The 288,358-nt window shown below is 41.3% G+C and overlaps 1 protein-coding gene, 1 non-coding gene and 1 pseudogene across 2 annotated transcripts; 2 read left to right on the top strand and 1 right to left on the bottom strand.

Moving 5' to 3' along the window:
- The first annotated feature begins 102,364 nt into the window (after positions 1-102,364).
- On the top strand, positions 102,365-283,378 carry LOC124550933. Its single transcript, XM_047125733.1, has 8 exons — positions 102,365-102,486; positions 188,702-188,841; positions 206,177-206,207; positions 233,226-233,477; positions 242,467-242,853; positions 248,178-248,343; positions 267,289-267,378; positions 282,702-283,378. The coding sequence occupies exons 2-8, from the start codon at positions 188,704-188,706 to the stop codon at positions 283,288-283,290; spliced, it is 1,653 nt and encodes a 550-aa protein (XP_046981689.1). The 5' UTR covers positions 102,365-102,486; positions 188,702-188,703; the 3' UTR covers positions 283,291-283,378.
- Positions 176,379-176,453, top strand: Trnar-gcg. Its single transcript has one exon. It is a non-coding gene; the product is annotated as a tRNA-Arg (tRNA).
- LOC124551653 lies at positions 189,553-189,670 on the bottom strand (annotated as a pseudogene).
- Positions 283,379-288,358: the final 4,980 nt, after the last annotated feature.

The raw sequence follows: 288,358 nt of genomic DNA, 5'->3' as shown, positions 1-288,358 counted from the left end.
TTAATGAATGCTCCTCTTAGTCAAACCTATCCTAGGTGGAGTTATGCCACTTGTGCTCTGAACCTGTCATATATAGTGAAGACTAGCCCCTACTATAAGAAACCCGAAGTTTCACTTCTGCAGATGATCACGCCATCACAGCTCAAGGAATTTGAATGCATCAAGTTAACACTGTCAAAAGCCCTAACTTACTGTCCACCTACTACAAGACAACCAGCTGACGCAGGTGCGTGTACTCTATGTGAAGAACAAGGAGGCCACTAGAAGCCTTTGCACATTAACTGGGGAGGGAAATTGTACAGCCTCTAAATATCTTTGGGTCTCTTTGGACCAAGCACTGACCTACAAGAAAGAATGCCTAAATACTGAGCAGAAAGTGGGTGCAACAAGCAATGTGGTACTGAATATCACAACAGAAGCAGCTCACAAGAGTAGAGGCACTAAAAACATCCGCATTGGCCTCGTAGTACTCCGTGGCAGCACATGCCTGGCCAGTGTCATATCAGTCTTGCCATTCTAAGAACTGTGGATGAAGCTCTTAACAAAAAAACACAAGACAGTCACAGGCTGTCTCCACCCCACACTTCTGGAGAAGCAGTACTATCTTGCTGGAATAATACCCCCAGACATATGAAGGCTTTCAGCAGAAGAGAATGATGACTGAACCCACAACATCTGCAACCTACCACTTGTTTGGATACCAGCCAGCACAACCAAGACTCCAGTCAACGAAGGACTTCCTGGGAACAACCGAGGCACTTGCAGAACCATCTAAGCATCAACCACAATACTTCAGGAGTCGTGCACCAGGAGCCAACAATGGAAGGCTGGCTAGTACCGGACGAGAGAGAAACCACTGGCCACAAAGACAACTGGGCTCTCTGTAGACACAACTGACTTCGAAGCAAGTGTCACACATTGTAGATCCGGCATACACAGATGGGGCTACACGGTGGAGACCGAATGTAGTGTCGAACAGGCCACAGACCATCTTGCACTGCAGCCTGTGCCCAGCTAGGTGCACTCTCAGAGCCTTGGCCGACGAGGCTTCAACTGACACACACACACAAACACACACACACACACACACACACACACACACACACACACACACAGTGGCCAAATATTGGTCCAGGAAAATTTAAGAAACATGTAATAGCAATTTCCATTGTAATGATCTTCACAAATGTATGTAACTTATGGTATACTTCTGTTTTAATTATTACAACACATGTTGCAAAGTTATTGTGTAGCTCTTTGCTGTGCAAATGCTTCTGACAAGAAATAAATAAATAAAAATGCTTGCAGCTGAGATGGTGCAGTGATTACTCAAGTTACAAGTTGAACAGACTACTCACCACTGTGGCAGACTTGGCAGGTGTCTGGCAGTGACCGGGGTTCTGTGTACAGTACCTGAGATTGTCACAGAGGAGCAACACCTTATCATGGCAGCTGACGCTTCTGCTGAGAACGAGGTTCGTGTAGAGTAGCAGAGATGAAGCCTCAGAGTTGCTAGATGTCAAATGATGTCAGAAGCAGTTGAGACCACCTGTAATGAATGATACCACATACTACATGGGAAGTTTTCTGGGGGGAAAATACAGAAAATTTAAGAATGCTGGTAACTTTAGCGAGGTAACACAAAAGAATGGTTGGGACAGAGGCTAATAAATTCAGGTTGAGGATTATGCAAATGAGCCTGTGAACTAAATGCATGTACAACAAGAGAGCTAACTTGTTTCAAACAAAGTTACAGCACTATGTTACAGTAATAAGTCAGAATATCAATGTGCAGAAAAATGCTTGGATCAGACTAAGAAGAGACAGAAACCATGGGATAGATGAAGGAATAACTTAAGAAGAATGTTGACAAACATAAATTAATTGTGGATAATACAGTAATAGGAGTAATGGAGATCTGTACTACAAAACCGGACAATTAAATTTAAGAATGACAAAACTTACAAGGGAAGGCCAAAACATTGGGATCACAAATTTACTTCAAACTTTGTACACCTTTAGTAGGCCATTAAAACAACATAATATGCAAGTAGTAAGGTCCACTATGGCAATAGTGAGAAAATCGCAAGAGACATTTTACACATCTATTATGTACCTGATGTATCTGTGCGAAGGTACCAGCTGTAGGCCACCTTCTTAGTGTTCGTGCTAAGCAAGAGGGTCGGGGATGAGCAGACATTTTGAATCCCCCCACCATTAATTTTTTTAAGCTACATTTTTTCCATCGATGGTCACATTAATTAATTTATATTATATTTTAGAGGTAATATAATGAAAAAAGTGCATTTTCATGAAGTTGTAGCGAATTTCATATGTTATTTGACTGTTTACTATTTTAATTAAATTTTCATGGATGAAGGACAGGCTTAGAGAAAGTCAAATCTCAATAAATAATGGTGCGAGGTCATTCCACGTCAAATAATGCAGGTCATGTCACCCATCATCTCAGATTTTCATCAAATTTTGCACATTTTCTTGTACTTATAAAAACTTGTACAAAATCTTTTTGCTCTCAGAACTTTTTTTATATTTAATTTTAAACGCAGTGATAGTCCAGTAACTGGGCTCTGCAAGAATATCAGAGCAAAATGGTTCATATAGAGATAAATGACCATAACTTAAGAGTTTATGAAGCTTTTAATTTGGATTTTTTTTCCGTAAGTTAAGAGATGCACATACTTAACAGATAAGTAATTATTTAAGCAGTAAAGCTAGAAAGAAAAATACAAAAAAAAAAAAAAAAGTAATGTGTGTCACTCTCCAGTTTCTGGAAAAGTACAGACACATTGATAAATGCTTATATCACATTTCTCCAACCTGCAAGGAACTTATAATTGGTCTTCAATAATTCCTAAGACAGTACACATTGTAATAAAATAAAATTACTCATGGGTCTTCAACAAATGGACAAGATTAAATCTGAAGTCACAATACTTTGTGTTTTGATGAAAAAAAAAAAAAAAATTCAAAGAAAGATTATCCATACCTGGCACCCACTGCTTCAGATTTTCACAGTACTACTCTTCTACTTGTAACTGTCTGCATGGCAATAGTCAATGCAAAATTTCTACACAGACTTCATGTAGTTTGAGGGGGGAAAAAAATGGAAATTTTTTACAGACATAAATGCTGCAACTGAAATTTATCATTTGGATTGCATTACTTCAACTTCAACAACAATAACTACTATCTTACTTTCAACACATCACTCTCATATTTCCCAAGGTGGCACAGAAGGGACGTACCTCTATTGGAAAGAAATTAATAACTATCCTTGACTTATGGGAATATAGAAAATTAACTTAATATAAGGTGTTAGTCTGTGTTGTTGGCCCAGATGATGATTACACGAATATTTTGTCAGCATTTGTAAGCGATCGGTCCTTGAGGTACGGCAATAAGCGAACACGAGAAGTAAGTTTAAACAGTTTTATTGACAAAGGCAGATTATAAAACACGCATGCTACGCGCACCCATCATCACTGTGTCTGACATCCTAACACCGGTTAATTACGGTTGTATTGAAAGGCTCCATGGCGAGCTAAGAAAAGAGAGAAATTCGCGCCCGAGGCCGCGCTAGTCAATACTGCCCGCTGCGGACAGCGGCCAGTCGCGTACTCTACTTCGCAGTGCTGCCGGACGCGCGTCTACTGACCAAGCAAATCGTCAGCATTCCAGGCAGGTCAGCTGGCGAGCATGCGTTAAAGCACCGTACGGCTGCACACAATCCATAGACCCTTACTTCACCCTCCCCAGAGGAAAAGAGCAATCATAGGTGGCTCTAAACGACCTCCTGGGTGTTATGAATCTATTTCGCCATTTGTGGCATCAGAAGGAATTGCAACATGTATTTCATCTGCAGACACAGTAATGTTCAGTACAGAGAAGCGTGCCTTCAAGACGACAATTTCATACATGACAAATGCTGTTGACAAAAGACAAATTAATATAAGCAATAAAGACACAATACTGACAATCAAGTAAGCATTAATATTACTGGAGGAATCGAAGGACTTAATTCTATTTGCTGCTTCAATGAAATGTAACTCATTATTTGAAGAGATTACATTTTCATGGATGTCCTTAAATCAATTTATTGTCTTCAGAAAAACCTGACAAGGAATGCTTTCCATATGTTAATATGTATGAATCATTGTAATAAACAGATAACATTCTAGTTAATGGCAAATGTCCAGTTGCATAAAATGTAGTTGGCAACACGCTAGGCATATCAAATAGTTCACATGATAAATCAGAATGTGGCATCCAAGATTAATCCACTTTTGTTCAATTTTAGTGTAAAGAGTAGCTCAGATGTATCATAGTTTTCACATGTAAATGTGACATCAAGGGTGGAGTTAAATGAGAAAATTATACCTTCAGAACATCGTTTAAGAAATGGATGATAAAGATGCATTAAAATTCTAGGGCAATCAACTCTTGGGGGATAATTCATAAACAATTCTTTCTCACTGCCGTACACTCTAATGTCTAAGAATACTGCCGATTCAGGGCAAATTAACTTATGACTACGTTTACACATATGCAAATCATTTTCATTTAGGGACACAAAATATCTTTGATCCTTGCTTATCAGTAGATAATCATTCAGTACAAACTTTACACAAATACCTGCCTGTCTCCATTTCTCAGGGTAAGTATAAATCTTATACGTTTCAAAATTATGCTTTGATCTAGCAATGGGAATAGAAACAATAACAGTTAATTCATCTTCAGTCATTAAGGAGTGTGGGGTGGTTAACTTATAGTAAGCATATAAATTGTACGAGTTAACAGGGTAAATCATGGTATATGTTGCATCTAGCTTTCATTCAATTGATAGTAGGATCTGTAAAAATTGTTCTGGATGTAGTAGTACACTGCTCAATCAATGATTTGAACTACTTTCTAAGGCTGTTCTGAAGTTAAGGTCATCAATTCTAGCATTTGATAAAGGCTGTTCTTAAGTTAAGGTCATCAATTCTAGCATTTGATCAACTATCAGTAATCATTAACAAAAGAGAGTTTAAATCTAAGTGTGCACTCGCAGCATTTAATCCTTGGAATAGTTCTTGGATATTTGTGTTCGTTTCATTACAAAGTACGTGGAAATGTGAGATAAATTGCTTTACAATCTGTTCAATGAAAACTGTGTGGTTATAATGGTTCTTTGCATATTCTTTAATACGATAATTTCATTGGAGAGGTTAGTTGAATCTGTAAGGGACTGTTGTTCAAGGGCTAATATTTTGCCTTTAACTTCCAGTAGAACTCGACTAGTTAAAGTACCAAATACACAACAAAGGATACTCCCTCCAAAATCAAACCAGGCTCGTTTATGACTAATTAAAGTTTTATGTGGCAAAAGCTTTAAAAAACAGTAAATCTCTTGTACATAATTAGCAAATGTAGACTCTACCTGCATTTTAGCTGTGATCCAGTTATTATACCAAGATGTACCCATTTCCAAAATTGTATCATTACCCTTAACAGAATGAATTAGGTCAACCTGCTTCTTTACAGAATTGAACTGTTGCTGGATTTCGTTCAGATTGTACTTGAGGACAAGTTTTGTATTACTTGTTGAAACTACCATGTCTGATCGTGGTTCAAACAAAACACCTGTACTCTGTGGTGCTATTACAACAACATTAGTAGAATACGCTATCATAGCAAGCATTAGAATAAAAATGAACATGGTTAATTAGTTCTAAATACTAGAGTTAACAATGAACATAAAATAAATGAGTTTCTTGGGGTAACCTGTGGAATAAAAGGTTTAGTTTCACTTGTGCACTCATGCAATAGCTTCAATACTAAAATTTCACAACACATTCACATAAGCACATGGCTGAAATAAACACACGCATTGCACTCTCACACACTACACACGTTTACGTAGATTGTATGGGTGTCTGGTTGGTTGGTTGTTTGAGGTTTAAGAGACCAAACAGCAAGGTCATCAGTCCCTTGTTTCAAATATGCGCTATTCTGCTAATGGGACAACTCAGTAAAGTCAGAACAATAAAACAGAAAAAGGAAAAAAACGTAAAAAGGCAGTCATGTTGTCACTGGTAAAAAACAAAATGAGGGAAGTCGGCAAGAGAACGAACCCAACACTATGTGGAAGCAGCATAGGCAAGACCACCTGCGACTTAAAAGGTACAACTGCTAGAATGTAGAAAGTACGCATGGGAATAGAAAGACTAACCAAGCCTTTAAAAAAAGGGGTAAAAACAGAGTAAAAGGGGAAGAAAAGAGGATTTCGGTCAGGGAGGTGAATCAGGAATCTCCGAACACTGCTTACAGTGGGAGACACCCAAACACTCACCACCCTGCCCCAACACCAGAGAGAGATTAAAAACCTTAAAACTGAGAATAAAAACCACTTTCCCGGAGGAAACCGACAACCAGAGAGACCATCCGGGAATCGTCAGCCAACATCAAAGGTAAAGTGAGGGGGAGCCTGTACTTAGCACGCAGAGCCAAAAGAAGGGGACATTCAACCAAAATGTGGGCTACTGACTGGAAGGCTCCACAACCACATAGTGGGGGTTGCTCATCACGCAAAAGAAAACCATGGGTCAGCCGAGTATGGCCAATGCGGAGACGACACAGTGTGGTCGAGTCCTTTTGGGAGATGCGAAAGGAAGAATGCCATGGGCCTGGTGTCACCTTAATTGCATGAAGTTTATTAGACAGGGGAGTAGCCTCCCAAGAAGTGGCCCATGACTGTACGAAGTGGGATTTGATGTGAAGCCGTAAATCTGCTGCAGGACGGGCTACAGGAAACGGGGGGTAAGTAACTGCTCCCCCAGCCAAACGATCAGCGAGCTCATTACCCGGGATACCCACATGGCCAGGGACCCAAAGGAAGTCAATGGAACAAGCAGCATGGTGAATATCAGCGAGATTGTCATGGATGGCAGAGACCAAGGGATGGCACGAAAAACACCGGCCAATAGCAAGAAGGCCACTCATCGAGTCCGTGCATAACAAAACGCGGTTGTGTTGGGACTGTTTAATAAAGGTAAGGGCCTGGGAAATTGCCATAAATTCCGCAGTAAACACCCCACATGTAGGTGGCAGCAGATGACTTTCCGTTCCAACAGAGGACGTGAAGGCATACCCAACACGATCAGCAGATTTAGAGCCATCAGTGTAAAAAACAACAGCATCCCGAAACTCCCATAAAATTTGGCGGAAAAAGGAACGGAACACCACCGGGGGGATGGAATCTTTCGGACCGCGGCGGAGATCCATCCGAAGTCGAGGCCGAGGAACTAACCAAGGAGGGGTGGAGGGGAGGGAGCGAGGAAGACAGGACAAAGAAGGAAGCTGAAAATCACGGCAAAGAGACGCAAGGTGCAGCCCAACCGGCAAACCCGCCCGAGGGCGGGAGTCGGGTGGGCGACGTCCATGGTCTGGGAACAGGATAGAACAGGAAGGATGAGTGGGAGAGGAACGGATAGTGAGTGCATAAGACACCAGAAGCTGGGACCGCCGAACAGAAAGGGGGGGGATCCCAGCTTCAACCAGGAGACTATCAACAGGGCTAGTAGGGAAGGCACCGGTGGCCAAACGGATACCACGATTGTGGACTGGATCCAGCACGTGCAGTGTGGAAGGAGCAGCTGAACCATAAACTTGACAACCATAGTCCAAGTGAGACAGAACTAGAGCACGATAAAGACGGAGGAGGAGGGAACGGTCCGCACCCCAAGAGGAGTGGGCAAGGAAGCGAAGGACATTGAGTTTACGGAAACATCCTACCTTCAGGAGTCTGATATGGGGCAGCCAAGTGAGCTTGTTGTCGAAAAGAAGACCCAGGAAACGAAACTGTGTGACCACAGGCAATCGTTGTGCAGCGAGATAGAGCTCTGGATCAGGGTGGATCGTAGTACGGCGACAGAAGTGGACCACTCGCGATTTTAAAGGATAGAATTGAAACCCGTGTGAGAGGGTCCATGCAGAGGCACGCCGTATACTACCTGGAGCTGCCGCTCTGCAGATGCCATCGAGGAGGAACTAACCCAAATGCAGAAATCATCCACATACAGGGCACGGGCGACCAAGGGACCGACAGAGGCTACAAGTCCATCAATAGCAATGAGGAAAAGAAGGACACTCAAGACAGAACCCTGTGGGATGCCCGTCTCCTGGGTCCGTGGAGAACTAAAAGCGGTACCAACTCGACCTCTGAATGACCGATGGATCAGGAACTGGCGGATAAAAATCAGGAGTGGGCCCCGAAGACCCCACTGATGAAGGGTAAGTAAGATGTGATGGCACCAGGCCGTGTCATAGGCCTTGCGAAGGTCAAAAAACACTGCAACCAAATGGCGGCGCTGGGAAAAAGCCTGCCGAACTGCAGATTCCAAGTGAAGTAAATGATCGATTGAAGACCGTCCCTCTCGAAAGCCACACTGGTAAGGCGACAATAGATCCCGAGATTCGAGGACCCAATTGAGCCGACGGGCTACCATCCGTTCAAGTAACTTACAAACAACATTGGTCAAACTAATTGGCCGATAGTTGTCAACAGATAGGGGGTTCTTACCAGGCTTAAGGACAGGAACCACAATGCTATCCCTCCACTGAGAAGGGAAGTCACCCTGGAGCCAGATACGGTTAAACACCCGAAGAAGATGTTGCCGTTGCGGAGCACTGAGATGTTGAAGCAGTTGGTTATGAATGGAATCTGGGCCAGGGGCGTATCATGAGAAGAAGATAGAGCAGAAAGAAATTCCCATTCAGTAAAAGGTTCGTTGCAAGATTCTGACTCACAAAGGGTTAAACATAAGGTGGAGGCTTCAGCCAGCTGTTTTTGATGAAGGAAAGCAGCTGGATAGGAGGCTGATGCTGACGCCACTGCAAAATGGGTCGCAAGATGTTCTGCAATAACTAATGGGTCCGTACAAATGCCATCTGGGAGGTGAAGGCCTGGGAGGTTGGACTGCCGATGGCAACCTTGGAGAGAACGAAGTGTAGCCCATACCCGTGACAGAGGGACAGTAGAACCAAGGGAAGAAACGAATCGTTCCCAACATATCCGCTTACCTTGTTTGATTAAATAACGGGCTTTAGCACGGAGGCGTTGAAAGGTAGTAAGGCTGGCTACGGATGGGTGCCTCTTAAAGTGTTGCAAAGCTCGACGGCGATCACGGATGGCAATGGCAATGGCCGTACTCCACCACGGGACTTGCCGGCGACGAAATGGTCCAGATGAGTGCGGGACAGCAGGGCTAGCAGCGCGAACAATCGCGTCAGACACGTCACGTAGGACGTCATCAATACAACCCGACAAAGAGGGAGAAAACTCGACCTGTGCAGTGTATAGAGGCCAATTGGCACGGTGGAAAGACCAACAAGGTAACCTGTCCATCGGGGAGCGGGAAGGGAGCGTGATAATCAACGGGAAATGGTCACTATCACAAAGGTCGTCGTGTGGCGACCAGTGTAATGAAGGGAGGAGAGAGGGAGAAGAAAGAGAAAGATCAATGGCAGAAAAGGTACCATGACCGGCACTGAAATGAGTAGGGGAGCCATCATTAAGAAGGCACAGGTCGTGGTCTGCAATAAATTGGTCTATAAGAAGACCTCGTCTAGATGGAAAGGCACTGCCCCACAAAGGATGATGAGCATTAAAATCCCCAAGGACGAGGAAGGGAGGAGGAAGTTGCTGAAGAAGGGCGGTTAAGGCAGCAGGTGTAAGAGTCCTGTCAGGAGGGAGATAAAAGATTGCAAACTGTGACTGCAGAGTCTAAGTGGACCCTAACAGCAACCGCTTCCAATGTAGTTTGGAGAGGAATCCACGTGCTAGCAATGTCTGTACGGACCAACGTACAAACGCCACCAGAAGCCTGCAAGGGTCTGACCCGATTTCGACAGAAAACACGGAACCCACGGAGGGTCGGTGAGTGAGCATCAGTAAAATGAGATTCCTGGAGAACCACACAAGCTGCAGAGTAGGATGAAAGAAGGGATTTCAATTCCAGAAGGTGACGATAGTATCCATTACAATTCCATTGGAGAACCACAGAACGATGGTTTAAATGAGGGCTGAACACGCTAAATCCAGTCATACCGCCAGGTCCCCACCTGTCACCGACAAGGAGGGGGCGACATCCATGAACGACAGGTCAGAATCCGGTTGTGAAGTCGGGGAAGGGACCTCCGGTGACACCAGAGGCTCTTTGTCCCGGGACTTATGTTTCTTCTTCTTTTCAGGCTGAGATCGAGGAGGGCTGTGTGGCATAAAGGAGCCAGCTGCAGCAAGATCAGGAACAGAAAGAGACCGGGCGACCTGGGGGCCAACAGACCGCGGCTCTCGCGGTCATCGCGCGGCAGCAGACCTTTGACCTGGAAGGTGCTGGGAAGGGGCATCCCGGGAGAGGCGCCCTTGACCGGCAGCCGCCGAAGGAGTGGGACACTTCTCCGGCTGGGGAGGGGGAGCAGCGCCCATAGGAGAAGGTGTGGGAGCCGCAGGGGAGGGGGGGAGGAGAGGGGTCCGGGATGGGGGTAAGGAAGGGGGAGGAAGGGGTGAAGATGTAACCAAGGCGTAACTAGATGTCATGGACACAGGGTGCAGTCGTGCATATTTCTTACGGGCCTCTGTGTAGGTTAAACGATCGAGGGACATATACTCCTGTATCTTTTTTTCTTTCTTATATACTGGGCAATCTGGTGAACGTGGAGAATGACTACCATGACAATTTACACATACAGGAGGGGGAACACAGGGACTCCCCTCATGGAGTGGACGTCCACAGTCACCACAGAGAGGGGCCTGGGAACAGCGAGAAGAAATGTGGCCAAAACGCAAGCACTTAAAACACCTCATAGGAGGTGGGATGTACGGCTTCACATCACAGCGATAGACCATAATCTTAACTTTCTCAGGGAGGGTATCCCCTTCAAAGCCAAGGATAAGGGCACCAGTAGCAATACGATTATCTTTAGGACCCTTCTGAACACGCCGAACAAAATGAACACCCCGCCGTCTGAGATTGTCCCGAAGTTCCTCATCAGTTTGAAGGATGAGGTCCCTGTGAAAAATCACACCTTGTACCATATTTAGAGACTGGTGAGGGGTAATGGCCACAGGAATTGTGCCAAGATGGGTACAGGCATGAAGGGCCGCAGATTGGGCAGCTGAAGCAGCTTTTATCAGCAACGAACCCGACCGCATCTTGCTCAGGGAGTCCACTTCGCCAAACTTGTCTTCAATGTGTTCCACAAAGAATAAAGGTTTGACACTGGTGAAAGTATCTCCATCAGTCCTGGTGCAAACTAGATAACGGGGGAAAGGTTTTGCCCCTAGACGACGGGCCTGACCCTCTTCCCAGGGGGTAGCCATGGAAGGGATGGCCGAAGGGGCAAGAGAAGCAGCTTGAGGAATCAGTTCCACACAGAGAGACGGCTGCAGAAGAACGGCCAGAGTTTTGGACCCGTATGCGTTTCAACTGCATAGCGTCCGCCCTGATACCACCCACTCCGATCAGGGGCTCTCCTCACGGGCGCCACCCAGCCACAGCAAGGGCCGTCTGGCACGGCGGCCATTGCCGGGAGTTCCAATGCTCCAGGATGATGAGCAACCACTCCAAGGCATGCATGAGGAGGTCACAGCTCAGGTATCAGAAGTGTGATCCCTGTGTGTTCAGGGGGCTCAACCAAAAGGGTACATAGCGACCCCACCACACGGGCTGGCTACCGTGCTGGCTATGCACCCTTGCATCAGACAACGACGTGGAAGGAACGGTGGAATGTACTAGGAGGGCGCACGTCGGAGACACTAGGTAAGGTGCTCTTCCCCAAATGGCTCACACTACGGAGGAGAAAATTTGTAATGGAGGTCAAACCCCAGAGGGGGACCAAGGAATGCCAAAAGGAGGAGATGATTACGCAACAAAGCCGGAGTGTAAAACCAACAGAACCAGGAGAATAGCGGGGGCCAACATAAGCAAGGACACCAATAGAGGGAGAGGAGAGGGCGAGGGGAAAGGAGCATGGAGGGGAAAGGAGGGGAAGGGAAAGGAAATGCAGCCCGGGAGAGAAAGAAGGCTGCAATGGCTCGGGGCCCCGTGCTCGACACGCACGTATCCACAAAAGAGTTGTGGACCCCCTGGGGGGGTATGGGTGTCTGGAACAGGATCGCTCAGAAATTGACGATGCCTCGAAGTCTGGACTGCGACCTCGCGATTCTCGCTTCCTGGGTTTGAGAACAGCAGGTCTGCCTCTTGGTCGGTCCTCATCACCTTGTGATACTACAGGAAATCTACCCAGAAATGGCTTTACACGACTGACATGAACGACAATCAAACGAAAGGGCAGTTGGAGCTTAAAAGAGACTGGCGACAAAACTTCCAAGATTGGATATGGTCCTTTCCAAAACTTCTTAAACTTTTCGACTTGACTCTTCTTTAACACCACGTTGCTCAGACACACAAGATCTCCAAATCGATACTGTGGCACTGCTGCTTGGCAGTCGTATTGTCTTGCTTGCTGAAGAAAGGATTGATGATTCCGTTGTTTCACTCCCCTCTATGCTTTCTTTAGCTTGAGTGCTAGATCCCTTAAGTGTTCATTGCTGATTCTGGCAGTCGATCGTGCAAAGTCCAAGGGTGAATGCATTCTTCTTCCGTAGACGATCTCATATGGACTTAGGGCAGTTGAGCTGTGCATTTTGGTTGTAACAACTTACCAAGCACGGTAAACAGACATCTCAATTGTCATGTTTGCTGCTCACATAATGGCTAACCATTTTAATAATTGTTCTGTGGACTCGCTTGACTCTTCCATTTCCTTCAGGGTGTGCTGGTGTAGTCCTTAACTCCGTTATTTGCATGAGCTTAAAAGTCTGTTTAAGTAATTCACCCATAAAATTCGTTCCTTGATCACTAATTATACTTAATGGTGATCCGAACTTAAGAATCCATTCTTTTACAAAAACTTTAGCTATAGTCTCAGGACTCTGATCAGGTATTGGTATCATGAGAAGGTATCTAGAGAAATGATCTAACATTGTCAATATGTATTTGTTTACATCTTTAGTCTTAGGCAACGATCCTACGACATCTAGTGCTACTTGTTCAAATGGTTCACTTGTTTCTGGCAGTTCTTGCAATGGCGCGCTACTTTTTCCTACATTGTTCTGTCTGTTACAGGAATCACATTGGGAAACAAACTCGAAAACGTCAGCTTTGTGACTCGGTCATCAAAACATTTCAGTTATTTTAATGTTTGTTGCTTTTTTACCGCAATGTCCCGATAATAAAGAATCGTGCTGTTCTCTCATGATTTGCTCTTTCATGCTTTCTGGAATAACTAGGTAGTTTCCTTTACTAATGATTTTGTACAATAATCCATCTATTTCGACAAAACGTTGATCATTTTTCCATAATTTGCATTGCGGATCTTCTTCTTGAGCTGCCTTTAACTCTTCTTCTCGACTTATTGTAGCACAAACATTGACTTTTCGACTCATTGCATCAGCATTCACATGTTGTTTACCAGGTCGGTGAATAACCTTAAATTGGTACTCACTCAGTCTTAATGCCCATCTTGTTAATCTGAAACTTGGATCCTTTAAGCTCAATAACCATTTAAGTGCGGCATGATCTGTAATAACCGTAAATTCTCTTCCTGTTAAGAAACATCTGTGATGTGTTATACCAAAAACCAAAGCACAAACCTGGAAGCAAATGAGATTGTATGTTCATGACCATCAACTTCCTGAAACAAGATTGCACCTATGGCAGAATTGGATGCATCGGTTGAAAGAATAAAAAGTTTACTGAAATTCGGATAGGCTAACACTGGGGCTGTGGTTAGAGCAGTTTCAAGTTCTTCCATTGCCTTTTTGCATTCTGTTGATCAATTAAATGTGGCTCCTTTCTTCAGTAGCTGTGTCACTGCATGTGCTATATTTGCATAAACGGCTATGAATCGTCTGTAGAAATTTGACAATCCTAAGAATGATTGTAGCTCTTTCAAATTCTGAGGTTCAGGAAAATTCTTTACATCTTCAGTTAATTTTGGATCGAACACCTTCACTGGTTATAACATGACCAAGGTAGTTAACTTTACTTTGTGCAAAATGAAATTTATCTATTGATAAAGACAGGTTTGCACTTCTTATATGCTCAAAAACAGCTTGTAGTCCGTATGCTGCTTCATGTTTCCACCAAAAATTATTACATCATCAAGGTAAGTGCTTGTGTTGAGGTGAGCACTCGTAAAACTGAATCTATCCGGTGTTGGAATGTAGCTGTGGCATTACGAAGTCCAAACGGCATGCGAAGGTACTTGTATACTACTGTTGCTGGTACAAATGAAGTTGATCATCTGGATGCACTGGTGATAACCACTTGTTAAATAACATACTGAAAAAATTCGACAACTGCCCAAGTTATCCAAGGTTTCCAGTAAATTTTGTAAGGGGTAAATGTAGGGTGTGGTCACAGGATTCAAAGATCGGTAATCAACACAAAAACGGAACTGTGGTTCTCCTGAAATTGATTTCTTCTTTACAATTACAACAGGCGAACACCACGGTGGGTATGAAGGATCTCTTGGTTTTATAATGCCGGCTCCTAATTGTTCTTTAACCATGTCTTCTACTAACTCTCTTTGACTAAATGGTATTCAGTAAAGTTTCTGTGTGTTTGGGGCAACATTCCCTGTATGAATACGATGCTGAACTAAATGAGTGACAGGTAAATTTGCACGTTCTCGGAATAAACCTGCATACTCCAGCAAAACAGGCGCTAAAATCTTCTGATTCAACTGTCAAATGTTCTATCTTTTCCCAAATCTTGCGCTTCAGTTCATTATTAACTTCGTCTCCTCGTTGCAATTTTGCGATCCTGTTACAAAAATCTGTGTTTATAACTGCAGCATTTGTTACCTCATCTGAAATCTATATTACGTCATTTTCACTTACGCTCGACACTTCAGCAACTTTCGTTCCTCGTGGCAAAACAACATACTCATTGCTCATATTCGTTATTGTAACCGGGACTTTTGCGGCATTGTCTCACCATTATGGCGATACCTACACTTCTAGGAACATAACAATGCTGTATCCAATAACTCACTTTTTTCGGGTCACTCAGTTAATAACAAAGTTCCTTCCTTGCACCAGGGTGACTTAACTTCAGCGTAGATTGTCTTTCCTGCTCCCTAGGGAGTCTGCTGAGGCTGATCAGTTTGAACATCGACTCGGACGGTTTCAACTGATGCATCGTTTGGGCGGTCCATTCCCACGACGTCAGTATTACTGCTCCTTTCAGTACGATCTGAAGAACTATTTCCTAGGTAGTAGTTACTACGGCCTAGTTTGATCTTTCTTTCTTCGACAAATATCTCTGCCTCGTTAGCGGACAAGAAATTAAATCCAAGTACACCATCATAACGCGTTTCGTTATTTGAAACTACTTGCACCCTTGCTGTGTATTTATCTTTATTTTCACCTTCATCTTGGGCCTTGACCAAGAATTAATTCTATGTCAACGTCTCCATAGTGACGTAGCTTTTCCTCCGTTTAACCCTCGCACTTTTAATAGCGACGGTTTCAATTTATCCCGTGTATCTATGCAACGCCACATTAATGAGGTCTGTGCTCCTGTGTCAATAAGTAGTTTGATGTTTCTCCCACGATATACAGCACCTACCACGAAGTCATTTTCGGTCTGATTTTCGCTGGAACTAACAGGAATCACTGTGAATGGCAAGGGACGGACGGAGTGATAGCCCGTACGTCCCCGTACTTGTTTAAAGATCTGGCAGATTGTCTGTTGTTCGCATTACCTTTCTTCTTGTTGCGACAATCTCTCGAAACATGACCCTCCATCTCGCAATGATAGCAGATTCGATTCTCTTGACAATCATTACGCTTGTGACCCAGCTTATTGCATCTGTAACGTTTTACTGTTGTGTTGAAAACTCTACTCTCTTGTTTCTGCATCTCATTCGGTCGTCTTAGTGCTTCAACGAAACCAACAACTGATTCTATTGCTTCCTGAAACGTTTCACATCAGATTGCTTACTTCCTCTCCGTGCAACCCATAAATGAATGTGTCCAAGGCTCTCTGGTCGGCCTCGAACAACTGAATTCGATTTTCATTTTCATCTTCTATTAACTCGTACGTTTGAGAGTTGATGTTTCGAATTCTGTCGGCAAATTGCTCGATAGATTCGTCTCGTCGCATTCGCAAACTGCGAAGCTGCTTTCTGTAAAATCTGATCGCATTTTTAGGTTTAAATCTCTGAACAACAGTCGGTCTAAACTCATTGCAATCTTCTATTTTCAGGCAAGTAGGCTCCGCGCTAATGAAATCTTATGCTGCTCCCTAAATTCTTAATTTGGCAATCACTAACTTATCGGAATCTGTCCATGATCCGAACAGGGCGGCACCTTCAAGCTTACGAAAAAAACATATTCACATCACCTTCGGGTTTCCCGCTAAACAATGGTACTTATGGCAATAATGAAAAATTCTTTGTTGTAGTTGTACCTGTACTGATTGAACTACCATTTGACAAGTCTCTCGGAATGTTACGCTCGCTTCTTTCTGCTTTTAACTGGCGAATCTCTTTTTGCAGTTCATTAATAACAGTTTGTAGATCGACAACATTACACTGACTGGATTGCGACATTTCGTCTAATTTAACGCCAATGAGTCACTCAAATGTAAAATAAAAATCCATCACTGCCTTTCGTATTCTAGCGAAACTGGAGTAGACCAACCTGAATTCCAGCGTTGGATGTCCCCGCGTAGTCGGAAGATGTTCACGCTGCTGCTCTAAGTTCACGTTGTACTGCGCCTCTTCAGGACTGCAGATTTTCCATAATTATCCCCATGCTGACACCACTTCTATACGGGGGTTAGTCTGTGTTGTTGCCCCGGATGATGATTACACGAACATTTTGTCAGGCTAATTACGGTCGTATCGAAAGGCTCCATGGTGAGCTAAGACAAGACATATTCGCGCCCGAGGCTGCGCTAGTTAATACTGCCCACTGCGGCCAGCGGCCAGCGGCCAGTCGCGTACTTTCCGTCGCAGTGCGGCCGGATGCTCGTCTACTGACCAAGCGAATCGTCAGCATTCCATAGGCCAGCTGGCGAGCGCGTGTTAACGCACCGTACGGCTGCGCGCAATCCGTAGACCCTTACATTAAGCTTGTAATATTATTGGGCTTTCCGTCATATGAATGCTGAAGTACCCTTGCAAAGGCATTCACCAACCAAGCTACGTAACAAATGATCGACTTATAAGAAGAGACCTATTCTTTGAAAGACATTTGGTTTATATAATTTGCGTAACTGTAAATATGCGCGTCTAGCATAAACGCTAATACATCGACTGCGCAGTCAGAGAAACATTTTAACGGAAGCTGAACTGAGCGTTCCACTTCGGTCTACATAAAAAATATGACTGTAAAAACTTTCGTAGATCTTCAGATTTTATCGCACTACTTCTTGTAATGTGAAAGGGTAAAAAAGGTCGACTGTGAGCCATAAAAATGAGCGGTCTTGCCAGCGTGCAGACAACAGTTATTAATTGGTAAAATTCAAGTAATTTATGTTCGATACTGTAAATCGGCAAGTTATCGTTATAAAAGTGTTAAACAGTGAAAGAATTCCATCGAAAGAAAGAGAAAGATAATGAGTGTAATTTGTGATACAGACGCGAACCAAGAAGCGATCACAGGACAGGCTGAAATCTTATCGCACCAACATAGTCCGAAAATTATTTGTTTCCAGTGGCAAAGCTGTGCCAAACTGGGAACACGACACTCTAGTACGAAATATAACACCTATATAAGTATTAGACTAAAATTGAAAAAAATTAAAATATATCAGTATTTATTTTTATCATACTAGAAGCTGTTGTGGTCCAAACAATGATTTTTAAATATGTAAAACACTTTCTGACAGCTGATACAATATTTATTTTCATCAAAACTCAGATATTATTTTAAAAGAAAGAAAAAAAGCGGAAGCACCCCGAGATACTGGACGTTCATTTAATTTATATCACATCATTGCTCAGAAGATCATTCAAATCAGATTTCATGAACTGACGACCGATAATAGCAAGGCTGCCTCACGAAAGTGCAGAGCTAAAAGTTATAAAGTTAATAGAAAAAATTTCACTACACAGGTTAACTTTATTTAGGGTCTCCAATTAGCATCTTTAAACAACAATTATTCTAGCAACACTAACGTTAATTTAATCAAACATGGAAGGAAAGTAGCTTCTCATCATATAGTGGAGATGCTGAGTCGCAGATATGCACAACAAAGACTCTCACAAAGCTTTCGGCCACTGCCCTTCATCAACAATGGACATGCACACGCACACATGTGTGAATTGCATTTGCATGAGTGCGCGCGTGCGCATATGTGTATTGTTGATGAAGGCCAATGGCCGAAACCTTTAATTGTGAGAGTCTTTTTGTTATGCCTATCTGCGACTCAGCATCTCCCCTATATAATGCTAATTTAAAATGTGTATATTCAACAGTGAAGATCCTTGAAACTATCAATGAAACTTCTTAAGAGCACCTCTGTTTTTAATTCACTGTGGCAAATTATATTCAGTTAGCTTCACATCTTTTTCATTAAAGTAATACATCCTGCACAATAATGATGATTTACGTACACCAACAGCACATAAAATGTTTCCCAAAGGCACAAAACAAGAGTCTTCCTTCTCAGTCAAAAGAATGACACTGCTGGTCCAGGTAGGTAGAGGATAAGTAGTCCAACATCTCCTTTTTTATCAGACATTTCTGATGAAGGCAAAGTACCACCTGTCATCATATACAGCTGCTACAAAAAAAAATTGTTGAGGTTGAGGGCATGTCCATTGTGGAGCATTTTCACTGAATGAAAATATCAAGGAAGGCTTTTCAGAAGAAAATACTCTTCTAATCTCTAAAGAATCAAAAAAAGTGGTTTATAATGGTGAAACTTCCTGGTACCAACTATTGTGCAGTATTGTGAGGATCTTGCATAGGAAAAAATCTACAGTGACTTTCTCTAAGAAGCGGAAAGTACATTTGTCAATATTACATTTTGTTGTGTACATAGTTCCGCGTAGTCAGCATGTACACAACTTTCCCACTAGAGTGCGCCCCGCTAAGCACAATAGCGCAGGCACAGCGCTCGTCCGTCTCCGCACTACGAGATGGCGCTGCCTTAGAAACGGACCAAATTCTGCTTCCGCCGATCAGCGTATTAATATGTAACGCAACCAATGAGATTGCTGCTAATGTAGAACCTTTTCTCCTCGCGGATCACACTCGCGTAGTGATACCTGAATGCGCGAGGTATTATAACGAGTGTACAGACCTCCGATTAGTCAGTCTGCATTTATCTGCAGCTGTATGTAGCAGTCTACATTAGTCTGTACCAGTGTATAGTCAAGTTTCAGTCTGCACCTAATAAGATTACCATATTCCTGTACATAGCCATGAAGATAAAAGTATAGACACTTTGTCAAGTATCAGAGATATGTGAAAACAAGATTAATGTACCAAGACCAAAGGAACTTCAGATTTTCAATTGTAAACAGCATCCAGAATCAAGTTACGTAAGGTTTATGCTTGTTACTATTTTAATAAATGCGTGCGAAAATTAATCAAGTTCTGTTTAAAGTTGGTCATCATCAATCTGCTACTCTAAGTGTGCAAGTGGCATTTCTATCGTCTGACCTAACGGCAGAAGATAAACATGCCACGATAAGACCACGAGACATATTGCTGACACTCGCCTACTTCGTTAGAGCGACAAGTCAAATAATCTGACGGTGTGTATACCAAAGGTCTTACAGTACACACACCACACCTTTGCAGAAATTGTAAACACCAGATGCAGATGTTATTTGTGCATCATCCGCTAGTTGATGACTAGCTCTTCTCAATATACATTTTATTGTCCCTCCCAAACCATCGCACACAGATTTACTGTGCCAAGCAGCAAAAAAGTAATGCCCACAATCAACAGAAAAATTGTTTTTGTGCTCACTCATTTTTAAAGCTTTTTCTATTCTTACATTGAGCAGCACATCCACCAGAGACATAATGCATTTTCTTCACTTGTGTCTAATGCACTGCCAGCCACATACCCTTTTCTTTCTGGACAGCATTTACGAATCCTACATCATGTTCCGTATGATCACTTATAAAGCAGTGGTTCACTATTGCCAATTTACTTTCTTTATTTACCACATAAACACACATGGGATGGATTGTACAGCTGCTTCTTGTCCAGTGGTAACTCTGAATTTCATTCTGAATTACAAAACTGTAGTTTTCAGCAAAGTCTATTAACAGAATTGCTTTTTTATGGGGATAGATTGCCTTTCCATTTTTCAATGCTTTTGACTGACACTTAGATACAAATGAGTGTGGTTTATGTGCCTGTACTTTTGTTATCAGCATGTCTATGCCCGATCTGTGTTTATCCACTGGCTGAACTCAATTTCATCATCAGCATCTTTGTAAGCTAATTTCTGTTTTAATAATTCTGACAGTCTGTCATCAATGAGACAATTATCACAGCGATTAAGCATTCAGTCATAGTTTTCAGAGTAACATACAACAAATTTTATAAGTTCTTTGCATATTCCGTCAATGTGTTCTGCATCCAAAAGCAGTTTCACAGTTTGGTGGATCCCCCCCACACACTGAATGAGTGCCAGCACCACCAGCTAAAATGCACCACTTTGGTCTTAGCGAAGAACATTTAGAAAGACCAATGCAAATGTTTGGATTCTCGCATTTAAAACAAGTACACACACCACACCTTTGCAGAAATTGTAAACACCAGATGCAGATGTTATTTGTGCATCATCCGCTAGTTGATGACTAGCTCTTCTCAATATACATTTTATTGTTCCTCCCAAACCATCGCACACAGATTTACTGTGGATCACTCTTAAGTTGCATAGGATGAGTTTTTTGCATAAATGTTCTTCTGAATGCTAACTTTGTCTTTTGATCCTGGTAACATTCGAGTACATTCATAATTTTGGTGGAAATCTGTGACAATCTTTACCAGTTCACCAGCAATAACTTTCCCCCTTTTTGGTTTAGGAACTGATAAAATACCCATTTTTGTTTTCAGTTTCCTTGCTTGTCGAACCACATACTCACTAACATTGAATTCTGATATTACATTTTCCTTTGACCAAGAGGGTGGAGCTACAGTTAAAATTTGAATTTTCTCAGGTATTCTTACACTAGCCAACTTTTGTTTCATTGACAGTATCATGCCATCAAAATCTTTGGCCTTCTTAACAATTTAATCATCAAATTTTTCTTCTCTACAGTCTGAATCTTCAATACTGCAATCTAATGCCCAGCACACTTTTCTTTCCAAAACATACTTCACTTTTTCTAGCTTCTTTTTGCCATATGAGGCCTGTGATTTGGAATGGAGTGAAGTTTTAAGGGACAGCACCCCAAATTACGTAAAATTTTATTTGTATCCTCAATACTTTGACATTTTAGTACTGATTCGAGAAATGTCACCCCCATGTCATATGCATCACTTTCATTTCTATTACTGATGTCAGTTTTCTGTTCATAAATCTTACGACATGTTGTGCACAGTTTTTGGCCTGGTTTTACATAGATTCTTTTAGCGCTTAATGTTTTAACCAAGACGAGCAAACTGACCTCAAAGATTTTTTAACTGTTTGTGTTTTTTGAAAGGATCACAAGTTATTTGATGACTTTCAAAAATTTTTAAGTAATAGTATTTGTAATGTTCACATACAGTAGCGCTTTCTTGATTTTGTGGAAACCTTATACTGGATCACAGCAATATCAAATCTCATTGGTCTTTGCTCAGTTCTTCTACTTTTTGCGGATTTTTTACCAAGGTCCAGGTTGTCAAATGACATGGCGTTTTTAGTAATTTTCCAACAGCGCATGAATTCACATTTTCCATTTCCATCAACTGAGCACTAATTCACTGAAAACATACTTCATACAAGTGGAATGATAGGGCCGCACCAGGAACAGATACAACCTGTCTCACGTCTCACAGAAAGGCAAAGAGCACCTGAAGCCAAATAGACTACTTGTTGCATGCCAGTTATTCTGAACAATGAATTTCAGCAACTGTTGCTTTGATTTCATGCCTACAAAGATTTCAAACAACTTACTGCTGTCTAAGAACACTTTTTTATCACTGTGAGCAGGTGATTGGCTGAACACACAAATCACATATATTATAGTCTTTAAACAATAACTGAATTAGTCAAATGAAAGAAAATAAATTTCCACACTTAATTTGCTTGCCTAGAATGAGTTTTACTTAAAAATGCTAATTTGATACCCTTGCATCTGAGGCAGTAACACAGTGAGTGGATGAACTTACTTAAAATGACCCTTTTCAATCCCAGCGAAAAGTATTTTGATTTCAGATGTTTGTGTCAGTTAACTGAAGACCGTTACAATTTTTATTTCATTAGAAAGCTTACAATTTAGGAGATCATTTAAGAACAAAATCTGGTTCCCAGAAGGTTGGAGAAATGCAGTATAAGCATTTTTCTACATCCTTGCAATTTTTTTGAAATTGAGAATTGACATACATTAATTTTTTTTTTTAAATTTTCTTTGTGACTTTATAGTTTAAATAATTACGTGTCTGTTAAGGGTGACTCGAATTTGGTCGTGATGTTGTTTTTCTCCAGTTCAGCTTGCAGGGTTGCAATTGTGAACTTCAAAGAGTAATCCCCTCATCGCAATATTTACGGGTGTCTCGTTCTCCGTGGAGTACATGTAGTGTTCCCATTTTCTCTTCTTCAGCTCTTGCAAGACGCTTGTAAAGTCCTCTACAGTTTTGGCGAAGAGACGATATAGGTCGTTTCCTGCTACTTTGAACCACATACTTTCTTTTGTCGCTTCTTTGATTACTTCCAGCTTTTCGGTGAATGAGTTTTCAAACTTGACGATGATAGAGGAAGCCTACTTTGCTTTGGCAGAGCAGTTTTCAGTGGCTGCTTTGAGTCTGTCCGTCCTGTTCACTGTCTTCTAGGGCTCGAAACAAGTTCCTCGTCGGGGCAGGGTCTGCAGTTATAATGCACCTTGGTGGAGTGGTCCTGGTCAAGCCACCTGAGTCTGTCGTCCCTTCGGCTCTCTTGCGGTTGCCTTTGGAGTTATCCTCTGAGGCTAGGGCGCTGGTGGGAGTCTCGTTTTTCTGTTTCCTGGACTCTGCAGTACCAGGCCACGTCTCCCAATCGGCTCGTGCCTCTGCTGCGGCTTGTACTGCCAGAGACTCTGTGGTTGCTGCTGCTACTTCTTCTTCTTCTTCTTCTGCAGCAGGTGCCTGGTTGGAGTAGAACCCCAAGGTGAACCTGACGATGTTTGGAGACACCTCTGCTCGGAGGGCTATCAGGAGTTCGTCCTGATCTTGTAGATTGTTGAAAGGACTGGGAGAGGGAGATGGTAGCATTTTCGTATGCATTGTGGCATGTAGAAGTTAGGACGAAAGAGAACAGAGCTTTCTGGCCTACTGACTGTGGCCTGGTACCTTGTGAACAATTCCCAGGACAGCTGTGCTATGTGAACTGCAGATTTTCCTGGCTCTTCACGACAGAATATTGCTTTCCCACACAGTGTGTGATCTTTGATGCAACCTCGCTTCTTGATTTCTTCTTACTGGAGTGAAAGTTATTTTGTGAAGTCGGCCATTCTCGTAAACATCTCCTTAAATTTCACAGCTGTTGCTTCTTGGTGCATGTTATTCACTAATATAGTAAGTCATCATGTGCCAGGCCACATGAGGAAGGTACAATTATTTGTTGGATGGTATTTGTCATACACGCATCGGAAACATAAATTGAAACGGCATCTACTACATCAAATGAACGCAATTTTCTTGTATTTACAGGGAATGTTCCGAATTTAACGGATAAACACACCTCGCTGACATTTTTAAAATGTCTCTTTCTTCCAGTAGTTTAGATGCAAACCATATACGACCAGTGACGAAAAATATAGATTAAAATTAATTGTGAGCAGGATTCCAACCGTCGCCTTATACACATTTGCCTCATTTGCACAAAAGCTACCAACTTCACCCCACATGAACTCTAACGTCCAAGCACCTACGCACAGATACATCAGTTACATAACAGATGTGTAAAACTTCTCTTGTGATTTTCTAGGAACTGTCAGCACATTATGTTGTTTTAATGGCCTACTAAAGGGTATGAAGTTTGAAGTAAATCTGTGATTGAAACGTCATGGCCTCCCCTTGTTAGAATGGTGTTTTACTGAATACAATGAAGTTCTGAACTAAAACACACTTTTAAAGAATGTTTTAGATTACCATCTCCACAGAAAAGTAAAAACAGAAAACTGAAGCTATGCTGTCAAAAATTTGGAAACATCACCAATCGCTCTGGCTGAATAAAGATTACTGGAAAAATTGGGAGGTAAATCACGTGGCCCATAGAAGACAAGTGGAGTGCAAAAACTATTAAGTTTAACTGCAGTAAAATATGAGAGAACCATATACATACATTCTAAGATGCACCACAAAGAAATTATCCAAAAATGACGAAGACCAGAATTGTATATATACAGACAAATGAATGATTATAATTTCAGAAGAAATGGATGTTTTATTCAAGACAAAGAGCTTCGAAAAATGAGCACATCTGGCCCTTAAGCAAGCAGTTATTGAGCTTGGCATTGATTGTGTTGCTGGATGTCCTGCTGAGGGGTATTGTGTCAAATTCTGTCCAATTGGTGGGTTAGATCATCACAATCCCGAGCTGGTCGGAAGGCCGTGCCCATAAAGGACCAAATCTTCTCAATTGGGGAGAGATCCAACAACTTTGCTCGCCAAGATAGGATTTGGCAAGCAGTAGAAACTCTCACCGCGTGAGGAAGGGCATCACCTAACTGAAATGTTCAGGATGGCTTGCCTTGAAGGGCAACAATATGGGTGTCAAATATTGTCAGCATACTGCTGTGCTGAAGGATGCCCCTGATGATGGCCAAAGGGATCCTGCTAAGAAAAGAAATGGCACCCCAGGCCATCACTCCTGGCTGTTGGGCCTTATGGTGAGCGATAGACAGGTTATGTCACCGCTGTCTGGGGCATCTCCAGACATGTCTTAGGTCTGGACTCTCACTGACTGGAGTATACTTTTCTTTAGTGATGATATCTACTTTGAACTGAGCTCCAATGACCTTCAGAGATGTGACTGAAGACAGCCGGGACGGTGGTGGGATACCAACCCGAATGTTGCCTATGGTATGGTCCGACAACCAGGACTGATGGTCCGGGGTGTCATTTCTTTTCATAGCAGGACCTATCTGGTTGTCACCCATGGCATACACACAGCACAGGAGTATGTAAACAATATTATACTCCCAATTTTGTTGCCCTTCATGGCAAGCCATCCTGGGCTTACATTTCATGAAGAAAATGCCAGCTGCACATTGCAAGCGTTCCTACTGCTTGTCTTCATGGTTGCCAAATCCTACTGTGTCCAGCAGAGATGTCTCCCAATTCAGACTGTTTGGACCATTACGGGCAGGGCCCTCCAACAAGCACAGGATTTTGACCATTTAACACAGCACCAATTGTAAAGAATTTGGCATGATACCCCTGAGAAGGGCATCCAACACCTCTCTCTATCAATACCAAGTTCAGTTACTGCTTGCATTAAGGCCAGAAGCGGACCACTACTTTGCCGATTTACTCAATTTGTGAACCTCTTTCTCTTGCATAAATCATTTAAACTGAGTGTGGAACACTCATGTACAAAATTTTAAATTCTCCTGCCAATTAGTTCCAGAATTATAGCTTGTGAAAGAAGGTGGCATGACCCGGAAATTGCAACCCGCATCTGGCAATCTATCTTCAGACCCAAATTGAGGTCTTAATAACTTTGGAACTATTCCGTACAGTCCAGTGAAATTTTTACAACACAGTAACATCCACTTAGAGAACACACTCTATGAATCAAAACACCACCAACATATTTCTGAGAGAAAATGAAAAATTCCAAAATGTACATAGTGTAGATGCCCTCTATGCCAAATATAATTCACTTAAAAAGGGTATAAATTTTTTTGTGGTAAACTTAATGTGGCCTAAACACACACACAACTCATCATGCCCATATCAGTCACACAAACAGAGTTACATGCACACAAAAATACAAAAATTTGAAAAATTACCTGAAAAACATGGATTTTCTAAGTGTGGTAGCACAAAAGGGACAAGTGATATCCAAGCCAAATTTCAAACACTGCATAAATAGACCATAATGTAATATGTGGCAAAATTTGAACTTGTTATTGCAAGGCATTTGTGTACAATAAAAGTTGACAGATGTATTTGGTTACGTTTCTTTTAACATGATTTAGCAAGTAATAGTGATGATGCAGACAGCTTGTTTCAGATAAAGCTGCAGCAATTGTTGAGAACCATTAGGCAAGAGAAAGTTAAACAATGGTAGTTTTCAGGGACAGAATGAGTCATTGTTAGGCAGGAACAACAAAGGAAACAAGCAACAATAACAGGTTACTCATGTTTTTAAGATTCTAGTTCAGACTGGTCAGTACTGTTGTGGAAAGTCAGTATGGACACAGAAGAGTGTACTAGTGGTGCTTTTGTTTAAACAAGTTGCAGTATTGGTAGAGCACAAGCATCTGAATGTCATAAAACAACATACGGAACAAAATGTGGCATTCGCTTTGTACTGTATGATCTGGATGAATCTGACCACGATTTGTTGCCATGGAGATCCGGGATACACCCTGTGGGCACAAGAAATGCAGTTCCAGGAAACTCTAGTGCTTATCATCATATGAAAGTGTTTCTGGATAAGTATTCTTTCCTACAAAGTTGTTTTGATCCATTTTGGATTCATAAGAAGACAGTGAAGTGTAGCCTCAGAGAAATTTATATAAAATCAGTACTGAACGTGAATCAGTGCATGGGACTTAACATGAAACCAGAATAAAAGTTATGTTCCAGGTGTGTTACACTGCTAAAAAATGAAGAATATTCTGATAACTTACATGACAGTGACGAAGAGTATCAGCCGCCTACAATCACAAATACTTCAGTGACTGCTCTTGGTTTGTCTCCCATGAAGACACACAAAGTTGGGAAAAGAGACAGGCCCAGCTATAGTACAAGAAAACTACAAGAAGCTCAAATGGAATTAAAACACAAAATAGCTGACACACTAATGGTGGAAGAGGAAGAACTATCTGCTCCACAGGAACAAAAATCATGCAAGAAATGCTCTGATTTGGACAAAATAGTGCACAATTTGAAAGAAAAAAGTGCCATATCCACATGCAAGAAAAAAGTAGCTATTCTTATCCTTGCACCTTCCAGCTGGTCTATTGACTACACTGCAAGGGAATTCAATGTTTTCTACATATATAGTAAAGCAAGCTAGGAAAATAAAAGCAACCCAAGGAGTGCTTCCACAGCTTCAGCAGGCTCAGGGTAAGCAATCGAGTTCAGAAATAAAGGTGCTAGTGTCAGAGTTTTATGAAAATAATACCTACAGCTGAATAATGTCTGGAGAAAAAGACTATGTAATGGTGAAAATGGTAAATGTACGTGTACAGATGCAAAAAAAGACTGTGGCTATGCAAGATATCAGAACTATAAGTAGACTTCAAGGAAAACTGCCCCAATACCAAAGTAGGTTTATCATGTTTTTTCAATCTTCGGCCAAAATGAATTGTGCCTGTAAGTGCAAGGGGCACACACAATATTTGTGTATGTGAGACCCATCAAAATGCTAAGCTGATGTTTGCTGCTATAAAGGATTCTGGTCTGGATTACAAAGGTGCAATGAAGCTGCAAGTGTGCGACATCAGTTCCTACCAGTGCACGACACAGGTGTGATAAGTGTCCTGGTAAGGCAAATCTTGCGGAACACATGAATAACAAACTGTAGGGTGAACTCCTTACGGATGACAATGAACTTGTTTCTTATAAACAATGGACAAACATGGATCGCACAAGTCTTGAAACAAAGCAAAGTACAGTGGAAGATTTTGTTGAAATGTGTAGTCAAAAAACGGACAAACTGACCACACACAGCTTCACAGCAACAGCACTATTGGCTTATCTCCAGTTTTGTAAGGGTAATTTGAAACAAGATGAAATAATAGTAATACTAGACTTTTCTGAAAATTATGCATTTATAGTTCAAGATGCCATCCAAGGATATCATTGGGATAACAGTCAAGCAACTCTCCAGCCATTTGCGATTTACTATAGAGGTGAATCAGGTGATGTGTCTGTCATGAACCTGTGCGTTTTTAGTGACTGTTTAATTCATGATGCCATTGCAGTTCATGCCCACATCTGCACTGCCATGACATATGTGAAAAACAAGCTGCTTCACATACATTTTGCGAAATACTTCAGTGATGGGGCAGCTATTCAGAACAAAAACTATAAAAATCTCAAAAGTTTATGCATGCATTACCATGATTTTCAGATTCATGCAGAATGGAATTTTTTCGCAACAAGTCATGGTAAAAATGTATGTGATTGTATTGGTGATACCATTAAGCGCATGGCATCACGAGCTAGTCTGCGGCACCCTACAGAAGGTCACATTTTAACACCTCTTCAATTATTTACCTGGGTACAGAAAAGTATCTCTGGCATACAATCATTCTATGTTTCGAAAGATGAGATGAAATCAGTTGAAAAGTTGCTAAAAAGCAGACTAGAACACGTTAAAACTGTTGCAGGCACAAGGAGCCATCATCACTTATCTCCAGCGGACTCTGACAATGTGAAGATGAGCAGACTGTCCGGTTATAACTATAGGTTCATGCACAACATGTGTCTTCACAGTGTGTCTGACTCACGATTCAGAAGCAAAAGCAGCAACATACAACCAGGTTGCTATGTTATTGCTTTTTATGATGACAAATGGTACTTATGATATGTTGCAGAGTGCTGTGAAGCAGAAGGTGATGTATTTGTGAACTTCATGGCACCAGCAGGATCAGCAAGCTCATTTCATTGGCAACGTTTGGCAGACAGGTGTTGGATTCCTTTTGAACATATTCTTATGACAGTTCCAGTTCCTACCACAGTGTCAGGAAGACAGTAAAATTTGCCACTCAATGTACAGAGTACAGTAGCTAAAGTGTGGGAGAACTTCTGTTCAAAGCACAATCGATTGGTTTTTATCAGTTAAAGTGGAGTAAACATTAATGATAGGTTGTGTTAATCTGTCTATATGTTGTTGCTTAGTGATTAAGCAGTTGTGGCAGAGGATAAGAAGAGGCAGAACAGTTTACAATATGTTTTTACAAAGTTGTGTTGTGGAACAATGCCGACATCACCAAATACATCTGTCAACTTCCATTGTACACAAATGTCTTGCAATAACATGCTGAAATTTTAGATGTAGGCCTATATCATTATGGTCTACTTATGCAGTGTGTGAAATTTGGCTTGGATACCACTTGTCCCTTTTGTGCTACCACACTTCGAAAATCCATGTTTTTCAGGTAATTTTTCCAATTTTTGTATATTCGTGTGCGTGTAACTCAGTTTTTGTGACTGATATGGGCATGATGAGTTCTGTTTGTGTGTTAGGCCACATTAAGCTTACCACAAAAAAATTTATACCCTTTTTTGAGTGAATTATATCTGGCATAGAGGGCACCTACAATATGTACCTTTTAAGGTATTACATTTTTTAATCACAATTTGGAATTTTTTATTTTCCCTCAGAAATATGTTGGTGGTGTTTTGATTCATGGAGTGTGTTCTCTAAATGGATGTTACTGGGTTGTAAAAATTTCACTGGACTGTGCGCAATAGTTCCAAAGTTATGAAGACCTGAATTTGGTCTGAAGATAGATTGCCACGTCACGCCACCATCTTTCACAAGTCATAATTCTGGAACTAATTGGCAGAGGAAACCGATACTTTGTACACTAGTGTTCCACACATGGTACAATTAGCGAATTTCAGTCAAATCTGAGACTATGATGAGATGCTATGATGAGATGGAGCCCCTGGTTGAACTGACATGGAATGACCCAGGAGGAAGTCGGATGGAGAGAGAGAGAGAGAGAGAGAGAGACGGACAGAGGGGGGGGGGGGGGGGTGGAAAAAATCCCTATTTATCCAGTAATACACTTGAAGCATGAATAATAAGAACACACTATCTAAAACCCCCAGATTCTATGATGAAATACAAATGATTGATTGATTGATGACACAGTCGGCATACACAAATGTAGTGCTGGGAATGCATCGTTACAAAATCACTGATCAAAATTGATAACTACAGTTTTATTCTTAGCTACAGTTTGCAGATTAATGAAATTTGCAAAATGACTGAAATGGAAAAAAAGGCAATTTATGCAACATTTATATTGAAGGTCAAACGGCTGTGGCAAAATCAAATTTTTGTCAAAGAACTAATAACAAACCACTTTGTACAGAAAGGTAGAAACAGCACAGTGAGTTAAGTTACCTGCATGTTCAGGAGAATGTAATTGTTACCTATCTCTATGCGATGGAGCTAGTCAATTTTAAAATTATAGCAGACACTACATTACAGCGGAAAGTAGGCTATAGCACCATGTTGACTGTTTACTATATGTCCGAGTTGCTTCTTTTCCCTTTCTACACAACCAATGCCACTACTTATTCAGACATTCTTCTGTGCAGTAGCAATTGTTCTCAAGCAGATATGATTTCAGTTTTCGATTTAAGTTAATTTTACTACCCATTACATTATTTACACCACCGGACAGGCGGTCAAATATTTTCATGACCGAACACCTCACTGCTTTCTGCGTAATACCAAAGCTGAGTGATGGACATGGTCAATAATTTATATTTCTAATATTCTATTCTGGAATGTTAATGTGTTCAAGCTGTGACTGTCCACAACAAACTTCATTTGAGAGTAAACATACTATGAGGCTGCAGCCTAGTCCATATGCATCCCACTGTGTAATAAGCTGTGTACAAGTTTGCAAAGAGAACACCACATACGTTAATTACATGCTTCGGTGCAACAAACATTTCCCCCTCAATGAAACATTTGTGAATGCAAAAACAAGAAACGCCAACTTTTTGACATTTTCATCTCCAAAACATTCACGGCTACACTTAAATGTGAAAGCTAAAAGTGACCTATCTAACGTTCTTGGTCTGTCTACACCTGTTGCCATAAATTTCATGTTATTAATGTTCAGCTTGTGTCTATGTACAACTAAACAGCCAATTTTATTTTCCCCTTAATTTACTGAGTATCCTTCAGCGTAACATACTTTCACTGACGATACAACAACAAATTAATTCAAAATGTGTCAAACAAAATGAAAAATGATTTTATTTAGATGCACAAAGTTACATCCTGAAAAATACTGACATAATGAGAGTGTCTAAATGTAACAGCAATTAACATATATCCAAATATTTTTTGGTGTAACCCACTAATTAATGTCACCTGAAAGTCTTTTACACTGTACAAGAACTTTAATTTCCTCCACCAAAAGGTCACAATTGAAAATGCAAATCTTACTCCACTAAAGAAATGTGCAATATGGTACCATTATGATATGTTTGCTTCGAAAATAAATACGGCCAGCCTCTACTACACTGACATTTCAGACTTTTGTCATTCTCCATATCCTTATGGAGGGCCTCACGAGTCTACATAATAAGATGTATTTAATGTAACCCAGAGCTTTATCAGATCAGGAAGCTGCTACTGATACATAACTTTTTAACGTTAATTTTTTATCCATGTAAGTTATGTTTTGGACACGATTTAAAACACCTAAAGAAACTCGTTCCCATATTGACAGGGATTATTTTTTTATATTTATTGTTTCAGATCTTTGTACGGACCTTAAGCCACCGACTGTATTGAAACAGTATGACTGTAGTTTATTTAATCGTTAATACACAACATTCAGGAAATGATCATTCATTCTCCACAAATTTACGTCCAGAGACAAGGGCCATAATAATCGACCACAAACTGTGGCAGCTTATCTACAAATTTCGTTTTTCGTATATTAAAAATAAACACTCACAGTTAACACAGTAAAACCAAGTTTTAGTAAACAATACGCAACTTCACTATCTGTGCTCCAACAGAGAATTTATTCGACCAAGTCGGACGAGATTGATCATGTCATAACAAGCTCTCGACACTCTGTCGTAAACGCATGTGTTACATGTTTTCACGTCGAACACTTTCCTCTACAATCTACAACATAATGAAATGCCTAGATTCAAAAAAAAAAAAATGTGATACATAAGTTGCGCTATTACGTAGATCACATTCAATGAAAAGCTTGTACATAGTTTCCACGTACGGTGCATGGTTAATTTAAAGAACTGTCTCTCTTCCTTCGCTTTGTGAAGTATTAACACTGTGGTCTGAGTTATCTTCTGTGTGTTACAATATTTAGGTTATTACTTTCTTTTTCTGGTAACTTCTTAAACTAGCCAACTTCAAAATTAAATCTGTGGAATCTGATTACATAATAAAAGCTCGCGCTGTAATTACTAAACTTACGTAGGCACAGCATAGTTGTAGCAGCAATAACGGACAATACCGCCACTTACTCGTATTGACACCACGTGACCACTGACCCGCTCTTGCAGAAGCGTCCAACGTGAAAATCGGTAACAAAACAAACGCGTTGGCGCCAAACCAAATATGAAGTCAGGTTCACATCAACGATGAGACAGAGATGTCCCCATAACATACTACAGGCTCTTTGCCTATGTCTCTCCAAGACACAGAGTAGGGCTAAAAAATTAGGATTACTTAAGAAAATAAGGCGAAAAGGAACGATGTGTATGAAAATTATAAAGGGAGGGATCTCCACGTAGAATTTCATAAGTATCATCATGTGCGAAGATCACGGATTTGTTTGTAGGTAATGCCTTCAAAGCAGAAGTAATTGTGGGTGAGGATATAGTTGGTCATGGAGACTACGAAGGAGGTTGTTGATTTGAAAACCATAGGGCGCTTGGAAAGGTAGTGTTCGATAGCAGTAAGTCCATTGGCATTGGGAAAGTTAGTGTACAGGGCATCAGGAGTGACGAGCAGGGCACCATGTGCCAAAGGGACAGAAACTGTGGAGAAATGATTAGTATCTTTTATATAGGAGGATAGGTTCCAGGTAATAGGTTGAAGGTGTTGGTCTACGAGAGCAGAGATTCTCTCAGTGGGGGCACAGTAACCGGCCACATGGGGCGTCCTGGGTGGTTGGGTTTAGGGTGGACTTTAGGAAGCATGTAGAAAGTGGGAGTGCAGGGAGTGGTAGGGGTAAGTAGAAAGATGGACTCTGAGGAGAGGTTCTGGGATGGGCCTAAGAATTTGAGTAGTGACTGCAGATTCTGTACCTATGTTTTTCTTCCCAACTTCTGTTATCGCTCTTTTTAGGGATTTCCATTCCTCTTCAACTGTACTGCCTACTTAGCTATTCCTTATTGCTGTATCTATGGCCTTAGAGAATTTCAAGCGTATCTCGTCATGCCTTAGTACTACCGTTCCCCCATCTGTGCGTATTGATTCTTCCTGACTAATGTCTTAACTTTAGCCTACTGTTCATCACTACGATGTTGTGATCTGAGTCTATATCTGCTCTTGGGTATGCCTCACAATCCAGTATCTGATTTCAGAATCTCTGCGTGACCATGATGTAATCTAACTGAAATCTTCTCATATCATCCGGCCTTTTCCAAGTATGCCTCCTCCTCTTGTGATTCCTGAACAGGGTATTCACTATTACTAGCTGAAATTTATTACAGAACTCAGTTAATCTTTCTCCTCTCTCATTCCTTGTCTCAAGTCCATATTCTCCTGTGACCTTTTCTTCTACTCCTTCCCCTACAACTGCATTCCAGTCCCTCATGACTATTAGATTTTTATCTTCCATTAGATACTGTATTACCCTTTCAGTATCTTCATATATTTTCTCTATCTCTTCATCTTCAGCTTGCGATGTCGGCGTGTATACCTGAACTATCGTTGTCGGTGTTGGTTTGCTGTCGATCCTGTTAAGAATAACCTTATCACTGAACTGTTCACAGTAACACACTCTCTGTCCCACCTTCCTATTCATAATGAATCCTACTCCCGTTATACCATTTTCTGCTGCTGTTGGTACTACCCTATATTCAAATGATCAGAAATCCTTGTCTTCTTTCCACTTCACTTCACTGACGCCTACTATATCTAGACTGAGCCTTTGCATTTCCCTTTTCAGGTTTTCCAGTTTCCCTACCACATTCAAGCTTCTGACATTTCATGCCCCGACTAGTAGACTTATTATTTCGTTGATTATTGAATCTTTTTCTCATGGTAACCTTTCCCTTGGCAGTCCCCTCACAGAGAGCAGAATGGAGGACTATTCCAGAATCTTTTGCTAAAGGAGAGATCATCATGGCATTTCAGTTACAAGCCATGTGTCCTGTAGATATACGATGCATGATTATTTGGAAAATCTATTGTTGTGTTTGTCTGCTTGCGATATTTCTCTCTGCACTCCTGCAAGGAGGTCAGCAATCCATCTTGCATGTCAGTTGTGTGGGCCCTCTGAATATGGGCCGCTATGAAATTTCTCCCCCTGGGAAAAAATTCACAACAAACGCCCTTAGGAGAAGGGGCGTCCTGGTCGACGTCCATGGATTCGTGGCCAGCAGGGGTGGGAGGTGGCTACTCAATAAGGGCAGTCAGCAGCTGAAGCGGAGACGGAAGCGGAGGTTCCGCCAGAGTGCTGCTGGCTATAGGCGCTGGCAGCTTCCCTGGGGCATCCTGGCCCACAGAGGGTGGTGGAGCTGGTTGAGGTGGTTGAGGTGGCAGCAGGCGGTGGAACAGTCAGCCCACTGGAGAGACGCTATCGCTTGGCCGCAGACTTCGGTGATGACCGCAGGTGCCCAGTGTGCCTATGGCTGAGAGGATCCGCACCCAGACCTCCTGCCCGGCATGAAAGGAGTGTACCGATGTGCGGGTGGGAGGGTGAGAGGCCTTGAAAACCAGGACAGATAGGAGAGAGTGGAATGGCCGACCGTGAAGTATTTCCGCTGGACTTTCACCAGCATGGGGGACAGTGTGGTATGTAGCCAAAAAAAGAGCTGTGGGTGATGGGTCAGCAGCTTGCCACTCTGGGTCTTGAAAATCTGCACAACATTCTGCTTGGCCATTTGATGCAGAGTGAAAAGGGGCAGTTTGGATGAGGGAAATTCCATTGGCAGTACAGAACTGCTTAAACTCGGCTAAGGTAAACTGTGGACCATTATTTCTAACAATTGTTTTGGGGAGTCTCTCAACAGCAAATAGGGTCCAGAGAATTTTGATAGTCTCTGTAGAAGTGATGTTAGCTAACACTTGGTTCAAGAATCATAAAAGAAGGTTGTATACATGGAAGGATCCTGGAGATACTAGAAGGTATCAGACAGGTTATATAACGGTAAGACAGAGATTTAGGAACCAGGTTTTAAATTGTAAGACATTTCCAGGGGCAGATGTGGACTCTGACCACAATCTATTGGTTATGAACTGTAGATTAAAACTGAAGAAACTGCAAAAAGGTGAGAATTTAAGGAGATGGGACCTGAATAAACTGAAAGAACCAGAGGTTGTAGAGAGTTTCAGGAAGAGCATAAAGAAACAATTTACAAGAATGAGAGAAAGAAATACAGTAGAAGAAGAATGGGTAGCTGTGAGGGATGAAGTAGTGAATGCAGTGGAGGATCAAGTAGGTAAAAAGACGAGGGCTAATAGAAATCCTTGGGTGACAGAAGAAATATTGAATTTAATTGACGAAAGGAGAATATAAAAATGCAGTAAATGAAGCAGGCAAAAAGGAATACAAACGTGTCAAAAATGAGATCGACAGGAAGTGCAAAATGGCTAAGCAGGGATGGGTAGAGGACAAATGTAAGGATGTAGAGGCTTATCTCACTAGGGGCAAGATAGATACTGCCTACAGGAAAATTAAAGAGACCTTTGGGGAAAAGAGAGCCACTTGTATGATGGAAACCCAGTTCTAAGCAAAGAAGGGAAAGCAGAAAGGTGGAAGGAGTATATAGAGGGTCTATAGAAGGGTGATGTACTTGAGGACAATATTATGGAAATGGAAGAGGATGTAGATGAAGATGAAATGGGAGATATTGTACTACGTGAAGAGTTTGACAGAGCACTGAAAGACCTGAGTCGAAACAAGGCCCCGGGAGTAGACAACATTCCATTAGAACTACTGACAGCTTTGGGAGAGTCAGTCCTGAAAAAACTCTACCATCGGGTGAGCAAGATGTATGAGACAGGCGAAATACCCTCAGACTTCAAGAAGAATATTATAATTCTAGTCCCAAAGACAGCAGGTGCTGACAGATGTGAAAATTACCGAACAGTCAGTTTAATAAGCCAGGGCTGCAAAACACTAACACGAATTCTTTACAGACGAATGGAAAAACTGGTAGAAGCCGACCTCGGGGAAGATCAGTTTGGATTCCGTAGAAATGTTGTAACACATGAGGCAATACTGAGCTTATGACTTATCTTAGAAGAAAGATTAAGGAAAGGCAAACCTACGTTTCTAGCATTTGTAGACTTAGAGAAAGCTTTTGACAATGTTGACTGGAATACTCTCTTTCAAATTCTAAAGGTGGCAGGGGTGAAATACAGGGAGCGAAAGGCTATGTACAATTTGTACAGAAACCAGATGGAAGTTATAAGAGTCGAGGGGCACGAAAGGGAAGCAGTGATTGGGAAAGGAGTGACACAGGGTTGTAGCCTCTCCCCGATGCTCTTCAACCTGTATGTTGAGAAAGCAGTAAAGGAAACAAAAGAAAAATTCGCAGTAGGTATTAAAATATATGGAGAAAAAATAAAAACTTGAGGTTCACCGATGACATTGTAATTCCGTCAGAGAAAGCAAAGAACTTGGAAGAGCAGTTGAACGGAATGGACAGTTTCTTGAAAGGAGGATATAAGATGAACATCAACAAAAGCAAAACGAGGATAATGGAATGTAGTCGAATTAAGTCGGGTGATGCGGAGGGAATTAGATTAGGAAATGAGACACTTAAAGTAGTAAAGGAGTTTCACTATTTGGGGAGCAAAATAACTGATGATGGTCGAAGTAGAGAGGATATAAAATGTAGACTGGCAATGGCAAGGAAAGCGTTTCTGAAGAAGAGAAATTTGTTAACATCGAGTATATATTTAAGTGTCAGGAAGTTGTTTCTGAGAGTATATGTATGGAGTGTAGCCATGTATGGAAGTGAAACGTGGACGATAAATAGTTTGGACAAGAAGAGAATAGAAGCTTTCAAAATGTGGTGCTACAGAAGAATGCTGAAGATTAGATGGGTAGATCACATAACTAATGAGGAGGTACTGAATAGGATTGGGGAGAAGAGGAGTTTGTGGCACAACTTGACTAGAAGAAGGGATCGGTTGGTAGGACATGTTCTGAGGCATCAAGGGATCACCAATTTAGTATTGGAGGGCAGCGTGGAGGGTAGAAATCATAGAGGGAGACCAAGAGATGAATACACTAAACAGATTCAGAAGGATGTAGGTTGCAGTATGTACTGTGAGATGAAGAAGCTTGCACAGGATAGAGCAGCGTGAAGAGCTGCATCAAACCAGTCTCAGGAATGAAGACCACAACAACAACAACAACAACGTATCTTTCTCAGAACTTAATGATTCGTAAGCATCGTGTACCAGTTCTAAAGACTTCTGCTCATGGTCGTTTGAGAACGTCAGGTATGGTCGCAGACAAGCTCGAGTCAAATGCTAGGATATTGAGTTTTTTTGTACAACGTATCATTGAATGTGAAATAATTGTATTTACCTCCATTTCAAGCAAGTCAAAGAATTCAACTGTTTCAGCCATTGAAAGCTTTTTATGCTTTATAAAACGGCTGTTGATAAATTCTAGTTTTTCACCAATGGGATGTTTGTATACGAAATGGTGACTTTTAATGATAACAAGAAGCACTTGTCAGAAACAAAAATCTTTTGCAGCTCTTGAGCTACTGTGCGGCAGTTTTCTACAAGGTAGGTTTCATCATATGCCAATGTCTCCTATCTCATTTAGTTTGTGCATCAACTTATAGACAGGAATATGTATTAATTAGACTGTGTTATTTTAGGTTGAAACCTATCGTTTTCCTGAGTTCCTAATTGCAAATGAACTTTTACTAATGGCTTTCATGACTAAATAAACTCGAAACAGTTAATTTTATAGCACCTAAAACAGACTATTTGACCGTTAAGTTTGCCTCTTTTAGCTTTACATTTCTGAAATTTACCTATTTCTTTAATGTAACATAAAGTTCTTGTATTTTCAAAAGTTCAGAATTACTTAAAAGAATCGAAAGTGAGAAGCTTGAAGGTGATATTGGAAAAAGAAAGGTCTGTAGCTAATAGAAGCCTGGCTAACTGCCTGTTTCAACAAATAAAGATATTCATAGGTCTTAAACTGACCTCAGACGAAAAAACCAAATACACAAGGGGACAGTTAAGGCTGCGTAGCCATTGTAGAAAAAAAACCCTCAGCTCTCTCCTTGGTTCTCGATGGGTTCTCATTGTAGGAAAGCGAGGCCATTGTCTACTTTTTGTTGTCGACCCGCCAAACTAAACCAGTACGTAGTGTACCAATGAAAGTGTGAAGTGTAACATGTTCATTGTTCTAAATCTACTCTAGTATCAGTTCGCGAGTAGTTCAACATAAGCTAGTTCAAAGTCTAGTCCTATAAGACTGTGGCTATCAGATGTAAAAATATATGTCCTTAGTTTTTCCTGCCATTTCGGAATTGCGAATTTCTCCTCACATCTTTCGACAACAGAACACCCCTGAAGCACATCATATTGTAAATATTGCTTTAAATTGTGCTAAGAGAACCACAACTCAACTGTTGACTTTTATTATAATTTTTAAGTTTCTGAGTTCATCTTTGGTATAAAGCAAGAGTGAGCAGTGTGTAAATGTCAAACCTATAGGTCAAACCATACGTGTTCCAAAAATGAAGCACCAAGTTTCGATTTCCTTAAAGTTTCGAAATAAAAGAAATCTGTAACACGATATTTGGAAAACTAAAACTGATAAATGTAACGTACGTTTTCTATTTCATTTTTTAAGTTTTTCTGAAATTAAGTATTGGTGTCTCTTAACTGTACCAAATACTTTTTATAAACACTTCTGTTTCCTTCTTGTATTAGGTTTAGAGTCATAAAAAGTCCCGTTTACCACTTGCAATACCAAAGGGGGATCCGGGGTACTTTACGCCCACCTTGTAAAAAAACTGTAATCCACTCAGTTATTTTGTTTTTTAAAGTTTTGAAAAAAATATTTATTGTTCCTAATGAGTTCTTCTGTCAGATTTCATGTACCTTTTAATGTTTTCGGTTCAACTTTATCCGAAAATTTAAGTCACAATGGTAGTTTTCACTTCCCAATGAATAGCGTATTAAATATTCCATTGTTCAGGACCTTATTTACACACCGTATCTCTTTCAAGTATGTTGACAGCAAAAGTAAAAAAGCAATGAACGAAATTTGCATTTTCATAATTTTTTGCGGCGGTCATGAAGTCGTAGTAAGCGTTATTGAAAGTGTGTTATTACTACTAAGACTGTGCTAAAAGGTATTTTCAGTATCTTTTCAAAAAGAATGCTGTTAATATAATTCAACTACAAATAACTGCATAGAATCCAAGAAAATATTGGGGAACCTTGCATATGGATTTATTTTGATGAAACTACTGGCAGTCTTGACCAGTACACTACAAATCTGACTGTTGACAAGTTGGAGCCAGATGCAGCACCTAGGGCTTATTTCATTTTTCAAAACAACTCACAATGACTAAACAATTGCACACTGTCAACAATGAGCTGAAGATGCTACATCCAAATGGCGTGGATGTAAACAAGGTGCTTTTGGACTTCACAGATACCTCTGTATATCTGGTTGCAGTGTTTCAATTGCTTCAATGCTATACCCTTTGATGTTGCATGTAAATTGTATTGTACGTGGTATCAGCCGCATTGTAGAGCAAATAAGGCTATAATTCCCTCAGGTAAATAAATTAATCACTATACTAAAGAAAGTTTATGTTAAAGCATCATCAAGGTTACGGGCATTCGAAGAACAAGTTCCAGATGTCTCCCAGCCATTTGAACCTGTCGTTAATCGCTTAGACACGAGGTTAGCACTGGCGAAATACTACAGTGAACATCTCCCAGCAGTCCAAAAGGAAACTGAAAATCTACAGTACAGCGCTGCTTCTGTAATTTAACGAAAACAATTTCTCAAAGATCCCTCACTCCAACGGGATTTGGCATATATTAGAGCCAGCTACACGTTTATGTCAATGATTATTTCCGAATTAGAAGGTTCAGGAAGACCGAACTGCGAGAACATATCTGTACTGGAGTAAGACACAACAAAAAAGTTAATGAAGCGCCGGGTGAAGTGGGAGAAAAGAATGGACAAAATGCATATGGTTTTGCATAAGAACACCTGCCTCAGTGACTTATGTACAGCAGCACATGCACTCCCCTGGCTGCAGCACTCCTGTCCAACAGGAGACGAAAGTGAAATACACCCCTGTCACATCTGTTGTTGTAAAACTTTTCTTCGGCTCAAAAATTAATACTAACTAACGCCATAGTTTTTCTGTTGGAAACATAGATAAGGTTTTAGTTATTTACTGTGAAGGCAACTATACTCCGTAATACTTTTAGGGCCTATTTTAGATTTTATGTAGCCTAAATGAGGTTCTGAAGGAGCCTATTTTAGGCACCTGAAATGCACTTTTTACGAGCTAAAAATCCGCTGTCTAGTAATAATCATTTGACCATATGTGTACACATGACAACATACAGTGAGCTTTCTGATGGTTCTTCTTGTAAGTAGCTTTGTCATCGTTTATACTGTATGGCCTCAGTGCCATATTAGAATAACAAGTGGCACATAATAACTCATTTTTACGAAAAGAAGCAAAGGCAAATACTGGCTGCATCCATGAAAAGGAATACTAATGTAAACCACTTAAGTACCAGAAAATGAAGGTGTAAATCCTCCAAACGATCCTGGAAGAATACAAAACTTATTGGCACAGATAATAGTTTTAATATGCCTTTTGCATAATAAATAGTTTCAGTTTACAAATAAAAATCCAGCATGGTAGGATGGAGCAATTAGCCTGAATTGGTATGTGACGTGTTAAAGAAGAGAAAAACAGCGATTTGTACGGTTTCTTTTTTCTTCCGTTATCAGTTAATATATACTGTCAAATAACAACTAACCAACAGATGAAAAAGAGCGTAATAGACAGGTCTTATACAGGGTGTTACAAAAAGGTACGGCGACACTTTCAGGAAACATTCCTCACACACAAATAAAGAAATGATGTTACGTGGACATGTGTCCGGAAACACTTAATTTCCATGTTAGAGCTCATTTTAGTTTCGTCAGTATGTGCTGTACTTCCTCGATTCACCGCCAGTTGGCCCAATTTAAGGAAGGTAATGCTGACTTCGGTGCTTGTGTTGACATGCGACTCATTGCTCTAGAGTACTAGCATCAAGCACATCAGTACGTAGCATCAACAGGTTAGTGTTCATCGCGAACGTGGTTTTGCAGTCAGTGCAATGTTTACAAATGCGGAGTTGGCAGATGCTCATTTGATGTATGGATTAGCACGGGGCAATAGCCGTGGCGCGGTACGTTTGTATCGAGGCAGATTTCCAGAACGAAGGTGTCCCGACAGGAAGACGTTCGAAACAATTGATCGGCGTCTTAAGTTACGTTGTGCAAGACGCGACAGTTGGCTGCGACTGCGACGCTGCCCCCTCCTCTTTTCCCACCCTGGCAGACGGCGACAAGGCCGCAACACGACTGGAGTCGTCGCTGTTTCCCAAGCTCCGGTCGGCGGCGGCGGATTCAAATACATAAGAAAAATAAGAATTCCGATTTTCTTGCTGTAAAAAATACTGTATGTTAATGCAACAAAGTTACATCGGCTCCCAGAGTTAGTTTTTCGATACAGATTCTCCTTTTACTTTAAAAAATTGAAAAGTATCTCTTCCGGTTTTGCGTGTTTTTTTCGCTGTATATTACTTCTCTATCAATTGTGAGGAAAGTAAAAGGCACAAAAAATTGATGTTTGCGTATCTTACAGTTTCACATCACAGCTTGATAATGAGGTGTCTATTTTTCCGATATTCGTCACAGTTATTCCGATACTTAATTTACAAGTAACCTACTGCATAAAATTTGAATTGTGTACAGTGAAAAATGTGGTCGCTGGCTACTTTACGTATGGTTCACGTTAGGTCATACATCGTTGCGATGAAAAGAAGCTAACATATCGAAATTATTTTTAAAGTTGAGATCAGAATGATATCGATCTCCGTTTCCGAGATTTGGGCTCATATATCTACGGGAGCGTCGCGACTAGCCGCCAGTTCTGTCGACGCGCAACGAGAATCGTGTGGTCATCACACAATAGAGAATGCATGTTTTGTTTCGCTGACACATTTGGACCTAATGAAACCATTTTATGTCATATTTCTCCGGTATGAGTTACTAATATTTCTCCATATGCTCTTGACAATTTCATTTAAAATGCCACGAAATGTAGGTTTCTTAAAGCCGATTGATCAAGCAGAACCCATTTTCTTGGTTTTGCTGAGGCATCTGAACCTGTTCCAAGCTTTCTTTCTCGTTTATTTCTCTGATACGAGTCCCGAATATTCCTCCATCAGTTTTTGCACATTTCACCTAAAATTCCAATGAAAGATAAGTTTATTAACAATAAGCGCACGCTAGCGTCATTGCATTGTTTCAAGTTTTTGACAACAAGATCGGGTTACACCTTAAACATCTCTAGAATTTTGTTTCTGAACGTCTACAGCATACACTGGCAGAAATGTGGAAGAAATAATGTCCGTGCTTGTTCACAAAATTTCCCCAAATTATACTTGTCAGTTTCTCCCATGCAGAAACTTTTGGAACAAGCTAAGGCAACTTTCATAGCCGACTGAATCTTTATTCCCATCCAAATGAACTTCCATATTCTTATATTCTCACAGCATACATCGTTATGGATGACATGAACATTTAATCTTGCCAAGCTGCACTCAAAAGATGACTCCAGGATTTGCAAAAGACGAATTTCAATTGTGAACTGTGTCAGACCAGAAGGGCTTTGTAAAACAGTAGTGCACTTTTGCCACAAGTTTTTTGAGCAGCATCTTCTACCAATGAATTGAAGTGAATGTGACAAATTACTTATTGCAGCATACTGTTTGCGCAATCTGTTGAGAAACGCCTTCCTCAAAAACGAACATCTATTGATTACAGAAAGCTGTACAACAATCTGGTGGTGGTTTTTCACAACTAGAAGGTATCATCAAGACACCAATCTACCGTTTACTTTCAAAGTGAAGGTATTGTAAAATGTAACTTTCTCGTTGTACTTTAGATTGTTCATTTTATAATGTACTTGCCGTTTTCAATTTTTATTGTCACAAAAATGAGTAATGCGAAAATTGACCTTCAAGTTCATTTTCATCATTATAATTCTACATCTGCATGGATTATACTGATTTTCGTAGCAGGCCTGAAAAATTTGCATTAATGGGAAAATATTATATATTTCACTCATCTGCAAGTTTCAACTGTGCACCAATTTCTTCCCAAATTCTGTCTCTGAACATAGTGTCTCTATATTTAGGATTCTTCAAATCGTAAAGGCAAGGATGTTGCGAGACCAGCTCACAGAGCATCACATCGTGTGAGTGGCTCATTTCAGTTTTCCTTGACTGGCTCGACATCTTTCTGGCAGCCGTACGTCTTTGTGTCGTGCGACTTCCGTCGCAACACTGCTCACTGGTGCAGTGCTGCGGCAGCTGCCGCAACAGTCGCGCGTCGCATCCCAAACTCGAACTGCGCATGCGCCAGCAGGCAACTTCTGACGTCACGTAGCGACCCGTCACAGTCGCTAGTGTGCGTCGCGTCTTGGACAACGTACCTTTAGGGAGCACGGGAACATTCCAGCCTATGACTCGCGACAGGGGAAGACCTAGAACGACGAGGACACCTGCAATGGACGAGGCAATTCTTCGTGCAGTTGACGATAACCCTAATGTCAGCGTCAGAGAAGTTGCTGCTGTACAACGTAACGTTGACCACGTCACTGTAAGGAGAGTGCTACGGGAGAACCAGTTGTTTCCGTACCATGTACAGCGCGTGCAGGCACTATCAGCAGCTGATTGGCCTCCACGGGTACACTTCTGCGAATGGTTCATCCAACAATGTATCAATGCTCATTTCAGTGCAAATGTTCTCTTTACGGATGAGGCTTCATGCCAACGTGATCAAATTGTAAATTTTATGAAACGTCCCCTTTGAACAATTTATATATGGCTGTGCTTAACCTGACACACAATATTTTGTTAGCGCAACGCAATCTGACTTTCAAAATTCCCTACAAAAGAATGGCCCTGACTAACATTAAACTATACCTTTCACAAATCACTTACCTCACAAAAATCTTCGCTGCTCAAGCTACTACAATACAGCGAGCGCCACTACTGCCAGCTAAATAAAAGATTCAAACTATGGAAGGCACTAACTACTGATAGGGATAGTTAGCAAATGAAAGATATTAATAGAGAACAAACAATGTATTTACCTTGATATCATCATCTATAAATATAGCAGTTCATGACAAATTACAAAACTCCGCCATCTCTCTCCCCACATCCACCACTGCTGGCGGCTCACCTCCAACTGCGCAACGCTACGCGCTGTTCACAGCCAGCTGCCTAACACTATAATGGCGAGTATTACAACAATGCAAAGCAGCCACAGACTGCACACAGCACAGCCAGTGATTTTCATACAGAGGTGGCGTTACCAATTAAAAAAACCTAAACAGCCTACTTACATAGAGAAAACATAAACAGCCTACTTACATAGAGAAAACATAAACAGCCTACTTACATAGAGAAAACATAAACAGCCTACTCACATAGAGAAAACATAAACAGCCTACTTACATAGAGAAAACATAAACAGCCTACTTACATAGCCCCCATGCTCCCCACAAAAAATTTTTACAAATGGTGTTGGGCACTGGCCAATACAGATTTGACAAAAATTTTTCACAATTACAGTAACAAAGATATAAAATGCACACACTTATTGATACAATGTTGGTCAAAAGCTAAAAATTTCTCACAGTTCATAAAGACAGTCCTAATCGTACATAACAGGAGAATAGCAGTGTTTTTCTCAAAGTCTGAGCAGTAAAAGAAAATGCACACGGAAGTAGTAGATTTCCATGCAGTCTTGAAGAAGTAGTGTTGTCCTTCCAATGGAAAGACAGTGCTGACTCTCGACATGCAGACAGGTAATGGGCCACAACAGAGCAAACCCACAGCAGAGTTCATTCGACGTTTTGAAGAATATTGTAGGTAGGTCATCACATAGCAGACCCACTGGAGTCCTGGTAGAGATTGTGGTATTGGTGGGCCACCAGAGGTGCAGACCCACTGTAGTCCTTGTAGAGATAATGGTAATGGTGGTTGATATAGACCCACTGTAGTCCTTGTAGAGATAGCCAACAGCCATCTGTTGTGACTGTGCAGGTGCACAATCACCATTGAAGAGTCTTGCGGATAATATAGCAAGTCCATAACCACCACTTGTGGACTCACAAAGTTTTTGGAATTGTCCTTAGAACCAGCAATGCTGTTATCCAGTCCCTTGCTGAATTATTAACACACGTGCAAGCGCTATCAGTCCCTACTTCTCACATATTGTCCATATACTATGACCAACGGAAATGTGTGCAGTGAAATGAATGCTTACATGTTACTTAGTTTGATAAACTGGTGTCAATTACAATTTTATAACATGAGAATACAATAACAAAGGTACAGAATACATCATTAAAGAACATAACAATACAGATAACATTTGTAGCAAAACAGGCTTTACAAAAGAATAGAAATAGACATATCCATCAGAGTTACAGGAATTATGACATAAGTGAATATATAAAATAATGAGAATAGTTTTCGAAACATTAATTTCACACATGAGCATTAAATCAGAACAGAATAAATAATGTCTAAACATCTTTACAAAGAAAATAACATATTATTAATGCCAATTATATTTGAGGATAACAGTATTCCTCATCATAGTGAATGTAGCTTAATATTAAAAGAGAAAAAAATTCTATGAAACTACACAGAGACAGGAAGAAAACAAATACACAAGGGTACACAAACACATACTGGGATAACACAAAAGGAAAGGACAGGGTTCGTTTTCAGTGTAACATTTGGTACTGCAGTCCATCCCAAAACTTCATTCCATAGATCTTTCGTCTTATTTCAACCTTTGCTTCCACCAAAAAAATCTTATCCAAGCATGCTTTCTGTATTCTGTTCATATTTCTTTCAAAATAATTATTTCTGATTGTACAATACTCATTTGGGCCCAAATCCTTTTTATATAACTTCGCAATGCATTCTTTATCTATTCTCCATAGTCAGTTTCTCATATAGTCTACCCCCTCTTAAGCTAACTTAAATCTACTGAGCTCAAATGCTAAACTAAGGGACGAGGCAATGCAGCAGCACGTAAAACAATTATTATAAACAGCAATGAAAAAAATGGAAAATTGCAAAGCAAGCTACAGTATAAATTAGCAAAAGTCAAATTCAATAACACTATGCCTGGCAAACAGCAGCAACTTATACCTAAACATGACATAGCGCAAGCAGAAAAAATATTACACTAAAATGGCCATGTCTAATACCTATGTCACATCTTAACATTAGAGTTATGCATCACAATTTATTCTACAAAAGAAATTACCAAGTACTTGAAAAGAAAATTATGAATGCAGTTCCTGTGAAGGTAAATGTCGCTTTGTGCTCTCTCATTTTTTTGAAAAAAATTATTATATACTCAATCTGTAGACAAAAAATATTTATATTAGTACATCTATAAAATTTTATTTTAACCAATGCTGCAGTGCAGCTAGAAACTTGGTATTAAACAAAATGTGTAAATAAATACATAAAGCAAGCCATATGGCATTTTTCTTAACTAGCAAGGCAATAGCTGTGAAATGTTTCTCATCGTTTCATTAGGCATTTCAGTAAATATCATAAATTACGAGCTCCACAGTATGCTTTCAACAAGGAGATGTCAGTAGCGCGGACAATGGCCTTCCCTTTCTTTTTTTTCTACCTGTGCTTCTGACGAGGCACTCACACTAATGGCTTGTTCTCCAGGCGTCTGACACACCTGGGTGCCCACGACGCATTATGTGCAGGTGGTCACTTAACTTTCGTACGGAAATATTTACGACAGCAGTTTCCACTACAGTGACAGTCATATATACAAAATTTCACAGGTCGAGAATTTACTTTGCAAATGTGTAGAAACAAAATCCTATGAATATAACAGTGTCCAAAAAAATTTTCAGTGGCATTGTGATACATTCACACATGATTCACACATGTACACACATTTCATAATTCTAAAGTATGATTCTTGGTTTCCAACATCCTTTTCCATAAGTCAGAGTCCCTAATCACTATTCATTACTCCTTACCTTATTACACATATTTATACTCGTCGACACGTCAACCTTGCGACGACACTTCAATATTTCATCATAATAAATACATAGCATAACCAAATTCCTCATATAGCACCAGCTTATTAATCATAAACATACCTCAGCAGCATAATACACATCGTCGTCGTAAAAAAATATCATAACACCTCAGTCAAATCTCAAAAACGTCGTAGCTTTCTGCAATAATTTCAAAACCTAAAAAAATTCTCTGCTCATGTCAAAAGTGTCATCTGCCTCAAACGTACTTTAAAAATCATGATCCCATACCAAATACATCATTCAAAGCTCTCATAGTATCACAATGGTTCCGAAAAAATATGAGCATTTCACAAAGTACAGACAAAATACAATTTCATAAGTGTGAAGTTATCCAACTGTGTAATTGCGTAAACATGTGTCACTGACATAGTAAAAAGAATGTTTGTTTCTCTTTCAAATAATCAGATAGCTGTGTAATTCTGTGTTAGAGAAATATGGTACCGATGTGTAAAGTTGTATAAGCAAATACCATATTAGCTAGGGCTCCTTGTGCTTGCCAAACACATGGTACACAAAGCAAGCGTGTACCCCCCTGAGGATTAATGTAATTATACCCTCAGGTGTTACAGATTACAGCAATGCAATGAAATGTACCACGGAAAACTTTCTTTGTAATTCAAAAATCTTTAAAAATAAATGTTTTAAGTACAAAATTAATCACTCAAATACGTGTACTGTAGCGCTAAATGTGCGTCTTGTTGCAACATAATCTGTGTGGAAGTGTCGTAGTTATCGTCCTCTGAAAGCTAAGTTCTGCATAAGTCAATGTACTTACCTCATAATACACAAAAGTGAAATGCTTTGCGTATAGATATCGTAGTTATTACGCTTATTGTTGTAATGAAAAAAGTACTGTACAGTAACGTATTGTTATGCAACGAAAAAGGCTGTCTCATTGTTGCTATACCACAAAAGTTACTACTAAAACATGTTTTTCTTCCTAGAAGAATTCAGAAAACTGTGCAGATATAAAACAGATACACTGCAAAAGCAACATTGTAAATTGTCACTCATTAGTAGCGTCGTGATAAAATCGTGTAGCTGTCACATAAACTAACCACTGTGCCATCTGGTATCTCACTGAAAGTACTTTAAATCCAGAATATATTTTCAAATAAACCAAAATGTTGCATTAAAATCTCATTAGCAGTACTGGTAAATGTTCTAAGTATGTGAGCCTTATAGACGTTACGTAATCGTGCAACAATCAAGCAAGAATGTACACACACAATAACACTGTGACGTCTGTTCACTATAACAATGCATTCGTCATTTCTGTTTAAATAAGTTCTCTTGGTTCTTGACTGGATATTTCACTTCAAACATTGTTACATGTTAACAGTTTCTAAGTCTGACAATGCATACTAGAAATGTGAAGTGAAAAGTTTTATGGCAAAGACAAAGTTAAAAAGCAGATTATCTTACAATAATCGGTTTTACATGTGAAATGTGGTACAATCTTTTACTCTTCAAGGTACTCAGAATTTCAGCTTGAACGCAATTATCATGCAGTATACGTCGGTAAAGAATACTGGAATTTTTCACAAGGTTAGCGTCTATGTTATTTTTCTCTGAGCCAGCCGGCGCACGTGGGTGCCTGCGGCGCGAATCATTGTCTGTCTCTTTGTTGGCGCGCGTTGTTGTTGGGATTAGGAGACCTAACTTCTACAAATTCACTTTGACGAGAAGGCCCTGCCCTGTTTGAAGCTCGCCAGTTCTGATGGAATTCAGGTCTGTCGTTTTGTCGGTAGTTTACACAGTTTCTTGTTTGTCGGTCATGTGGTGGAGAATTTCGCCCTGAGTCGTAACTGCGCGCTGGACTGTTGCGTCTGAAGTTATTCTGCCTCCCTTGATAATAATTGTTTTGGTTCCCATATTGTCTGTTTCTAAGATAATCTCTGTCATATTCTTTACTACGGAAATGCGATCTTTCTCTGTAACTATTACTACTCTGCCAACGGTTGTCGTACGGGTGGTGTCTATTTTGGTCACGATTTGCGTTGTAAGAATAGACCAGTCGTGTCCGGTTATTGTTTCTGTCGTCACGGAATTGTGACGGATGTGACCTGTAATTGTTGTGTCCTTGTTTTCGCGTTCCGCGATTATCAGTGTCAATTTCTAGTTCTTGTAACAGTCCCTGAAAAGCTTCAATGTCGTCTTTGCAACGTCCTGCTAAAATAATATGCCGTAAATGTTCAGGTAATTTGATTAAGCAAATGCGGATGAGTTCTGAGGGGCTGTATGGGTTTGACAGGTACTGATTCTTGTGCAACATGTCTTCAAAATATTTCACAAGACTGGAGAATTCAGATTGTTCGAAATGTTTCATCATTATGATACCATGTTTTACGCGGTCTTGTGTGGCTTGAGACCAATACGCTGAGAGGAAGGCATGGTAAAATTCTCCTTCACTGTGGCAATCGTGAATGACCGATCGCATTCTTACAGCTGGTTCATTCTCTAAGTAGCCACACATAAATTCGAATCTGTGTTCCAACGACCAGTTGGGAGGAAAACAATGAGAGAATTGATGGAGCCATGCTTGTGGATGAATGTCGCTGCCAGAATTCTTAAATGTTTTGAATTTACGTGTAGTAATGAACAGCTTATAGTCAAAATCGTCATGTCGGCGAGTCGCATATCGGTCATTGTTAGGTCGTGTCGGCCGTTCCATCTCAAAATTCGGTGCACATTGCCAATTTCTTTCATAACTTCCGAAATGCCCTGTGTTATTATTTTGTGGCTGTTCCGTATTTCTGTGTCCCTCTTCCCGTGTTGGAGCGCGAGTGTCCTCTGAAATACGTAATTCTTGTATTACCTGTGTCAGCTGATCTTGTACTTCCCGGATTTCTCTTTGGTGTTGTGTATTAATTTGATTCTGATTTTGTTTGAATTTTCTGATTTGTTCATACTCTTCTGTGTCAGTGAAGGCTACGGGTCTTGTGTCATTCAGATCATCATCTACCTTTGTAGATAAGTTAGTGACCTGATCCGAAAGTTCGGCTACTTTCTCCGATAGTGTACTTATTTCTTCAGTGTGTTTTTCTGAACCAAGTTTCAGAATATCTACTGTGTCCTTAAAGTTTTCCTGAGTTTTTGCAAGTTGCGTAACCGAATCGGTAGATGCAACTGAGTCAATTTTAGCCCACAAGGTCTCATGATTTTCATGAACAATGGTCTGCAGTTCTTTTATGGCTGCTTCGTGATTCTGTAATGCATTTTCATGCCGCGAAAAAATAGGTTGAAAATGCTCACAAATTTGTGTTTTTACGTCATTACTGACTTTTTGACATTTCGATTCAATGTTATGTAACTCAGTAGTTAAATCTTCACGTGTTTGTTCAAGCGTGGTGTGAAGATTTTGTTCCATTGCGTCTAACTGTTGCTGTGTTTGTCTCTGGTGTTGTTCCATTGTGTCTAACTTTTTAAGATTTTGTTCCATTTGTCTCTGATTTTGTTCCATTTGTTGCATTATTTGCAATAATAATGTATTAGTGTCTGGAATCTGTTTCTCTACGCTTTTCGGCAGTGCATTTGCACCGGCAACATTCACATTTTGACAAGCAGAAAATGTGTCTTGACTTATTTGAGAAAACGGTGATGACCCAAAACCTGAATCTACAGTATTTGCGATATTGTGTTCTGTCATTCCCGATTCCTGAGGCGAGCTGTTGCCGACCAATCGATCGATAACGCTTCCCTGTTCACTACCTGTTTCACTGTCTACACCATTGTTTGCCGCCCGCTCCATTTCCCTATGCGCAATTACCAAATTACTACTTTGAACATTAGTTAATTCATTACTCTGCGGCGCTAACACACTGCCTTCGTCTTCACTGTCATTTCTCAGTTTACTTTGGAGCCTAGTATTACGTTTTTCACACGCCATAATTGTCACAATATTGCACACGATAACACAGAAAAGCACAATTTGAAGAGCAAAATAAAATAACATAGCAATGGAAATAATGTCTACTTAATTACCAGAGCAGCTGCGAAATACTTGGTGCAAATCTACATGCATGCCACAACTGTTTTACTGTACAACAATGAAAGGCTACAACTACAAAGGGGATTCTCTCTACAATTACGCGCTAGCAATAAACAAAATCTACACTAATTACACAAACTACAAGAAAAAATCAGAAGATTCCAGTGAGGTATCCTCGGCTAAGGGTCGACATATGAAACGTCCCCTTTGAACAATTTATATATGGCTGTGCTTAACCTGACACACAATATTTTGTTAGCGCAACGCAATCTGACTTTCAAAATTCCCTACAAAAGAATGGCCCTGACTAACATTAAACTATACCTTTCACAAATCACTTACCTCACAAAAATCTTCGCTGCTCAAGCTACTACAATACAGCGAGCGCCACTACTGCCAGCTAAATAAAAGATTCAAACTATGGAAGGCACTAACTACTGATAGGGATAGTTAGCAAATGAAAGATATTAATAGAGAACAAACAATGTATTTACCTTGATATCATCATATATAAATATAGCAGTTCATGACAAATTACAAAACTCCGCCATCTCTCTCCCCACATCCACCACTGCTGGCGGCTCACCTCCAACTGCGCAACGCTACGCGCTGTTCACAGCCAGCTGCCTAACACTATAATGGCGAGTATTACAACAATGCAAAGCAGCCACAGACTGCACACAGCACAGCCAGTGATTTTCATACAGAGGTGGCGTTACCAATAAAAAAAACCTAAACAGCCTACTTACATAGAGAAAACATAAACAGCCTACTTACATAGAGAAAACATAAACAGCCTACTTACATAGAGAAAACATAAACAGCCTACTTACATAGAGAAAACATAAACAGCCTACTTACATAGAGAAAACATAAACAGCCTACTTACAATTTGCACAATCAACATGTGTGGGCTGACGAGAATCCGCACGCAATTGTGCAATCACGTTATCAACACAGATTTTCTGTGAGCGTTTGGGCAGGCATTGTTGGTGATGTCTTGATTGGGCCCCATGTTCTTCCACCTACGCTCAATGGAGCACGTTATCATGATTTCATACGGGATACTCTGTCTGTACTGCTAGAACATATGCCTTTACAAGTACGACACTGCCAGCCGGAGTGGCCGAGCGGTTCTAGGCGCTACAGTCTGGAACCGCGCTACTGCTACGGTCGCAGGTTCGAATTCTGCCTCGGGCATGGATGTGTGTGATGTCCTTAGGTTAGTTAGGTTTAAGTAGTTCTAAGTTTTAGGGGACTGATGACCTCAGAAGTTAAGTCCCATAGTGGTCAGAGCCATTTGAACCATTTTTTGAAGTACCACACAACATGTGGTTCATGCACGATGGGGCTCCTGCACATTTCATTCGGAGTGTTCGTACGCTTCTCAACAGCAGATTCGGTGACCGATGGATTGGTAGAGGCGGACCAATTCCATGGCCTCCACGCCCTTCTGACCTCAACCCTCTTGACTTTCATTTATGGGGGCATTTGAAAGCTCTTGTCTACGCAACCCCGGTACCAAATGTAGAGAGTCTTTGTGCTCGTATTGTGGACGGCTGTGATACAACACGCCATTCTCCAGGGCTGCATCAGCGCATCAGGGATTCCACGCGACTTGGGTTGGATGCATGTATCGTCGCTAACGGAGGACATTTTGAACATTTCCTGTAACAAAGTGTTTGAAGTCACGCTGGTACGTTCTGTTGCTGTGTGTTTCCATTCCATGATTAATGTGATTTGAAGAGAAGTAATAAAATGAGCTCTAACATGGAAAGTAAGCGTTACCGGGCACATGTCCACATAACATATTTTCTTTCTTTGTGTGTGAGGAATGTTTCCTGAAAGTTTGGCCGTACCTTTTTGTAACACCCTGTGTACTGCAGAGATTACAGTATGCTGCAAAGACACCTTATCGATAGAAGAAACTATCGAAGAACCACCAAGACGCGGAATTATACATCAACAATCAGAAACGTCGAGATATACGGATCGGAGGCAACCATGTTGGGCAAAGGAGTCTGCATACGACTGGATCTAAAAATTTGAAGAGACATTTCGGGAACGAAAGAACAGGGTTAATTTGGGATATAGGAAGCAAGAAAAAATTGTTTCAACGGAAGAGAAGAATGATATTTTCGAGCACATTGTGATTGTGAACGACAAGACTTTCACTAAAACATATAGAATGAAACGTGCTTAACCGGGAAGAACTAAGAGAAGGAAGTCGGGACGGAATGGAAAGGAATTGCAATAATGGGAAAAAAATTCATACATAGCACTAGAGGACAGGTTATGTGACAGGAAAAAGGTAGCATATCCCAGGTGGACTAATACTGGGCTCAAAAACACGATAGCAGTAGTGAGAACCAAGATGAACGAGTGGTATCGTTTATAAGGATGAAGTGATGAATAATTTTTTCTAGAATAAACAATTGATAAGAACCAAAGAAATAAGTAAACTAACAGGCAGTTTATAGTAAAAATATCTTTTTTCACTACGTGATTTTTTTGAAAATTGCATAACAGTAGTAGAATCGTTCAAATTATTCACTTTTGCCTTTCTTCCGTTACTCTTCGATCCTCTGGTATTTCGCTTAAGCCCCCTGGATATAAGGAAGAATGAAATTTGATCCAGAACATAAAAATCTTTAAAAAAATAAAAAAGGAAATGACATGTAGCGGTCATACGCAATACGTATTCCCTTCAATCCCTTAACTGCATCAGGCTGTATACAGTCGTGCACAACATGAACTGCGTACGGAAACGTCGACAGATAACCTTTCGAGTCCGTGACGTCGTGATATCAATACACGTATGTGGCGTATCATCGCTGGCGATAAAGGCAAGATGAAACATACAATATCAAAGGAAGGAAAGTCAACCTTGAGTTATAAAGCTTCATATAACATGCAAGATACATTTCTAGCCCTGGAAATTCATCATTAAGTGCCTAGCATGTGTATTCGTCGTTGTTCCTACTTAGCAGTTTACAACCTGTTGTTTTAGTAGCGGTTGTATAGTGTTGAGGCACAGATCATTTACGTTTTTTAACAGAGTTTTTTACATTACAGTAGTTTCCTCGCTCATAATTATATTTTAGTTACCTAACTTATAAGAATATGATGGAGTGTCTCCCACTGTAATGCAAGACAGGTTCCTGGGTTACAGACAGAACTGATCAGAAACCATATATGACTACGCAGTTACGTAAGTAAAGTCCCATGTTTGGTAGCAGGTCCAATTGACGCTCGTGTTCAACGTGATCTACCAAATAGCTTCAATGCGCTCGCCACCCGTCAGAAATTCAGTGGTGTGAAAGGCATTTAGCACATGGCAGCTACGTCATGAGTAGATACATTAATAAGGAGAGCCTGTCATCGTTCCAGAGGTTGGTTTCAACTCCACTGTGCGTTACAGGGCGTGATCCTACTGCCCATGGTATGCTCTTGCCCTCCTCCTACTTTTGAACCTACTGACACAGCCAACTATAAGGAGGCCAATAAGTCAATAAGAACTCCGTACTACGTTGCAACAACACATTTTTTACATTAGCAAATCATTGCCGGCGGTGAAACAAGAAACAAACTTACCCAGAAACTCTGCAGTAGTGAGTGGAGAGCATCAGCAGATACTCTTCGACCCTCTGCGCTCAGTTCAGGGGTTTCCACTGTTGAATACTGTGCTCCAGTGACCTTCAACAGCTCTCATGTAAATATGACAGACACTCAGCTCAATACAGCCACGAGAATCATATCTGGATGGACGAGAACTACTCCACTATACCGGCTTCCAACACTCAACCACAAAGCCCCTCCTCTGGTAAGAACACAAGAACTGTTGAAAGAATATTGCAAAACAATGAGTAATCTTCAACTTCCGACCAGGAGGATATTCCTGCGTTGAAGATAAACCGACTTGGTTACAGATATCCATCTCTGCGACTGGCCCAAAGACTTACTGATAGCAGCTTCACCATGAATAGCAATGACGTGAAACCTGGACTATGAATGATCCAAATGAAGTGCGACATATTATTTACTCTCTACAGAGACAGAAGTGCTCTAAACTACCATAGCATAAGTGGAAGAATATGGATCGCATCCGAACAGAACACAGAGTTTGCACATACAGAATGCACAAATGGGGTTAGCTGTCCAGCCCAAGCTGCGGCTGTGGGGCACCGAAGCGGCACATAGTCGAGCAGAGGCTGCCTGTGCGATCCAAACTTCTTATTCGTAACTACACCATCAAGCCTCGAGTGGGTAAGGGGACTAGACATTTGCACATACAGCTGTTTGTTTTTTCTTGTATTTTTGTTGATATTTAATTGTAGTGCTATACGTTAAATAAATTAATTCTTAAAGCTTCTGCAAAGTTTATGAGATGTGATACACCTTCTGTTCCATAGATCCATAGTGAGGAGGTATTCTGGGGGTGTAGAATGTCATGAAAGAATAATGCATAATAAATATTTACGATGACAAGAAAAGCTGTGCCAGTTTTCATTCCTTAGATCCCAGGTGGACACTACGCTGCCCACTGCCTTACTTGAGTGGAATATCGCGTTGATTTCCTTGTAGGTTAACTGAAACTATTTTCCAGCATCCAATGCATTAAAGAACGTCGAACAGCTCAGTGTTAAATTAAATTAATACGCTGTTAAGTACAAGAATCCGAGACTCTGCGTATTAAAATATACATCCGATATCAACAATCGCTATTGGGAAGTCTGCCGTGGGAGTTTGCTTCCGATAAGTACATTCCGAGTGTTGTTTGGTATAGAGCAGTGATCCGTGTCGATTCCTGGCTCGCAGGGCGCTACAGTCCATACCTGTGGTGTCTCAGTATCTGTGCAAACTGTGAGACCCCATTAACCCCACTAGTGTTGAGTGATGTAGTCTGCGGCGCGTGGGTCTCGTTAGCCGCGGAAATCTCAGCAGTGACTCACAGAGCAAGAGCTTGCGGTGGTGCGGCAGATGTCGGCACCTCATTGCAGTTTTCTGTTCGACGCTGAAGTCCTTGGTGAGTACAAAACTGTTGTGTACATAGTTCCGCATAGTCAGCGCATACACAACTTTCCCACCAGAGCGCGCCCCGCTAAGCACAACAGCGCAGGCGCAGCGCTCGTCCTTCTCCACACTATGAGATGGCGCTGCCTTAGAGACGGACCAAATTCTGCTTCTGCCGATCCGCGTATTAATATGTCACGCAGCCAATGAGATTGCTGGTAACATAAGACCTTTTCTCCTCACAGAACACACTCGCGCAATGATACCTGAACACTCGAGGTATTATAACGAGTGTACAGACCTCCGATTAGTCAGTCTGCACTAGTCTGCATTTGTCTGTACCAGTATATAGTCAAGTTTCAGTCTGCGCCTAATAAGATTACCATATTCCTGTACATAGCCATGAAGATAAATGAATAGACACTTTGTCAAGTATCAGAGATATGTGAGAATAAGATTAACGTACCAATACCAAAGGAACTTCAGACTGTCAATTGTAAACAGCATCCAGAATCAAGTTACATAATGTCTATGCTTTTTATTATTTTAATAAATGTGTGGGAAAATTAATCAAGTTTTGTTTAAAGTTGGTCACTGTCAATCTGCTTCTCTAAGCGTGCAAGTGGCATTTCTATAGTCTGACCTAACGGCAGAAGATAAACACGCCATGATAAGACCACGAGACATATTGCTGACACTCGCCTTCTTCGTTAGAGCGCCAAGTCAAATAATCTGATGGTGTGTGTACCAAAGGTCTTACAGTACACACACCACACCTTTGCAGAAATTGTAAACACCAGATGCAGATGTTATTTGTGCATCATCCGCTAGTCTTACATTACGCACACCACAGAAACATATTATGCTGATGTCCTGCGCAGCGTAGTTGTTACAAAATATTATCGGCTGTTTATGCATAAACGACGGATAAACTGTGATGCCGATACATACTTCGTGTATGAAACTTTGGATCACTTTAATTACTTCCTGAAAGAATTTGTACTTTTTATTCGAAAAAAGGTGTAACGTTAGTTGTTTCAATACACTCTTAGTAGTTAAATGCAAAAATTTTTCTCAGAACATACGTTAATTTCGAATTTCTGACCATTTGTGCTATAATTGCTGAGGGAACTTCAGCATCGTGCCTGCGCTCTATAGTCAAATGTAGGATTTTGCATGTGTAGGCTTTCTTAAGATGAAACATAGCTGGCAACGGTTTTGTAAGCCAGGCGCAAAAGGTGTACCATAATTTGCAAGTAACCATTAGGGCGCAATAGATACGTTTAGACTGTTTCATATTGTACGAATAGCTGTTGCGCGGCCGCTAGAACTTTTCAGTTTGAGTTGGAACGCCCTATCCCGACAACGTTAAATTTAGTGACTTGGCTTCCCTGTATTTCAGGAAGCACTGTAGCCATTGACATGAAACTTTTACAGGACATTAAACTGTATGTTCTGAGTCTTCTGAACTACAATAATTGCATTTCAGCCACTGCTTTCGGAAATAGAGTTTTTTAATTACACGGTTAAAATTTCGTGTACTTTTTTGTACGTTACCCTAAACAATTTTAATTATCTTTTAGTTCAGTAGACTCAGGATATGTATGTTACTACTCCATGAGAATTTGGATACTCTACTCGAATTGGTTTCTGAGATTTAGGGAAAAATGCAACAGAAAATGTAAATTTTCAGGAACGGCTTCTACAGTTTCAAAAGACTGTACCTCAATATATGCTTAATTTTTTTAAATTTTTAGGACTCTGCACCCTAATGTATATCATACTGAAGATCTTTTCCCAAGTTTTTTCTTCCTTGTGGACTCTTTAGTGGCCAACTGTGGTGTAAACTCTGCTTTATTAATGCGAAGCTTCTCCATCCGTTAAAGTTCTCTGATGCAGTTTGCTCCGGGTTTAATTCCCATATGCTGTAGCACTGCTACTTAAGAAACTGGAAACCGACGATTTTCGTAATTATCTAAGAACGGATGAATCGTGCGTTTTGGAGCTGCTGACATCAAATCCTTCTTGACGGTAAAGGATAGTCACGAGAGGATTTTAGTTACGTTAGTTTCTACCCAGTGGCAGAAGCTGAACTCAAATTCAGTGCTGTTGTATCCCCACAGTTATTAACTAAAATGATTCCTGAAATCTGCAGCTTAATTTATACTTCACTAACGAAATGCATCATCGCAACGCAAAAATGTATGTAGCGTAAAATGACATGTAGAGTTAAGAAACTCATTTCAAATTCGAAGGAGAAAATCTACGCATGATGGTACATATGATGCAGTAAATGCGAAAGATAAAAAAAAACCATTTAGCAACTGTTAGAGCTGAAAAATGCACACAATTTGGTATTCGTTAATTTGAAATCTGGGAAGGTAGTATGGCATGGAGGATAAATGAAAGAGCCGTATAACATTTTAACGTGGAGTTTTTATGAAGTTTTTGTGACATAAGCTACTGACAGTGTGTGGTTGGATTTATCGTAAAAGTAAGAAATCTGTGGAAAATTGTATGTCGTCCTTACTCGCAGTTACACTGTTTCGTTAGATTGCATTGACTTGCAACAAATTTAAACATTTTGTTGGTCGTAGTTTCAACGGGAAATTAGTCTTCACACCATTTGTCTTCCACATAACCGGCCTGTGTGGCCGTGCGGGTCTAGGCGCTTCAGTCCGGAACCGCGTGGCCGCTACGGTCGCAGGTTCGAATCCTGCCTCGGGCATGGATGTGTGTGATGTCCTTAGGTTAGTTAGGTTTAAGTAGTTCTAAGTTCTAGGGGAATGATGACCACAGATGTTAACTCCCATAGTGCTCAGAGTCATTTGAACCATTTCTTCCACATAATGCTTGGACGTCAGCTAGTTCCCCTCATGCCGTCAAAATCAAAATAAGATATTGTTGCGCATATATCCGAGTGTAAGTTGTCTAAAATACTGTAGTATTTCTGGTGCAAATGTTGACCTCATATTGACATAGCTAACTTACATATCGTTTGGAACTACGTGCCGTCATCTTATGCTGAGATAGTAACCTTTGGTACCCGCAATATTTTCAGAATAGCCATTTCCAGGATGTTACCATTAAAGTTAGCTTTCAGGGCACAGCTACTGGTCTTTGGTTTTTGTGTTAGCGGTGAAATATTCAACTTCGCTGTTACATTCTAGTTACAATATACACTCCTGGAAATGGAAAAAAGAACACATTGACACCGGTGTGTCAGACCCACCATACTTGCTCTGGACACTGCGAGAGGGCTGTACAAGCAATGATCACACGCACGGCACAGCGGACACACCAGGAACCGCGGTGTTGGCCGTCGAATGGCGCTAGCTGCGCAGCATTTGTGCACCGCCGCCGTCAGTGTCAGCCAGTTTGCCGTGGCATACGGAGCTCCATCGCAGTCTTTAACACTGGTAGCATGCCGCGACAGCGTGGACGTGAACCGTATGTGCAGTTGACGGACTTTGAGCGAGGGCGTATAGTGGGCATGCGGGAGGCCGGGTGGACGTACCGCCGAATTGCTCAACACGTGGGGCGTGAGGTCTCCACAGTACATCGATGTTGTCGCCAGTGGTCGGTGGAAGGTGCACGTGCCCGTCGACCTGGGACCGGACCGCAGCGACGCACGGATGCACGCCAAGACCGTAGGATCCTACGCAGTGCCGTAGGGGACCGCACCGCCACTTCCTAGCAAATTAGGGACACTGTTGCTCCTGGGGTATCGGCGAGGACCATTCGCAACCGTCTCCATGAAGCTGGGCTACGGTCCCGCACACCGTTAGGCCGTCTTCCGCTCACGCCCCAACATCGTGCAGCCCGCCTCCAGTGGTGTCGCGACAGGCGTGAATGGAGGGACGAATGGAGACGTGTCGTCTTCAGCGATGAGAGTCGCTTCTGCCTTGGTGCCAATGATGGTCGTATGCGTGTTTGGCGCCGTGCAGGTGAGCGCCACAATCAGGACTGCATACGACCGAGGCACACAGGGCCAACACCCGGCATCATGGTGTGGGGAGCGATCTTCTACACTGGCCGTACACCACTGGTGATCGTCGAGGGGACACTGAATAGTGCACGGTACATCCAAACCGTCATCGAACCCATCGTTCTACCATTCCTAGACCGGCAAGGGAACTTCCTGTTCCAACAGGACAGTGCACGTCCGCATGTATCCCGTGCCACCCAACGTGCTCTAGAAGGTGTAAGTCAACTACCCTGGCCAGCAAGATCTCCGGATCTGTCCCCCATTGAGCATGTTTGGGACTGGGTGAAGCGTCGTCTCACGCGGTCTGCACGTCCAGCACGAACGCTGGTCCAGCTGAGGCGGCAGGTGGAAATGGCATGGCAAGCCGTTCCACAGGACTACATCCAGCATCTCTACGATCGTCTCCATGGGAGAATAGCAGCCTGCATTGCTGCGAAAGGTGGATATACACTGTACTAGTGCCGACATTGTGCATGCTCTGTTGCCTGTGTCTATGTGCCTGTGGTTCTGTCAGTGTGATCATGTGATGTATCTGACCCCAGGAATGTGTCAATACAGTTTCCCCTTCCTGGGACAATGAATTCACGGTGTTCTTATTTCAATTTCCAGGAGTGTACTTCGCTATTGTCGCGACTTGGCAAAAGTACTACTGTGGCGGAGGTGAGGTGATTTGCCTTTACTCTCACACTGAGTACATTAACCGAAGTGCCAATAAAAAATTCGTAAATATTGAAGTGTAGAAAATACAATCGCAACTGTGTAATAGGTAGTTTGGGAAAGTTGTACTAAACTGATACCTTCCGAAGATGTATTGTAGTGTCGACTGCTGACTCAGTGCGGGTCACGTTGCTGCTGCTGCTGCTCGCTGCTACTCTCGCTCGCCGCGCCAACAAGTTGGAACGCTCGAAGGGAAGACGAGGAGAGCGAGTTGCCGCGATCGTTAGCCTCCTGGGCCGAGCGCTCGGGCTGGACAGCAAGCGAAAGAGGAAGAAGCCTGTACTGTGCTTCCGCTGTCAGAAGCTGGGGCACTTCGCCGCGCCGCGGACTGCACATTTATTTTGTTTTTTCTTTATTGTGATTTTAATACCAGTATAACAGGTAGGCTGGCAGCAGCACAATACGCCGCTCTTCAGCCAAAGATAGTACAATGACAAAACAGAGAAGGCACATGAGTTGGACCAAAAACGGCGGGGAAAAACAGCAGACACATGAGCATAAAAAATATGAAGCCGTTCACACTCGATGACAATCCACGCTACAAATTGTTGACACGAAGCACAAACACTGAAGATGTCTATGGCACTGGTGAACGATGGAGTGTGACGGTCAACACTGAACACTAAACACGACGACACACACGATACACTAATGGCGATGATCTCCGGTGCGCGAATGTCCACGTAGTGTGTGCGAGTCCGGGGACCTGCCAAGTGGGGAAGAATGGTGTGAGGGGGGGGGGGGGAGGAGAGGGGAGAACAAAGATGCCAATGGCTGAGGAGATGGGAGGAGGAGTAGAGGGACAGGGTAGGGGAAGCCCGGGGGAGGAGTGGGGAGAAATGGTGGAGGGAGGGAAGAGGGGGAGAGAAGGGAGGGAGGGTGCCCAAACACAGGGAGGGAGGATCAAAGTTGGTAGGAGGGGTAGATGGAGGGGAGGAGGGCATCATCAGGAAGAGGGAGCTGGCGGAAGCCACCTTGGGAGAGGGTAAGGAGGGTGGAGAAATGGAGACCGGGTGGAATACAGGCGCGGCAGTGGGCGGGGGTGGGAGAGGATGGGGGAGACAAGCGGGTGAGGAGGATCGAGTTTTTGGGAGGTGTACAGGATCCGTATCCGTTCAAGGAAAAGGAAGAGGTGGGGGAACGGAATGAGGTCTTACAGGATCCGCGGACTGCACAGTGGTGAAAGCTCATGATCCTTAAAGCGTGTATTTAAAGCAAACGTTATATGCATCCTCATAGCGGCGCTCCTAGCGCCACTGTTACGTGAATGGCACGAAATCTGAACAGACGTCATCTTTCAGATGTAGAAACACGCCTACCGAGTTTCTTTTTCATTGTGCTGCGATTTTTTCCCCATCAGTGTATTGTCCGTGACCTGTGGAGCAGCAGCTCCTCCGAGGCATCCCTGTATCGTCTCGGTGTGCCCTGTGCCAGACTGCTGCGTCTGACAGCTTAATTAAAGTAATGTTACTGCTCCTACATATTTACAGCTGTTACTTCTTGCGCGTTTTTCAAACAGGTTCAAATGGCTCTGAGCACTATGGGACTTAACATCTGAGGTCATCAGTCCCCTAGAACGTAGAACTACTTAAACCTAACTAACCTAAGGACATCACACACATCCATGCCCCAGGCAGGATTCGAACTTGCGAACGTAGTGGCCGCGCGGTTCCGGACTGAAGCGCCTAGAACCGCTCAGCCACAACGGCCGGCTCAAACAGGTTCCTGAACGAACGTGTCTCTTACTGTAACAGTAGAAACAGTCGAGTTTGTCGGGACCGCTTCGTAAAGAAGCTACATTATGTGAGCTGAGTTTGCCAATTGGCAGAACACCCTGTTCGTCATTGTCTTAGATAAATAAGCAAGAATGCGGAAGAAAGTTGGAAGTTGAATCAATTATAGGATACATGGCAATTCGAAAGATTAGATTAGATTAGATTAGATTAATACTAGTTCCATGGATCATGAATACGATATTTCGTAATGATGTGGAACGAGTCGAATTTTCTAATACATGACATAATTAGGTTAATTTAACAACATACTTAAGTTAATATAACAACTTTATTTTTTTGTGTATTTTGTTTTTCTTTATTTTTTTATTTTCTAAATATTTTTTTCTTTTTTTTCTTAATTTATATCTAAAAATTCCTCTATGGAGTAGAAGGAGTTGTCATTCAGAAATTCTTTTAATTTCTTCTTAAATACTTGTTGGTTATCTGTCAGACTTTTGATACTATTTGGTAAGTGACCAAAGACTTTAGTGCCAGTATAATTCACCCCTTTCTGTGCCAAAGTTAGATTTAATCTTGAATAGTGAAGATCGTCCTTTCTCCTAGCATTGTAGTTATGCACACTGCTATTACTTTTGAATTGGGTTTGGTTGTTAATAACAAATTTCATAAGAGAGTATATATACTGAGAAGCTACTGTGAATATCCCTAGATCCTTAAATAAATGTCTGCAGGATGATCTTGGGTGGACTCCAGCTATTATTCTGATTACACGCTTTTGTGCAATAAATACTTTATTCCTCAGTGATGAATTCCCCCAAAATATGATGCCATATGAAAGCAATGAGTGAAAATAGTCGTAGTAAGCTAATTTACTAAGATGTTTATCACCAAAATTTGCAATGACCCTTATTGCATAAGTAGCTGAACTCAAACGTTTCAGCAGATCATCAATGTGTTTCTTCTAATTTAATCTCTCATCAATGGACACACCTAAAAATTTGGAATGTTCTACCTTAGCTATATGCTTCTGATTAAGGTCTATATTTATTAATGGCGTCATACCATTCCCTGTACGGAACTGTATGTACTGTGTCTTATCAAAATTCAGTGAGAGTCCGTTTACAAGGAACCACTTAGTAATTTACTGAAAGACAGTATTGACAATTTCATCAGTTAATTCTTGTTTGACAGGTGTGATTACTATACATGTATCATCAGCAAAGAGAACTAACTTTGCCTCTTCATGAATATAGAATGGCAAGTCATTAATGTATAATAAGAACAACAAAGGACCCAAGACTGACCCTTGTGGAACCCCATTCTTGATAGTTCCCCAGTTTGAGGAATGTGCTGATCTTTGCATGTTACGAAAACTACTTATTTCAACTCTCTGCACTCTTCCAGTTAGGTACGAATTAAACCATTTGTGCACTGTCCCACTCATGCCACAATACTTGAGCTTGTCTAGCAGAATTTCACGATTTACACAATCAAAAGCCTTTGAGAGATCACAAAAAATCCCAATGGGTGGTGTTTGGTTATTCAGATCATTCAAAATTTGACTGGTGAAAGCATATATGGCATTTTCTGTTGAAAAACCTTTCTGGAAACCAAACTGACATTTTGTTAGTACTTCATTTTTACAGATATGTGAAGCTACTCTTGAATACATTACTTTCTCAAAAATTTTGGATAAAGTTGTTAGAAGGGAGATTGGACGGTAATTGTTGACATCAGATCTATCCCCCTTTTTATGCAAAGGTATAACAATAGCATATTTCAGTCTATCAGGGAAAATGCCCTGTTCCAGAGAGCTATTACACAGAAGGCTGAGAATCTTACTTATCTGTTGAGAACAAGCTTTTAGTATTTTGCTGGAAATGCCATCAATTCCATGTGAGTTTTTGCTTTTAAGCAAGTTTATTATTTTCCTAATTTCAGAGGGAGAAGTGGGTGAGATTTCAATTGTATCAAATTGCATAGGTATGGCCTCTTCCATTAACAGCCTAGCATCTTCTAATGAACACCTGGATCCTACTATATCCACAACATTTAGAAAATGATTATTAAAAATATTTTCAACTTCTGACTTTTTGTTCGTAAAGTTTTCATTCAATTTGATGGTAATACTGTCTTCCTCTGCTCTTGGTTGACCTGTTTCTCTTTTAATAATATTCCAAATTGTTTTAATTTTATTATCAGAATTGCTGATTTCAGACATGATACACATACTCCTGGATTTTTTAATAACTTTTCTTAATATAACACAGTAGTTTTTATAATTTTTGATAGTTTCTGGGTCACTACTCTTTCTTGCTGTCAGATACATTTCCCTTTTCCGGTTACAAGATATTTTTATACCCTTAGTAAGCCATGGTTTGTTACAAGGTTTCTTACGAGTATATTTAACTATTTTCTTGGGGAAGCAGTTTTCAAATGCATTTACAAAAATGTCATGAAATAAATTATATTTTAAATTGGCATCAGGTTCACGGTACACCTCATCCCAGTCTAACTGCTGTAGGCTTTCCCTGAAATTTGCAATTGTTAAATCGTTGACTGAACGTACTACTTTGGAGGACTGTTTAGTATTGCTGAATGGAGCTATGTCATATATTGTAACTAGCTGTGCACCATGATCAGAAAGACCATTCTCAACAGGCTCAGCATTTATCTGATTAAACTTATCTTGGTCTATAAAGAAGTTATCTATCAGTGAGCTGCTATCCTTTACCACCCGAGTAGGAAAATCAATAACGGGTGTCAAATTGAAAGAACCGAGTAATACTTCAAGGTCATTTTTCCTATTACCCTCTTTCAGAGAATCTACATTGAAGTCCCCACAAATAATAATTTGCTTCCCCCTGTCTGACAGATAGCACAACAAGGAGTCCAAATTTTTCAGAAATAGATGAAAATTTCCTGATGGGGACCTATATACAGTTACGATTATAAATGTGCCTTTATTTAATTTAAGCTCACAGGCACATGCTTCTATATGTTTCTCTACACAAAACTTTTTTGTTTCTATACTTTTTGCACAATGATAACTTTTGACATATATGGCAACTCCTCCTTTCTCCATATTTTCTCTCATTACATGTGCAGAGAGCTTATATCCACTTACTTTTACCTTATCCATATCAGTAACAATGTGATGCTCAGACAGGCATAGTATATCTATTTCATTCTCAGCTTCTAAATCTTCTAAACAAACCAGAAGCTCATCTACTTTATTCTTTAAACTCCCAATATTTTGATGAAATATACTTACATTATTTTTAATTATACTTTTATGAGAACCTTTCCTTATTCTAACATTTTCAGTACTCTCCTGTCTGAGTTTCTCATTGTGCTTAGGCCTAGTTCCTATACCAGTGGTCACATGGTGTTCAGAGAGGCAGATTATGTCAACTGGGTTGGGTGACTAATTCATCAATGCAATTACCTAGGACTGAGATACAACTTGGTGGAGATAAAATTTCTGGTGATTGGTGAAAATTTATAATTGATCGCTGTGATTGGTGATCAAATGTGCTAGAATTGTGCTGTTTAATTTCTTTCCTAAACTGAAGATTTGTTTCAATCCTGACCTCTCGTAGAACTTGACATCTTTCTGTCTTACCTATCCTAAAAAAGGTGCTGCTCCAACACCTGTAACCACTGGTATTTTACCATTCATGGCAGTGCCTCCCCCCCTTAAATTTCCTGCTATTACCCCAGCCAGTTTCCCCTTCCCTTTCCTGTTGAGATGTAGGCCGTGCCTGGTATAGTCCCACCTACTGAGATAATCAACAGGAACCACACCAATATGAGCCCCCGCACCCGACCCAAGCAGCTGTTCCAACTCCAAATTAACTCTCCCAACAGAAGAGTTCAAATGAGGCCGGTCATGGCGTCTCAGGACAGATACAAATTCAACATTGGTGTGTCTCGATGCCGACGCAATTTTTACCAGGTCACACTCTATACTGTACCCAGGATCTCTGTCGATGCTGTTCCCTGGCCCTCCCACAATAACCACGGTGTCTTCCCTGGTAAATCCTTTACAGAGTGAACCTAAATCCTCTGTCACCTGATCCAGACTAGCACTTGGTTTGAAAAAATTTGTGACCTGGTATTCTGGTCCTAATTCCTCCTGCAGAAGTTGGCCTACACCTCTGGCATGAGAACTGCCTAACAACAAAACTTTCTTCCTTTTGATGACTTTCCTACATTCTTTTTCAATTTCCTATTGAAAGTTTGTTGTGTCCTGTCTACACCTACCTCTGCTTGAGGCTCATCAGTTTCTAACTGAAGCAACAGGTCAAACTTATTTTTGACATTCACCACAAAACTGTCAGACTTAGTTCTAGGCCTGTTCCTTCTGCTAACTGTTGCCACTTCCCACCTCTCTTTGCCCTTCTCCCTCCTTAACCTGTCCAGATCTTCCCTAGCCTGATCTAGCTCAGCCTGAAGGGCAGCAATTTTCCCCTCCTGTTCCACTATCTTCCTATCTCTGCTGCAAATCCTACATAACCACTGATGAGCCTGATCCACTTTCCCAACACCCACGCCACTGCAGTCCCCCCAGTGAAAAAAACTACTACATCCATCACACCAAACCCCGGAACTAACAATTCTACGGCAAGTCAGGCACTTCTCACTCATGGCAAAAATAATACTTTAGCTAGAATAAATCAATTAAATTACCGAAAATCAAAAAAGACGTTACAAGAATTAAGCCTATTCACAAATGTATATAAGCAAGTTTCTCATTTAAAATTCCGCTGTTTTTCTGAGATCTGTATTAAAACAATGAAGGTATACGCTATTTATTATATATTTCACTCGATGGAATGAAAAAAGTACAATTAAACGAGATACTTTAACTTTGATTCTCCAGAAACGTTACGAGAATTAGGCCTATAAACAAATGTATATAGGCAAGTTTCTGATATAAAGTTACGCTGTTTTTCTGAAATCTGTATTAAAACAATGAAGTTATACGCTATTTACGGTAGTTTACTTATTTGTTACCGAGAAACTAGTTAAATTACCGTGAAACAAGAAACAAACACGTTTACCAAATTTAAGCCTAAGCGCGACTTCGCGAAGTTACGATCTTTTCGTGTTTTCTGAAAAAATACGCAAAGAAAAGTCAAACCTTTAATGGCAAGACTAAACGATACACTAATGCACGTATTTAATTTGTTGTCGGCGTTAAACTAAATTATATTCCTGTCTAAATCACTTAACTTTCTGGAAATGGTTTCTGGCGTCACTTACTCGGCGGTCTTAAAATACAAGCTTGGAGGTAGGAATTTGTCTTGGAAGCAACCCTGTCACAGGGAAAGCTTTCGATAGTCAGGAGCAACACGGGCAATCAACGTATGCGCTTCTTAACTTCAGAAAAGATAATGTACTGCTTACTGAACAATTTTGATGTTACAGGAAGTTATCATAATGGCGACTTGGTGAAGCGCCTGCACACTTTTCTTTGCAGCTACCTGACAGACTCGAAACCACATTTCGTAGATGTTGGATCTGAAGGGAGGTCCCAATGCAAGGTTACCTCGCTGACCTAATCTGACGACCCATGACGATTCATTCTTATTAATTTTTTGGTAGCGGCGTACCAAAACCATGGTGTACTTGTATGTGAATTTCTTGGTGTGCTTGGTAGAATGCTCCCGAGTTTTCTAAGTTTGTGTTGTTCCCGTAGTGATTTTCTCGGTCGCCACAGTGAGCACCTTTTGTGACGTACACCGCTGTTCAGTCAACAGTTCACTATGTTTTCTAGACTTACGTAGTTCGTCCTCAGACTATCTTTGTCGCTGCTAACATTCCAAAGCTTTCACTGGCTGGGGCCTACATCGAAAACCATACCTTCCTATTCCAAAGTTATTGCCTTTCGACTCAGCTACCAGTCTTTTTAAACGCCCTGTGTGATGGAGTCCATCACGCAACCGACGAGGGCTACGGCAGTGCAGCTGTATCCTCTCCCATTCCTCCTCCTACCGCCACTCAGAAAAAAAAGCTCAAATGGGCCTGGAATCCGGCCCTGCCATAAGCGTATCAAATCTGTATACGTTCGAAGAAAGCCACAACGTGTAATGAATGTCGATTGTAGCACGTGTGCCGCCAACAGCTGTTTGTCGTGAAATATCGAAACTATACCGTCATTCGCCTATATCCTTCTTCCAACTGAACGTGGCCCTACGTTTAAAAACATCCAGTAGCGATTCGCGACAATTTTTCTCTCGACTCCAGTTAAACACTACTAAAAACGAGAATGTAGAAAGTATTTGCATGTAAAGGAATGCTAGACACCTGAACCAAAAATGATGGGCAGCCACTGTTCTCACTCATCAAGAAAAGTCTAGGCACGTTTGCAAATTTATATCCATCTTTATGATTCGTAAACAAATTGCACCAATTCTTTCATTAAGCGCGTTCCATGTTGTAGGTGTTGTTGTGGTCTTCAGTCCAGAGATTGGTTTGACGCAACTCACCACGCTACTCTATCCTGTGCAAGCCTCTCCACCTCCGAATAACTACTACAACTTACATCCTTCTGAATCTGCGTAGTGTATTCATCTCTTGGTCTCACTCTGTGATTTTTACCCTCCACGCTTTCCACCAGTATTAAATTGGTGATACCTTGATGCCTCAGAATGTGTCCTACGAATCAATCCCTTCTTCTAGTCAAGTTCTGCCACAAATTCCTTTTCTCCCCAGTTCTGTTCAGTACCTTCTCGTTAGTTACGTGATCTACCCAGCTAATCTTCTGTAGCAACACATTTGGAAAGCACCTATTCTCTTCTTGTCTAAGCTGCTTATCGTCGATGTTTCGCTTCCATACATGGCTCCACTCTATACAAATACTTTCAGAAAAGACTTTCTGACACTTAAATCTGTATTCGATGTTAACAAATTTCTCTTCTTCAGAAACATTTTCCTTGCCATATGCAGTCTACATTTTATATCCTCTCTTCTTCAAGCGTCATCAGTTATTTTGTTTCTCAAATAACAAAACTCATTAACTGACCATTCCGTTCAGATGCTCTTCCAAGTCCTTTTCTCTCTCTGACAGAATTACAATGTCATCAGCAAACCTCAAAGTTTTTATTTTTTCTCCATAGATTTTAATTCCTGCTCCAAATTTCTCTTTTGTTTCCTTTACTGCTTGCTTAATAACATCAGGCATAGACTACAACCCTATCTCACTCCCTTCTCAACCACTGCTTCCCTTTTGTGTTCCTCGACTCCTGTGGCTGCCATCTGGTTTCTGTGCTAATTGGAAATGGCCTTTTGCTCCATGTATTTTACCCCTGCCACCTTTAGAATCTGAAAGAGAGTATTCCAGTGTATAATGTCGAAAGTGATGAGTGGTACTTAAGATAGGTAAACAAATTAGTGAAATCAATGTGAAGTGAAGTAGAAATTAGAAAATAAATTAAAAAAGTAGTTTAGTTTAACACTGGCAAACAGCGGGCAGAGCAGCAGAGGCAATGACCGTGAAGTCAGCACGTTCAGGAGAAACCATCGCCCTCCCCACATAAGCGGACGCTGTCGATTCAGCCGTCAGGGCATCGCCCGACCGGCTCACGTGTTTCTCAATTATCACATGTGATCAAAGGCCCTCGCCTACATTTCAAGAGCCAATGACCTACGTTAAGAAGATTCTTTGAGAAGCTTTTCAGCGTGACAGAAGAGGCAATGACTGTGAAGTCGTTCACCTCCAGTGAACTGAAGTGAATAAATACGCGAGATGCAGTGGGCCCGACAAGAGTAGTTTTCAGTTGCGTTTCGGTGCTGAAGACCGTCATGCAGGAAGAGACTACATCGTACACAGAAGCACCAAGTCCGTCGCTGTAATGGAATAGCAAGCAGCAGCCTCGCCGCCAGAAGACAGAAGTTAGAAGGTATTTGAAGACTGATTTTTACGTACCCGGGTGACTCGTGAGGACGGGAAGGAGACGGCCTCACATCAGCAGTCACCTGTGAGCTGGAGATGAAGATCTGACAGCCGAAGACTGGCGAGCTGGAGTCCGTTGTTCGAGTCCGGGACGCTGGCGTTCCCCCGCCGCGCCGCTCCGCTGGCCGACGCACAACACAAGCGGCCACATAGAGAAGAGAAACACTGGGACGCCACATCCGAGGTTTCACCATCCGATTCACGATTTCGTTCTCAATCATTAAACGGGCCATCGCAAGGGGCGCGTCTCCAGTCAACTGGGCGAAACGGCAACACACTGCCACGCGTAACCAGACGCTACCGCTGCCGCAGCAGAAGGCTTCGAAGACGACACAGCTACTGCCCGAAGCAGTATTCGAACCTGTGACAGTAGCAGCAGCGCGGTTCCGGACTGGAGCGCCGAGAACCGCTCGGCCACAGCGGCCGGCCATAAACGCTTTGAGAAATCGAAATGAGATTTTGGCAAATGATAGCACAGAAAGAGGAAGGAATTTTTTCCATTTGGTTATTGTGCAAAAGTTCATTCTCTGCCAATTTATTCCACTAACTATAGACTTACTCGATGAAAGAATGTAATTTTTAGGGGCCATCAATAGCTGGTGAAAAGAGAAATGCTATTAATTTTGGAGCAACATGAGACAACATACGTTTATTTTGTACCGAGGATGTGCTTTTTCAATAAAATACTGACATTACTTTTCCTCAGTTCCACACTTAATTAACTTAATTAACTTAATAAATCACTGTTTCAGAATTCTCTCGCAGTTGCCTGTGCACATGTTGGAGAGGTGACACTGTGTATACTACGCTGTGCTGTGGCAAAAGAAGCAAATTTTAACATGGTAACCAGAGAAACGTGTCAAGTTTTAGTCAAAATTCGCTTATCTGAAAGTTACAAATGCTTAACAAGCCAAGTGAAAATAAATCGCTGCATTTCGAGCAGAATTCGTTTTAGATACTAACCAAACCAGAGATAACTGTAGATTCTTTCGAATGGCCATCTTGCAAGCGTAGGGATGGAGCCCCCCCTCCCCGCCCACCGCCCCACCCACTTAATATTCGCAGAAAATGTGAGCCCTAGCTACAGTAGTGTAGAGCGGCACTTCCCCTACGGCGGCTGCGCGAAGCAGCCACGCGTGCCCTGCCAACTGCGCATCTGCGCGACCTCCTGTTCCACGTGTGTGACGCAGCCGGCACCACGGAAAGGGCAGCACTACTGACGACCAACAAACAACAAAAGCGTTGATTTCGTAATGGTCAGCCACTTGTCCACGAAAATTCAGTATTTGTAGAAACAGTACAAGAAAATTTGCGATTTTTCATACCTAGCGTGTATTTAGATATCACTGTAGGTAGTGGGGAGCGGGCTTGGTAACTACGACGATAAACAATCACTCGCACTCCCGTCACTTACTATGAATACTTTTATTCTCACAGCCTGTAGCATACAGCGCCTACTACAAGAACTGATCTGGCAAGGAAACATTTGTTCTTGCTACGGTAGGATAGCGATAGAATTGAGGAAGGACGGGAGGATGTGGTTCTACGTCCCTTCAAATATTACCTGAGTAAACAGACATGATAACGTACAATAAAGTAGTTGGTTTGGTAATTGCTATAGACAGCAATGCGAGATCTACACTACTGGCCATTAAAATTGCTACACCACGATGATGACGTGCTACAGACGCGAAATTTAACCGACAGGAAGAACATGCTGTCCCGGCGGGGTCAGGGATTTTCTCTGCCTCGTGATGGCTGGGTGTTGTGTGCTGTCCTTAGGTTAGTTAGATTTAAGTAGTTCTAAGTTCTAGTGGACTGATGACCATAGATGTTAAGTCCCATAGTGCTCAGAGCCATTTGAACCATTTGAAGAACATGCTGTGATATGCAAATGATTAGCTTTTCAGAGCATTCACACAAGGTTGGCGCCGATGGCGACACCTACGACGTGCTGACATGAGGAAAGTTTCCAACCGATTTCTCATACACAAACAGCAGTTGACCGGCGTTGCCTGGTGAAACGTTGTTGTGATGCCTCGTGTAAGGAGGAGAAATGCGTACCATCACGTTTCCGACTTTGATAAAGGTCGGATTGTAGCCTATCGCGATTGCGGTTTATCGTATCGCGACATTGCTGCTCGCGTTGGTCGAGATCCATTGACTGTTAGCACAATATGGAATCCGTGGGTTCAGGAGGGTAATACGGAACGCCGTGCTGGATCCCAACGGCCTCGTATCACTAGCAGTCGAGATGAAAGGCATCTTATCCGCATGGCTGTAACGGATAGTGCAGCCACGTCTTGTTCCCTGAGACAACAGATGGGGACGTTTCCAAGACAACAAACATCTGCACGAACAGTTCGACGACGTCTTCAGCAGCATTTACTATCAGCTCGGAGACCTTGGCTGCGGTTACCCTTGACGCTGCATCACAGACAGGAGCGCCTGCGATGGTGTACTCAACGACGAATCTGGGTGTACGAATGGCAAAACGTCATTTTTTTGGATGAATCCACGTTCTGAGTACAGCATCATGATGGTAGCATCCGCGTATCGCGACGTCGCGATGAACGCACATTGGAAGGGTGTATTCGTCATCGCCATATTCGCGTATCATCCGGCATGGTATGGGGTTCCATTGGTTACACGTCTCGGTCACCTCTTGTTCGCATTGACGGCACTTTGGACTTTACATTTCAGATGTGTTACGACCCGTGGCTCTACCCTTCATTCGACCCCTACCAAACCCTACATTTCAACAGGATAATGCACGACCGCATGTTGCAGGTCCTGTACGGGCCTTTTCGGATACAGAAAATGTTCGACTGCTGCCCTGGCCAGCATATTCTCCAGATCTTTCACCCATTGAAAACGTCTGGTCAATGGTGGCCGAGCAACTGCCTCGTCACAATACGCCAGTCACTACTCTTAATGAACTGTGGTATCGTGTTGAAGCTGCATGAGCAGCTGTACCTGTACACGCCATCCAAGCTCTGTTTGACTCAATGCCCCGGCGTATCAAGGCCGTTATTACGGCCAGACGTGGTTGTTCTGGATACTGATTTATCGGGATCCATGCACCCAAAATGCGTGAAAATGTAATCACATGTCAGTTCTAGTATAATATATTTGTCCAATGAATACCCGTTTATCATCTGCATTTCTTCTTGGTGTAGCAATTTTAATGGCCAGTAGTGTAGCCTGTGGCATCGTGTAGCAACAAACTCCAGAGGAAAATAGATCGGAGGATTTTTGGCTTGGATTAATCTGTGCCTTCTGGACGACGGGAATCGTAGACCAACTTTTGAAAACAGTAAAGGAAAGAGCAATGTTGATTTAACTATCGCCACCTATTACCTTACCAACTGCCGGCGCTAAGCCAAAGGAAGAGCGGTGATGAAGAGAGCTGCTCCGACCGTAAGATTATTACTTTTAGCAAGCAGTGTGGCCAACGGTATATCCTGGAAGCATAATTTAAACTAAAAAGTTTGTTGTCAGAGACAAAAACCTGAGATACTTTGAGCGGTACTTGTTGGAAGAACTTATGCACAAATATCTACCAAACACGGACCTACACATCATGAAGAAAATAGATCACAATTTGACAGAAAAAGTTCAAACGGAAACAAATTCTGAAACTCTTATCACAGAATGTGATGAAGTTCTAGACGCTTTATGCAATGAAGCGTTCCCCTGGTGGCAATCTGAATTAACTTCAATGAGAAAAAAAGAGCGCATTAAGGTGAGTATTTTAAAGGACAACGAACAGCTGAGGGAGCCACGAAGGCAACAATAGAGTAAAGAGAAGAAGGAATACAACACAGCGACACAGAAAACAAAAATTCGGTCCAGGAAGCAATACTGCCGCTCGACCCAACAAATAACTCTTGGAAAGCAACCTATCGAATCGATAAGGGAAAATCAGAAGTAATACTCCCATGACAACTCTGAGGACAAGTGGTAACACGACAACGACGGAATCAACCGAACTGTGGCCTGTATGGCTGAACAGTGCGTGAGGACCATCAAACTCAAGACACGGAATACCATAAGCTAGTAAGAACTCAAACGCTACGCCCCCATCGGAGCGGTAGATGATGTAGCCTTCACACGGACAGAAATAAAGGAAATAATAACGAACTAGCCTGCAAACAAGTCTCCTGGTGAAAATGGCGTTTATACTAAGATCCTTCGTCGATTGCATAGCGATTTTCCCAAATATCTTACCGCTTTATATAACAGTTGCTTAAAGAACGATTGCTTTCCGAGACTGCGGGAAAGAGCCAAAAGAGTTCCGATTCTCAACCCTCGTAAAGGAAACAGAGTGGAAGTGTCGTAATTTCGTCCTATCAGCATGGAGGGAAAATATTGGAATAGCTATTAATCAACAGAATTGTGCATCAAGTCTTCTCTAAGGATCTACTACGCAATAATTAGTACGGATTTGCTCCACAGAAAGGAACAATCGAAGAGCAAGTCATAACACAGGAACAATACGTAATATTCGTTAGTTCTGATGTTCAGGGAGCTTTCGCGCACCTTGGTGCCCCTGCATCCTTAAAGCGCTACAAGAATTCGAATTTCCTAGGAACTTGTATAACGTAGTAAAGACTATTTCAGTGATAGAATAACAGTCTTGGCGTTTAACAATATGGAACTAGAAAAGAAGGTGAGGGAAGGGTGCCCACAAGAGCCCTGCTGTGGTCAAGGTTTTTAGAATATCCATTACAATTTTCTGCTGATTTTGGACTGCACAACTATCACAAAAACGGTAGTATTAGCAGATGACCAAATCGTGTTGATTAAAGCAGATACTGTCATTACTCCTGAGGAGCTCTGTGGTAGAGAAATGGAAAAAAATCACAGCTTGGACCCAAAACAACAAAATCATTTTTAATGAGCAAAAAGCGAAAGTAATACCAAGGAAAAAGCGTAAAGACAAAGCAACAGTCAGTATCGTTATAAACAATAATGTTTTGCACCAAGCTGCCCGATTAAAATACTTGCGTGTAGTTATTGATTCTAAATTTAGCTTTAATGAACATGTCTGAAAAATGCACGAAACTTTTTCATTCTTTATCTAAATCAGCAAAGCTCAATTGTTGACTTGGTCCAGGAGCACTGAAATACAGCTCCTGTTTGGATTAGCGCACTAAGAACCGACTATAATTGTATGAAGATTCGAAGAATCCAGCGCTTGATCAACATAAAGATTGCTAATGTTTAAAGAACGACGGCTAATAAAGCATTGTACATTCTAACAGGCCTTACACCAATAATTGCTAAACTACAGTCAATAGCTAAAGAACACAAACTTACAAAAACTGAACACACGTCCGTTTGTAGATACTCCGTTAGATAACTTTAGTAGAAAATTACGAACTGAAGGAATATCACATTCAGGTTTACACCGATCGGAGTTATTCAGAAAACGGAACAGGTTCAGAAATGGTAATGATCATTAATTGCACACCTGATTATCAGTTGCGGCACACACTAATGAATGGGTGAACCATTAACCATGCAGAACTATTAACAATCTTGCGAGCCTTAGAGAAACCAGAGAACTCACGAGAAATAAAGTTTAAGTGGCAGTTGTAATATTCACGGACAGTCGAGTCACGATGGATTCGTTAAGAAATTCTAGGACTCTTAAATACTTTATACAAGAGGTCAGAAACAAAATTAGGGAATTGCATAGTTGGAAATGGTCTGTTAATTTCGAATGGACGAAAGCACGATTAGGAATAAGTGGGAAAGAACTGGCAGACAAGCTTGACAAACAAACAGCTCCAGAAAGCGCACCAGAAAGCTACAAGAGAATCCCTTCATCTGTGATCACAAACAAGTTAAGATGCAATCGAAAGAAGGACAGGAGAGAGAATGGGCTGAAACTGCAAAGCGGGCTATTACAGAAGATATTTTTCCGACTTGTCAGCATCGTCTTTCCGTAAATTTACGGCAGTCATCTAATCTTACAACAGTGTTTACCGGCATGAAAAGCTAACCTCTTACTACTATCCGTTCGCGCTAGCCTCAACTGCTGCCTGTACGTGCAGAGAGGTTGATCAAGCAGCAGATGAGCTGCCATGTGTGTTTCGCGAGCCCCATACAGAGAGGGACGCCCTAAGGAGGAGTATTACAGGAAAGGGAGGCAGCTGGCCCCTCCATAAACCAGTTTTAATAAAGCTATACGGGAACGAATTTCACAAATTTCACAATTCAATAACATTTCTCAGGACATGAATATTTATGTTACTGAAAGTTAAAACAATATTATCTTTATATCGATCATACAGAAGTTCACTGTTGTGAATACTTTTCATTCACACTATTGTATCTGGTAATGATTAGACTTCTTCTTCATGTATCTTGGTGTCTATAAACATCTAGTAATATACAGGGTGTTACAAAAAGGTACGGCCAAACTTTCAGGAAACATTCCTCACACACAAAGAAAGAAATTATGTTATGTGGACATGTGTCCGGAAACGCTTACTTTCCATGTTAGAGCTCATTTTATTACTTCTCTTCAAATCACATTAATCATGGAATGGAAACACACAGCAACGTACCAGCGTGGCTTCAAACACTTTGTTATAGGAAATGTTCAAAATGTCCTCCGTTAGCGAGGATAAATGCATCCACCCTCCGTCGCATGGAATCCCTGATGCGCTGATGCAGCCCTGGAGAATGGCGTATTGTATCACAGCCGTCCACAATACGAGCACGAAGAGTCTCTACATTTGGTACCGGGGTTGCGTAGACAAGAGCTTTCAAATGCCCCCATAAATGAAAGTCGAGATGGTTGAGGTCAGGAGAGCGTGGAGGCCATGGAATTGGTCCGCCTCTATCAATCCATCGGTCACCGAATCTGTTGTTGAGAAGCGTACGAACACGTCGACTGAAATGTGCAGGAGCTCCATCGTGCATGAACCACATGATATGTCGTACTTGTAAAGGCACATGTTCTAGCAGCACAGGTAGAGTATCCCGCATGAAATCATGATAACGTGCTCCACTGAGCGTAGGTGGAAGAACATGGGGCCCAATCAAGACATCACCAACAATGCCTGCCCAAACGTTCACAGAAAATCTGTGTTGATGACGTGATTGCACAATTGCGTGTGGATTTTCCTCAGCACACACATGTTGATTGTGAAAATTTATAATTTGATCACGTTTGAATGAAGCGTCATCCGTAAAGAGAACATTTGCACTGAAATGAGCATTGACACATTGTTGGATGAACCATTCACAGAAGTGTGCCCGTGGAGGTCAATCAGATGCTGATAGTGCCTACACACGCTGTACATGGTACGGAAACAACTGGTTCTCCCGTAGCACTCTCCATACAGTGACGTGGTCAACGTTACCTTGTACAGCAGCAACTTCTCTGACGCTGACATTAGGGTTATCGTCAACTGCACGAAGAATTGCCTCGTCCATTGCAGGTGTCCTCGTCGTTCTAGGTCTTCCACAGTCGTGAGTCATAGGCTGGAATGTTCCGTGCTCCCTAAGACACCGATCAATTGCTTCGAACGTCTTCCTGTCGGGACACCTTCATTCTGGAAATCTGTCTCGATACAAACGTACCGCGCCACGGCTATTGCCCCGTGCTAATCCATATATCAAATGGGCATCTGCCAACTCCGCATTTGTAAACATTGCACTGACTGCTAAACCACGTTCGTGATGAACACTAACCTGTTGATGCTACGTACTGATGTGCTTGATGCTAGTACTGTAGAGCAATGAGTCGCATGTCAACACAAGCACCGAAGTCAACATTACCTTCCTTCTATTGGGCCAACTGGCGGTGAATCGAGGAAGTACAGTACATACTGACGAAACTAAAATGAACTCTAACATGGAAATTAAGCGTTTCCGGACACATGTCCACATAACATCTTCTCTTTATTTGTGTGTGAGGAATGTTTCCTGAAAGTTTTTGTAACACCCTGTAGATATTGTAGTGGAGAATGTTGAACAAATGAAGTAAAAGAAAACTGTATTTCTAGATTTACTGTCGGTTTGGAGCACGGCCCCACATATATGACAGATATGAGTGTCACATTTTCACTAACTCATGTACAACTATTGTGTGATTTGTTTTTCAACTTCATTTATGAAAACAGCTGTCCACTACACTTATGCAATGAGGAGCCAAAGAAGCTGGTATACCTGCATAATATGGTGTAGGGTCACCGCGAGCACGCAGAAGTACCGCAACACGACGCGGCATGGACTCGACTAATGTCTGAAGTAGTGCTCGAGGGAACTAACATCACGAATTCTACAGGGCTGTCCATAAATATGTAAGAGTACAAGGGAGTGGAGATCTCTTCTGAACAGCACGTCACAAGGCAGCCCACATATGCCCAATAATGTTCATGTCTGGGGAGTTTGGTGGCAGCGGAAGTGTTTAAACTCAGAAGAGCGTTTCTGGAGCCACTCTGTAGCAATTCTAGACGTGTGAGGTGTCGCATTGTGCTGCTGGAAGTGGCTAAGTCCGTCGGAATGTACAATGGACATTAATGGACGCAGGTGATTAGATAGGATGCTTACGTACTTGTTACCTGTCGCATCTATACGTATCAGGGGTCCCATATCACTCCAACTGCACACGCCCCACACCATTGCAGAGCCTCCAACAGCTTGAACAGACCCTGCTGACATGTACGATCCGGGGATTCATGAGGTTGTCTCCATTCCCGTACACGTCCATCCACTCGATATAATTTGAAACGAACTCGTCCGAGTAGTTAACATGTTGTTGTTGGGGTTGACGGTCCTAGGCGAGGCGTAAGGCATTGTGTCGCGCAGTCATCAAAGATAGGAGAGTGGGCCTTCGGCTTCGAAAGCCCATATCGATCATGTTTCGTGGAATGATGTTTCACGCGCTGACACTTGGTCCAGGATTGAAATCTGAGCATTTTGCGAAAGGATTGCACTTCCGTCTCGTTGAACGTTTCTCTTCTGTCGTCGTTGGTCCTGTTCCTGCAAGAACTTTTTGCTGCCGCAGCGATGTCGGAGATTTGATGTGTTACCGGATTCCTAATATTCACGATACACTCGTGAAATGGTTGTACGGGAAATCCCCATTTTATCGGCACCTCGGAGATGCTGTGTCTCATCGGTCGTGCGCCGACTATAACACCGTGTTCAAACTCACTCACTTAAATCTTGATAAGCTGCCATTCTAACAGCAGTAACCGATCTAACAACTGCGCCAGACATTTTTGTCTTATACAGGCGTTTCCGAGCGCAGCGTCGTATTCTGCCTTTTTACATACTTGTATCTCTGTATTTGAGTTCGTGTGACTATACCAGTGTCTTTCGCGCTTCAGTGTACAGTATGTATGACAAACAAACATCGAAATACCAATGGATGACGGAAATGAAAGAGAGGTCTAAATGCGAGATTAACATTCAAGTTGAATGGACGATATTGCCGTCCTCATTGAAAGTGAAGGGTAATGACATGATCTACTGAATGGAATCACCAATTTAATGAGTACAGAATATGGATTGAGGTTAAATCGAAGAAAGACGAAAGTAAGAGAAGTGAGAGAAATGAGAACAGAGAGAAACATAACATCGTGATTGATGGCCACGAAGTACGATGAAGTTAAGGAATTCTGCTACTTAGGCAGCAAACTAACCCATGATGGATGGAGTGAGGATGACATAAGAAGCAGATTAGTACTGACAAAAAGGGCGTCCCTTGCCGAGAGCTGTCAACTGGTATCAAACATGGGTATCAAACATTCAGGAAGGAATTTATGAGAATGTACGTTCCGAGCACAGCACTGTATGGTAATGAGACATTGACTGTGGGAATTTCGGAAGAAGGGAAATTGAAGCATTTATGATTTGGTGCTACAGAAGAATGTTGATAATGAGGTTAACTGATGAGGTAAGGAACGATGAGGCTGTCCGCACAGTGGGCGAGGAAAAGAATATATGGAAAACACTGACAAGAAGAAGGGACAGGGCGGTAAGACATCTGCTAAGACATCAGCGAATAACTTCCGTGGCACTAGAGGAAGCTGTAGAGGGTAAAAACGGTAGAGGAAGATAGAGGTAGGAATATATCCTGCAAAAAATTGATGACGTGGGTTGGAAGTGCTACATTGAAACGAGAAGGTTGGCACAGGAGAGGAATTTGAGAGAGACCGCATCAAACCAGTCAGAAGACATAACTCAAAATAAAAATCAGGATCTTAGTTAGTGTAGCTTCGCTGCTTCAGTGACTTACGGTGCACTGCTGCTGTACGAGTTCATTCAGATACTCGATGTAGAATTGTGTTGGTATCCCGTTGGAACGAGTGGTCTTTCCTCTCTTGAGTAAATTTAGTTGCATTTCTATCTCGTATTCACGTATTTTGATACCTGCAATTCAGGTGTTCGTGTGACGGTTTAAAAGAGAAACCACAATACGATCTTCCTGAGTGAGGTAATTTTGGAACAAAAAAGGTGACGATGTTTGGTTTGTGGGGCGCTCAACTGTCAGCACCCGGGCAAAGTCCCAGTTCTTTCCCAGTCCAAGCTGGCCACTGTCACGAGTGCTTATAATTAGATTTTCGCCGAGACATTTAAGTCTCATCTTCATCTACGATAATGGTAGAAGCTGAAGAAACGAATTAAAATTTGTGACACGGCTGGGACTCAAAGGCAGTTCTTCGTGCTCAGGAGACAGAAATGCTAAACCTTACACCATCGTAGCACTACAGTCACGGCTGCTCACGGACACTAGAAGTCGATCATTATCATAGATAAAGACGAGACTTAAATGTCTCGGGGAAAATCTAATTATAAGATCTATAAGATCGCGTATGGTATAGGAATTCCCCATTACGTCCATCGCTGGGCCGCTATTCCAATGCCGGAGAGCCCTGGCAATAGTGACAATGTAGGGGGAAATGAAGGTATGAACTGAAGTTTGTGCTGGAGAGGGCATTGGACTTGACTGGTTCGTGCCGTAGATCTGGGTTCGTGTGCCGGCCGTGGCAAAAAAAATTTGGTTCATTCCTTCAGCTTCCGTCATTATCGTAGAGAGAACTTTACTTTCGAATTTGTTGAACTCCTTGAAATGTAAATCTTCTTCGTGTCGTCAAAGTATAAAACTTCGTATTTCGTAGTAATTTATTGGCTGCCAAGCGAAGCTCGTTCAAGGTCACCCGCCAATATGGCGGCGCACACAGCCCTGCACATACACCCACCCACCTCCCCAGGGGTCGGAACCCCTGCAACCCAAAGACATATTATAAATAATAAATAATTAATTTAGAGATCTAAAAGATAAGAATTTAAGATGAAATTTGAGGTAGACTCTTTTTTAAAAAATCTCACGAGATAGATAAGGATGCTTCGCAACTTTATAATGACCAATAAAATAAAAAAATTAAAAATCAAAAGGTGAAAGATAAATAAACAAATACTAAACAAAATGCATACAAAACTCTCCCAGAGAGAATCCCAGAGTGTCCCAGAGAGCATCCCAGAGTCACACAGAGAGCATCCCAGAGTGCCCCAGAGAGATAAAACACTAAGAAGAATCGCTTCTCGGCTTTTGGCAAGATAATGTGTAGAAATGTATATAAAAATATTTAAAAAAATTGAGTTAATACATCCAATAGGAATAATAATGTTTACTAATGCAGTAATATAGAAATCCACATCTAATAAATATTTATTGATATTATACAGATATCACTACGAAAGTGCACCTGCAAACAAACATCCAGACTCCAGCAGCACTGTTCCTTCACTTATCCCGACGTCATATACGGCGACATATAATTTACACTAGCTACTTTCCTCTATAGCTTGTTGAAAGAAAATGAGTTCTGTGACTGTATTTATTCACAAAATTGCAGGTTGCTTAAGAGCGTGCAAATACTGACGATATTTGCCGCGATCAGTCAAAAACAGTTGTACCAAAACTGTCTACGTCCATTGCTGCTTCGCTTCTCGCTAGTGCAAAAGAGTGTTCCTAATCCTGCTGAAAGCGACGATGTGAGGCTGAGCTCAGTTGAATTACGCCAAGTTCCACGCTTCGCACACAAGCGCTGCTGTCAACCCGCACAGCCGTCTCGCCGCCCAGACACGGCCTGCGGGATTACCGCGCGTGAGCTGCCCCCGGAATGACCCGCCGCCAGGAGACACCCCTGCCGAAACCCGAACGCCGGAAAGACACGGAAAGCGGAGAGGACGGCGGTCTGCGCCTGTCGCTGCCCTCCGTCACGTCTCACACCGCTGCGTCCCAGTTTGATTCCCAGAGAAACACTCAAAATTAAAGCTTTCCTCTCAAGTATACATCACATTACAATAACTTTACATTCATCACTGTCATTTTGTGGCCTCTCTAGACGTGAACTATGTAACGTTCCCTGGCAGCACACACACTATTAATCAACTGAAACGACATTTAATTGTACTATGTACGCCGCTATGAAGCAATTCGTATATACCGTAATTGTTTAACAAAAAATATTATTTAATTTTGTATAAAGGACGTTGGTTATTATTGTAATATTTTCTGTAATAATATTCTCGATGTATTTGTGATTGTATTACTTCTATACTCATAATGTAATTACGAAATATGTTAATATCTGAGATGAAAAAATGTAAAATATAGCCACAGAGGAAAATAATGTTGTAAGATTACAAAGAGATATGAATAATCAGCAATAATATAAATAGCACTACATAATGTGCATTCTTTGTCGTCTTCCTCGAGAGCTGAGAGAGAGAGAGAGGAACCTGTGACGTAGCATTATATGAATGAGTAGACTTCTTTTGTCTGTATCTATCTTAAGCCGCCATTAGAGGAGAAATTATAAAGGTGTGTAATTTTAATTATTGTTATGGTCTAAATACATTATAATTTATCAAAATTGTGTATTACTATTGTAAATTAGCTTGCCCATGTCATCTATAATATTTCTTTAATGAATTTTCAGCATTTTTAGCGATTACCGTTGGTGTTGCTGGGCTGTGCCGCGACCGAACGATTTGCAGCGGCGGCACATTTAAAAAATTGTTCCGCTATAAAATTAACCAAACCCGTAAATCGGGAACAGGTAAAACTAGCAGTGAATTAGGAAATATTTTTCTTTTGCAGCGATCCTGAGGCTGACTGAATTTATTACTGGTTTTACATTTGTGCATTCATAGGCGGATAAGTAACGTTGAAGTTGTTAATCTGTTGGTTCTTTCAATTTCTAAAGCAAATAACTTAAACGTATAGTGAAGTGTGTTTTGTCAATGATAATTAAAAGTTCAGGTCGGCTTGGCAATATTTAACCATTTTATGCTAACAGGGACAGTCTTGTGTTCCATAGCTAACGCCGGGAAAGAATTCAGTAAATATTTAAAAACCCGGTACATCTAGAAAATACGTGCCAAGGCCGAAATACGTAAAAAATTTAATTTAAATAATTTTCAAAGTCATAAATGTTATTAATCAGTTAGTTTGAATTTATCAGCATGAGAGGGTTGCTAAAGTTCACGTAATTTTAAATGTGCTTAATTCTGTCTAAATGAATTTTTATTACCACACGTAAAAAAAAGGGGTTCTACAACAAAGTTCGTACTGGAAGAGTAAATAACAAAAATATTTAAAGCCATTTCTTCCCCATTTTCATCCATTCATTTTACATAATAAATATTAATTTATATATATATATATTTTTTTTTCTTCATCAAAACTACACAATATTACATGAGATGTTCACATCTCCGTCCTCCCCGTTTTACGAGAGTGTTAATCGTGCTTCTGTTCGTGTGGTGAGTTGGCAGTTTGTGCAGGTGTCGGTCCATATGTGTTGGTATTCGATAAGGCCTCTCTGCCATACAGTCCCAGAGCGACGGACAGAATATGGCGCAGACGCGGCGTGAATACTATTTGTAAACCGACAAGGAAGATCAGAGAGTGTCTTAGGTCCACAAATGAGAAAAGCAACCAAATTACAACATCGGGAATACATCGCATACCATGAACATGCGGAAAAATTTATGTTGCAGGAACTGGACGATCGATCGACACCAGCCAGCTTCACAGAACATAAGCGGCATGTGCTATGTGACAGCGACCACATAGCAAAATTCGCTAATTCTGGCTGTAGAGAGGAGCTACTACACTCGGTTGTTCTTCAGCTGGAATACACTGGCGAATAACTGGCACCACGCAGGGAAGGCGTACCGTACACTGCACGCAGACAAGCTCCACACATCCCCACACATTGTGATGATCTATGGCCGATCTCCCACTACTGTATAACGATCTTGATTGTTCCAGGAATGTAGCAGCTGCAGCAGCTGGGATACATCGCCATCGCTTGCCACGGTAATGATGCATGATACCCATACTAACAAATCCAACCTTGCACGAACTATCGCAGCTAGTAAGCCACTACTGCTCTTACTACCCATCCCACTGTCGCAGAGGTTTTTTTCCCACGGCACGAGCCATTGCACTTTTTTTCCCTCTGCTCTTCAAATCCCTACCCTCACTAGCGTTTCGTCCACTAAAAACTATCACCTGATGGACCGTGTTAATGCGTAGTCTTACCCAGACGCACGGACAACATCACAGCCCAGCATCCTGTGATCCACTTACTAGATAACTAACATGTTTACGGAGGTGACAGTAGAACTTTTGGTTTGGTCACCACGTTGGTGCGGGCGTGGAGGGGCCCCATCTATAATAATAATAATAATAATAATAAACTCGGTTGTTTACAGAGACTACAGAAGTACACAAACATGAGAATAGCTTCAACAAGCAAGTAGAAAGTCTCAAAGTGAACGGATCCTCAATTCCCGTCCTGTGGCGAACGAGCGTAGCATTGTGGCGGAGAAGCCCTCGGACGTTGGCGCGTCAGGTACATACACTCTGCGACCGCGAGCCCGACTCCAGTCCACCACCAGCAATAGAGGGTGCAACTTTGACAATGCCAGCCACTTGTGCAGGCGAAACATCAGAAAAATTGTCAAACATCGGCCGAAGAACTCGAGACAGAAGCCAGCAGGCGGTTTGTCAGCAAATGCCCACGAAATCCTTAACAATTTTGTATTGTTAAAAAATGTTCGCACACCACACTCCGTGTCCGCATGCATAAAACAAGTTTCATTTTGGTAATACGCACCGATGCATCGAACCAACAGGCTGAAAAGATGTTTTCTTTAGTTATTCAATGCTTTACTAAAACTGACGGTATCCAACAGAAGCTGTTGAAGTTTCAACCGTTGAATACCGAAACTTCAGAGACACCTGCAAAATCCATTAGATAAATTTATCGGTTTTTGTGGAGACAATATCACTAGTAGCTTCGGACGGCTTCATCGCAGCGGCCAGCGGAATGTGTTTCACCAAAAGAAGAACTTGGAAAAAATGTAGAAGGAATTGAATGTCCTGCCCATATTCTCCACAACACCATATCAAGCGTTGGTGGAGTCTTAGCAGCCGACACTGAAATAATCGTCATGAAAATATTTATTTTCCGATATACACGGCAGTATTGGGACACGGCCGGCACCATTCCAAAATACCGAATGTATCCGGTACGTGTTGCCTCTCTAGTCGTTATTACCGTAGCGGGTTGCGACATAGAGAGAGTCCTTTCCTAAGCATCGTTAGTAGACAGCAACAAGGTCGCACGCAGTGTATCCGGCAAGTGTTGACTCTCTAGTCGTTATTACCGGCGCGGGGTTGTGACATAGAGAGAGAAACCCTTTCTGGAACTCGAACGCTGCTCCTCCTGGGTGGAAAGGCCAAGTGCTCCCACCTAACACAATTAAACCACCAGACACACATGGAATTGATGGGAAATTAAAAATGCCGGAGCCTTTTCTGGGACTCGAACCCTGGTGCTCCTGGACGGAATGCTCAAGTGCACCCCCAACACATGAAACTTGTCTAGATGCGGGAGAGGAAGGTTAGGTTAGTGTACTTTATTTATTTTGGTCGAGAAACTGACGCAAAGATCGATCCTAATTGCGTAATTAATCACAAAGATAGGTCCTAATTACACAACTATATGCAAAGCACTACAGAAGGACGGCATAAAATCGCAATACGCCGCGGAAACTGACGATACCATACAACTGGTGTTATCCTGCCAAGAAAAAAATTCGCAGAACCACTCGAAACCAGCGACAGAAACATCGAAACTCTACCCTACACCTACAAGCTGCCAGAGTCGATATTAGCTAACTTTGAGACGGGTGTATTTCCTGCTTTTCATGTATGCGTGTTTCTACTGCATTACAGAGAAGTTATTATCAGAGTTTTTTTTTCTTTGTATACGTCTACGGCATTGCATGTTTCGAATTCTTTAAGTTCAATGGGCCCCCATGTACAATTAATCTTAAATAGAGTGATGGTAGAACTGCTGTCTGGACGCTTCCATATGAGGTCTACTTTTTTCGTATTTGGTCTTCGTGGTCCTTATGCGCAATTAATGTTAGCTGCAGTAGAGTCGTTTGGTAGTTACCTTGAAATGAGGGTCTCTAAATTTAGTGTTTACAGTTCCTAGGAAAGAACACCGTCCTCCAAGGACTTCTGTTTGAGTTCTGAAAGCAGCTCCATGGCACTTACAGGTAACAAATCTAGAAGCCATTCGCCGAAATTCTTCAACATGACCTGGAACGGATCAATCCCACCAGTGAAGTAAGCAGGACGATAGTAATACTTCACCTGAAAGTTACTGGTTTATTATTCCTACTCATCAGCATTAACTTGCATTTTTTCCGCATTTAAGGCTAGCGACCATTGATCACACCAAATGGAAATTTTGTCTAAATCGTCTTGTGTCCTCCTACAGTCACTCAGCTTTGATGACTTATCATAGACCGCTGCATCGTCGGCAGACTATTGACCCGCCAAATCATTTAAGTATAAAGAGAACAGCAGCTATCCAATTGCACTGGGCTGCATATTGGATATAGCCACTCTCTTATCTCTGAGCCTGTTAAATATGCTCGTGCCTTCGTTAACGGGCTGCGATGGGAGATCGTGTCATATACCTTCCTGAAATCTAGAATATGTAATCCACCTGTTACCTTCCTTTATAGTTCTAGATATATCATGTGAAATAAAGGCATGCCGAGTTTTGAACGAATGATGCTTTCTAAAATCAGGCTGATTCATCAACATAAACAGCTTAGCCTCAAGAACGTTTATTATATTCGAACTGAGAATACGTACAAAGATTCGGGAGCAGTCCGAAGTTAGGGATATTGGTCTGTAATTTTGAGGTCTGTTCCTTCATCTTTCTTGTATACTGGAGTGACCCGCGCTTTCTTTCTTTCCTTTATACCATTCGTTTCGATCTTCGTGTTGGACGAGAAAGAAAGAGAGAGGGAGAGAGAGAGAGGCGGGGTGATGGACCAATTCCCTGGAGTACTCCTTCTAAAATCTAACAGGAATGCCATCCGGACCAGATGATTTGTCTGTTTTTCAAATCTTGACGGTACTTCCTTATGTCAGTTACACATCTTCCATACGGGGGTCCGTCCGAAGGTCAAGAGACTGCATGTTTGTACGGTTTTCATGCTTGAACGATGTCTTAAACGTGAAATTTTAAACTTAGGTTCGGCTTTTGCTATCTTCAACTGCCGCACCAGACTGGTCAACAAGGAACTGATTGGAATCCTTAGACTCGCTTACCGATTTTACACACGGCCTGAAAGTTCTCGGCTCCCTGCCAAATCTTTTGCTAAGTTGTGACGGTGGCAGTTACGTGCTTCACGCATTAATATTTCGGCAGCCGGCTAATGGCTTACGAGGCCTCGATTCAATCTATTAAACGTGCTTGATTCGATTATTCTATTCCCTACAGCTTACAGCCATGAAATATCGGTCAAATTATACATCATCTTCGTTTTCCATTAATGTCGATGGTACTTCATTCCTAAATATACGGCTTACAAGTAGTATTGTTTAGTGCTCGTCGCAGTTATGAGTACCGGTAACTACAAGCGAGGTTCATTACAAAAGCGATTCATTACAAAAGCGATACTGTCTGACTCGAAATAGCCAGGTATCTATGACAGGGTATGCTAATACACAGAAAATTCAGTGCATAACTGATTCTTTGTCTATGTGATGCACAAAACTAATTTCATTTTGTTTTGATGTTATTTATTTATTTATTGATTTTAGTTTCAGAAGCTATCCCCGATAGCTCCGCATCGCCGTCACCACTACCATCGCTGCCAAGATGGTACTTACTTCCGGAGGAGGGGTATGGAAAAGATGATAATGATGACGATGACGACGATGTAATATTTCTCTGTGAAATAATAAATATCGACTAAAAGCACTACATATTTTGGAACACAACCTACGAGCAGCTTAGAGACAGAAGTGATGACACTTTCTGCGGGACCTGACCATCATTTTGCAGAACAATGCTCAAGCACATAGAGTGCAAACTGTTACTGATTTGTTTGACTGATGGGACTGCTGAGTGCTGTACCACCTACTGCGGTCCCCTGACGTAAGTCCTCGTGAGTTCAACTCGATTTCTGACTGAAGGAAACACTTCACGGCATTTGCTTGACGACTGCTGCAACTCATCGATTAACAGACCGCGCCACTCGAACTGTCGACACATGTGACACTGCTAAGAGCATCACTGGCAAGGGTTATACACTACGCTGGAGACTACTTTGAAGGTCAATAAAACTTTGAAAGACATATTTATTTTGTACGAGCTGTAAGTAAATAGTTTTTCCACTGTTAAATTTCCAATCCTCGTATATAAACTCTCTCTTAGTATCCACCATCTTCTACAAGACGAGTCCCTTACAACAAAGTATACCACAGAGGTGCATGTGTGTTTGATGCTTTAGAAATACGCAGTGTGTTGCCTCTACAGTTGCTAAATTCATCATAGCATCCACAGTGAGTAAATGATACACTGTCACTGTTGCGGCCAAAGATGTCAATACAGAGATAGAATGTATTGTACTTAAACTGCCAACAGCCTTGTTCAGTCTATTTCAGTAATGTCCAGCCTCGTACCTATCCATATATCCTCAATTTACATTATAACTTTGATGCCACTGGCTGATCTCCATGACAGCAGCAATAACTCCCTCCCTGTAATACTATTACTTGGAGTGCAATAAGACTCTCTTCACCAACTGTTCGGTGTTGTAATCAACGAAGAAATTAACCGCATATTTACCTTCTCAGAGGAACCGAAAGTATAGGACCACTCGGATTACGTTTCGCAGACTCATCCATCATTCAATTTGATTTCGTTTGGCTCCCATACAGCTCAGCTGATGACGCCATTCTTACGTGCTCTCCGTCCCACTCAGCAACTTGTGTGATGAAGACGCTCGATCTGCTCACCACACAACGAATTCAACCACTGATGGTGTTAAAGATTAATATGTTTTAGAACAGTTAGTCTAATTCTGAAGACGACGCTAGTTTGACTGATTATGGCATTGGTCTTCCGCTCCTAGTCTGCTTCTGTCTGTAACGGCAGGCTCAATTCAACGTCATGCTTATCTGTTGAACAAAATAAGAGTTAGTTTTACACGCTACAACAAGTAAAAATCAGTGATAGTGGTCAAGGTTCATGGCTGGACTTGAGAGCATCTATCTTTTGTGGTGACCTTCATTATCATCCTTTAAACTGACTGGCGTGTTGTTTTAGCGTCTCTGCTTAACTCAAATAGTTAAGCCTAGACTCGGCTAGCGTCGCTAATACGTCTCTACAACACTCCTACGGCCCAAATCATCAATAAGCTCTGTCGATCACGCTATTGCGTGCGACCAGCCACCTGATTTACGTCTTTCTATGACGGCTCAAAACTCGTCTTTTCACACAACATCCTCATCGCACCGATTACGAATTATCCATGTTTGATGCGTCCCTATCGCCTAATTTCGATTGACTGGCCACCGGATAGTCGTTTTGATCACCGTACTCACACTATCAACACAATTGAGATAACAGGTGCGTCTCGAACACTACTGCGTCGGACAGACCACCTCATAATTATCACCCGAAACACCCACAATCACCATACGCCGATAACGCAACGGGTGGGTCCTGAACACTACCGCGTCGGACGTCATACCCTGCACTCGTCTCAAGAAACGCAACACATTCGGTGGGACGCAATATCCACCTACCACATCACAACACGCTCAACACAGCCCAAATCCATCCACCACAGAGCCAGATTTTATCCTGAAAGCTCTCCTGTCCAATAGCCTTGCCATAAAATTTTGTATAGGAAGTTATCTACATAAGATAACCCCTTCTATAATTAATCTAATACTTCTAAATATTGTTTGTGTCATAGCTGAAGCAAATTTTCTATACTAAGCGACCCAGTGGTCCCCATACAACAAAATTTAACATCAAACACATAATATACACACAATCCATGCCAAAATAAGACAAGCACATGAAAATAGGAAAATAAATACACACAACATAAAACAAATAATCACAAAACACAAATAAAACAGTGCCTATACTAATACAAATAAACATCGCCTACAAATCACAAAAATCTAATCTAATTATACACTACTTTGTTCCCGGCCGCGTTCTTCCGCTGCCGAGTGTGCCGCCCTAGTCATTCTTGTCTGTTTTGCGCAGTTTGCATACGGCCAGGATTCGCCGGACGTATTTTGATTATTTGTGTAGGTTCTGGATTGCGGTCTTCACTCGCTCTCCAGTTCTGCACTGGTTGATCCCTTCCATTTTTATTGGTTGGTTTCCAGTTATTATTACCCTGGTTCCACCTACGTTCCTGTGGCGGATAATGTTTGTCCTCTATTATCGCGTCACTTCGGATTGTTTCTTCAAGTTGCATGCTTTGTGGGCTGCACCGCGGAACTTACCCGTAAGATGACAATGGTCTCTACGAGGAGTCTCAGCTTTTCTATCTAAGGCCAGCCCGCAAATATGACAATTAACAGCCTTTTCATACAAGTCATCATTTTCCTTTGATTTGGTCATGGGAATATTGATGCTGTAGAGCTTGTGAACTTGCCATGAAAGTTTTCCAAGCTCAGTGAGAAGCCAAACCGCCGGATCGCCCCCTACATAAGACTGATAGCTATTAAGTTTACAATCATATGCGCATACAACTTGGAACGCAGTCGCATAAGGTAAGTGTTTTTGTGTGAAGGTTGTGTGTGAGGCTAAGGGGTTCCCTTCACAACGAGTAATAGGAGCCAGCAAGCATCAAAATCGGCGTACACAACAAAAGGACAACGCTGCTGGTGGTGAGCATTTTTAAATTTAATGAAGTTATTTTCCTCAGTGGGCATAACAACACGCACCGGGTCCATGCATGCACAATCTAATAGATGTGTCGCTAATAACTCTTGAGATGAAAAATAATTCAAACACCTTATACAAATATGTTGTTTATGTTCATTTTTACTTAACTGGGAGGAAATGAGTCGGGACATGTCTTTGATCCAGACGTAGTGATAATTATCACGTTCGGAGAAGAGCAGCATGTTGACATGCAACTCTCGCTCACATGCAAATTTTGAGAAATGGAGGGGGTCTACTACTGTATGCTTGTTCTGCTCATCTGACTTGCTTTTCCTCTCCAGGCCACAAACGTGGACCGATATTGCGGTATTCTGAGCTTAAAACTTAGGTATGTCCTGGATTCTTAAAGGGAACTCTATTCCATCAAAGTTGTACTGTCTCTTAATATCTTTGACTTTGTAACTGCTGGGACGCTCGGGATGATGTTTGTAATTGTAATTGTAATTGTAATTTCTCTCGCAAGCCAGGACTGACCATGCAAAACACGCATTATCATACTTATTTTGAACATTAATGCACGCCTGCTTTTTCTCAATATCTATAGGAAGTTTAATATAACTGGACCCTCCATTCATTGGATCATAGACATGTATATAGATGTCGAGGTGTGGTATACTGCTGAGCGCTTTAGCGGATCCACGTACTTCCATCTCGGAAAATCGGGCCATAATAGCGCTCAAGGTGGATTCTCGGTACAACTCAGCAATCGATGTGCTCCGAGAAATAACACCATTTTCACCCCATATATAATGCAGAGTAGCCGTCTCCGCGTCACCTTGATGTTTAGGGGGGTGACTCAGTTCACTGCATAATACCGCACTGCATTTAAAGGCGTTAAATTCCGGATCTTCTAAGAGTTTGAGGAGCTCGGTCTCCAAGACGGGGAGGCACGCCTCCAAAAACCTTACAGGATCGCGATACCTCCCGCATGGATTCTCAATTCTGGTGAAAGAGATTCGCCCCTCAAACGCTCTAGCAACTGCTGAGTATTCTAAGGGAGTCATTACGCCGTTATTCTGATCGAATTCGTTATCGATAGGACGGGGGAGAGAACTACCGTTAGCCATAAGGAAATTACTATTATTACTGTTGCTACAACTAGGAGTCCACCCGATAGATGAATGGACTGGCGATGGGTGATCGTAATCATCATCATTTGCGGGGAGAGGCATACGTCTCGAAAGGCATACCTTGCGTGGGCGGCGAGCTGCTGTTTCTAGAGGAGGAGGGGGTGACAGCCGGTTTGAAGAGCCAGGCTGTGGCGACGGCGGACGGGCTGCGCAGCCAAACGGTTGCGACAGCGCTGTGGGTGGAGATGGCGCTAACTCTCTCTCTCACAACTAATAATAGTAATTTCCTTATGGCTAACGGTAGTTCTCTCCCCCGTCCTATCGATAACGAATTCGATCAGAATAACGGCGTAATGACTCCCTTAGAATACTCAGCAGTTGCTAGAGCGTTTGAGGGGCGAATCTCTTTCACCAGAATTGAGAATCCATGCGGGAGGTATCGCGATCCTGTAAGGTTTTTGGAGGCGTGCCTCCCCGTCTTGGAGACCGAGCTCCTCAAACTCTTAGAAGATCCGGAATTTAACGCCTTTAAATGCAGTGCGGTATTATGCAGTGAACTGAGTCACCCCCCTAAACATCAAGGTGACGCGGAGACGGCTACTCTGCATTATATATGGGGTGAAAATGGTGTTATTTCTCGGAGCACATCGATTGCTGAGTTGTACCGAGAATCCACCTTGAGCGCTATTATGGCCCGATTTTCCGAGATGGAAGTACGTGGATCCGCTAAAGCGCTCAGCAGTATACCACACCTCGACATCCATATACATGTCTATGATCCAATGAATGGAGGGTCCAGTTATATTAAACTTCCTATAGATATTGAGAAAAAGCAGGCGTGCATTAATGTTCAAAATAAGTATGATAATGCGTGTTTTGCATGGTCAGTCCTGGCTTGCGAGAGAAATTACAATTACAATTACAATTACAAACATCATCCCGAGCGTCCCAGCAGTTACAAAGTCAAAGATATTAAGAGACAGTACAACTTTGATGGAATAGAGTTCCCTTTAAGAATCCAGGACATACCTAAGTTTTAAGCTCAGAATACCGCAATATCGGTCCACGTTTGTGGCCTGGAGAGGAAAAGCAAGTCAGATGAGCAGAACAAGCATACAGTAGTAGACCCCCTCCATTTCTCAAAATTTGCATGTGAGCGAGAGTTGCATGTCAACATGCTGCTCTTCTCCGAACGTGATAATTATCACTACGTCTGGATCAAAGACATGTCCCGACTCATTTCCTCCCAGTTAAGTAAAAATGAACATAAACAACATATTTGTATAAGGTGTTTGAATTATTTTTCATCTCAAGAGTTATTAGCGACACATCTATTAGATTGTGCATGCATGGACCCGGTGCGTGTTGTTATGCCCACTGAGGAAAATAACTTCATTAAATTTAAAAATGCTCACCACCAGCAGCGTTGTCCTTTTGTTGTGTACGCCGATTTTGATGCTTGCTGGCTCCTATTACTCGTTGTGAAGGGAACCCCTTAGCCTCACACACAACCTTCACACAAAAACACTTACCTTATGCGACTGCGTTCCAAGTTGTATGCGCATATGATTGTAAACTTAATAGCTATCAGTCTTATGTAGGGGGCGATCCGGCGGTTTGGCTTCTCACTGAGCTTGGAAAACTTTCATGGCAAGTTCACAAGCTCTACAGCATCAATATTCCCATGACCAAATCAAAGGAAAATGATGACTTGTATGAAAAGGCTGTTAATTGTCATATTTGCGGGCTGGCCTTAGATAGAAAAGCTGAGACTCCTCGTAGAGACCATTGTCATCTTACGGGTAAGTTCCGCGGTGCAGCCCACAAAGCATGCAACTTGAAGAAACAATCCGAAGTGACGCGATAATAGAGGACAAACATTATCCGCCACAGGAACGTAGGTGGAACCAGGGTAATAATAACTGGAAACCAACCAATAAAAATGGAAGGGATCAACCAGTGCAGAACTGGAGAGCGAGTGAAGACCGCAATCCAGAACCTACACAAATAATCAAAATACGTCCGGCGAATCCTGGCCGTATGCAAACTGCGCAAAACAGACAAGAATGACTAGGGCGGCACACTCGGCAGCGGAAGAACGCGGCCGGGAACAAAGTAGTGTATAATTAGATTAGATTTTTGTGATTTGTTGGCGATGTTTATTTGTATTAGTATAGGCACTGTTTTATTTGTGTTTTGTGATTATTTGTTTTATGTTGTGTGTATTTATTTTCCTATTTTCATGTGCTTGTCTTATTTTGGCATGGATTGTGTGTATATTATGTGTTTGATGTTAAATTTTGTTGTATGGGGACCACTGGGTCGCTTAGTATAGAAAATTTGCTTCAGCTATGACACAAACAATATTTAGAAGTATTAGATTAATTATAGAAGGGGTTATCTTATGTAGATAACTTCCTATACAAAATTTTATGGCAAGGCTATTGGACAGGAGAGCTTTCAGGATAAAATCTGGCTCTGTGGTGGATGGATTTGGGCTGTGTTGAGCGTGTTGTGATGTGGTAGGTGGATATTGCGTCCCACCGAATGTGTTGCGTTTCTTGAGACGAGTGCAGGGTATGACGTCCGACGCGGTAGTGTTCAGGACCCACCCGTTGCGTTATCGGCGTATGGTGATTGTGGGTGTTTCGGGTGATAATTATGAGGTGGTCTGTCCGACGCAGTAGTGTTCGAGACGCACCTGTTATCTCAATTGTGTTGATAGTGTGAGTACGGTGATCAAAACGACTATCCGGTGGCCAGTCAATCGAAATTAGGCGATAGGGACGCATCAAACATGGATAATTCGTAATCGGTGCGATGAGGATGTTGTGTGAAAAGACGAGTTTTGAGCCGTCATAGAAAGACGTAAATCAGGTGGCTGGTCGCACGCAATAGCGTGATCGACAGAGCTTATTGATGATTTGGGCCGTAGGAGTGTTGTAGAGACGTATTAGCGACGCTAGCCGAGTCTAGGCTTAACTATTTGAGTTAAGCAGAGACGCTAAAACAACACGCCAGTCAGTTTAAAGGATGATAATGAAGGTCACCACAAAAGATAGATGCTCTCAAGTCCAGCCATGAACCTTGACCACTATCACTGATTTTTACTTGTTGTAGCGTGTAAAACTAACTCTTGTTTTGTTCAACAGATAAGCATGACGTTGAATTGAGCCTGCCGTTACAGACAGAAGCAGACTAGGAGCGGAAGACCAATGCCATAATCAGTCAAACTAGCGTCGTCTTCAGAATTAGACTAACTGTTCTAAAACATATTAATCTTTAACACCATCAGTGGTTGAATTCGTTGTGTGGTGAGCAGATCGAGCGTCTTCATCACACAAGTTGCTGAGTGGGACGGAGAGCACGTAAGAATGGCGTCATCAGCTGAGCTGTATGGGAGCCAAACGAAATCAAATTGAATGATGGATGAGTCTGCGAAACGTAATCCGAGTGGTCCTATACTTTCGGTTCCTCTGAGAAGGTAAATATGCGGTTAATTTCTTCGTTGATTACAACACCGAACAGTTGGTGAAGAGAGTCTTATTGCACTCCAAGTAATAGTATTACAGGGAGGGAGTTATTGCTGCTGTCATGGAGATCAGCCAGTGGCATCAAAGTTATAGTGTAAATTGAGGATATATGGGTAGGTACGAGGCTGGACATTACTGAAATACGCTGAACAAGGCTGTTGGCAGTTTAAGTACAATACATTCTATCTCTGTATTGACATCTTTGGCCGCAACAGTGACAGTGTATCATTTACTCACTGTGGATGCTATGATGAATTTAGCAACTGTAGAGGCAACACACTGCGTATTTCTAAAGCATCAAACACACATGCACCTCTGTGGTATACTCTGTTGTAAGGGACTCGTCTTGTAGAAGATGGTGGATACTAGGAGAGAGTTTTTATACGAGGACTGGAAATTTAACAGTGGAAAAACTATTTACTTACAGCTCGTACAAAATAAATATGTCTTTCAAAGTTTTATTGACCTTCAAAGTAGTCTCCAGCGTAGTGTATAACCCTTGCCAGTGATGCTCTTAGCAGTGTCACATGTGTCGACAGTTCGAGTGGCGCGGTCTGTTAATCGATGAGTTGCAGCAGTCGTCAAGCAAATGCCGTGAAGTGTTTCCTTCAGTCAGAAATCGAGTTGAACTCACGAGGACTTACGTCAGGGGACCGCAGTAGGTGGTACAGCACTCAGCAGTCCCATCAGTCAAACAAATCAGTAACAGTTTGCACTCTATGTGCTTGAGCATTGTTCTGCAAAATGATGGTCAGGTCCCGCAGAAAGTGTCATCACTTCTGTCTCTAAGCTGCTCGTAGGTTGTGTTCCAAAATATGTAGTGCTTTTAGTCGATATTTATTATTTCACAGAGAAATATTACATCGTCGTCATCGTCATCATTATCATCTTTTCCATACCCCTCCTCCGGAAGTAAGTACCATCTTGGCAGCGATGGTAGTGGTGACGGCGATGCGGAGCTATCGGGGATAGCTTCTGAAACTAAAATCAATAAATAAATAAATAACATCAAAACAAAATGAAATTAGTTTTGTGCATCACATAGACAAAGAATCAGTTATGCACTGAATTTTCTGTGTATTAGCATACCCTGTCATAGATACCTGGCTATTTCGAGTCAGACAGTATCGCTTTTGTAATGAATCGCTTTTGTAATGAACCTCGCTTGTAGTTACCGGTACTCATAACTGCGACGAGCACTAAACAATACTACTTGTAAGCCGTATATTTAGGAATGAAGTACCATCGACATTAATGGAAAACGAAGATGATGTATAATTTGACCGATATTTCATGGCTGTAAGCTGTAGGGAATAGAATAATCGAATCAAGCACGTTTAATAGATTGAATCGAGGCCTCGTAAGCCATTAGCCGGCTGCCGAAATATTAATGCGTGAAGCACGTAACTGCCACCGTCACAACTTAGCAAAAGATTTGGCAGGGAGCCGAGAACTTTCAGGCCGTGTGTAAAATCGGTAAGCGAGTCTAAGGATTCCAATCAGTTCCTTGTTGACCAGTCTGGTGCGGCAGTTGAAGATAGCAAAAGCCGAACCTAAGTTTAAAATTTCACGTTTAAGACATCGTTCAAGCATGAAAACCGTACAAACATGCAGTCTCTTGACCTTCGGACGGACCCCCGTATGGAAGATGTGTAACTGACATAAGGAAGTACCGTCAAGATTTGAAAAACAGACAAATCATCTGGTCCGGATGGCATTCCTGTTAGATTTTAGAAGGAGTACTCCAGGGAATTGGTCCATCACCCCGCCTCTCTCTCTCTCCCTCTCTCTTTCTTTCTCGTCCAACACGAAGATCGAAACGAATGGTATAAAGGAAAGAAAGAAAGCGCGGGTCACTCCAGTATACAAGAAAGATGAAGGAACAGACCTCAAAATTACAGACCAATGTCCCTAACTTCGGACTGCTCCCGAATCTTTGTACGTATTCTCAGTTCGAATATAATAAACGTTCTTGAGGCTAAGCTGTTTATGTTGATGAATCAGCCTGATTTTAGAAAGCATCATTCGTTCAAAACTCGGCATGCCTTTATTTCACATGATATATCTAGAACTATAAAGGAAGGTAACAGGTGGATTACATATTCTAGATTTCAGGAAGGTATATGACACGATCTCCCATCGCAGCCCGTTAACGAAGGCACGAGCATATTTAACAGGCTCAGAGATAAGAGAGTGGCTATATCCAATATGCAGCCCAGTGCAATTGGATAGCTGCTGTTCTCTTTATACTTAAATGATTTGGCGGGTCAATAGTCTGCCGACGATGCAGCGGTCTATGATAAGTCATCAAAGCTGAGTGACTGTAGGAGGACACAAGACGATTTAGACAAAATTTCCATTTGGTGTGATCAATGGTCGCTAGCCTTAAATGCGGAAAAAATGCAAGTTAATGCTGATGAGTAGGAATAATAAACCAGTAACTTTCAGGTGAAGTATTACTATCGTCCTGCTTACTTCACTGGTGGGATTGATCCGTTCCAGGTCATGTTGAAGAATTTCGGCGAATGGCTTCTAGATTTGTTACCTGTAAGTGCCATGGAGCTGCTTTCAGAACTCAAACAGAAGTCCTTGGAGGACGGTGTTCTTTCCTAGGAACTGTAAACACTAAATTTAGAGACCCTCATTTCAAGGTAACTACCAAACGACTCTACTGCAGCTAACATTAATTGCGCATAAGGACCACGAAGACCAAATACGAAAAAAGTAGACCTCATATGGAAGCGTCCAGACAGCAGTTCTACCATCACTCTATTTAAGATTAATTGTACATGGGGGCCCATTGAACTTAAAGAATTCGAAACATGCAATGCCGTAGACGTATACAAAGAAAAAAAAACTCTGATAATAACTTCTCTGTAATGCAGTAGAAACACGCATACATGAAAAGCAGGAAATACACCCGTCTCAAAGTTAGCTAATATCGACTCTGGCAGCTTGTAGGTGTAGGGTAGAGTTTCGATGTTTCTGTCGCTGGTTTCGAGTGGTTCTGCGAATTTTTTTCTTGGCAGGATAACACCAGTTGTATGGTATCGTCAGTTTCCGCGGCGTATTGCGATTTTATGCCGTCCTTCTGTAGTGCTTTGCATATAGTTGTGTAATTAGGACCTATCTTTGTGATTAATTACGCAATTAGGATCGATCTTTGCGTCAGTTTCTCGACCAAAATAAATAAAGTACACAAACCTAACCTTCCTCTCCCGCATCTAGACAGGTTTCATGTGTTGGGGGTGCACTTGAGCATTCCGTCCAGGAGCACCAGGGTTCGAGTCCCAGAAAAGGCTCCGGCATTTTTAATTTCCCATCAATTCCATGTGTGTCTGGTGGTTTAATTGTGTTAGGTGGGAGCACTTGGCCTTTCCACCCAGGAGGAGCAGGGTTCGAGTTCCAGAAAGGGTTTCTCTCTCTATGTCACAACCCCGCGCCGGTAATAACGACTAGAGAGTCAACACTTGCCGGATACACTGCGTGCGACCTTGTTGCTGTCTACTAACGATGCTTAGGAAAGGACTCTCTCTATGTCGCAACCCGCTACGGTAAATAAATGGAAATGTCGTGTGGCTAGGGCCTCCCATCGGGTAGACCGTTCGCCTGGTGCAGGTCTTTCGATTTGACGCCACTTCGGCCACCTGCGCGTCGATGGGGATGAAATGATGATGATTAGGACAACACAACACCCAGTCCCTGAGCGGAGAAAATCTCCGACTCAGCCGGGAATCGAACCCGGGCCCTTAGGATTGACAGTCTGTCACGCTGACCACTCAGCTACCGGGGCGGACACCCGCTACGGTAATAACGACTAGAGAGGCAACACGTACCGGATACATTCGGTATTTTGGAATGGTGCCGGCCGTGTCCCAATACTCACGGCAAGGGCAGAGAAGCTGAAAGAGATGTTATAAGTTGTCAGTCATCAGACTGTTCTATCTCAGTCAAAAACAAGATGGCTGTCGTTAATGTCCGCAATTGGGAGAATTCTTAAGCTTTGGATTCTATTTAAACAATATTTTAGGTGGGCTGCCTTCGACGTCATTTCATTGAAATTTACTTCATGTGTCTGCAGTCAGACTTGTCTGTTTGAAAAAAATAGAATAAAAAGGTGGAGAAGAATGAAGTCTTAGTATTTGAAATAAGAAATATACTGACTATCAAAGATGTCTGAATGAAAGTAAGACCGGCAACTTTATTGGCATGCAATCCAAGATGAATTTGAAGAAATTAATAAATATCATTTAATTAGATGACACTATGTGTTGCCCCAGTTGGGTGGTAACTGAAAACACTTTTATATACCTTACTAAAAAAAGTTGGAGATTTTAGGCGGTAATAGTTTTCAGGAATACGTGTATCTGAAGAGCTTTTTAGAAACTACTCGTGACTCGGAAGAACGGATGTCTGAAACCCCCGCTGAAGAAGCATGGATTTACATTCACAATAAAACCGAAAGTCCTGAACGCAGATGCCAAGAGCTAAAATTATGAGAGTATTTGATTTCTATTCCTGCACACGACGCCACTGTGGAAAGCGCATTTTCGCTGATGTCGGCCCAGTGGACTGATGAAATAAATCCACTGCTGTCAAGGACTGTGGAATCAATCTTACAGTTGCCAATTTAACTACAAACTGACTTGCATGGAATTTTATGAGTATCTAAAAGAGAAAAAGAAAGACTTTCTGAAAAAGGTGAACAAGTTTCACGTAATTGTGTTCTAAACAAAACGTAATTACATTGAATAACATCCCAGAGTGTTCTGACAAGGTCCCAGATGTACATGGCAACCCTATGTAGAGGTTACTTTTTTATGTGCCGATATCTCATCATGCGCCATTGTATTTTAAGATACCGTACAGCGAATAGAAATTTTTGACGGGTTGTCTACGTTGCATGTAAGTTTTGAAACAAAAACCGCTAAATATGAGACAAAAATTTCGGCAGAATGTAACCAAATAGTCGTCTGCGCGATCTGTTCCTCATGACTCAATCACAGAGGAGGTAACTGCCACTTACTTGAAGCCGTCAAAAATGAAAGGCACTAAAAACTGCGATAACTCCTGTCGAAAAATACCCATTCTGCTGACGTCGACACGATTGGAATCTTTGTACTTGCCGTTTCATGAGGGAATCGATGCGAAAAACCCGAACGACACTGACAGTATTCGGCTTTGTGACGCAAGAAGTTTCTGAGAAAACGAAGTAGCGAAGGTCACTCGCCTCGCACGTTCTTCGGACGTCTCGGGCTACCGACAGCGGCAGTCACGTGACTACAGCGCAGCGGCCGCGGCTCTTGAGGAAGTCAGTTGTTCGCGGTGCGTCGCAGTGATCAAGACGCGCGGGAGCGGAGAAGTGTCGCCTCTCTCAGCAGGTAGGAGCGCCGAGCCAGAACGGCTGTTACTCAACATCTTCCTCGGTTCTGAGCTCAGATTTAAAAGACACGAATTATGAACTGAAATTTCAATGTACTAACTACTGGAAAAGGCGACTAGCGAATTGGTACAACCAGATAGGAAGTGAGGGTTGTCTGCCCATCTTCAGTGTCTCCAGGTGTGGGTGGCTGTATAGACACCCCGCCCCTCCCCCCCCCCCCCTTCTTTGTGTGCGTTGCCCGCCAGACTCGACTTCTTACGTCAGAGGTCTTCAGTTGTAATGCAAATCCTACTCACGGAAATTAAACAACAGGGCGTGTTTGACGTCGAACTTTTTTCAAAGTGTGAACCATTCCAGACAAGGATGTGCTCACGAAGCAGAATGTCCTGTTGAGATAGAGACGCGACTTTGCTCTGATATAGGGGCGAGGACAACTTTTCCGATTCTGAAAAACAGCCGTGTTCCATTTCACTATGGCCTTTTGTGGCGGACAGCTGTGGTAAACTCTTCTTGGGAAATCAGACGAGGGCTGTGTTCGTGTAGCCGGGAGATAGCGAGTGAGAAACTTGTCGCTCTGAAATCAACATTTTAGTGGGCACATATCAGAACAAGAAATCATGAGTGGCAATTTCTTACCTCATCCAACGTGTAAACCACCTTTTCAAACCACAGAAAACTATGTACTGGGTGTATCACAAGGAATAATCCCATTTAAAATAATCATAACTATTATGGTATTTGACATATGTGCATGAACAACTTACTGTTGGAAAGAGTAAACTAGCGAGTTTTACATGGTTCCCGCTAGGTAGCCACAATATCATTTGGAAGTGCGGAAATTTTTAAGTGAAAGGATTACTGAACGATGGCTCTGTCGCACTGGACCAAATCATTCGGCTTACATTATTGGCCTGACTGTCTGTAATTATTTCTTGTGCTGGTTTATAAAAGACTCCATTTACGTTCCCCCGTTACCAACAACAATGAACGAACTAAGGCATCGCGTAACAGCAGGTGTGGAAGCTGTAACTCGAGACGTGCTCGATGCAGTGTGGAAATGATTCGAATACCACATTCACATATGCCGTGCACTACAAGAGAGGCATATTGAACACCCAAGAAAAGGTATAAAAAAACTTTTTGAGTTTCCCATAATCATCAAAAAAACAAAATTCATTGTATATGTTTATTAGTTTCAGAAATACAGACATGGCAAATCAGATGATTATTTTCTATACGCCGTGTATGTCTATATGTGCCTGGAGTGGCGAAGTGGATCTTCCACAGTCAGCCGCTACTGAGCGTCTGACTTCAGACAGTTCGTGCGTTTGAGCGTGTGTGTGTGGGCGTGTGTCCGTTAAATACACGGAGGCAGTAAACAATTGTCAGAATATTTAGACTAAACTGTTCTGCTAAAAAACCGTATTATAGTCTCGCTTGACTATTTTACAATGAAGTAGTTATATTATCGTTGTCATTCATACTTATTACGATTCTTGAAATTTATGGAACCACTTGTCTTAAATTTGTAGAGTCTGAGTTTACGAATTAGTCGCTGCCTGCTCTGTAGCCGGTGCACTGAAGGTCGCATGGAAACTGTCGCTGATACATCGAAATTACTTTTGTAGCTGAAAGCAGTGTCGTTTCTATTTCCAGTCTTGACTAAACGCGATCAATTGTACAGACTCAGACCACCGCACGCTCAGTGTCTACGTCTACTTCTATATCTCTGCTCAACTACGTGAGGTGCATGACAGAAGGTACGTCTCATTGTACCAGTTATTAGGGTTTCTTCTTCTTCCTTTTACGTACGGAGCACGGGAAGAGTGATTGTACGAATGTCTCTGTGCTTGCAGTAATTATTCATCTCATTCTTACGATCCCTGTGCCAACGATACGTAGCGGGTTGTAGTATACACCTATTAGTAATCAATTAAAGCCGGTTCTTGGAACTTTGTTAATAGACTTTCTCGAGATCTCTCACTGCAGCAACAAAAAAGTGTTATTATTTCACCAGTCGCGTTTCGCTTTATTGAGGTAAAGCATCATCAGTTCTTTACATTTTGATTTGCTTTTAGATCGAAAGACAGGTCGTTAAGAATAAGTTGATCTCTGGCATACATCGGGAAATGCCGTCTCGGAGCACATCGTTGCTTTTCTGCGTTAGGCACCGATAATTCTGGTCTAATATTTAGTTGTTCTGCAGCACTATGCATTTCTTACGTTTTTCACAACACACTTTTATGCACACCACTGTATTTTGTTTGTTTTTGTACTTCAAGTACGTGTTATGGTTTGTGTTTTGTAGGGTTGCCAAAATAACCTTTCCACTAGTTTTTCTTTGACCTACATTTTTTTTTTTTTTTAATTAGAAACGCCTCTGATGAAAAAAAATCAAGCATTTTTGTAGCTGAAACGACAGAACAAAAATATTCTCAAGGATTATAAAGCAACTGCAGACACTATGGCCACACAAATGAAGAATTTATCGGGATAGCCGGCCAGAGTGAACGAGGGGTTCTAGGCGCTACAGTCTGGAACCGCGCGACCGCTACGGTCGCAGGTTCAAATCCTGCCTCGGGCATGGATGTGTGTGATGTCCTTAGGTTAGTTAGGTTTAAGTAGTTCTAAGTTCTAGGGGACTGATGACCTCAGAAGTTAAGTCCCATGGTGCTTCGAGCCATTTTATCGGAATAGTTTACGTCTGTCCTCAAGAATCTACCATTTCAGTTCCTTCGGTATCTCTGTAATACCCTCACACAGATTAGACAAACCTGTGACCCTTCTTGCTGCCATTCTCCGTATACGTTCAATATCCCCTGTTAGTTCTATCTCGTACGGATTCCATACAGTTGAGCAATATTATAGGATGATTCGCAGGAGTGATTTGTAAGCGATCTATCTTGTAGACTGATTGCGCTTCCCCAGCAATAAATTGAAGTCTTCCACTGCTTTAAATATTATGAATTCCCTCCAGTATTTACGACTTTAAGAACGATATGGCAAAATTTAGGATTTTTTAAAAATTTTTGGTGATTTGTAAGTGTAAGTGTATAAAGTGCTCAAAAGGATGCACGAAGGAAAATCATTCTTTACAGGTTGAATACTCAGCGATATTTCTTTTCAAACTCTTAATAAATTATTGGTATACTTGTCCTTTTTTGCCACTCATAGAATTTTGATTGCACAAAGTAGCATGTATGGTATGTAACTTTCCTCCTCGTAACGTATAACCGAGTATGTAGTGCTATATCCTCCGCAGTTGTTCTCTTTGGTGGTTACATAATGACTGTTACTGGCGAGCTCCCGCACAGGTGTCTTTGTTTTGTTGTGATGACAAATCTGGAGTGAAGCTCTGTGTAGTGAACAACGTGTGTGGGTTTAACATATTAACAAGCGTTTATCGCACTTACAAATTAACATAGAATGTCCTTAGTTAATACTAAGCGTGCGTCGAGGAAATATTTTCGAAAGATTTTGAAGTAAACAATGAAGCGCTTTCTGGTGCACCAAATGTGTGTGGTGACGGTACCGGGATTAGTGACACTGGTAAGAAACCAAGAATAGTTCAGAAATGTAGGGAGGAATACTCGAAAGCATGGCCCTGTTTACTGCACTCCACCAAATCTAACTGACATATGTTTTGTACATCTACATCAATATTCTACATATCACACGTGTCTGTCAGAGGGTCATCGAACCGCCTTCGCAATGATTCTCTATTATTCCACTCTCGAACAGTGCGCGGAAAAAACGAACACCTATGACATTCCGTGCGAGCTCTGATTTCCCTTATTCTATTATGATGATCGTTTGTACCTAAGTAGGTAGGCGTCAACAAAATATTTTTGCGTTCGGAGAGAGCGTTGGTGATTGAAATTACGTAAGAAGATCCCGCCGCAACGAGAAACGCCTTTCTTTTAAAGATGTCCATCCCAAATTCTGCATCATGTTCGTGACGCTCTCTCCCCTATTTCTCCGTAACATGAAACGTGCTGTCGTTCTTTGAACTATCTCGATGTACGCCATTAATCCTATCTCGTAAGGTTCCCAGACCGCGCAGCAGTACTCCAAAATAAGGCGGACAAGCGTAGTGTAGGCAGTCTCTTTAGAAGATCCGTTGCATCTTCTAAGACGAAGTCGTTCTCTTCCCCGAAACATATCCTGCGTGTTCTTTCCAATTTAAGTTGCCTGTGTAGGAAGGATTTTCCAGTTGCTCATTGTGGAAGAAACGATTACCATAACCACGTGGCTAGCAAAATTCTTTCACACGGACGAGACTTTAACCATTTTTCTAAATCCTCGGAAGACGAAAGTCTGATAACAAACGCAGAGTTGTCATTTACGACATTCCTTGTAGAACACAACAAACGCGCTTCCGCCTCCCCCCTACCCACGCCGCCTGCACTATCTGACACATTACTAATTGTTTTTCTTGAAAGTTGCCATCTCTGCGTACTGTTTACTCTGAAACGAACGAGTGGTTCTCTCTCCCTTTTAGCTATAACAAAAAGAGAGAAACGTGTTAGACATTCTTTTGTTGACGGCTTCTATGTGCTATCAGTTCATTTGCGACTAAGTCACGGAACAAAAGTCTAAGGAAATTATGGATTCGCTCAGAATGGTCCTTTTGTCTAAGAGTAGGTATTACACGTTTAGAGAACAAACGACAGATAAAAATTTTCTTGATGAATTAAATACCACAGTGCGAACTGATTGAAAAATATTTCATCTTAATCACTAGCCTTTGTTACACTAAAAATGACACAAGTGATATCTCAAGAGCCTATACATAGTTTGAGAGGATACGACAACAATAGCGAATCGCCATGAACGCCGTTGGCTGGTGGAAACGAGCAGCAATGCAGAATTACTGACTTTACGAGTGAAATGTATGAAATCATATAGTGGGCCTACTGTACTAGTGCGGTCAGGAAATGAGAACCAACTGCAGTTTCTAATCTGACTGCTCTAATCATTAAAACAAAAAAAACCAACCTTTGGTTATGTCATGTGATACGTAAACACATTTAATTTGTAGCTGGAATAAAAAGTTTGACAGTAGATGTCGTTTCATTTCTGGATATTGTAAGGTAATGGACAGTGACTTACATGGCGTCTTCTATTCGCAGTAAGTCGTATTCAGTTTATCAGTGCAACTAACGAGGTTCTGAAGCGATCCAGAGCAATCGCTAGCCAGTCAGAGAAATCTAACTTTCGCTAAGCGGAGAACAAATGCGGATCCGAAAAGAGGTCTTTTTAATGTTCACGTGAAAAATAAAAGTTTTACTGAAAAACTTCGTTTAGATAAAACAATTATTTTAGAGGCACGGCAGCAAGGACGTAGCGAAAGACCGTTTTTTGCGGCCCGCCACGAATTCCTTTCCTGTGCTAACCTCTTCATCTCAGAGTAGCACTTGCAACCTACGTCCTCAATTATTTGCTTGACGTATTCCAATCTCTGTCTTCCTCTACAGTTTTTGCCCTCTACAGCTCCCTCTAGTACCGTAGAAGTCATTCCCTCATGTCTTAGCAGATGTCCTATCATCCTGTCCCTTCTCCTTATCAGTGTTTTCCACATATTCCTTTCCTCTCCGATTCTGCGTAGAACCTCCTCATTCCTTACCTTATCAGTCCACCTAATTTTCAACATTCGTCTATAGCACTACATCTCAAATGCTTCGATTCTCTTCTGTTCCGGTTTTCCCACAGTCCATGTTTCACTACCATACAATGCTGTACTCCAGACGTACATCCTCAGAAATTTCTTCCTCAAATTAAGGCCGGTATTTGATATTAGTAGACTTCTCTTGGCCAGAAATGCCTTTTTTGCCATAGCGAGTCTGCTTTTGATGTCCTCCTCGCTCCGTCCGTCATTGGTTATTTTACTGCCTAGGTAGCATAATTCCTTAACTTCATTGACTTCGTGACCATCAATCCTGATGTTAAGTTTCTCGCTGTTCTCATTTCTACTACTTCTCATTACCTTCGTCTTTCTCCGATTTACTCTCAAACCATACTGTGTACTCATTAGACTGTTCATTCCGTTCAGCAGATCATTTAATTCTTCTTCACTTTCACTCAGGATAGCAATGTCATCAGCGAATCGTATCATTGATATCCTTTCACCTTGTATTTTAATTCCACTCCTGAACCTTTCTTTTATTTCCATCATTGCTTCCTCGATGTACAGATTGAAGAATAGGGGCGAAAGGCTACAGCCTTGTCTTACACCCTTCTTAATACGAGCACTTCGTTCTTGATCGTCCACTCTTATTATTCCCTCTTGGTTGTTGTACATATTGTATATGACCCGTCTCTCCCTATAGCTTACCCCTACTTTTTTCAGAATCTCGAACAGCTTGCACCATTTTATATTGTCGAACGCTTTTTCCAGGTCGACAAATCCTATGAAAGTGTCTTGATTTTTCTTTAGCCTTGCTTCCATTATTAGCCGTAACGTCAGAATTGCCTCTCTCGTCCCTTTACTTTTCCTAAAGCCAAATTGATCGTCACCTAGCGCATTCTCAATTTTCTTTTCCATTCTTCTGTATATTATTCTTGTAAGCAGCTTCGATGCATGAGCTGTTAAGCTGATTGTGCGATAATTCTCGCACTTGTCAGCTCTTGCCGTCTTCGGAATTGTGTGGATGATGCTTTTCCGAAAGTCAGATGGTATATCGCCAGACTCATATATTCTCCACACCAACGTGAATAGTCGTTTTGTTGCCACTTCCCCAATGATTTTAGAAATTCTGATGAAATGTTATCTATCCCTTCTGCCTTATTTGACCGTAAGTCCTCCAAAGCTCTTTTAAATTCCTATTCTAATACTGGATCCCCTATCTCTTCTAAATCGACTCCTGTTTCTTCTTCTATCACATCAGACAAACCTTCACCCTCATAGAGGCTTTCAATGTATTCTTTCCACCTATCTGCTCTCTCCTCTGCATTTAACAATGGAATTCCCGTTGCACTCTTAATGTTACCACCGTTACTTTTAATGTAACCAAAGGTTGTTTTGACTTTCTTGTATGCTGAATGTGTCCTTCCGGCAATCATATCTTTTTCGATGTCTTCACATTTTTCCTGTAGCCATTTCGTCTTAGTTTCCCTGCACTTCCTATTTATTTCATTCCTCAGCGACTTGTATTTCTGTATTCCTGATTTTCCCGGAACATGTTTGTACTTCCTCCTTTCATCAATCAACTGAAGTATTTCTTCTGTTACCCATAGTTTCTTCGCAGCTACCTTCTTTGTACCTATGTTGTCCTTCCCAACTTCTGTGATGGTCCTTTTTAGGGATGTCCATTCCTCTTCAACTGTACTGCCTACTGCGCTATTACTTATTGCTGTATCTATAGCGTTAGAGAACTTCAAACGTATCTCGTCATTCCTTAGTACTTCCGTATCCCACTTCTTTGCGTATTGATTCTTCCTAATGTCTTGAACTTCAGCCTACCTTCCACCAAAGTGAAATTACTCACAACCTAGTTGCGATATAGCGACACTGAAAAATATTTTTATTTTCAGTCTCATTTCGAGGAACAGATACGCAGTATCAAGATCAACAACGTCATTGATATATTTAAGTTATGGAGATACATTGATACAACTGTCGCTATTGTCCACCTATACTTGAGCCGTGGCAAACAGCGGTACATTGTTGCCCTTACCTCGCTCAGTTGTTGTCTTTCTAATCATTTCAATACTTACTCTTTACTGTCTAAAATGTAAGTGCTGTTGTTTATTGCATTTGTGCTGTATGCTGTTGTGACAGTTTCTAATTATGGATAAGTTTGTGAAAAGAAAATAGAGGAAAACCGAGCGGCCTGGTAAGACAATTGTTTGTATGCACCTAATTACCTATCTATTGCAGTTTAATGTTAGCACATGAGTAGTTATTTGGAGACTGGTAGAACTTTGGTGTTAAAATATTTCAGCATTTCACAAGGCAACAGAGAGTAGTAGGGCAACGAGGACATCAGTGCACTCTGCACTGTTGCCAAATTTATTCAAGATGGCGGCGATAGATGTGGGAACATCGCAGTGATGTCCTGGCAAATTAAAATTTGGCTTCCTTCACCTACCACCCCATCCCCTAATGTCCCCAAGAAGATGGAGGGAAAATATTGGTGGGAAAAAAAGGCCAGTTGTGCTACCTCCACTATCCTATGTCATCCAACCACCACCTCTTCCTTGGAATTCGCGGGAAAAGGACTCAGTCTGTGCTGCGCTGTTGGATAGGATGGCCGTAAGTCCTTATTTTGCATCCAGTGCTCATTTAAACAATTTGTCATATGCAGTAGCTCCATGCAGTGTGCTCACCATGAGGTCTGGAGTCCAACTGACCTAGTACATCATTCTGCCACCGGAGGGTGCTGTTATCCCTCTCATGATGTAATCCAAGATGGAAGTCTGGGGAGAAATTGTGGGAACAGGACTCAGTCTGTGTGCAGCTGCTGGAGAGCAAGGAATGTACTTGATTTTCAGTAGGAAGTGGGAACAATTTATTTATGGACGGATTTCATATGGTTCATTTACTATGCTGATACGAAACACTTACCCTGACATGCTTACGGTCACAATACATAGCCTACAGACCTGCAAACTGCTCGTAAATTACCGAAATAATGCAGTACACTGATGTAACGTACAGACATGCAAACAATTAGTAAATTGTCAAAATAATTAATGCAAAATGCTCTGTAAACACGTTCACTAATGTAAAATGTTGAAATAAAGCATTGTACAGCCTACAGACATGTTCCCAAAATAATGCAGTACACCGATGCACAGACATGTTCACTATGCGTAAAATTGTCAAAAAAATGCATGTATAATGCTCTGCAACAGCCAAAAATAAGGCAACAGTCGAAAATAATGCAGAGAACAAACTCTCATTGCATGTAAAAACACTTTCAAACTGTCAGTAAGAAATTCGACTGCGACACACCAACAAACTGTTCCCCACAGAGGTCCAACGCGCGCACGCCTGTCCCACATGCGAGATGTCTCTCGCCATGTACACGTGTTGACCATTGCTGCTGCACTTGACGTGTAGCCTTCACACCTGCAGGTCCAGCGCAAACCTAATCGCCGAGCGAGATTTTTGTCTAGCGAATCAGCCCTGCAGGTGCAGCTAGGAGGTAGTCAGTGTTATACTGATGCCTCATGTCTGTGTAAATAAAAGCAAAGTCTCCCTCTGGATGCTCTATGGAAATCTTTCAGTATGCTTTCAGAAACTGTTTACAAAAAATATCACATAATAATACAGGAAGCCTTCTTCCTAGCAAATTTACTGGGACAGCCCATTTGTCACATGTTATGCTTCCTGGTAGTCGTAACGTCCTGATTTCAACATATGTCTCAGAAACGGTGCATGTTCACTCTTGTTCTCACTGCTAAAAGCCTTCATCATGTCTGTGCATGCTTGTGGAAACCCCATTAATCATAAAAGCATTCTTTTTATTTGGAAAGAGAGCACTGTATAAGCACAGACGTGAAAATCAGAACAATTCGCAAAAATAATTCGAGGTACTGTCGTACAGAAAATGGCTGGAATTTTCCGTGTCCTACAGCTGCTGGTCTGGAGATGTCCGAATGCCACAATGGCGGATCTGCGACAGCATCCCACCAGAGATGAATGACCTGCTTCAACTTGTCTTTGAACACTTGAACAAAGAAGACATCACGTTACTCTCAGAACTTTGGTTCGAACAAGATGGGGGAAAGGTATCTATACAGTCTGTAGAGACCCCTACACCCCTCACAAAGGATATCTTGTTAATGAATAGAGCATTCTGACTGACTCTGACTGAATTTACTCACCAAACTGCTGCTGCTGCCAGTGTGGGAGCACTGTCCGGCATTTTTTTTTCTGCAGATGACACTTTCAGCAGCAAAACTATTTTGTGCAGATTACCATACTGCACTGACACTTAAACCCTGCAAAAGTAGTCTACATATCGTTAAATATTTAAAGAGACTTCCTCAATCACACTGCTCTGCTACTGTCTAGGAAAGCTTGAATATTTCAGTGTGAAATCAATCTCAAATCTGGCTATATCATCACATACCATATCGCTGTAGTAAACACACAATTCGTATCCTGCGCCATATAAAATCACTACTTCTGTATCCTGAATATAGCTATCGACCACCAGACACTCGCACATGTACCACAAAGACAGATGGCATCAGCACATGCACCGTATATACTCCACGCAGCACTAGATATTTCCTGTGAGGTTGGGCGGTCATCCACCACTGCTGATGGTCACAAGTCATCTGACTTCGCACATACGCTGGCACAATGCATGACAAGAGCACCCTCAGCGGACCGAGGTTACTCTCCGGACTGTTGCACAAAGCTTGGTTCGTTTCCCCTTGGCACAAAGGAGTTACTGTTTCTGACCCAGACCTGTTTACTTTCTACACCCAGCTCCAAACTCTGTGATTACAAGAACATACGTGTTTTCACATGGTTTGCCAGAATATCATACCATTTCCGTGATACTTCTCGATATTAAGCACGTGGCAATATCGCTCGCATAGCAGTATCGCTTGCGCAGTATAATTCCGAAGATAAAGACTGGAAATTGTCTAGAAATCCGAAACTTTAGTGGGGTGCAGCGAGGTGGAATGTGCTACAAACCACTGAGTAACTAGATACATATCTTTTCTGCGTTCTCGTCTGCGAAGGCCTTTACGTGAAAGAAAATGGAGGAAACTGATAATTCCACTCGCGAATAACGATGTGGATGATATAAGAGATTCCAAATTATCCTTATAATTTACAAAGTCAACTAAGGTGTTTTTCATGTCTAGAGAACCAGCAAACATGTCTTCCACCCGTATTTCACCTGCTACATGCACACAACACAAACCACAATCAATGTTCTCTCAACGAAATAAGGGCGGGAAATGTGCAGAAGTGGTCAGCTGGACAATTTACATGGGAGAGAGTAATGCTACAGCAGAAACACACGTCCATATTGAATCTTCTCAAATTTCCATGGAGGACTCACGTGATTACGAAGGCTATCCAACACATACTATTCATCCATCTAGAGGGCGACGCAGTTTGGTCAGCTACGTCCTGTACCCCAACGGGCTGTTCCATTTAGATAGCTCCCTCTGTAAGCCAGAAACGTGAATCGTTTCTGCGACGGGCCACCGCCACTGTGTCACGCACCGCCAGACAGAATCGTCCTAGGAATCCGGCAACATATGTTCCTGATCACTGTACTTGCAATTAAATATTACGATTTCAGCCTCAATCGGACGACATCCGATGATGAGCGAAGTATCGCAAATACCCCTTCCTGACGACTGTGACTCTGGACATAGAAATATCTGTACCATTCTTATGACTTGACATAATTTTCCCTTTGCAGCTATCACAGTATTCCACACCAAATTCATACCTTCCCTCACGACAGGAGGTACCCATTTTTTTGGGACATGACGGTACATACACACTTCATAAGCCTGATGATCAATCCAAATCTATCACGCACCCCCTACTACTAAGTATAATAAGTCGCCTACAAATGAATGCTGATGATACGAAACAATACTGTGCAAAAAACAGTGATAGGATGGCATGTCTCATAAGTTTTTGTTTTGAGCGTACCACTGTGTCTTAGAAAAAGAGGAGTAATCGTCTTACAAGCCGCCAGATGTTAAAAACAGGATCGCAACGACCATGTTACTGTCACAATCGGTCTTGGTTCTAAAGGTGCTCTCAAGTATCGCTATCGATGTCAATGTCAAAAAACTATACAAGCCTTATAAATCGAGGTATGGCATTGCCTCCAAATGAAGTAGTTTTTCCACAAAAATGCCGAGACACTGAATATAGACGGTGATCACCAGAGTGTATATTATCAGACCAACGGTGCAGTTGCACATCGCCGATGGTGTAAGCTCTTAATAAAATCACCGAATTTAGAAGGTTATTCGGCTAAGGAACATGGTATGGAGCCAATATTTGCAACACCTTCGTGCCATCACTGGACATTTCTCCAGTATCTGTAACGCATTCTGTCTCGATACCACGTCAGAGGTTGTGCGATATATCCATTGAGTTATAGGTGATGGTTGATTGGGAATGATCACATACAGTAGATGGTGTGCTGATTAAGGTCGCAAGAAATGTATACAGGCTTTTCAGATCTCTAGTGCTCCGGTAGAAATCCTGTCTGCGATTTGTAATCAAGTCTTTCCATTCAACCATATACCTGCGTTGGAACCTATGAAGAAGGCTTTTAATGCTTACAACCACTAGTCAATCATATTTGTGGCACTCTAATATCTCGAAACGAGTCACCTTTTTCGAACCTGTCAGTTACAGGAGTCCCTATGCATCTTATAACTGCTCCTCAGACTGCCCTGCCATCTCTGCAGCTTTGCTCATGTAACCATTCCAGTTTAAGTCGGAAGTGAGCAGAAGTCAGACAGCTGTATCTACCACATTCTACAACCCTTGTAGAAACAGGCTGAGTTAGTGCCACATGGCAGTGTTTGACCATTCGATGGAAACAGGAACATGTTGTCGTAGCTCCGCCAACTGTGTATGATGTGTAAGGTCAGCACCAAACGAAGCCTGCTCTTGCAGCTCGAAGTAGTATAAAAATAATACGAACAGTTATGGTGATGTTTCTTATCGGGAAAATGAGGACGACTCATTACCGGGGTACTGCAGTCCAAAGCAGACCCACATCCCTCGGGGTCCATTCACATCTATGACTCCAACGTTCTATCATTATTATTCTCTACCATTCATCAGAGAAAAATTAAGAACTATAAATGCTCCGCTAACTTCACCTGATACAGAACTCAGTAAGATTCTTAACGCATCTCTCTCTTCCGATATTTCAAAACAAATACCGTATCCATACCGGCATCATGCATATGTGGCATTAAACATTCAGGTATTGATCCATTGCACGGACCAGTGTAAAGTGTCAACTGTAGGAGGATGAGGACCATATCCGACAGACTATCATTCGCAAGAGAGGCTCCCTGTGACCCTGTTGTTTGAAACATTGCTTTTTTCTGCTCTAACATGCTTTGTACACTGCCATACATTCTGTTTTTCCCACTATGACTTCGAGGTCTGTGTCAGGTTCAAAATTCGATTTCGATGCCTCTCACAGGAAACTAGACATCGCACAGTGTACATCATTTGTTGCTGCTGCTACGACAAAACACACACACACACACACACACACACACACACACACACACACTGGATAACTGTAATGAAAGACAGTCATAACATATCGAAACATGAAGAGCATTTCCAAACTGCTGTCCAAAGGTGACTGACAGACTACATTTAAACTCATCTATCACAGTGACAGGATGGTTGATGGCTCTGTGTTCCATTTCCATTGGTTCCTCCTATCGCAGTCATGTATGCGATCACTGTTTCCGTGCTAGCCGTCACCAGAAGGTGTAGCCCCTCCAGCAAGACTCTTTTTCCATCTCACACAAGCGATGTCAGTCAATCATTATGTGGTAAACAACAGCGTACCAGTGGATGGATGGGATGGAAAAGACACCGTCAGTGTACTGTAATAATAAGCATCACAATTGATAGTGTGAACAATTTAGCAATTTTACGATAATTTCAACACCGACCAATGACACAGCAGCATGCATTCCAATTTCAGTATCATCGATAATCCATCCCTCCTCTACTTTGCGAGTACCATTGCGAATGTAGATAGGTGACTGTGCAGTATGTCCATGCATTGTTAATTGTCGAATATGTACATGAAAGTATACCAGACAGCGATCTACATATTTCTAGCACTTCGTGAGTAGTGTGTAATTTACAATCTTTCTGTAGGGCATTATTGCGCTCTTAGGATAATGTTAGAGACTGCAAGATCCTCTCTCGCTGTCTTTGAACAACCCGCCCTGCAGCACTGTACTAATTTAATCTGGAACTGACCAGATGTAGACCGCTACATTCCACGTCTCATGCGAGAATGGAGGGTACCAAGTCCGTAACTGCTGTTGCCCACCCTTCCAAATGCGCAAGGCTTCTCTAGATACACACATGTCGAGGAGGTCAGCAGCCCTTATCAGTGTTTAGTAGTAGATATGAAAGTGTTGTGATGTAATAGCAGTCGGTTAAGAAGAAGAGGAAACAAGCGGTTTTTATGCATGTTGGAGCTCCAGACGGACGGAGTTCAAAGCATTTTATGTAAACCAACTACGCTATCAATATTAAAGTATTGTTCTAGTGTCTGAGATCAGTACCAGGAGGGTGTTGGTAAGACAGAACATAAACATACGCATTCCTAAGGCTACACGGTTCTGCACTTAAACAGACTGTAATGATAGATCGCTTTTGTTTCCAACCTATGAGTCATGTGGAAGGCAGCGCTGTTAACATTCCAATGCAAGACATATATTTCCCTCCTTCCTGTAGGTTTCTCTACGATAAACCACGGTAACAAACTATAAAATGAAAAAAAAATACTTCCTTAAAATATCGATTCTGTGTGATACGTGCACAACATAGCTTTCCAGAGATGTACAGCGCCCACTGTTCACATCCAATTGCGGTTCAGAAATTATACTATGCTCTCATCAGTCCTATATAAAAATGATCGTTAGTAACGGAGAATACCTCTTACAAGCAAACAGATAAACGTATAGCAGCGGCCTCCGACATGTGAAATTACACGTCATGCCACCACTAACTCTATAAACAGGGCATCTGTCAAGCAGAAGAATACACGGGGCTTACAGTACCTCACTAACATCTGCCGCTAACTTAAAATCACCGTAGTTATGAAACTGAAGAGTTGATTTTACACCCAAGATGCTACAGGGGAATGGAGTACGTCGCATAAATGTTCGTTCGTTAAGAGGAAATAGGTTGGTCACTTTTCAAGACACATGAGATGCAAGTCCTTTGATGACTGAGAGGTTTGCTGTTGACAATCGCAGATAGACAGTGCTCTACGCCATGCACACAAGACGTGGTTGTATGTGGGTCGAACGCAGACTGTCACATTATTTACTTTTATTGTATTAGTTTTATTTCCTATCAGCCCAATTCTCTGACAGCCGAGCCGCACTGTATCAACGGCCTCGTCCCCGGACAATACATGGCTATGTGACCTTTGTGTGTATGTGTGTTTGTGCGTATGATTGTATGAATGTGTGTGTGTGCTTCGCTTCCTTTCTCAAAAAGTCTCATTTCGTCGTACATGCCCCCTGCTAGGCGTGTGATAAAATCTATCCGCTTCACAGTACAGCCATTCCTTGATTTTTGGTGTGAATAATCCACTCGATATTCATCCTCTGGATCTGCAGGCTGCAGTCTGGAACCGCGAGACCGCTACGGTCGCAGGTTCGAATCCTGCCTCGGGCATGGATGTGTGTGATGTCCTTAGGTTGGTTAGATTTAACTAGTTCTAAGTTCTAGGGGACTAATGACCTCAGCAGTTGAGTCCCATAGTGCTCAGAGCCATTTGAACCATTTTTTTTGATCTGCAGCTCTTGTTGTTCTTTCCGTGATTGCAGATAAATTATAGGACATAGGTTTACAGATGACAAGCAATCAGTGCAGAACATCATACAGATAGTCTTCCAAAGCCATATAATGTAAAAACGAATCAAAATTTTTCGTTAGTCGTCACTTTGTTAGATCTGTTACTACCTAAAGTATGTTCGCTTCTTACACTTTTCAATAAACAAAACCCACTCATGGTGTCACAGAGGTGATGTTTGCGTGAAAAAAACAGTGTTTTTGCATAAAAGGTAGACGGTGTATCCTATAATCCATTCAACAGGCACGATGATGTACATAATTACAATGCCAGAAGCAAAAAAGAAGAAAAGCATTCATTACGCCCCGTGAAGGTTGTCTGTAGCACAAACAGTGGTTCAAAATACTGAAACCAAAAGTTTTGCTCACTTACCCAGTGATATAAAATGCCTGATACACAGCAGAGTAAAATCTGATACTAAAGCCGCGGTCCGTTAGTATACGTCGGACCCGCGTGTCGCCACTATCAGTGATTGCAGGCCGAGCGCCGCCACACGGCAGGTCTAGAGAGACTTCCTAGAACTCGCCCCCAGTTGCACAGCCGACTTTGCTAGCGATGGTTCACTGACTAAATACGCTCTCATTTGCCGAGACGATAGTTTAGCATAGCCTTCAGCTACATCATTTGCTACAACCTAGCAAGGCGCCATATTCAGTTACTATTGATATTGCTATTGTGAATCATGTACCGTCAAGAGCGACGTTCATCATGAATGGGTTAAAGTTAAGTATTCCACCAGCTACGTCCGTTTTTGGGAAGTCTAATACCTTGTCATGCTCCAGACGTCAAGTCAGTATATTGCTTCCCTCCTTACGCTCGGCTGCGTGAGCTAAAACGCGTGCATTTCGGCCTCCTCTAGTAACACGATGTTGGAACTTCTGCCAACAACAACAGATAGAAGATTTTACAGTTGACCATCACAAACCGTGGAACTTAATGATTCAATAAAGTGGATATCATCACTTCGCAAGTTTTCACGGTTAAGTTTGCTTACCACACTATTTCTGCATTGGAAGGAGATTTTTTGAGTTTCACTTTCATATTCTACACATATGGCGTAGTTAGAAGATACCGTAAACTGGATGTACTCCATTCGCGAGTTTTCACTGTTACGTTTGTTTACAGATCTGTTACTGCTTTTGAGATGGTGTTTTTCATTTTCGAATTTTTCACAATTACTGTATTCATGTCTCATCAGCGCACTATTTACTTCTTTCAGTAGTGCTATTTCTGATTTTAGATTGTCTATTTCAGTTTTCAGAGATTTAATAACTCGTTCTTTTGTGTTCACTGATGTCTCTAACGTTACGTTTTTCGTATGTAAACACTCCAAACATGAACATTGAAAATCGTCGCTGATGAATTTTAAACACGTTTTCGCACACTTTTAGTGTAGCCAGTAGTTGAACATCACACACCTGATTCATTTTATACCATGTTTTTGACATTTTTTTACATTCTGAAGTATTTAACTTATTAGTTTTAAAGAGCATTGTGTCACTGCACTTTTCTACTGCCGCCATCTTGATAGCGTAACACTGAAAACAGTACTGCTACTATGCCTCAGGAAGAGCTGCTGTACATGTCTTGCAGCTAAAATAATTGACCATAGCACAGTATCGATACGAATGCATTTTCTGTGACGTTCATTAAAGGGGTCAATCCTGTGTTGATCCTACACCTCACAGTATGGTTTCATATATTGGATCTAATGGCAGCATAATGACCTGATCTCTTTAAGTATGTCCATATGAGAACTGGAATCAGTGACCATAACGCGGTTGTGGCAACAATGGTTACCCAACTAGAAAGAACAAGTAAAAGAAGGAGAAAGATCTACGCGTTCAGTAAACTAGACAAAAAATCGGAAGTGTCATATTTCACTGAGAAACGTGAAACTTTCGGCACAGGACAGGAGCACGTAGCACAATTCTGGCTTAGAATAGTTGATAGATATGTACCCAATACAACAGTCTGTAATGGTAGGGAGCCTTCATGGAATAAAGTCACTATAAAGAATCTTCTTATGAAACAGAGATTACTGCATATTAGACGAAAAACAAAGCGTAAGGCTGTTGATAGAGAGATGATGAATGAAACTCGTTTGGCTGTCAAGAGCAGTGCGTGATGCATTTAATGACTACTGTAGCAGAAATTGTCAAGTGAACTTTCACAGAACCCAAAGAAATTCTGGTCACAGGTAAAGGCTGTTAGTGGCAGCAAAGTCAGTGTCCAGTCCCTAGTGCATGAGAAAGGAACTGTAACTGAGGGTAGCAAAGCAAAGGTTGAAATGCTTAAATAGATTTTCAAATGTTTATTACAAAGGAGAACGGAGGAAAATTCCCCCAATTTAATCGTCGTACCACGGAAAAGATGAATGAAATTAGTATTGGTGTCAGTTCTGTTGAGAAACAGCTGAAAACGTTAAAACTGAGCAAAGTTGCAGGCCCTGATGGAATGCCTGTCACATGTTATACCGAATTTATGGCTGAGTTAGTCCCTCTTCTAACTACAGTGTATCATAGATCCCTCGAACAAAAAAGCGTGGCTAGTTCTTGGAAAAATGCATGGGTGACACGAGCTCAAACATAATCAGGTATCTTGAACATAATGAACTTCCAGATGCCAACCAACATGGATTTCGTAAACATCAATCATGTGAAACCCAACTCGCACTTTTCTCACATGACGTACTGAAAGCTTTGTTTTGGATCAAGGCAATCAGGTAGATGCAATATTTCTTGATTTCCGAAAAGCATTTGAGTCAGCACCGCACCTACGCTTGTTGTCAAAAGTACGATCATATGGGGTATGAAGTGAGATTTGTGACTGGATTGAGGACGTTTTGGTAGGGAGGACACAGCATGTTGTCTTGGATGGTGAGTCATTGTCTGATGTAGAAGTAACTTTGGGTGTGCCCGAGGGAAGTGCGTTGGGACCCTTGCTGTTCATGTTGTATATTAATGACCTTGCAGACAATATTAATAGAGAATGAGGCTTCTGGCAGTTTTACAGCTTTCTGTAATGAAATACTATCCGACAGAAGGTGCATAAATATTCAGTCAGATCTTGATAAGATTTGAACGTAGTGCAGAAATTGGTAGTTTGCTCTTAACGTTCAGAAATGTAAAATTGTGCAGTTCACAAAACGAAAAAATGTAATGCCATGTGACTACAATGTCAAAGAGTCATTATTGGAATCGGCCAATTCATACAAATACCTGGGTGTAACACTTTGTAGGGATATTAAATGGAATGATCACGTAGGGTCAGTCGTGGGTAGAGCAGGTGGTAGACTTCAATTTATTGGAAGAATACTGGGGAAGCGCAGTCAGTGTACAAAGGCGATTTGTTAGATACCACTCGTGCAACCGGTTTTAGAATATTGCTCAAGCGTATCACAGAGATACTGAAGAAACTGAAATGGCAGTCTCCTGACGACAGAGGCAAACAATCCCGAGAAAGTCTATTAACAAAGTTTCAAAAACTGGCTTGAAATCATCAGTCTTGGAATACAACCCCGGATATATCGGTTACCTAGGGATCGTGAGGATAAGATTAGAATAATTACTGAACGCATTCAAACTATCATTCTTTCCGCACACCATACGTGAGTGCAACAAGAAGAAATCCCAGTAACTGGCACAATGGAATGTATGCTCTGCCATGCGCCTCGTGATGGTTTGCAGACTGTAGATGTAGGTGTCTTATTCGTAATATCCTTGGAAAGTGAGTGCAACTGTCAGAAGTGTAAAGTATTTGTAAATAAATGTCGTACAAACAGCAACGTATGTTGTACATCGTAGAGGTATTTAAAATCAAAGACTGTATAACCATATTATCACAGATAAATAGTAACTCATTTATGATGACACATGGGTTAGAAGTCTACTTGTAATCAGTCAGTGTTAAGATTTCAAAATTGTAGCCACTAACTTGTGTCTTTTGTTTTGTTTTATAAATGAATAGTCCGCCTCCGTAGGCGAGTAGTCGTCGCGACTTCCCGGTGAAAGGGCTGGACCCTGGTGGACTCGGCCCTCAGCCTCGTGATGCCTTTTGCTTTATAAATTAATTTTGTTGCCCTAGTCTCAAGCTGACTGCAAATAATCATTTAGAAAGAAGTTATTGCTCACTTAAGAAAATTGAAGAATTTTAATGAAGTGATACTTTAATAAAATTTAATACTGGATTGAGGAACTTGGGGTGTTTAGCTGTGGTGAAGGGTATCTGACTTAGTTTCTGGCAAGTCATAAATTCAAATACAAGGTTGCTGAAGGAAAAGGATAGTATTGTCAAACGAGGTCTGAGTCCGAGTAACTTTATAAGCTATTCCAACCAACGTTAAGATTCTGTGCTCTGCGATAGTTAACCGTATGTTAGAATTCTGACCTGTGTTTTGCTTCCAAAGAAGCAATACATTATATTAGAAATTTGATTCGTTTGGCAGTAAGTGGAATTGTATTGCCAAATAAAACCCACAACGCCTTCAAAAATCACACATGAGATTTTTCATATTCTTTTACTCGCTACTCGCCCGCACACTTTTAGTTCTACAGAAAAGATGCACAGCACGTTTCTGTACCAAATTTAATGTACTTTAACTTTGTGCTGGAGTACGTTCTTGCTAGAGAGCACGGTTTTTGAGTTATTCAAGAAAGACGTGTTTGAAGATCACTTGTATTAAGTTTTCTGGAATAATTCGAGAACAACGGCCTCTAGCGAAAACGTATCCCCTTACAAAATTTACCCGCATTAACCATTAACTCACGAGGTGTAGTCTCTGAGACCACGCCAGAGTTTCATTTTCCAAGTCGCTCTCGTAGGTCAGTTATGGCGGAAGGGTTTCATACACCAGCTACACTCCTTTAATCACCAACCCTACAAATTATTACTGTTAGTTGCGTTACTGCCTTATTTGATTGTTGTTGACATATGTTGTTGACATGTGTTGGGGGATCTCCCAGACCGCGTCTCGTGAATTACGCATCTGTTTTGCCAGTTTAGTACAAAATGTGTTCGCAATAATGTGACAATGTTACGCACTCGGGGTTCGATTAAAAATTTTAGTCGGTGTATCGAGAATGATGTCAATGACAGAACAAGAAGTAGACCAAGAAAACAACGATTTTTCAATATCCAGATTGGAATTCTGCCACCGAACAAGAGGACCATTCAGAGGAAGAACTTGAGGACAATGGTGATGAACTTCTTTCTGTTTCTCTAGTAAGATACTTGCAGTGTTAGTTAAAATTAAATGAGTTCTGAGTGGTGGTAAAGAACGTAAAATACAGTTCTCTGACAGTTCGTTTGTGTGTACTATTGAAAACACTTCACAAAAATATGTGATTTTTGCGTGGTGTCAAAATAAAAACTACTGGCTTTATTTCTGCGTCCGAACAGGACTTGGAAGGTCCAAGGGTACCGACTGGCCGCCGTGTCTACCCGTGTCTTCCAAAGACCACAGGCGTCACTGGATGAGGATATGGAGGGGCCTGTATGTGGTCAGCACACTGCACTTCCGGCCGTCTGTCAGTTTACGAGACCGGAGCCGCTACTTCTCAGTCAAGTAGCTCCTCACATTGGCTCACAAGGTCTGAGAGCACCCCGCTTGCCAACAGCGCTCGGCAGACCTGATGGTCACCCATCCAAGTGCTAGCCCAACCCGACAGCGCTTCACTTCGGTGATCTGAAGGGAACCGATTCTGGCTTTATCTAGTGCAATAAAATCAACGAGGAATATTTAAACAACACTTACATAGTTGTAACCATATATGTTATACAGCAAAAATTAAATTTTCAAATGGTTTACAGCTTAAAACTTGGTTTAAAGCCGCGCGGGGTAGCCGCGCGGTCTTAAGGGTATTGTCAAGGTCCGTGCGGCTCACCACGCCCCCTTCCCCCCTTGTCGTCGGAGGTTCGAGTCCTGCCTCGGGTATAGGTGTGTTGTCCATAGCGATGGCCTCAGCAGTTTGGTCGCATAAGACCTTACCACAAATTTCCAAAATTTTGGTTTCAGAGACGACGCCTCGTAGTATACGTTACAGAAAAGTCACCTCGTGAGTTAAGAGTTAAAATTCCTACAAAAAAGTCATGTTTACTTGTTTAATACAAGATTTTCTTGTTTAATTTTATACACCGAATAGTATTGATTGGCGACTCCATGGAGTGTTCTGTGCACCACGACCAGATAATGTATATACTTGGAAGGAGAAACAGCATTGGTCGTATTTTTTTTGTTTTGTTTTATTATCCGCAAAATCGATTTTCGGTCACTTAGTGACCATCCTAAGTGCTGTAATATACAATTAAATTTGGTAGGCACTGGTATCAACAAGCTTAGAGCGATCACATAAACTCTAAGCTTGTTGATACCAGTGCCTACCAATTTTAATTGTATATTACAGCACTGAGGATGGTCACTAAGTGACCGAAAATCGATTTTGCGGATAACAAAACAAAAAAAAAAAAAAATACGACCAATGCTGACATATTGGGTTGTCGGGTGTTCTGCCGGATATCAGCGTCGTACTTGCACGATATTTCGGTCACGTAGCTCGTAACCTTCATCATGTGCGACCTGAGACTCAGGTCGCACCTGATGAAGGTTACGAGCTACGTGACCGAAATATCGTGCAAGTACGACGCTGATATCCGGCAGAACACCCGACAACCCAAGATGTCATTAGATCGCCGGGAAAGCCTGAAGAGTTACACGACCAATGCTGTTTGTCCTTCCAAGTATATACACCGAATAGTGTTTGTATGTAGGCCACCCAAAAGCCAATCGCGCAAATAAAATAAAAAAATAAATAAATGTATTTTCAGAATAAGTGAAAAACACGAGCCTCTTTTATGCTCCTCTCTGACAAATGTGGTCCCCCGCCCGCCCGCTTTGACAAAATCCTGGCTACGCGCTCGGCGGCAGACGAGTGGATATTCGGGTTTCCACATACCGCTCCTCAGCCGACTGCGTGGCTGGCTGCCGGAGCCGCAGCACGCCTTCCGCCTCGGAAACACGGGGCTCGTTTGCCAAGGCAGCGGCAGAGGGAGAGGTCAGGAGCGTCCGCGGTCAAGGCGCTGAGCGGTCGAGGTCGGCCGCCCCAGTTGAGCAGGCGGCGTCTGCCTAACCAGGCAAGCCACCTCGCAGCTGCCATTGCCCCCCGCGATCGCTGGGAAGCGGCTGTCGATGACGGCGAGTGGAGCAATGCAGACGTGACAGCAAACGTAACGACAGCCTCTGTCAGCCGCCGCGGATACAGCCGGTTTGCGCGTAGTGTTGTTCGTTAAGCAGATGAAGAAATACCCTCAAACATGGGACACATCTCAGAAGGAGTCTGAGGGTAGGTTAACCCTTAACTCACAGGGTGACTTTTCTGTAACGTATACTACGAGGTGCGATCTTGAGACCCCTATCTTTAAACCACGATTTAAGCTGTAAATCATTTGAAACTTTAATTTATGTTGTACAACATTTATGGTTACAATTATAGTAGAGTTGTTTAAATACTCCTTACTAATGTTATTGAACTAAGTAAAGCCAACATTATTTTATTTTTGTATCAAGCAAAAATCACATACTTTTGTGAAGCTTTTCAGTAGTAGACGAAACGAACTGTTAGAGAACTGAATTTCACATTCTGAAAAATTATGGCATCTCTGTAGAGAGAAAATTTTCACATAAAACTAAATTCCGGGGTTTAAACTTGCGTGTAAAAACTGAGCTCGATAGCCAGAAACAGAAAGGCTGAGAAATTAATAATCACTATTGAAATCTACATCTTGCTTTGCCACCACTCAAATCACATTTAATTTTGACTAACACTTTAAGCATTTTGTTGGAGAAACAGAAAGATGCTCACCACCATTGTCCCCATGTTCTTCCTCTGAATGGTCCTCTCGTTCGCTAGCGGAATTGCGATCACTGGCTATTGAAAAATCGGTGTCTTCTTCGTCTACTTCTTGTCCTGTATCATTGACATTATTTTCTCCATCCACTGGCTAAAAATGTCATCGAACTTAGAGTACGTAAAATTGTCACATTCTTGCTAACACATTTTCTACTGAACTGAGGAAAGCAGATCCGTAGTTCACTAGGCGCGGTCTAGGGGAGCCCATCACATGTCAACAACACACGACAATCCAGCAAGGCGATGACGCAACTGACAATAATAATTTGTAGAGTTGGTGATTAAAAGAGGGTAAGTGGTGTATAAAAGCATTCCGCCATTACTGACCTACGAGAGCGACCTGGAAAATTCTGGCGCGGTCTAAGAGACCACATCTCGTTAGTTAAGGATTAAGAACAAAGTTACATAGTTTCGAGTGTGTAAGGAAAGGTTTCAAAGAGTATATCAATGCCTGTATGCAGCTAGGGGTATTCATTTCATATATTTTCAGAGAGTTTTGCTGGGAAACTGGTTCAGGAGAAAAGTGACATAGGTGTCGCTGCTAAACAGCACTGTCAATTACCTTGCTTCTAATGGTGGTGTTTTTGCTCCAGTGCAGACATTCAGAACTTCAAATAGCGCTAAGCAGCAAATGCTTTTTCCCGGTTTTCTCCCGGATGAAAAAAATCCCAATTTTTTTCCAGGATTTCCCAGTTGTTCCGGAGCGCATACATACTATTTGAACAGAATTTATTTTTATACTTTCGATTTGTTCATTCAGCAAACTGTGTCAAAGGCTTTAGGACGATGGGTACGCAATACGGCGCATGCGCAGAGCTGATGTCCCGCAAGAGCAGCGCCTTCTTCCACTTCTCGAGTTAGCGGTATAAACAGTAGCAGCATGCAACCAGATGATACCGAGAAAAACATTTCTAGTGTGGCCAAGCTGCCACACTGGTGCATGCGTAGAGCAGTCGGAGTTGTAGTTGCGGAGCGGAGGTTGCCCGTGTGTATCTTTCGTGATTTGCTATTTTCTCTTCGTTTACAGTTCTCACGTCAAATGAAAACAAAACACATTTCTGTGGCTGGGGAGTATCAGGCGGATTAACAGATTTTTCTCTTGTGAATACAATTTATTAGTTTCAGTTTTCTGATTTCACTTTATTCCCACACTATTGGCAATCAAGCATTAATCGTCTAAATTACTTTTCTGCAAATTTTCTGGTTTGGCAGAAAAATATAAACGCTAAATATCTTTTCCACAGAGGGAGCCATTTCATTTGAAAATATTTCATGCTACGCTTTTGGATAGCTTCAGCTGTTCGCTAAATTTCGAGTGTACATATTCATTTTCTGACACGTATGTCATAATAAAGAATACAATAATACAGAACCGATACTTCAAGAAAATTAGCATCCAAAAACCACACTGAATAGCTTAATATCAGGTACGGGCCTACTTCAATGTGAATCTGATCATACGAATGTGCTCTTTCAGCCGAATTACGCATTTTAGTATTGTTCATAAGATTCAGATGCTCTCGGAGTATTCTGAGGTCCTGTTTCTTTTGCCACATAATGTAAGGTCTGTCAATGCTCTATATGTACGAACATCCGTAAATGTTCACTTGAAAATGACTAACCAGGCTAATTTGGTCAGTACTACTGAATAACATGTTTTGTTTCAAATATATTGACAACTTAAGCAGAATGTTACAAATCTTCCTTCCGTCTAACACAATGTTTTTCGATCACATGTTCAACCTCTAGCCTTGACATTATTTCTTAATTTGTGTTGTTTACTTCTTAAATTTACAGAACGCCATTCTGCGGTAAATGCTTTACTCGTGGCACACCGTGTTATATCATTGTAACTTCCCACAAGGTATTATATTTACTTCTGGAGATGAATGTGAACTGCTAGTTTTGGGGTACACAACAAGCTGTTTTTCATGTTTTTTCAAGAAATTTGTATTCCTTATTACAAACTGTTTGCAGTGCTGTGTGGACGCAAACCTGATTTTAAATGCTAGATGACACTATTGCAGAGTTCCAATAAAAAAGAAATTTCTGTTAGTCAGAACACAGGAAATTTTTGGGGTACTTTGATTTCTGATGTCTAGTTTTGAAATGAATATTATGCCAAGGACTGCTTATTTTTTTCGATTCCTTATGTGAGTAGCGTATTCTAAAACAGTTGCCCTTAGTACAATATCTCCGTATGTGTCGTCCGAACAAGCGATACACAAGGTCACGTGATGCCCCAGGACGCACGAAATTCCAAACAAAAACGCGACGAAATCCGTATGAGCAGAGCAAACTCAAAGAAAGGGCTTTCTACATCATCGTAGCTGCGCATGCGCAGTAACGCTCTCTGGCAAATCTCCAGACGAACCTATTCCTAACACTCCGCAGGAAAATATTGGGAATGGTGGTTTGAGAAGCATTACTTCCAAAGTAAATTACTTGTTACGCAGGATGAATTACGTTACGTGTGAGAATGTGCGATTAAATCAGAGATCCGGCCGGAGTGCCCGAGCGGTTCTAGGCGCTACAGCCGGGAAAAGATCCTGCAAGAACGGGGCCAACGATGACTGAAGAGAATCGTTAACGTAACAGAAGTGCAACCCTTCAACATATTGCTACAGATTTTCATGCTGGGCCATCAGCAAGTGTCAGTGTGCAAAACATTCAACGAAAAATCATAGATATGGGCTTTCGGAGTCGAAGGCCCACTCGTGTATCGTTGATGACAGCACGGCACAAAGCTTTACACTTCGCCTGGGGCCGTCAAAACCGATCTTAGACTGTTGGTGACTGGAAACATGTTGCCTGGTCGGACGATTCTCGTTTCAAATTCTATCGCGAGGATGGACGTGTACAGGTATGGAGACAATCTCACGAATCCATGGACCTGCATGTCAGCAGGGGACTATTCAAGCTGGTGGACACTGTAATTGTGTTGGGCGTGAGCGTTTGGTGTGATATGGGTCCCCTGATACGTCTATATATGACTTTGACTGTGATCACCTGCACCAGTTCATGTCCATTGTGCATTCCGACGGACTTGGGCAATTCCAGCAGGACAATGCGACGCACCAGACGTCCAGAATTGCTACAGCGTGACTCCAGGGGCACTCTTCTGAGTTTGAACCCTTCCACTGCCCACAAAATTTCCCAGATACGAACATTATTTAGCTTGTACTCTAACGGATTTATGGACAGCTCTGCTGGATTCATGGTGTAAATTCCCTCCGGCACTACTTCAAACATTAGTCGAGTCCATGCCACGTCGTGCTGCAGCACTTCTGCGTGCTCGCGGGGGCCCTACACGATATTAGGCAGGTGTTCCAGATTCTTTGGCTCTTCAGTATATGTTAAGGGGTAAAAAACGCAAAAAATGCCCTATATTATATTTGACAGCTTGCCTTTGCTTAGAGTTGTACTATATGTATATTAATGTAAACTGTTAACTTTGCTTACTTGTGTGTTCGCGCCACTTATCAGTGATGTTGCTATTGGATAACAACGTAACGTGTGCTGTGCTCTGGCCGTCTGCTCTCAATGACTGTCAAAATCACGTGACATGAGCTACGACAAAAGCACATTAAAATCTCGATTTCAGTGCTTCGGGAACTAATGTCTGTATTTGGTCTAATTCGTGTTTATACTTTCAGGATAAGAAAACATGCAGTGTACATGTTGCTGCGCATCAAAGATCTTTCAAAAACACGTTGGTTTTTTTGCTGTATTTCGTATCCTTTAGTGCAGGGAAGTTCGACGCCGGAGTACAAAACATTTACCATTCAAAGGATTGATATATTTTACAGTTCCGAGGGAAAGATATTGTCACTTAACACGGAAACAGTGTATTTTTGCCCGGGAAAAGTATATTTTCGCCCGGGAAAAAGTGTACCTTTAAACGGGAAATCCGGGAAACCCGGGATTTTTCTTTCTTGTCTACATACATACCAAACTTCACTGATTTACATGTTTTATTCTAGAGCATCTACAAAATGCATAATTGCACATTTTGCAATGCTGAAACGTACTGAATTAACAAAATTCCTGGTATCCTCCCTAATATCGTGTCGGATGTCCTTTTTCCCGACCTGATGCAGCACGTCGACTTGGCACGCAGTCAACAAGTCGTTGGAATTCCCCCGCAGAAGTACTGAGGCATGCTGCCTCCACGGCCGTCCATAATTGCGAAAGTGTTACCGCACAGGATTTTGTACACGAACTGGCCACTCGATTATGTGCCGTAAATGCTGGATGGGATTTATGTTGGTCAATCTGAATGCAAAACATTCATTTGGACTGTGCAGAATGTTTTTCAAACCAGACGAGAACATTTGTAGCGTGGTGACATGGCGCCTTGTCATTCACAGAAATTCTGTTGTGGTTGGCTGAAGTGCCAACACCGTGTTACTAGAGGAGGCCGAAATGCACCCGTTTTAGCTCACGCAGGCTGGTGTGAGAAGGGAAGAACGATAATGACGTGAGGTCTGGAACATGACAAGGAATTTGAATTCAGAAAGTGGTCGTAGCTGGTGGAATACTTAACTTTAATCCATTAACGATGAACGTCGCTCTTGACGGTACATGATTCACAATATCAATAGTAACTGAATAAGGCGCCTTGCTAGGTCGTAGCAAATGACGTAGCTGAAGGCTACGCTAAACTATCGTCTCGGCAAATGAGAGCGTATTTAGTCAGTGAACCATCGCTAGCAAAGTCGGCTGTACAACTGGGGCGAGTGCTAGGAAGTCTCTCTAGACCTGCAGTGTGGCGGCGCTCGGTCTGCAATCACTGATAGTGGCGACTCGCGGGTCCGACGTATACTAACGGACCGCGGCCGATTTAAAGTCTACCACCTAGAAAGTGTGGTGTCTGGCGGTGACACCACAAATTACATCGTCGTTTGGGAACATGAAGTCAATGAGTGGCTGCAAATAACGGTCTCCAAGGAGCCGAAAGTAACCAGGTGGTCCATAGGATCCAGTGCACTGCGTGTGAACACAGCACGCTCCACTGTGGAGCCACAGCTTGCTCAGTGGCTTTTTGACGTCTTCCCTCCATGGCTTCATGGGGTGTTTGCTACAGTCGAATCCTGCCTTCAGCTCTTACCACCTGAAATCGGGACTCATGTGACCACGCCACGGTTTTTCCAGTCGTCCAGTGTCCAACCTACAGTCACGATTTCAGGAGAGCCGCTGAGCACTATGGGACTTAACTTCTCAAGTCATCAGTCCCCTAGGACTAACTAACTAAGGACATCACACACATCCACGCCCGAGGCAGGATTCGAACCTGCGACCGTAGCGGTCGCGCGGTTCCAGACTGTTGCGTCTAGAACCGCTCGGCCATTCCGGCCGGTTGTTAATCCGGCTGCGCGGCCATAATCACTTCGGAAACCTTCTCACGTGAATCACCCGAGTACAAAAGGCAGGTCTGCCACTGCACTGCCCTCTCATACCCTGTGTGCTGCCACCTGTATACGAGCGTGTTGCTGTCCCATGAGTTCTCTCATCTTAGTGTAGATTAAACAGTACTTCATGTTAGGTAATAAATCGATGAAGTGTTGATTATAATTGTTACAGACCAGATTTACAAATATTTGTCCGGTCATGGTACTTTGCCAGCATGTCTTTAAAGTAAGCATTACTTCTACTGTTACATGAAGTTCTGCCTTCGCTTGATGGGATTTCATTGTCAAGAGTACATAGTCCTTGTATGGTTAGGGTGTGTTCAAAGTTACGAGCATGTCTGCAATGGCAGTAGTTATGAAGGAACAGCAACATTTGATAATGTTCAGCTCGACAGGTCTCTGAAATATTACCCATTCATTCGTTAGAATTCTAAACGCACACTCCACATGTCTCGGGGCTCGACTTACATGGTAGTTAAGGATCCGTTTCTTGCAGGCGAGGAAAATCCCGGTGCACAGTCTTGTGGCAAAATGAGACAGATTATATTAAGCGCTAGTGAAAACCTCAGCGCATAGTCCCTTTTGGTGGGTGATTGAAGTTTTACTGTTAATTCATCAAACTATTGCACACTTATTTGAGCATAAAGAACTTTTGTCTACTCTTAAGCGTATAAAGAGTGAATGAACGCTCCTTTCAGAGCTGTGAACTAGCCAGCGGGCGAGTCGAAGTCCCATTGCCACATTTCCTGATGTATTCATAAACGAAACGAGCAGACGGTGCCTGATTTCCTCTTCCAGTCCTATACTGCCTCGATGCCACCGTGTGAGTGGAGGGGAGGGGATTCCTGATACTACAGAGAGGCCCCCTCTGGGTGCTCCTTCACACTGCTCGTTCTAGCAGTACCCGTGGTAAGGACCACTAGAGTCGAGCAGTGACTCAAACATAAAACCGTTTGGTAGGTGGGAGGAGGAGAGGCAGAAAGATGTGGAGAATGGGCATAAAGTGCCCACTGCCGCAGACGTGGTTCTTCTACTGCGACTGTGTTTCTATATTTGTGAAGAGTTTGCCTATTTCTTAGACTGATAAACATTCAGCATAGTTTGTAACATCTTAAGATAGCTGTTATCTATCCGATTTGAGGCTTGAATACTTTCCATACAAATCAGTCCACACCTCTTCATTGGGAACTCTGCAGTGTAGCTTATACCATGCTAAAGCTTTCGACACACAAAATTTATGGAGCGTGCGTTAGATTCATACTGTGCTTCTCGGCGTGTCTGAAGCTGTGTTGTGCGGTGTGGGTGGATAGATCTGCTGCTAAGGACTAAACTCGGACGTCCACTGGTGACGTTTCCGTCTAACATTGTGTCAATACAGTCATATGACTACAGCTACGATTGTAGCGGTGCAAAAACAGTTTTGGCACACATTCCAGGTTCACGTGCAAAACTATTTTTTTCTTTTGGTTGACAGGTCCTTAACCTATTATTCTGCTAAGAGGATTATGACGCTCTGGAGATAATCTGTCCTTTTGATTGATAGGTCCCTAACCTATTGTTTGGTTGTTTCCCATGTCACCCCCACACCTTGTCCTACCATTCCCTCTCCCCCTCCCCCTCCCCCTCCCCCTCCACCATCCCTTCCTCCTCCTCCACGATCCCTCTGTAAACTCCCTTCACAAATACAAGCTCACTTTTGATATAAATTTGTTTGAGCAGTTAATTAGTCCGCCCCGATAGCTGAATGGTCAGCGTGACGGACTGCCGTCCTGAGGGGCACAGGTTCGATTCCAGACTGGGTTGGGGATTTTCTCTGCTCAGGGACTGAATGCTGTGTTGTCTTCATCATCATTTCATCCCCATCCGGGGCGCAGGTCGCTCAATGTGGCATCGAATGTAATAAGACCTGCATCCAGACAGCTGTACCTGCCCTGTAAGGGGCCTCTGGGCCAATAATGCCAAACGCTCATTTCTATTACCAGTTAATTAAATCGATCGATTAATGAATCCCTCCCCCTTGGAGAAATTACCCAGCCCTCCAGTTCCCCTCCCCCGCCTGGAAATTGGAGGGAAAAAGACTCAGTTGATTCGCCATTTGTCGGGAAATCGACTATAGTGGATAAACACTGTTTAAACAATTTAGACAATTTGTGGAATATTATTTATTTAAACAATTTATGAGATACAAGGTGACGTATGGACTATTTCAACAACTGTGGCGCTTTTTTATTCTGATCACATAGGAAATGTGTAATTACAGTGACTCAGACCACTTAAACATATCTGAAGAACTTACTCACGTCTCGCCGCCTACGCAGGCTGCCAGGAGTCAATGTGCACTAGAGGGCATTGAAAGCACCACCAGGATCACTGTACTGCTGTCAGCTGTCTGATGCTATTTCGTGTGGTCTGTACGTATGAACCAACTTGTCAGATACCAGTGCATGTAAGAGATGCATTCCTTCCAAAGGAAGTATCTGACAGGGAATAGGTCCAGAAATACTGCTGAAGTGAATGAATAATTTCTGGTCACTTGATCATGTTGTAGGAGATATAAGACAAATGAGGTGGCTATTTTACACACACAAATTGCCAGTGTCACAAAGCTAGTGGTAGACGGAATTAATATATAGTTTAAAAAAGATTCTTGCATACAGACAGAGAGAGAGAGAGGGGGGGGGGGCGAGAGCTGTAGTTTGCTTTGCAGATGATATAGGAAATAGCATGGAGTATTTCATTCTGCCTTTGGCTCTGAACTGCCTCATCTTCCTGGCACACTTCCTTGTTGTGGTATTCCGCACCAGATTTAATAACTCCTGAAGCAGTTTATGAAATACACGTCTTGAAAATGTCACAAATGCGTCGGGAGATATGACTTCGGAAATATTAATTAAATCGACTTAACATTCAAACAATTTGCTTCCCGCAGTTTAAAACTACTCAAAATACAAAAGATCGACAGTGCACAGTAGTTTGCAGGCATAAACAACAGTTTTATGTTTTGATGAGAAATTTTATTGAATAATCCAAATATATTATTATTTGGCATCATGTTTGAAAGTGGTGATGTATGGAATTGTAATTGGAATTTCAAATTTCGACCTTAATTTATACTGTCACGTTTATAGAGTTTTCTTTTCTAAAGTGCTATACGATTCTTAAGTTCCTTCCACTACTGCAGGACCAAGAAGAATGGAGGAAAAGGTCTGCCAGAATGACAACAAGTACCTCTGAAAGACAGAACCCACTTCAATGTATTGAAAAGCACTAAACACGGCACACTTAAATTGCGATCCGATCTGTAGTAGTAAGTTTTCATTGCTAGATGTCAGAGATTGCTTCAGTCTGGATTTTGACGTTGCGATTGCGTTTTTAATTCACTGTATAATTCCTAAACTGGGTCTCTCCCCTACATTCGGAAGCAGGAAGGCCTACTGTACGATAGGACAAGACAAAAGCAAATATCACTGCAAGACAGAGTCCACTGAAACATATTGAGAAGCACTAAACACGACACACTTATACCACAATCTAGTCTGTAGCAGTAGTTGCAATGGTTAGATGTCAGAGATCGCTAAAACACTCATACATCCCACGCACTCATGTTACAAGGTCTACATGCAGCGTGTCAGACCCCTCACTCGCATTCGGGAGGACGACGGTTCAATCCCGCGTCCGGCCATCCTAATTTAGGTTTCCCGTGATTTCCCTAAATCGCTCCAGGCAACTGCCGGGATGGTTCCTTTGAAAGGGCACGGCCGACTTCCTTCCCCATCCTTCCCTAATCCGATGAGACCGATGACCTCGCTGTCTGGTCTCCTTCCCGAAACAACCCAACCCCAACCCTCAAACCCCTCATATGCCGCCAGCGCCAACGCTCTGTGGTTGAAGAAAATTACCTTGCAATTGCAGCTAGAGCCGTGGACGCATGTGTATGCCCGAGTGCACCACCCCCAGCCGTTGTGGGCATCCAACGATGATTGGAATGGTAGGAAGTCAGATGTTATCAACACATCCAATGCAAACATCAGTCATTTTTGATCTCTCATGCAACACACAGCCATCCGCTTCTGTCGCACTCACACAGCACACTGGTCATTTCGCCAGCCTTCACTGCCATGGGCAAGACCTGACAGGTCAGTGCATTCTTTGTAACCACCACACACTGAGCTAATATAAAACATCTGATCGCTCAAGCCTTGCGACCGCCCTTGCAGCCAGGTGCTGTGAACAGCAAAACATGCAGCTTCAGCTTGGACATCTACAGTAGTTCTAAACAGTTCCACCCTGACATAGACACACCAGTTTAAAAAATCATTCCGTGGCAGTGATGTTCAACAAACATCTCGAATTTCTCACGTGAAATGTAGATTCCTCCCGTTTATACAAATTATTTTCGAAGACAGAGGAAACCAAGGCATGCACGCGTTCTCACTTGGCTAAAGTATCATTACTTGTTGTGAAAACCCTGTAACAGTATGGTATAGGCTTCATTTCCTCTAAGTATTTCCTCATCAGGTCGGAAAATCTTTTCTTATCTGTTACATCGTGCACCACAGGGCTAGAACATTAAATCCATCTTTGACTCATGACGGAGTGCTAAGATCTACCTCTATCACAGAACACCTCTTAACTACATATGAAGTCTCTTAAGGTTCCAGCACAGAGAAGTTGTTTTTATCAGGTTTATACTACGTATCCCTTTATAAACTCGGCAACACATCTGACTTTATTACGATGATCATCTCTCCCTGTGCAGGTGAAAGACTTAAATATCGTTGAAAGGTATCACCACAACAGAAAAACGTCTGTTTACTGCTACAAACCAAGGCAATGTTTGGGTGTCAAACGTGAATGAAAGCTGGGGGACGCAGCTCTCCTTCAGACTGCAGTACCTGTACATAGTTTGGAGACGCATTGCAATGCAGCAGCAAAATTCTCATTCTGTATCTGTTCCACCATAGCCATCATTTTCACCCACCAGACGACATGTTACTGATTTGAAATTGACAGGCTAATTAATTAAATTGGTCATGAGAGTAACTTTGCATGGCGATTAAGTTTCTTCCAGCAGTCAGATTACACTCACCAGGTAGCTCAAATGGGAATCCCTGGAAGGAAGACGACGTGTTTTTCGAGGAACACTATTGAGAACCGTCATTTGAAGCTACTGAAGAAGGGTTCTACCACTATGAACATACATTTCAAGTAAGGACTGCCCTATTAAAAATCAGAATGCCTATATTACTGTCACACTGCATAAAAAGCAGTCTTGGTTCTACAGGCACACACAAGAGTTGCTGATAGTCTTATGCTTTCTGGTAGAAATGCTGTTCATGATTTGGAATCATGTCTCTCCATTCAACTACATACTTGCGTTCTTCGTATGGAGACCTTTTATAATGATTACAGCCACTAGTGAATCATATTCATCAAATGCTCATATAACGAAACAAGTCACCTTTTTCTAACGTATCTGTTACAATGAAACGCCAGCGTGGTATTTTAGACGATCCCTCTGCATCTTTTAATTGTTCCTCAATCTCTGGCCCATAGCTTTGTCCATGTGATCGTTCCAGCTTAAGCTGCACCTGAGCAGAAGTCAGAGAGCGCTATATCTAAGACACACAGCATCCCTGGGAAAAAAGAGTGAGTTGAATTAATGTGACAGGGCCGTCTTTTTTGACTACATGGTGGAAATGGGAATGTATTGTCCTAGCCCCACCAACTGTCTATGATGTGTAAGGCCATTGCCAAATGAAACTTTCTCCTGCAACAGGAAGTAGTAGGAAAGATAATACAAACAGTTGCTGGAAAAGGAAGAGAATGTTTCTTCTGCATTGCGATGCGTCTCCAAACTACATACAGGAGATTTGCATCTCCCAGGTTGCATTCACGTCCATCACCAAAACATTCTCTGTGTCATCTTTATTTTGTGCCATCCAACGAAGAAAAAACAACTAAGAACTATAAAAACTCAGCAAATTGGAGCTGACAGAGAACTCAGTAACATTTTACCACTTCACTCTTTTCCAATATACTCATATATGTATCGAAAACAAATACCATCTGTGTGCTGGCATCGATCATATTTAGCGATCCTATGAAATATACAGGTATTGATCCATTTGAAATATGCAGATATTGATCCACTGCAGCAGGTGGCCAGTGATCAAAGTGACCTACACAAACCAATGTAAAGTTTCATCACCTGTACTACAGGAGGATCATATGTCACAGACTATCAGTCACAAGAGTGGGTCTCTGTTTTGTTGTTTGATACATTATTTTTTTCGGCTGTAACACATCCAAGCAGTGTGTGACTGCAGTTTTGTACACTGCCATTTATTTTGTTTTTTTCCACCTACCACAGGTTCAACGTCTGTATCAGGTTCTAAACTGACAATAACACTTTTAGATCCATTGGCTTACTGAAAGCTGGACATCACATAGTGTAAATTATGGTGCTACTACTCTCACAACACACAGGGAGATAGAAATAAAAGATACAACATAAAGAAATGGAAGATTTTGTGGCAAGGGGGACTGTTTCCAAATGGTTGTCCAAGGGTGATTGATGACCTTTACTTTTAAAGTCACCTTTCACAGTGGCATGATAGCACATGTCTAGGTGTTTTGTTTTGATTGATCCCTCACATTGCAATAATGTATGTGATCACTGTTTTGGTGCGGGCCACCAATGGAGGGTGTTGTTCTCACTAAGACTCTCTCTCCATTTCAATCAAGTGATGTCAGTCAGTCATTATATGCTAATCAACAGTGTAGCTGCGGGCAGATGGGATTGAAAAGACACCATCGATGTACTGTAACAAGCACCACAGTTGACAGTGTGATCAATTTTAGCAATTTTATCAGTATTTCTGGAATTTCAACACCGACCAATGTCATGCCTGTATGGTTTCTAATTTCTGTATCATCACTAAACCACCCCACCATGGCGAGTACCATGTACTAGATTGCAAATGTAGATACATGCATGAGCAGCATGTCCATTCATTGTTAATTCCTGAACATGTGTATACCAAAGTATTCCACACAACATCCTACATCGCTCTACATGTTTCTAGCACTTCGATGATAGTGTATAATATACGATTACGATAGCCTACCTTCCCCTATGCAAGTGGGAGTCGCAGAGCATTCTCGCATTCATAGGATAAAGTTGGAGATGGAAAGAACTCCCTGCATTGTCGTTAACCAACCCTTCCTGCAACACTGTCACCAATTTCATTTGCAACTGAGTAGAAGCAGGAGGCTACTATATACCCTATGTTCCACATCGCATAAAAGAACAGAGCAATCCATGTGTGGAACTGCTGTTCAGCGAAGACTGTTCCACACCAGTCTTATTCACAGCACCCATCCAAGTGTACAAGGTCTTTCCAGATGTGTGCATGTTGAGACTGGCACCACTTATTGATGTATAATTGATATGAGAGTGCTGTGATGATAGTGGTTATGAAGGAGAAATGTATAGATTGCACGACGGGGTTTCAGACAGATGTAGTTCCAAGCATTTTACGTAAATCAGCTGCGCCATCAATTCCGAAGTATTGTTCTAGTGTTGGGGTCAGTACCAAGAAGGTAATATTAAAAGAGAAATGCTCATGGGTCACAAACAAATCCATTCCAAGGGCTACATGGTTCTACATGTAGAGCACACTATAATGCTAGAGTGGTGTGCTTTCCAACATATTCGTCGCACAGAAAGCTATATTGTTAATATCGCAATGCAAGAAATACTCCCAGCACGTGACATACATCCTCCATGCAAGTTTCTCTACGATAAACTATGGTGACAAACTGTAAAGTGATAAAACTCCTATGTTGTACACCAAAGAAAACATCAATTCTTTGTAACACAAACGCTACATAGGTTTCCAAAGGTGTATGACGCTTGCTGTTTACTAAATTCAAGCCCAGTTACAGTTGGGAGATTATGATATGTTCACAACAGCCCTATAAAATGATCACCGATAACTGAAGATGCATACAAAGAAGCAGAGACATCTTACAAGGAAATAAACACCACAGTCAGTCGCCAGAGAGCTGCAACAGCCTTACTGCAGTCTACTACTGCCCCTGGTAACCTTCATCTAACACACATTTTTAATGATTTTATTCAGTACTCTTTTAATGGTATTTACCTCGTAATTTATGTATTCTCCATCAGTTTCTGTGATTTTACTGCGTTTTCGCGATTTTACATATTTCATGGTATTTTCCTTAATTTTTATGTACCTCACTTCAGATTTTCGTGATTGCACCAGGTTTCTCACGAATTTTACAGATATTACGTAATTTTTAATATTCTTTCCAGTTTTCCATATGGATATGGTCATATTGCCGACATACCCATTTGCTGTTTGGTGTGTAAGATGTGCAGATATTCTTGTAGAAAATCAACCTCCTAAAAAAATCCTGAGACATGCCCTGTCTCTGATGGTCCACTTGCATGCATTTATGATAGGATGAACATGAAAAGTATAGTAACAGTCACTTCATACCTATACGAAACTGAAGACTCAATTTACATGCAAGATGTGGCAGAGAAATGAGCTACTTCACATATATCTTCATTCGTCTAGAAGAGGATACCGTAACAGGTGTTTCATCACACATCAGTTGGAAGTCCTCTGATGATTGTGGTTTGGAGAGGTTTGCTGTTGGCGATCGCAGATAGTGCCCAAGGTCACAAATGCAAAACACAGTTGTATGCGAGTCGATCGCAAGTTTGCACAACTGATACACCCTGACAGAACAAGGGAGAAAAATGGTTACATGATTGATAAATGACCTGGAACCACAGCTCCTTCTCTCCTTCACAACTGATCACTCCATCCACTTTCTATCATCCTTTAACACAGATCCATGTAAGTTTAGAAGCAGATGGTTCTCTTTGCCAGGAGATCATCAAAGACACCAGTTAACTTGCACACATCATGATTGCCTCAATAGACAGTCAGTATAATGTTGAAAGAACTGTACAGCAAGTGTTTGTTAACTGACTACACAAGGTTGCGACTGGCAGGGAGTACATAGAAGCACATTCTTGATGCTGGATGTTAGGGTTTCAAACACACAATCAGTTCTGTAATTGTATATTGCTAGCTGGTAATACAACACTCTTTAAGTAAGGACACTTAATAAAAGTTTATTAGGTGATTGCCAATAACTTTGGGGTCACACCTGGTCTTTTGGATTGGACATACGATAATTTATCACTGTAAATGTGGTTGTCATCCATCTTAAACATTCTATTCCAATCATCTTATCACTATTGACGAAAACTGTTTTCCAGATTCCCAGTGCTCCCATGTCAACTTTTTCTCATACTCCTCATGCTGTCGCATACCCATTACTGTGTACAAGAGTTATCCTATACCAAGTAGAATACTTGCAAGTACTCACTCAATTTCTCCTCATTTCGGCGTATTTTTCCTCAATTTATACGTATTTTCCATCATTTTTCGTAATTTTATTGATTTTATGTCACTTTGGCCCATGCAGTCATGCCAGCACTTCTTGTTTCGTATTCTAAAATTGCTTGTAAATGCAGTATAGTAGCCAACACCTAGTGTAAACACACCGCTTTTCTGGTCAGATGGCATAGTATAGCATTGTACTTGAATGCATCCAATCACCTCCAACCACATTTTTTAAAGTTGCAGTGCATTTACTCTGTTTTCTGTATGTCTGTGTCTGTGCATGCATCATCCATGCATCATCCACATCGAAATTTGGAATTCCAATTATCATTTCATAGATCACCACTTCCAATCATGACATCAGACAATAATAAATTTGGATTATTTAATGAAATTTCTCATCTAAAACATAACACTGTTGTTTATACAAGCAAACTACTGTGTAATGTCGATTTTTTTATTTTGTGTAGTTTTAAATTGTGTGAAGCATATTGTTTGAATGCTGTAATAATGTTACAAGTAACATGTCCTGTGGCACATCTTCTGAATCATCATTTGTGACATTTTCAAGATGAGATATTCCACACCAAATTTAATAAAAAAATGGTTCAAATGGCTCTGAGCTCTATGGGACTCAACTGCTGAGGTCATTAGTCCCCTAGAACTTAGGTTTAACTGGTTCTAACTAACCTAAGGACATCACAAACATCCATGCCTGAGGCAGGATTCGAACCTGCGACCGTAGCGGTCTTGTGGTTCCAGACTGCAGCGCCTTTTAACCGCACGGCCACTTCGGCCGGCCAAATTTAATAGCTCCTGAAGCAATTCTTGAAACACACCACAAGAAAGGGTGGCAGGCAGGTAGGCTTAGTTAGTTTAGAGCTCATGGAAGAATGAAATATCATGTACTTGTTCGTATGTCATCTGCAAAGTAAACTACAACTAACTCTCTCTCTCTCTCTCTCTCTCTCTCTGTGTGCATGTGTGTGTGTGTGTGTGTGTGTGTGTGTGTGTGTGTGTGTGTGTGTGTGTGTGTGTGTGTGTGTGTGTGTGTGTATAAGAATCTTTTTTAAAGTGTATTTCGACTCAGCCATTACTAGCTTTGTGACACTGTCAATTTGTGTGTGTAAAATAGGTACTGGATCTTCCTTATATCCCATACATCATGATCATGTGACCAGAAATTATGTATTAAGCTTAGCAGTACTTCTGGGTTGATTTCCTGTGAGAAATTTTCTTTGGGAAGAAGGCATCTCTTGTGTGCACTGGTATCCGACAGCCTCTGGCACCCTGGGTGACACTTGAGAAAGTTTTTCAGGTATTTTTAACTGGTGTGTGATGGTGTCATTATGTGTTTCCTTATGTGATCAGTATGAAAGTGTGCCCCAATTGTTTAAGTATTCCATATACCATTCTGTATCTTGTAAATTGATTAAATAAACAATATTCGACACAAGTGTAAGTTGTTTAAACAATATTCGACACAAGTGTAAGTTGTTTAAACAATATTCCAAACACTGCAATCGATTTACTGTCAAATTCCTTAAATAAATTAATAAACAATATTTCATATACTGCTTTATATAATATAAATTGTTTAAATAAACGATATTACACACCTTTTTAAATTGTTTAAACGAAATTCCATACACTGCAATCGATTTCCCACCAAATGGCTAATAAACTTAGTTTTTGCTACCAACTTCAAGGTTGGGTAGAGGAGGGCGAGGGCTAGGTGGCTTCTCGAAGTGGGAGGGGTTAATTAGTAGATTGATTTAATTAATTAGTCAAGCAAGTTGATATCAAAAGTCTGCTTGTATTGGCGAGGGGTTTCCCAGATGGATGGGGGAGGAGGAGTGCGAATGAGAAGGGTGTGTATGTGACATCGAAAAACACTGCACTGAACAATAGGTTTCGGACCTGTTATTCAAAAGAATTGATTATCGATAGGGAGTGATAATGATCCTAGCAGAACAATAGGTTAAGGAGCTGTCAATGGAAAGAAAACAATATGTTTGTCTCTGAATGTACGCTTGCCACTATGTGGACACCCCACAATGTGTGCCAAAACTCTCTTTGCCCCACTACTGACAAAGCTCGTTCACCACAGCTGAGTAACTAAACGATACACAGGTTGCAGCCAGTGATTCAAGAGTCAACTGGAGTTTCATTTGACCAGACCACTACCAGTGTCAAAACTTGGACCAGTGCAAACAACGTTCAATAGATGCTTTTCTAAGACTCTATAAGTGATACAATGTGTGTTTGAAGTAGTGATCAGTAAATGGAGATAGGTGCAAAAAATAATTGAAATTAATAAACCTGATAATGTCGACATTGTACTGAAATGCATATGCTGGTTACACAACATAGCAATTGAGGAGGGGGGAAAGAACCAGCAGGTGCATTTAATCGCCAGCCAACGGAACTGACAAAAAGATACGCATCTGTTGGCGGGAACCGCTGTATTGGAGATGAGTATATGACGTTATTTTGCGCGTGAGACGTTAGCATATGAAATCGGTTTAAGTACTTCAGATAATGCTAGCTACGCAGGGTGAGCGTATAATTGAACGAAAAAAATTCTGATTTTAAATTCAGTTTCCCGAAAGTTTTAAACACTCTTATTGAATGGTGTGTTTGCAGTTGGTCTTCGTTATACAAAAAGTGCGGAGAATTCAGTTAAAAAATACCACAGGATGTACTTTTTCCGAGACCTGTAATGTTTTTGTCGCCACTCCGCACTGACAGAAGGAGCTAAGACAGGATTGTGGTGTGTGTTTATTTTCTTCTCAATTTTGTTCCTAAATTCAGTTTCTAGAATTGTTTCAACAGTGTTACTGAATGTACACTGTACGTCACGTACTACATCCATACAACTATAAAAATGGATGTCTGTATGTATGTATCATATATCCTTCTAAACCACTAGACCGATTTCAGCTAAACTTGGTATGAATATCACTTAACTGTCTGACAGGAATGTGGTTCTTACCCCCATAGCGACGATTTGCAAAGGCGTGGCAGTAAAAAAGCAGTGCGGCCCATGACACGCAAACAGTCGTATGCGAGTAATCCAATGTTTGAGAATGAGAGCACTTGGTGACTTGGAAAAAACTTAACAGATTATTTTAAACCTTCACAAAACTTTTTCTCGTTGACAAGCCCCACAAAATGATGAAAATGAAAAAGTTTGCCGTTTACTACATCTTCGTTGATCATGCAGTAACGCTGCAGCACGAGGCATGACGTTTTAGTTTACTATTTGCTACTGACTTTGTTCACGATACATTTCGCAGACAGTAGCCACATGCATCAGTAGATTTTCCTCCAAAATTATGTCATTGTACAGCACATAGATGAGGTGATATGTCTTAAACAATAAGCTGCGCGAAAATAAAACTGCAGGGCAAAATCGCTGGAGATACTGGTAAAGTAGGGTAAATATGTGTGAAATACAGGGTAATTCGCGAAGATCTGAAAATATTTTAATGCGTTATTCTAGAAGTAAAACTAAAGAAAAAAGTTCATGTAAACGTAGGTCCGCAATTTGTTAGTAACGGAGTTACGGCTAATAAAAGATTTTGCCTGTGGTGTAGAGACTTCACTAATATGAAGCCATCGCAGAACTGTGCGAGGTTAAAGTAAAGCACGATTTCCATTTATGTTGCTGTTATTGATCTGGTGATACTAATGAAACATGTCCCAATCGTGTAGCTGCGGTAGTTTTCCAGAACATCTAGAGAAACAAAGATTATTATACAAGTAAATTTGTTTACTTCCCATTAAGAATGTAGAAACGTTTATGTCATTGTTGGCAACCATTAGTGAGTTGTTACAGTCGTTTCCTAGCCTTGTATCCACACTGTACAACTTCCTTAACACTGAGCTTTGTTTTTTTTCCCCGGTTTAACATGAATTCACATGTGTTATGGTATTAATAAAAGTAGATTATCTGACACATTCATACAGTTTCAGTTAACATTATTACCATCATATTTACAAAATTAAATTCTCTACAACTTCTGTGAAAACTGTGTACAATTGTCTGGAATTTAAAAAAAATAGATGGGGCCAGGTAGTTAATGAATTAAAATTTTACATAATTACTTCTTTGCTTCTCTGGATGTTCTGGAAAAATACTGCAGATAAAAGTCTGGGGCTTGTTTTATTAGATTCACCAGATCAATGACAAGAATATAAATGGAAATCGTTTTTTTCTTTAAACTATACAGTTTTCCAATGGCTTCATATGAGCTAATTTACTAAATTTCAGGCAATATCTTTTATTAACCGTAACTCCGCAACTAAGCATTTGCGGACCTACGTTTATCTGAATTTTCTCCTTTAGTTTTACTTGTAGAATAACATGTTAAAATATTTGTAAATCTTCATGAATCATCCTGTGTGGTTGACGTGTGCACACGCGGCCGAAGCCACGGGTAAAAAGTTCATCCTGAACCCGTGGAAAATTTTCAGCCAAATGTGGTACAATTATTAGGTACGATCTGAAAAGAAATATTGTGGGGTAAGGACAAGCAGCTTCCTGTTGGGGTGAGCGTGGTAACGTGGAGGGGTAGGAAGAAGGAGGAGATGGACAGTTAGAGCAGGGGGAGGGAATAAATAGAGAGAGGGGGGAAGAAGAATGCAACATATACAAACCTGGGCAACTCCAGGGTCTCGTCTTGTACTGACTAAACCTGGTCACAGGGTACTACATTTTTCTGCTACGTCACGATGAACGTTTCCAATTCTTTGCAGCTTTCATAGTTTCGTCAATCAGTCACGGTGGTGATGTCTCTCGCATATTCCGCAGTAACCTCATTCACGAATCTAGCAGGCTTCTGTACGTTCACAGTTGGTAATTTGGTTTGCAACAAGCGCAGACACAAGCAACAGCACTCACTTCCACCGACTGCGTCCAACCAGTATCGTCTCACTGGGAACCGTCCGCCAGCCGGCCGTGCAGGGCCGTTATGGGACCGACTCGATCGTATGCAGTGAAGGTATGCCAGTGCCGCTTTATTGTCTCGGGATTAGCTGGCGCGTGCGGTCGTATACGACCGTCTTACTAGTAAACGATTGCGGTTCCAGTTGGCGCCAGTTAGGTTCAACTGCTCGACATGGAGCGTTGTAAAACAACAGGTTCAAAGTCTTGGTGAGCGAACTTTTTAAATTTTTTCAATCTTTTAAGTTTCTGTCCTTTATATCCTGATAATGGACAACGAACATCCATCGTTCTCATATTCCTTTAATGATAATTACATCTCTCATTATGGCAGAAGCCGAAAACACGTTATAAATCAAGTAATTTATTAACTGTTATAGACTGTTTCCTTCACAAAATATCCACAACGATCGCAGACTCATTCAAGATATTTATAGCTTTAATTAATAAGGATACAAAGGTGCCCCGGAAATCGAGAGCCGTAAGTACCACGACCGTTACTACAGAATGGGAAGTCACCATGGTGAAATTAGCCATTGTCAAATTCAGTGTGTGGAACTTACGGCACGCTGAATTTGTTTTTCATCCACATATGGTATCTGATGATGAAACAGTATTGACTTGAAATCTTCTGTGGACGAAGTGAACATCTAAAGAAATTGTGTGGTGAAACTGTATGAACAATGGACAGTAATACCGGAATAAACTGAACAAGAAGTAATAAAAGCTTTGTGGATGTTCTGCTCCCAAAAAATCTTTGCGAAATAGTGTTTGCTTTCATACTTGCGAGGGCTGTTCACAAAGTAAGGTACGACTGGGCGCGAAATGGAAACGACAGTGAAAATCTGATAAATCTTTACACAGATTGGCTGAGCAGTGTCTCTACTCTCTAGTATGCCCGTCGATCGCGTCACGTCGCTCCTTTCAGTACTGAGCGTACACTTAGCACATACAGATACCTAGACAAATAATGTCTCCTGCCAGGTATGAGGTCGGATTGCGCCTTGTGATACAGGCGGAAGCAAATATTCTCTCTGCAGGTCTGGAAGCCGAGACGAAATGTGTTGGCCCTGCAAAGCAGCTGTTTGTCCACAAGAAGCGGTATCTGCAGCTCGGCAGCTGAGGTCATCAGAGACCGGGGCTTCCCCGTGGGAGGGGGGGTGGGGTGGGGGGAGGGAGGTGTGCTCCAGTGCGGCTGGCGCATCGGCGGCTGCAGGATGGCCTTGGCGCGACAGACACCTCCGTCACACATCGTAAACTGCCCGAGAAGTAGAAACGTTATTGTATATTTATTTTTGGAACATGCTCTACCGCGATATCAATTATATAATAGTTCGTGTTTAGGTTTGATTTTTATACACGATATTTGACGCAGAAGGCAAAACATAAAGAATTGTGATTTTTGTGGATGAGAGTATACTGTTATGTTTATAAAAGTACGTTGGCGTACACTTCATATCGTTTTAAAGTGATGTGTCCCACTTATACGGACACTTATACGGGCAGTATTGCAGCATAAAAGGTAACCGTGTACGCCAAATAAAATTTTCAGGTAGAATAATGTTTCCAAGTTAGGACACCTTAATGTTTCAGATCGTATGAATTTTTGACATTGTACAGTCGTAATAAAAGTGTTTTGTCTTCTCGCGTGCTGCATTCCTTATATGTTATTCAAGCCTTCCGCTGTGGCCGAGCGGTTCTAGGCGCTTCAGTTCCGAACCGCGCTGCTGCTACGCTCGCAGGTTCGAATCCTGCCTCGGGCATGGATATGTGTGATGTCCTTAGGTTAGCTAGGTTTAAGTAGTTCTAAGTTCTAGGGGGCTGATGACCTCAGATGTAAAGTCCCATAGTGCTTAGAGCCTCTTATATACTTTGTTACCACGCTTTTCTCGCTATTAAGTTTGCGACATATCCGATAATGTACACCTGTTGTTACGCTACCTTCTGCAAATGCACAACCAGCACTGCAGACCAGTTCAAACAGCCGTTAGATTAGACGGCAAGATAACTGTACTGAGAGGCGTCGTTGAACGGACGGAACATTTTTGACTGCCATCAAATCTAGGACGGTTTCAGACCATTCTCGTACCAATCTTTTGCAGCAGTACATGCTAACTACCATTTCACTGCAGACGCAGGACTTTTGCTGTCGTAACTTTCTATTGCCCATTCTGGATCTGCGTGCTTTTTTCAGGACCTTGTCTGCTATTTCTTTCGGAGGAATTCCTACTTTAACTTTTTTTACATTCCACGTTAAGGTGCCATTTCCTCTTACACGATTCCAAAATTTTCTTTCTAATTTCTTCTGAAAAATTTTTCCTGGAAATTTTTAACGAATTCAGCGTAACTGGAGTGCTAATAGACGTGTTGTAACTGCTACTAAGCGCATATGGAGGTATGTGGAACACGTAGCGTTTTGTTAATTGCGTTTTTAAATTCCAAAACTCCTTTTCTGTTACTTTGCTGAAACTATCTCGCTAATATAGATGCGGCTTCCATTTGATGTCAACGAATATTCACGTTTGTTTACAGATATATGAGAAAACTATTGAAGTCTGTTACTGATGGATGATCATCGCAACTTACAATAGCGAAATCAAGTTCAAAACGAGACTGATTAAATCTATGTCATGACACAGCTGAATATCCTTTTCCAGACCTGATGCGATCCTCTTAAGGCATTTTAAATAGTTAGTGTTGAGAACTGGAGAGTTCTTACGAAGCAATGAAGTTATGTTTAGAATGTATCAATATTCCATTAACATCTCGTGAATCTGCGTTTTCATGCACAGCGTCGTCAGGGAAAGAACACCAGTGTGCTCTCTAAGTCACTGACATACCTTGTAAGTGGTGTTGTTAACGCACTACTTTAGGATCCTACAGCATTTATGTCGCTGAACACTTTTATGCGCTTGGCTACTGAGCTAATAAACCACTACAGGGCTGACCTTGTGTTCATTGACTGAGCTGATGTTCATTGATTGAACTGACGTCAGATACAGTACAATGGAATTCTGGGTAGTTATTCTGTTCATCAGTTAGTCAATAAAAATTATAGGAGACCATGTCATCATCGTAAAGTGCATAAACTTTGTTATAATTTCTTATTCAGACTGTTGGATGCATGGCTGTAGAAAACGCCCTATTTGTCTGGTTTCCTTCAGTACGATTTGGTGTAGAGGAACTAACTTTATTTTTTACCCTCCTAATTCCTGGAAATTTCCATATTCTTATTCTAGCTTGCTCTTGCTGGGTGATAAATTATGATGTAACGAGGACATGAGGCGAGACTCGCACACACAGGAAAGTCAGTCCAGTTACGCAACAGGGGAACAAAAATAAACTGTAGGGCAATATTCACACTTGTATGAGTATGAAGTGTATTCCCATGTATTAAAGACATACTTTACTTTCAGTCAACTTTTGTTCAGCTGTCATTCTTCAATCTTCAGCGTAGTCAGAATGTTGTGTATGAAAGTGTACCCTATTAATCATCTTCCAAAAAATAGTTCCCGACTGCTTCCACAGCGTGTGTGTTAATCTGTATCGGCTTTTCAGATCGTGAACTGAATTACGAAAATATATTTTCGAAGGCGTGTCACAATAATTCAAGCTTCATACAATGTCTACTACAAGTTGAGTTTTAATATAATGTGTTCTGAAGAAACTGCTTATAAAAGCGCATTCTTGTATTGCTTTCCAGATGGAACCTTTTTAACGTTGTCCCAACTATTATTTCCATTTTCCCACTGCGTTTATAAATGACCAAGAAGATCATGTCCGTCTGTTACACTGTTTTGATCTGCTTCCGCTGCGGACAGATTTCCGCACTGCCTCTTCTAAGTTTATTTCGTAATCGCACGACATCTGATCTATCACACTTCAATGTTCTTTTTAATGAAGCTGTTGCTGCATCCGGTACCGACTCGTTCCTTAAAGATTTTCGTTCAGAAGAGACCTTCAGCTTACTCACCCTTCCTGGCACAAATTCTGTTTGGCTAAGGCGACCAACTTTATGAAAAGTCAGTACGGGGTATTTTTCGATGACGTCGGTAGTAACTGAATATGTAGTCTTGCTAGGTTGTAGCAAATGATGTAGCTGAAGGCTATGCTAAACTGTCGTCTCTGAAAATGAGAGCGTAAGTAGTCAGTGAACCATCGCTAGCAAAGTCGGCTGTACAACTGGGCGAGCGCTAGGAAGTCTCTCTAGACTAGACCTGCCGTGTGGCGGGGCTCGGTCTGCAATCACTGATAGTGGCGACTCGTGGGTCCGACGTATACTAACGGACCAAGGCTGTCACCTAGCAAGTGTGGTGTCTGGCAGTGACACCACACTCTTCGCCCTGTATTAAGCCACGCAGTACATCCGGCGACACAGGCTTTTCAGTTGTGTCATCTGCTCCGGCTCTCTCCGTGCCCTTCAGAGCCTCTGCGTGCTGTACACTGTCCATCCCTTAGTGCAACAGGTGTAGGAAAGCTTTCACTTGCTCACTATCGATGAAGCCACTGTGGTGTTTCTGTGGTTTCCTGGTCACGTCGCTCTGATGGGAAACGAGGCTGCTGACGCTGGTGCCAAAGCTGCAGTCGTACCTCGGCCCGCTAGTTCTTCCGTCCCTTCTGATGATCTCCGTGTTGCCGTCTGTCAGCACATGGTGTCACTTGGACATCGCCACTGGTCCTCTCTTGATGGGAAGAAGCTCCGGTGAGTTAAACCTCTGCTATTTGGCTGACCTCCTCTCGGCCTCATGCCGCTGGGAGATCATTTTTGCAAGGTTGCGTATTGGGCACGGTCTTTGTAGCCATAGCCTTTTATTAAGGGGTGATCCCCCACCACATTGTGCCCATTGTCATCAACCTTTGACGGTTCACCATTTCCTGACCGAATGCCCTTTCTTTATCCACTTACTTTCTATTGCATGATTGCGGTCTGAGTTACCGGCCTTTTTAGTGACCGGTTTTATTTTCTAGCCGTCGTAGCAATATGACGAAGGATATTTAATCTTTATTTCACGACCTTCGTTGCCTCTACGGCGTATTTTGTGGACCTTTTGAAAGGTGTGTCTTATTTAAAATTCAATATATTTTTAATTATTATTTCTTCTGGCGAAGGACGTAATTAAATGTGTTACGTTCCATCTCTGACAATATTAGAACTATGATTGAGAAGAAGAAAAAACCAGAGATTAATTACTCCTCCCACGAATCATGAAGAAATCAAGTCTCAACTGTTTGACTGCGAGTTTAAAATATTCTTTAACAACTCCCTACAACTATTCTGAAATGCTCCTGTGTATAACAGACAACTTACTTACTTCGCCGCGCGGGATTAGCCGATCGGTCTTAGGCGCAGCAGTCATGGGCTGTGCGGCTGGTCCCGGCGGAGGTTCGAGTCCTCCCTCGGGCATGAGTGTGTGGGTTTGCCCTTAGGATAATTTAGGTTACGCAGTGTGTAAGCTTAGGGACTGATGACCTTAGCAGTTAAGTCCCATAAAATTTCACACACATTTGAACATTTTTACTTACCTCGTCTTGCCGCTGCAACTGCGTGATGAGCAACACGCAAAAATGTTTCAAAAGCAACACTGCGACCCATTCAGAATGAAATGTATGGACTAATTGCAACAATTACTGCCATATTTTTATACATAGAAACTGAATAATCAGGAGGGCTTTGCTGAACTAATCTTAAACGATGTAAAGAAAAATGAAAGATACCAATAAAGTCTATATTCTATCATATTTGGAAAATGTTATTGAGACACTGACAAAGTTTACACAGACGTTTAATTATTCCACAATGTCTATACTCAATAGCAGGTCAGAATGGCCGAGCGGTTCTAGGCGCTTCAGTCTGGAACCGCGCGACGGCTACGGTCGCAGGTTCGAATCCTGCCTCGGGCATGGATGTGTGTGATGTCCTTAGGTTGGTTAGGTTTAAGTAGTTCTAAGTTCTAGGGGACTGATGACCTCAGCTGTTAAGTCCCATAGTGCTCAGAGCCATTTGAACCATTTTTTACACTCAATAAACAGGTTCCTGCCGACAACCAAGATACTCTCAATGCATGGCTACACGAATGTGACAAAATCCGTCCAGTGCGCGAGCAACCAACAGCTACTTGTAGCAAAAATGTAAATTGCCAAAAAATCCAAAGTTAATGCCAAAGTCTCCTCCGGCGCTACTGGCAACGGTCGCGGTAGGCTGGTGCCTCTCGTGTCGCGCGGCTTCTCTCCCACGCATGCTGCATCCGACCACATCCGACTCCTCTCAACAACTGTTCGCTCTACTACTCGCGATGGTAATAGCTCAGACTCAGAATTTGTGTATACACAGCACAGGAGAATCATTGGTCAAGTTTCCAAAGAAATGTTAACGCCAGACTTTCACTTTCTCCAAGAGTAAATCCTTGTTTTTAGCTGTCTGCGTTTCCGTCGATTGGACTTAGGACCTTAGAACACTAAGAATAAAGTTAAAGGCCACTACACGCTGACATGGTCGCGTATACCTTTGGTTGTTTTTTCGCCGTAAAAAAAAAAAAAGACTACATTCTCAACTACGTAGAAAGTGTCTCGTATTACTACAGTTCCTTGTTCAGTTATAAGGCTGGTTTACACCCTTATATTTTTCGATTGGTTTCCTACTTCCCGGATGATTCTGCAACTAGTTACCGAAAAGACGCACCGTTACATTCATGATACACTTAAATAAATCAGTCGAGGTAGTACAGATTAGCCGATGTTTAAGATAAGCACCACTTGTAGATCAGCAATCTTTGCATTGAACACTGACTCTGGCTCAGCTGAGTAATCTTACGTACACTCTGTCATCAAAAGTGTCCAGGCTCCCCAAAAAACACGTTTATCATATTAGGTGCGTTGTGCTGCCACCTACTGCCAGGTACTCCATGTCAGTGACCTCAGTAGACATCGTGAGACAGCAGAATGGGGTGCTCCGCACACCTCACGGACTTCCAACGTGGTCGGGTGATTGGGGGTCACTTGAGTCAAACGTCTGTACGCGAGATTTTCACACTCCTAAATGTCACCTGGTCCACTGTTTCCAATGTGATAGTGAAGTGGAAAAGTCAAGGGACACGTACAGCACAAAAGCGTACAGGCCGACCTCGTCTGTCGACTGACAGAGACCGTCGACAGTTGAAGAGGGTCGTAATGTGTAATAGGCAGACATCTATCCAGACCAACACATAGGAATTCCAAACTGCTTTAGAATCCACTGCAAGTACTATGACAGGTAGGAGGGAGATGAGAAAACTTGGACTTTATGGTGGTGCGGCTGCTCATAAGCCACACATCACGCCGGTAAATGCCAAACGACGCCTCGCTTGGTGTAAGGAGCGTAAACATTGGACGATTGAACAGTGGAAAAATGTTGTGTGGAGTGACGAATCACGGTGCACAAAGTGGCGATCCGATAGCATGGTGTGGGTAAGGCGAATGCCCGGTGAACGTCATCTGCCAGCGTGTGTAACGGCAACAGCAAAATTCGGAAACCGTGGTGTCATAGTGTGGTGGTGTCTTTCATGGAGGGGCTTTCACCCCCTGTTATTTTGCGTGGTACTACCACACTACAGGCCTACATTGATATTTTAAGCACCTTGTTGCTTCCCACTGTTGAAGCGCAATTCGAGGATGGCGACTGCATCTTTCAACACGATCGAGCACCTGTTCATAATGCACGGCCTGTCGTTACACGGCAATACTATTCCTGTAATGGGCTGGCCTGCAGAGAGTCCTGAACTGAATCCTAAAGAACACGTTTGGGATGTTCTGAAACGCGGACTTCGTGCCAGGCCTCACCGACCGACATCGATACGTCTCCTCAGTGCAGCACTCCGTGAAGAATGGGCTGCCATTCCCCAGGAAACCTTCCAGCACCTGATTGAACGTATGACTGCGAGAGTGGAAGCTGTCATCAAGGCTAAGGGAGGGCCAACACAATACTGAATTCCAGTATTATCGATCGAGGGCGCCACGAACTTGTAAGTTATTTTCAGCCAGGTGTCCGGATACTTTTCATCACATAGTGTACATGCATTAATATCCAAGGATTGGAGGTATGGGCTGTCATTGTATCATAAAAATGTAATTGTTCTCTCACAACCCATTTCCAGTTCCACGACAAACACACCGGGGTTAAGTGTGGTTGGCCTTATTTTCCAGCTCCAGACTGGGTTGACAGTTTTTGTCTTGAACCACTTCCGTAATTACCAAAGATTGATTTAGCTAGTGTTACTCGGTTGCAATCTTCGGTGACTCTGCCACTCATTATTGTTATTCAATGGTCGGTAACCAGATTGTTGATGTCACTTAATCTTGTGCCGACTGTTGTTTGTACTATATACTTCACCATTTCCTACATGATTGTTTCTGAACTTTCTGGTGCATCATTAGGAACACCACGATCTTCAACAGACCCATTGAATCCTCTGTTGTTGCTATACCCAGCTACCGATCTCTGATTTGCGCATGTGCAGTTCTCGACCTTACATATTCATGGATTATGCCTGTTAAATCTGAAACTGACATATTCTCTTCGATGTAGGATTCAGATACACGCATTAACTTTTCGTGATCTCAGTTGGCAATGTAGCCTTTAATATCCACGAAATATATCTGCACAACACTGATTTATGCCAATACCAGGTTTTGTTAGTGTGTTTCTGAAGTATTTTCGTAAGCTTCCTTGCCTGAAGTGGAACTGCTGAGGGATGAAACTTTTCTTTCCCAACCGCTACTGTACTCATCAGGACCAGTATTTCGCCAAAAGTGCTCTCCCAATTTCATCATGGGTTTTGCACCTTTCAGTGTATTTCTGCCGCCAATGTGTAGCAACTGTCGTATCCAACTTTTTTCGATAAAGTCAGTACCGCCAGTAGACTGCTGTTTATTTACAGTGTTACATTTGCACTAAATGTAAATGTAACACTGTAAATAAACAACTGACTTTAAAGAAATATATTATGACTGTGGCCCCGCATTATGAGAAAACTATTAAATGTCGTATGTATGTTTCTATATTTTACCCTAGGATCGACACAGTGCGCCCCTAAAACCACGAATGAAAACTAAGGCATGTACCGCTTTCTTGTCAGGAACAAGAACATGAAATCGCCTCTGCTTGAAGAGCTTTTCTTCCACCAGCGTAGTAGCATAACTGATTCGGAGGTGACACGTTCACATCTGATTCATAGTTCAAACGTTGTGAGTTATATAATAATGGAGCAGAGACTTGCGGCCATTCTGATTTGTAAGCTGTAGACTGATTGTCTTGTACTGCTTCTTTGACTTTGGCCAACTCACATATGGCAACTTGCCGCTGCAAAATATTACCATCTACCTGGTTTCTGGTGTTACTTATTCCATGAGTAAGGTCTCGCCCTACATTATCCACACAGACGATATGTCATCAACAGCCACCTTCACTCCATCCTCAATCTGACTGGCAAGCTGCACATCTTTTGTAGACGTCCAAGTTACTAAGTTGCTGTTTCCATTTGTTTTACAATTCGCTCACAAATTTTTCGACACATCCTGACTAGATTTCTATAACTCAAAAATCTCACAAACTCATATTCACCTCCCTAATCTCTCTACGTAAAGCTTCTTGCCCTTCAGAAATCTCGCTGCGCAAAGTTGCGTGCGATTGCTTAGTCTCTCCGTAAAGCTACTTGACAATAGATATCTTTTGCCAAAATGTCAGTGGTTGGTTAGTATCTTTGTGTAAGGCTGTTAATTAGTGAGGCTAGCGTGTTTGTTCAGTAGTTCTTGTTCTTGATTTTGTTTATGTGTTGGGTCACAAGCTCTAAAAATTTTATAAAAGAAAACATAGTCCGTAACATGCTGTAATATTCTTAATTGTGCGATATGTCGACATCGATGTTTTTTTCATCTTCTAGCACATATGGATAACCATCAAATGATGTATCACATTAAATGTGGCCCATAAATCAAATATGAGGGGTAGTAAATCGATTTATGTGCCGTGTCAAACGTGAAAAATCATGTGATGGTTACCAACATGTGCTTCAAAAAGACATAAACATGGAAATCGGCCGATTGCACAATTAATAAAGAATATTACAGCCTACTACGGACCAGGTTTTCCTTGATAAGATATTGTTGAGTTGGCGTAGCCTCCTATTTTTCGGATATAGTTTCTTGTTTTCATTTTTTTAAATTTTCTGTTTCTTTTCTGAAATAGTGACCACCTCTTTAAGGACGGCTTTCAGAGCTACGCTAATTCTGTCGATTTCACTGAATAATACCATTAATGGATCGCTATCCTCTATATGCTGAGTTGTGGGTTCTGTTTTTTCCACAGCGTCTTGAATATTACGTTCTTGTTGGTTATCCATTCTGGCTTGTTTTCGAATTTTTGCTATACTACACATAGATCCGAAATTATTAAATTCACATCAGTTTACTAATACAACACAAGTAATTAACTGCAAACGCATTGAGTTATACGTCTACATATCTACATGTATACTCCACTAGCCACCAAGCGGTGTGTGGCGGAGGGCACCATTCGCACTAATGTAATAGTCCCCCCCCTTCCCCCCGTTCCACTCGCGGATCTTTGAATGGTGATCATTGCATGATATGAAAGGTGGTGGTAGTAATATATGCTCTACATCCTCAGCGAAGATCGGATTTTGGAATTTAGTGACCAGCCCCTTCCGTTTAGCGCGTCGTCTATCTGTAAGTGTGTCTCACTTCAAACCTTCTATGAGATTTGTAACGCTCTCGCGATCGTTAATGTACCAGTCACGAATCTTTCCCCTCTTCTTTCGACCTTCTCAATTTCTTGAATCAGACCCAACTGGTAAGGGTAACATACAGACGAACAGTACTCTTGCGACTGCTACGGTCGCAGGTTCGAATCCTGCCTCGGGCATGGATGTGTGTGATGTCCTTAAGTTAGTTAGGTTCAAGTAGTTCTAAGTTCTAGGGGACTGATGACCACAGATGTTAAGTCCCATAGTGCTCAGAGCCATTTGAACCATTTTTTTGAACAGTACTCTTAGACTGGACGAACTGAAGTATTTTAAGCAATTTCCTTTGCTGAAGGACAGCATCGCTTCAGGATTCTACCAATTAACCACAATCTAGAGTTCGCCTTACCCGTTACTTGGGTAATCTGATCGTTCCAATTGAGATCATTTCCAATAGTGATACCCAGGTACTTGACGGATGTTAACGCTTTCAAATACTGGGCATTTATATTGTTCTCGTACATTAATGAGATTTTCGCTTTGTTGTACGCACTAGGTTACACTTACTAATATTGAGAGATATCTGCCAGTCATTACACCACACATTTATTTTCTGCAAATCCTCATTGATTTGTTCACAACTTTCGTGTGCTACTACATTCCTGTAGACTACAGCATCATCGGCAAACAATCTAATACCGCTGTCAATACCATTAACCAGATCGTTAATGTAAATAGTAAAAAGGAGCGGACCTATTACCCTGCCCTGGGCTCACCTGATGTTACGCTTGTTTCTGTTGAAGTCTCACCATTCAGGACGACATACTGCTCTTTGTCTGTTAGAAAACTTTCTATCCAACCGCATATGTCATCGGATAGACCGTAAACGAGCACTTTTTGGAGCAAGCGATAGTGCGGAACTGAGTCGAACGCCTTTCGAAAGTCGAGGAATATGGCATCAGCCTGGGAGCCGGTATCTAGAGCCTATTGTATATCATGCACAAAGAGGGCCAGCTGTGTCTCGCAAGACTGCGAGCCTAGAAAAGTCATCATGATTCAAAAACAAATCCATGTCAGTGGAATTGGCCGGTAATTAGGTGCATCTGATTTTCTACCCTTTATATAAATTGTTCCTGTCCCGTGGAACTTTCCGCTGTTCCAATGTTCTTTCATAGGTGATGGATAAGAATGGTGCTATATCTGTAGCATAGTCAACATAAAATCTTACGGAGATACCGTATGGGCCAGATGCCTTCCTGGCGTCTAAGGATCTTAACTGTTTTACAATCCCAGATACACTAAACACTATGTCAGCCATCCTTGCGTTTGTTCGATAATTGAAAGAGGGAATGGTGCTGCAGTTCTGTACCATAAACGAGTTTTTGAAAGCTAGCTTTTAGATTTTCTGCCGTTTATCATCATCCGTTACATTACCCGTACTGTCAGCAAGAGAAGGTATGGAATTATTTGTAGCGTTAATAGCTTTTACGTACGACCAAAAGTTTTTGGGGTTACTTTTGCAATCTGTAGATAAAATATTGCTTTCAAATTCGTCAAAAGACTCTCTCATCGACCTTTTGATGGCTGCTTTCATTTCGCATAATTTCTGTTTGTCAGCGGGGCAGTGACTACGTTTAAAACGAGTGTGCAAAATTCTCTGCTTTCTCAGCAAGGTGGATCCTTTCCCTCCACTATATTTTTGTAAAGCACATATTTCTCTAGCACCAAAGATGCTCAGTATCTTTGTTTCCCGCGTTGAATGCTTGAAGCTGGCTATGAAGATATTCATTAATGACACTTTTATTTGCTTTCCCAAACAAGAAAACTCTACGCTTTTTTTCCATCTTCCACAACGACATTATGTTCGCTAATACCTTCTTCTAGATTAACTTCCTTAAAAATGTCAGGTCTGTTTGTCGCCAAGATATCTAATACGTTCCATCTCAAGTTGGTTTTGTAACCAATTGCTCAAGGTTGTATGTTGAGGGTGCTCCTAGAATGGCTTTACACGGGTCTTTGCTTCTGACCCCTGTGATTTTCCCAGTCAATGCACGCCAGATTATAGTCTCCACCTATAACAAATATTTAATTTGGATATTTATTTCCTATGTACTCAAGACTTTCCCTGAAACGTTCTGCGACGTTTGTTGCGGATGGTGGTGGTCTGTAAAAACATCCTAATACAATGGTCAATCCCTGTCTGATTGACAGCTTTATCCAGACTGTTTCACAGTCCGGCCCAGTATCGATCTCAACTGCGTTTAACAGTTTTTAACTGCAATGAACACACCACATCACATAGCATCAGTCCTATCGTTCCTAAACATTGTCCAATGCGAGTTCAAAATTTCACTGTTATTTATGCCTGGTTTCAACCTGCTATCGGTGCCTAATGCAATATTGGCATTACTACTGTTTTTTTCGGAGAGTAACTCGGGGATCTTGCTACTCTTCGACAATTTACTAACATGAGATTTAGCATATTTAAATCCTTTGGAATGACGTGTTTAGGAGAACTAACAATTTTCACTGTTGGCATACCCACATTAGTGTCATGAACTGGTAATTTTTCAGATGAACGGTTTCTTTCCTGTGGGGAGGAACTTAATCTAAAAAACAACAAGTACTGTGCTACCCATGTAGCTGCTTCCTGTGTGTAGTACACCCCTGATCTATCGACGGGTGTCCTACAACCTTCCACCCCATAGCGTAGATCGAGGAATCTACCATCATTTTCGTCACAGAGTCGATGTAGCCTCTGGTTTAGATTCTTCAATCGAGGGCCCTGGTCCACTCTGTGTACGATGCTGCAAATCGTCAGCTTGGCTTCCACTCCTCAGATGGAGGCCGCCTTCGTAAATTTAGCCAGATGTCGAAAGGACCCAAGGATTTGCTCGGAACCCCAATGACTGGCATCGTTGGTGCCGACATGTGCAACAATCTGCAGCTGGCTGCAAGCCGCATGCTCGATAGCCGCCAGAAGAGCCTCTTCCACATCCCGGACATGGCCCCCCAGCAAGCACACCGAGTGAATGGTGGACTTCTTCCCCGCCCTAACAGCTATGTTCCTGGGGGCTCCATCACTAGCCTAACGTTGGAGCTCCCAATAACTAACAGCCCTGCATCCCCAGACCTTGCTGAAGGAGCGGCCACTATCCTGGCAGAAGGTGCATTATGATCCAGTTCAGCCTACCCCTAGCATCAGATATCATACTGAATCTATTAACAAAGTGCATGGGATTTATGAGGAGCCTGGGTTCCCCATGCAGCCTTCGCCTTGAGGCTGGAGACCTCGACACAGTCCGCCAACCACACTGAGGTGAGGGTGAGACAGCCAGCTCAGTCGCACCTGAGGTCGGCTCAGGGACAGGGAGCTGTGACATCTCTGCCCCCCCCCCCTCATCCCTCGTATTTGCAATATAAATAAACATTTGAATACATGCGAAAATGACCTAAGAAGCTGCTACCCTCAATGTATCGAGTCTAAATGACACTAATAAAGATAAATACTGAGTATTGTAAACTGACAATACAGGTGCAAAACAAATCCTTAGCTAAAAAAAGAGTTCATAATGTAAAGCACAAATATGAACTCTATTTTATAGGAACCGATGGGCTTACAGTACACAGTCACAAAAATCCACAACAAGCTAAGGAATTTAAGCAGACGGCGAGTTGTGTTATAGCTTTCTGCTAACTAAAACCGTATGTAAGAAGGACTGAGAAGTTATATTATAACACTGATTTACTTACATTTTGTAGTGTAACACTAATTTACCACGTATTTTACGTTTGGTTAACTATTAAACCTCGCAGGTTGCGCTAGTCAAACTAATACAAGTGAGGTTAGAATTCACTGTCAGTTTCACTTTTCCTAATAAAACGTATAAAAACTGCTACCTTCAATGTACCGAGTCTAAAGGACACTAATAAACGTATTTTAAGGAACCATTTGCACTCGAGCACAGACAGTATTTAATTTACTTAACTTAGATTATTGTTGTTGTTGTTGTTGTTGTTGTGGTCTTCAGTCCTGAGACTGGTTTGATGCAGCTCTCCATGCTACCCTATCCTGCGCAAGTTTCTTCATCTCCCAGTACCTACTGCAACCTACATCCTTCTGAATCTGCTTAGTGTATTCACCTCTTGGTCTCCCTTTACGATTTTTACCCTCCACGCTGCCCTCCAATGCTAAATTTGTGATCCCTTGATGCCTCAGAACATGTCCTACCAACCGGTCTCTTCTTCTCGTCAAGTTGTGCCACAGACTCCTCTTCTCCCCAAGTCTATTCAATACCTCCTCATTAGTTATGTGGCCTACCCATCTAATCTTCAGCATTCTTCTGTAGGACCACATTTCGAAAGCTTCTATTCTCTTCCTGTCCAAATTATTTGTCGTCCATGTTTCACTTCCATACATGGCTACACTCCATACAAATACTTTCAGAAACGACTTCCTGACACTTAAATCTATAGTCGATGTTAACAAATTTCTCTTCTTCAGAAACGCTTTCCTTGCCATTGCCAGTCTACATTTTATATCTTCTCTACTTCGACCACCATCAGTTATTTTGCTCCCCAAATAGCAAAACTCCTTTACTACTTTAAGTGTCTCATTTCCTAATCTAATTCCCTCACCATCACCTGACTTAATTCGACTACATTCCATTATCCTCGTTTTGCTTTTGTTTATGTTCATCTTATATCCTCCTTTCAACACACTATCCATTCCGTTCAACTGCTCTTCCAAGTCCTTTGCTGTCGCTGACAGAATTACAATGTCATCGGCAAACCTCCAAGTTTTTATTTCTTCTCCGTGGATTTTAATACCTACTCCGAATTTTTCTTTTGTTTCCTTTACTGCTTGCTCAATATACAGATTGAATAACATTGGGGAGAGGCTACAACCCTGTCTCACTCCCTTCCCAACCACTGCTTCCCTTTCATGCCCCTCGACTCGTATAACTGCCATCTGGTTTCTGTACAAATTGTAAATAGCCTTTCGCTCCCTATATTTTACCCCTGCCACCTATAGAATTTGAAAGAGAGTATTCCAGTCAACATTGTCAAAAGCTTTCTCTAAGTCTACAAATGCTAGAAACGTGGGTTTGCCTTTCCTTAATCTTTCTTCTACGATAAGTCGTAAGGTCAGTATTGCCTCACGTGTTCCAATATTTCTGCGGAATCCAAACTGATCTTCCCCGAGGTCGGCTTCTACCAGTTTTTCTATTCGTCTGTAAAGAATTCGTGTTATTATTTTGCAGCTGTGACTTATTAAACTGATAGTTCGGTAATTTTCACATCTGTCAACACCTGCTTTCTTTGGGATCGGAATTATTATATCCTTCTTGAAGTCTGAATGTACTTCGCCTGTCTCATACATCTTGTCAGGACTGGCTCTCCCAAGGCCTTCAGTAGTTCTAATGGAATGTTGTCTACTCCCGGGGCCTTGTTTCGACTCAGGTCTTTCAGTGCTCTGTCAAACTCTTCACGCAGTATCGTATTTCCCATTTCCTCTTCGTCTACGTTCTCTTTCATTTCTATAATATTGTCCTCAAGTACATCGCCCCTGTATAGACCCTCTATATACTCCTTCCATCTTTCTGCTTTCCCTTTTTTGGTTAGAACTGGGTTTCCATCTGAGCTCTTGATATTCATACAAGTGGTTCTCTTTTCTCCAAAGGTCTCTTTAATTTTCCTGTAGGCAGTATCTATCTTACCCCTAGTGAGATAAGCCTCTACATCCTTACATTTGTCCTCTAGCCATGCCTGCTTAGCCATTTTCACTTCCTGTCGATCTCATTTTTGAGACGTTTGTATTCCTTTTTGCCTGCTTCATTTACTGCATTTTTATATTTTCTCCTTCCATCAATTAAATTCAATATTTCTTTTGTTACCCAAGGATTTCTACTAGCCCTCGTCTTTTTACCTACTTGATCCTCTGCTGACTTCACTACTTCATCCCTCAGAGTTACCCATTCTTCTTCTACTGTACTTCTTTCCCCCACTGCTGTCAATTGTTCCCTTATCCTCTCCCTGAAACTCTGTACAACATCTGGTTCCTTCAGTTTATCCAGGTCCCATCTCCTTAAATTCCCACCTTTTTGCTGTTTCTTCAATTTTAATCTGCAGTTAATAACCAATAGATTGTGGTCAGAGTCCACATCTGCCCCTGGAAATGTCTTACAATTTAAAACCTGGTTCCTAAATCTCTGTCTTACCATTATATAATCTATCTGATACCTTTTAGTATCTCTGGGATTCTTCTATGTATACAACCTTCTTTTATGATTCTTGAAGCAAGTGTTAGCTATGATTAAGTTATGCTCTGTGCAAAATTCTACCAGACGGCTTCCTCTTTCATTTCTTACCCCCAATCCATATTCACCTACTATGTTTCCTTCTCTCCCTTTTCCTACACTCGAATTCCAGTCATCCATGACTATTAAGTTTTCGTCTCCCTTCACTATCTGAACAATTTGTTTTATCTCATCATACATTTCATCAATATCTTCATCCTCTGCAGAGCTAGTTGGCATATAAACTTGTACTACTGTAGTAGGCGTGGGCTTCGTGTCTATCTTGGCCACAATAATGCGTTCACTATGCTGTTTGTAGTAGCTTACCCGCACGCCTAGTTTTTATTCATTATTAAACCTACTCCAGCATTACCCCTATTTTATTTTGTATTTATAACCCTGTATTCACCTGACCAAGAGTCTTGTTCCTCCTGCCACCGAACTTCATTAATTCCCACTATATCTAACTTTAACCTATCCATTTCCCTTTTTAAATTTTCTAACCTACCTGCTCGATTAAGGGATCTGACATTCCACGCCCCGATCCGTAGAACGCCAGTTTTCTTTCTCCTGATAACAACGTCCTCTTGAGTAGTACCCGCCCGGAGATCCTAATGGGGGACTATTTTACCTCCGGAATATTTTACCGAAGAGGACGCCATCATCATTTAACCATACTTAGATTATATGTATCGATTTTTTAAGACAAGAGAATGCAAAATGAAGGAATTAACACCGCTCTCTTGACACAGCCACTAGGAATCAACACACTCTTATGTCATTCGTTGTCCTAGAAGGACGTAACATTTTGTGTGGCTCCACAGTTAGCCACATTGATATTTATTTGCAGAAAAGAGGCGCAAAATTAATAAGTCGCTCTCATTTGTGAGTTATTTGCAATTATTTAGATAGAATTTAACGTAAGTGTCATTTATATCGTAATGTATATGTTGTAATGAGTATATGTTTTATTTAATAGTATGCTTTTCTCTGTTTTAGTAGTTTTAGTCACCCCATTGTCATAATTGAAGCTGAGGTCAGCTATCAGACGTTGTCTACAAAAAATATATAATGAGCCCTGGCTAGGTTCCGTACATCTTCGGACGTACGAAGCTCGATAAAATTACGGCGTGAATTTAAATCTCTCAATTACTTATCCAACCAAACAATAATTATTATTACTACAAAGTATTATTGTATGTGATTATTTTATTTTATTTGTATTTGTTAAAGTATATACTGAGTATTGTACACTAAGTAATTCATAATCCCGCGTATTTAACGGCAGTTAAGAATGTAAACAAACGTTTGCGTACACACGAAACAGTCCTAAACAGAAACTTCGCTTTTCCTGTTCAGACGCAAATAAAAACTGAAACCTTCAATCTATCAAGTCTATCTGACACTAATGCACATAAATACTATAGAATATACAGCAAAAACAATTAAATTACTAGATGAATCACTTATCTCGTAACACAGCAAGCGAAAAGCGCTCGTAGTCGGCGTCAGGGCTGCGAACTTCGCTCCCTCGAAATTGCATTCAGGATTGGAAAGCCTTGTGGACTTGTAATTAATACACTATGCTCAGTTTTAGAAAAAGGAACTCTATAGGTGTAATCGGTTTATTTGTTATGGGGAATTACATGAAGAGGATTATCATGAACACGAGAGAATACAAGCATCTCGAAGGAGAATGGAAAAATTCAAAGATGAAGGAACTACACCAATTTGCGTCTGTTCTGAACAAAAGTGTGTGTGTGTGTGTGTGTGTGTGTGTGTGTGTGTGTGTGTGTGTGTGTGCGTGTGTGTGTGTGAAAAAGAGAGAGAGTGAGAGAGAGAAATTTAACGTTTGCAGCTCCGGTAGCCTCAATCTCGACAGTCACGTGATCTGGCGACGTGATTTGATTGGGAAGACGGCTTTGTTGGCGACGATTCGGCCTGTTCCTGCGTGAACAAAATTTAAATAACAGAAATTAGTCGTGTTTGAGGCCTAGGGGCGCCTTGTACATTTCAATAATTAAAAAATTAAAAAAAAAACTAGGAATGCATAACTCTTTGGCAGTGTTCCCAAAATTTTCGTCCGACTGAACACTTTGAGAATTGTGATACTTTCACGGAACACCTTCTTTGTTTTTAAGGCTAATAACATTTTAATCATTGAGCCTAACTTCTTTTATTCAGTGTGATTACCTCAATTTTAAATCCTAACAACACAGGAATCGTTATGAAACTAAAAAAAGTAATCAGTACCGTCAAAATGTCCAAAAAGGAAAACGCCTTGTTATTAATGATTTCCCATAGAGAACTTATTCACTCGCCACGTAACACCAATGTCCCACAGAACACAACTTGAGGAATCGTAGTCTGCTGCTAAGGGAAAGTGTCTCATTGGTAAGAAATAATTTAAAGTTATAGAAAAAGCTACAAAAATAGTATTGAATGTCTTCAGTTGCGTTTTGAATGGTTAGTAGTCTAGGTAAAAGCAGGGAGAGCAATGGAGTAAGAGATACCCTACTTGTATAGTCTATAGTTTTTGTACCAAGTTGTCACTCATTGAATCAGTCGCAGAATTTTATTTATTTGAGCTCTTGGAATCATCATGAAATGTAGAATAAACACTATATATATTCCTCTTAAGAGATAAATACAAAGTATGTTCTTACATTTCTGACAGTAAATCTGTATCTTTTTTACAAATCGGGAACTACTTATAATGAATTGCTAGTATTTTTTTATGTGTTTAAAAAAACTTTGAAGGTTGTTTGCGATTTATTTACGTTCCCTTTCAATGCAAAAACTTATTAGTTTGAGTGGCCGGATCAGAGCTCAGCGTTGTGCAATCCTGTCTCCGTTGAATGCTTGGAGTCGGAAGACGTCTTTTGGATACGAAAAATTACTGGTGCTGAAGTGCTAATTCGCCAGCGTCCGTACATTCCTCGTACCACGATGTTGTCAGCTTTCATCGCTAATAGACCTTACGCTGCCATCTGAAGGGAAGAGGCGGCTCACACATTATGTTCTCTGCAGAGAAACTTCACCGAAGTTCACAGGTGTGGCCTGTAAGGTCACGAACGTCTGCATAACATAACAGACAAAAATACTTATGCACCACATCTACCTAGAAAATTTAAGTGTTCTGATCAAACAGTGAAAGCATCGATTCTGTATATGGTCGCCAGATATTTTCGGTTATCCTCGAATACCGACCTACATTTAAAGGTGTATATTAAGATGTCTTGTTATTCGGGATTTAATTGCTTTGCAATATTCGTTCGCCCGCATCTCATGGTCGTGTGGTAGCGTTCTCGCTTCCCACGCCCGGGTTCCTGGGTTCGATTCCCAGCGGGATCAGGGATTTTCTCTGCCTCGTGATTTCTGGGTGTTGTGTGCTGTCCTTAGGTTAGTTATGTTTAAGTAGTTCTAAGTTCTAGGGGACTGATGCCCATAGATGTTAAGTCCCATAGTGCTCAGAGCCATTTGAACCAATATTCGTTCACTATTAACAAGTGAAACAAAATACGAAACCGATATTTGGAAGGGCTGCTCCCTTTTTAGATGAGGATCCCAAGGACACAGCCGAAAAATAGGATTACTTTGAGAATGGTGCTCCTGTTACATCTTGTTCATCATGCCTAAGCTAAGTTCATATGTGATTTTACCTAACACTCCACGGTGGTTCTCATACAGGTAACGCAATTATAAATTTCAAGACAGCTGTCATACAAGTATTCTTACTGAGATTGTAAGAATACTGAAAAAGACTTTTAGTTGAGAAATGATCAACCCTTCTTTACTGCACATACTTCCTGAACGACACAGTTACACTGTGAAATATCTTAGAAACGTGCAACACATGAGATGATGGAGCTTACATGTCAAAAGGCGTGTCCTGAGGAGAGGGAAAAGTGAGTTCATAGTTGTCTTCCTGAAGCAGAAAGTAAAGTACTCCGAATTTACATTATCTTATCAATACACATTATAAAACTTAATGAATGTACATATTTATGTATGTATGTATGTTTCACATCATCTCCTAAACCACTGGATAGATTTATACCAAATTAGGTAAACATATCTTGAAAGAGTCAGTGTGGGGGTAAGAACCACCTTCCTGTCAAAGGTATCGGGGTGGGAGTGGAAAAGAAGTGTGGCCCCTGACGACCGAGTCCCCAGAATTTATGTATCCAGCATTTGAGAAAAAGAGCTCTTGCAGCAAAATTGACACAACTTCCAACCTCAACGAAACAGTTTCCCACTGACAGCCCCCACAAAACATTGAAAGAAAAAAATGTTATCGCTCACTTGACCTTTTAATTTATTATTTCTTCACTACTAACTACGCTCGTGACAAACTTAGCAGACACTACTCACATATATCATTGAATGTACATTCAAAATTACATCTTTGTAGACCATAAACATTGAAGATGAATGAAAAACTATCGCATTATGCACGATGTTTAAATTTATTAGTTGTTTGCAACTATATTAGCTATACAGTTTCCAGACAGTATCCACATAAGCTGCTAGTAGTAAATGGGTACGTTGAGCGCACTATGGGGTAATTTAGTGAGCAAACCTAAGCCACCCAAAAAAGCAGGATATAAAAACTAAGATAAGATATAAGAAAATGAAATTATAAAAAAATTTATTCAAGCAGTGAACTCTAGATTGTGAAAATCATTATAATTATTGTTGTGTACATAGTTCAGGATAGTCAGCGCGTACACAACTTTCCCACTAGAGCACGCCCCGCTAAGCACAACAGCGCAGGCGCAGCGCTTGTCCGTCTCCGCACTACGAGATGGTGCTGTATTAGAGACAGACCAAATTCTGCTTCCACCGATCCGCGTATTAATATGTAATGCAGCCGATGAGATTGCTGCTAACAGAGAACCTTTTCTCCTCGTGGATCACACTCGCGCAGTGATACCTGAACGTGCAAGGTATTATAACGAGTGTTCAGACCTCCGATTAGTCAGTCTGCATTACTCTGCATTAGTCTGCATTTGTCCGTACCAGTCTATAGTCAAATTTCAGTCTGTGTCTAACAAGATTACCATATTCCTGTACATAGGCATGAAGATAAATGAATAGACACTTTGTCAAGTATCAGAGATATGTGAGAATAAGATTAACGTACCAAGACCAAAGGAACTTCAGATTATCAATTGTAAACAGCATCCAGAATAAAGTTACGTAATATCTATGCCTTTTATTATTTTAATAAATGTGTGTGAAAATTAATCAAGTTCTGTTTAAAGTTGGTCACCATCAATCTGCTGCTCTAAGTGTGCAAGTGGCATTTCTATCGTCTGACCTAACAGCAGAAGATAAACATGCCACGATAATACCACGAGACATATTGCTGACACTCGCCTACTTTGTTAGAGCGACAAGTCAAATAATCTGATGGTGTCTGTACCGAAGGTCTTATAGTATGCACACCACAATTATTTTTAATTTTCTTCATTCCTTTATATTTGAGTTTAATATCACCATATTTAAAAAGTAAAAGTCCCAGTTACTTACTATTTTATTAAATCTGTCAGGGAAAATAAGTTTAAATTTTCTATCAAGCTCTATACAGATTTTCTACCCCACATCTAGTTTTTAAAAATTCGCAATCAGTAATGTAATACAATTCATTTATTTCCAGCTCATGAATCTTTGTAAACAAATAAGAATTGCTTGAATTATTTAGCTTCTTTAGTAGAACCTCCATTTATACAGATTAAAAATTTAATAAGATTATAAATTTTGATCTTATAAATATGACTGATGTGTGGGAGGAATTTAAATTTGCCATTTTTGTCGATATAAATAATAAACCACAAGAGAGACAAGTTGAACGTAATGTTTTCAAGTATTATTTTAAACAATCTTTAATTATAGAACATTTGAGAAATCAGAAGCATGATATAGAAGAATATGATGAAAATGGTATAGAAATATGGTGAGAAATTCAAAATTCAGACTCTCTTCTTTATGACTGGAAAAATAATAGCGTAACATAATTTACCTATAAATAATTTACCAACAAAATTAGATTAAAACCATTATTTTTAAACTATCTCACTCTGTAACAAAAAATTAGATAACAATTAATACAACAAAAGATAACTAATTTATTCTATTTGTATAAGGAATATGGTATAATTATTTCATTAGAGATCCAAAATCCTTAAGGCACCATATCAAAATTTTTTTGAACCACTCTTTTATCATATTGAAATAAGAATTCGTTCTTAACTTGCTTGTTGACTAAGTTTTTAGTATCTATATCTCTAGTTATCTGTACTCTAGCTGTATCTTTTCCTTCACTTCACTCTCAATTAGCCTTATCATAGATTCGCCATTCAACATTTGAATGTTCTTGTAATTTAGAGTGAAACCTTTTACCTTCATCACACTACTCTTATCATTTTTCTCATAATAATAGCTTTTCGGTTCAGTGGAAGCCCAATTAGTAGTCCATTTATTTTTTCCCAACTCGTCAGTCCACTCACTCATCATACAACCACTCTCTGAACTGACTATGCCATCATCAATATATACCACAGAATCAGTATCGAAAAATATATATTTTTTTAAATTTATTTAATCTATCATACAACCTAAGTCTTGCATTCCATGTAGTAAATGCAGCTATAAATATATTAGTAGCTGTGTTGTTTTCCACATAATAATAATTGAAATTATATCTCATTTGTACGATATTCTCCATAATTAAATTCATATCTAAATTATATAAGCAATAATCCAATAGTATCTTGTGAAACTACTGCAAATCTGTCATTAATTCAGTTTTATTCATATCTTGTCTTTGTCCAAAATTTCCCCATAACGAATTAAGATATATCTTAGCAATGGCTCATTTTCCAGGATTTTCCTTTATTCTTTCAGGATATAAGTCAGTCTCCAATTTCTGTTTAACTGTTTTGATATACTATTTATCAGTTTCAAAATTACAGGAAGATACAATCCTCTAACAGCTAATACTTCGCATTTTATGAATCCATACCATTTCTTAGTATAGTATTTTGGTCTATAAATTCTTGTTTTATGTTGTGCAGATAATAGTCATAATACGGTACTGTTGGATAAAGTCTACAGACAACATCATACTTAATTTTTGTTTGAACACCATCGGCTATAGCTCTTAACTTTATTACATTTGTTCAAGAACCATAAAACCCATCTCACAGATTCAATGGTTCGACAATTTCTGGCAATTTTTTCAGAGCTTTCTACTTTTGCAAGCTAATCCAATTGCATTCCCACATCTCCAACAAATTATATCCAGTACTTCGTATTTCTGCACTTCTTTTCAGTCTTTCCATAAAGGTCATCCAATGTCTCCTTATTTTTATAATTAATCATCTACGCCAGAAACAACCATGGTATTGATAAACAGTATTAGTTTCCTTATCAAATCCATCTGCTTTTGCTCCAATTATTTTTACTTCTCCACCATTGAGAGCATGCAAGATATTATTATGGTTTCAACGGTTTAACCAAGCTATCGATTGTTTACTGAAATTCTCTTTCTGTTCTTTATCTAATACAGCAACTGTATTTTCAGTTTATTTTCTGTGTAGATGGTGTATGACTTTATTGTATACAGCCATGTAAACTCCACCAATGGTTAAATGACAGAATGGATAGGTGTTTGCTATTTCTAGAAATTGTTCTCTTAGTTTCAACAGCCTATTCTCAATATATCTGCACCAGAATCACAGTACCTGTTAATTTCTTTCTCCATATTGAACACATAATTTTCTTTAACTCTGGAACTACGCTATTTGAGAAATGATTCTCTATCTTTTTGCTTCATAGTGTCAGTACAGTAATATCCAGTATCAGGAATTGGTCCAATATAATTTTCATTTTCTGGTGTATTGAATAAATGTGGAAAGTAGCCTTTCCTCAATTCTTGTAAAACAACAAAGGGGGCCTTGGATGAAGTTCTTGCTCTCTATAATTTTTATGCCTAACTGTTTGATCTCCAATGACGTCAGTTTAGTTCCTGTGTAGCTGGTATATGGCTTTATTGAATTTCAACACAGTACTTCTAAATAAATTGTTAACCATAACCTATTGTGTAGTGAGCTATTAATGTTTTTTTGAGATAACATCCACCTACAGAATTCATCATTTGTCTTAAATTTATAAACAGTATCACCTTTAAAATTGTGAACGATTATGAGATTTGGAATATGTGTTCCAGATTCTTGAGTTGCTTCATAATCAAACCACATGTATCTCTCAGGATGGGTACAATTCACTCTCTTAGGGAATCCATCTTCACAGCATTTAAACTGTTTACCAGCAACTATTGTATTGCATTCAAAGCATTGGTAAACATATCAGTCTTTAAATTCTCCATTAATGCAATAACTATTTTTGGGGACTGATGACCATAGATGTTAAGTCCCATAGTGCTCAGAGCCATTTGAACAACTATCTTTATTACAATTTGGACAACCTTGGGCTATAAAATCCTTACTAAATTCTCTTTTACAGATACCACCATTTTGCAATACAGATCACAAATAACATTTATGGTATTTAATTATAACTACTTGTCTACAGTTCCTGCAAAGTTCAAAGTCACATTTATGTTTTTCAGGTATAGGACAAATCCTATTACATTCTGTACATTTAGGATATGTAGCACAAACTTGTTCATGATTGTTTCAGCATTCTTCATTATAACAGTATGTATTGCATTTGTTATAACAAACCTTATTTTCTTCACTATTGTGTTCTGAACTTTTGCATAATATGCACACTTTTCTCTCTATTTTGTATCTGTGTTCATTCTTGTTGTTGTACAGCTTCTTACATGTACTGCAGAAATATACTGATCCAAGGAAAGCAGTCATACTGTTAATCACATCGAAATCCTTGTAATCTTTATAAAAATATATCTGGACCACTATAGATAACTGCATTGAAATTTGCAGCACATACAACATTTACTTGGATATCTAGTAGTTGCTCTATGTTTTTAATATCATCTGCAGAAAATCCTTCTTTGTTGTATTCACCGAACTGTTCACATATTATGTCAGTTAACTCTGTCTATTAACGTGTATTTATCTCCTTCTCTAATCTTCTTAATCTCTAATCTTCTTAATCTCACCTGTAGTTAATTCTCTTACCAAAATATTATTTGTACAGTGTGTTAATTCAACAATTACTGCTCTAGGACAATACAAATTATCAACAACCTTAATTCTTGTGAAACAACCTTTATTCTTTTTGTCTTAAGCTAGATTTATTATTTCTTACCTTTACCACCTCTAGGACTTGCTATCATCCGAATATTAAATGAGGTCTCTGTTATATCAATAGTCTCATTAGATGTTACGATATCCCTCATTTTATTGCATAAAGTGTGAACAGATTCTTGAGTATTATCTGATGCTTGGTAATCTGTGAGGAAATTGGATAAAAGATTTTTGGGTTGTTGATTGTTAAATTCAACTTATCCCGTTTTCTAAGCTACTACTAACAGCATAGTGAACGCATTATTGTTGCCAAGATAGACATGAAGCCCACGCCTACTACAGTAGTACAAGTTTATATGCCTACTAACTCTGCAGATGACGAAGAAATTGAAGAAATGTATGATGAAATAAAAGAAATTATTCAGATAGTGAACGGAGACGAGAATTTAATAGCCATGGGTGACTGGAATTCGGCAGTAGGAAAAGGGAGAGAAGGAAACGTAGTAGGTGAATATGGATTGGGAATAAGAAATGAAAGAGCAAACCACCTGGTAGAGTTTTGCACAGAGCACAACTTAATCATAGCTAACACTTGGTTTAAGAATCATGAAAGAAGGTTGTATACATAGAAGAATCCTGGAGATACTGACAGGTTTCAGATAGATTATATAATGGTAAGATAGAGATTTAGGAACCAGGTTTTAAACTGTAAGATGTGGACTCTGACCACAATCTATTGGTTATGAACTGTAGATTAAAACTAAAGAAACAGCAAAAAGGCAGGAATTTAAGGAGATGGGACATGGATATACTGAAAGAACCAGAGGTTGTACAGAGTTTCAGGGAGAGCATAAGGGAACAATTGACAGGAATGGGTGAAAGAAATACAGTAGAGGAACAATGGGTAACTTTGAGGGATGAAGTAGTGAAGGTAGCAGAGGATCAAGTGGGTAAAATGACGAGAGCTAGTAGAAATCCTTGGGTAACAGAAGAAATACTGAATTTAATTGGTGAAAGGAGAAAATATAAAAATACAGTACATGAAGCAGGCCAAAAGGAATACAAACGTCTCAATAATGAGATCGACAGGAAGTGCAAAATGACTAAGCAGGGATGGCTAGAGGACAAATGTAAGGATGTAGAGGCTTATCTCACTAGGGGTAAGATAGATACTGCCTACAGGAAAATTAAAGAGACCTTTGGAGAAAAGGGAACCACTTGTATGAATATCAAGAGCTCAGATGGAAACCCAGTTCTAAGCAAAGAGGGGACAGCAGAAACATGGAAGGACTGTATAGAGGATCTATACAAGGGCGATGCACTTGAAGACAATATTATGGAAATAGAAGAGGATGTGGATGAATATGAAAAGAGAGATATGATATTGCGTGAAGAGTTTGACAGAGCACTGAAAGACCTGAGTCGAAACAGGGCCCCGGGAGTAGACAACATTCCATTAGAACTACTGACAGCCTTGGAAGAGCCAGTCCCGACAAAACTCTACCATCTGGTGAGCAAGATGTATGAAACAGGCGAAATAGCCTCAGACTTCAAGAAGAATATCATAATTCTAATCCCAAAGAAAGCAGGTGTTGACAGATGTGAAAATTACCGAACTATCAGTTTAATAAGTCATGGCTGCAAAATACTAATGCGAATTCTTTACAGACGAATGGAAAAACCGGTAGAAGCCGACCTTGGGGAAGATCAGTTTGGATTCCGTAGAAATATCGGAACACGGGAGGCAATACTGACCATACGACTTATCTTAGAAGCTAGATTAAGGAAAGGCAAACCTACGTATCTAGCATTTGTAGACTTAGAGAAAGCATTTGACAATGTTGACTGGAATACTCTCTTTCAAATTTTGAAGGAGGCAGGGGTAAAATACAGGGACCGAAAGGCTATTTACAATTTGTACAGAAACCAGATGGAAGTTATGAGTCGAGGGACATGAAAGGGAAGCAGTGGTTGGGAAGGGAATGACACAGGGTTGTAGCCTCTCAGCAATGTTATTCAATCTGTATATTGAGCAAGCAGTGAAGGAAGCAAAAGAAAAATTCGGAGTAGGTATTAAAATCCATGGAGAAGAAATAAGAACTGTGAGGTTCGCCAATGACATTGTAACTCTGTCAGAGACAGCAAAGGACTTGGAAGAGCAGTTGGACAGAATGGATAGTGACTTGAAAGGAGGATATAAGATGAACGCCAACAAAAGCAAAACGAGGATAATGGAATGTAGTCGAATTAAGTCGGGTGATGCTGAGGGAATTAGATTAGGAAATGAGACACTTAAAGTAGTAAAGGAGTTTTGGTATTTGGGGAGCAAAATAACTGACGATGGTCAAGGTAGAGAGGATATAAAATGTAGACTAACAATGGCAAGGAAAGCGTTTCTGAAAAAGAGGAATCTGTTTACATTGAGTATAGATTTAAGTGTCAGGAAGTCGTTTCTGAAAGTATTTGTATGGAGTGTAGGCATGTATGGAAGTGAAACGTAGACGAAACATGGACAAGAAGAGAATAGAAGCTTTCGAAATGTGGTCCTACAGAAGAATGCTGAAGATTAGGTGGGTAGATCACATAACTAATGAGGAGGTATTGAATAGGATTCGGGAGGAGAGAAGTGTGTGGCACAACTTGACTAGAAGAAGGGATCAGTTGGTAGGACATGTTCTGAGGCATCAAGGGATCACCAATTTAGTATTGGAGGGCAGCGTGGAGGGTAAAAATCGTAGCGGGAGACCAAGAGATGAATATGCAAAGCAGATTCAGAAGGATGCAGTTTGCAGTAGGCACTGGGAGATGAAGAAGCTTGCACAGGATAGAGAAGCATGGAGAGCTTCATCAAACCAGTCTAAGGACGGAAGACCACAACAACAACAACCCGTTTTCTAAAATTAGTTCTCTTTTTATCTACGTTTACCATAGAATAAAGTGCTTTCGTTATATGATCCGTTTTCTCACTATTGGTATAGAGGTTGGCAATATTAGTATCGTTAAAGGCAGGTTTTAGTCAACAGACCAAGCTTTAAATTTTTCATAAAATCTTCATCAAATTTCTTTAATCTGCAATAATTTCTTTTTAAACGGTTTAGCCTTCTTTTCTTGCTGAAATACCTTGCTACTGAAATCGTTAATTTGATCTAGCCTCGCTATTTTTCTTCTCTCGGCAAGTGAGGTTTTTCAATAATGTCATCATGAAATCTGTAGAAATAATTTATATTAGGTACAAGTTGTGGTCTTGATCTTGTTGCTTTGAATACTCCTGGATGAAATGTAACCTCTTATAATCCAATGGCATTAATGAACTGCGATTTCCCTAATGTAAAGCTTCCTCTAATGGCAAGATTTTTATCTAGAGCTTTGAGTTCCTTTAGTCTCAGATTATCGAGAGTTCATGTAGAAGGAGGCAGATTATTTGAAATAAATAAGTTAATTAAAGCAGCTTTTCTAAATCCACTATAAACAGGTAAATTATTCCTTCTGCAATAATCACGAAGTTAGGCGACTGTAAACTTTGTCAGCAGAGCAACAATAAGCCCTAAAAAACAAATAGCAAAATTAAGCTTCTTCACCTTCAGTTAATTTCTTGTGCTTGTTTGACTAAATGTGTTTTGAAAACGGTGATAACTATTTCTTTTCCGCAACACACTATTTTGTTTTTTCGCTTCCCTTGCAGTAGGCAAATCTTACATTTGCTAGAGAGCTTGTTCTTAGTTGAATGGTTAAAGCAAAAACAATCAAAATCCTTAATTTTTTGACAACCAATCCATTTTTTACAGTCTGTTTGTTGTTCATCATCATAATCGCACAAAGTTCTATTACTTTTATTTTTTTATTCATAATAATCAGGAATATAAATCTAACCTCTACTAGATAGTTTGCTTTTAGACGTAGGATTCGAGTAAAAACAATTAAAATCTTTATTTCTGCAAGGTTCGCAGGAGAGCTTCTGTAAAGTTTGGAAGGTAGGAGACGAAGTACTGGCAGAAGTAAAGCTGTGAGAATGGGGCGTGAGTCATGCTTGGGTAGCTCAGTTGGTAGAGCACTTACCTGCGAAAGGCAAAGGTCCCGAGTTCGAGTCTCGGTCAGGCACACAGTTTTAATCTGTCAGAAAGTTTCATATCAGCGCACACTCCGCTGCAGAGTGAAAATCTCATTCTGGAAACATCGCCCAGGCTGTGTCTAAGCCATGTCTCCGCAATATCCTTTCTTTCAGGAGTGCTAGTTCTGCAAGGTCTGCAAGAGAGCTTCTGTAAAGTTTGGAAGGTAGGAGACGAGGTACTGGCGGAATTAAAGCTGTGAGGATGGGGCGTGAGTCGTGTTCGGGTAGCTCAGTTGGTAGAGCACTTGCCCGCGAAAAGCAAAGGTCCCGAGTTCGAGTCTCGGTCCGGAACACAGTTTTAATTTGCCAGGAAGTTACGTCCTAAGAATTCAATTAAAGATCATGTTAAACAAAAATCTTTTGAAAAATTTGGTTGCACTGAAATGTTGCTAGTTAAATTCAACGGAATTCGTCAATGAACCTGCCTTATTTTCTTTAGTTACGAAATCCAATATGCCTTCCGTGGAAGATTTTCAAGATTGGATTTATGAAGAAATTTCACCAGCCATTCGAAAACATGGAGAGTGTAAGAGAGATTCAAGTAAAACAGCTTTATGAAAGTCAAATAAATCATTTAAAGCAACTGAATAAAATTAAGGATATCTATATAGAAAAATTGGATGAAATGTATGGTAGAACTGTTGAATTATGCGTGAAAAAAATGAGCAAATAAATACATTACTGCCCCATGTTGTTCCACAATTGAATGAGCAAAATTTAAGATCAATTTTTGTTGTTCTGAGATGAAGTAATTTTTGTTGTGAATACTATGATATTCGTGCAAAATTTAGAAATGCACAAAGGCAAATAGATGTCAGAAACGTGCACCAAAACAGTGTAAAAATTTTAAGAATTGATTACGTGGTGAATTCAATTAATGTATATCATCGAATGAATGAAACATTAAGAATTGTTTGCTGTCGAAATTATTTCAATGCTTTGGATAACTATACACAAGAAAAATTGATTAATGAATCTTTGCCAAAATTGAGTAAAAAATAGGTGAGCTCTATTCTGTCCCTCCACAAAAATTCAACTATTTTTCCGACCGTCATTTTTTCTGGAATTCTAGAAGGGAATAATTTCCCCTCTGCAAATCTTAAACTAATAAAAGTCAGCATGGCAATGTTTGCTGCTCTGATGCTGTGAAGTGCATCTTTTCGTCCCCTCACAAAAATTCATCTTCCTTTATGGAATTTCAGGGTTTTCGATGCAGTACCCTGTAAAATTAAAAAGAATTTCGTGCTTTATTCATTTTTGGAGTTTCAGAGGATCTGAGCATATCCTCTGAGAAAATAAAGCGAATTAAAGGAACACGCCTTCTGCCGATTTAAAAAAAATGCAAAGGAGATTGTCTTTGGAATTCCAGAGATTAAATATTTAATCTGAGCACAAGAAATTTTCTGCTTTTGTTCATTACAGAATTCCAGGGTCTATGAGCATTTACCCTGAAAATGCTGTTCTGGCTGAAACAATTAAAAAGTATCTCATGCTTTATTCATGTTTGGAATTCCAGGTCGGAAAGATTTCCTGTCTGTAGATACAGGAATTTCACAGGAATTTAATTATTAGTTGAAAACCAGTGGACGAACTTTATGACTGCTGAGAAAAGCTAAAGCCTAGAGAGCAGGCTGAATTAATATAAGAACTGAAAATTTCAATAAAAATGGATGGGGTCTGTTCGGTCCCTCCACAAAAAATCAACTTTTTCAGTGATCGTTTTTTCCAATCGCTAAATTTTTATATCGTTTTTAAGGTATTCATCAACAATACAAAATTTCATCTCCATTGTGATTGCGTAAACAATTCACACTTTCATCAGTTAATTGATTTATGAATGTGGAGATTATATCTCCATCATCACCATCATGATCAGCATCAGGATAACATACAGATAGAATGAAAGTGTTAGTTTCCTCATTCGCACTATTTGGTACATTTATATGGAAAAATTTTATGTAATGATTATAAAAATTGAAAGGGGTGGGAGGACTGGCAGTTCCCTCACAAAAATTAAACATTTTTGGTTGTTGAATTTTTATTCATTATGGATTTTCCATGAAGAAATTTTTAAACCTCTTCACAACAGAGGTCTGACTTATAATGAAAATAGATCAATTTAAGGGGGGACTGGCTGTAGCCACACTAAGAGGCAATGAAAAATTCAACAAATATATAATAGTGGTCAATCACGAGCTATTACTTTACCTTTATTTACCCAACTGTTGTGTGAATTTCCAAATCCCAACCACTTAAGATAAAGTTTATCTCCTTACTTTCTCAAATCTTTTTCAATGAAATCCACATTTGGATATTTCGTTTTCTGTAGCTCTTGCTCATTAATATTTCACCTCAATATATTTCAATTTATACGTCACTGGATTAGAATGGATAACATCTTCAGTTTCAAACATTTCTGTCGACCAGTTAGCAGGGTATCCTTTTTCAAAGAGTCCTTTAAGTTTACTGATCCTCACTTTATCTCTTTTTATAAATTATGCATAATGAACCCTACTTTATAGCTCTTTTCATTAACTTCTATTGCCCTCATTTTTATAGTTCAGTGAACTGTGTTATTGTATTCATCAACTACACTTTTAGCTAAGTAATTTCCTTGAAGTGCAAATCTCTTCCACAACATTTCTTTCAGTGTTCTCGGCAGTCTTTCGACAACTGATGCTTTTAGTTCTGTAAAAGTATGATAGGGATTAATGTTGCATTTTTTCATTAGTTCTTTAAAGTCTTTATTATAGAATTCTTTTCCATATCTGTTAGCAAATTTTTTGGCTTATGTCCATCTATAAATATTTTATCAAATGAATCAACTGCATCCTTACTTGTTTTATTTGGAATACCCCAAGCAAATTTAGAAAAGACATCAATAACAGTCAATAACTATTCATATCCTTTATTTATTTTCTAAATTCCTTTCAACTAGATGGAATAGATTTCGACTAGATTGGCTTGCCATAGTTCATCAGTACTGACAGAAATTTTAAAGGGAAGAAATGTCTTTATAAAGTTTTTACTCGTTGGCTTATGTAGTTCATTTATAATTTACAATTTATAATTTATAATTTGTTCACGATTGGCTTGCCATAGTTCATCAGTACTGAAAGAAATTTTAAAGGGAAGAAATGTCTTTATAAAATTTTTACTCATTGGCTTATGTAGTTCATTTATAATTTGTTCACGAATATGTTTTAGACCTTAGCCTACCAAATTTATTTAGTGAATTTACTTTTCTTCTTTTTACAAATTGTACAAAGACTTTCAATTCTTTGTCTTCCATTGCTTGTGATAACTCTGTGAGGTTCATGAGCATTGGTAAATCTTTTACACTTCAAACAGATGTGTTCGACCATTTACATAAATAAAAAATTTAATAAAGTTTGAATTAATCTAACAACCTCAATACTTCTAGATCTTTGTCAACTTTCTTGTCTAAGATTTTATTAACTTACAAATATAATGTAAGTCACTTGAATCTAAAGCATGAAGGAGACTTGTTTTCGTTTTGCTTATTTCTTTATTACGATGTCCCATGATACCATCAAAAATACCATTTCTTTACCTTCAATCTGATAGAATCTTATTGTGTTCGTTTTTTGTGACAAGATTTTTTAATTCTTCTTTATTGGCATAATTACTGAATTGTGTTAGAATATTGTATAGTCAGTTTTGTAACATTTTATTTCTAAACATTGTTTAGTAACAAAATCATAACCATTTACTGGATCTTTATATCTATGATTCTTCGACCTTTAAAATCAATATAACCTTTAGTTGCTTTAAAGAAGTTTTTTAATTCTTTCCGAAATTGTGTGATTGCGTTAATAAATTTTGGATTTATTTTTGATTGAAAGCTTTCAAATTTTGGTCTGATGACTGAAAATTCTCAACGAGTAAATATTATTAAACTTATAATAAACAAACACAAATAACCACAAATAAATTCATCAAATCGAATTTTTTATTCATATTCTTATAATAGCAAATCCAATGGGTGCCAGCATGGTCACAAATTTCTAAATGAATTATTCTACATTCAATTTTAATGGTTTATTTGGCAATTCAATCGTATATATACCTCAAAAGTATTTAATTTTTAATTGTTTAACTAGTTTTCCTATGTTAAAATTAGATAAAGGATTATTAAAATTTTCGATAATTTTTTGGATATTTCTTTTTTTAATCAGGCTTTCTTTTCTATTTCCAAATTAGGTCTTTTTTGTTCCTCTACCTCTTTATCAGCTTTCTTCTTGTCTATGACTGCATTTGCGATTGCTGCAGATTTGCCACCAAGTGTGCTGATTGTTGCAAGAGAAGGTAAAACTGCTAATAGTAAAGGAAGAAAACCACCTTTCTGTTTTGTTTATTTCCTGTTCATTAGATATTCAACGATTTTTTCACAATGGGAATGCTTAATATATTAATCAAATTTCGACCTGTTCTTTCTTTCTCTTTCTTTAAAAGTGGCTCAATAACATTTAATTGTTCATTATTAAAATTAGGTTTAATCGGTTTTTTCTTACTTTTGCCACTAGATAGCGAAATATAATCGATAGAAAAGTTGGTTGTTCATACAGATAAAAAATTTAATAAAGATTGAACTCTCCAACCATTGTCATCCACGCCTGAGTTGGCGACAGCTGAAGCATTCATTGGAAAGAGCCCCATTCCTTATTTTCGTTTTCTGTACATTATTCCTCTAACTCCTGCTGCAGCTATTTTCGCCAGTTGAAGTATCACTTGCATCACTATTTCTTTTGTAGGTATTTGAAGTTATTTATCTGCTTGGTATCTTTTTCCTAAATCTTTATTATAGTGTGTTTTTTACATGTGTCATTTAGTGGAGTAATTCCTTGATCTCCCCTAGCTAATCTTTCTACTAATTTGGTTCCTGGCCCACAGTACACATAGCCTGGAAGATGAATTTCAAATGGTAATTTGTTAATCAATGTGTTTACTAATCCTTTTCTATGTTTTTCACTTTTCAAAAATGTGTGTGGTAAATTATTCAAAAATCAAACCAAATGTGGAATACCTTTCAGATTATGGATTATGAAATCTTTAACTTTATTGGTTAACATATGTGTTATTCCAATTTTCTAATTATGATAATTTTTATTTCCTGTGTGTTCTTCACCATGAATAACTGCTCATCTATCGATTAATTGATGGATGTCATCCAACCAAGCATACTCAATTGGTTTTTCTGTATATTTTTTAAATACACCTTCACCACTTTTTTCATCTGTATCTGAATGTGGTAATTTTTTGGAAAGATAAATATCGACAATTTCTTTTATCAAATATTTGTGTCCATTAACTTTATTCCATTTTATTTCGTTTGGATTATTATCAGAATATAATGCTGCTGAATGAATCAATATATATGAATAATTTGACAAATCTGAACTAGTAAATAATGTATTAATATCATCCTCAGTTACTTGTTTTATAGATAAAAGATTCATTAATCAGTCTGCACCTTCGTATGTCCTATCACCAATAGTTAATTTATCTCCATCAAATTTTACTGGTAATTGAAAAATGTATTTAAATGAACTAAAAGATCTTATTCATAAAACTTTATCTTCACTATGATTAATATATTCTAACAATTTTTCACTTATATTTGTCTTTTAACATTTTTATCCTTTTTTCTTTCTCTCTCTTCTCCATAGTTCATTAATAAATCTTGTATTTCTGATTCACTTAAAGTATTGCCATGCTGTGGTTTTTCACATTAATTGATGGTACATCATTAAATACTTCTTAACTGATAATGAGAATAAGGAACCATTTGCTTTTCAACTTCTCTTTCAAAACATTATCACCTAACCCATCCATCCCTTGTTTAACTTGTTCAATGGCATCGAAAAATGGTTGATCATCTTATTTAAATTTTTTGTACTCAACTCTTGGCGTTTTTTTTTCATTTTTAAACTCTTCTTTTGATTGTTCCTTTCATATTTCGTCTGTTTTCTTTTTAACCTGCGTATCATATTTTGCAAACATTTAATAAAGAAGAAAAACATTAGTGTTTAGAAAAATTAGAAAGATAACGCTTTCTCATTATACACTTTTCGAAACACTAGCAACTACATGTATACAGACCATCTGTAGTTTCATCATCAGACAATTAGTGTAATGTTCATTAATTTTTTTTAAATTTTCATATTCTGCTATGTAATCAAGAGAGTCTTTAAATTCGCTTTTATGTTCTGTCAAATACCATCAACATGATCTAATAGACATGCAATGTCATTTCTTAAGCTGTCCATTTATATAGAATAAAAATTTAATAAATGCTGTATTTTATTTCTTCCCATCATTCAGTTTTCTTGTCATATCTATTGTAATAAAACCAAACTTTTCATTCCAACATTTACTACATATTTCTTTCAATTCATCAAACTTCGAAATCACCTCGAACAAAGTCATCGTAAATGTGATTTAAATTAGTGTCCTCTTGTCTAAAGATATAAAAACAGTTTGAGCCAAAAAAAAGCGATCTATTCCTTTATGTCTTCCCCCTTGTGAAATGTTCTTGAACTATATCTTGATTTTCTAGAATGATGTCATCAAAAATAACAACTGAATTATCTTGACATTGATCTAATAGAATGATTTCTTCACTGTTTTCAATAAAAGTGGCGACTACTCTGTAATTTTTTCTCATCTTCTTATAAATTACGAATATTTTGGTTGATTGAACCTTTTAGAATAAATGTACCAATGATTGATTCTATTCCAGTTTAACCATCCTGGCACAAGAATATAAGTGTCAATCATTAATGTAGTTTTTCCACAACCACTTGGTCCTATTATTGCACATCAGATCGAATTTAGTAAAAGTTTACCAAGTTTATTTTTTAATTTTTTCTGGAATTCTTATTTTTGGTTCCCAATCAGTTTTCTTTTAATTAAATAAATTTTTAATAATAAATGAGTAGGTTATTTCAATTGATTGGTAAGTAATTTGTTCTTAAAAAAAAGATTGACTGTACCTTTACGAGACAGCTTTAGTAATATTATACTGGTTGGTTTTTATTCAACTTTTCTAACTCCAAATATTCCATCAAAAATGATTATCTTTATGGAGAAACAATAGAATTTCCAATGGGTCAGTACTGTCTGAAAAACTTGGAAAAATTTATTCATTGGAAAAAGCCTAATATTCAGATTAAAGCAGATGAAATTCGAAGTAGTCATTGAGAGTGATATAAAATTGTGTATAGATATAAAAGATAGTATTGGAAGTGTGCTTGGTTTTAGTAACCAGGTTGCTGAGGCTAATATACGACTGTTGCTAACAATGTTCCTAAAATTATTCCATTTGAATTAATAAATACAAATTTTAATTTGGCTCATGGTATGTTTGTGAAACATTATGAGAATTTTCATCCAGAAACTAATATTATTGCTTCGTTCAAACCTAATGCAGAATTTGGCAGACGAATCATTCATGAGCTGCATTATCTGTAAATATTCCAGTTTTTGATCCAATTTAAGATTTAGAAATTACTGTAACAGATGAAAATGATAATTTGATTGATTTTAATGGTGATTGTGTAACAGTTATTTTAAAAATTTTTAATTTTTTTTACTCTTAAATAAATTATGAACAAAGTCGAGAGTTTGAGATTTTTGGGTTCATCTTAATCATGCACAATTATGCATGAACTTCAGTATTACTGGAACTGATGGTACAGATTATCCAACTTGTGATGGAAAATCGACAAAAAAATTATTGATAATTATTTAGCAAAACTGTTCGATGTTATCACCATAAAGAAAGGAAACAATATTTTGTCTAGAATACAATTTCCATTTATTTCTTCATTAGCTCTTATTCGATTGACTTCGACTCTAGCCAATGTCCTAACCTTGGAAGGATATGTTCTTAGTAACAGAATGATAAAATGTAAGGAAGATGAAGTGCTTTATCCATTACAGTTATTTGGCCGATTTCTTAATGATTATAAAGAAACAATGTGGGAAAGAGATTTAACAGCAATTTTTACATGGTCATCAAGTGCTGGACATTGTATTCTTCACTGGGCAGATCCTACCCAAGCTGCAGTTGAAGATATGACAACACTTCCAAATGAGGGTAAAATTGTCGTAGAATCGATAGAAATTCGTGTTTTGTGGTTAAATTTGAACCTGAATATTCACTAGAATTAGAACTACATAGACTAAAATTCCCATATATTTCTTTGAACAACAAACTGTAGAGATTTCTGGATTGTATATTACAAATTTCTGGATTAGATATTACAAATTTCTATAACTCTGCAGTATTTGATATGCCTTATTTCATCTTCGTTGTTTTCCAGACAAAAAGGAAAAATAATCAGTTCGTTGACTCTTCCTTATTGGGTCATGTTAAATTACAGAATTTCTATATTAAAATTGGAAGAAACGAAGTTTTTCCTCAAGTAATATGTGATCTAGATCCATCAAGTAATTACCTGGAAGTATATGATGTTTTCCTAGATTTTGAAAGAGCTACAAAATTGAATGGTGCTGTTAATGTGGAAGAATGACTGTTAGCTACACAGGAAACAACAATGAAATTAGTTGCCAATTTGAATGACAAAATTCCGAAAAGCGCAATTGCATATTTAGTAATGTATGGTGAGAAAAATTTGACATACGATTCATAATACAGAATTTTGCCAGAAAATTTTTAATTTTTACTTCTTTATAAACAGTGTTAGCGGCAGCTAAACCATTCTTTGACTGCTCATGTCAGCATTTTGAATTTTGTAAAATTGGTTAATATTTCGTGAGTTATTAGCGAAAAATATAAGTATCACTAAGTATCGGCAGCCGCTGACTACTGCATGCGCGAGAAATTGCGTAACTCTTATCCGTATGAGATCGCTAAATCCAATAGCCGCTAGAGGAAACAGCAGCCTGTTGTAGAGCAGCCGGTGCGGCCTTCAGATAACTAGCTCCACCTCCATATCTCTGTCACTGTGGATCTCAGCTACACCTGTCGTGGAGCAGTTGAGAAAACTGTCAGTAGATGCCTCTAACTGCGGAAAATTAATATTACGATAATTTTGCTATTTCTAAACCGATTGTGATGATTTATACTTTCAAATGAAGCTGACACAATCTGACTGCTTCAGCAGTCGCTGAATTAAGCAGTTTCCTATAGTTTCTAAGTGATTAAAATCGATTTTAGTGATCATTACATGTTTCGGAATTTCTTTGCTCTCGTACCAACTTTGTCCCTCAAATACCAACTACATGTACAATCTTCAAGCATTTTTACTCTGTCAAGCCTCTTAACGAAGTATGTAGACAGAAGGATATTGGCCATTATCTCAAGGAGACATTTTCTGTCCTCATTTCTGTATGATTTATCGCCATTGAGGAAGGCTTAAGGCCTGTCTGTTGGTGAGATGGCATGTTTCAGCCCGAAATAATGGAGCACTCTGTTAACTCAGAGGCATTTCTCTGTGATGGGCTGACATACAGAAGACAGTGATCACTGAGTGAAAATGTTCGATAGGAGATGTTTTGCACTTTTTTCTTACATTCACCTCTGGAATGAAAGAACAAAATTTTTATTGATTTAATTTTCTTTTGTGGGTGGGTTTGGTTTGCACACTAAGTTACCCCTGAGTGCGCTAACATACCCACTTACTACTGCCGCTGACGGCAGTAGTTCCGATGATGTGACGTCATAAACATTGAGCTGGGTGAAAATGAAACTGCAGAGTGAAAATCGCTGGAGTTAACGGCGAAATGTGTGTACAAATATGTATGAAATTCGTTAAATATATGTGAAATATGTGACATGTGGGAAAAGTTATTGGTAAAAAACCTCCTCCAATGGTGGCTCGATCGATTTCAATCATACACAGTACACAAATTAATTAAAGTCTGGAAAGAAATACTTTGAGGGTAAGAAAAACAACCTTCTATTGGGGTGGAAGTGGCAACGTGGAGAAAAGAAGTGGAGAGGAAACGTGGACGAACAGACTGGGGGATGATGACACAGATATGAAAAAACAGAAGGAAATTTACAGAGGGAGGAAAGAGGACGAGATTGTCAGAGAAAGGAATGAGGAAGAGATGAACAAAGAGTTGTGGGGGAGGGGGATGAGATGCTCAGAAAGAGGGGGAGGAGGAAATGGAGAAAGGAAAGAGGCGAGAGATGGAGAAAGGGGGAAAAGATGGACAAGAGGTGGGAGGAGTAGATGGACTGAGAGGCAGGAGGAGGAGATGGACAGAGAGAGCGGTAGGAGGAGATGGACAGAGATAGGGGGCGGAGTAGGAGGACAGAAGGAGGCAGAACGAAGGTATGGACTAATAGAATTGTAATAGGTACAGACCTGGGGCCTCCAGGTTCTCCACTAGGTATATCATGATAAAATTGAAGATAAATGTATCAGATCCTAGGGCCACTAATACAAAGTACAAAGCCTATATCATAATCAGGGACTGTCACTAAAAGGATCCGAAGCTTCATCGAGCAGTCAACAATGCATTCTTGACTTGCTCCTCTTGGTGACAACATTTTAATAGTCCGTCTTGTATCAGTATCCACTTTTATGCCGTTTCCACTTTTGTACCGTTAAGCTTGACCGTGTGCGTGCAAATGTGAGGAAGGGTGAGAGAGAACGAATGTTATCTTATGTAGCACCCCATGCTGTAATTGTATAGGCGTCGATAGCCACGATGTTGAACCCGCTACACAACAACAACAAAATCAAAATCAACAGCAGCCGAAGGATCACGCTAATAGCACGAAAAATAACATTTCGGGTACAAACAGTGAAAGCGTACTCTGCAGCAGAGTTATACTTTTCGTCCAGCATGTAAAAATGTGTATCGCAAAGTTACACATTATTCCGTCTCCACAAACGTACCTGAAAGCACAAAAAATTTAAGGTAGGAGCAAACGGTAACACAGAATACTCGTCACAACTCAATTTAACATAACGACCGTAACACAGTGGTCCAACGTGCAGGTAAACAATAGAAATCGCTTAACCGACGTTAGACACCTGCTAGTGACCATCGAAGTTTATGACGTTAGGTCACATGACGAGCATCACAAAGCCAATCATTTCTGCAAATCATACGACAAAAGCATCAGAGACATCCCTAGCGACACTGCCGCTAGTCATTATGGTCCAAATAAAAAATGCGACTAGAAAAACTGAGAATACTACAATGAAGCGCCGAAGAAACTAGTTTAGACATGCGTATTCAAATACAGAGATATGTAAACAGGCAAAATACGGAAATGTGGTCGGCAACGCCTGTACAACACAACAAGTGACTGTTGCAGTTGTTAGATCGGTTACTGCTGCTGCAATGACATGTCAAGATTTAAGTGAGTACGAACGTGGTGTTACAGTCGGCGCACGAGCGATGGGACATAGCATCTCCGAGGTAATGATGGAGTGGGGATTTTCCCTTACGACCATTTCACGAGTGTACCGCGAATAACTTGAATCTGGTAAAACGTGAAAACTCCGACATCGCTGCGGCCGGGAAGAGATCCTGCAATAACGGGACTAACGACGACTGAAGAGAAACTTTCAACGTGACAGAAGTGCAACTCTTCCCCAAATCGTCACAGATTTCAATGCTGGGCCATCAGCAAGTGTCAGTGTGAGGAACATTCAACGAAAAATCATCGATATGGGCTTTTGGAGTCGGAGGCCCACTCCAGTACCCTTGATGACTGCACGATACAAAGCTTTACACCTAGCCTTGGCCCGTCAATACCGACATTGGACTGTTCATGACTGGAATATGTTGCCTGGTCGGCCGAGTCTCGTTTCAAATCGTATTGAGTGGATGCACGTGTATGGGAATAGAGACAACCTCACGGATCCATGGACCCTGCATGTCAGCGGGGGACTGTTGAAGCTGCTGGAGGCTCTGTACTGTTGTGGGGCGCGTGCAGTTGGAGTATGGGACGCCTGATACGTCAAGATACGACTCTGACATGTGTCACGTATGTAAGCATTCAGTCTGATTATCTGCATCGATTCACGTTCATTGTGCATCCCGACGGACTTGAATAATTCTACTAGGAGAATGTGACACATTACACATCCAGAATTTACACAGAGTGGCTCCAAGAACACTATTCTGAGTTTAAACACTTCCGCTGGCCACCAAACTCCCCAGACACGAACATTTTTGAGGATATCTGGGATGTCTTGCAACGTGCTGTTCTGATGAGACCACCACCCCCTCGTACTCTTTACGGATTTGTGGACAGCCCTGCAGAATTCAGGATGTCAGTTCCCTCCAGAACTACTTCAGATTCAAGTCCGTGCCACGTCGTGTTGCGACACTTCTGCGTGCACATTAGGCAGGTGTACTTGTTTCTTCGGCATTTAAATGTATTTTAAGTTAAAAACATTTTACTGGATACAGCGTCGGAGAATGGCCGAAAGATGGCGAGTGATATAAACACGTGATCGTCTGCTGAAACGTTGAGAGTCGGTTCGCTTTATTCAGACACGTTTCACGCAGACATGGCCTGTTGCAGGGATGTGGGCTGTGGCGCTGGTAGCGGCCTTCGCCGCTGGGGGCTTGAGCGGGTGCCTGGCCGCCGGCCACCTATCGTGCGACTGCCGCCTGTGGCACCTGCGGGACACCTCCGTCGCCATCCACTGCACCAGCGGACAGGTGCGTATCTCCACTTGGAACGCGTTCGTCAGTTTAAGCCGTTCGTGTAGAGACAGTCCACTGAAATCGAATCTGAATGTCAAGCGATGCCTGTCAAATGTTTCGTTCCACCTACTTCCAACATCTACAGTGTGTTTCGGAAGATTTTTTCTAGTTCACTAGACTACACCACCACAAGAACGAAGTTAGAAACTTGTACATTTTATCTTACGTATAAGACTACAAAATTTTTATTTACAAAACAAGCAATGATTATACTGCCATGTTGAATCTCTTGTAATTGCCTTTCGAATCGAAAACACTTTTCACATTAACTGCTGTTGCTATGTGGCATCAGATTTTACTCAAAGTTCTTTGAATGGGAGGCAAATACACTGGTTCTACCAGAACCTCACCCTCTCTGCTCATTCCCCTCCACCACCCCTCAACCCCCCTCCCCACCAGAATATTCATATACTTTTTCTAAGACCTTACCACACTCATTAGAATCTGAGACAACATATACTCTCCGTACTCTATCCGAACAGGCCTTGGAAGGCCCAATGGTAGCGTCCAGCCGCCGTGTCATCCTCACACCACAGGCGTCGCTGGATGTGGATAAGGAGGGCATGTGGTCAGCACACCGCTCTCCCGGCCGTATGTCAGTTTCCGAGACCAGAGCCGCTACTTCTCAGTCAAGTAGCTCCTCGCAAGGGCTGAGTGCACTCCGCGTGCCAACAGCGCTCGGCACACCGGATGGTCACCCATCCAAGTGCTAGACTAGCCCGACAGCGCTTAACTTCGATGATCTGACGGGAACCGGTGTCACCACTGTGGCGAGGCCGTTGGCAAGACAACAAATGCCTATAACGGTATCACATAGATCAGTCACTAAACCTTAGTTGAATAAAATGTTTTGTGCGTAAGGGATTTCACAATAATATGTGACATCCATAGTCATATTATAACTTGAAATATTATTGTTGGCTAAATGGTTTACCTACCACCTGTCACCGCTTGGCGAGTGTTTTCGAATAAACTGGTTAATGAACTAACCAATTAGAAAAACCAAGATCAACAGTGGCAAGCACTCTATGAAAACATCAACAGCGTCTCACTTCACTCTTATTATCTAGCGCTTGGTGATATTCAGTATCTAAGGTATTCGAGGAAAATTAATAGTAGACGCCTGAACTTTCAAATGACACAAAAAACTGATTTGTTTTCAATAGAATTCAAATCCAGCACCTGTACCTAATGGTAACTAGGCAAAGCTTTCGTCTCTAACCGAGACACTAATTGCTCTGTAACCACAAATAGGCATAAAATATCTTTTTTTCCTAGTATCAGTTAGATAGCCTCAGTATGAAATTACGTGGCTTTTTTTTTTTTAACTCGACCGGTACTACTGTCCATCACGAAAGATGTTGATGGCTCTCGTTACCAATTAAGAAACTGTTCGCAAGTTCAGACTTGAAATAATGTGATGTACGGTTTCGTGACCGATATGATTAGAAATAAATCCGACATGATTAGAAATGAATCGTACTTCTATGTAAGCACATTAAAGTGTTAGATATAACAATTTTTTTTCTTTTACACTGGAGATGCCGAGACGAAGAATTTGTGCCCACTGGGATTAGAATCCGGCAGTTACCGCCGTTTCTTTTTGCAGCCACAAATAGACGTTAAATTTCCTTCACGTGCCTTTCACCAGTACAGAGATGTGCGCGTGTTTGAAATAGAAACAACTTGACGGTAAGTACTATTATGACTTAAGAGTTGAACCTCACACGTATCTTCGTCGTAGACTACTCACAAAGAGACTGTAACTATCGATTTTCTTCTTAGCTGGGACCGACATGTTTGCACTGTAAACGATGTGTTGGAAATCACAGTTACATAGGCAGACCGGCACCTATCTTTATTGCTGATAACGCACGGTGGCGCGTTAAAAATTAAATTTTTTTTTCACCAGAACTCAGCCGTGCACGTGTTAGAGCTTGAAGTGACAAAGTTTTTGTGCCAGAAGAGGATTCGAACCCAGAGATGCGACTTTAGTGGAGGTCTTGAGGCGTTTGGAATTTAACGAAACAACGAAATGATGGCTCTGTATCGTTATAAACGGGTCAAATCCCATGGAAAGACAGATTCCAGTTCGAATCCCATTCCAGCATAAATATCATCGACATATCAAGTTCAGACAAAGTAAGAAATAAGTTCCCTGTTACTTTACCCACTGGCATTGGCTGCTTGAACAAAATGAAGTTTCTTGTGTAAGAAAGATTGCTCATGAGTCAGTTTCTACTTGTCACGATTTACACATTTTACATTGGTAAACCTAAACCGACGTTTCTGTGGTATGGATATCACATTTAATATGGACCTGCAACCAGGTGAAGAGGTCTCTTGCAGACTGTCGTCTGGTCCTGATAACCGATAACCGATTGTTTCAGGCCATTGCAGAACCTCCGCGCCCCCCCCCCCCCCTCCCCACTCACACACACAATTATCTGAGTGTAGTTCTCTGTTTTAGCTATGGTGAAGATATATTGAAAACAAGGCTTACCATTGGTAACTGAACGAAATTGGTTATTTCAATCCTTGAACGGTTCGACATGTGTGAAATCAATGAAAAAGCCGCCAGACCATTAAAGTGGCAGGAATGAAACAAGACAGGGAACAACGCGATAACGAGCGGATACTGGCCGCTTGGCCGACACGCTGTAGCACGTGCGCAACAAGTGGGAACGACAGACGGTGGAGGTGGAGCGACAGAATAACACGTGCAGTGAATATACTAAGGTGTAAAACTGAGGCGTAGAGAATCCAGAACGAAGACAGAGAGTATAATACAATAGCATAGAGAAACCACTACTGCCAGTGGATCCAGCGACGCCAACCGCTGAAACTCAGAAGTCCCAACCGAGTACTTAAAGTATACCTTTTGTTTATAAAGTGTCTCATCTTAAAGAAAAACAACTGATGCCTACAAAAAAGGAAAAGAATGCAAATAGAGAGAGAGAGAGAGAGTGAGAGAGAGAGAGAGAGAGAGAGAGAGAGAGAGAGTATAACGAAAGAAACAATGGACAACGATTCCACATGCAACACGATAAACTAGTAGTAGAGTTTAGGGTGTACAACTACAATATTTGAAAACACATTTCCAATTCTACAGAATAAAATGTAAAATTAGGACATAATTCAAGTGCTTGCTTTTACATTCAGTGGATAAAGATTTCCTTTTGCAGAAATATTACTCCAGAAACACATACTCCTTCCTGTTTTAGTTTGCACGCTTAAACTTTCATTTAAGGGGACATTGTACGTGAAATTCGTTGAAATTTGAAATTTTCTGTGTTCTACTCCACAATGTACTTTGGACTTTCCTGAACATTTTGGTATATAATACATTAAAATTAAACAATTGTGAGACCTTCAAATAATATTTTGAATGGTGATGTGTGACTGTCAAATTTTGCGGCTACGAATATACTGCCACAGTTGAGCAGTCTTATCTTCGTAATTACCCAGTGTATTAGGCTGTGAATTGCTTTGTTTTGTGGCTACTGCAACGTCTCAGACGTCAGCATTACGAATAAACAAATCAGTCCTTTTTTCTGATACCAGCTTTCATTGAAAGTAATGTGATTATCTGATGGCAAGACAATAAAATGTGCTGGAAGACTAAAGGACTAAGTAACTGATGAACTGCAGGAATATTATGGCAAGGCCATTAGAGATAACTGTGACAATTTAGAGAAGATGAAAAGAGCTGTGTGGAGCACTTTCGTTCATCGAAGATCAACCAATGAAAAGCCATGTCATGCTTTGTGTCTACCTCCACGAAAAACTCGGCGTAAATACAGGCAAGCTGAATTTTCTGGTACCCTGCATGAATTTACACAAACATTATCTTCCTTTGGCAGTAATGGAGGTAATCAACCTGTTTATAGAGATTTGGCAAATCCTGAGCTACTAAACAAGTGTTTACATAGGAAGACCCAGAATGTGAATGAGTCCTTCAATAATGTTATGTGGTGCCATGTGCCTAAAAATGTATTTCTTGGCCTTATGACTCGAACGTTAGGCGTGTCTGATGCTGTAATAACATTTAATGGTGGGGACTATGAAAGACAAAGTTAGGGGTAAGATTTGGACAGAACACGGCTAAAGGATTGCGAGAACTGGATGAGCTTATGGAAAATTTTAAGTTGGTGTCTTAAAAATTTTCCAAGATAATGGTTCACAAAATTAGATAATTTAACATTGGCAGCATAGGACATATAATGTTCCCTTAATACAAGCTTGTGTTATTGTGAAGACCGAGATGTTTTGTTCCACTTCATGAGTTGTGCAGTCTATTCCGTTTGCTTCAAATGAAGACCTCACGAAATATGGAACTTGAGTTCTCATCTCCAGTTCTCTTCCCATTTTCTTGTTTTTACATCACTTACAATAGAAAATATTCTTTCGGCTTCAGCATTAGAATGTGGAAGTGAAAGAAACAATTTAGCAAGTTTACTGATAATTTGATAACACTGCTGATCCTGGAGGTCTTTAAACTTTGAGATTTCACTACACATACAATGCAAGTCCATTTATAAAAGTGCCTTCTTACTATCCTTAGGCACAAGTGGTAGACTTGTTCATTCAACTGGTAATGTATTTAGATAAAATCCTCCAAACATTGATTCAACGCTCGATATGTCCTTTAACTGGGACCTTCTGTCAAGTGGTAACGCAATATTTGGCTGAATGAATTTTAAGTTTCCAAAAAAAATTATGGCATATAGATAGACGATTTGGCTGCTGCAATATAGAAATCAAGGCATTTAAGTCTTATTTGATGAATTCCCTCTCACATTATCTGCAGACAGTTTGTAATAACTGTTCACATTTGGGGCCAAAATAACTAATCCTTATGGGTGATAATGGCATGACTGAAATGTGTTAATCTTGTGTGTTTTAGTGAGTACACCAGACTTTAGAAAGTTGTGACCAATATTCAAAACAACAGACCCAAAGAATCTTCTGATAGATTATGAATTAATGTTTTCCTAGGAAAGCTCAGTAGACAGAACAATTAAAAGGACTAGACATCTCTACAAAGGGAGATAACAGGAGTTGGAAATGAAAACATAGGTACGAAGTAAGTAACTGTGAATAAACCACAGGTAACATAAGAAATACCTCAGTTGATCGATGAAAGGGGGAAGTACAAAAATGTACTGAGAAACTCAGGAATACAGAAATACAAATCGCTGAGGGATTAAATAAATAGGAAGTGCAGGGACGCTAAGACAAAATGTCTGCATGAAAAATGTCAAGAAATCAAAAAAGAAAGGCAGACTCAGCATACAGGAAAGTCAAAACAACCTTCAGTGACATTAAAAGCAAGGGTGGTAACATTAAGAGTGCAATGGGAATTCCACTGCTAAGTGCAGAGGAGGGAGCAAATAGGTGGAAAGAATACATTGAAAGTCTCTATGAGGGGAAGATTTTTGTGATGTGATGGAAGAAGAAACAGGAATCGATTTAGAAGAGATAGGATATCCAGTATTAGAAACAGAGTTTAAAAGAGGACTTAAGGTCAAATAAGGCCGAAGGAATAGATAACATTCCATCAAAATTTCTAAAATCATTGGCGGAAGTGGCAACAAAGCGATTGTTCACGTTGGTGTGTAGAATGTATGTGTCTGACGACATACCATCTGACTTTTGGAAAAATATTATCCACACAGTTCCGACGACTACAAGAGCTGACAAGTGCGAGAACTATCAGACGATCAGCTTAACAGCTGATGCATCCAAGTAGCTGCCAAGAATAATATACAGAAGAATGGAGAAGAAAATTGAGGATGCACTAGACGAAGACCGTTTGGCGTTAGAAAAGGTAAAGGCATGAGAGAGACGATTCTGGCGCTGCAGTTGATAATGTAAGTAAGATTAAAGAAAAATCAATAGACTTTCATAGGATTTGTCGACATGGAAACAGCATTCGACAATGTAAAATGGTGGAAGATCTTCTAAATTCTGACAAAAAGAGGAGGAAACTATAGGGAGAGATGGGTAATATACAATACATACAGGAGCCAGAAGGGAATAAGAAGAGTGGACGACGAAGAACAAAGTGCTCGTATTAAGAAGGGTGTAAGACATGTAAGTAGTCTTTCACCCCTCATGTTCAATATGTATATCGAAGAAGCAATGATGGAAATTAATCAAAGGTTCAGGAGTGGAATCAAAATTCAAAGTGAAAGAATATCAATGGTACGATGACATTGCTGAGTGAAAGTGAAGAAGAACTGGAGGATCTGCTGAAAGAATTCTGCTACCTAGACAGTAAAGTAACCAATGATGGAGAGAGCAAACAGGACATTAAAATGCAGACTAGCAATCGCAAAAAGGTCATTACCGGCCAAGAGAAGCCTACTAGTATCAAATATAGGGCTTAATTTGAAGAATGTGCGTCTGGAGTACAGCATTGTATGGTAGTGAAACATGGACCTTGGGAAAACTGGAACAGATGAGAATCGAAGCATTTGAGATGTGATGCTACAGATGAATGTTGAAAATCAGGTGGAGTGATATGGTAAGGAATGAGGAGGTTCTGCACAGATTCGGAGATGAGAAGAGTATGTGGAAAATACTGACAAGCGGAAGGGACATGATGTTAGAGTATATATTAAGACTTCAGGGAATGACTTCCATGGTGCTAGGAGGAGCTGCAGAGGGCAAAAACTGTAGAGGAAGGGAAAGACTGGAATGCATCCAGCAGATAATTGAGTACATAGGTTGCAACTGCTAATCTGAGATCGAATGGCTGCCACAGGAGAAGAATTCCTGGCAGGCCACATCAAACAAGTCAGAAGACTGATGACCCAGAAGGAGGAAGCTTTCGATCTTGTCTTTATAAATGGCTTTTTTATCATTATGAGATGACAATCTGACTTTAGACTTCAGCACGGTGTACACCTCCTGACATCGCGATTAAATACTAGTTCGTCATACCATATGCGAAGATTGCAGTGGAGCACTGAAAACACCTCCATAAATGCACTGGAAGTAGTCTTTGATCATGGGTACACGTGATGCCACATGTCACACATCCTTAGCCCACCTCTGGGTGGCCCCATCTGCTGTACTATGTGCATACATTTTGGATCTATATTTTGTAACTACAGACTTCACAATCGGCAATCCGTTCCCCACAGCTTTAATTAAGCTGATAACCTTCTTGTTCTGAGGAACAATACTATAACTATTACCACCTGCATATCCAGATTTGTCGCATTCATTACTGTGATACCTCATTACTTCATAATGATCGCAGTTTTTCACCCAATAGAGGAAGCTATCTGTATCCATATAAAGTAACTTTGGTTCCATGAAATGAATTTTGGGAAACTCTTAGTGGAAGTGGTACATGTGAAGTTTGGAGATTTCCAGTATACACAAGCCCAAATAGATAGGATTCGTAGACTATGCTGAAACCTTCTATGTCTCCACAGCAACAAAGTTCTCATTGAAATTAACGACCAACTTCAAAGTTGGTCTGGCGATGCAATTTATTATCACATAACGTCACTACCATTTGGTCCTAATCTAAATATCATGTCCATTACTTATATCCTGTATGGTTTTACCAAAATGGAATTATTCATCACTATATAAAAGTCTTTTTCGAAATCTCTGGTCACATCCACTCACTTTTCAGTGTTTAGTTCCCCCCTTCAACCAGGGAGACTGATTGAAGGAGATATCCCTGGTGACTCTACCTAGATCCATTCCTAAGCTGAGACACTACTAGAGATTATGATAATGAATTACATATCCCTGCTTATGCCCACCAATTCATGGACAGTGTTTCCTTGTGGAACTTCTTGGTCTGGACATAATGGCTAGTCACTTGACATTTCATGTATACTGACAGGTATGTGAGGTCTAAATCCATCACATACTGAAGATCAGGATCAACTGCCACATCCACCTCATCCCTCTAATTTGTCTTCGGGCACCCACTGAAATCCACCAATTGGCAATGGCTGCATCATGGCATGTCCATATATGTTATTCACATGAAAATATAGAATATAACTTAAAGCAAAGAACGTAGTGAACCCCACAACCATATGTGGATTATTTCCCTTGGCATGTCTATGGACACACTGGCAAACTGCCCCACGGATCTTGCACTCAAAGAAACGAAACATTTCGGCATCCTTCAAAAGTTCGAAGCTGCATCTCATTTTCTTCAGCATTGCATCCGTGGACAACGCAGGTGCCCTGTAATAAATGAGGGAGGTGTCCAGAGAGTATGTGGCTGTGCATACACTCTGGAACTTTTCAAAAAGCTCTGCAAGCAACTGTGCATTGGAGTCCATGTATAGTCAAATTGGGAATGTTGAGTTCTCGCCAGAGAGACATGGTATGCTCATAATCTGCACTAATTATAGGATTGCCTGTGAGACTTCTGTAAATGCAGCTATGTTGGATAAACTTGTTTCATAGGGTTTTGCTTTACTATATGGAAACTCATAATGGAAAACTCCTCATTGGGGTATGCAGATCAGGTAATGTGAATATCCTCCTGAGGTAGAGTGTCAACAAGATTCTGGAGTGAAGTCTGCATAAAACATAGAGTCAAGGAAGAGGATCATAATTTCTGGAGTAATTCGTTTTGAGAAAGAAATATACTTCTCTACACTCTCAGGTAGGACTTTCCTCATACCGAAATTAGCCAATTGCTCAACTAGAAAGTGAGCATCAAATCCACTAAAATTGTGAAAGAAGACGGGTATGTGTCATGATAAACTTCTACTTGCAAGCATTGTAAGCTGCACTACAGAACTGCCCCATAAGATGACAATGATCTCTATGGGGAATTTTAACTTTCTGTCTAACAGCAGCCCACAAATATGACAATTAACTCTATCATTGTATAATTTTTTATCCTCAACTAATGCTGTCATTGGGATGTTGGTGATATAAATCCTATCAAAATCTCATGAAAGTTGTTAGAGCTCAGTGAAAAACTAAACTGTAGGATTATCCCTGCTGTAAGTTTCGAAGTGGTTAAGACTTGAACGATATAAGCATACAAGTTAGTACACTGTCACATACATTATGTGTTTTTGTGTGAAGGTGGTATGTGAGGCTAAGGGGTTTCCTTCACTGTGGATGATAGGAGCAAGTCAGCATATAAAACAAATGGACGTCATTCCTGGTGATGAGGATTTCTTAATTAACTTGTTTTCTTCTGTAGACATAACAACATGTACCAGTTCCTTGGAAGTGCACTCTACTAGAAGCGCTGTTAGTAACTTGTCTGAGGAAAAATAATTCAGATGCCTTTAGCAAATATGCTTTAAATAACTATCAGTTGACAACTGGGAGGCAAGGAGTTGGGCCATGTCTTTGATCCAAACAAAATGATAATTGTATCTCTCCTTATATTTCTCAGCGGAAAATAAGAGCATATTTACATCCATCTCAAGCTCACTGACAAATTTTGAGAAATGGAGGGGTCGGACAATGATATGTTCCGCACATTTGATTTGCGTTTCTTCAGACCATAAACGTGAACTGATACTCCAGCATTTTGTGCCTCAAACTAAGGTATATTCTGAATCTTTACGGGGAACTCGATACTGACAAACTTATAACATCCACGAATGTTAAGGCCTATTCCCTTTCGAGATGTGCACTCCGGATTCTGTTTAATTTTTCTTTCGGAAGTCAGGATTGACCATACAAAACAAGCCTGATCATTTTCACTTTGGACATTAATACACACCTTCTTATCAGCTATATCCTTAGGGAGTTTTTATAACTGGACCCCCATTTTAATGGATGTCTGTGAATGATGAGGTGTTGTATTTGGCTGAGTGCTTTATCTGACCCACTTACTTCTATCTCAGAAAAGTTGGCCGGTATAGTACCCATGGTGGATTCACGATACCACACGGTGATTGATGTGCTCCGAGATATGACCCAATTACGGCCCCAGATGTAGTTCAGGTTTTTCTCTTCAGCAGCACCATTTGAACCTTGAGTTCCTTTCCGACGAAATGTCAACTTCGGCAACTGTTGTAGTAGATATAATGCAATGTTTGCTTTGTTTACCATTGCCATAGCTCTGCTTTGTGTCAACACCACCAGCATTGTAACACTGTCAAAAAAAAAAAAAAAGTTCAAATGTGTCTGAAATCTTATGGGACTTGACTGCTAACGTCATCAGTCCCTAAGCTGACACATTACTTAACCTACATTATCCCAAGGACAAACACATACACCTATTCCCGAGGGAGGACTCGAACCTCCGCCGCGATCAGCCGCACAGTCCATGACTGCAGCGCCTTAGACCGCCCGGCTAATCGCGCGCGGCTGACCCTGTCGTGAAGTTACTAGTCGACTACGCTCCACAGCCTCACACTGCACTCACCACTGGAAACCCACTGTCCCACCCCCTGTTGCCATTAGCAGCCAATATTGTGATTGCCTGGCATACAATATGTGCGATATCCAACGCCGTAAACGTCATTGTCCTTTCGCGGCATCGCACTGAAAGGATTCATTGTGAGTATGTGAAGACTTTGTTACCTGTTTAAGAAACCATGTTCAGTGTCTTTCTTGGTTAGTTAAAATGAACAGTAGGCGATGAAGAAGACTCCAAATAGGAAAGTTTTTGCCGTGCAAATTTAAACTGAGTCTTGCTAACTGCTAGTGGCCAAAAATTAGAAATTTCATGTGCCTTCTCCATAATCAGCAATGACGACCGGTGCCGTGCTCACGCCTCTGTTAGGCACGGAAGCGTTACGTAGTTATCAGTGGTCATAGGTGCTGGGTTACATTCTATGTCCGAAGGAAATTATTCATCACATTTGAAGTTCATATAAATACATATCTAGTTGATCATGTACACCTTGTATACTGAAAGCCACTTTTGCTCCACAACAATGTGGATAGATGTTCTCCGAAATTCACGTAGGTGAACAAGCCGTCAGAAATATAGCGAAAGTAGCAATGATAAACTGTTGATATTGATGTTTACATACAGTGCTTGACGACGTTAATAGCGGTTTTTCTAACTTGTTACCTCAATAACCAGTTCATAAAAATCCGCTCTCCAAGTTACAGACAGTTGATGGGTGGTTAAGAAATCTTTTAGCATGGCATTCTACATTCCTTTTGGGATCCCAGATATTGATGAGAAATCTGTTAACCATGACAAATTGTGATCCGATTGAGTGGTAATGGGAATGGTTACAAAGGGTGTATCAAAAAGAATTATCCGATTTGGCACACGTATATTTCTGAAACTAATAAACATGTACAATGAATTTTGTTCTTCGATGAACGGGAAGCTCATAAAATTTTTTTTCTTACCTTTCCATAGGTGTTCAATACGCCCCACTTGAGATGCACACAATATGTCAATATTGTTGTTGTTGTGGTCTTCAGTCCTGAGACTGGTGTGATGCAGCTCTCCATGCTCCTCTAACCTGTGCAAGCTTCTTCATCTCCCAGTACTTACTGCAGCCTACATCCTTCTGAATCTGCTTAGTGTATTCATCTCTTGGTCTCCCTCTACGATTTTTACCCTCCACGCTGCCCTCCAGTACTAAGTTTGTGATCTCTTGATGCTTCAGACAATGTCCTACCAACCGATCCCTTCTTCTTGTCAAGTTGTACCACAAACTCCTCTTCTCCCCAATTCTATTCAATACCTCCTCATTAGTTATGTGATCTACCCATCTAATCTTCAGCATTCTTCTGTAGCACCACATTTCAAAGGCTTCTATTCTCTTCTTGTCCAAATTATTTATCGTCCATGTTTCACTTGCATACATGGCTACAGTCCAAACAAATACTTTCAGAAACGACTTACTGACATTTAAATCTATACTCGATGTTAACAAATTTCTCTTCTTCAGAAACGCTTTCCTTGCCATTGCAAGTCTACATTTTATATCCTCTCTACTTCGACTATCATCAGTTACTTTGCTCCCCAAATAGCAAAACTCATTTACTACTTTAAGTGTCTCATTTCCTAATCTAGTTCCCTCAGCATCACCCGACTTAATTCGACTACATTCCATTATCCTCGTTTTGGTTTTGTTGATGTTCATCTTATATCCTCCCTTCAAGACACTGTCCATTCCGTTCAACTGCTCTTCCAAGTGTTTTGCTGTCTCTGACAGAATTACAATGGCATCGGCGAACTCCAAAGTTTTTTATTTCTTCTCCATGGATTTTGATACCTACTCCGAACTTTCCTTTTGTTTCCTTTACTGCCTGCTCAATATACAGAGTGAATAACATCGGGGAGAGGCTACAATCCTGTCTCACTCCTTTCCCAACCACTGCTTCCCTTTCATGCCCTTCAACTCTTATAACTGACATCTGGTTTCTGTACAAATTGTAAGTAGCCTTTCGCTCCCGATATTTTATCCCTGCCACCTTCAGAATTTGAAAGAGATTATTCCAGTCAAGATTATCAAAAGCTTTCTCCAAGTCTACAAATGCTAGAAACGTAGGTTTGCCTTTTCTTAATCGAGCTTCTCAGATAAGTCGTAGGGTCAGTATTGCCTCACGTGTTCCCATATTTCTACGAAATCCAAACTGATCTTCCCCGAGGTCGGCTTCTACCAGTTTATCCATTCGTCTGTACAGAATTCGCGTTAGTATTTTGCAACCGGGACTTATTAAACTGATAGTTCGATAATTTACACATCTGTCAACGCCTGCTTTCTTTGGGATTGGAATTATTATATACCTCTTGAAGTCTGAGGGTTTTTCGCCTGTCTCATACATTTTGCTCACCAGATGGTAGAGTTTTGTCAGGACTGGCTCTCCCAAGGGTATCAGTAGTTCTAATGGAATGTTGTCTACTCCCGGGGTCTTGTTTCGATTTAGGTCTTTCAGTGCTCTGTCAAATTCTTCACACAGTATCGTATCTCCCGTTTCATCTTCCTCTACATCCTCTTCCATTTCCATAATATTGTCCTGAAGAGCATCGCCCTTCTATAGTCCCTCTATGTACTCGTTCCACCTTTCTGCTTTCCCTTCTTTGCTTAGAACTGGGTTTCCATCTGAGCCCTTGATATTCGTACAAGTGGTTCTCTTTTCTCCAAAGGTCTCTTTAATTTTCCTGTAGGCAGTATCTATCTTACCCCTAGTGAGATAAGCCTCTACATCCTTACATTTGTCCTTAGCCATTTTGCACTTCCTGTCGATCTCATTTTTGAGACGTTTGTATTCCTTTTTGCCTGCTTCACTTACAGCATTTTTATATTTTCTCCTTTCATCAATTAAATTCAGTATTTCTTCTGTCACCCAAGGATTTCTACTGGCCCTCGTCTTTTTACCTACTTGATCCTCTGCTGCCTTCACCCTCAAGGCTACCCATTCTTCTTCTACTGTATTTCTTTCCCCCATTCTTGTAAATTGTTTCTTTATGCCCTTCCTGAAACACTCTACAACCTCTGGTTCTTTCAGTTTATCCAGGTCCCATCTCCTCAAATTCCCACCTTTTTGCAGTTTCTTCAGTTTTAATCTACAGTTAATAACCAGTTGATAGTGGTCAGAGTCCACATCTGCCCCTGGAAATGTCTTACAATTTAAAACCTGGTTCCTAAATCTCTGTCTTACCATTATATAACCTGTCTGGTACCTTTTAGTATCTCCAGGGTTCTTCCAGGTATACAACCTTCTTTCATGATTCTTAAACCAAGTGTTAGCTATGATTAAGTTATGCTCTGCGCAAAATTCTACCAGGCGGCTTCCTCTTTCATATCTTAGCCCCAATGCATATTCACCTATTATCTTTCCTTCTCTTCCTTTTCCTACTACCGAATTCCAGTTACCCATGACTATTACATTTTCGTCTCCCTTCACTATCTGAGTAACTTCTTTTATCTCGTCATACATTTCTTCAATTTCTTCGTCATCTGCAGAGCTAGTTGGCATATAGACTTGTACTACTGTTGTAGGCGTGGGCTTCGTGTCTATCTTGGCTACAATAAAGCGTTCACTATGTTGTTTGTAGTAGCTTACCCGAACTCCTATTTTTTTATTCATTATTGAACCTACTCCTGCATTACCCCTATTTGATTTTGTATTTATAACCCTGTATTCACCTGACCAAAAGTCTTGCTCCTCCTGCCACCGAACTTCGCTAATTCCCACTATATCTAACTTTAACCTATCCATGTCCCTTTTTAAATTTTCTAATCTACCTGCCCGATTAAGGGATCTGACATTCCACGCTCCGATCCGTAGAACGCCAGTTTTCGTTCGCCTGATAACGACGTCCTCCTGAGTAGTCCCCGCCCGGAGATCCGAATGGGGGACTATTTTACCTCCGGAATATTTTACCCAAGAGGACGCCATCATCGTTTATCCATACTGTAAAGCTGCATGCCCTCAGGAAAAATTACGGCCGTAGTTTCCCCTTGCTTTCAGCCCTTTCGCAGTACCAGCACAGCAAGGCCGTTTTGGTTAATGTTACAAGGCTAGATCAGTCAATCATCCAGACTGTTGCCCCTGCAACTACTGAAAAGGCTGCTGCCCCTCTTCAGGAACCACACGTTTGTCTGGCCTCTCAACAGATACCCTTCCGTTGTGGTTGCACCTATGATACGGCTATCTGTGTCCCTGAGGCACTCATGCCTCCCCACCAACGGCAAGGTCTATGGTTCATGGGGGGCGGAATATGTCAATACGGTACTCAAACTGTTCCCACACTACAGCGAGCATGTCTTGAGTAACAGCTATGCGATGTCTCTCTTGATTCACTGTTGTTTGTAGCGGCGGCACATAAACGGAGTCTTTTATAAACCACCACCATAATTAATCACATACAGTCAGGTCCGGTAGCTTGGAGGCCAGTAATGTAAGCCTCAATCATTTAGTCCAGTGCGACCGATCCATCGTTCAGTAATCCTCTGATATAAAAATTCCCGCGCTTTCAGATGCCACAATGGCGGTGCCCCATCCTGTTGGTAAAGGAAGTCGTTCGAATCAGTCTCCAACTGAAGGGAAAAGGAAGTTCTCTAGCATATCGAGATATGCGCCTCCTGTAACAGTGTTCTCAGGAAAGAGAAATGGACTATACAACTCTCCCCGCGAAACCGCACAAAACACATTAAATTCTGGAGAGTCGCTCTTATGTTTTACAACTTAATGTGGTTCTTCCCTACCACATACTCTCACATTATGACGGTTCACCTTTCCATTTAAATGGAATGTTGCCTCGACACTAAACACTAGGCGTGGAAGAAAACTGTCATCCTCCATCTCGCCAAAAACGAAATTACTCCACACATTGTTGTTTGTCACATTCACGAAGAGCTTGCAGTAGCTGAATTTTGTACGGTTTGATGTGTAAACGTCGACGAGGCACACGCCAGACCGACATCGGGGGCACGTTGAGCTGTCGTCCTCCACGGCGAACGGATTTCTGCGGCCTCCTTGTGAAACTATAGCGGATGCGTGTCTGTGTCAGACACTCGAGGACGCGCCGCCGGTTTGCCTTTGCAGAAGCAACCTGTTTCTCGGAATTGTTCACGCCATCGTCTAATGCTCTGTCCTACAGGAGGATCCACACCATACCTAGTACGAAAGTCACGCTGAACAGTTACTACTAACGCGCACTGCCCGAAACGTAGAACACAAAACGCTTTGTGTTGTCCCGTCACCCTATTTACTAGAACTGAAGTGGGCGCACACTGCTGCTTCCTAGCGGGAACCATGTAAAACTCGAGAGTCTGCTCTTTCCAACAGTCCCTTGTTCACGGACATGTCTCAAATAACGTAATAGTTATGATTCATTTTAAATCGCATGGTTCTTTTTGATACAGACTGTATTTTTGATATGTCGCCGGCCTGTGTGGCCGTGCCGTTCTAGGCGCTTCAGTCTGGAACCGCGTGACCGCTACGGTCGCAGGTTCGAATCCTGTCTCGGGCATGAATGTGTGTGATGTCCTTAGGTTAGTTAGGTTTAAGTAGTTCTAAGTTCTAAGGGACTGATGACCTCAGATGTTAAGTCCCATAGTGCTCTGAGCCATTTGAACCATTTTTTTGAACACTAGTGGGCTCCTTTGAAATCATTTGTCGTTGTCAGATTTGTATGTAGAAATGAGGCGAGAAGAGGCACAGGACAGTTTCGTTATGAGGGCTGCAGACAACTGAGGTGGAACGCAACAAAGGTCGTTCGGACGTCTTTGAGCGTGACAGTACGCAACACGGTGTGCGATCTTCCACGGCCGTGCGAAGAGTGTGTCAGTTCCCCAGGCCGCTGGGTTCCCGCCCGCCTGCCACTCCTCTACACTCAGTTCCCTGCGTGCGCGTCAGCGGTGAGGCCCTGACAGACCCGGGCAGTGCTGGAGGACAGAACAGGACAGGACAGGACAGAAGGCCACAGCGTGGGTGGGCCGCCGGGCCACGGGGCATTTACTAGGTTGCAGTCGGGATTACCCAGCCATCTTCAGAATATAAGTAACTACCGTTTGTCCACAGTGGATATCGTCAAGCTGAAACTACAAATCCATAAATTATCGTCAGACTGTAAAAACGTATCTGAAACTGCCTCGGCCCCACTTCGCGACCGCGATGCGGCAGCCACGAGTGCTGTACTGGAACTCGCGAAGAGGGGCCGACGCAGTTTCAGATAAGTTTGTACAGTCTGACGATAATTTATGGATTTTTAGTTTTAGCTAGATGATATCCACTATCGACAAACGGTAGTTACTTTTATTCTGAACGAGGTTGGGTTATCCCGACAGAAACCTAGGTAAATCTAGGTGTCCTGTGCAACTGAGGCTGTTGATTTTAAAAATTAAAATTAATATTCATACAGTTGCTGACATGGCCGCGAAATGTTGAAAATACTGTTACTCCTACCTAAGCTGTGATGTAATAACCATTTGCATATCCGAGCACACATATTTAACGATTGTTCCGTGGCGTATCCACGGTTCTACAATTCCAACGGTCAGCACCGTATATCGCATAGTACACACGGTGCCTCTTACTGCACTGATCGTTAGTTCAACAGCGGTTACCGTGCGGTGTTGTTATCGCGCCTCTGCGTTTGCGGGAGTCAGTGAACTACCGCACGTCTGTTAAATAGCGCACATTGAAGAGTGCAATTCTTTATCACTCTTTTTTGCAGATGCACAGTAACGGCAAGGATCCCGACACTGTCACCTACACAAAGTTATAACTGCTTTCGCTTTAAGTATGTGACACAACGTAACAAACAGCCTGTTATTTCTTAGTTTACGTATGTAAACAAATTTACAGTAGAAGGGAGTATGTAATATACCACGATCTTTTTGTAATTTTTCAGGATGGAGCCTCTGGGGTTTCGTGCCAAAAGGGTGAGTACACTTAGAGACCAGTAAGAATATTGAAGAGAGATTCACGATTGTGGGCGTGATAAGTGAGATGCGTTGTCAATATTTTCGGAGCCCTACAATGTTTGTCAATAACCACTTTCAGCGTTACTCAAATCATTTCTCAACAGTGTCTCAGAAAAACACATTTTATCATGAAATATCATGTCACAAACTTTCCTGGTAGGAATAATATGATAATTAGAATTCCCCGCCCGCATGAACCATGGAACTTGCCGTTGGTGGGGAGCCTTGCGCGCCTCAGCGATACAGAAAGGCGTACCGTAGGTGCAACCACAACCGAGGGGTATCTGTTGAGAGGCCAGACAAACGTGTGGTTCTTCAAGAGGGGCAGCAGCCTTTTCAGTAGTTGCAGGGGCAACAGTCTGCATATTAACTGATCTGGCCTTTCACACTAACCAAAACGGCTTTGCTGTGCTGGTTCTGCGAACGGCTGAAATCAAGGGGAAACTACAGCCGTAGTTTTTTCCCAAGGGCATGCAGCTTTACCGCATGGTTAAATGATGATGGCGTCCTCTTGGGTAAAATATTCCGGAGGTGAAATAGTCCCCCATTCAGATCTCCGAGCGGGGACTACTCAGGGGGACGTTGTTATCAGGAGAAAGAAAACTGGCGTTCTACGGATCGCAGCGTGGAATGTCAGATCCTCTAATCTGGCAGGTAGGTTAGAAAATTTAAAAAGGGGAATGGACAGGTTTCAGTTAGATATAGTCGGAATTAGTGAAATTCGGTGGCAGGAGGAACAAGACTTCTGGTCAGGTGAATACAGGGTTATAAATACAAAATCAAATAGGGGTAATGCAGGAGTAGGTTTAACAATGAATAGGAATGCGGGTAAGCTACTACAAACAGCATAGTGAACGCATTATTGTGGCCAAGATAGATACGAAGCCCATGCGTACCACAGTAGTACAAATTTAAACGCCAACTAGCTCCGCAGATGACGAAAAAATTGATGAAATGTATGATGAGATAAAAGAGATAAAAGAAATTATTCAGATAGTGAAGGGCGACGAAAATTTAATAGTCACGGGTGGCTGGAATTCGATAGTAGGAAAAGGAAGAGAAGGAAACACAGTAGGTGAATATGGAATAGAGATAAGGAATGAAACAGGAACCCGCTTGGTAGAATTTTGCACAGAGCGTAACTTAATCATAGCTGACACCTGGTTCAAGAATCATGAAAGAGGTTTCTATACATGGGAGAAGCCTGGAGATACTAGAAGGTATCAGATTATATAATGGTAAGACAGAGATTTAGGAACAAGGTTTTAAATTGAAATTTCTAGGGGCAGATGTGGACTCTGACCACAATATATTGGTTATGAACTGAGATTAAAAGTGAAGAAACTACAAAAAGGTGGGAGCATATGAGATGGGACCTGGATAAACTGACAGAACCAGAGGTTTTAGAGAGTTTCAGGGAGAGCATCAGGGAACGATTGACAGAAATGGGGGACAGAAATACAGTAGAAGAATGGGTATCTTTGAGAGATGAAATAGTGTAAATGGACGAGGGCTAATAGAAATCCTTAGGTAACAGAAGAGATATTGAATGTAATTGATGAAAGGAGAAAATACAAAAACGAAGTAAATGAAGCAGGCAAAAAGGAGTACAAATGTCTCAAAAACGAGATGGACAGGAAGTGCAGAATGACTAAGCAGGGATGGTTAGAGGACAAATGACAAATGTAAGGATGTAGAGGCGTATATCACTAGGGGTAAGATAGATACTACCTACAGGCAAATTAAAGAGACCTTTGGAGAAGAGAGAACCACTTGTATGAATATCAAGAGCTCAGATGGAAACCCAGTTCTAAGCAAAGAAGGGAAAGCAGAAAGGTGGAAGGAGTACAGATAGGGTCTATACAAGGGCGATGTTCTTGAGGACAATATTATGGAAATGGAGGAGGATGTAGATGAAGATGAAATGGGAGTTATGATACTGCGTGAAGAGTTTGACCTGTCGAAACAAGGCCCCGGGAGTAGACAACATTCCATTAGAACTACTGATAGCCTTGGGAGAGCCAGCCCTGACAAAATTCTACCATCTGGTGAGCAAGATGACGAGACAGGCGAAATACCCTCAGACTTCAAGAAGAATATAATAATTCCAATCCCAAAGAAAGCAGGTGTTGACAGATGTGAAAATTACCGAACTATCAGTTTAATAAGCCACGGCTGCAAAATAAAAAGACGAATTCTTTACAGACGAATGGAAAAACTGGTAGAAGCCGACCTCGGGCAAGATCAGTTTCGATTCCGTAGAAATGTTGGAACACTTGAGGCAATACTGACCCTACGACTTATCTTAGAAGCTAGATTAAGGAAAGGCAAACCTACGTTTCTAGCGTTTGTAGACTTAGAGAAAGATTTTGACAATGTTGACTGGAATAATCTCTTTCAAATTCTGAAGGTGGCAGGAATAAAATACAGGGAGCGAAAGGCTATTTACAATTTGTATAGAAACCAGATGCCAGATATAAGAGTCAAGGGGCATGAAAGGGAAGCAGTGGTTGGGAAGGGAGTGAGACAGGTTTGTAGCCTATCCCAGATGTTGTTATATCTGTATATTGAGCAAGCAGTAAAGGAAACAAAAGAAAAATTCGGAGTAGCAATAAAAATCCATGAAGAAGATATAAAAACTTTAAGGTTCGCCGATGACATTGTAATTCTGTCAGAGACAGAAACGACCTGGAAGAGCAGCTGAACGGAATGGACAGTGTGTTGAAAGGAGGATACAAGATGAACATCAACAAAACCAAAACGAGGATAATGGAATGTAGTCAAATGAAATCGGGTGATGGTGAGGGAATTACATTAGGAAATGAGACGCATAAAGTAGTAAAAGAGTTTTGCTATTTGAGGAACAAAACAACTGATGATGGTCGAAGTAGAGAGGATATAAAATGTAGACTGGCAATGAAAAGGAAAGTGTTTCTGAAGAAGAGAAATTTGTTATTATCGAGTATAGATTTAAGTGTCAGGAAGTCGTTTCTGAAAGTATTTGTATGGAGTGTAGCCATGTATGGAAGTGAAACGTGGACGATAAGTAGTTTAGACAAGAAGAGAATAGAAGCTTTCAAAATGTGGTGTTACAGAAGGATGCTTAAGATTAGGTGGGTAGATCATATAAGTAGTGAGGAGGTATTAAATAGGATTGGGGAGAAGAGAAATTTGTGGCACAACTTGACTAGAAGAAATGATCGCTTGGTAGGACGTATTATGAGGCATCAAGGGATCACCAACTTAGTATTGTAGGGCAGCGTGGAGGGTAAAATTATAGAGACAGAGCAAGAAATGAATACACTAAACAGGTTCAGAAGGATGTAGGTTGCAGTAGGTACTGGAAGATGAAGAAGCTTGCACAGGATAGAGTAGGATGGAGAGCTGCATCAAACCAGTCTCTGGACTGAGGACCACAACAACAACAATTAGAATGAACTATTTTCTACCAGAAAATTATGTGAACCTTATGTAACTGAGTAGATCTTTGTGACAAACAAATTATTTCATTTTCCAGTGTGTAAAAAATGTTCAAATGTGTATGAAATCCTAAGGGACCAAACTGGCGAAGTCATCGGTTCCTAGACTTACAGACTACTTAAATAACTTATGCTAAGAACAACACACACACCCATGCCCGAAGGAGGACTCGAACCTCCGGCCGGAGGGGCTGTGCAGTCCGTGACATGCCGTGGCGTCTCAAACCTCGCGGCCGCTTCGCGTGGCTTCCGATGTATATTTCTCATGTCATTACAGAAGGTGATTTGAGAGTGGCACATGTACAGCCTGTACTAGTACTGTGACATTAGACCCCTGATACAAGGGTAAAGCATACGTTCTGTTACTAGCACTATTGTTAACAAATACTATTCCTGCAAAAAATGACGGGACAGAGCACCGAAACTCTTTTGCGTTTCTGTCAAAGAATGTGGTGTATTTGTCACCAGTGATGTGCAACAGGTAAAATTGAAAGCAATCAGCCGCCCAATATTTTTCTGTAATGTACAAAAATTGGTATGTTTTTATGTGCAGATCTTATCTCCAGTTTCCGTTCTTCTCTAAGGATAAGTAATGCTAGGAAGAAACACCCAAAGCTTGAATTTATTGCTGAGGACAAATAAACAAGGCTGTGGCGAAAATGCGAGTGTGACTAGAACTCTTTTCGTTCATGATGACTGGATAGGTGTGTCTGCTGTAGTAGACACAACAGTAGTTGTTATCTGTCCTTTTTTCAGTAGCTTCACAATCTGGAGCTCCAATCTACCACAGTTTATGAATGCTTGTGACGTGTCATGGAACAGCCGTCGAAGGTAATGGCATCTTAAGTGCCTTCTTAGTTAGTATTGGTTTTCTGTCTTGAGCTCACTGCAATTTAAGTAAAGAGAACTTTACGGCAGACGCATTCCGCTTTTATTTGTGTAGCATCTTCCACGGTTATTCTGCAAATAATTATAACCACATTCAATGTAAAATTCTCTTTAAATTAAATTGCAATAAGCTCAAGAGAGAAAACCAATAATAACTGATTTCAGCAGCTAATGTGGAAGATGGCCATGAAAGAAACGTAGTAAGTGCTTAATGTTCAGTGATCTTCCTTCTAACAAGGAGTTGAACATTCGTTTTAAATAAGTTGCATCGAATCCCTCATCCACATAATTACTTATCCTGACATTTTGTTGGTGGTCGCGTTGGCTTCTGTGGGATAGCATGCTGGTCTCGGACGCTATTTCTGATAAGAAGAAAGATTAACTGGTGAAATGATTGTATTATTCAGCCTGCTTACAATGATTATTCAATGAAGTAGTGTCTCTGAACTTTTAATCGGCTGTACAGGAGTGGGGAGAGGGACATTGTTGCAGCCCGCTTATGGCGGCATTGTATCCAGGTCAAGCAGTCAGGGCTTGACGGGTGGGTGTCCAGGACTGACCTTAAGCGATAGATCAGGTAATTTGGTCAAGCAAAGAAAATACGGGGTGTATCAAAAAGAAGCAACCGATTTAAAAAAAACTCGTAACTATTAATTTATCTGAGATACGTGCGTGAACAAAATACTGCTCGAAAGAGCAAACACTCGAGTTTTACATGGTTCCCGCTAGGTAGCAGCAGTGTACGACAACTTCACGTCTACCAAAAAATGGTGTCGGGACAACAGAAAGCGTTTTGTGTTCTACGATTTACGCAGTGCAGGTCAGTAATAACTGATCATCGTGGCTTTCGTACTAGGCATGATGTGGATCCTCGTACAGCACAGAGCATTAGACGATGGCATGAACAATTCCAAGAAACGGGCTGTTTGTGCAAAGGCAAATCACCGGGCCGTTCCCGAGTGTCTGACACATACGTCAAACGCTTCCTCCATAGTTTCACAAGGAGTCCGCACAAATCCGTTCACCGTGCAGCTCGACAGCTCAACATACCGCTGATGTCCGTCTGACGTCTATTGCGTTGACGTTTACACATGAAACCGTACAAAATTTAACTACTGCAAGCTCTTCGTGAAGGTGACAAACAACAACGTGTAGAGTTTTTAATTTCGTTCTTGGCAAGATGGAACATGACAGTTTTCTTCAACTCTTAGTCTCTAGGTGGCGAGGCAACATTCCATTTAAATGTAAAAGTGAACCGTCATAATGCGAGAGTGTGGGGTACGGGAGAACCACATGAAGCTGTACAACATTACGAGGGATTCTCTAGAATTTTCACGGGAAAAGATGTATGGTCCATTTTTCTTTGCTGATAACACTGATACAGTCCTTTCACATATCTAGATATGCTTCAGAAATTTCTTTTTCCACAGTTGGAGACTGATTCAAATGACTTCATTTACCAACAGGATGGGCATCGTCACAGTGGAATCTGGCAGTGTGGGGATTTTTAAGTGAAGGATTGCTGAACGATGGATCGGTCGCACTGGACCAAATGATTCGCTCTTTCATTACTGGCCTCCAATGTCGCCGGACCTGACTGTATGTGATTATTTCTTGTGGGGGCTTATAAAAGACACCGATCATGTGCCGCCGTTACCAACAACAATGAATGAACTTAGATATCGGATAACAGCATCTATGGGAGCTCTAACTCAAGACATGCTCGCGGCAGTGTGGGAGCAGTTTGAATACCGGATTGACATATCCTATGCATCTCAAGGGGGCCGTACTGAACATCCTTGAAAAGGCATGAAAAAGAACTATTTGAGTTTCCCATTCATCAAAAAACAATATAGACGTGCGGAATTGGATGATTATTTTTGATAGATCCTGTATATTGCAGTGTGTGAAATTCACAGTGCACGGCTAGAATAGGAAATTACCAGGTGTAAGACAGTCTAGGAGGTGGCGATGGAAGAGGAGGCGGTTAGCGTTAAATTCTGCTGGCAGCCAGTCAGGCGGTGCTGAGCCAGAGGATCTGTCTCCCTGGACAAGGTCTGGATCGCAAGAGAAAGAAGCTTGTGTGCACCGCCCTGCAGAACTCACCAGCGCCCCTCCGTTCCGGCTCTTGGCTATACCGATGGCTTTAACTGGCAAGCATACTTCAGCAGAGGGCTGAGGGCATATCTCGTCAGTAGCTTTAACTGGACAGAACTGCCTCGGTTGTGAAAGGGAAGGAACTTGTGTCGTGTAGGCACAGCCAAGGTTGCTCAAAGAGAAAACTTGTAAAGACTCGGCTGGGCCTTTGAAATATATTTTTAAATCAGTTCCCTTATATATTCCTTGAGTGGCTGCCACTGTGTACACAACTACTTTAACTAATATTTGTGCACACTGAACTATTACTAAAAGATACTTCTGGCTTCAGGAGTATTACAAAAGCCATTAGCGGCGTTTACAATAGCTCTTCTGCCAAGGCAGTCCTTTCACATTACATTCCTGCGAAGACTGTTACCATGGAAGGGCAGAGACATAGTATAAAATCAAAGAGTTGAAAGTGTGTCACCAATAATCGCTGATACATCTTGGAAACAAAAAAATAAATTTTTAAAAATTTAAATAAACTGCTTCAACATTGATAAAATATGTGTAATATGAATATTTAAAAATGAAACAGCCATTTTTGTCAGTACATGTTTATCCGAAGTTATTTATATCCAAATGGAGAGATCGATACTCTCTGGCATCGTATGTTGCTTGTTGTGTTATTGACTCGATTGCGTTACATCATGGAAAACATTACAGCTACTTTTGCGTAAAACGAGAAATTCAAAAGTTTTTGTTGTGCCATCAATAATTATTCTAGCAATAGAGGTTGCTGTTGGCCAGATGTGTTTTCCTTTAGAATAATTCAGCACAATGCCCATAGGTTCGGAACATAATGTTCTTCAGGTGGCAACAATAAGCATCAGATGGCACAGAAAATAGCGAACACAACTACAGGTGTCCTAGCAGGCTAGTGTCGATGTTTATATCTCGGTAACTGTAATCCGTGGAGTATTTCCATCTGATGTGGCCTCACCTCCGCGAATCGTCAACGCGTATTGTTCTCATGGTTTCAGTGGCTAGGTGAGTGAATACAAAGGTGCACAGGAAAGAGACTTCGGCGTTAGTATGGCAATGGGCTTTCTCTTAAAATACTCTTCTTTTTTCTTTATGGCAGTGTACGAATGCGGAAGGTGTCTGTAACTGAAACATAACAGCTTGTTGCCTTTCGTTCTCTAAATGCCCATTTTCCACTCGGCAATAGAACTGATGAAAGAGCAGCTTCTGCCTTTATCGTTGTGAACCTCAGATATTGTCGTCAGCTGTGGCAAGAGTTTGGTGTTTTCCACGTCAAACACTTAATTCAGGACTGTCCCTCAAAAATGTGTGCTGTAGCAAATAGGGAGCGTGCAAATGAAATTGAATGGCCCAATGCTGGGCATCAAAACTATAGTAAATTCAGTATTATTCAAAGGGAATGTAGTAAAAAAGAAGCAATTACAAATGGAACAGAAAGGCTTTACATAGGACATCAAAAATAATAAAAATAAAATTATTGAAGTACCTCTAACAATAATTCTTGTAATAGGCTCGTCAATGTGTTAATGACAGAATTGTATCTTCTATCCGACAACTGTGTCATGTGGCGACGCTCTAAGGGCGAGAATAGCAGTCTGCAGGTAAACAGAGAGCTTAAGGCATTGTGATCACCTCAAACATCCAAGCGTTGTCCCTATAAATATTAGTGGAAGCGCTTGAACGCGCACACCACTGCCAATGCTTCTAGTTTGATTGTCGAACAAGCCTGTTAACAGTTATCGAAGATGCTGTTAACAAAACTGATTGTTCGTATCGTGGTTTGTCTGTCCTCTTGTTTAGTCTGAAATAGGCACCATCCTATTCCTATTTTTGAAGCATTAACTGCTAGACAAAAGTCTAGACTCGAGCAAGGATAAACTGACATCCGTCCTTCAGACAAGCTTTCCTCGAACTTCTCAAAAGCCAGATATGCACATTTTTCTTTAACAGACTGGTCAACACGGTACTATTTAGACCATGCTCGTCGACAAAACATCTATAAAAAGAACAAAGGCCTAAAAATGACGTCAGTTTTCTCCTCCTCTGAGGAACTGATGATAGTTTTCATTTTCACCTTATCAGGGATGTTGCCTTGCTGATTTCTATGTGCAAGAAATTTATGTTTGGATGGCCCAAAGTTCTATTTCTCCAAGTCAGCTATAGTTCCTGCTTGCCTAAAGGCTTGGTTTTTGAATAAGCGTAACATCCACTGTCCAGGTGGCATTGATAATTAACACATCATCCACATAGTGTTACTTTTTCCAGTAGTTCAGGGCCAAGCACCTAGTGTAGAGCTGCGATAAATATACCTCAGGTAACAGGCGGACCAAAGATTAAGACCATAAACCGTTAACTCCTACCAGCAAAAACAAAGACAGCGTATATCTGCGAGTTGTTCTCAAATGGAATCGTTTGTAACAGTCACAGCAGCTGCATGTACATCGACATTCTGCAAATCACATTTAAGTGCCTGATTCCCTGCTATTCCAATCCTGTATAGCGCGCGGAAAGAATGAAAACCTATACCTTTCCGTGCGAGCTCTTATTTCCCTTATTTTACCGTGGTGATCGTTTCTCCCTACGTAGGTCGACGTCAACAGAACGTTTTCGCATTCGGAGGAGAAAGTTTGTCATTGAAGTTTCGTGAGAAGATCCCGCCACAACGGAAAACGCCTTTGTTTTAGTGATATCGACTCCGAATTCTACGTCACCCGCTCCTGTTTCGCGTTAACACAAAACGTGCTGCCCTTCTTTGAACTTTCTCGATGTACTCCGTCAGTCTTGTCTGGTAAGGATCCCCCGCACCACGTAGCACTATTCTAAAAGAGGCCGGACAAGCGTAGTGTAGCCAGTCTCTTTAGTAGATCTGTTACATTTCCTAACAATCCTGCCAATAAAACGCAGTCTTTGTTTAGCCTTCCCCCAACATTTTCTGTGTACCTTCCAATTTAAATTGTTCGTAATTATAATTCCAATGTCATCATCATCATCATCATCATCAACATGGACAGTTTCCAGCCTCTGGCCGGGTCTGTTTGGAACATAAGCCTCTCCATCGTCTTCTGTCTTGCCACCATCACTCCGTCTTTACCTGGGTCCAGTCTTCTCCTTTCTTCTGGACGCACTCATCCACTCCTTTCAGCCATCTGTCTCTCGGTCTTCCTAATTCCTAGGTATTTAGTTGAATTTACGGTCTTCAGATGAGACTGATTTATCGTGTAATCGACGTTTAACAGATTCCTTTTAGCACTCAAGTGTATGAGCTCACACTTTTCGTTATTTAGGGTCAATTGCCAATTTTTGCACCATACAGATATCCTTTCTAAGTCTGTTTTGCAATTTGTTTTGGTCTTCTGATGACTTTATTACTCGATAAACGACAGCGTCATGTCCAAACATCCTAAAACACCTGCTCAGATTCTCTCCCAAATCGTTAATATAGACAATAAACAGCAAAGGGCCTATAACACTACCTTGGGGAACGCCAGAAATCACTCCCGTTTTACTCGATGACTTTCCGTCAGTTACGAGGTGGATTCAAGTTCTAAGGCCCCCGATTTTTTTTCTAATTAACTCCTCACCCGAAATCGATGAAACTGGCGTTACTTCTCGACGTAATCGCCCTGCAGACGTACACATTTTTCACAACGCTGACGCCATGATTCCATGGCAGCGGCGAAGGCTTCTTTAGGAGTCTGTTTTGACCACTGGAAAATCGCTGAGGCAATAGCAGCACGGCTGGTGAATGTGGGGCCACGGAGAGTGTCTTTCATTGTTGGAAAAAGCCTAAAGTCACTAGGAGCCAGGTCAGGTGAGTAGGGAGCATGAGGAAACACTTCAAAGTTGTTATCACGAGGAAACTGTTGCGTAACGTTAGCTCGATGTGCGGGTGCGTTGTCTTGGTGAAACAGCACACGCGCAGCCCTTCCCGGACGTTTTTGTTGCAGTGCAGGAAGGAATTTATTCTTCAAAACATTTTCGTAGGATGCACCAGTTACTGTAGTGCCCTTTGGAACGCAATGGGTAAGGATTACGCCCTCGCTATCCCAGACCATGGACACCATCATTTTTTCAGCACTGGCGGTTACCCGAAATTTTTTTGGTGGCGGTGAATCTGTGTGCTTCCATTGAGCTAACTGGCGCTTTGTTTCTGGATTGAAAAATGGCATCCACGTCTCATCCATTGTCGCAACCGACGAAAAGAAAGATCCATTCATGCTGTCGCTGCGCATCAACATTGCTTGGCAACATGCCACACGGGCAGCCATCTGGTCGTCCGTCAGCATTCGTGGCACCCACCTGGATGTCACTTTTCGCATTTTCAGGTCGTCATGCAGGATTGTGTGCACAGAACCCACAGAAATGCCAACTCTGGAGGCGATCTGTTCAACAGTCATTCGGCGATCCCCCAAAACAATTCTCTCCACTTTCTCGATCATGTCGTCAGACCAGCTTGTGGGAGCTCTAGGTTGTTTCGGTTTGTTGTCACACAATGTTCTGCCTTCATTAAACTGTCTCACCCACGAACGCACTTTTGACACATCCATAACTCCATCACCACATGTCTCCTTCAACTGTCGATGAATTTCAATTGGTTTCACACCACGCAAATTCAGAAAACGAATGATTGCACGCTGTTCAAGTAAGGAAAACGTCGCCATTTTAAGTGTTTAAAACAGTTCTCATTCTCGCCGCTGGCGGTAAAATTCCATCTGCCGTACGGTGCTGCCATCTCTGGGACGTATTGACAATGAACGCGGCCTCATTTTAAAACAATGCGCATGTTTCTATCTCTTTCCAGTCTGGAGTAAAAAAATCGGAGGCCCTAGAACTTGAATGCACCTCGTACTACGAACTGTGAGTTCTCTGACAGGAAATCACGAATCCAGTCACATAACTGAGACGATATTCCATAAGCACGCAATTTCACTACAAGCCACTTGTGTGGTACAGTGTCAAAAGCCTTCCGGAAATCCAGAAATACGGAGTCAATCTGAAATCCCTTGTCAACAGAACTCAACACTCGATGCGAATAAATAGCTAGTTGTGTTTCACAGGAACAATGTTTTCTAAATCCATGTTGACTGTGTGTCAATAGACCTTCTCTTCGAGGTAATGCATAATGTTCGAATTCAAAATACGTTTCAAAATCCTGCTGCATATCGTCACTAACGATATGGGCCTGTAATTAAGTGGATTACTCCTACTACCTTTCTTGAATATTGGTGTAACCTGTGCGGCTTTCCAGGCTTTGTGTACGGATTTTTCTTCTCGCGAACGATGTCTATGATTGTTAAGTATGGAGCTATCGTACAAGCATACTCGGAAAGGAACGTAATTGTTATACAGTCTGGACAGGAAGACTTGCTTTTCTTAAGTGATTTTTAAGTTGCTTCACTATTCCGAGGATATGTTTCTACGTTACTCATCTTTGCAGCTGTTCATGACTCGAATTCTGGAATATTTACTACGTCTTCTTTTGCGAAGGCGTTTCGGAAGGCTGTGTTCGGGAACTCTGCTTTGGCAGCACTGTCTTCGATAGTATGTCCATTGTTATCGCGCAGAGAAGGCACTGATTGTGCCTTGCCGCTAGCATACTTCACATACCACCAGAATCTCTTTGGATTTTCTGCCATGTTTGGAGACAAAGTTTCGTTGTGGAAACTATTATAAGCATCCCGCATTAGAGTCTGCGCTGAATTTCGAGCTTGGAAATCTTGGTGATTTTGGGTCCGTTTGAATTTGATATCCTTCTTTCGTTGTTTCTGAAACAGCGTTCTGACCCATTTTGTGTACCAAGGAGGACAGCTCCGTGGTTTGTTAATTCATTTGGTGTAAATCTCTGAATTGCTGTCGATGCTATTTCTTTGCATTCAAGTCACATCTCGTCTACACTTACATTGTTAATTTGGAAGGAGTGGAAATTGTCTCTCAAGAAGGCGTCAAGTGAATTTTTATCTGATTTTTTTAATAGATACATTTTTCGTTTGCTTTTGGAGGATATGGGGCTTAGAATATTGAATCTCGCTACGACAACCCTGTGTTCACTAATCCCTGTATCCGTTTTGATTCTTGTTATTATCTCGGGCTTTCTTATTGCTAGGAGGTCGAGTGTGTTTTCACAAGCGTTTGCTATTCGCTTGGTCTTGTGAACTAACTGCCCGAATTAATTTTCAGAGAATGCGTTTAGCACAATTCCGGATGACGTTTTATGCGTACCTCCGGATTTTAACATGTATTTTCGCCAACATTTGAGGGTACATTAAAGTCACCACCAACTATAATTGTATGAGTCGGGTACATGATTGAAATAAAACTCAAGTTTTCTTTCAGCTTTTCAGGAATTGCATCTTCTGAATTGGGAGGTCGATAAAACGATCCATTTACTATCGTATTCCGGTTGCCAAGAATGAACCCTGCCCATACTAACTCACAGGAACTCCTATTCCAATTTCGTGACGTGGAAACTACATGTAACAACAACAAACACGCCACCGCAAATTGTGTTTAGCCTAGCGTTTCGGAACACTGTAAGGTCCTTCCGAAAAATTTCGGTATTATCTAGCTTTCAATGCCTATAACGATTTGAGCATCAGTGCTTTCTATTAGCGCCTGGAGCTCTGGTACCTTCCCAAAACAGCTACGACAGTTTACATCTGCTATACCGATGGTTCCTGCATCTAGTTCATCCTGTGTTCGGCCTGCATCCTTTTAGACTGAAGACCTGTCTATGTTTTCTCGTGTCCCTTTACCCTCAAAAAACCGCCCAGGCCACGCCACACAGCCCCTGTTACCAGTGTAGCCGCCTCCTGCGTGTAGTTGTCTCCTGACCTATTTAGCGGATCCCGAAACCCAACCACCCACAAGTTGAGGAATCTGTACACTACACGGTTGCAGAACCGTCTGACCCAGTGATGGGATGGCGTGGCGCGGCAGCTGCGACAACATACGCCGCGCCGCTGTTGTTTTAGGAACTGAACGCCGCCACTAGACAAACACTCTCGCTGCTCGCTGTTCTCGTAACTAGTTTGTCTCAGGTTTCATTCGAGTAAAGTTGTTATTCAAATCAATATGGACACTCGAAAACGAACATCATGGTGCTGGCAATACTTTACGGATGGAGATAACGATACCTGCAACATTTGTCGTAAAAGTCTCCGTAATGTTGTAAGTAGGCTGTTTAGGTTTTCTTATTGGTAACGCCACGTAGCGCTTTGTATGAAAATCACTGGCTGTGCTGTGTGCAGTCTGTGGCTGGTTTGCGTTGTTGTTGGCCACTGTAGTATTGGGCAGCTGGATGTTAACAGCGCGTAGCGTTGCGCAGTTGGAGGTGAGCCGCCAGCAGTGGTGGATGTGGGGAGAGAGATGGCGGAATTTTGAGAGCGGACGATCTGGGCGTGTCTCATTAAGAAAGAGTAAATTTGTAAGACTGGATGTCATGAACTGATATATATAATATGACTTTTGAACAATATTAAGCTAAATACATTGTTTGTTCTCTATCAAAATCTTTCTTTTGCTAACTGTGCCTATCAGTAGTTAGTGCCTTCAGTAGTTTGAATCTTTTATTTAGCTGGCAGTAGTGGCGCTCGCTGTATTCCAGTAGTTCGAGTAACGAAGATTTTTGTGAGGTAAGTGATTTGTGAAACGTATAGGTTAATGTTAGTCAGGGCCATTCTTTTGTAGGGATTTTTAAAAGTCAGATTGCGTTGCGCTAAAAATATTGTGTGTCAGTTTAAGCACAGTCTTGTATAATTGTTCAAAGGGGACGTTTCAATGTATAAAAAAATACAACGGCCATAATTAGACATCATAACTGCGCAATTTATCGAGCAATAAAACAGCGACGTCCGTGGATATAGAGGCTCATTCTTCCAATAGTGCGAGGCAGACAAAATGTCCAGGTAAGTATGGTACAAAAGGTGAATTCCGTGCAAAAGTTCGGATAGTGTCCGAAGCGGTCCGCCACGTTTAAAAAACATTGATTTTTTTATCGTACTCTGATAACATGCAACATACCCCAAAATCAAACCTATACTATCCTAGCTTTTGCACGATAAGATATGTAATTTTATTGGACTAGTGATCGAGCATAACGTATCCCCTTGCAGGAGCACTGATCTAAATCCTACGTTTCTCTTCATAGAGGGAAGTAAACGGCAGCAACAGCTAGATGAAGCACTAGTGACCATGATAACAAACAATTTTCAACCGCTTTCAATCGTCGAGGACACTGGTTTTCGACGTTTTGTTTCACTGTTGGATCCACAATACTCGATACCAAATCGAAAAAAGTTGCGCCTCATGATTGAGGACGATTACCATAAACAGAAAGAGGCTGTAAACTTGGCCGTGGAAGACTCTACTTGTGTTTCTTTAACGACCGATATTTGGACTTCACTAAATGGTTAGGCATATATTGCTGTAACTGGTCATTTCATTAACACTGATTGGTGCCTGAAAGCTTTAGCTCTCGAGAAATTCCGTTTCCCGGCAAAGCATACAGCGCTAAATATTAGTGAGGCGTTAGATAACGTGATATGAAAGTGGAACATTGAAACAAAGTTGTAAGTATCACAACTGACAACACCAGTAACATGACGGCAGCCGTACAACTTATTCACAGTGGCAACATAGATATGCAACATGTGCCTTGTTTAGCACACACCATCAACTTGGGTGTGAAAAGTTCTTTGATCAGCAACGGTGAGCTCTGCATAATGCGGGAAAAGGCCAGAAAAATTGTTAGCTATTTTGAAACAAGTTGCAGTGCTAATGAAAAACTCCATGAGATCCAGGATCTAATGAAAAAACCTGTTCATAAATTCATTCAGGAAACCGAAACCCGATGGGACAGTACGTTTTATATGCTACAACGTCTAGTGGTGCAAAAGGAATGCATTGCAGCCTGTTTATCATTTTTGTATTCAGGTGTAGAGAACCTCACAGCTGACGAGTGGCGAATTTTGAGCGAATGTTTATGTATACTGGAGCCATTTGAAGTGGTAACAAGTAAAATCTCAACTGGAAACTATACCTCTCTTTCGAAAGCTATTCCAATAATCAGACAGCTAATCATAACCGTATGCAATGGGAAGTGGGCTACCACGACAGCGCAAGAGCTACAGCAACATCTGCACAACTCACTAATAGCCCGGCTAGGATCAATAGAAAGAAACAAAGTACATGCCGTTGCCACAGTTCTCGAGCCAAGATTGAAAACGTTACTATTTACGAATCCCATTCATTCAAAACATGCCATTGCAAGCCTAATTGCGGGGTGCACAAACGTGGTAGAGACCGTACGATCTACTCATTCGGCTACTAACGACACTAGCCACGAGTACCATTTCGTACAAAACGCCAGTAGTTCATTATGGGCTTCTTTCGATTAAGAGGTTTCCAATAAAAATCTAATGAAAAGCGGTAGTGATAGCATAGACCTGGAGGTACAACGATATTTGGAAGAACCGTACCTACAACACACGGATAATCCTTTACACTACTGGAAAAAAAATGAAAACAGTTAACCAGGTCTAGCTCTCGTGGCAAAAAAATAGTTTGCAATACCTGCAACTTCTGTTCCCAGTGAAAGAATATTTTCGAAAACAGGACTACTTATAAACAAAGCAGACTAAAAGGCCAATTGTGGTCCGAGCACGGGGCTCACAACCCGAACCACACGCCACTGTTAAGCACTAATGAAGGGCTGGATCCCTTACCTCGATTGCACATAATTCATTAACGTCAATCCAACACATTTATTTCAAATAACATAAATGAAGTTACATTTGAATCTGTCTGACATTAAACAGGAATAAAAAAACGATTTCAGTATGAGCTGATTAAGTGCGTGAAGCGCGAGTTAAGCCAATAACCAGATAAACTAAACAATTCTCCGTAATTCAAAAGAAAGAGGAAAACCAAATTGAATCAATACACCCCACTGACAAATATCCAAAAAACCTTACAATACTACTCAAAAGAATACACTGAAGTGGGGAGCAGTCATTAACCCGACAGAACACTTCAAAATGAGTTCAATAACACAGCTGCGCGCCCCATAAAAATGCAAGACATTAAAAACACTTCACTTGACGAATAACCAATACTCATTAACATTACGCCACTCTTGTTTGAACTGCAGTGTCCCTAAGAAACAGGTGCTTATTCTGAAAGAACAATTTTTTCTTATATATTTAAATTACAGTATTAAGGAATTCCCCCTTCTAGGCGGAGGCTGAGCCAGAGACACAGAATGCCACTAAAACACAGTTTTGCTGTGAAATCTTACAGGAGACCCGGAAGCAGTAACAGACAAGGGGTCGGCACCCACAAATAACACAGGCTAAGAGTCAGGCTGGGAGCACATCCTACGAGAACTTGTTCACACTATGCTCACCACAAACTGTAGACATTCCGGCTGAACATCCGCTTGCGGTGGCTGCCAGAAGGACGAAGCAACCTACAGGCCCACGCCGTGCTTCTCACACAGGCACCTCAGTTTGTACACACATCTCGGCCAACACTAACTCCGGACTCCCCTCTCACTGCGTGGCTTGGCACAGTTTATATGAAATGCCTTCCAGGCAATCAGTAACCGCCGCAGGAGTTTCACGATTAGCGAACAGCCCCAGTGTAACAGACATCACACACGTGCTTACGCCCGAGCCACACCTCCGCCAGTCTCACCGGCCGCCCCAAACCGACTGCCTCTCGCCGTCCCGCGCGCCCCAGCCGAAAACGCAAAGATGCTCATGCCCGGGGACGCGTCAAAGATAACAAGCCGATCGCTGATGATCGACCAGCGATCTGGCTCAAATTGGTTAGTAAAATAATATTTCTAAACAAAAATCGACGGCAGTGCAGCAATGGGATGTAAAAATGCCTTCTGCTGAACAACTTTTGTTTCCTTTCTGTCATCAGTAAGTAAACGCATGTACGTAGTTTCTGTATATAAAAGGCTATAGCACTTCTCTTTTACGTTTAAGCATGCATGCATACATGCAGAATGTACAAGGTAATTTATTTTGTAAGAATAAAGCTTGTTTCATGCGAATTCTGTGCTTTGTTGTAAACAACAATTCTATGACTTTTGTCTTATGAGACATATACTAATACCTCAGTACACATTAATAACGGTAGTACAGTTGATATCAATAATAGAATTTCAATGTTTTCCGTGCATGTACGTAGGACGAGTACGACCGCTGCGGCCCAGTGCTTCGTGTACTGAAGGTTTGCGCAATTTCTCAGAGAGCGCAGCACTGTCAACTTCTCGAGCGTACCCGAGACATTCTCGAGAAATTGCCTTCGCGTCGAGCGTTTCTCGAGAGCGATCGTAGCCCATCACTAGTCTGACCGCTGATTCAGACCCTCCACTCTGCCCTGTACCAGACGTCCGCAATCGGTCCTGCCTCCTATGCTGCAAATGGTGAGCTGTGCTTTCATCTCGCAAACAAGACTGGCAGCCTTTACCACTTCTGTTAGCCGCTCGAAACCAGAATACCCTCTCCCAAGGTGGCTTCCGCCAGCTCCCTGATGATCCCCTCCTCCCCTCCATCTACCCCTCCTACCAACTTTGATCCTCCCTCTCTTCCTGTGTTTGCTCCTTTAGGCACCCTCCCACCCTTCTCTCCCTCTTCCCTCCCTCATCCATTTCTCCCCACTCCTCCCCCGGGCTTCCCCTCCCCTGTCCCTCTCCTCCTCCCCCCTTCTCCTCAGCCATTGGCATCCTTGTTCTCCCCTCTCCCCCAACTCACCCTTCTTCCCCTCTTGGCAGGTCCCCGGACTCGCACACGCTAAGTGGACATTCGCGCGCCGGACATCATCGCCATCAGTGTCTCGTGTGTGCCGTCGTGTTTAGTGTTCAGTGTTCACCGTCACACTCCATCGTTCACCAGTGCCATCGACATCTTCAGTGTTTGTGCTTCGTGTCAATTAGATTACATCATGGTCAGACAGAGATTCCGAAATCAGATACTGGATTGTAAGGCGTACCCAGGAGCAGATATAGACTCAGATCACAATATATTAGTGATGAAGAGTAGGCTGAAGTTCAAGACATTAGTCAGGAAGAATCAATACGTAAAGAAGTGGTATACGGAAGTACTAAGGAATGACGAGATACGTTTGAAGTTCTCTAACGCTATAGATACAGCAATAAGGAATAGCGCAGTAGGCAGTACAGTTGAAGAGGAATGGACATCTCTAAAAAGGGCCATCACAGAAGTTGGGAAGGAAAGCATAGGTACAAAGAAGGTAGCTGCGAAGAAACCATGGGTAACAGAAGAAATTCTTCAGTTGATTGATGAAAGGAGGAAGTACAAACATGTTGCGGGAAAATCAGGAATACAGAAATACAAGTCGCTGAGGAATGAAATAAATAGGAAGTGCAGGGAAGCTAAGACGAAATGGCTGCAGGAAAAATGTGAAGACATCGAAAAAGATATGATTGTCGGAAGGACAGACTCAGCATACAGGAAAGTCAAAACAACCTTTGGTGACATTAAAAGGAACGGTGGTAACATTAAGAGTGCAACGGGAATTCCACTGTTAAATGCAGAGGAGAGAGCAGATAGATGGAAAGAATACATTGAAAGCCTCTATGAGGGTGAAGATTTGTCTGATGTGATAGAAGAAGAAACAGGAGTCGATTTAGAAGAGATAGGGGATCCAGTATTAGAATCGGAATTTAAAAGAGCTTTGGAGGACTTACGGTCAAATAAGGCAGAAGACATAGATAACATTCCATCAGAATTTCTAAAATCATTGGGGGAACTGGCAACAAATCGACTATTCACGTTGGTGTGTAGAATATGAGTCTGGCGACATACCATCTGACTTTCGGAAAAGCATCATCCACACAATTCCGAAGACGGCAAGAGCCGACAAGTGCGAGAATTATCGGACAATCAGCTTAACAGCTCATGCATCGAAGCTGCTTACAAGAATAATATACAGAAGAATGGAAAAGAAAATTGAGAATGCGCTAGGTGACGATCAGTTTGGCTTTAGGAAAAGTAAAGGGACGAGAGAGGCAATTCTGACGTTACGGCTAATAATGGAAGCAAGGTTAAAGAAAAGTCAAGGTACTTTCATAGGATTTGTCGACCTGGAAAAAGCGGTCGACAATATAAAATGGTACAAGCTGTTCGAGATTCTGAAAAAAGTAGGGGTAAGCTATAGGGAGAGACGGGTCATGTACAATTTCTACAACAACCAAGAGGGAATAATAAGAGTGGACGATCAAGAACGAAGTGCTCGTATTAAGAAGGATGTAAGACAAGGCTGTAGCCTTTCGCCCCTACTCTTCAATCTGTACATCGAGGAAGCAATGATGGAAATAAAAGAAAGGTTCAGGAGTGGAATTATAATACAAGGTGAAAGGATATCAATGATACAATTCGCTGATGACATTGCTATCCTGAGTGAAAGTGAAGCAGAATTAAATGATCTGCTGAACGGAATGAACAGTCTAATGAGTACACAGTATGGTTTGAGAGTAAATCGGAGAAAGACGAAGGTAATGAGAAGTAGTAGAAATGAGAACAGCGAGAAACTTAACATCAGGATTGATGGTCACGAAGTCAATGAAGTTAAGGAATTCTGCTACCTAGGCAGTAAAATAACCAATGACGGACGGAGCAAGGAGGACATCAAAAGCAGACTCGCTATGGCAAAAAAGGCATTTCTGACCAAGAGAAGTCTACTAAAATCAAATACCGGCCTTGACTTGAGGAAGAAATTTCTGAGGATGTACGTCTGGAGTACAGCATGTATGGTAGTGAAACATGGACTGTGGGAAAACCGGAAGAGAAGAGAATCGAAGCATTTGAGATGTGGTGCTATAGACGAATGGTGAAAATTAGGTGGACTGATAAGGTAAGGAATGAGGAGGTTCTACTCAGAATCGGAGAGGAAAGGAATATGTGGAAAACACTGATAAGGAGAAGGGACAGGATGATAGGACATCTGCTAAGACACCAGGGAATGACTTCCATGGTACTAGAGGGAGCTGTAGAGGGCAAAAACTGTAGAGGAAGACAGAGATTGGAATACGTCAAGCAAATAACTGAGGACGTAGGTTGCAAGTGCTACTCTGAGATGAAGAGGTTAGCACAGGAAAGGAATTCGTGGCGGGCCGCATCAAACCAGTCAGCAGACTGATGACCAAAAAAAAAAAACTAACTTATGCTAACAACGACAGATACACACACACATACACACACACACACACACACACACACACACACACACACACACCCTTGCCCGAGGGAGGACTAACCTCCATCGAGAGAGGCCGGGAAATCCGTGACATGGTGCCTCAAATCGCACGGCCACTCCGAGCGGCAATTTTCGAAAAGAAAGTCAAATATTTTGTGAAAAGGATTTGTCTAAAAGAATGAAATAAAAAATATTATACAGCCGTTTGATGCACCTCATTTTCCGTTCATGATTTCCAGCATAGTTCAAAGGCACGTAGAATGTTTCTCTGATCTATTTATTTCTTTCACGCAAATTATTTTACAAAATATTCGACCGATTTCTTTTATTTTTTATTTTCGAGTTTTATTTAGAAAGCATGATCTTACTGACACCTCACTTGACTTGCTAACGTCTTCTGTTCTCGAAAATCCTAACTTCGGTACCTGATTCGAAGGAAGCGTTTTCGACATTTAAATATTGCACCAGTGTATCTTTCTATGTGCATATTATCTAGGTCTTGAAAAAATGAACTTTTTGACACTTTATTTACATAGCTTGGCAGCAGCTTTTCGTGAAATATTTCAATTTTTCCTCAGCTCAGCAATTAAGTTTTCCTTAATTACCCTACTGCTTTCCAGAAATTAAATATTTCCACGCAAAACTAGACCTCACGCTGGTTACTTTGATACCCCGTTTGCCCGTTTCTCTTTCTTTGTTTCGCTATGAAAATTCCGACCTCATGGTGTAATTTATAGGAAGTCTTGTTTCCGCTCTGCTCACACGTTTGACAAAAACTTATCGAGTGTTAATCAAATGATAAAATAGCCCTTTCTGCGTCGTTTCGGTAACGAACCGATTTTCACGACAACAGTATAACAACCAATATCACATGGATGAAAAGAGAAATCATTCCGCTCTCGGCTTTAAATACAATTTAGATACATTGGTTACATTTTATACGCAATAATGTATGGCCTAGAATGAACTATACGAAAAGTCTAAGCAACATGATTTTACGTCTGCAGCAGTTCTTTTTGATACACACTGTATTTTTGATATGTCGCCGGCCTGTGTGGCCGTGTGGTTCTAGGCGCTTCAGTCTGGAACCGCGTGACCGCTACGGTCGCAGGTTCGAATCCTGCCTCGGGCATGGATGTGTGTGATGTCCTTAGGTTAGTCAGGTTTAAGTAGTTCTGAGTTCTAGGGGACTGATGACCTCAGAAGTTAAGTCCCATAGTGCTCATAGCCATTTGAACCATTTACCTCTGCAAACTCTTAAAAATTTCGTGCAGTCATGTACCCAGTTTCGTGCAGCACAGTAACTATGACGAATAACGAAAAGAAATTCAGATCTTCACCGAGCAAAGATGTCAAATTGTAAGATGCGAAAGAATTAAATTTTTTCACCAAATAGTTTTCTTAAAATTGGATTATAAGTACACTATGTGATCAAAAGTATCCGGACACTCCCAAAAACATTCGTTGAGCTTGGTGTCCGTATACTTTTGATAACATAGTGTAGTTGTGTTTCACAAGAACGATGTTTTCTAAATCCGGCTTGACTGTGTGTCGATAGACCGTTTTCTTCGAGGAAATTCATAATGTTCGAACACAATATATGTTCCAAAATCCTGCTGCATGTCGACGTTAACGATGTGGGCCTGTAATGTAATGGATCACTCCTTCTACCCTTCTCGCATATTGGTGTGACCTGTGCAAGATTCCAGTGTTTGGGTACGGATCTTTCGTAGAGCGAATGGTTGTATATTATTGTCAAGTATGGAGCTATTGCATCTGCGTACTCTGAAAGGAACCGAATTGGTATACAGTCTGGACCAGAAGGCTTGCTTTGATTAAGTGATGTAAGTTGCTTCACTACTCTACGTTCGTCATGTTACTCTCGATCGGGAGGGCACGACTGCTGGAGCAGGACATGGTGCAGGCGTAACCACGCGCGGTGCCCACTCCCGTGAGGGAGCGCCGGCGGTGGACGCTGCTTGTCCGTGCCCAGCTGTGTGCGAGCACTCGGCGGCAGAGGCAGCAGACGAGACAAAGGCGGCGCCAGCGGAGGCCACAGGGGTAGAGCCGGCCCAGTGTCAATTGCTCCGCCCGGCGGCGGCGGCAACCACAACGAAAATGGCGCAGGAATCGAAAAAGACATTGGACTTTGGAAGCGGCGGTGGGGACGCTGCTGTGTGCTCGGCCACGCTCGGGTCGGGTAAGATCGCCAACCGGAGTGAAGCTGTAGCAGCTCGCGAAACTATCGAGGGCTTCCTCGGGACAAGACTGTGTGCTGTTGTGGAGGTATGGACCAGCAGCTCTGCCTCAGCATTTGATTGAGGATGAAATGGAGCGGCCGTAACGTGCCAAATACCAATTCCTGTACAAAAACAATCGGCAAAATCCTGAGTCACAAACTGCATATACGGTAATCCTTTCGAGCAAAAAAATCTTTGCGGATGCCGTGACTGTAATAGCTTTGGATATGGACGGGCAATGATGAAGTTCTGAGAAAGCGACTACTACAACAAGCGAAAACAAGCTAAGAAAGGGATATGCAAAATCAGCACAAATATACTCCCAGGGAGCGAGAGAGTGGGTGGTGGCGGTGGGGGGGGGGGGGGGGGGGGGGGGGAGGGACGCGGCGGCGGACCACGGAGGAAGATAGGCCGGTGGTCCCCACTGATGGGTGACACACTTCGAGCAGGCTGATGCAACACGTGTGATCTCATTGTCAACCGAAAAACGTGGTGGCAGGCCAACAGTTTTGTAGGAGAGATACACGCCAATGGTCCAAGTGGAGCAGGCACATGACGTCACGCCGCAATGGGGACGGAATCACAAACGTGGGCGCCGACTCTTCAGTAGCCAAGAGTAATATACCATCTACAGCTGAGAGGCGGTGGCAGAGAGCATAATAATGGATCTGATGCTCGGCCTGGTGGTTTACCTGGCCAGCCGCAACGGACAAATTGAACAACTTGACGTAAGACAGGATCTGACGCAACAGTCCAAGAACAGGTAATGGAGAAACCATCCAAAGTGTTTTGGGCTCCCACGTCTGAGGGGAAACAAAAATAGTTCATCCTGATCAAATGACGGATCGTGACAAATCGACAAAAACTGAGCCGAGCATTGCAGGTGATTTGCGACTTTGCCTGGAAGTGGTACTGAAGGATGGAAAAGAAAAACCACACGTTTATGATCAGTAATCAAATGAAATTTAGACCCGCGGAGCAAAACATGAAATATTTTGAAGGCGTGCACAATAGCAAGAAATTTTTGTTCTATCTGCTAGTAGCACTGGTGCACCTGATTCAGAATTATGGAAGTGTACACAATAGGACTTTGAGAGCTGTCTGGATATTTGTGTGTGATTACGGCCATGAGGCCACACTAGGAGACGCCTGTGACCAGAACCAGATGTTGGCTGGTTGGAAGATAACCAAGGGAGGTACCGAGTGTAATTTTGACTTCTACAGGGTGAAAGTAAGCTCCCAGGTGGAAGGCCAGTGAAAACGAACACTCTTACGTAGCACGAAGGCGCTGAGCCGCGATGGCCGCATCAGGAAGAAATTAATGGTAGGAAACAATCTTCCTTAGAAATGCCTGCAACTCTGACATTGTTTGGGCGCAGCAAATTCGTAATTTCATCGCCAGCATGCGACACTTGTAAACTGATATATACGATGACAGCTGAAAAGTTTTGATTTGCCCAAGTTACGTTTCAGCCCAGCTGCTTCCAGCACCGTGATTAAGGCCCAAAGGTTCTGCAACAGTTGCCGGCCACGGTGGCCTGGGGTTCTAGGCGCTGCAGTCCGGAACCGTGGGACTGCTACGGTCGCAGGTTCGAATCCTGCATCGGGCGTGGATGTGTGTGATGTCCTTAGGTTAGTTAGGTTTATGTAGTTCTACGTTCTAGGGGACTGATGACCAAAGATGTTAAGTCCCATAGTAATCAGAGCCATCTGAACCATTTTTCTGCAACAGTTTTTTCACGAGAAACCAGAGGCCACAGTATCATCGAGGTAGCTAGTGCACCGTGGCACGGAGGCCAGGACTTGCTCCAGAAATCGTTGGTAAATAGCAGAGACGCTAGGTTCGCTGAATGACAGGTGGTGGTACTGGTGTAACCCGAAGGCAGTGTCCACTAAGAGGGTATACTGGGAATCAGCATCTGCAGGCAGCTGCAAGTAGGCTCCGGACAAGTCTGTTTTGAAAAAATATTGTCCTCAAGGCAGCCGAGCTAAGAGTTCTTCCTGGTGGGGTAAGGGATAGGTGTCAATAATAGATGGAATTCACAGACTTGTTAAAACCGCCACAGAGGGGAAGGTTGCCGTTAGGTTTTGTAACAATTACCGTTGGAGTAGACTATGCAGGACACACGCGTGGCAACACCCAAGGGCGTGAGTCGATAGAGTTCGGCTTTTCCTCGCTCCCATAAAGCAATGGGCATGGGAAAGACGGGGGCGTGCCGTCGATTTCGTTTTGATTTGAGCCTGGAAGTCGGTAGCACACACTAAGTCTGTCATAAACAGAGTAATTCCGAGCAGAGCGTGTCCAGTTGCTGGTACAGTACTTGACCCTTCAAGAGATGCACTTCGTCAGAAATAGAGGGTCCAAAGATCTTGAAGGCTCCAAACCCAATACGTTTTCTTTGTTGCCATCATCTACCTCTAGCGACATCAAAGGCATCTGCTTTATACACTAAAAGATTAGAAAACAATCCCAATATGAATACTTGTTGTAACTCACCAACTGGCAAGAGACAGGTAACGACACCAGTGATCAAACCTCCACACAGATTGGTGAATTCAACAAAGTCACTGCCACACCTACGTCTACTTGAAATTTAAACATTTTGTCGGTAACATGTAACACAGTTCACATCCATCTTAATGTCTGATGAATAAGAGTGAGAGTCGCACACAGACGCAATACATAACTTCTCTTCTTCAGAAACGCTTCCCTTGCCACTGCCAGTCTACATTTGATATCCTCTCTACTTCGACTATCATCAGTTTTTTGCTCCCCAAATAGCAAAACTCCTTTACTACTTTAAGTGTCTCATTTCCTAATCTAATTCCCTCAGCATCACCCGACTTAATTCGACTACATTCCATTATCCTCGTTTTGCTTTTGTTGATGTTCATCTTATACCCTCCTTTCATGACACTGTCCATTCCGTTCAACTGCTCTTCCAAGTCGTTTGCTGTCTCTGACAGAATTACAATTGGATCGGCGAACCTCCAAGTTTTTATTTCTTCTCCGTGGATTTTAATATCTACTCCGAATTTTTCTTTTGTTTCCTTCACTGCTTGTTCAATATACAGATTAAATAACATCGGGGATAGGCTACAACCCTGTCTCACTCCCTTCCCAACCACTGCTTCCCTTTCGTGCCCCTCGACTCTTATAACTGCCGTCTGGTTTCTGTACAAATTGTAAATAGCCTTTCGCTCCCTGTATTTTACCCTTGCCATCTTCAGAATTTGAAAGAGAGTATTCCAGTCAACATTGTCAAAAGCTTTCTCTAAGTCTACAAATACTAGAAACGTAGGTTTGCCTTTCCTTAATCTAGAATCTAAGATAAGTCGTAGGGTCAGATTTGCCTCACGTGTTCTACGGAATCCAAACTGATCTCACGTGTTCTACGGAATCCAAACTGATCTTCCCCGAGGTCAGCTTCTACCAGTTTTTCCATTCGTCTGTAGAGAATACGCGTTAGTATTTTGCATCCGTGACTTACTAAAGTGATTGTTCGGTAATTTTCACATCTGTTAGCACCTGCTTTCTTTGGGATCGGAATTATTATATTATTCTTGAAGTCTGAGCGTATTTCGCCTGTCTCATACATGTGTAATTATTACGACCAAATTCCGGTTTCATACTTCTACACCTGATAGAATGGCCTCTTTGTGCTAGCACTGTTTCACGGACGGGTACAAAGAAGATGGCACATGTTATTCAAAAGGTACACTTAATATTCATGCAATATGGCTTCTTTCGGCTGTTGAGTGCACGTCAAATTACTGTTTACTCCATAAGTAAGCAAGAAGGATCGTAGAAGAGAATTTTCCGCTAGTTAACACCTCCAAAAACCCCAGTTTACTGAAGCACACATAGGGGTGGAAAACTCCATTCTCAATAAATACTCTGTCCCACAGTTAACAGTCTTTAGTACCTATAATCGGTAAGTACGTGTGCCTCTGTACAGTAGAACTGTCATCTGCTACAGTGACGCCTATCCCATCTGATGCGACTTCCGCTGTTGCAGCCGAGGTGGTGGAGATCCCGCGCGGCTACCACCACGTTCCCGGCTATGGACTCATCAGGCTGTCCCGCATCTTCAAGCCGTGGGCGGCAGCCAAGAAGACCTGCGAGGACGAGCGGGCACACCTGGCCGTTCCGACAGGCCACCAGGACTACGACGGGCTGAAGCAGATCTTCGCGAAAGTAAAAGGGGTTTCGTACGCCTACCTTGGAATCACAGATCGAGCCAAAGAGGGTGAATTTGTAGACATACATGGTAATACCGCTTGCACTTTTAGTATGTATATTTGGATTTTCTGTTGTTTCGATACAATACTTACACATGCAGTTTCAAATCCCGTGGTTCTTCATTGTTTACCTTGGTGTACATTCGTCTTTTATCGAGTGGCTATAATTTTTTCACTCCGAGTGGGTGCAGAATACATTTTCTATCAGCGCAGATTTCTTCAGATTTTATCAAAATAAAATGGTACATTGCGTGAACTATATCACATGAAATGCACGGAGCCTGTGGTGTGTTGAAAGATGTCATCAGATTGCTGCAAACTTCCATACTCATATACTTGACTTTTGTGCATGTAACACGTTTCAGCACTAACGGGAAACACTTATTTGTCTGTGGATGTGATCATGCAGTGGCTAAGACACAATGGGTGCTGTGAAAGCCATCGTACGATTTCTGAACTGTAAGTTTAATGCAAACGCCGGCCGGGGTGGACGAGCGGTTCTAGGCGCTACAATCTGGAACCGAGCGACCGGTACGGTCGCAGGTTCGAATCCTGCCTCGGGCATGGATGTGTGTGCTGTCCTTAGGTTAGTTAGGTTTAAGTAGTTATAAGTTCTAGGGGACTGATGACCTCAGAAGTTAAGTCCCATAGTGCTCAGAGCCATTTGAACCATTTAATGCAAACATTTCAATGAGTGTCACACTCGTCAGGTTATGGTGAAGTGTAAAGGTTGTGGTGTCACCGCCAGACACCGCACTTGCTATGTGGTAGCCTTTAAATCGGCCGCAGTCCGTTAGTATACGTCGGACCCGCGTGTCGCCACTATCAGTGATTGCAGACCGAGCGCCGCCGCACGGCAGGTCTAAAGAGACTTCCTAGCTCTCGCCCCAGTTGTACAACCGACTTTGCTAGCGATGGTTCACTGACAAAATACGTCCTCATTTGCCGAGACGATAGATTAGCATAGCCTTCAGCTACGTCATTTGCTACGACCTAGCAAGGCGCCATTACCAGTTACTATTGATACTGAATCATGTACAGTCAAGAGCGACGCTCATCATTAATGGATTAAAGTATTCCACCAGCTACGTCCGTTTTTCTAAATTCTAATTTCCTTGTCCTGTTCCAGACCTCACGCCAGCCTGCGTGAGGTACAACGCGTGCCTTTCGGCCTCCTCTAGTAACCCGGTGTTGGCTCTCCTGCCAACCAAAACAAAGATATTGCGAATTTCACTGCATTTATAGACAGGCGTGAGTGGCGCCGCCCCCCCCCCCCCCGTCCCCTCCCACCATGCCACGGATGGTAAGGCTCCCCAGTTTGCGGATCACTTAAGAAGCAGTCTATATGGGTTCACTCTGACTCGAGATCATGAAGACTCTTTGAAAGTGGGACATGGAAACCGTCCACCGGCTTCTAGCAAAGACGACGAAGGATTTTTTCACTCGTTGAAGGACCTACTGAAACTATGCAGCAGTGGAACGTAACAGCCTCTCACAGCTGATACACTGGGTAAATGCAGTGTTGGCTCGCAGAATGTTACGAGGAGAAGTTTGGCGTGTTTGCCCCAGACGAACACAGATGTCATCAGCGGCAGAGTACACTTTCGGCAGTGTGTTTGATTTTGGGAGCAGCAAGTTGCTGCGTCCAGCTAGCGCCTGTAGGGAAAGCGTAATAGAGGAGTCTATAGAAATAAAGATGCATGGGATGGTGAGGAGTCTGGAAGTGGCTGACAAGAGGCGATCGGAGACTACCGAGAGGGCACGGCCTCTGAAGACGGGCTGCCCCCAAAGCAGACCAGTCCCCAATAGAACGACGGTTCGTACCACGCCGTGCTCTGCTGCTGTTCTCTCGCCAGTGGGCTGTCATTGCCTGCCTGTTAACGTGGATGTCTCTTAGGGCTGCTAACTACTCTGCTCCAGAATTCTTTGTGATATGGTTCTCTGGACAACGGTCTTAGCTTCGAGTTCCTTTCGGCTACTGGCACTTACTGTATTTTGTGAACTCCCAGTGTCACTTCTGTAGTAATACAAACTGTGCGCTGAAGTATATTTCTTACACCTTAGTGGGTGTAACAAGTATGACACTCGTCGACTTGCTGAGGTATGTAAACACTGCAATCCTGCTTTAAGACCGAGGACTTGTCTATTCTCTCTTCTCTGTTTATTTAAATATGCTAGGCCTAACACAAGTGAAACCGTGTTCTATTCTCGTAGAGCCAAAGTCTCTGCACGTATACATAATGTTACGACTCGAAGAGCTCCCAGTCAGTCAGCTTCTCTCCCATTCTGTATTTCAGTAGTACCGTCTATCAGAAAACTTTAATGAGCAAATTACTTATCACTTCATGTGATACATCTGTTACCTTCTCTAAGTGTTTGATGTACCAAATATTTCTTACCTTTGGGCAAAGTAACTGCGCTCTAACTGTTAACGTGTTTAAGCATAATTGGCAACAGTACGGTACAGTAACTTCTCAGCATGAAGCTTGCACGATTGTTAGCCTGCAATTGACTCGACGGATGTTCACTGCGCCTGAAATGACGATGGCGAAATGCTGGAGACCTGGGCAGACCAGACTAAACTGAAATTGATACATGACCCAAAGTTGCCTGCATCATTTAACAGCGGAAGATGGAAACGAGGATATAATCCAGATAACATCTTTGTCTCCGAAAAGGTATCCCTGCAAACTGTAAAGCAAATCGAGGACCCAATTCCAAGATCGCAACACAGAGCAATAACTTGCTGCATTACTGCAGTAATCAAATCAGATGTAATGCCCTTCAAGAGACGCTTCAATTTCAAAAAAGCTCATTGGGAACTTTTCACAGAGGACCTTGATAAGGAGGTCCTGGAAATTAAACCAGAGATACAAACATATGAAACTTTTATAGACCTTGTCAAGAAAATCTCTCGTCGGCGCATACCTAGAGGGTGCCGCACCCAGTATATCGCTGGACTCAATGGTAGCAGCAAGGAAGCTCTGAAAAAGTATGAAGAACTGTATAATAAGGACCCCCTCTCAGAGGAAACTATCCAGGCAGGTGAGGTACTGATGTCTGGTATCTCCGAAGCGAGAAAGGAAAAGTGGTGCAACCTCCTACAAGAGACGGACATGAAGCACAGTAGTAGGAAGGCATGGAAACTGGTCAAAAGTCTCAACAACGACCCAACAGAACCACAACCAAATTACAGTGAAGTTACACCTGATCAGATAGCTCACCAACTACTCATGAACGGAAAAACTAAAAGGAAGATCAGGAATGGCAAAATTAAAAGAAAATTGAATGAGGAGATTAGCTTCCTAGCTCACCCGTTCTCCATTCAGGAGCTACAAGATGCCATCAAAGATTTGAAAAACAATAAGGCCGCTGGCCTCGACGATCTGAGATCTGAGCAAATTAAACATTTTGGACCGGGAGTACAAGCATGGATCCTAGAGCTAATGAATAACTGTATTATAACAATGCAAATTCCTAAACTGTGGAGGAAAGCCCGGGTTATTGCGTTACTAAAACCAGGGAAAGACCCAGCTGAAGCTAAAAATTTCCGGCCTGTCTCACTGCTTTGTCATTTATTTAAAGTGCTGGAGCGAATGATCCTCAAACGCATAGCTGATTATGTGGACAAAGTCCTCATTAACGAACAAGCTGGATTCCGACCAGGAAAATCATGCTGTGGCCAAATCCTGAATCTCACACAGTACATCGAAGACGGCTATCAGAGAGGAGAAGTAACTGGGGTCGTATTCCTGGATCTGTGCTGCATATGACACAGTTAACCATAAGTTGCTTACCCAGAAAGTGTATAATGTCACTAAGGACTACACCCTTTCTATGTTCGTGCAATGTATGCTACAGAACAGACGCTACTATGTAACCTTACAATCTAAAAACAGCCGATGGAGGACACAGAAAAATGGATTTGCACAGGGCAGTGTTTTGGCTCCAATATTATTTAACACCTATACCAATGATCTTCCCATCAGCCACCAGACACGAATGTTCATATATGCTGATGATGCAGCAGTGGCCACACAGGACAAAACCTTTGAACAAGTGGAGGAGAATCTCACAGGAGCCTTAACAGAACTTGCTACCTATTACGACGGCAATAATCTCAAACCAAACCCCAGTAAATCACAAGTATCCGCCTTCCATCTTAGGAGCAAACAAGCCAAACGGAAACTCCGAGTCATGTGGCAAGGGGAAGAGCTGAAACATACAAACAGCCCAAAATACCTGGGGGTAACATTGGACAGAGCACTTACTTTTAAGCAGCACTGTCACAACACTAAAAAAAAGGTCTGTGCCAGGAACAACATACTGCGGAAGCTAACAGGTTCATCGTGGGGAGCTCAACCACATGTTTTGCGCACCACAGGTCTGGTGCTGAGTATCTCAGCTGCGGAATATGCGGCACCAGTTTGGAGGAACTCTGCCCACGCTAAGCAAGTTGACGTCGCCGTAAACGAAACTGTACGTATTGCCACAGGATGCCTCAAACCAACTCCCACAGACATTATTTACCCCATCATAGGCATAGCACCACCCACTATCCGCAGACAAGTAGCCGCCGAGATCGAAAGATCAAAACAAAAGAATGATCCTCGACACCCGATGTATATGCACCGAAAACAACGTGTCCGGCTGAAATCCCGCAGGAGTTTCATGGAAACTACTGAAGAGCTCGCCACCAAGCCCGTCGCAAGGCGACTATCTCTCTGGGAAGAAATGGTGCCACACTCCACAATGGAACTACTTGAGGAGGGATCTGCAGGATTTCAACTACCTTTTACAACTTGGAGGTCATTAAACCGGCTGCGCACTGGAGTAACTGGGTGCAAATCAAACCTATTTAAATGGGGTTACAGTGATAGCGATAGGTGTGAATGCGGAGCAATACAGGACTTGGACCACCTACTGATCTGCCCTGATATGTCTATGACATGCACTAAAGATGATATTTTGAAAGTCAATGACAAAGCAATCTATGTTGCTAATTACTGGGAAGGGAAGATATAATTGGTGCATCCGGACACGGAAGAAGAAGAAAACTGCGCCTGAGAACCGAATTCAGACAGACCATTGGTACACTGCTCTAAACCGCCATCAGCTCTATATGAACCAAACAGTAACCTCATACTACTTTTGTTATAACGTTAACAATTGGAAAAAGTAGCTCAAGTAGGAAGTATGTAAGCATACAGAAACATACCAGTGATCACATGCTACTAAGACAGGTAGACTTCATGATAATAATAACAGCTAGTCCAATACCTTCTTAGTAAAAATGTAGGATGGTGTTCAGAATGTGTATTTCTCATATTCGTGTGTTTCGGAGACCCAGGAGGATATTTTATGGTTTCACTATGTGTCACACGAAGGAGAATAGCCTGAAACAAGCTGCTTCACTGGAGTGTGCTCACACTCCGTGTACGATGCGTCATGATGGCATTTTGACGTGTTACCGACAGGACTGAGGCAGAGATTATGGCGGTTCTCCACTGTGGATCGCCATGTCACACGAATGGAATAGAATTCTGTTGATGGTATGTGGAGAAGTATGACCGTCGACTGCATGACTCTCACAAAAAGGAGTACAGTTATCTCAGTATCTCAGAGAACTGTAATAAAGTTGCAGCATATCTTGCGTACAAAAAAGAAAATTATAGTTAGGCTCGAAATGGAACAGTCACGGTTGCAAAGTTATTTTTATTTAAAAATAATGTGTTTTGCTGTGGTTAAGCACCATCAGACTAGGTAAAACTGTAAAATAAAGTTTATTGTGCTGGCTATCAAAGCTCTATGTCAAGCACGTACACATGAAACAGTCTGGCGGAAAATCCCATCGGAATTACTAAAAGGAGCGATGCGGACCTTTGAACGGCTGGAGCAGCAAATAGAGCACATGCGTACATCATATTGTTCTAGATGACAATCAGCTAGGTGGTCGAACTGGCAACGGCACTGGAATTCTGGTGACTCGCTCGATTTTCATCCAGATGGTCTTAAGTGCATGTGGTCGAGTTTGAACTTAGGTAGCCAGTGCATTGAATTTCATGTGACAGTTTTATATAATCTGATGGTGCCTAACCATGGCGAAGCGTGTTACTTCTACATAAAAATAACTTTGCAACAGTGACTGCTGTATTTCCAATATAACCACAAAAACCGGCTGGTGGATACTATGAAAACTATAGATGTCAGGTATGCATTCCTATTGGTGGATGAATTTCATATTTAGGCAGGTAAGACAGGGCAGGGTTCCATAAAGTAGAAAAATTAGAACTTTTCCTGTGAAGCAGAAGCTCAAAGTGAACACCTCTGCCAACAATATCACGTTACCCATAATATGGGACACAAAAGAAATTTCGTGGTGAACGCACAGCGGGAATGAGATGTCAGGATGAAAACCTGTATCTGACGAATGGTACTGCAGCCGATGGGTTTAATTAACTCACGTGATAAAGCTAGTAACCCCACTGCAGATAAAACAACAGCTCATCTGGGAAGCATAAGTTTGACACATGGATCATGTCCCCCTACATTTCACATATTTGTGTCGTATTTTCCTCGGATCGAGGAGAAATTTATCTGTACACCAGTTAAGCGCCAATAAAGACATAGAAAGCACAGAATGTAATGATATGTAATTTATCTAGTTGTTGTTGTTGTTGTTGTTGTGGTCTTCAATCCTGAGACAGGTTTGATGCAGCTCTCCATGCTACTCTATCCTGTGCAAGCTTCTTCATCTCCCAGTACCTAGTGCAACCTACTTCCTTCTGAATCTGCTTGGTGTATTCATCTCTTGGTCTCCCTCTACGATTTTTACCCTCTATGCTGCCCTCCAATACTAAATTGGTGATCCCTTGATGCCTCAGAACATGTCCTACCAACCGATCCCTTCTTTTAGTCAAGTTGTGCCACAAACTTCTCTTCTCCCCAATACTATTCAACACCTCCTCATTAGTTATGTGATCTACCCATCTAATCTTCAGCATTCTTCTGTAGCACCACCTTTTGAAAGCTTCTAATCTCTTCTTGTCTAAACTGTTTATCGTCCATGTTTCACTTCCATACATGGCTACACTCCATACAAATACTTTCAGAAACAACTTCCTGACACTTAAATCTATACTCGATGTTAACAAATTTCTCTTCTTCAGAAACGCTTTCCTTCCCATTGCCATTCTACATTTTATATCCTCTCTACTTCGACAATCATCGGTTCTTTTGCTCCCCAAATAGCAAACCTCCTTTACTACTTTAAGTGTCTCATTTCCTAATCTAATTCCCTCAGCATCACCCGACTTAATTCGACTACATTCCATTATCCTCGTTTTGATTTTGTTGATGTTTATCTTATATCCTCCTTTCAAGACACTATCTATTCCGTTCAACTCCTCTTCCAATTCCATTGCTGTCTCTGACAGAATTACAATGTCATCGGCAAACCTCAAAGTTTTTATTTCTTCTCCATGGATTTTAATATCTACTCCGAATTTTCCTTTTGTTTCCTTCACTGCTTGTTCAATATACAGATTGAATAACATCGGGGATAGGCTACAACCCTGTCTCACTCCCTTCCCAACCACTGCTTCCCTTTCATGCCCCTCGACTCTTATAACTGCCATCTGGTTTCTGTACAAATTGTAAATAGCCTTTCGCTCCCTGTATTTTACCCCTGCCACCTTCAGAATTTGAAATAGAGTATTCCAGTCAACATTGTCAAAAGCTTTCTCTAAGTCTACAAATGCTAGAAACGTAGGTTTGCCTTTCCTTAATCTAGAATCTAAGATAAGTCGTAGGGTCAGTATTGCCTCACGTGTTCCAACGTTTCTACGGAATCCAAACTGATCTTCCCCGAGGTCAGCTTCTACCAGTTTTTCCATTCGTCTGTAGAGAATACGCGTTAGTATTTTGCATCCGTGACTTATTAAACTGATTGTTCGGTAATTTTCACATCTGTCAGCACCTGCTTTCTTTGGGATCGGAATTATTATATTATTCTTGAAGTCTGAGGGCATTTCGCCTGTCTCTTACATCTTGCTCACCAGATGGTAGATTTTTGTCAAGACTGGCTCTGCCAAGGCCGTCAGTAGTTCTAATGGAATGTTGTCTACTCCCGGGGCCTTGCCGGCCGCGGTGGTCTCGCGGTTCTAGGCGCTCAGTGCGGAACCGGGCGACTGCTACGGCCGCAGGTTCGAATCCTGCCTCGGGCATGGATGTGTGTGATGTCCTTAGGTTAGTTAGGTTTAAGTAGTTCTGAGTTCTAGGGGACTGATGACCGCAGATGTTGTCCCATAGTGCTCAGAGCCTTTACCCGGGGCCTTGTTTCGACTTAGGTCTTTCAGTGCTCTGTCAAAATCTTCGCGCAGTATCATATCTCCCATTTCATCTTCCTCTAGATCCACTTTCCTTTCCATAATATTGCCCTCAAGTACATCGCCCTTGTATAGACCCTCTATATACTCCTTCCACCTTTCTGCTTTCCCTTCTTTGCTTAGAACTGGGTTTCCATCTGAGCTCTTAATATTCATACAAGTCGTTCTCTTTTCTCCAAAGGTCTCTTTAATTTTCCTGTAGGCAGTATCTGTCTTACTCCTAGTGAAATAAGCCTCTACATCCTTACATTTATCCTCTAGCCATCCCTGCTTAGCCATTTTGCACTTCCTGTCATCTCGTTTTTGAGACGTTTTTATTCCTTTTTGCCTGTTTCATTTACTGCATTTTTATATTTTCTCCTATCACTTCACAAACTCTGTGATGCATGTGACAAATATCTTAGTATTCTTGTCGCGGTGTTTTAATTTTCTCAACGAATGATCTCGGCAAAACAGTGTGAAGTAAAATTATTACTGAAGTACTTTAATGTACGTCAGCTTCCAAAATGTCGTTTTGCTGCTAGGTTTATTTTGTGGTTCGATTGTAATGTCTGTTGCAGTACTTACGTTATGATCTACGTTTTTGTCTGCCGTAAGCCTGTACCTTACTAACACTCCCGTACTGCACCAGGTCGTCCCGTGTCGGGTCTGCCATCACTACCTAGTCGGCCCCACAGTGCAGACGACGAGGACTGCGTCATTTTGGACAGAGACGGATTCACGGGCGTCGTGTCCTGCCAGAACCCTGCGCCGTTTTTCTGTGAGCGCCGGCTTTCGGTGGGCGTACCGGACAGCTACGTGTGGATCGAAGACGCCGGCCGCTTCTACAAGGTGCACACGGAGTTGAGGGCCCACGCGCCGGCAGCCAGTGCGTGCCGCTCCGAGAATGCGACGCTCGCCGTCCCCGACACGTCGCGCCGCGCCGAGGCAGTGCTGAGCCTCTTACAGCCGAAAACCCAACTCTACCTGATAGGCTTCACAGATAAAGCCGTCGAAGGTGACTTCATTACTGAAACAGGTTCGTATGTTATATACTTCTTGTGTATTTCCATCAGCTCCTCGAAACATTACATGCGAAGCAGATTAATGTTTGTGATCAGGTTTATCACTATTTACCGGTTCTTTCCCGATACCTACATATCGGAATGCAACACTGAAAGCCATTAGAGTTCTTTACTACCGCTGTTGCCGGAACTACTCCAAGGTGGCAAAAGTCGTGCGGTAGCGATACGCGTGTATCCAGATGGAGGCAGCGTCGCTTACTCGAGATATAAAAGGGCATTTCCTCTGCTGTTTCTTTGTACCCTGGAACTCTGGGCAACTTTTATTTGCCCCACCCTGTTTATTACTCAACTATCTGTAAAGCTTACCCCTATTTTTCAAACATTGGAAACTCTAGGATGGAATGGTATAGTAATGAATTAGAGAATTACCCCTTTTTTCGCAAAATTTCAAAAATGTTGCACCATTTTACATTGTCGAATGCTTTTTCCAGGTCAACAAATGAACGTGTCTTGACTTTTCTTTGGTCTTACATCCATTACCGACCGCAATGTTGGAACTGTCTCTCTGGTGCTTTGACCTTTCCTAAAGCCAAACTGATCACTAGCTAACACATCCTTATTTTTCTTTTCCATTCTTCTGTGTTTCTTGTTAGCAAATTGGTTGCATGAGCTGTTAAACTAATTCTGTGATAAGTCTCGCACTTGTCAGCTGTTGCAATCTTCAGAACTGTGTGGATGGTGTTTTTGTGAAAGTCAGATGGTATTCTATTCGCCAACATAAATAATCATTTTGTTGCCACTTCCTCCAATGATTTTAGAAATACTGATTGGGTGTTATCTGTCCCTTCTCCTTACGTCTTCCAAAGCTCTTTTAAATTTGGTTCTAATACTGGATCCCTTATCTCTTCTACATCAACTTTTGTTTCTGCTTTTGTCCATCATAGTTTTTTTTGTTTTCTCGGAAGCCCACGACTGTGAACATAATGGGCTTGTTTATAAACAACTTTTCTGCTACCAGTCCCTTTTTCCTTTATTCATATTTTACATAACGCATTTTGGTAAAAGATTCCCATGTGCATGTGTGTGCTTCCTTGTACTATGCCATTTTTAAATTTTATCCATGTATGAGGTTCTGCTCTATGTGTTGTTTTTTTTTTTTTTTTTTTTTTTTTAATGCAGTCTGCCAGAGTGTCTCTTGAATTTTTTGCAGCCTGAGTATCTAACCGTGGAGCATTGTGGCCTGCCATGTTTCCCTCCAGGGTTGTTATTTTGGCTTGGTGTTTCGGCCAGTGGTAGGGGTAGCTGCCGAGAGTCACGGTGGGCCACAAGGTCGGCATTTCCTGGTGGTGGATACCGTCAGACAGCAGCTGATCCGTCATGCAAATCAGTTGCTCCCATGCCCTGATGGGGTCTCATCATTGCCGCTTTCTGGTGAGCTGAGTGGCAAGACTGGTCACAAGGTTGTTCCAGAGGTCGGCTCCCACTTGTGGAAGCACACCTTCCATTCCATCCCGATTCACAGCATAGCTATAGTCCCATCGCCTCCAGCCTGAGTCCTTATTATGCCTCATGCCTCTGCCTACTGGACTGGAGTCGATGGATTTCGAACTGCCCCCGACTTTCTACTTCTTTCCCCTTTCCCTGACATGGGTACACTCGTCCTCGCTCTCACCAGTGGATCCGCCACTGCCCCAGCCTCCATATCCCCACACCTTTCTGGCAGAGCATGTGGCACCGACATTGCCTCCTTCGGTGGTCGGACCTCGTCTGGTTTTTGCAGTCCGCGAATGACCATTTTCGGCCCTGCATGGCCTTTTCACGGCGGAGAGATATCATACTCCTGCCAGGGGACATTCCAATGATGGCAGGTGAAACGTTTACATCTCCGGCAACTGTAAGCCAAGTGGATCAATGCTTATGCCAAATTCAACCACTAAAGACCTTGCCCTGCACTTCGGCTGAGTGCTGTTATTGTGTGTTCAGTCGTTAACCACTTGCATGAGCTGTGGGCTGAGTAATTTGCCGTGCACATCTCTACAAGGTTTCGAATGATCTGTTTTCCAAAGATCAACCTCCACAGCAAGTTCGTTTTCTCCTACAGGATTCTGTTACCCTCTTGTCACTGAGCCACCATTGGCTTGTGAAGTAACTGCAATGACAGTGTCGAGCAACAGCATTGTCTTCCTGTTCATATGCTAAAAAATAAGAAAAAGAAGAAGGAGAAGAGGAACAAGAATAAGAAGATGTAGAAATATATTACTGCCAATTGTGTTCGTTTGGGAGGAATGAAACGTACAGTTCAAAATGTATAGCCACATGTTTAATTTGAATGAAGGGCTATTCCTGGAATTGTAAATTCCTCTAGATTTTCCCAAATGGAGTTGCAGTTGGCACACTGGCAACATGCTCTGATCTGACTGAATACAACCATGAGTTTTACAAAGATCTGACCATGTCAATGGACAGGAAATAAAATCAAAGATGGACCATATAATTACGTAGAACTTAAGTTTTGCATTATATTTCCTTGTTTTGAAGTTTGGTATGTTTCATATGTGTGAACACTATTAATGTATATCCTTAAAGTAACTTGCCATGGATTCTTTAAATCAGCAACAACATGTTTGTAAGATAATGTGATGAGACTGTATGTTTCTTCTCAATCTGTCGTACGTGTACCTGTTGATTAGAATCTTTGATGTCATGCGAAGATAGCAGCAAACTTTACAGTTTGATATGGCATATTTGGAAGTAGATAGTATTTTAATTGAAGTTGTAGACATCCTGAATGTGTACTATTTTGTCGTGAGATGTATGTATCGCAATTTGAACGCTGTCATTCATCTACACTGAATCCAGTTTGTGCCTTTATATCACTCACACTAACGACAATAAAAGTACAGATTGCTGCAACGCATTTGGCAGCTATCATGTATTCTCATCTCTCCGGGATGTATAGCAAGGTTTAATACAGCAAGCATCTTCTTCCACAGTGAATACATTCTATTGTTTATTTCACTGACTGCGGAGTGAAATAAACAACTTTGTTAAAATTCTCTAAGTGTCTCTCACTGTAATTCATGCTTAACAATTATATTTTTATGTAGAAAGTGGTTATGAGTAAACGAGCAAGGCGGTACTTGAGGCAACGAGCGGTTCTAGGCGCTTCAGTCCGGAACCGCGTGACTGCCACGGTCGCAGGTTCGAATCCTGCCTCTGGCATGGATATGTGTAATGTCTTTACGTTAGGTTTAAGTAGTTCTAAGTTCTAGGGGACTGATGACCTCCGATGTTAAGTCCCACAGTGCTCCGAGCCATTTGAACCATTTTTTTAGGCAACACTGTGTCATGTATTTTAGTTGAACAGCCGAAAATTTTTGCGACGCTATTTATGTTACCTCTCAGATTCAAATGATGAAAGTACCAGAGGTAGTAATATAGTTTGTCATGACTCCACAGTTTTCTATTTCGAACAAGCATTTTACCTAAATACCGGTTGTATGGTCATTACTTAGTGTTAATGTACATTTGATTTTCGTTGTGCATAGAATGGTGACCGTTTTAAATATTATTCATGAATAAGTATAAAAATCCCACATTATTGATATTATCAGATCAATTTGTACTTCAGCAGACATACTTGTACAAAATTACATAGCCTCAATACTACACACTTTTCAAACTGTCATGTACTACTTTCACTGCAGCATGACTTTCGTCATGAAATTATAGCTGAACCTAATGGCTGGCTGTAATCATTCAGGGATAGTACAAAATAAGATGCATTAATTACGATCTTTTCAGTTAACCCTAGTAATAACATGTAACAGATCCAACTGGAGGTAAATTTTAGCTTCACGATTGCTTTCAACCGCAGTCATGGCTCTTCTACATCTACATCTACATTTATACTCCGCAAACCACCCAACGGTGTGTGGCGGAGGGCACTTACTAGACACTGTTTAATTTCTGGCTCATGTAATTATATCTTCAGTTGCCTCCAGCCAGCACTTACGCGGATGACACACGACAGCATGCCAGTCGGATTTGTGAGTATTGTCTTTCTCCAGAAGAGGGTGTGCTGATTTGAAACTTCCTATTAGGTTAAAATTGTGCCAGACCAGGACTCGAACTGGGCCTTTCACCCGAAAATGGCCTTCTGACTCTGCAACCCAGACATGACTTACGGCCCATGCTCATAGCTTTAATTCTTCCCACATAACATATACCATATGTCTTAGCTACCCAACTACACAAACGTTCTCCCACATAACTTGCGGTCTAGTATGTCAAGCAGAAAGGTTATTGTGGAGCAATGGCTTACATTTAGGCTAGGGGATTACTTTACTCTACACTGGTGTGTGTGCTAGTTGGAAACTTGCTATGAGATTAGAACTGAAAGCTGAATTGGGATTAAAACCTGCAACCTTTGCCTTTCATAGGTAAATGTTGTGCTGTGCAGGCACTACTCGTGACCCAGTCTCATACCTTTAATACTGAGATAATTTGCTTGTATCAGTTGTTGATTCATTTGCCTGTGAGAAGCAAAGGTTCAGGGTTCAAGGCTGCTCTGGCACACAGGCACGTCACGGCTGAGTATAAACTCACTCGGGAAATAATCCTTTCAGCTGTGGCTAAGTCGTTTCTCTACAATAGCCTTCCTTCCAGGACTGCTGTTCCCACAACGTGTACAGAACTTTGGTGAAGTTAGCACGGTAGAACAGAGGTATTGGTGGATAAAAAGATGTGAGGGTGAGTCACGTTCTGCCTGGATAGTCTTACTAGTTAAACATCTGTGTGTGAATGGCAAAGGTACCTGGTTCGAGTCGTGGTCCCGGACACAGTATTAATATTCTAAGAGGTTTCAAAACAAAGACGAGATTTCATGACACCTTCATTTATTCTGAATGGGCTATAAATCAATATATATATGAGGAATGTTAAATGCTTTATTACTACTATGATGATTTCCACAATTACATTGTATGTTATGACCTTGTTTACGTTTTACCTATTTTGATTGTAATAAAATGTTGAAGAATTTTCTCTGATATGTAACTCTCATGTCTTAGAATTTGTATCTGCTGCTATCCTTCTCCCCCTCCCTCCCTCACCCTTCATTCCCTTCCCCCCTCTCTCTTGCCTGCCTGTGCCACTAGTGTGTGTATGTGTGTGTGTGTGTGTGTTTTGTGCAGGCTGGGTGTGAGAGCTGGCTGAGGAAGTATTCATAATGTGTCACAGGAATTCCGTCTTTTTCATAGCAGGTTTATGCCCCAGTGATATTTTGTGTCATATCTGAACATATTTGTAGTGTCCATAGCTTTTTTATTTTTCACAGGCAGGCACCTAAAAGACATGGAATTTCAAGTGTGGAAGGCTGGTGAGCCAAAAAACAAGACCCGAGAGTACTCCGAGGACTGCCTGGCGCTGTCGGACACGGGCTTCTACGACGACGTGCGGTGCGACCTGGAACTGCCCTTCGTCTGTGAGATAGTGCCCATAAAGTGAGTTGACATCCCCGGAACACAGGTATGAGGGTGCGACTCTCTCCTTGCTGCATACAAAAATAACGTTGTGGAAAAAAGCAGGGAAAGGAACGAAGGCCTCAACAATCTGTGCAACTGAAATACGACTAAATATTTCTCATTTTGCCCTAGCAACTGTCAGTTTGTTCTTAACCACTTTAAGAATGAGCTATGCCATTTCGTTTTGGTCTTCGAGCAGAACACTTCGCTAGTGTGCTGAGAAATGCATTTGTTGCTTTATAAACAGTTACATCCTGCACACACATTCTGGACGGCAGATGTCATTTCTTAATAGCTCTGCTTGTGCTGGGTTTATGCATGATTGGGAACATATTCGTTTCCTTGGTAACAATTAACAGAAGACGAAAGGTGCAACAATCAGCAGTGCTCAACCACATGAGGATGCATAAGGCAATGGAAAGCACTGATGCAGAAACGTATAACGCATACCAATAAGAGATATGACTCGTAATTGAGAAACAGTCTCCATTGGTAAAACATCCATGATTAGTCTCCCATTCGGACCCGGTAGGGAACTACCAAGGAAGGGATGCCAATGAGAAAAAGCTAGAGCGAACATAAAAAAATGAGTAACATTCTATAAATTTGAGAATAAAAGCAAAATCTCGTTCTAGACCTGCTGGGAGTCACTGAAATCAATAGGGGTGAAATCAACGACTTCTTGTCCTATGAATATGGGTAATACAAAGAGCAGCGGAAAATGGTGAAACAGGAATAAGATTTGGCAAAAATAGGAACGTAGGGCAGAGATGGAGTGACTACAAACAGTTAAGCTATTGGATTATTCTCACTATAATGGACAGCAAACCAATGTCAAGTACAAGAGATCAGATATACATAGTGATGTAACAATTTAGTGATAGTAAAGGGTAGACTTGTGGCTGAAGAAAGTCGTACGAATTATCATGTGAAAGCATTGTAGTAAAGAATTACAAGCGAACGGGTAGGAACAGTTGAATTTCTTTAAAGCTAATATACTGCTATAACGAATACCACAATAGGCTTTTCAAGTGAAGAGGACTGGACATATCTAAAAACAAAGTTGCAGACAAGTATAGATACAAAGAAGTTAAATGCAAAGGAATGTAGTTATTAAGGGCATCAGGTGACACATCAGTTCCACTGATGCAGGGTGTTTGGCAATCTCCTGTTAGATAGAGGTTGTAGAGTGAACTTAGAGGATCAGGTTTTACATAGGCACCCACGTCTGGAAACGATATCCACTGATGCTACAGAGCTAAGTTGTAGGTACTGGCGCCTGTATAAATATATCAGCTTGAGGTAAGATTCCCTGCACCTGTTATGAACGAGTCGAAAGTTATAAACGAAAATCATTCTGATACCTCTAACAATGTGCTGGTAATACTGTCGCTAAGACTGTGTGATAGATAACTTTCAGAAGTGGTACCATGGACGAAAACAAGGAAACGTGTCCAGCAAACATTGGCTCTAAACCAATGAGCTATGAGCACGCGTTCATCTTCGCTACATTGAAACACATCTCCTCTATTGAACAAGTGTTAATAGCTCTTAAGATATACGTTTTAGAGCCAATGTTTGCTGGACACGTTTCCTTGTTTTAGTCCATACTACCATCTCTGAAGGTTGCCTACTCTACAGTCTCAGCGACAACAGTACCAGTGCCTGTATTCCACTGTCGCAGATATAAAAACAGTTTTCACTTATTACTTTTGACTTGTCCCTTTCAAGTAGAGAGACCCTTACCTCAAATTGATACAATTATCCTTCTCCATGATCCTAGAGAGTTTGTAACATTATGAGATTCTCCCTGTATATACAATCCTTTAAAGACACTGGTGCCAGTAACTTTGACGATCTATGCCATGGTTGGATGACGTTTCCAGATATGAGGTTATATGTAATAGTTGATCTAAGTGCCCTTTACAACATCTAGAAGAATATATCACAAATTGTGAAACACCCTGTGTGATAATGTCGTAATGAGAAGTAGTAGGATAGCAAGGAGAATTCAGTTGAAGATAACGATCTTGTCACTTGTGACTCAGGTTACCCATTTGGGTGACAAGCAGTCGAGGTCAATTGAAGGTAATCGAGTGAAACCCCCGTGCCTGCTCCCCTCTCTTGCCCTCTCCTCTGAACCAACAAGAGCACATTAAAATTGTGGGAAACCCCTCCCATCCCCCAATCTCTCTGAGACAATGGAAGCACAATAAAATGGTAGGAAACCCAATGGACCAATCTTCCCGTCCTCTCTCTTGCCATCGTTTACAACTAACTAAGGCTGTGTAGGCCTCTTTTGATGAGGTATGTGCAACATGGGGAGAGGTTCATATATTTTATAAACAGTAATTCTACATTTATAAATAACAACCGTGATATAAGAAACTAATTTTATAGTTTATTATTAACAGTTTCTTTTCTGCAACACAGTTTTTCCAAGAACTTTTTATTATTTGTTAACAATATTTTCTTTTATTTACAAAGCTACTCCTATTTTTTTCTGATAACATATCTCATTGGATTGTTCTATCAGGCTATTTCCTGTACACAGTAACTTGCAAAAGTAATTTACGATGTATATGCTGTGGGACAACTGGGAAATCTGGGAAACTCCTGCAAGTTTTTTCATTTGGGAGAAAATAGAAAAAAACATGATAAGTTTTCAGAATTCTGGGAACTGTTTAAAATTCCGTGTATTTTTCATTGTTTTAGTTTTCAGTTAACTTTTTGGAATTTTGACTTGTAAGAACTGATACTCTAACAAAGAATTTTACTTTAGCCTGCTGCTACTGAATAATACTGCAGCAACAACAGACAAATGCAAGAAAAACTCCAAAATAAAACTTAAGTTGCAAAGAAAATGCTCCATTTACAACAAAAAAAACACAGTTTCCACATAAACGTCTGCCGACAGCAAAATTTGGCAAAGGAAAGTATTTAGGATAAAAAGTGTTCAACACTTCGTAACGACGAACATCTTTCGACGAGCATCCCCTCACAACTGTTTAATTTCCAACAGATTGCAGGAAAATATTGTGAATGGTGGTTTGAGAAGCGTTACTTTCAAAATAAGTTTCCTTTTATGCAAAATGGGTTGTGTTATGTGTAAGAATGTACAGTGAATTTCTTAAATCACAGAGCATTCAAAACTTAATACTTTGAGGAGCAGCCACTTCGCAAAATTTCGGATCCAGAAGACCAGACATTCATGTAATTATTTAAAATTTTACTGACACATCTGTGTCTGGTATTTCCCAAAGGATAATACAAGCAAAAAAAGATCATAATTCTTTTAGCTGTACATAGTAATTTAAACCATTAATTTTTTCTATTTGTGAGTTTGCGCTGCTTAACAGTGATCCTGCTGCTGGCTGACCACATCACATGTCCTATGCTCGGAATATCAGCTGTCATTGGCCATCGAGATCACGTGACGTGAGGTGAAATTGACGAAAACGCATCACCATATCGATTTCAACGCTTCGGAAACTTTCGTGCTGTGTTTGGTGGAATTCGTATTGATATTTATGTAACGCAGTGTACATTTTGGTGCACATCAAAGACCTTCCCAAAACGTCTTTTCTTTTACGTCTTTTAATTTTTTTTTCTTTTTTTTGCTGATTTTCATGTCCTAAAGGGCCGGTACGTTCTATGCCGGTGTATAAAACTTTTACCATTCAAAGGATTGATACGTTTTACAGTTCAGAGGGGAAGTATACTGTCAGTCAACACAGAAAAAGTGTATTTTCACCTCTGAGGAAGTTTGTTTTTAACCAGAAAGTCCCTAAGAAACCGTTTTTCTCCTCTGCCATGTATACATCCTGTAATCTTTTTACTAATTTTTGTTGATGTGTTACAGCTATTTTCTTGTTACACATGTATAGCTTTGTTTTATTAGCAAAGTTATATATTTCTGATGGCTTATAGTTATCTAATTCATGTTTGTATGATAAAGCTAGTATAGAGGAGAAGAACCTAAATGCTACATTTTCCTTCCATACAGCCTAACCGACCGTGGCCTTCACAGACTGTAATTACGTTCCCAACCTTGAACAGAAATACATAAATAGATCTGTCTAGTCACCCCCAACCTCTCAAAATCCCACCGTTCAGCCACAAGGAAGCAATCCCCTTGTGTCTCAGAACCACTTAGGAATTGAGCAACTGAATCACATTCTCTGCCATGGTTTCGACTACCTTCCGTCGTGCCCTGAAATGAGGAATGTCCTACCCACTATCCTTTCCATCCTTCCGATAATGATATTCCGCCGCCCACCCAACCTACACAATGTCCTTGTCCATACCTACACAACCCCTGCTCCAAGACCATTGTCTCATGGCTGATAGCCTTGTAATAGACCTGGATGCAATCCCTGTCCTATCAGTTCTTCCACCGCCACCTACTCCAGTCCAGTCACAAGAAACACCTGTCCCATCAGAAGCTACCTGTGAATCCAATAATGTGAACCACAAGTAAAGCTGCAACCACTGTGCTGCACTCTACGTAGGTATGACATCCAACAAGCTTTCTGTCTGTATGAATGACAACAGACAAACTGTGGCCAAGAAACAGGTGGACCACCCATTTACTGAGCACGCTGCCCAACATAGTATTTTCATTTTAATGACTCTTTCATATCCTATGCCATCGAGATACTTCCTACCAACACAGCACTGAGTGACATAATACTTAGGTCGATGACTTCTGTGCTACCAAACATCTGCAAAAGGTGCACTACTAAAATGTGTGTGGTATACCTTGACAGCATTATCTGATGCAACAGGCCTTGACAGCATCCGTAAACTCTTCTTACTCTTTGAACAGCATAATGGGGCCTGCATGAAAGACCAGTATGAACCTATACTGAAATATAATCCTATATGGAAAAGAAGCTGGCAGCAAGTGAATAACACCCGTTAATTTTGCTCGAAAATTCACATGAATTTTGGAGGTGTTGTTAAGCATTTAAGCTATTTTATACGAGAAGTGTGTTGCGAATCACTAGTGTCATTTAGCGTTTCATTTTGAAAATATGTAACCTGAAACTGAATTTAAAATTGTTATCTGTGTAACAACACGCAGAATCGCCAACAGGCAGTCGGGAGGCAGTGCTGGAGTCGAACCAGCACCAGGGGCCGTGGTCACACCGCCCAACATCACCGACGTCACCACATTAATGAAGCCCGAGCTGAGTGTCATGCTCCAGGCACAAGAAGACACGCTCGGGATGGTTGTACAGACCATCACTGATGGGGTCACTGGAGTAGTGATGACCAAAATACGGGAGACCCTGGAGACAAATGTGAACGAGACTCCTGCATTAACAGATCCTTAAAAGAAGCTGAGGGTAGGGCACAATTGCTCTAACAGGAGCTGGTCGAGAAATCTGATGGGCTCAAACAGTACCAGAGATTCGATAATCTCAGAAAGTTCAGGATTCCTGAGAACAGCAGAGAGAATAAAGATGATTAAAATATCAGCCTTGTCTGAGAGAAGCTAAGCTTGCAGGTGACACTGAATGATACAGACAGGTGTCATGGAGTTCGGCATAAGACGTCAGGATCTTCAAAACCTAGACTCAAAACAGTGATGTCTTACAGGAAAAGATCTGATACCTTCAAAGAGAAGAAGAAACTCGTAAGTCAGGTCTGACAGTATAGCAGGATCTCAACTCTCAAAGGCTAAAGCTTTTGAATACTTCAGTCTTGAGATTTTGGCTACAAAACACTTGGGGAAATGACAGCAGGATAATGGTGAAGACGGAAAATGGAGAAAAGATCAGTCTGTCATGCATTCGTTCAAATTTAATTTTAATACTAATTATATATTTTCTGTTCAGTTTTCATACTTCCAACACCGTTACACTCGTAGTTTCTTATTTCACTATTACTTCACTACTCTGACAGGGTTTTCATTCAGGCGATTAATTTACTGTCTTGCTTTTAGTTTTGCGCAGCAATTTACAGTGTCTCTGTTGTTACTTATCATTATAACCATTGATAGTTCAATTTGTTTTTATTCTGTTTAGCTTGTGTTCAATACCGTTGGGCACAAATTGTTTTAGGTCTGTTTAGTGAGTTGCTGTTCCTGACACTTGTCAGCTGTTTAGTAACCACTGCCAAAACCTGTTGGTCTCGGCCATACAATTTCCCTTCTCCCTGAATGTACCAGTGCTTTCATTTCTGGAAACCTGTGCTCTCCTATCACCCATCATGTTTTGTTCTCCCACCCTCACTGGCCCAGAGTGGATAACATCCAGCAGCGAAAATCTTTGTGAGCTTTGCACCTGAGTGCACAAAGCTACATATTGCACATGAAAATGTCCAATCTCTGCCAACTCATATTGAGTTATGTTACATATTTCAAGACGTACACATCCATGTAATATTTCTGTTGGAGACATGGATTAAACTAAGCATTTCCACAAGTGCAGTAAGCTTAAACAGCTACACCGTTAGAAGACATGACAGAGGGGTGGAATAGGTGCTTACAGGCGCTATGGTTAATCACCTAATACCTGATATGAGTCATTTACAATCCTCCTAAAGTAGTCAGGCTTACCTGCTTTGAAACTGCTCTTTCAAGTCTGGAATCGGTTCACAATCGGATGATTATAGATAGTGACACCAGCATATGTTTTTTATACAATAATCCATTCAGTGTGAAATATGAGCGGATGCTTTCGTCTTCAAATGTGTTGCTACTTCAGCTTGTTCTACTGTCACTGATATATCTCCAACAAAATCCTTAGAGTAATTTCTACCTCTCTGATATCTGCCCCTGGCATGTGTGTGCACGACTTAATTTTCAGATGAACTCACTGGAATATCCCAGAAGGGAAAAGCAACTGACAGAATACTGAGACTTCAAATGCATTAGTTTATCCAAACTTGCAACTGAGACACAGTAAATAGTGTGGGGGACATATTTCATTCTCTTCTCACGTGTAAATGAAAAACTTCATGGATTCACAACGAACTTACTCAGTTGTATGACAAATATGCTCCCCCAAAGACCATAAAAGTAAGAAGTAACCTGAATCTTGGATAACTGAAGAACTAAAACAGCTCATGAATCTCTGAGATGCTGCAAATCAGGCATACAAATTACACCCCATGCCTGAAAATCATATTGCTTACAAGCAGAAATGGAAAAGTTAGTCAAGCATGAGAAATTCAAAGCTCAGAAGTGGCCATACATTAACCGAGAAGAGCTGTCTCAAGGACAACACACATGTGTGGTCTCGGTATAGGCAAAGGAAAAACTGTAGCTGACCACATTGTCCCTAGTCAAAGAACTGAACCAGCACTTCTTACCTACACCCACAACTGAACCACAAACAAAACAGAGACTCATTTATTACTTCACGGGGCTAAACGACTTCAACCACGAGAAATTGTGACCGTCAAAAATCCCATCATGCGTATCAGATCAACATCTACTGGACACGATGGTATCACAGTCGAAACGACGAAGCTTACCACTGACCCATTTATGCCCACTATGAGGTATCTTCAACCCTGAGGCCTGGAAACAGGGACTGGTTAAGCCACCATCTAAATAGGCGTTGCGACAGCTCCCTCCAATTACCGACCTATTTACATTCTTCCTGCACTCTCTAATTCCTTAAAATATATACTCCATGACCGGCTAATAAACCACCTACCTACAAACAACCTACTAGATGAATACCAATCAGGCTTCCATAAATATTGAAGTATAACATCTGCAATAATGAAGATAACGTATGACCTGAATCTTGCCACGGATGCACAAGAACCAACTACTATGTGCTTCAGACTTCAGAAAAGCCTCTGACACTGACGTAGCATATTAAATTTCTTGCCAAGTGCAGTGCATTGCTTTCAATCATACGTGACATCTCCACAGTAATGTATTATGTCTGGCGCTGTAAAGTCACAATGCAGGCAGGTTGAAACAGGCACCCCATGCTTCATTATTAGGTCGTGCGCTCTTTTCATTGTACGTAAATGCTGCGTCATCACTTTTGCCCTACTGCAAATACCACATGTATACAGATGACCTCCAGTTGTATCTAAGTGCAAAACAAATAAATCTGAAGACTGCAATCAAGAACCTCAATACTGCCGTGTGTGCACTGCCAGAATGGACACTGGGTATAAGGTTAAAGCTCAATCGAATCAAAACCCTGGTGATACTGGTTGGTCATTATAGGCTAATTATCCCAAAATATTGGGAATCCCTACCATCTTTGACTACAAATGGGATAAATATCAACGTTTCCGCTTCAGAAAAAAGTCTGAATAATACAGATGAAGATCTAAACTGGACTGAGCATGTAACTGCAATGTGTAAGAAGGCGTCAACATCTCTACATGTTCTACAAAACTATAAAAAGCTGAAACTTCCTGGCAGATTAAAACTGTGTGCCCGACCGAGCCTCGAACTCGGGACCTTTGCCTTTCGCAGGCAAGTGCTCTACCATCTGAGCTACCGAAGCACGACTCTCGCCCGGTCCTCACAGCTTTACTTCTGACAGTATCTCATCTCCTACCTTCCAAACTTTACAGAAGCTCTCCTGCGAACCATGCAGAACTAATACTCCTGAAAGAAAGGATACTGCGGAGACATGACTTAGCCACAGCCTGGGGGATGTTTCCAGAATGAGATTTTCACTCTGCAGCGGAGTGTGCGCTGATATGAAAAAGCTATTTCCCCTTCATATGATGAGAAAATTTGTACAAACACCCATACATTGAGTTACTGATTACAGCGATGTTATCTGGCAAGACCTTTCCAAGAAAGCTCATTGCGCCTGGGACTTGTTATGAACACCTGAATTCATGATATCTGTGATGTTCAGCTCTGTACTCATATTTCATCATCTTATGCACAGCTATCCTGCCTGTGTGCAAACAAGTGCAGAGATTTCCATACCCTCTGGCTTCTGTACTGTCTTATCAATGTGCAGTGTCCCTCATACCTCCCCTTGACTTTAACGCTCTTACCTGAACAACATGGCTGAAAACTCATTCCCATCACAGCAAAATCCTATCTGTCCCACTCCATCATTTAACTACTTTCTCTAAGTTCTTCTCAGTAGCAGGAACATGACTGGAATAACCTCCTGCTTTGTGTTGGCAGAATAACATCGCCAACTACAGAACACAGTAAATGTCATACCTACTAAAACAACAATAAGGATTACTGTTCTTTGTCTACCAGAATACAGATTAACTGGCAGTTTTTCAAGGAATTCTTTGCGGAGTTTGGAGTGGCCATGTACGTGAAAAATAGTTTGCCATTTGAATCCATAGACGTATCACAGCACTGCACTGAACAGATATTTGAACGTTGTGAGGGGCAGTTGAATTTAGCGAAACTAAACTTCTAATTTTTGTTGTTTATTGGTCTCCTAACTCTGACATCAGAGCATTTATGCTCAAGCAAGAGAGGGTTCTTGATGCACTTTAGAGGAAGTACCAGAAATTATATGTGGTGACTTGAATATTAATTTTGTATATAATAGTGCAAGAAAAAGGATGTTGGTAAATCTCCTAAATTCATATGATTTGATGCAGACTGTGTTTTTTCCAACTAGGGTGCAGGGGAACAGTAGCACAGCAATAGACAATATATTTATTCATTCTTTATTACTAGATGGGCATTCTGTTAGTAAAAGGGTGAATGACCGTTCAGACTACGATGCACAAATTTTAACACTAAAAGGCTTTTGTGCTCAATCAAATGTTACATATAATTACAAACTATGTAGTAAAGTTAATCCAACAGCAATAGAAAGTTCTTTCAACCACATCAAGGAAAATGATTGGCAGGATGTTTATACTGCTGATAACATAGATAACAAATATAATGCTTTCCTTAACACATCTCTCATGCTCTTTGAGAGATGCTTTCCATTAGCAGTAAAAGGCAGCCTGCGTGGCTGACTAGTGGGATAAGAATATCATGTAGAACAAATTGGGAATTATTTGAAAATGTTAGAAGTAGCCACGATCAAGCTACAGTGGCTCACTAAAAACAGTATTTTAAGGTGTTTAAAAATGTCATTAGGAAGGCAGAGAGTATGTGGTCCGCAAATAGAACAGATAATTCACGGGATAAAATTAGAACCATGTGGTCAGTTGCGAAGGAAGTGTCCCATCAACAGACAACGTGAAGTCAGTTCGTAGTAAAAATACGAGTATTTCTGTTACTGATAAATCAGATATATGTACAGTATTTAACAATAATTTTCGGAGCATTGCTGGCGAATTATATAAAAACTTAGTTTCTACAGGGAATCATATACTCTCTTGGAAAATGCCTTTCGAGACTGATGTCTGACATACTCCTCCGTGATACAGACGAGGGGAAGATTGAGTAAATAATTAAATCACTGAAGACTAAGGACTCTCATGGACATGGTGGAGTCTGTAACAGGATATTGAAGTACTGTGCTGCACATGTTAGCTCTGTACTTAGCCACATTTGTAATTTTTCCTTTAACAATGGTTAGTTTTCTGAATGATTAAAGCAAAAGTAGCAAAGCCGCTTTATAAAAAGGAAGAAAGGCATATTGTAAACAATTTTAGACCTATTTTTATGCCATCAGTGTTTGCTAAAGTTATGGAAAAGGCTGTTTGTAAGGATAATTGACCATTTTATATTACATAATTTGTTATCAAATGAACAGTTCGGCTTTAGAATTGATTTAACAACTGAAAATGCTATATTCTCTCCCTCTGTGTAAGGTACTGGGTGGGTTAACCAAAAGGTTTCGAACACTGGGCATATTTTTGTGATTTAACTAAGTCGTTTGATTGTGTTGATCATAAAATATTACTCCATAAGTTGGACCATTGTGGAATACGGGGAGTAGCTCACAATTGGTCACCTCTTACTTTAGCAACAGACAGCAAAAGATCGTTACAGTGTTGGGAATGAGTGTGATGTGGGGCCTGAGTGGGGTATAGTCAAATGGGGGATGTTCCAGCGATCCACGTTGGAGTCACTCCTGTTCCTTATTTATATAAATGATATGCCCTCTAGCATTACGTGTAAAATATTTCTGTTCCTTTATGACACTAGCGTGGTCGTAGAGGATGTTGTGTGCAATATTATCTCTGTTTCAAATAGTGCAGTACATGACATAGTTCATGGCTTATGGAAAATAAACTAACGCTAAATCACAGTAAGACTCAGTTTTTACAATTTCTAACACACAATTCAACAAAACGCCACGTTTTAATTTCACAGAATGAACATATGATTGATGATACTGAACAGTTCAAATTTCTAGGTATTCAGATAGTAAACGGTCGTGGAAAGTGCCACATTCAGAATCTTGTTCAGAGAATTAATGCAGCCATTTTTACTATTCGAACAATATCTGAAGTAAGTGATTGTTCAACACGAAAATTAGTCTACCTTGCTTATTTTTCAGTCACTTATCTCGTGTGGTATGATATTTTGGGGTAACTCTTCCCATTCTCAAAGGATATTTTTGGCCCAGAAGCGGGCAGTTTGGGCAATAATGGTTTTACGAACCTCTTCTCGACCCTTGTTCACTAGTCTGGGTATTATGACATTGGCCTATCAGGGGTATATGTATTCTTTACTGTCGTTTCTTGTTCATAACATCAGCTTCTTCCCAAGAATTAGCAGCTTTCTCCCAGTTGATACTAGACGGAAATCCAGTCTTCATTTGGATCGCTCTTCCTTGATTCTTGTGCGGAAAGGTGTGCAGCATACTGCTGCATCCATTTTCAATAAACTACCACAAGATTTCAAAAATCTTAACAGTATTCCACACACTTTCAAAACGAAACTGAAGAGTTTCCTCATGGGTCACTCCTCTTACTCTGTCAAGGAGTTACATGAAAAATTAAGCTGATTCCTTTGTTGTATTGTTGATTACGTTTACTTAAGCTTATGGCTTGTCTATTTTTGGCTTCATAAGTATTTTATTTTTTCTGTAATTACTTTTACGTTGTAATTTGGAAATTTGCTCCTCAATTCGGCCCTACTGAATTAGACTTGTAAAATAAAATTAGGAATTGAACTTGCGACCTCGCACACAGTTGGTGCTTCGTGAGATATTGTTTGCTGATTGTATGAAGAGTTTAAAAGTTGTAAATTCAAAGGTTAATGGTGTAAATGTTTACTCACTATGAATTAGTTTTAAAGATATTGAAAATATTGTGTCATTTGATGTGTCTTACTTTTCAGATATCAAAGATGCATTCAGATTTGCTTTAGTATTCGGCCGTGAATTATTGCCGGATTTGAAAGAGTTTAAACGTAGCCATCTTTAAGATTGTCTGACACTCCGGTATTGCTTGGAGCATTGTCCGTCCCATTAAGCAACCGAGCATCGTCAAAATTCTCCATCCTAGGATTTGCCCATATCCAGTCTCGTTTCTAGCCTGTGTACCTCTCTCACCTGGCACACCAGCTGCAATGCTCCCTCAGCCCTTGGGCTATAAGGTATCTTCAGCTACGAATACAAATTCACCTCCCTCACGCCAACTCGAGGCAGCCGAATCGCGTGCCTACTTCCATGTAACGTGCAATACTCATTTTCATGCTCACCTTTTAGATGATTTCGGTTTTAAGTATTTTAAAGTCAGTGTTATCTCTGATACTGTTGAGAACAACATATCATTTTCTGTGTGAATCACGTGATACTGCTCTTATTAGTGCACTCTCCTCATGCACGTGTCTCATTGGAAACTTGCTGAGACAACGCTTCAGAAGGACATGCATTTCATCACAACCACATAACCCAATGATGCAAAGTTTCAGCTTCTGGTGGCTTCATTAGGGATATTCCATGAAACCACATTCCCAGATGTAACCACAATCTCCAGTAAACTAATAAAGTCATAACAGATGGGAAATATTAGCATGTTATAAATGTTTGGCAGGAGATCAGCATCCTCGATGTGAGAGACTATGCTAGATTGTAAATGAAAACTGGTGTACACTTGCTCAATATTTGGAGAAGTTCTTGATGTATGACTGGGCACATATTATGTGAATCCTGCCCGGTACTGCACCATTCCAGGGATTTGAAGGGATGAGACGTTAAGGGAGATGTGTGAACACTGAACTGTTGGTTGAAGTTGACATGCTGTTCTTCTTCAGATGCTAGATGGGTGGTGGACTTTGCCAATGCATGTGCAGGTATGAGAAGATGAATAACCCATGAAAGAATGGGATTTAAGTTACATCCTTTACTTGGATGTAAACAATCTCAGCAGGTACGCCACACAACAAAAGCTACCACTGAGAGTTCCATTGGCTGTTGAAAAGAGAAATCACTATACCAAAGCAAAATTCTGTGATGTGCCCGTGGATTTTGGTGGAGGACATGTCTTGGAGGTAGATCTGGCATATCCCATCAGTTTGTATGAGTTTGTATGACGCACACAGCACCTAGCTACTGTATCCAGAGTGCCTAGTCCCACGTGATGGTTCTGTCACAAATCTGTTCAGAATGCTAGGGAACAAGCAGCAATATGTCTGCTATTCAGAGACTTTCAGCAGTGTCTGAGGTTGGGGATGGAACTCGTTTGTATAACCAGTGGCACCTTCTCAAACAGCATTGGTGATTGAAGGAGTACATGATTTTAACACCAAATAGAGTGCTCTCATGACGTGATTTTTTTTACAAGTTAATGAACAATTCTATTTTTGGAAACACCAAGGAAAATGTTAAGAAAATACTGTGAAATTCATTTACTTTACTGGTGGGATGGGCGTTTTGGCACAAGCAGCTTCATTGCCACACCAAATTTGAAATGGGTCACTATCATCAATGAAGGAGTAGTCACCGTGGAGAAGTCCAGGGTTTCCGTGCGATTCACAAAGCCTGTCTGCCAGAATATGTGTTCTGGACGCCCCATGTACTGCTTTCACTGTTTACTTTGCGATGTCAAACTTCGCTGATCCCAGCGTACATTATATGGGTATAAACAGGTTCATCTACTGGGTGAAGGGCTGCAATCCATATTAGTACTTAGGCACAACCCTGAAACATTTGACATATCTGTATATGTGGCTTTTTGTAATGACAGCTCAAAATAAGGAGGTTATTGGCCTGATGGATGACAGGGTGAACGGATTGAAGATTGTAGAACGTGTAGGGTTCGCATCCAAAATGTACACATGCCACATAGATGTAGATGCCATCCAGAGCAGGGCTTTGGATGTGCATAGTGCTGCCTCAAAGGCTCTCATGATTGAAGATTACAGGACGTGCCCACTCAAGGGGGTTGGTTCTGCTCTAAATGTGATGCATCAGGTAATATTTCAGTCAAGAGCTCATGAGGAACATACTGCACAGTATGTGTGAAAGTAAGGCTGTCAGTTATTCATCTGTAGGGACTGCATCGGCACCCTACTGTACTTGCACTATTTGTTGGAGCAACTGAGTGGATGGCTATATATTTACTAGTAAATAGTTGATGTGTATGTGAAAGTGTGCGCCTGTGATAGTTATAAGCCATCAGAAAAAATAAAAATTTACTACTAAATCTAAGGGATTATAAATGTAAAAAAATAGCCATGTAAATACATCAACAAAGAAACTGAAAAAATTAGCATTTAATGATAACAAAAATAATTTTGTAAAAAATCATGAGATATGTCATCAGAAACAAATAGGTTTTAAATAAAAGAAAGAAGTAGTAAATAAACAATAAAAATTATTGAAAAAAATTGTACTGAAAATAAGAAACTGTTAATAATAAACTATAAAGCTAGTTTCTAACACTTATTATTTTCAAACCATTTCACTATGAAATTATTATTTCTAACAAATCTGAAACTCTCCCCATGCAGCACAGACCTCGACTGAACAGGCCTATACAACTGACATGTAAAGGAAGTAAAGGGGGAGCTAGGTCTATTGGGTCTCCCATCATTTTATTGCGTTTCTAGCAGCAGAGAGAGATAAGTGGATGGGAGAGGCTTCCCACCATTTCCATGTGCTACTATTTATTCAGGGGGGAGCAGGAGAGGGAGCAGGGGCGAGGGTTCCTCTCAGTGACATGAATGGTCCACATACACGTGTTGGTGGTTGCTCTAGTGGAGAGGAGTGGGGGGTGATCATGATTGTAAGTCACCTGAGTGCGTAACCTGACACTGGAAGTATAGACTCAAATGGAAGTGATGAGATAGTTTTGGCTTGGACTGACGTTACTATCTCACTGCATATAAGTTTCGATGTTATCACATAACCAGGAGTAATGTCTCACCCATATGTTTACCTGTCCCTGAACCGATCATCGATAGCTGTTCAGAAATACTTCAGTGGACTGAAGAAAACGAAAGTACAGAAGTGTTCAGGGAAACACAGTAATACAGCATCTACGTTACTTAGGAATGAAATAAATAGGAAGTGCAGGGATGTCACAGCAAAGTGGCAGCAGGAAAAATGGGAAGACATCGAAGTAACAATGGTTGTGAGAAGAACTGATCACTATATAGACAAATCAGTACAACCTTCAGTGAAATTAAAAACTGTGGTGTCAACAGTAAAAGAGCAAGAAGAATTTGATTCTTAAATGCAGAGAAGAGAGCTAAATGATCACAAGAGAACACTTAAGGCCTCTACAGTAGGGAGGAAACCTCTGATAACAGGTAGAAAACGAAATAGGGCTTGGTGGGATTTCAAAAATTATTGGGGAAAGAGAACCAAAGTTGGTTTGTAGGACATATGAGTCTGGAGACATACCACCTGATCTAAGATAAGAGCATCTATTATACAGTCAGCTTAAATGCTCAAACCTACAAGTTGCTAACAAGAATAGTGTAAACCACAAAAAAAAAAAATCTTGAGAGTCTGTTAGATGACTATTTTGGCTTTAGGAATGGTAAACTCAACAGGGAGGCAGTACTGAGGTTCCGTTTCATAATGGAGGTAGGACTTAAGAAAAATCAAGATTCGTTCACAGGATTTGTCATCCTAGAAATAAGGTTTCTTGAAGTAAAGCAGGAAAATAAGTGTAAGCTATGGGTAAAGATGGGTATTACGCAATATGTACAAGAAACAACAGGGAGAAATAAGAATGGAGTATGAAGAATGAAGTGTTCAGATTAGAAAATGTATAAGACAGGGATGTAGTCATTGTATCCTACTGTTCAATCAGTGCATCGGAAAAACAATGACGTAAATAAAAGAAAGTTAAATGAATATGATTAAGCTTACAGGTGAAACGATACTGCTGATGACGTTATTATCCTCAATCAAACTTAGAAAAAATGGCAGTACCTCTTGATATAAGTAAGTCTAAGGAGCACGAATTATGGAGGGGGTGTTTGGGGGAGGAGACTAAACAGCGAGGTTATAGATCTCATCGGATTAGAGAAGGACAGGGAAGGAAGTCGGCCGTGCCCTTTTAAAGGCACCATCCCAGCATTTGCCTGGAGCTATTTAGGGAAATCACAGAAACCCTAAATCAGGTTGGCCAGACGCGGATTTGAACCGTCGTCCTCACGAATGCGAGTCCAGTGTGCTAACGAATGCGCCACCTCGCTCGGCTCGAATTGTGGACTGAAAGTTAACGGAAGAAAGTCAAAAGTAATGATGAGCAGCAGAAATCAGATTTGCAATAAACTTGACATCAACAATGGAGACCACGAAGTTGACAAAGTGCAGAAATTTTGCTACAAGTGAACTACAATAACAACCAAGAAAGGAGGGCATAAAAAGGTGACTCCTGCTGGCCAAAAGCAGTTCAGTAACATCAAACGTCGGTGGTAATTTGAGGAATAAATATCAGATAATACACATTTGGAGCACAACATTGTATGGTGCTTAGCTATGGAAAACAAGAGAATGCAAGGGTATGAGATGCGGTGCTGAAGGTGAGTGTTGAAATTTAGGTGGCCCGACGTGAAAAGAAATTAGGTTCTGCACAGAAACATCAAGGAGAGGACCGTGTGTGAAATTTTGGAAATGAGATGGGACGGGGTGGTTGGCTTGCGTTAAAGATATCAGTGAGTAACTTCCATGGTACCTGAGGGAGCTGTAAAAGTTAGAAACTGCAGGGGAAGACAGAGATTGGAGTTCGTCTCATAACTAATCTAGGACATTGTGTGTGTCATTCTGACAAGGGAACCACCCCATCGCACCCCCCTCAGATTTAGTTATAAGATTTAGTTATAAGCTGGCACAGTGGATAGGACTTGAAAAACTGAACACAGATCAATCGAGAAAACAGGAAGAAGTTGTGTGGAACTATGAAAAAAAATAAGCAAAATATACAAAATGAATAGTCGATGCGCAAGATAGGCAACATCAAGGTTAGTGTGAGCCCAGGAGCAACGTGGTCCCGTGGTTAGCGTGAGCAGCTGCGAATCGGTAGGTCCTTGGTTCAAGTCTTCCCTCGAGTGAAAAGTTAAATTTTTTATTTTCAGACCATTATTATCTGTCCGTCAGATGCGAGGTGACTGCGCAGTAGTATGGGGACGCTACACCTAAACAAACATCGAAACACACGACGTCAATCGACTACAGCGCACGGAAGAAAGTGTATTCCTGCAAACGAGGCTCCCTGGCTGGCAGTTGACTGTTCGCTACTTTGGACGAGAGTGCGTTAAATACGTGAGATGAATTCCGTGGGCAATATGAATCCAACAAAACAAAGACACTAAACTTATTACAGTGAACAGAGACGTCAATGAACGAACGGACAGATCATAACTTTGCGAAAATAAAGAAAGTAAACTTTCCAGTCGAGGGAAGAATTGAACCAAAGGCCTCTCGTTTCGTAGCTGCTCACGCTAACCACAGGACCACGGCGCTCCTGAGGTCATATTATCCTTGATGTTGCCTATCTTGCGTATGGACTACTTAGTTTGTATATTTTGCTTATTTTTTTCATAGTTCCACACAACTTCTTCCTGTTTTCTCGATTGATCTGTGTTCAGTTTCTCAAGGGCTCTCCACTGTGGCAACCTATAACTAAATCTGAGGGCGGTGCGATGGGGAGGTTCCCTTGTGAGTGGAAGAGGCTGGTACATGAGAGGTAGTTGTAACAGGCCACATCAAATCAGTCAAACGGTTTGTAATGTAAATAATGGAGTCTTGACACAGTCAAGCTCCAAGTGTTCCATTGCTCATTGGTCATGACAGAGTTGACATATTTACAGCTCAGTACATGTTGTGGACACTCTTGAGGAGCCGGCCGCGGTGGTCTAGCGGTTCTAGGCGCGCAGTCCGGAACCGCGCGACTGCTACGGTCGCAGGTTCGAATCCTGTCTCTGGCATGGATGTGTGCGATGTCCTTAGGTTAGTTAGGTTTAAGTAGTTTTAAGTTCTAGGGGACTGATGACCACAGTAGTTAAGTCCCATAGTCCTTAGAGCCATTTGAACCATTTGAACTCTTGAGGAGTTCCATGATTGCACATGTTATATGTTAATGTGAAATACTACAGCAAAGGGTGGCATATTTATTTTACATTTAGTTTCGTGTGTATGAAAGCATTCAGTTTCAAATGTGAACTCTATTTGATGAAGGTAACATAAATTTATTTTGTACAATATAATTTTTTGTAATATGCCGCATTATGTACGTTTAAAGGTATTTGCAGTTTTAATTTCCCTGTGATTGTTTTTGTTATGTATTCAAACTGTGCCGTCCAGCTGATGCGTATCAGTTTAGCTTCATTGTCGAAACTTGTGCGTGTCTTTACTTCGTGCTGTAATTTTGTGCAAATTCATGTTTGGTATGCTAAGCAGCTGGTAAGAGGCAGTGTGTAAACTGACTACTTCAATGACTACTGGTTCATATTAGTCAGCCCACTATTTTTTCGGGCAGTGTGTGTTCTGTCACGTGTGTTTGTGGAGAGTCCCTCCGTAACGGTGTGCCCTCTGGTCGCCACGTGAATATGCTTCCCATGCCGCGTCTGTCTGTCTGTCTTTGCAGCCCCCCAGCCGCCGCACACAGCGAGGCTCGCCCAGACACTGCCGCCTGCCACACTCCTCCACCTGACGACCCCACCGTCTCTCTCATGCGGTGAGTTCCGTCACTCGGTGTGCACGTTTTCCACATTCACAGTACATCTTATGAGAGCTGCAACTGAGTGTTATGGTCAACTAATAAAAATGTAAGTGTGTATGTATGTATGTATTATGTATGTATGTTAAACATCTCATAAACTACTGCATGAATTTTTTAAAAAAAATGTGTTTGCAACATATCCAAAGCTACTGTATTGATTTCAACCAAATTTGGTACACATATCGCTTCTTATCTAGCCTGAAGCTTATGGGAGTAACAACCACCAACTTCTCAAATGGCTGAGTCAGTGAGTGTGGGCGAGAAAAAGAAGTGTGATATGTTGAACAAATATCCAGACTGTAGTCGTCCACTATTTGAGAATGAGGGCACTTAGTGACTTGCGATCAAATTCAAAATGTAATTTCAAACTTTTGAAACTTTTTCTCCTGACTTCTCCACTCCTTTCAATGATAAGGAAAAAATTATCACTTTTTGCACTTTCGCTATTCCGGCAATAAAACTGCCAATTAAGGCAGGAACTTTTAAATTTATTGCTTCTTTAATACTGACTCAATTCGTAATGGCTTTTGCAGACAGTATTAAAATATAACACAAAATGTGCCTGCAAAGTTATATAACTCTACAACACAAAGTTCAGGACATATAACATCACAAATATTGTGATGCATGAAAATCTGCCACATCAGGCATGACGTTTTAATTTGTAACTTCTTTACTAGTAACATTTTTGCAGCATATTTTGCAGATAGTATCCACATACACCAATGAATGAGACACCTGAAAAACTAGGTTTCCATAAAATTAAGTTGAAGTTACCCAGAGCACACTAATCCACTGTTTGATAGCGAGAGCACTTAGCCAATTCCAACAAATGTTAAACGTAATTTCAAAATTTTTCTACACTTTCCCTCGCTGACATTCCCGACGTCAAATATTTCACACATAAACTCATTTGTACAGTAATCAAGAGTTTAATGCTGTTTTAACCACGTGAGTCCAATTCCTTAAGAACTGGAAGTTGACTTGTTATTTCCTGCGGGGAAAGAAGCACTGTACGTGACCTTTAAGTGTGTCTCAGGCACACGTACAGAAATGTCAAAGAAATTTGTTAGATATGTAACTTATTAATTTATAAAAGTACAGTGGGAGGGAGACTTCCCACTACCGCTGTAGGTGGGGATGTTTTTCGGAAGAGGTTATGCAAAAATGTTTAAAAACAGAGTGTTGGTATTTATTTTCTTTATTTAGTTGACTTTGAACACGTCAAAATATGGAGTGCAATTATCTATTGTTTGTGCTGTTTAGTGTGTAAAGCAAATCGTGAGATTCAACACTGTAGTGAGCTAGTAGTTTTCTCAGCCAGTTTCAGGACCTAAGATCAAGCCACATGGCTGAATACCACACATAAATTAACATTCCCGCTCGAATCTTAAGGTGTATAACAGCAGATAATCAGACAAACAGCAAAACCTCGATTATCTGCGTATCAGTTTACCGATTCCTCAGATTACCAGACCGTGTGTCTGACCATCTGTCTGTGCTCTGCACGGAACACCATGACATCATAACCGCTTGATTTTACTCCTGTAACATCAGGTGTCCTTCGGGATCTCGCTGCTCGTGCAGGCTCTTTCGAACCATATAATTTCATTTGCTTAAAGCATCTGTGCCTGGGTTTCAGGCAGGATCCCTTGTTTCGTTCGATGCTGATGTGCTGTTCCAATACTGTTGGAGAACCTATGCAGTACTGTTTGGGTTTAGGGGGAGTACTGAGCAGGCTGAAGCCTGCATGGGAATTTGGATTGAGAAGAGAGGGGTGCTAAGGTAGCCCATGGTGTTTTGCAAAGCCACTGTGCCATGGTGGCGTAGTGGTTCTAGTGAGCAGCAGACCTGGGTTCAACTCCCACCCTTGTTAAAAATTTCGTTAGTCACTTAAGTCTGCATTTACCCATTACGAAAGTTTCAGACTTGAAAGAGTCTCTGGAGCCGTACATTTTCGTTTGCCGATCAGTAATATTAAACAGAGTTAACATGGCGTCCAGGAAAGGACTTTAATTGATGCAACGAATAGTAAAATCGAATCCAGTAGAATATCGGTAGAGAATGTGACAGAAGACAAAGCAGAAAGTAAATTAAAGGAATGAAATCATAAAGAAGATATGGAAACGAGAAATTTACACCTCAAAAGCATCACAATAAAGAATGAAGACAACATACTGAAAGCAAACAAAAAGGTTACAAAAAAACGACAAAAGCTATAAGAAAAGAAGGAAATTTGTTTTATATACCACCATCAATGCACTCATTAGAGACACAGCAGAGTCGTAGATTAGGGAAAGTATGGCAAAAGAAATCAGCCACACCGTGTTCAAAGGAAACATGCTGGTATTTTTCCATTGCGATTTGGGGAAATACTGGAAGAATCTAAATCTCAATGGTGAATGGCAACTAGAACTATCGCCCAGTGTGCTAACCACTGTGCCATCACATTTGGTGAATGCAATAAAGAATCAGTTGCAAGAGAAAATAAAGGAAGAAGCTAAAATGAACTAAGACAGGACTTTAAAAAAAGGAGAAAAAATGTTTTCGACAAAGAGAATAGGTAAACCTGGTTGGAATGCAGAATGTGTACTGAGCAACAACATGTAGGCATGGCACTAATAAGAATAGCGGTGTAAGGGTGATGAAAGTGAAGACTTCCCTCTGTGATTAGCAGTAGACAGTTTTGAGAATGACAAAAAAGTTTTGTATAAAATATCACAGGGCATGGAAAACTAAAACCAACTACTTTAAATGTAAACTGTTTACAGTCATGGGTAAAGGTACAAACTCTCAAAGACTATCTTTACACAGCGGAGTTAGGTATAATTTTCTTACAAGAAATACAAAAACAATTCAATTAAATAGAGACAGTATGCAATGTAGGTGACATGTATGGAAAAATAAGTGTTATTTGCAGATACAGTAAAGTGTAAATCAGTGCCGTGACTTATAAAGTGTAATATTATAGATTGACGATATTACTTAATACCTCTTACAAATTTTAGCATGATTATTAAATGGCAAACTAAAACTACTTATGAAACATAATGTACTCCTTGATAACTACAGTTAGATATACTGGCAGAATATAAAGATATATATTATGTCTCACTCAGTGTGTGGATCATAACTAACCACAATGATCGTAGACTTAGACAAAGTGTATGATTGTGTTAAAACCGTTTCTGTATTAGGACAGTGAGCAAAGTGGGATGTAATGAACAGATGGCAAATGCTATACACAACATCATATGGATGAGGCATCCAGTACCAATGTCAACGAAAACTTACGACATCGTTATCAGTAAAAAATCTGATTCGACAGGGCTGTTACATGTAAGTGATATGAAACCACATCTGTAAACATTACAAGCACTCTAGGGTTTTCATTGTGAAGATAATATGTAAGGAATATCCTCATGAAAGCAGTCTTCTGATCAACTACAAGGAAGATTTGCAAAAAAATACAAAAAAAAAATTTAACATATATCAAAGTGACACGTGAGAAAGTTGACTATAAGAATTTTCTGGCTAATGGAACTACCGTAAACATGAAAATCTTAATGTAACTACGGGGACTGTACTGTTGGGACTTCTATAGTTCCCAGTCTGGAAAACATCGTTTCAGTTAACTCAGAGTATAATAAACTTGAATTATAAACTTGAAGCGATCAAGGATTATGACACGATAATTTTTGGTACTCAGTTGAAGATGTAAAGCCTGTAAACAAGTCTGAAATCATATTTGACACTTCATTCATAAATTCACAGTTGCTTATTTCGTCTGACTGCCGTAATCAGACCAGTTACAAAATAGGAAAAGAAATAGTAATCGAACAATATCTTATGTTGGCAGAGAGTTAAGTTTATAGAAAAATCTTAGAATATGTAAAAGGGTATGAAGGCTGAAAGCCGTAACATTGTATTATGAGTACTCTCATATCAGTATCAACATTACACAACTTGTATATGCAAGTATGTGAGCAGTAGCTAGCAATGACCTGAGAGCATCCTGTACTTACGCAAAAAAGAGCTGTAGTTGGTAGAGGGTATTTTCACTGAGATAGTTTAGGTGACAAGCAATAGGTTAAAACAGAATACTTACAGTTATTAATTAAAATACTTTCCACGTGGCTAGAGTGTGTGTCTTAACAGTAAATGTACAATACGACGTGTAACAACAAAACCCATACTTAAAATGACAATAAAACGTGCAAAAGTAGTACACATCTACATCTACCTGTACATATATACCCTGAAAGCCACCGTATGATGCATGGCAGGGGGTACCATGAACCACTACTAGTCAGTTCATTATCTGTTCCACAAGCAAATAGAACGAGGGAAAAGCGACTGTCTGTAAGCTTCTGTAAGAGCTCTAATTTCAACCTTATTGACCTTATGCAAAATGTACATTGGCTGCAATAGAATCATCATTCATTCAGCTTGAAATACCAGTTCTTGAAATATTCTCAATACTGGTTTTGAGAAAAGAAAAAAAATCAGTAATAGTTGAGTGTTCATCGAATGAACTAGTAGCAAATCTACCAGCATGTCTCTGCTGACAGGAAAGATAGTCTGACAATGAAAAATGAACATGTTGCCGTGTTGAAGGAAAAGTGTAATTAAAAGTCTCGGCGGTCAGTAGTGCATTTATAGGACTTTTCGAGCGGTCTGTGTGAGGGATGGTATGTTCTGGTGGTGCTGCGGCAGTTAGCTGATTTTGTATCTTTTCAACACGTTTCATTCTTGGAGTATCAACGGATTTTGCTTTTACATGTTGTAGATTACGTTTTGCTGCTAGACATACACTTTCGCCTTACGAAAAGGTCTTCGTTTGCCCAGTTAAAGAGCGCATTTAATCTGGTTAGTTTGGTGTGACAGCTTACTTTCTTCTTCATCATCTAACATCTCTTCATGAATCTACCGCATATTTTCTTACGTTCCTCGGCCCACTGTTTTCCAATTACTTTTTTAGTTGTCCCTGCAAACGTACGATTTGCAGCAAGGATTCCAGAGGTTCTGCCTTTTGCTGACGGTATTGTATGTGGTTGTAATTTTTTTAAAGTCCTACTTCACTTCTTCTAAATAAGTGAATTTCACCTCTCCGAGTTTATTATATTCAGTAGTTCTTTTGTTAATCTAGTGTTGTGCATTCGGCAGATGTGGCCATAGAATTTCGAGCACCTACTACTATTTCATCAGTGAACTTGTTTATAGGCCTGTAGTTTCTATTTCAATCCACATGTCTGTTACATTAGTGAGTCCACAATTTTCTCTTGGAAATATTGTCGCTTCTCTTGCAGTGTCTTCAATTTTAATCTGGAAATGATTTAATTATTGGCTTTTCTTTTTGAGTGATCAGTCTTCTGGCTGGTTTGGTGCAGCCCACCGTGAATCTCTCTCCTGCACCAGTCCTTTCAGCATTTGCACCTGACGGCCTCAGTTATGTATTGGATGTATTCCAGTCCCAGTCTTCCTCCAAAGGCTATAGCCTCTTCAGCTCCCTCTGGGTCCGTGGTGGCTCTTCCCTCACGTCTCTGCATATTTCCTTCTCCTTTCGAGTGTTTTCTGTACGTTCCTTTCTTCACCGATTCTACGGAGAACCTCCTCGTTCCTTATCTTATCGGTCCACCTACTAGTCTTTTTCTTACGTCCCCCTCGCTTCATCTGTCGTCGGTTATTTCGCTTCCGAAGTGGCATAATTCCTTAACTTCACCTGTGCCGTGATCACCAGACTAGATGTTAAGTTTCTCACTACTCTTTTCTGCTGCTTCTCATTGCTCTGTTCCTTTCCTGTTTTACTCTCAGTCCACATTCTATACTCATTAGACTGTTCATTTCATTTGACATATCCTGTAATTCGTGTTCACTTTCGCTGAAGACAGAAATGTCATCGACGAATGCTGTCGTTTCGTTTGTATCCTTTCGCCCTGAATTTTAATCCAGCTGTCAATCTTTCCTTCACTTTTGTCATTGCTTCTTTGATATGTAGATTGAACAGTGGTAATGAGAGGCTGCATCCCTGTCTTACACCCTATTTAACCCCAACATTTTGTTTTGATTTTCCACTCTTATACGATATTTTACCCATCTTTTCCTGTAACCTATTCCAATGTTCCTCAGAATATCGAACATCTCGCGCCACTTTACATTGCTGAACACATTTTCTAGGTCCACAAATCCTACGATGGTGTCTCCATTTTCCTTTAGTCTTGCTTCCGTTATCAAATGCGACATTAGAACCACCTCTCTGGTTTCGTTACCTTTCCTGAGTACCAACTGATTTCCATCTAACAGATCTTCAACTTTCTTTTCCATTCTTCTGTATATTATTCTCATCAGCTGCTTGAACGTATGAGCATTTAAGCTGATTGTGTGATAGTTCATTCACTTATCGGGCCTTGCAAGCTTTGGAATTATGTGGATGATATTTTTCCGAAAGCCGGACAGTATATCACCAGTCTTGTACATTCATCTCGCTGATGAGAACAGTCCTTTTGTTGCCACTTCCCCCAATGATTTTAGAAATCTGTGTACACCTTCTACCTTTACGGTCTCACGTTTTCCAGCTCTTTTGAGTTCTGACTCTAATAATAGACACCTACCTCTTCCTTGTCCTTTCTTCTATCACACTGTCAGACAAGTCACCCCCCTCGTAGAGACCTTCAGTGTGCTTTTATACCCCTCAGCTCGCTCCTCTGCATTTAAAGTGCAATCCCTGTTGCACTCTTATTGTTACCACCTTTGCTTTGAGTTTCATTGAAGTTTAATTTTACTTGCCTGTATGCCGAGTCAGTTCTTCCTATGAGCAATTCTTTATCGATTTCTTCACATTTTCCATGCAGCCATTAAGCATTGACTTCCCTACACTGTCTGTTTACTTCATTCATAAGTGATTTATATTTCTGTATTCCTGTTTTTCCATTAACACTTTTGTGCTTCCATCTTTCATTGATCAGTTGAAGTATTTTCTCTGTTACCGAAGGTTTCTTCACATTTACCTACCTTGTACCAATGTTTGTCTGTCCAACATCTGTGACGATCTTATAGATGTCCCCTCCTCTTCAGGTACATTGCCTATTCTGGTATTCCTTATCACAGTATCGACGCCCTTAGCGAACTTCAAACTCATCTCATCATTTCTCAGTACTTCAATATCCCACTTTCTTCTACACTGGTGCTTCTGGATGCTTCTCCTGATCTAGAGTCTACTCATCATCATTATTAAATTCTGATCTGAGTTTATATCTGCTCTAGATACCCCTTATAATCCAATATTTGATTTCGAAATCTTTGTCTGAGGACGATGTAATCCAACTGGATTCGATCCATGTCTCCAGGTCTTTTTCCGGTGTACCTCCTCCTCCAGTGATCCCCGAAGAGAACTAAATTTTTTATGGAACCCAATTAGCCCTTCTCGTCTCTCGTTTCTATTCCTTCTCCTACAACCACATTCCAATCCCCCATGACTAGTAAATTCTCTTCTCCTTTTACATCCTGAAGTACCTGTTCAATACCCTCATACTGGTTCTCATCTCTTCATCTTCTACTTGCGATGTCGGCATGTGCATGTGAGCTATTGTTGGCAGCACTGATTTGTTGTGGAATCGTGAACAACCACGTCCCTGAACTGTTCACGGCAACGTGCTCCCTGTCCTACTTTCCTGGTCATAATAGGTCCTACTCATATTATTTTCGGCTGATGTCGATGTACTCTGTATTCTTTTGACCAGAAATCCGTATCTTCTCTCCAGTTCACTTCACTGAACCACCACTACATCCAAATTGACTCTTTGCATCCCCCTTTCTAGATTTTTTACCTTTCCTATGACATGTGCTGTTAGCTGTGCTGTAGGCTTAGCATCTTCGACTAGTAATCAAATGTCTTTCGTCCCCTGTTCGAATCCAGCCATTGCTTAACTGCCAGAGTGTGGTATGAGAGCTGGAATTAATAACTATGAATATTATAATCGTGTCTATTGCATCTTTGATGCTGGTCACTTATGTACCTCAGTGCTAGCACCCTTTACCAGCTACAGTTCATATTCGTGTTAGTAAGGATGACGTCAGGGTATCAACAGCACTTGCTCCTTTACCTGTGAGCCCAAATTGTCATGTTGAGACCTGCATCAGAATAAATTAGAATGATATATTAATACCTTGAGCTGCTGACGGGCGTTGATATATATCAACGAGGACAGATAAAAATGTGTGTCCCGACCGGGACTCGGACCCGGGATGTCCTCCATACATGGCAGACCTATCTCATTTACCAAAGGCACAGACTATAGTGCGAATGCAGACACTATCTCGCGCACTCCTCCCGCGAGACCCACATTCTCACCTTATATGTCCACACACTGCATTTCTATCAAATTAACACTAATACCAAGTTGCGATACTACAATTACTGAAACAGTGCGTTCTTCTGCTAAGCAACACATGGCCGGCCATAGCCCTGTGACGTCTTCTAGCAAATACTACCTTGAGGATGGTGACTTCAAAGGTTTCAAGACTATAGAGGATTGGGGATGGTGACTCCAAAGGTTTCAAGACTATAGAGGAACTGAAACCATATGGAAATGAATTTGTAGTTGAAAAGTTGGAATGCATTGGGCATGTGCAGAAGCGTATGGGTGCACGGCTTCGAAGGTTCAAACTTTGGGTTCAAGTAAGCTCAGTGATGGAATGACAATAGGAGGGAGAGGCAGGCTTACTGATGAGGTGATTGAACGTCTACAGAAGTACTATGGGTATGCTATAAGGCAAAATACTAGTAATGTTAGCGACATGCGAAATGCAGTGTGGGCATTGTTCCTTCATACTGCCTCTTCCAATGAATACCCTCAACACAGCCTGTGCCCAAAAGATTCCTGGTGCAAATATAATGCAAAAAAGGACTATGATCACAAACGTGGTTTGCCAGCAGCTGTGATAAATGCAATAAAACCAATTTTTCATGACTTAGCACAGCCAGAATTGTTACACAAATGTCTACACAGAAATACAAAGAATCCTAATGAGAGCGTAAACAATTTGATTTGGAAAGTGATTCCTAAAAGGGTGTTTGTAAGCATAAAAACACTGCACTTTGGCATTTATGATGCAATAGCAACCTACAACCAAGGGAACAGTGTGAAGGGTGAAGTTCTGAAGGCATTAGGATTTACAGCTGGGGTGAACACTGTACGAGCACTAAGAAATATTGACAGAGATAGGATAAGAGGAGCAGAAAGAAGAGAAAGGCATATGAAGTATGATGGAACAACAGGCCAGAAAAGAAGACAGAAGAGGAAGCTTTAGGAGGATGAAGAAGAAGACCCCGATAATCCATCCTATAGTGCAGGAATGTATTGAGAAACTTTGATAGCCATTTCCCGTAAATTAGAATTTTTCCAATATAAGGAACATTATCTCAAAATCCACTAAAGCTAGAGAGATTAAATTTTTATACTGCACTGCAAGTGGTCAAACTTACATTGTAACACAGCCATTTGGCAATATGTTCAGTAGTTTCATTTCAGTTTAATTATAAAGCAATTATTTGTAAAAAAATTTGGGTCATTAACAAAAAAAATAATGGGAAGGAAACTAGAAAAGATACTCCAAAATCCCTCTGTCATAACTGCAATACTAAACCACACTGTGTGTATAAAAAGGGTACCCGTGGTCTAGGGGTAGCATCTCTGATTCATAATCAAAACATCTTTGGTCCGGGGTTCGATCCTCGCCATTGCCTAATTTTTGATAAATAATCAGCATTGGCGGCCGATGACTTCCGGCATAAGAAATCAGCCTCATTCTGCCAACGGCCTTGTCAAAGAGGGCGGAGGAGCGGATAGAGGTTCAGGGCACTCTCTTGTCCTAGGGGTGGGAATTTGCCCCTACAGGCAGAAGAATCAGCAATGATCAACGACATGAGGATGCAGAAGGCAATGGAAACCACTGCATTAAAGACACGTAACGTGTATCTACTGGACATGTGGCCTGTAATTGAAGAAGTGTCATGATGATCTCTCCATTGGCAGAAGATTCCGGAATAGTCCCCCATTCGGATCTCCGGGAGGGGGCTGCCAAGGGGGAGGTTACCACGAGAAAAAGATTGAATAATCTACGAAAGGATAACGTTCTACGAGTCGAGGCGTGGAATGTCAGAAGCTTGAACGTGGTAGGGAAACTAGAAAATCAGAAAAGGGAAATGCAAAGGCTCAATCTAGATATAATAGCGGTCAGTAAAGTGAAGTGGAAGGAAGACAAGGATTTCTGGTCAGATGAGTATCGGGTAATATCAACAGCAGCAGAAAATGGTATAACAGGTGTAGGATTCGTTATGAATAGGAAGGTAGGGCAGAGGGTGTGTTACTGTGAACAGTTCAGTGACCGGGTTGTTCTAATCAGAATCGACAGCAGACCAACACCGACAACGATAGTTCAGGTATACATGCCGACGTCGCAAGCTGAAGATGAACAGATAGAGAAAGTGTTTGAGGATATTGAAAGGGTAATGCAGTATGTAAAGGGGGACGAAAATCTAATAGTCATGGGAGACTGGAATGCAGTTGTAGGGGAAGGAGTAGAAGAAAAAGTTACAGGAGAATATGGACTTGTGACAAGGAATGTAAGAGGAGAAAGACTAATTGAGTTCTGTAACAAGTTTCAGCTAGTAATAGCGAATACCCTGTTCAAGAATCATAAGAGGAGGAGGTATACTTGGAAAAGGCCGGGAGATACGGGAAGATTTCAATTAGATTACATCATGGTCAGACAGAGATTCCGAAATCAGATACTGATTGTAAGGCGTACCCAGGAGCAGATATAGACTCAGATCACAATATAGTTGTGATGCAGAGTAGGCTGAAGTTCAAGACATTAGTCAGGAAGAATCAATACGCAAAGAAGTGGGATGCGGAAGTACTAAGGAATGACGAGATACGTTTTAAGTTCCCTAACGCTATAGATACAGCAATAAGGTTGATTGGTTTGGGGGATTAAAGGGACCAGACTGCTATGGTCATCGGTCCCACAGCAATAAGGAATAGCGCAGTAGGCAGTACAGTTGAAGAGGAATGGACATCTCTAAAAAGGGCCATCACAAAAGTTGGGAAGGAAAACATAGGTACAAAGAAGGTAGCTGCGAAGAAACCATGGGTAACAGAAGAAATACTTCAGTTGATTGATGAAAGGAGGAAGTACAAACATGTTCCAGGAAAATCAGGAATACAGAAATACAAGTCGCTGACGAATGAAATAAATAGGAGGTGCAGGGAAGCTAAGACGAAATGGCTGCAGGAAAAATGTGAAGATATCGAAAAAGATATGATTGTCGGAAGGACAGACTCAGCATACAGGAAAGTCAAAACAACCTTTGGTGACATTAAAAGCAACGGTGGTAACATTAAGAGTGCAACGAGAGTTCCACTGTTAAATGCAGAGGAGAGAGCAGATAAGTGGAAAGAATACATTGAAAGCCTCTATGAGAGTGAAGATTTGTCTGATGTGATAGAAGAAGAAACAGGAGTCGATTTGAAAGAGATAGGGGATCCAGTATTAGAATCGGAATTTAAAAGGGCTTTGGAGGACTTACGGTCTAATAAGGCAGAAGGGATAGATAACATTCTATCAGAATTTCTAAAATCATTTTGGGAAGTGGCAACAAAACGACTATTCACGTTGGTGTGTAGAATATATGAGTCTGGCGACATACCATCTGACTTTCGGAAAAGCATCATCCACACAATTCCGAAGACGGCAAGAGCTGACAAGTGCGAGAATTATCGCACAATCAGCTTAACAACTCATGCATCGAAGCTGCTTACAAGAATAATATACAGAAGAATGGACAAGAAAATTGAGAATGCGCTAGGTGACGATCAGTTTGACTTGACGTAGACTAATGTCTTGAACTTCAGCCTACTCTTCATCACTACTATATTGTGATCTGAGTCTATATCTGCTCCTGGGTACGCCTTACAATCCAGTATCTGATTTCGGAATCTCTATCTGACCATGATGTAATCTAATTGAAATCTTCCCGTATCTCCCGGCCTTTTCCATGTATACCCCCTCCTCTTGTGATTCTTGAACAGGGTATTCGCTATTAGTAACTGAAACTTGTTACAGAACTCAATTAGTCTTTCTCCTCTTTCATTCCTTGTCCCAAGCCCATATTCTCCTGTAACCTTTTCTTCTACTCCTTCCCCTACAACTGCATTCCAGTCGCCCATGACTATTAGATTTTCGTCCCCCTTTACATACTGCATTACCCTTTCAATATCCTCATACACTTTCTCTATCTGTTCATCTTCAGCTTGCGACGTCGGAATGTATACCTGAACTATCGTTGTCTCTGTTGGTCTGCTGTCGATTGGCTTGACGTAGGTTGCAAGCGCTACTCTGAGAGGTTGGCACAGGAAAGGAATTCGTGGCGGGCCGCATCAAAACCATTCAGTAGGCTGATGACAAAAAAAAAAAAAAAAAAAAAAAAAAAAAAACCAAAAGACATCACACACATTCATGCTCGAGGCAGGATTCGAACCTGCGACCGTAGCGATCGCACGGTTTCAGACTAAAGCGCCTAGAACCGCTCGGCCACCCTTGCCGGCTGTAGGTGAACCATCTTGCTGGCTGTATACCAATGTGTCTGATTCCAAAGCTTACGGCCTGACTCGTTTTTCCATAATTTTTTGATTCTGCGGATGTGACTTTGCCATCTGTAAGTGCTCTGTGTGTTTTAAAGCTAAGTAGCACCGTTATCAGTATTCCATTTTGCTGGTCAGGGTGAACAGGTGCACACACCAGATGCACGCAATGGCGCATCACCTCCAACTGGGTCTCAACAATTAAAAGAACATGGTGGTCAAACTGACATCCAGGCTGTCGGCCACCATACACTCAATCATAACTCACATTTTATGTCTTCATATTTGATGAAGAACATCGAAAAGTATTTCGCACAGTTATCAGGACACCACGATCCATTTGAGTATATGGACTGTATGGTTTTCAGTTGAAACAGCGACATTAGCATCCACATGCACTTATAATACTTGTAGAAAAAGAAAGTGAATATTCAATTGATGGGCGGATATTGCATTTGTCTGCCGTAATATCTCACTTGGCAGAATAATACAGAGAAATTATTTGTAGTTGGCGTAGATTATAAAGATCTGCAAAATATTACTCCCAATGACATGGAACACACAGTCTGTAGTACCATAATTGTTGGTGATGTGTCTGACTCATTGTAGTGAGGCAGTCACATATAAATGAGATGGTGTGTTCCTCAGAATACACGTGGGTAGTGCAATGTCTATAGTGTGTTCACGAAGCAAAGATTTATTTGGAGTTTTATGTCGAATGGTAGTATGGAAGGATGTATGATATATAAATTTATCCTCATAAATTGCAGGATGCTGTTGTCTTTAGACACATTGCAGCCACAAGAACTAAAGTTGAAAACTGTGTATGTGGGTGCGTGCGTGCGTTTGTGTGTGTGGTGTGTGAGTGTGTGTGTGTATGTGTGTGTGCGCGCGTGCGTGCGTGCATCGAACCACAATCATACTATCTCTCTACCATTCCACTCCCGAACAGCGCGCGGGAAAAACGAACATCTAAACCTTTCTGTTCGAGCTCTGATTTCTCTTATTTTATTTTGATGAAGACTCCTACCTATGTAGGTTGGGCTCAACAAAATATTTTCGCATTCAGAAGAGAAAGTTGGTGACTGAAACTTCGTAAATAGATCTTGCAGCGACGAAAAACGTCTTTGCTTTAATGACTTCCATCCCAACTCGCGTATCATATCTGCCACACTCTCTCCCCTATTACGTGATAATACAAAACGAGCTGCCCTTTTTTGCACCCTTTCGATGTCCTCCGTCAATCCCACCGAGTAAGGATCCCACACCGCGCAGCAATATTCTAACAGAGGACGAACGAGTGTAGTGTAAGCTGTCTCTAGTAGACTTGTTGCACCTTCTAAGTGTCCTGCCATTGAAACGCAACCTTTGGCTCGCCTTCCCCGCAATATTATCTATGTGGTCCCTCCAACTGAAGTTGTTCGTAATTTTAACACCCAGGTACTTAGTTGAATTGACAGTCTTGAGAATTGTACTATTTATCGAGTAATCGAATTCCAACGGATTTCTTTTGGAACTCATGTGGATCACCTCACACTTTTCGTTATTTAGCGTCAACTGCCACCTGCCACACCATACAGCAATCTTTTCTAAATCGCTTTGCAACTGATACTGGTCTTCGGATGACCTTACTAGACGGTAAATTACAGCATCATCTGTGAACAACCTAAGAGAACTGCTCAGATTGTCACCCAGGTCATTTATACAGATCAAGAACAGCAGAGGCCCCAGGACGCTTCCCTGGGGAACACCTGATATTTCGGTTTTACTCGATGATTTGCCGTCTGTTACTACGAACTGCTACCTTCCTGACAGGAAATCACGAATCCAGTCGCACAACTGAGACGATACTCCATAGACCCGCAGCTTGATTAGAAGTCCCTTGTGAGGAACGGTGTCAAAAGCTTTCCGGAAATCTAGAAATACGGAATCAACTTGAGATTCCCTGTCGATAGCGGCCATTACTTCGTGCGAATAAAGAGCTAGCTGCGAACGATGTTTTCTGAAACCATGCTGATTACGTATCAATAGATCGTTCCCTTCGAGGTGATTCATAATGTTTGAATACTGTATGTGCTGCAAAACTATACTGCAAACTGATGTCAATGATATAGGTCTGTAGTTCAATGGATTACTCCTACTACCCTTCTTAAACACTGGTGCGACCTGCGCAATTTTCCAATCTGTAGGTACAGATCTATCGGTGAGCGAACGGTTGTATATGATTGCTAAGTAGGGAGCTATTGTATCAGCGTAATCTGAAAGGAACCTAATCGGTATACAATCTTGACCTGAAGACTTGCCCGTATCAAGCGATTTGAGTTGCTTCGCAACCCCTAAGGTATCTACTTCTAAGAAACTCATGCAAGCAGCTGCTCGTGTTTCAAATTCTGGAATATTCCATTCGTCTTCCCTGGTGAAGGAATTTCGGAAAACTGCGTTCAGTAACTCCGCTTAGAAGTCGCTTGTGAGGAACGGTGTCAAAAGCTTTCCTGAAAACTAGAAATACGGAATCAACTTGAATGGGAAAATTGTATTTAGTTGTCAGTGAACAGGTCTGGTTTCGTAACTACTGTAGTTTCCTCTGTAAGTGTGCATTTCGACAAAAATTTTAGAACTTGCCTTTTTGCACAGGAGCCTCTCTGCAGAGGTGAAGGGGAGGAGGCTGATCCAGGCAGCTAAGGAGGGGGCAGTCAGCGAGCTGCAGAGTTTGCTGGCAGCTGGTGCAGATTTGGAGGCGAGGGACGACGACAATTTCAGGAAAACTGCCCTGCTCTGGGCAGCAGAGAAGGGGCACGTGGCGGTTGCGAGGTGTCTCCTGAGGGCCGGAGCGGAGGTCGACGCCAGGGACGGCGCCTTTCAGGCCACGCCCCTGCACTGGGCTGCGAGGGAGGGCCACGCGGCCGTGGCACGGGAGCTGCTCGAGGCCAGGGCAGACGCCAACGCCAGGAACGACATTCGGAGCACGCCGCTGCTGTTGGCAGCAGAGCACGGCCACCTGGCTCTGGTGCGGCTGCTGCTGGCGCACTCCTCCTACCACAGTGCGAAGAACCGGTACGGCTGGACACCACTGCACTTCGCAGCGCGGAATGGCCATGCAGAGATGGCAAGTACACTGCTGGAAGCAGGGGCCGACAAGGGGGCCAGAAATGAAAAAGGGAAAACGCCGCTGGACATCGCCAGGGAGAACAGCCACCAGCAGCTTATCGATCTGTTAAGCTGATGTCCGACAGACATCTGTGGATTCAAATGAAAGGAGCTTCCTTACATGTTTTTCAGTATTTTTCAAATAAATGATATGAAAATGTTAATCACGCAATCTGTCCTTTGTACCTATGTACTGAGGTACATTTCCCAGGTTTTCACGTCTCGCCAGACACGTAAAAGTCGTTTAGTAGATCTTTTATATGAATTTTAAGTGATGCCATTCGTTTTTGACGTGGTGCATGTTTTTTATTATATTATAAGAAATACTTACTAAAGTTAAGGTTTCTCAAACCGAAAACATGTTCCAAGGTACACTCTAGTAGTGGACCTAAGAACAAGTGCTATCCTGAAACTTAGAAGCAATTCAGTCAAGAAATTCTCATAAATACCGCATTTAATAATCTCTCTGCTACATTATTAGTTTATTACACTTTAAAAATGAATAAAAAAGGCGATATTACGAACAGGATTTATTAAAGTGCAGCTACACATTAAATACTTTTGAAATAGTACACTACTGGCCATTAAAATTGCTACACCACGAAGATGACAAGCTACAGACGCGAAATTTAACCTACAGGAAGAAGATGCTGTGATATGCAAATGATTAGCTTTTGTCCGCAGCTCGTGGTCTTGCGGTAGCGTTCTCGCTTCCCACGCCCGGGTTCCCGGGTTCGATTCCTGGCGGGGTCAGGGATTTTCTCTGCCTCGTGATGACTGGGTGTTGTGTGATGTCCTTAGGTTAGTTAGGTTTACGTAGTTCTAGTACCGTAGTGCTCAGAGCCATTTGAATCATTTGATTAGCTTTTCAGAGCATTCACACAAGGTTGGCGCCGATGGCGGCACCTACAACGTGCTGACATGAGGAAAGTTTCCAACCGATTTCTCATACACAAACAGCAGTTGACCGGCGTTGCCTGGTGAAACGTTGTTGTGATACCTCGTGTAAGGAGGAGAAATGCGTACCATCACGTTTACGACTTTGATAAAGGTTGAATTGTAGGAATTGTAGCCTATCGTGACTGCGGTTTATCATATCGCTACATTGCTGCTCGCGTTGGTCGAGATCCAATGACTGTTAGCGGAATATGGAATCGGTGGGTTCAGGAGGGTAATACGGAACGCCGTGCTGGATACCAACGGCCTCGTATCACTAGCAGTCGAGATGACAGGCATCTTATCCGCATGGCTGTGACGGATTGTACAGCCACGTCTCTATCACTGCGTCAACAGATGAGGACGTATGCGAGACAACAACCATCTGCACGAACAGTTCGTCAACGTTTGGAGCAGCATGGACTATCAGCTCGGAGACCGTGGCTGCGGTTACCCTTGACGCTGCATCACAGACAGGAGCGCTTGCGATGGTGTACTCAATGACGAACCTGGGTGCACGAATGGCAAAACGTCATTTTTTCGGATGAATCCAGGTTCTGTTTACAGCATCATGATGGTCGCATCCGTGTTTCGCGACATCGCTGTGAACGCACATTGGAAGCGTGTATTCGTTATCGCCATACTAGCGTATCACCCGGCGTGATGTTATGCGGTGCCATTGGTTACACGTCTCGGTCACCTCTTGTTCGCATTAATGGCACTTTGAACAGTGGACGTTACATTTTAGATGTGTTACTACCGGTGGCTCTACCCTTCATTCGATCCCTGCGAAACCCTACCTTTCAGCAGGATAATGCACGACCGCATGTTGCAGGTCCTGTACGGGCCTTTCTGGATACAGAAAATGTTCGACTGCTACCCTGGCCAGCACATTCTCCAGATCTCTCACCAAGTGAAAACCTCTGGTCAATGGTGGCCGAGCAACTGGCTCGTCACAATACGCCTTTCACTACTCTTGATGAACTGTGGTATCGTGTTGAAGTTGCATGGGCAGCTGTACCTGTACACGCCATCCAAGCTCTATTTGACTCGATGCCCAGGTGTATCAAGGCCGTTATTACGGCCAGAGGTGGTTGTTCTGGGTACTGATTTCTCACGATCTATGCACCCAAATTACGTGAAAATGTAATCACATGTCAGTTCTAGTATAATATATTTGTCCAATGAATATCCGTTTTATCATCTGCATTTTTACTTGGTGTAGCAATTTTAATGGCCAGTAGTGTAACTATTACGAACAGTTAAGTCACTAAAAAAAGTCAGATCATTTGCAAATACCACGTGTTCCATTCTAGTAGCCCTGCAACCTTTCCGAGGTATGGGATGCTACACCACTGGAAAATTATGATTTAACACACCACAAGTTATGTAGCTAGTTCTAAAAATATACTGAATGTTACAGGCAATACAACTCTGTACTTGAAAAATTTACGATATATTTCAAATAGCTTTAATATATTATACACAACTGAGACATGAAAACACCTAACTGTTTGCAAATGTTGCATAGATCACATCCTCATTTCTGAGAACTTCAGAAAATGGAAGAAACTGCTTATTCTGGTCTCTACAGTGCATTTCATCTTGTAAATCTGAAATCAGTTGCTAGATTGAAGTACTAACCAAAATACATCATGTGTTCCTAGGTACACTCTTGCTATACGTAAGTACGCAAGTATGATCACAACAAAAGCGAAAGGTACGTGTAAAATTACGTAAATGACTAGAGCCAAACTTCCTTTTTTGGAAGCTCAATGAAAAGCAAAAAATCCTCTATTATTAAGAAACACCAATACTTTGCAATATTTGTTTGCTGAAAAGTACTTAGCATTTCATTGTTTGTGCCATGTGAAAGTACTGTAACTTCCTCTATACCCAGATTAATGCCATATAAGCTCTGAAATTTGAATTCAAATTACTTTTGTATCTCCTGTTCGGATGATGCTGTTATTTGTATCTGTAGGTAAAGTGTGATGTCATTGGAAGTAATCACACCACATTATTTTTTATCCTAGACCATATTTACTCATGTGTCTGCAGTACATATGATCTGATAGCTAGTGTGTTTATTTACAATGTTATGTTGATAGCAATATTCACATCAAATTACCTACCTATAATCTGAAACCATGTCAGCACATGTGAGGTAGATGGACCATCGCTATCACATTACAGAGTCACTCGGCGAATTTTCTCTCTTCCATATTTTCCTCGTGTTCATCTAAACTACATTTCCTTGAGCCACGCGTCACATCACGAGAGTGTCTCTACTTTGTTTGATGGTATCACTTGAATGAAATTTAATATAATCATACATAACTAAATTTATTGGTAATTCATTAAGTTTCTTAATTCCTTATAAAACTACAAAAACCCTTTTTAAACTATTTTTCCCACGTAAGTCTTAGTGCCACTTTTGTAGTTTAATATATTAATACTATTGTGCTAATTTCACAATTTTCAAAGCAACTATCTGAATAACATGTAGGTTGATGATTATGTAACAGTAACACAAACAAAAACTTGAATAATAGAAAAAATCACTGCATGGAGCATTGAAAGTTGATGTTGGTCGTTAACCATATGATTTACCCATAATCGAATAATGGTGATACATACTTACCAGCTAGGTTTTTGTATCTTTCATTCACCTTTTGAAAATACAACTTGATGCTCTACAAATTTTCTGATATAAAATTTTATAGCGAAGAAACAATTATTTCTGAAAAGTCTTAATAATCTCCCTTCCTTAAAGTAATGTCAGGAATATTTAATGAAATAGCAGAGTTTCGGTGCTCAGTTGGCGCAAAATTTAGTGCTCTGCAGTTTTGGTAACTTTGGCTTTTTTCATTAAACACCTAGTTTCGGAGGAATGTTAAAAAGCAGGAAAACTCCAAAATTTTGGTGGTTTTATTTTCATCACAGCTGAAATTCTACTCGAAATTGGGGCCAACTCGGATATTCATATCGGAGGACTACATCAGTGATTAAAACCGTTTCCAGATTTCCACTAATTTTCAGTAAGCATAACTCCAATTTTTTGGCGTAAGAAGTCTGCCCTAGTGTACTAAATGTGAGCAAGTACGTAACTCAGCTACGGTTCGTGTGTTCGGCTCTCATACCGAGTGCTCAAAATGTCGATCTCGAGCATTGCTTCGCGCTATAAAGTTATTGTGAAGAAATAACATTGAATGTTCAGTTTCCTCTGGAATTAACTGCGGCAAGGGACCGTGTTACAAGGCATTTCATGCCTGTTCCCTCCTAGACCTCTTGTTTCAGTTTTCGCCATAGGTAAAAGTATAGAACTGTTAAGTTTGGTGAGTGTTCATATCATTTTCCATTTGCTGAATCACCATTCCAGTGCTCTACAGATGTTTTGTTAAGAGGCTCTGCCATTGATGTACTTTCACTAAAGGGGACGCGGTTTCATAGATTTCAAGTCCACACGGTTCTCTGGCCAGCTTATAGAGGCGATCTGGGTCGACCCCGTGGCGCGCCCTGGTGAGCCGCAAAAAAAAAAAAAAAAAAAAAAAAAAAAAAAAAAAAAAAAAAAAAAAAACGCAAACGAGTGCTTGGCCCGTTCTGTAACCTGTATTACTGTTTATCAAATTCTTGTCGGGTTTGCAGAAGGATCAAACTGCCATCTGAGGACAATATTTCAGCGGACCACCTGGCCACCATCATCAAGTGAGAAAAGCTACGCTGCTCTCGCCGATAACTGATTCCACTCGCAAATGACTGCACTTATATAAGCATCGGAAGTACAACAGCGCATGCCCTAGATACAGGGCACACGCGCTCAATCATTCCTGCTGCCCCGGGGGCAAAAAAGAGTTGCAGAGCCTCCCGTGGTGGATACTGTTGAAAAAGAAATATAGTTACAAATTTATTCATAGCCAGCAGATTCAGATACCGTTGTTTCTTCATGTCTAATAAAACCGGATTCAACGTTTTACTTAGTGGGTATCTATTATCACGATTAATGATATTATCTGGTAGTCTGATTTTGACAGATTCTTTTAAAACACAATCACAATACCGAGAAGCATTTCCAACTACTTGCGTCTCATTGTATAGCATCCTGTGTCCCTCTGAAAGGCAATGCTCAGCCGCCGCAGATTTATCTGGTTGTTATAATCGCGTATGGCGATGATGTTCAGTACACCTGTCGTTGACGATACGAATAG

Source organism: Schistocerca americana, chromosome 9, assembly GCF_021461395.2.
Source record: "Schistocerca americana isolate TAMUIC-IGC-003095 chromosome 9, iqSchAmer2.1, whole genome shotgun sequence".
Classification (NCBI taxonomy): Eukaryota; Metazoa; Arthropoda; class Insecta; order Orthoptera; family Acrididae; genus Schistocerca; species Schistocerca americana.
This window is presented reverse-complemented; position numbering and strand designations above follow the sequence as displayed.

Coding starts and splice junctions, on each gene's coding strand:
- LOC124550933 (XM_047125733.1), top strand. CDS start 188,704: ATGTGGGCTGTGGCGCTGGTAGCGGCCTTCGCCGCTGGGGGCTTGAGC. Junction 248,344..267,288: donor TGTGAGATAGTGCCCATAAA/GTGAGTTGACAT, acceptor CTGTCTTTGCAG/CCCCCCAGCCGCCGCACACA. Junction 267,379..282,701: donor CCCACCGTCTCTCTCATGCG/GTGAGTTCCGTC, acceptor CTTTTTGCACAG/GAGCCTCTCTGCAGAGGTGA.